A 288,358-nucleotide genomic window follows, 5' to 3' on the forward strand; every position below is an offset into this window, starting at 1 on the left:
TGATTGTGTGATTGTGGTGTCTAGTTACCTATTTAGTTTAGTAATGAAATGTCTGCAAGAAAGCTCAGAGAACATCAAGGACCCCACAGTTCAACCTTAACAGGTTCAATATGCAACTCTCCTTTATATGATTGTGTGATTGTGGGGTCTAGTTACCTATTTGGTTTAGTAATGAAATGTCTACAAGAAACCAAGTTCAGAGAACATTAAGGACCCTACAGTTCAACCTTCTCTTTTATTGATTGTGATGGTTTTACCAACCTCCAAGAACACAAAACATCTTTTGCTCAACATTCCTCCTTTCACATACAGTTTTAATATCCAAGGGTAATTTTATCAGCCTGGCTTGAGTTGTGTTTATATTTCTCTTCTTCAAGTGTGTCAATTTCACTTCACCGTTCTCCTATACCTGATAAGCTGTGTTGTGGTCCAAACCCTGACTTTGAAATAATCAAAAGTCAGACTGACTTATGAAATCGTTCCTGGCTCCATGCTTCTGCGCTCAGGCAGAAAAATCACTATTGATTTCTGATTGCAAGTCTTTGCATAATTATAGGTTTGCCTCACCATGCCCTTGCAGAAGCTCTTAACAATTACTGGAAGGAGAGAGAGGCAATTTGTATTTATGTCGGTCTGTATAGGTGTGTGTATAGTTATAGCAACCAAATTCACTTAGCCTTTTAAAGATCCGTGATTTCTTGCCTATTTACAGATAAACTCACTGAACAACCTAGCAACTGTCTGAAGTTACAATGGACATCCCACTCCCCAAAAGAGTTTTACCACCGGATTTAGAAGTTCCGATGGTCTCTCTACCTCTGCTTGTGTGTGTGTGTGTGTATGTGTCCGTGTCTCTCTCTTTCTCTCTCTTTCCAACACACAGTGTTGTTTTAAGTTTCCAGTGGCCAGTTTTAAGTTTCTGGGTGTTATCATAAAAGAGGACCTGACCTGGAGTGATCACATTGCAGCACTGGTCAAAAGATTATAGTACATGAGACTTCTCAGGAAACAACAACTGAATGAAAAACTGCTGGTGACCTTCTACCGCTGCACCATAACATTAACTTTCTGCACCTGTATATGGTTTGCCAATTGCCCAGTGGCAGATAGGACAGCACTCCAGAGGGTAAACATCATTGCACAGAGCATTATTGCTTGCCTTCTCCCCTCTTTGGAAAAGTTTTATAGCTCCCACTGCCTTAAGAAAGTTCAAAACATTCTTAAAGATCCATCGCATCCTGGGCACCCCCCCCTTTTTTTTTGTACTATTACCATCTGGCAGACGGTACAGGATAATTTAAAAAAAGGACAAATAGGCAGAAAAATAGCTTCTATCCCAGAGCAGTAACTATTGAATTCTACTGTATAGTGAAATATTAATGGAATATCAGGGGTTTTCAATTTCAATTCTATAGTATGTGAAGGATGTGTGTTTTTGTTTTATTTTTATAGTTTTTCTTATGCATGAAGTACACTGAAGATGGCGTTTAATTGCTATGGGCAGCCTCTGGAGCCTCCAAAAATTGTGTGAGAACAAGGTGCTCTAAAGACAAACACAGACTTCAACGGATAATTAGAACTGCAGAAAAAACAATTGCTACCAACCTGCCTTCCATTGAGGACCTGTATACTGCACGAGTCAAAAAGAGGGCTGTGAAAATATCTACAGACCCCTCGCATCCTGGACATAAATTGTTTCAATTCCTACCCTCAAAACGATGCTATAGAGCCTGCACAACAGAACAGCTAGACAGAAGGACAGTTTTTCCCCAAATGCCATCAGTCTGTTTAACAACTAATTCCCACAACACTGTCAAATAATTTACTAAAACTGTATTACTATTCTTCTTTTTCTTCCTAGTATCTGTCTCTTCCAACTTATTACTATGACCATGCTGCTTGTATCTTTCAATTTATATTATTTTTATTTGTTTCCTAGTATGATTTGGTAGCTTATTAGTAACCTTGACAATCACTAAGTGTTGTATCTTTTATTCTTGATGGATGAATGTATTCTATTCTCCTTATGTACACTGAGAGCACATGCACCAAAGAGAAATTCCTTGTGTGTCCAACCACATTTGGCCAATAAAGAATTCTATTCTATTCTATTCTATTATTTTATTCTATTTAGACCCTGCAAGAGGATTCCACAAAGTTTTCTGACCTCATGCAACCTGGAGCTGGTTCAAATAGGATTTCAAAAAACAAATATTTACAATTATGTAAGTTTTTATGTATTAATGCATTAAAGTAATTTAATATATTACTATGTCATAAATTGTTTCGTGTGTGTGTGTGTGTGTATGTGCACACGGGCGCAACATACCAGTAGAATTAACTTAGGCATTTTCTAAATTTTTGACACACCACGCTCAAAAGGTTCACCATCACTAGGCCAGTCATTTTCTCTCAGCCCTAGGAAGGAGTCAATGGCAAACCACCTCTGGAAAACCTTGCCAAGAAAACTGCAAGGATTTGTCCAGGAAGTCTCTCTGAGACACGCCTGAACAAAAAACCATGTATGTACGTGTGTTTCCCTGAAAATAAGACAGGGTCTTATTTTCTTTTGACCCCCGAAATAAGTGCTTGGCCTTATTTTCGGAGAGGTCTTATATTTTTGAAGTGCAGGAGGCGGCGAGCGTGGTCACCTCATGGCTGCTGCTGCGTTGCAATATTTTCAGGGAGGACTTATTTCCAGGGGAGGGCTTATTTTAGCCCATGTGCTCCAAAATCTGATTGGGCTTATTATCCAGGGAGGTCTTATTTTCAGGAAAATAGGGTATTTGTTCTAGCATGCCAATTTTCCGCCATTTTATTCAGCTGTTTGTGTAACTTTTTCCAAATTATATCGGACACCTCCTTTGAGTCCTTGGAGAAGGCAATTGGAGATCATTTGAATGGGTAAACAAATAGAATAGAATAGAAGAATTGGAAGGGACTTGGGGGGTCTTCTAGTCCAACCCCCTGCCTAGGCAGAAACCCTATACCACTTCACCCAAATGATCATCCAACAACTTCTTAAAAACTTCCAGTGTTGGAGCATTCACAACTTCTGGAGGCAAGTTGTTCCACTAATTAATTGTTCTATGAAAGGAATGCCTCAAGTTCAATCCCCGATATTTCCGTTTGAAATACCTAGGAGAAGTCCTCAAGATTTGGTCAGACCCACATGCCAGGAACTGCTACACAGCAGATAAGCCACCTAGCCTGATAGTGTTTACTCAGTCCTCTGCAATTGTAAATCGATATCTTTCATATATCTCTCGCTCCTCGATTCTTTTCAGCAAGGATTTAGCATGGCTGTTTCTGCAAGCAAAACATGCTACTGAGGGAAAAGAAATGTTGAGGCCAGGAACCAGCTTCATAGCTACATTAATACTGAACAATTTATCCTATCCTTGAGAATATCCCATAACCGATAGATGTGTGTATTTTAAGAAGAGAAGAAATCTCTCTCTCTCTCTCTCCCAGAGTTTTGTTTACACAAAGGTAAATCTGATGTACCATACAGTGTCAACCCTTAGAGCATTACAGCACCAGAATCAGATTGTTCAGTGAGTTTCGTATGCAGTTGACCTTGAAGGATTACATTGTGTCAAACAGACATACAAGATCTCTGCAACACTGACGTGCAATTGATAAAAAAAATGATGCATGCATTTCAACATCAATAACTCTGGGAACATCCATTTGATTTTTTTTTTTTAAAAAAAAGCCTCAATCCTGATTCCGTAAGACTAGAATGTGATAGAGTAACCAGGGACAGATTCTCAATTTAGCCACATATTGTGTTAAGCATAGCAAGGGAACCCAACTTTTCAGTGGTGGGTTCCAGATCCCGTTGCAACTGGTAGGCTGCGCATGGGACCGGGCGTCCTAGTCGGGCACGCGCGCTGTGCCCGACACCCAGTTGCTCGGCAGAGGTTGCGCAGGTGCTGCAGGCTGTGCGTGTGTGCACAATTGGCCGGTCATGTTATAAACAGCTATGGAACGCGGGCAGGTGGCCCAAAGGAGCCACCGTACCAGTACGGTGGCCGCTGCTTCTGGCTACTACTGGTATGGTGGTACCAGGCCGTACCGCCCGGAACCCACCACTACAGCCTTTGAGAAGTCTAACCCATAGTTTAGAACCTGGTTCCAACTGGCCTTCTGCCCGTTGAATAAACCCATTGTAGTTTATTCTGAAATCATGGCTAAGCAAATCTTTAATGCATATGAACTTCGCGGTTAACTTCACACTGAATTAAGAAAACAACTTCTTAGATCCATCAGCCCTGGCTAAAATTGCAAAATGTGTTCCACTTACCCATGCTTAAGTGAACCACGCTGTACTCATTTAACACCAATACACCCAACATGTATCGGTTCACATGACATACTGAACTATAAGCTAGCTATACAAGTTAGGTGAGATGAGCTTGGATAGTTTGTGGTTTAGCATTTCGTGAAAGCCCAGCCAACCTCTTAGCATGCTATTGTATGAGCTATAATATGAATTTTGGGGGCATAGCATGTTGGCTAACACTATGCATTATTAACCTAGGTTTATCGTTTACTGCGTGTGTGAATCCAGAAAATATATTATGATATTATATTACACTCAGTGTAAACCAAGAAAAACAGCTCACTGAGATCTAAAGGTAGATTTCCAGCCCAGGTGATCAACAAGGATTTCAACTTCCATCATACCATAACAGTTGCAGCATCCTGCATCTCATTACTGAATTATGCAAATTTGAGGAATTTGATGTGGACATTTACTAGCTGGTTAACTCAACTGCTCATGTGTTCACATAACAGGTTAAACCATAAACTAATCACATGAGCTTGATTTGCTATAAACCAGCCAAGCACATTTTGGCTGATGTGTATCTGGTTGCCTGAGGGTTTATTATGCCATGAGAGCCCAGAAAAATGATTGAGTAAATCATAGTTAAGGATGTAAACACAGCCATGATTTACCCAGTCGTAATCTAGCCATTGTGGGTTATGCTCATTGCTGATTCCAAAAACAAGTTCAAGGTTCAGCATCTTTTGATAATATGTGTCTCTTCTATTCCAAGGATCCTAGTATTAAAATAGTTTCCCAAATGGGTCCGCTACTAAGACAATGAAATGAATGCTATGGCAGGAGATCAAACCAGAGTGTAGCAATACTTAAGGCCCAATTCCAGTTACAAGGAGGAGCTGTTCCTGCACTGAGTCCTCCCGAAGGCTTCTGCAGAAGCCAAAAATCTATGCTAAATGAGACGCTCTGGGAAAACGTACCATTACATCAATTCTCTCCACTCCACAATAACATGTGTGTAGCATGTCATGTGGCTGCAATAGCCAGGAAATCTCTCCCCCCTCCCCCCAGCCCTTCTTTCAGGAGAAGTGCAAAGGGGAGCACATTCATGCAATTTCATTTCAGCCTATGGTCAAAATGGACACTATCGGCAATCTTGAACACTGACCCTGAAGCAGATGCCAACTCTAGTTGTGAACCCAAGTCTACAAAGCATTGCAGAGTGTGGCCGGGCAATGGTCTCTCTTCGCATTTAGCGGCGGCCACATATAAAGATTACCCAATTCATCCTTGCAGAAACCCCTGATCTTTTCTACTTACTACAAGAGCTATGCATTGTCTTTCTTATAAGGAGGCTAAAAAGGTAAAAGGCCCAAGAAGAGGGGGGGGGGGCTAAGAGAAGGCGGCTCCAAAGCCAGGGAAACAAGGATGAGAAAATGTGGCAACCTATCAAATGCACACTAACCAACACACACACAGAGACAATCTGCCTAGAAACATTCCCATGCTTTCCTCTCTAACTATAGGAGCAGCATTGCTGATTCTACAGTGGAAGGCAGCCAAAAAAATAAAAATAAAACTGGCATGGGGGGGTGGGGAGGAAGGAGAGGGGGGGAAAAAAACACTTGATGTGCAAGTGTGAAATTAACAGCTTTCCAAATGTGCAAAAGGTGATCTCCAAAACAGCTCTCCTCTCAATCAACCTTCCACCCCCCTTTTTTTTTCTTTCTTTCCTTCCTTCCACTTGCAGCCGAGAGATGCACCATGAAAAAGGGACAGTAAGAGACAGATGTTTCTTCCCTTTCCCAACCACTCCACCCCTCCTCCTCCCGGTGGGGGGGGGCTTTTCGCCCGGGTTTCATTCTCAGCAAAACATCAACGAGCACCTACGTTCCTCCGCGTCCCGCAAAAGGTGTGTGTGTGTGTGTGCGAAATAATCCAGATTATGTCCCCCCAACATCCCCCTTTTTTCTTTGCAACCAGCTTCCCCTTTTTTGCAAACTTAAGGCGATGCTCAAATCCTAAAACGGGGAAACGGGGGTGGGCAGGAAGGAAACGGGCAGGGGGCAGAGAGGGAGGAATGGGAAAAAGGGGGGGAATGTTCGGGTGGGTTTTATTCTCCCCCTCCCCACCTCACCCCGGCTCTCTCCCTCTCTCGCCCCGTATCCCTCCCTTACCCTCAAGGCGGACAGATCGATCTCGTCCAAGCTCCGAGCCGGAGAATCGCTCGCCATGTTTACGAGGGGGGCTCCCTCCGCGCCCGCGGAGATGGAAGGAGCGCAAGACCAAGGTGAATGCCGACGGGCAGCCTCGCCAAACCAAGCCAAGTCTCTCGAACCCCGGGAGGAAGGCGTCCTCAGGGCGCTTCTCTCCTCATGCGCTGCGGACCGACGGAGGGGAGAGACCCCTCGGCACACTCCCTTCTTCCTCCTCCTGCTCCTCCTTCCCCGGGAAAAGGCGAAGGGGAAAGCCGGCGAGTGCAGCAGAGACCTCTCCAAACGAGGCGCGATGCCCAGATCTCGTGCGCCCCAGCCCGGTGTCAGAAAAGGAGGCGCGAGTCGGCGTCGGCGGCCGATTCCCTCAGGGGCGCGAATGCCTCGGCGGAGGCATGCCCGGCTCTCGCCCTCTCTCCTTTCTCTTCCCCCGGGGCGAACGGCTGGCTAGGCTCGCCCACCGGCGGCTTTCGGAGGAGGCGCGGCGTGTCACCTCGTCCACTTGCTCCGGAGAGAAGAGCCTTTCACCGTCACGGCGGCTTCCTGGGAGGAGAAAGAGCCGCTTCAAGGGGCGGCGCCTGAGCGCGCGTTGGAGAAGCCGGGAGGCCGCGGCGGCGATCGGCGGAATCGCGGTCCGTGTGCTTGCCGCTAAATTCGGTTCCCGGCGGTGGGGGATTGGGGGGGGGGGATGGACCGCGGTGCGCTTTCCCTTTAAACGCCTGGGAAAATCAGGCGGGTTTGGAAGAGGAGCGCCGAGGAAAGGAGAAAGGGCATCAAAAACGGGGAGGCAACACCGGCCGATCTCTCTGCTCTGCCGCTTCTGGGTGTCGCTCCCCAGTTCTTGGTTGCTCGAGCCGGCTGAGAAAAAAACCCTTGCCCCCAAAACGCAGCGCGATCCTCTTTAGACACCCGGATCGCGGCGGAAACAAGAATCCGAGTTGCAAGGTCTGCGTTAAAAAATAATAATAAATCTGGATTTAGAATTCGAAGCGCGTTGAGCATCCGAGGAAAAGGGCACTTTGCGCGGATGCGCAACTTCTGCTGAAACCTTTGCGGCGTCTCCGATTGCAATAGGGTGGTAAGCCCGGCGAGTTTCCTTCAGGGTAAACTCGGGCTTGGCCCGAGTCGCCTTCGCATGGCCTTATTTCGACCCCGCTCCAATGCCTGGTAATTGCTTGGACTTGTGAGTTTGAACCGAGCACAGACAAGTCAACAGTCATGAATTCCAAGATGAGAACAAGACCTTTGAATCAGCCTTAGGAGTCTCAATCCTCCCCCCCCCCTTTCCTAATGTGCCCAATAGCACTCTGACTTCGTCTATTTGAATAAATGGACCACGCCTTATTTTCAACTATTTTTTTCAAATGCTCCCTTTTGGTCGTTTTCTCTTGCTCTGCCAAACTATGAATTCAAAAATGAGAAGAAGAAAAAACCAAGCTTTTCCCGAGTGACAGTTGTTTCAAATCCACCGTTAAAATTCTTCCTGATTGGGTTGGGGTAGAAGATGGCTTTCTTTTGGCTTTAACTAAGCTGTTAAAAAAAAATCCAAGGAAAGCTAGCCAGGCATTTAAGAAATATACAGGTTCTGGCATTCCCCACACTTTGCAGCAAGTGTATTTAGGTTCTGCAAAAAGCAAAAAGCCAGGAACTGTTCTGGAAAACCCATCCAATTAACATAGTCTTATGGTGGTCTGCTGGAAAGGAAGCAATATTGTTTACAGTGGGAGTCAGACTTTTTCCATAGGTTTTCTTGGGGTATGAGTTCCTAAAATACCTGCTTTGTAGGTGCATATGTGCACACAAGCTATAGGCTTCATATCTAGCAAAGTCTCTTGGAAGAGATGGTCTCCAAGGATGTGCATGGATTATAGCCTTAAGCGGTATGGCTGAAGAGTATTCAGAGACTTCAGCTTGTCCAGAATGCAGCCGCGCGAGCGATCGTGGGTGTACCTTGGTTCACCCACGTAACACCTATCCTCCGTGAGCTGCACTGGCTGCCTATTGGTCTCCGGATACGCTTCAAGGCGCTAGTCGTTACTTATAAAGCCCTTCATGGTATTGGACCTGGGTACTTGAGAGACCGCCTGCTGCCAATTACCTCCACTAGACCGATTAGATCCCACAGATTAGGCCTCCTCCGAATTCCATGCCGGCCAGTGTCGACTGGCGACTACCCGGAGGAGAGCCTTCTCTGTGGCTGCTCCGACCCTCTGGAACGAACTCCCCGTGGAGATTCGAACCCTCACCACCCTCCAGGCCTTCCGCAAAGCCCTCAAAACCTGGTTGTTCCGACAGGCCTGGGGCTAAAGAGCTGTTGCCCCCGTCTCGAATGGTATGACTGTTGTGAGTTTTAAATTATATATTGTTATGTTGTTGTTTTTAAATCTTTTGTCTGTATCCCCCTCCCCGGTTCGAGTTGTGAGCCGCCCTGAGTCCCCTTCGGGGGAAAAGGGCAGCATAGAAATTTAATAAACTGAACTGAACTGAACTGAATGGAAAGTGTGTGTGTGTGTCCATTTCTTTGTGTTCATACAACATATCCCATGGTTAACCCACATTTACTAATCATACTTTTTTTTATTTGTCAACATGTACAAGGTAACAGGATAGACATGGACATTATCACACGAGATTGGTACAAATAGATGGATATAAATAATAATAACATGGCCATGAACACATAAAATGAGTACATATCCTTCAGCAGGTGTAAAGCTTAAGGAAAGACTAAATGAAGAAGACACGGGAATTAGAAATTAGCAATGTATAGGTAGAGATGAACAAACATGTATAAATGGAAACGTACATGATGAAGGATTGCAAATTAAGGAATGCATATAATAGTATCGTATGTGTAGACAAAGGGGAAACTGAAATAAGGGGACGGGGGAGAAGGGTATTTGCAATGGATGTATACCGAGGTGGAAATGTTGTACAGAAGGAAATTGAAAAAACATTTTTGTCTTTTTTTTTTTTTTAAACTGTTTAATAAAAAAAATGAGTACATATCAATGGGGATAATAGGACAGGGACTGTAGGCCTGCTGGTGTGCTTATGCATGCCCCCTTAGGAAACTCTTAGAAAATGTGTGAGGTCCATGGTGGACAGTTTGAGGTGAAAGTTATGTGGGTTTGAGGATGTAACAACAGAGTCAGATAGAGCATTCCAGGCATTGACCACTCTGTTGCTGAAGTCGTATTTTCTGCAATCGAATTTGGAGCGGTTTACCTCGAGTTTGTATCTATTGTTTGCCCATGTATTATTGCGGTTGAAGTTGAAGTAGTTATTTACAGGTAGGATGTTATAGCAGATAATTTTGTGTACTATGCTTAGGTACGTAGGTGGCGTAGTTCCAAGGTTGTCCAGGCCTAAAATTTCAAGCCTAGTGGCTAGCTGTGTGTGACATACTGAATTACATGGACTGGATTCAGATAATGCATGTGGCTAACATGAAAGTGCTTTTTGATGCTGAGTGTGTCAGGCAAACACGGCTGTTCAGTGCAGGAGGACATATTTCTGAATAAAGTGCATTAATGTAGTTTTTCAATATTGCTGAATTGGCCAAGCTGGTCGGGAGTCCTAACATTTATAATTCCATGTCAAAAGAAACATAAGGCCCTAGGTGTCTAGGTGATTTCATGTTCCATTGTAATATCCTTGTGCAAATGACAGAAAGGCAGTGTTATTTCTTAAAGTATTTATTTGTATCCCACCTTTATTGTTTTACACCAACTGGCAAACATATCAAACACGCCTTCGTCTTCCTATTTTCCCCACAACAATCACCCTGTGAAGCCAGAAGGACTGAGAGACACAACAAAGTCAAATATATGTGATGCCATGCTTTGTGCCAGATTCCTAGAAACTTGATAACCATAACAATGCTAAAAGTATGTTGTTGTGAGTTGCGAAGTCGTGTCCAACCCATCATGACCCCATGGACAATGTTCCTCCAGGCCTTCCTGTCCTCTACCATCCTCTGGAGTTTAAGGTCACGCCAACTGCTTCGGTGACTCCATCTAGTCACCTCATTCTCTGTCGTCCCCTTCTTCTTTTGCCCTTGATCTTTCCCAGCATTGGGCTCTTCTCCAGGGAGTCCTTCCTTCTCATTAGGTGGTCAAAGTACTTGAGTTTCATCTTCATGATCTGATCTTCTAAAGAGCAACCAGAGCAGTTGATCTCCTCTAGGACTGACCAGTTGGATCGCCTTGCAGTCCAAGGGACTCACTTATGCTAAAGGCATAAGTGAGCAAATTGCATCTTGGCTTACCATGTCCTATAACCCCCAGTTTATAAACCAAGGTATCCAGCACAGCATGTGATTCTTGCTTAATGTTATAAATCACAATCAAACAAACCATGACTTAACATGCGTACAGGTAGTCCTTGACTTACAACCCTTTGACTTACAAAGTTTACTGAAAAAAGTTATTTATGACTATTTTTCCCACTTCACAACTATTGCAACATCCTCATTGACTTGTGATTCAAAATTCAGTATCCTGAGGTCATGTGATCATCTTTTGTGACCTGATGAACAAAATTAATGGCGAAGCCAGATTCCCTTAACAACCATAACTAACTAACTTAACTAAATTAACAATCGGAGCAGTTCTCTTAAAAACTGTGGCACAAAACTTCATAAAATGGGGAAAAGGTCATTAACAACAATTTTGTCCTCAATTGTGGTTGTAAGTCGAGGACTACCTGTACCCAATCATAATACAAGTTTTCTAAATTTTGCTGAGGAATTATACTGGAACTCCCAATATTTTGACCGGGACTGCTATAGTTCAATTACAGTTGTTTTCCTCTCTTGCTTTATCTAGTTATCTTCAGCATAGGAGTCCATTATGTTTTACAACACCTACAATAACAAGTCACAATTCTGAGAAGTTTGCCCTTTCATCTGAAAAATAGCCAATAGGGGAAAAACCCACTTCCTATTCTTTCATCAAAGAAACATTAGAGCAGTATTTCTCACCCTTGGCAACTCTTAAGGCATGTGGGCTTCAATTCACGTGTGCACATGCAAACATTTGGATTGAGAAATACTTCTACTTTGCCTATAGACATGGAAGTAAACAAACAATACACTGGAACTTGATCTGGAGCAAGGGCAAGTCCTTCTGTGTAGCGTTGGTGATATTACCTAGTTGGGTGTGAAACATCTTCAAGAAAACAACCAACCCCAGAGAGAATATATATATATATATATATATATATATATATATATATATATATATATATATGTATGTATGTATGTATGTATGTATGTATGTATGTATGTATGTATGTATGTATGTATGTATGTATGTTATATTTATGCTGATATAACAAATGTAACAAAAAAGGCAACAGTAAAAAATATTGGGTTTCTGTCTGGATGGACTCTTGTGACGAGCCTAATGACAGAGAGTGGAAGTGTGACCTTCCTCCCATACTTGGGCATACCAGGGGTTGTGACTTTAAGTATATGTGTGTGTGTGTGTGTGTGTGTGTGTGTGTGTGTGTGTGTCTATATATATATATATATATTTATATATATATATATATATATATATATATATATATATATATATATATATATATTTATATACATACATACACACACACACACACACACACACACACACACACCACACCACACCACACACACCACACACACCACACCACACACACCACACACACCACACACTAATGGTATTAATGCTATTGGCAAAGTAGAGTTGTATTCCTGGTATTGCTAGTTAGAGGTCCATTAAAGGTAGTTGCTGGCAGGGCTGGGCTTCAAAAATTCAGCAACAGGTTTACTGCCCCGTTGCTGGATGGGCGTGGCCATGGTGGGTGTGGCATAGTTGGCCTCGTGCACCACGGGTGGGGGAGCATTTTTCATACTCCCCAGGCTCTGGAGGCTTTCTTCGAGCCTCTGGGAGGGCAAAAACAGCTTCCCCCATGCTCCGGAGGCCGGAAACAGGCCTGTGTCAGGTTTCCTAAAAATGCCCTAATTGATTTATGAGTATTTTGCCAAGTTTCAATACAAAACTAGTCATTTATTAGGAACATCGTCATAGGCAAGATCTTTTCGCAGTCAGATCTAAGCTTTGTTTGAGTTATAGCTGAACTTTACCTGTTCTTTCCCTCCCCTCAGTCTGTGTCATAAATCACATTCCCCAATGAGGTGCACCCCTCCCAAGCCTGCTGCAGTAAACCGATATGCAACCTTAGCCGTAAATATGCATGGAATGTGCTCCCCCTTTTTTTCTCACTATGGCAACCTTAGGAGTTGACAGCACGTTTCTGGAACTTCTGGTAGCCCATTTTCCCCCCTCCCAAGCCTCCACTCGAGCCCCGCGCTTACCTGGCATGATGAACAGAGACTCCGGGGAGGGGAAGGGTGGGGTGGGCATAGCCAGCCAGGGGTGGCATTGGGGGGTTCGCCAAACTGGGCAGAATTCTAGCTAGAGGATCACCCGAATCTGTGCAAACCCCGAGCAGCCCACCCCTGGTTGCTGGGCTTCATGAACATCAGTTTATGCTTCACAGGGGAACAACCACAGCAGTTCTTTCTGATTTCAGAAAGTGAAACAGGGCAAGACTTGATCAATATTTGTATGGGGGACCACCAGGAAATCCTAGGGTTGCAGGGTAGAGTGGAAAGTCAAAACAAAAACCTCAAAAGTAGGCAGTGGCCACCCCCTTCTGTGTTATTGTCAAGAAAACAACACACCAATGCCCAGCCACACAATCAACAAAAGCTGAGTTCAGTTCAAAAGAAACTTGAGTGCTGGAGTCACCGACATTTTAGTTCTGGTCCAGCTTAAACTACCTTACATTTTCACGTACAGGTAGTCCTCGACCACAATCGAGTCCAACAATCATGTTGCTAAGTGAGAAATTTGTTAAGTGAGTTTTGCCCCAGTTTATGTCTTTTCTTGCCACATTGGTTAAGGGAATCGCTGCCGTTGTTAAATTGGCATCACCGTTGTTAAGCGAATCTGGCTCCCCCTCGACTTTGCATGTCAGAAGGATGCCAAAGATGGCCACGTGACCCTGTGGACACTGCAACCGTCATAAGTAGGAACCAGTTGTCAAGCGTCCCAATTTAAATCACATAACAATAGAAATAAATAGAAATGGAATTCTTTTTTGACCAAATGTGATTGGACACACAAGGAATTTGTCTTTGGTGCACATGCTCTCAGTGTACCTAAGGAGAATAAAATACATTCATCAAGAATAAAAAAGATACAGCACTTAGTGATAGTCAAGGTTACTAACAAGCTATCAAATCGTACTAGGAAATGAATAAAACAATGCAAATTGAAAGATACAAGCAGCGTGGTTATAGTCCTAAGTGGGAAAACCATGGGGATGTGACAGTAGTCATAAGTGTAAAAAATTGTCATAGGTCATGACAATTCAAGTGCTGTTGTAACTTTGGTCACTAAACAAAGTGTTGTAAGTTGAGGACTACCTGTGTGCACCACACACTACAGCTTAAGAAAGTTCACTTTCCACCTACATTGAGACATTAAAATTCATTTCCCAGGAGTTCAGGTTGAGCATCACTAAAGTTTCACAGAGACACTAGTTTTCATTAGGGGAAAGATGGACCACAGAATAGAAGAATGGAATAGAAGTCCCTTCCTCTGTTCTTCCTTCCTTCCTTCCTTCCTTCCTTCCTTCCTTCCTTCCTTCCTTTCTTTCTTTCTTTCTTTCTTTCTCTCCCTCCTTCCCTCCCTCCCTCCCGCCCTCCCTTTCTCTCTTGACTGTTGCACTGTCTGCATTTGTTTTATGAGGCAGCCTCTTGCAAGCGCTGGACCTGAATCAATGCCTTATTATGGTCATTAGTGCTGAGTACTGGAGCACTTAGAGAAGCAACCTGCAGTGGTGTCTTCAGCCAGAGGAGGTAGCAAAAGCAGAGGAGATCCAGGGTGAGGAAACCGACTCTAGCAATACATTCACAGCAGCAACTTATAGAAATGATGCATTTTGCAAAAACAGCAAGGGGGCAGGATAAGTGCCTGCAGATACAGTAAGTGGCTGATAATTATTTCATTGCAAACCAGAACAGTGTGGTTGATGTTATTTTTAAAAACCAGTCCTCTTTCTCAGCCTTTGTTTAGCCAACGGGTGATGACTTATAGCAGAACTATAAGGAGGAAAATGTGGACAGCTTGATTTCTAAACCATCACACTCGCTTTAACAGGGTATGTTTGGATTTGAATAAGCATAGTGTTATGCAATACCTTATACATAGATGTTTGAATCTGTCTACATGCAGTACGTTCAATAAATCATGATTTGTTATTTCTTTTTTAAAAATCCATGGTTAAGCAAACCATGGATTAGTGTGATGCAGAATTTCTGACACATTCTTAATACCTTCCCCTGGCTTCTTACAAAAATACAGTACTTCTATATTTAGGATTTATAGGTAAATCCCCTTGCACCTATGTACTAGTTGTTCCCAACTCTAGGGGGCAATGCTCATCTCCATTTCAAAGCCGAAGAGCCAGCGCCATCCAAAGACGTCTCCGTGGTCATAAGGCCAGCGTGACTAAACACCGAAGGTACACGGAACACGGTTACCTTCCCACCAAAGGTGGCCCCTATTTTTCTACTTGCATTTTTTTACATGCTTTCGAACTGCTAGGTTGGCAGAAGCTGGGACAAGTAACGGGAGCTCACTCCGTTATGCGGCGCTAGGGATTCAAACTGTCAAACTGCTGACAAGCTCAGTGTCTGAGCCACTGAGCCACTTAGTTTAGGATTTATAGAAAGTATAAGAACTGGAGTCAGGTGACATCATATGAGTAAACAAACTAGGTTTCAAACAAATATTCTTCCTGTAGCAACTTTGAAAGTATCTCCGCTTTTAACAGTCCTTGTGGATCCACAGTGTATAGTAATACAGTTTAATGAAGTCTCTATTTCTTGGATTTTATAGGATTGTTGGCTTTTCTCTACAAGACAAAATATCCTGAGATTAAACACTTCATTGAGGTTGTCCTTGACTCATGACCACAACTGAGCCAAACATTTCTGTTGCTAAGCAAGACAGTTATTAAGTACCGGTAAGTTGTCTCATTTTACAACTTTTTTTGCCACTGTTGTTAAACAAATCACTGCAGTTATTAAACGAATCATGCACTTATTAAATAAAACTGGCTTCCCCCATTGATTTTGCACCTCTGAAGCCAGCAAGATTAGTCATCATGTCTGGCTGTTGTCACTCTTCATTTATGGTGGACAAATCTATTTTTTCCTAATTTAAGTAAAGTATTTTTTAAAAGGCAATTAGTTATTACTTTTTTTATGCCTTCAAGCCAGTGTTGATTTCTTAGTCATTGTCCCTGCAGTTTTCTTGGCATGACTTCAGAAGTGATTTGCCATTGCCTCCTTCTGAGGGCTGAGAGAGAGTGGTTGGCACAATATCGACCAGCTAGATTTTTGTATCCACCATAAGGCAGGACTGGAACACACCATCTTCCGGTTTCTAGCCTGATGTTTTAAATACCTCACCAAAGTGATTCCAGTGAATAATAAGGTAAAAGTTCTCACACATATGTGTTAGTCGTTTCCAACTCTAGGGGGCGGTGCTCATCTCCGTTTCAAAGCCGAAGAGCCAGCCCTGTCCAAAGACGTCTCCGTGGTCATGTGGCCAGCATGACTAAACACCAAAGGCGCACGGAATGCTGTTACCTTCCCACCAAAGGTGGTTCCTATTTTTCTACTTGCATTTTTTACATGCTTTCGAACTGCTAGGTTGGCAGAAGCTGGGACAAGTAACAGGAGCTCACTCCATTATGCGGCACTAGGGATTCGAACTGCTGAACTGCCGAGCTTTCTGATTGACAAGCTCAGCGTCTTAGCCACTGAGCCACCAGTGAATAATATACACAGCAAAAAATCGAGTTTCTGTTTCCAGAATTAATTCTAGGGTTCATACTCCCAATCAACTGGTAGAAGAAGGAACTCTGTCGTGCCTTAGCTTTGTGAGGAATGCATGAGGTGAGAGAAACAACACTGTTTTCCAGTTAAGAGTTTGGCAATGCTGCCATGTTTTCCTTCCTTTGAACCTGTGGATTGCAAACGGAAAGTGTGAACACGAGGGATTTGGAAAAATCTCTGGGTTGCATTTGCTCTCCCTTGGGATCATTTGCCCATTTAATCAGCTGAGGTGTAACGTTTATTTAAAACATTTCAATTGCCACCTATATTAAGCTCTTAGCAGCTGACAGTGCAGGCAGGCAATAAAAACAGAACAATAAAACCAAACCCAGAAACATCTGGCGCCACAACCACACTTTCCCAATGCAACCCACAACATTCTCAACACACTCCTAAACTCTTGCCCAAGTGTCTCTTCGATCTCCAGGGGAATGGTGCTCACAGAACAGGAACTGCAATGAAAAAGGCATATTTACAAGGCTCTGCAAGATGGCAATGCTTAAGAGAAGAGGCCTGGAGGAGCATCACATCCAATCTGGTGAGAAGGAAGAGACAGTTCTACAGATAACCTGGCCCTTTGCCATGCAGGGCTTTGAAAGGTGATATAACCAACAGCTTGAATTGCACCTGGAAGGCTGAAAGGAGGTAGAGTGAAACCATAGGTGCATGCATTCAATATTGGCATGAGCCAAATTTCTATCAAGCGGTAGGTGCCTTGTTTCAGTCTGGTATTTAAAGAAATGGGTGAGATGAATGTTATGAATTAAGGCAAATATACTGTATTTTTCAGAGTTTAAGACACACCTTTTTCCTTCAAAAAAGAGGCTCAAAATATGTGTCTTATACATTGAACACAGCATTTTTTTCCTGCCTCCTGAAACCCCAGCCCCTTCAACAAAATGGCCATGCATAGCTTGTAGGAGGCTATCAGAGAGCTCCTGGGGGCTGGGGAGGGAGGGCAGAAATGAGCAAAAAATGCACTGTTTTGCTCAATTCCCCCCCCCCAGCCCGCAGAAGCACTCTATAAGTTTCCTAGTGCCCGTTTTTTGGACAAAAATGGGCCTGTTTTCGTGAAAAACGGGCCATTTTTTGCTCGTTTTTGGGCTCCCCCAGCCCCCCCAGGAGCACTCCAGAAGCCTCCTAAGGGCTATTTTATGCCCTTTATTGAGGGGGAATGGGCCTGTTTTTGCAAAATAACGAGCCGTTTTTGGGAGGTTTGCAGAGTGCTAAAACTTTTTTTAAAAAATGTGCCTCTTCAAAACCTTGGTGTGTCTTATACTCCGGGGCGTCTTATATTCTGAAAAATATGGTACATGTCCTGGGATAATGTTGCAGGATCCAATCTGGGTTAGTCACAGGGACCAGAGGTTTGGTCTTCCCAGCTTTCAGGCTCTTGCTGGAGCCCATCCAGTGGGGACTTCTCTCTTCTGGTGACAGAGAAGTTCCCTGATGATGGCTTCTAGGATGAGTCCGAAAGTTTGGAAGAATGAACCTCCGGTCCCAACAACTCACCCAGACTGGATCCTGTGAGATAAATGTTGTTCTCGGAAGAGATGTTATGGGATTAGTTGTGGTGGCCTTCAGTCACGAAGCTGCTGGGAACTCAAGGGGATGAAGCATTCTTCCATATGGCTTCTTGAAGGAACAAACCAGGAAGTCTACTCATATGGTTACCACCATGGTTGTTTCTTTAAGCTTCCATCTCATTGTCTAAATCAGGGGTGTCAAACTCAAGGCCTGCGGGGCATATCCAGCCCATGAGGTGTTTAGATCTGGCCCTTGGGACTACCCTAGAAACAGTGAAATACCTGTGGTGCTTCTGCCAGCGAAAATGGAACTTGGGAGAGTCACGTGCAGCCCTCCCAACCTCTGTTTTTGCTGGCAGAGGGTTGCAGGAGGCCGTCGCAGCCGAAAATGAAGCTCAGGAGCCCGCTTTTTGCTGGCAGAGTGGTCAGGTCACCACAGGTAGCAATAGCAATAGCAATAGCAGTTAGACTTATATACCGCTTCATAGGGCTTTCAGCCCTCTCTAAGCGGTTTACAGAATCAGCCTACGGCCCCCAACAATCCGGGTCCTCATTTTACCCACCTCAGAAGGATGGAAGGCTGAGTCAACCCTGAGCTACTGAGATTTGAACAGCCGAACTGCTGAACTGCAGTCAGCTGAAGTAGCCTGCAGTGCTGCATTTAACCACTGCACCATCTTGGCTCTTGCCCCGACATGTGTGATGTTGAGCTGGCCACGCCCACCCTGGCCACGCCTATTCTGGCCCCCTGAAGTCAAACACAACCCTGATGCAGCCCTCAATGAAATCGAATTTGACACCCCCTGGTCTAAATTAATGCTTTTTTTCCAAACTTGACATGGGTGTCTATAGGCTGAGATCAAACAAGTCAAAATAGGGACAAAGGAGGCAAAGCTGAAGCACATAAAAAAAGCAGGTGAAGCTTTAACCATAGCCTTTTGACGTACCTTTGAGTCCCGAAAAGAAGATGGGACGTCTTACCCACCACCCCAGATGCCTTGTAACAGAGATAGAGTGCAAAACAAGCACAATGCCTAGGTGGTTCTCAATTTACAACCACAATTGGGACCACGGTTAAGCACGAGAATTGTTAAGTGAACCGTTCCTGATTTTATGACCCTTCCCCCACCTGTTAAACGAATCACTGCAGTTGTTGAATGAATTTGGGTGATCATTAAGGAAATCCAGCTTTCCCCATTGACTTTGTCAGTCGGAAGCCAGCTGCAAAGGCTGGAACTGGTGATCACATGACCCTGGGGCGCCGCAATCTTTGTAAATATATGCCACTTGCCAAGCACCCAAATTTTGATCACATGACTATAGGGATGCCGCAGTGGTTGTAAATGTGAAGAATGGTCATAAGTCCATTTGATCAATCACTAAATGAATGGTTGTAAGTTGAGGACTACCTGTAATTCCATAATGTATTGAATCCAAGTGTAAGACTGAGTCCAAGTGAGGGGTCAAATGCACCGTCAGTCTTGAGTTCTATTGTACTCACAAGAGATCTAATACCAACTCACCTTGAATTCCATTGACTCTTATCTACCACCAATTTGCTTTGACTGTTCAGATTCTTGTGCAGAAGTTAAGGTTGCCATAAATGTTTATGCAGTGGTGCTGTGGTTAGAGTACAGTATCTGCAGGCTACTTCTGCTGACTGCCGACTGCCTGCAATTTGGCAGTTCAAATCTCACCAGGCTCAAAGTTGACCCAGCTTTCAATCCTTCCGAGGTGGGTAAAATGAAGACCCAGGTTGTTGTTGGGGGCAAGATGCTGACTCTGTAAACCACTTAGAGAGGGCTTAGAAAGCACTGTCAAGTGGTATATAAGTTTAAGTGCTATTCCTTTGAACTACCTGGGCTTCCTGATTTCCTGTGGTTGATGCCAAGGTTTTGACAAGGTTCTAATTTTCTGAGATGGAAAAAATAATAATTGCATCAAGTGCTGACTCCCCATTTCCTTAGCACAGCAAACTGCCTTCTATTAAACGAATAGAATGTCCATCTATCTGAATAGATCTGATAGTCAGATGGACTATCTGAATGTCCATTTAGTAGCATTCTTTCTTCTGACTGTCAGTGAGCTACTTCTGTGCAGCAGATCCCCAAAACTATCAATCATACTGTTGCAGCCTCCATCTTCACTTTTCTGATCACAGCTGGCAGACACTGCAGGTGGCCCTTTGAAGTAGAAGACATAAAGGAAGACCAAGAATGGGTAGGGTAGACCATCTTGGAAAGAATCAGTGGTGGGAATCAAAATATTTTTACTACCGGTTCTGTGGGCATGGCTTGGTGGGTGTGGCTTGGTGGGCATGGCAGGGGAAAAATCCCCATTTCCTTCCCACTCGGGGGAAAGATACTACAAAATCCCCATTCCCTCCCCACCCCACCAATGTGCTTTTCAGCTCTGCTCTCCTGTGCAGGGCAACAAAAGAAGACCCAGCTGATCAGCTGGAACTCGGGAGGCAGCAAACAGATGGGGGCGGGGCCATCCAGAGGTGGTACTACTAAAAATTTCCGCTACTAGTTCCCTAGAACCGGTCAGAACCGGCTGAATACCACCTCTGGAAAGGATCTGCAGAGTTCAGCTGCTTCAGTTCCCATGTAAAAGCTGACGTTTTGTGCTGCTTCTGACAGCCTCCTGTTAGAAAGGCTTCATGCATAATTTATCTCCATGCTTCTCTTTTAGAACCAGCTCCTGTAGCAAAGCAGGAATCAGCGTAGTCAATTAACCTCCCTGCCGCAGCTCTTCTTCTCCAGAGAGCCCATCAAAGTCCAAATCTGCTGATGGAAAAGAATAGAGGGGACCCCACCACTGGACCCCAGATACACCTCTATTCTTCTTTTTTGCGATGCGGGATATGTTGGCACGGACTGCAAATAAATGCTGCGCTGTTTGATCCTTTCACAATTTATGTCCTTCAGATTTTTTACCTTGATATATTAAACAAGTATATGCCTGAGGGAAGAGGCACGTGGCGGCTCGGTGGCTAAGATGCTGAGCTTGCCGATCAGAAAGCTCGGCAGTTCAGCAGTTCGAATCCCGAGCGCCACATAACGGAGGGAGCTCCTGTTACTTGTCCCAGCTTCTGCCAACCTAGCAGCTCAGAAGCACGTAAAAATGCAAGTAGAAAAATAGGAACCATGTTTGGTGGGAAAGTAACAGTGTTCTGTGTGCCTTTGGCATTTAGTCATGCTGGCCACATGACCACAGAGACGCCTTTGGACACCGCTGGCTCTTCAGCTTTGAAACAGAGATGAGCACCACCCCCTAGAGTTGGGAACAACTAGCATATATGTCTGAAGGGAATCTTTATCTCTACCTATGCCTGAGGAAATGGCTAATATTTCACCGCAGGCACACATATTAGTTTCTTGGACCACATTCAGGTTGGTGAGATTTTCAATTAACTAATTGTAACACACCTGACCTCTGTTTCAAAGCACTGTCATTGTTAGAGAAAGCTGAAAGATTGGCACACCCTTGTTTTCACTGCAGAAAGGTCAAAAGAAGGTAAGATGGCAGCTGCATCAAGCAATCAAATTCTCATTCGTGTTTTAGATGTGTCGTTTGCTCAACACATGAGGGGCGCAGATTTGTTTGGGCATACCATAGTTGTCTCTGTTCTGACTCCTCCTATGGACTCCCCTACAACAGTGTGCTGCATTGTGTCATTCAATTTCAAAAGGTTAAGAGCTGTTTGATTTCTATCTTATTTTCAAAATGGTCTTCTGGTGGATACTGTTTGGTCTAGTGCAGTGATGGCAAATCTTTTCGGCACCAAGTGCCCAAACCAGAATGTGCAGGCATGCACGCACCCTAGTGTGCGAGAAATGTGAAGACCAGCTGGCCGGTCTGCATACACACCAGCCCTCTGGACTTTGCATGCACCTGAGCATTGGAAACCCCAATACCAGCTGGCTGACACATGCATGCCCGTTCTTTTGGCTGGTTTTCAGGCCATTTTCAGGCTGTTTGGGGGGCATTTTTGAGCCATTTGGGGGGGGGCAAAGAAATTGGCCTTAAAATGCTCCCCAAAAGGCTTGAAAATAGCCCCCAAAAGCCCCAAAACCAGCCTTTACGGGCTGTTTTCTGGTGCTCTGGCACCTGTGAAGAGCAGCTGGCGATGGTGCGCGTGGGCCCATAGAGAGGGGTCTGTGTGCCACCTCATAGGTTCGCCATCACGGGTCTAGTGACTAAGACATCTTGCTAGCAAGCAGAAGACTGCGCTCTACTGTCACTTTAACCAAGAACGCCATGTGGGTGTCTTTCAGCCAATCACCAGGAGACTGTGAATTCTAGCCCTGCCTTAAGCATGAAAGCCAGCTGGGTGACTTTGGGACAATTACCATGACAATAATCCCACTTCAAGCATGAAAGATGTCTGGGTGATTTTGGACCATTCAGCAGGAGATGATGAATTCTAGTCCTGCTTTAGGCATAAAAGCTTGCTGAATGGCTTTAGGCCAGTCACTTTCTCTCAGTCCATAGCACCTCACAGGGTGGTGGTTGTGAGGAAGAATAGAAGGAAGGAAAAATATTATGTACACTCACTACATTCAGTTACTTATAAATAAAGGAGGGATATAAATCTAATAAATAAAGTAATAGCAATAGCAATAGAAGTTAGACTTATATACTGCTTCATAGGGCTTTCGGCCCTCTCTAAGCGGTTTACAGAGTCAGCATATTGCCCCCAACAACAATCCGGGTCCTCATTTTACCCACCTTGGAAGGATGGAAGGCTGAGTCAACCTTAAGCCAGTGAGATTTGAACAGCCGAGCTGCTGAACTGCAGTCAGCTGAAGTAGCCTGCAGTGCTGCATTTAACCACTGCACCACTGCAAGTACCATTGTACTTGTACTTCCAAGATTAGAGGAAGGAGTAAAACATGCTACTGCTGGTTTTTTCTCTTACACATCTTTCCATTATACTATACTTTCCCCCCTTCTTAGAAAAGCCAACAGGAGAAGCTTTCTTGGCATTTATCTAAGAGGCAGGGAGCCAGCGAAGTTGTAGCCCATTAGAGAGACGATTGTAGAGTGAAAGACGGGAAAGTTTTGCATACCACCCCAGTTGCCTTGTAACTAGGCAGTGTGCCAAACAAGCAGAAAAACTCCATAGCATATTTACCCCATGAAGGTTTCACTAAGATTTGAATATCCTGGGTGTGTCTGGGTGTGTATGTCTGCGGAGGATCAATTGCCTCAAGTATATAAAAAAAGTTCTTTTACATAACAATCTTCCCGATACTATGTCAAACTATTCTGAGTATCTATTCAGTTCTCTTTTTCTGACTGGCAGATTGAAAACTCCACTAACTGCAATCATAAAAACAAGTAAAGCTTTGATTACATCGTTGATGCTGCCATCTTGACTGTTTCCCCTACCCCTAACCATACACTACAGCAGGGGTGTCAAACTCAAGGCTGGGGACTGGATGCGGCCCACGGAGTGCTTAGATCAGGCCCGTGCGGCTGCTCTGGAAACAGTGAAGGACCAGCCCGCGGTGCCTCTGCCAGTGAAAATGGTGCTTGGAGGGCTGCGGGTGATCCTCCTGAGCTCCGTTTTTGCTGGCAGAGGGTTGCAGGAGGCCATCCTTGCCAAAATGGATCTTGGGAGCCCATTTTTGCTGGTAGAGTGCTCGGGCCACCACAGGTGCCCCTGACACGAGTGACATCGTGCTGGCCACACCCACCCTGGCCACAGACCTGCCAATCCCCATCTCCCAAGGTCAAACACAACCCTGATGCAGCCCTCAATGAAATCAAGTTAGATAATCCTGCATTATAGGGATTACCCCTTAGCTAGTCAGGGATGCTCTTGAAGATGATACCTTGAAAATTAAGAATTCCCCCCTCCCCCTTGCTGTTCATTAAAAGCAATAGTGTTTAACACATGTGTTGAAAATGATAATAATGTTGGCAACATCAGCCAGTGAAATTCCATAGTTGAGGAACTGGACATTACTGGTTCACCTGTCCTGAGCCACTACAGAAGTGCAAAGCCTCCAAGTGACTGAACCACGGTGTAAGTTAATGATAAAATTTTGAAGCTGAGGACAAAAAGATGCTTTAAAACCCATGCAGCATTTACGATCCTTTAAAACATTTGTAGTGGGATGCAGTGGCTCAGTGGCTAAAACGCTGAACTTGTCAATCAGAAAGATCAGTAGTTCGGCAGTTCAAATCCCTAGCGCCATGTAACGGAGTGAGCTCCCGTTACTTGTCCCAGCTTCTGACAACCTAGGAGTTCAAAAGCATGTAAAAATGCAAGTACAAAAATGGAGCCACCTTTGGTGGGAAGGTAACAGCGTTCCGTGCGCCTTCGCCATTTAGTCATGCCGGCCACATGACCAAGGAGACATCTTTGGACAGTGTTAGCTATTCAGTTTTGAAACAGAGATGAGTACCGGCCCCTAGAGTCGGGAACGACTAGCACATAAGTGTGAGGGGCACCTTTATCTTTACTTACACTGCAACTTTGTGGAATTAACCTACCTTCTAGCAATAAACTGGTCTCTAATTGCTTTGGAAGAAGTTTTATCTACCAGAAATGCTTTTTGAAAAATTATTGTAACCACTCGATTGCTTTCATGATGCAAGGGAAGTCATCTAAATGATTTAATTGAAAGAGGTGAGTATCAATATTGTAATGAATAAGATTCATTTATTTACAGAAGGATTGGTAACGGCAATGAAATCAGTGCGGTCAACCCAGAGTGCGAATCATATTCCAGGTGAGGGACAGAACACCAAATCCCTTTTATCTATTGCTCTATTGAACCTGTTTTCAGGGCCTCCTCCAACAGCTAAGCTGGTGGATTTAGATTACAAAATGTTGAGAAATAACCATTTTACCCAAGGAGCTGTAGCCTCATTGCATTAATGGAAATTTTTACCTCACAAATGTACTTGTATCCCGCCACCCTCACTGCCAGAAAGTAGCAAAACAACTGCCAAAATTTTTCTGGGTTTCAGGAACATGTATGGCATTGTGCCATGCAACACTCTGATTTACAAGGCCAGAAACTATGATGAAAAGTAGGCTTCCAATCTCTAGGAATGGAAAAACAGGTAACAATCAATCTGAAATGATACAATTCAAAAAATGTTGTGGTAGCTGCTGATGCGCCAGCTGCTATTTTTTTTTTTTTTTACATTTCTCTGCCTTTTTCCATCTGTGAACTTTTAGAAGTTCTTATTTTATTGCTTCTTTCTTATTGGACAACATCAGTGGTGTCAAATCTTTGATTGATTGAATGAATGAATGAATGTACGTTCTCAAGTCATTTCAATTCCTAGCAGCCACATAGATATCCCAAAGGTATCCTTTTTCACAAGGGCAACTGGACTTCCTTTGTTTTGCTTGAAGACATTTCGCCCCTCATCCAAGAAGCTTCTTCAGTTCAACAAAACAAAACGAAGAAAGTCCACTTGCCTTTGGGGAAAAAGCATCTTTGGATGACCTGAATGACTAAGAAGCTCCATAGATATTTAGTCGCATAGATAGATTTCTCCATGACACCCTATCCCTAGCCTATGCTTTAAAGTTTCCCAATGGTGCGCCACCATCACTGTAGCTGAGTCCATCCAGTTTGCTACTGACTGTCCTCTTCTTCTCTTTCCTTCCATCTTTCCTAGCACTAGAACGTTTTCCACCTACCAAAGTCTTCACATCAATGTGTCCAATGTAGGATAATTTGAGCCTGGTTGTTGAAATGAGAACCCTGTGTTCATTTCATCCATGATCCATTGGTTTGATTTCTTGGCTGTCTATGAGTGTCAGTGAAGATTCTTAGTTATCTACCTACAGTTGTCTGGAAGTTGAGTCATGGCGACTGGATTTCTTTTCTCTTTCGGTTTGAAACGTTTTGCTGCTTATCCAAGCAGCCCCTTCAGTCCACTTCCACTGAAGGAGCTACTTGGATAAGCAGCGAAACGTTTTAAAAACAGAAGTCCAACTTCCAGAATACCCTCAGGAGTCAGGAGCATTATCTAACACCAAAGTTCAGAGGTGTTGCAAGGTGCTCTTCTTGTCCTATTTCTTTAGAATCTATTTTTTTACTTGCATAGAGCGTCATGGGGAAATTCCATGGGTTACGCAATCCTGATCTTTGTAGATATGGATATACCATGGCATTTGGATATATTTTCCCAGGTTTTCAGTGGTGCTTCACAAAGTGCTAGTTCTATTTTTTATTGCTGGTTCCTCCTATGCTGATGGTTGAGTCTAAGAGGCAGAAGCTGCCCACTGCTTCAATATCATGGTTGCCAATTCGCAGGCCAGTTGTTTTACCTGTTGTTATGAATCTGATCTTCTTTATGCTTGATTTTAATCCCATTATTTTACTGTGCTGAGGAATAAATTACACATTGAACCCACACAGGGGTGGGTTCTGGCCGGCACTAATGCCGGTTTGCTTGTGTGTACACTTGATGTGCGCTGCGCGTGCATGCACAGTGCAATTAAAATTGTTCTGAGCATGTGCAGAACTGAAAAATAAGATGGCACTGCCGATGGTGCAGACCAAGGGCATGGCAGGCCTGGGTCGCTGCTGGTTCCAGCGACCAAGATTGCCAAACTACTACCGGTTCAGCCGAACCAGTGCGAACCGGTAAGAACCCACCACTGACCCCACGTCACATTTTCCTGCCTTTCCTCTCCCACCTGCATTAATCAGGACAACAATGCCTCTGGATCCCCAATGAGCCCAGTAGATTCTTAGAAGATAAAAATAATGGGGATATGGAACCCAGTGCAAAGTTTGAAAGGTCAAAAGAAAGCAGGAGGAGAAGTAGATAGTTTCCTGCAGAAAGTGGGATAAGAAGGAGGCAGGGAATATTCTGGTAGATCATGTTTTTTAAATAGGTACTATATCCCCTCTGATACTCACTTCATGAATGAACAAAATCATTTCTCCAGCATCTGTTCTGAGAATGTTGACAAACCTGATGGAACCCAAATTTTGGCAGAATCTGATTTCTTCAGGGATGCTCAGCCTCAGGTGTACTTGCGTGTAGAGTAAATCAGTCTCAAATATTTAAGGCTCCCTCAAGGAGAAAATTCTCTGCTAGGACATCTTCTGTGACAGCCCATTTGGAAGTTGCATAGTGTGCATTTATATCTGAGACCCAGTCTGCACTTCACACCTGTGACCCATCCTCCCTTGGCTAGGTCTGTTTGTGGGAATCTTGACAGTAAGGTACTTCTTGTTACCCAGGTGATAAAGCCTGATTTATAAGTTTTATCTCAAAAAATTGTTTTGGGTTTTAGAGAATTCTGTCCGTTCTTTGAGCAACTGAACCTGTGGATGGTGCTTTAAATAAATAAATAGTCACACAATGGGGAAGCATGGAGGAGACAGAATTGTGCCTAGGGGTCCCAGTGGTACCCAAGAAATAAGTAGGACAATTGATCGGTCTCATTCTAGAACAATGTTAAAACAATTGCATAGGCAATTGTGCTGCAAAGGGAGCAGATTTACCCACCTCCCAACAATTCTCTAGTATTAGCAAGCCAGCACAAGTGCCTTAACCCTGGGCAAGTATGTCATATCTCCAGAAGTTCTTAAATTAAAAGAATTGTATTGATCCTTTCCAATCTGAGTTCAGACCCAGCTCTGGCATGGGAATAGTATATAGATAGTCCTCAACTTAGGACCACAATTTAGCCCCAAATTTCTGTTGTTAAGTGAGAACGTCTGTTCAGTGAGTTTTGCCTCATTTTACAACTTTAATGCCTCGGCTGTTAAGTGAATCGCTGCAGTTCATAAGTTAGCAGTTAGTTAGTTAGTTAGCAGTTAGACTTATATACCGCTTCATAGGGCTTTCAGCCCTCTCTAAGCAGTTTACAGAGTCAGCATATCGTCCCCACAGTCTGGATCCTCATTTCACCCACCTCGGAAGGATGGAAGGCTTGAGCCGGTGAGATTAGAACCGCTGAACTGCAGATAACAGTCAGCTGAAGTGGCCTGCAGTACTGCACCCTAACCACTGCGCCACCTCGGCTCTAGTAACCCAGTTGTTAAGTGAATCTAGCTTCCCCATTGACTTTGCTTGTCAGAAGGGGATCACATGACCTCGGGACACAGCAATGGTGATAAATATGAATCAGTTGCCAAGCAGCTGAATTTTGATCACACAATCATGGGGATGCTACAAAGATCGTAACTGTGAAACCGTAAATCACTTTTCTCAGTGTCGCTGTAACTTTGAACAGTCACTAAATGACTGTATTACCGTTATACCAGAATACAGGAGAACAATCTTTTGATAAATCTTTTGACCACAGTATCTTGTCGGAGTCCTTGGGGCAGATAGCAATAGTAACAGCTCTTAGACTTATATACCGCTTCAATAGTGCTTTTACAGCCCTCTCTAAGCGGTTTACAGAGTCAGCCTATTGCCCCCAACAATCTGGGTTCTCATTTTACCCACCTCGGAAGGATGGAAGGCTGAGTCAACCTTGAGCCTGGTGGGGATCGAACTCCAGGCTGTGGGCAGAGTTTGCCTGCACTACTGCATTCTAACACTGAGTCACCAAAGCTCTTTGGAAGCAGTGCAATCTATGGGGTCTCTTGGTTCTATCAGAAATAGTTGTTTGAAGATTTGTTCAACTCCTTAGGGATTGTCTAAGAATTCTGCAAGTGTTGTCTCTCATGTTCTTTAAGATCTTAAGCTCCTGGAAACTTACAGATTTGGATCCGATAATACTCTGCTTGAGTTCTTCCCTTGGCTCAGGGTTAAAGGTCCCATGGTTTATATATACCCACAGGCTGAGAAGGATTAGATAGGAGAGACTAAAGCTGCACTCAATAAGAGATATCTGTTACTGGGGAACTGGAGTTCAGGGTTTAGGTGATACTGTTCTAACTGGGATTGCAACGCCTTTTAAGGAAGAGAGATATACAGATAGTCCTTGACTTATGACCGGTTGCTTAGTGGCTATTTGAAGTTACAATCGACCTTCCTAAGGTACTTACAACGTTCTGATGGCTGCTTCACCCTAAATCATATGACTGCATTTTGGGCATTAGCCTGCCTTTATGGCCATTTGCAACATCCTGTGGTTGCATGACTCAGATTCATTATTATTTATTTATCAACTTTCTATACCGCACAGCACACTCGAACTGAGAGAGCATGACTGGCCCAAAGTCACCCAACCAGCTTTCATGCCCAAGGAGGGATTAGAACTCACAACATTCCTGCTTTCTACGCCAGCACCTTCACCACTATACTAAACTGGCTTTTTATTATTTTTTCCCCATCACTTCTGGCCTAACTGGGAGATCTTTCAGATTGTTTCTCACATTTCCTGCTTTCCCCATCAGGCAGCCTGTAACAGTTCTTGCGCACTGTAAAATCCCACATGCTGTCCAGTGACACTGCGTGGACTTTGGATAATTTCATATAGGTCCGTGATGGCAAACCGATGGCATGCATGCCAGAGGTGGCACACCGAGAACCTCTCTGTGGGCACACATGCCATCGCCAGCTGCAGTTCTGGTTTCTGGCACATCTTCCAGCTGGTTTTCGCAAACGCCAGGGCGCCAGAAAATGACCTAAAAATGGCCCCAAAAATGGCCAAAAAAGAGGCATGCATGCATTGGCCAGCTGGTCTTTGGTTTCCTGTGCTCTGGCGCACACATGCATACATATTCTGGTTTGGGCACTCAGTGCTGAAAAGGTACACTATCACTGATATAGATAAATGTGGCTATTATCTATCTGTCTGTTTGTCTCTCTCTTTCTTTGTTTTTTCTCTCTCTTTCTTCTCTTTCTTTTCTTTCTCCTTCTTCTCTCTCCCCTCCCTGCCTCTCTGAATCTTTTAGAGCTTGTTGATTATGTGCCAAATGTGTGCGGTGTCAAACATAAACATTTGGCTTACTGGATTTCTGAAGTTGTCAGTGCCTCTTAGTAATTCAAAACTGCATGCTGTAATCTAGCCCCATATTCCCCATAAGCTTGTAATTGATATAGACAAGGTTTGAACATCAACCATATTCATTCCCAAGGCTCCAAATGTTGGCCATTAATTTAACCTGATCAGAAAGTCTTGAAGCACAAAAGGTTACACACTATTGTACTGCTACTGAGTTGGCCTATGAAAAAATATTTCAAATGAAATTCAGTAATTGTTATTTTCTCCTTCGTTCCATTACAGCATACTTAAAACATTACCATAAATTGTGCTTAAAAATACAGGCACCTACTGCCTTTCTCATATGTTAAAGTCAAGCATCAATTTACCAGACTATATATCACCTTCTGAATTATTTTGTTGATATAATGATACATCATCTAGCATACCTTGACCCACACAATAACTACTTTTTATTAAAAATGGCTGTACATGCGGAAAGTCTGTATCATAAATTAGATTTAATTTTTAAATCGCACACATCAAGAGGAATGAACTGGGAGAAAGAGAGAAATATTTTCTATTTAGAACAATAATGTTCCTTGTGAAACTATATGAACTTTAAAAAGATCTCCACTGAGCATGCTTTCTTGATGCAACAACATACCAAAAAACTGTATTTTCATTCTACAAGGCTAGTAGTACAGTTTGATAAGATGTAATATTGCAAAACCCATGCTACCCTTTTGTGGTTTCCAAGCCTAAATATTCTTGCCCTATTTTTGCTGTCTCAGCTGGGCCAGAAAACTCAAGAATTTTATTGGCCTCTGAGAATTGCCCTAAAGTTCATAAATGATAAGCTGCATATGTGTATTGGACAACAGCTTGTTCAAACCCTTTCTAACGTTAAGTTCTATTATCTGCTTGATTTAGCCTTGTCACAAGGGAGTCTTCATTTCAAAGCTTTAGAGAGAGAAAATGGGTGTAGTTCTCTTGTGAAGCTGGTTATAAAAACTCATGATTTAAAGTTCTTACCTTGAATAAGGTAATTCCATGGAATCATAGCATTGAAAGAGATGTTGTAATGTTGGGTCTTTCTCTAATCATCTTTTTTTAAAGCCTCCAAGACTCTCATTATCTTTGTTAGTCTTCACTCTTTCAATTCCTTGGGTTTTTAAAAATTATGATGACTTCTAAATTTGCATGGCCAAATCATAAATGGATTCGTATATCTTCAGCACTGTTTAATTTGATGGACATCAATTTATGAATGAATAGTTAAAATGACAAGGCCTAGCTCATCAACTATTTCCATAATGTGATACTTTTCTGTTATGTTGTCTTCCAAATCATCTTCCAAAATTCAGCACAATAGTTATAAGGATTGTAATCTCAACAACTATTTAGTACACACAATCAAGAGAAAATTGACCTAAGCTCAGAATACTGATAGGCATATGAATAAACCAAAAGTGATTTCTGTTCAGTTCTGGAGCTCAAAACAAATTCCTGACTTCAAAATTATTTATTACTAGAGATGGTCTACCACAATAGGCTCCATTTGGTAGGTTGTGGGGGTAATTGTGATGTAACAATAACAACAACAACCATAATTCTAATGCTGTGAGGCAAGCTTGGCTACCTATGTTTTAAGGTAATGTTTGTCAGTTTCCAACTGTGTGGATTTCAATTCCCAAATTTCTCAGGGATGAATTTCTCAAATAAAATTCCTACATCTCGAATTTGCCTAACTTGATAAATACTATTCTTAAAATAGAATTGGAGATCACATGAAGCATTTTAAAGACTTCAGTCTGATTTCCTGAAGATGTCCTCCAACCAAAATATTTGTTGCCAAGTTGTAATTTTTAAATGATGTAAAAAAAATATTGAACCGCATGGAAATTAGACATATCTTTTCCATTGAATCAAATTTATTTATTTATTAAATGTATATGTCACCAATGTCACTGATAAGATGACTTTATCTAAAAAAGACAAATACAAAAGCAATTAAAATGTTAAAAGTTACATAAAAGGGAGACGGACAGTATTGGAGTGATTTAAATTTAATCCATTTAAAGGTAAATCAATTAAATGAATTAAATTTAAATGTAAATCAAATGAATTAAATTTAAATTTAAAACAATTAAATGAATTAAATTTAAATCATCCCCTGCTGTATTAACATTTATGAAAAATTTAAATTGTTTCTATTTTGATCTAAATTACATTTAAATCAATTAATTTAATTAATTTATTTAAATTATATTTAAACCAATTACATTAATTAAATTTAAATGCATATCCTCTGTTATAAGTTGTATCTTCTGTTTTAAGTATTGTTATGGCCTGTTGGAGCCATTCAACAGAAACATTACATCAAGAACAGGTAAGATTTTGTTTGTCAGGGAACAAGCTTAAGATTTTCATGGACCCACCCAAGTGGCTTCAAGTAATGGTTAATTTAAATCAGTTAAATTAGGGTGAAACCTTGGTAAAAATGCCATAATATGGTATCACAGAATCACAATAGTATTGATGTTATAATTCTATATCTAAGAAAGCTAACCATGTAACTGCTTCTGATGTGTCTGCAATGAGATCCCAGATGCCTTAAAATTTCCCAAAGGGACATTCTCAAACAATATGTGTTATTGTTTGTTCTGAAGTACCACAGGACAGAATACTAAAAAGCAGAGATATCACTCTGCCAACAAAAGTGCATATAGTCAAGACTATGGTTTTTCCCAGTTGCAATATATGCCTGTGAAAGTTGGACCAGAAGTGGTATTCAGCAGGTTCTGACCAGTTCTGGAGAATTGTTAGCGGAAATTTTGAGTAGTTCAGAGAACCGGTAAATACCACCTCTGACTGGTCTTGCCCCCATCTATTCTCTGCCTCCCGAGTCCCAGTTGATCAGGAGGAAATGGGGATTTTGCAGTAACCTTCCCCTTGAGTGCGGTAAGAATGTAGGATGAAAGAGAGTCATTTGGAAGCTATTTCAGTTATCCATCACTGCACTACTTTCAGAAAAGTTATCCTCTGGTTTTATGCATAAACTGAAGTGGTAACATTGTTAATTGACATTAAAATAATAAGACTACCATCTACCTTTGCCTGGAAAAAAAAGCAGAGAAATACATTTACTCTGCATCTACCAAACCTGGTCTCCACACTGTCTCAACATTTATTCTCTATGTCATGTGATGGTCCCATCACATTCATTATAACGTATTTAAATAAAATCAAATTTCATAATGTTATGGGACACAAGGAAGTGATAGTAGCAGTAGGAAATAATTCATTCTAGTGATTCATAATTTGAGAGGGAAACCAGTCTTGTGGGAAGAGCAATTAAAGCCTGTGTTTAAGATCAGGTGGCAAGTTATCTAGTGCATTCCATCACCGATAATGATGTTTCCATCTACAAGGAAGTACAATGAAGTAGCTTGGCTAAAGTTTTATCTTTAGCTTCCTGAAAGAGATAATTGAAACTATCACCAGAGTCAATAAAGGCTTTCCAGGACATTCCTATGCTGCATTCAAATTGCTGTTTCATTTGTATCCTTTAATACAAATAAAATATTTAGGACCTTATTAGTTTTTCATTAGGGTTTTAACTCTTCGATTGAATGGTGGGAAAGGAAAGGAGAAATGACTGGAGATGCCATTCCATCTTTATCCTAAGACCACAAAGGAGTTACAGGTAATCTTTGATTTATGACTACAGTACAATTGAGTCCAAAATTTCCATTGCTAAGCAACACAGTTGAATGTTGCTAAGGGTTAAGGGAATGGTTAAGGCAGTGTTTCTCAACCTTGGTCACTTGAAGATGTCTGGACTTCAACTCCCAGAATTCCCCAGCCAGCGAATGGTTGAAGTTCAGACATCTTCAAGTGGCCAAGGTTGAGAAACAATGGGTTAAGGGAATCGCTGCAGTTGTTAGTGACATGGTTGTTAAGTAAATCTGGCTTCCCCATTGATTTTGCTTGTCAGAAGGTCACAAAAGATAATCACTTGACTCTACAATCATCATAAACACATGCCAGTAACCAAGTGTCCAAATTTTGATCATATGATCATGGTGATGCTGCAACAGTCATAAGTGTCAAAAACTGTCATAGGCCGTTTTTTTCAAACAGTTTGAATTTCAGTCACTAAGTGAATGGTTGTAAGTCAAGGACATCCTGTCCAAAGAGCAAGTAAGGGATTCCCTCTTGATTCATTTTTCTCAGCTGTTATCGCCAATTAAAAGACTCAACTGCTTCTTACAGGAAGAATAAAACACTTCCTCTTCCTCCTTCCTCCTTCTCTTTCTCCCCTATACAAGATTTTCCCTCTGCGTGTAACTTCCTTAACATACAATACTTATTCTTTTAGAGATTAAATATCAATCTCTGTTACATGCATTGGGGACTCATTGAAGAAGAGCCTAATGCTGGGAAAGATTGAGGGCAAAAGAATTACGGGACGACAGAGAAAGACGTGGCTGGATGGAGTCATGGAAGCTGTAGGTGTGAGCTTAAATGGACTCCAGAGGATGGTAGAGGACAGGAAGGCCTGGAGGAACATTGTCCATTGGGGTCGCGATGAGTCAGAGACGACTTCGCAACCAACAACAATTCTTTTAGAGCTTAAATATCAATCTCTGTTACATGCATCCATGGGGAGGTGAGGAGGGAAAGAGAAAACACACATCATGTTATAATGATGGAGCTTAGATAATGGTACCAGACTCCAACAAATACATATTTGCAGGGTATACATGATGACATCGCCTTACATATGAGGGTTGGGTTTTTTTTTGCATAATGCGGAATCCTGAATGGGTATCAAATATTGAATTCAGAATTGATGATGACGTTACCTTACTTAATGTAAATTGATTTTCTGAGCATCTTTTAAAAAATATTTAATTAATCTTTATTTTATAAAGAGTGGCCTTATGGAGAGAGAGAGAGAGAGGCAAATAAATTTAATAAATAAAATAAAAATAAAAAGTAAGCAAAACATCAAAATACACTTCAAAAAATTAAACATAACCACTTTTAAACTTTAGGATGGAAACCAAAAAAGCAAGAGAAACAACAATCCAAACAATTTTTTTAAAAAACAATCTATCTTATATGCTATGAAAGTGGTCAACTGGTTTATAAATAAATAGCACATATGGTAGAATAATCAGAATTTTTTTGTATAATATTATAAAATATCTGCCAAAGTAATAACATGGCTTCATTCTATGATTAGTAGAAAATATTGCTTTTTTTCATCGATAAGGATGGATAAATTACATATTTCTAAAATCTGGCATAATATTACATTCCCAATTTCTCAATACAATTCTTTCAGCCGCCCCCCCTATCCACAATACCACCATAATTTCCGATAAACTGTCGAGTTCCAAAGTTTTGCTATAGAATTCAACATCACATTAATATCATCAACATTCAAAGATTTTCCCATTAATTTACCCATGTAAATGAAAATACCATTCCCAAAATGTGGATGGATGTTGGATCTATCAAATTTGAAAAGAAATTTACCCCGATGTTACTGAACAAATGTTTGTGGATGAATGCTGGTTTATAATCAGAAATAAAATTACAAATTTATTTGAATTCAAAGAACTTTGACAAAAACATCATCATCATCAGTTATCATCAATCATGTTCAAGCCTGGAGCTTTTAACGTAAAAACAAGTGCTTTTCTATTGATGAAAAGCATAGCATCATGGGAGCATGTTTTGTTCATAGGTGCCATCTAGAGGAAAGGAAGAATATCTTTCTTGGCTGCTGAATCATATTCATTTTCAAGGAGCTGGAACATGATTTTTAGAAGTCATCCTCATCCTTCCCATCATCCTCATCCTCATCCTCATCCTCATGTGTCTCTATTTTGGGATTAAAGAACCGATCACGACACAATTTAAATAGTATATTTTATTGAGAAGTCATCATTGTCACCAGTGGGGGGTTTCAAATAATTTAACAACCGGTTCTCTGCCCTAATGACCAGCTGGGTAGGTGTGACTTGGTGGTCATGTGATTGTGTGGGTGTGGCCAACTCAACATCACTCACATTGATGGGCGCTTCTCCTTAGCTGTTACAATGTAACTGGAGAGGCAGTTTCTGTAAACAGGGTAATAAAGATTAGGCTAGAAACAACACCAGAATGTTTCCTTCCTGCCTTCCTTACAAGATTAGCCCTGTAAAGTGGAAAAAACCAAAATGAGATTTCTTCCAGCAACCCGTTCTCCAAACTGCTTAGAAAGTTAACAACCAGTTCTCCCGAATAGGTGCGAACTGGCTGAATCCCACCATTGCTTGTCACCCTCCTGCTAGCATTATTCCCGCATTTTATTGAGAAACAGAAATACTGTAGTAGAGCGCAGTGGCTCACAAGGTTAGAATCAGGGGTGGGTTCTGGCAGCTGCTACTGCCGGTTCACTCGTGGGCGTGCTTTGCATGCACGCATGCGCAGTACATTAAAAATTGTTCTGCACTTCCGTAGAAGCCAAAAACAAGATGGTGCCGCCTATGGCACCGCCAGGAGAACTGGTTCAGGGGCGTGGCAGGACTGGGTCGCTGCCGGTTTCAGTGACCCAAGCCGCCAAACCACTACTGGCTCGGAAGAACCTGTCCGAACCAATAGTAACCCACCACTGGTTAGAATGCTAACAGTCAGCAAGCCTATGTTCAAGACCTGAGTGTTGCTCTGTGATGGGGTGAGTTCCTGTCATTTGCTCCAGCTCCTGTCCACCTAGCAGTTCGAAAGCATGTAAACACAAATTGATCAATAAATATCACTTCAATAGGCACATTAACTGGGCGAGGGTGATGTCACTGGCTAATCCTTTCAACCTGGAAGTTCTGACACAAATACAACAATTGGGAATAAAAAACTGGGAACAATTTTATTAAAATAATTTTGTTACAAAACAGTTGTGATGGACCAGGATTTTTCTCTGCTATAAATTAACACCTTTAAGTAGACATTGATATTATTTTACAAGAACTACTATTTTGTTATGGAAACAACAATGTATTTTCAACAAGAAATAATAAAAAAACATGAATAATTATGTAAATAGCCATTGTTGGCAGAAAATGTCCATCTGGGTTCAGTTCAGTAGTGGGTTTCTACCGGTTCGGACTGGTTCGGGCCGAACCAGTAGTGGTTTGGCGGGCTAGATTGCTGGAACCGGCCTGCCATGCCCCTGAACCGGTTCTCTGGGCAGCGCTGGAGGTGCCGCCATCTTGTTTTTCAGTTCTGCGCATGTGCAGAAAATTTTTAATTGTGCACAGTGCACATCAAGCACGCGGGCAACACACACATGAGCGAACCGACAGTAGTGCCTGTCAGAACCCACCCCTGCTTCATTTCCAAGTGAGGAGAAAGATACAGAGCCAAGGTGGCGCAGTGGTTAAATGCAGCACTGCAGACTACTGCTAGATCAGCAGGTCAGCGGTTCAAATCTCACCGGCTCAGGGTTGACTCAGCCTTCCATCCTTCCGAGGTGGGTAAAATGAGGACCCAGATTGTTGGGGGCAATATGCTGACTCTCTGTAAACCGCTTAGAGAGGCCTGAAAGGCCTATGAAGCGGTATATAAGTCTACTGCTATTGCTATTGCTATTGCTATTGATACTGGAAACAATGATGGCTGCTTGGAAAGATGGTTTTAATGGTGGACAGGACCACATGGTTTGAGGTCCGGGGCAAAAAGGGAAGAGATGTCGAGAGTCCCTGGGTTTTATGCCCTCTCTAGGCTTTTGAATTTGAGCTTGTATTCTGGTTGGTTGTCAGACTCCCATAGGCGCTGCACGGGCATCTCTGTATGATGTCCTGAGTCCCAAGCTTGGTTGACTTTTGCTGGGTGATGATGTAATTAAAGGGCTTTGGGATTCCTATTATGGCTCTGCCTGAAGGAGGTAGATCTTTGTTTCATAGAATGCCCAAGTCTTAATGGCTCATTGACAAAGGGGGGAGGGGGGCTGAGTTTCTGTTTCCCTTTTAGGAAAAATATTCTGCCCTTTTAATATTTCCTAAAATATCTTATTTTCCTAGGAAAATAAGGGGTGGGTGCTGACTTCCTACACCATCTATCTCATTACTAAACATATTATCACAGTAAAGGTGTGCTGTATAAAATTTATTAGCCCCAGCATATCTTGGTGTAGCAGTTTCACACCTGTTATTCATAGTGTGATATGTTTTCCAGCATCTTTCAGGTTTGGGCTCCCTTGGCTCAGCTGCTCTAGATTTCAACCCTGATCTCCTCCACCTTAGTCCATCATATATTGCAAGTCTGCATTGTTTTTTGTTTGTTTGTTTGTTTTGCCTACCCCAATGGTTTCACTTTTCATTTCTTTCATACTTTTCTTAACTCCAGGGACTAGTTTAGTTAAGCAGGAGTGATCAAGAACTCGGATAGAAGAACACAGTGAACAAGCTGGTTGGAATGATTTTATCCACGAAAGACAGACCTTCCATCCATACCTAGTTACCTTTGCCTGATTTCCATGAGCTAAGTGGGAGTCTGAAAGTGGGAAACTGAAAAAGAAATGGGAGATTTTTCTTTCTCTCGCAGGAGAAGAATGTGATTGCAAAATACACAGAAAACGTGATATAATAGTGGCACTAAATTGAACTATTTCTAATAATTTTAAATATCTCCAGAGGTTTTTCCACAAAACTGCAACATTTTGATATTGGAAGAAATGGTTTCTTGTTTCTTCAGAACGTTCTTCCAAAATGAGTTTAAAAAAAAAATACAAGGAATCATTTGGAAATCTAAACTCTTGGAATGATTATAGGAATATAACAATAATTAAGAACACAAAAGCTAGAAAGTTTTTTTTTTAAAGTTGGGCAGGCAAAAGGTTATTGAACAAAATAGCAGTTTCTTGACGTATGCAGAGAAACAAATGCCAGTGACCTATTTAACAAAAATGGGCAAAGTATTCATTATTACTGAAGTTGAAAAAAATTACCCAGCAGATGCACCCAGTCAGTTTTCGTTACTACTTTAATAGCACTTATAAAAAGAAATGATGGTAAAACTCTTTTCTGTATTTAAGTTGCAACCTTTTATAGTGCTTTTTGGTCTCTAAAAGAAAAACTAAAAAAAGGAACCTAACAATAAAAGAGACACATTTAATTTTATACCTGCTACTTAGGTCAATACCCTTTGGTGGCATTCGTCTTTTATTTAGAAGAATGAATTATCCTGTTATTTCTGAATAAGAAGCAATCTGTTCATTTAAGAAAGACATGTATAGGATTCAGAGGAAATATGATGCTCTCTAGTCATATATCATCAGTGGCTTTTGAATGTTTGCAGAAGAATAGTATTAATGATCTCATCTACAAGGGTAGGCTTCAAAAATTGCAGCAATGGGTTCAGCTGGAGGGGCCGGGTCATGGTGGGTGGGGCCTAGTCAGCCTCCTGCACCATGGCGGATGGATGGATGGGAGTTTTTCACATTCCGCAGGCTCGGGAGGCTTCCCCAGGCTCCAGAGGCCCTCCGGAGGCTGAAAATAGGCCTGTTTCCAGACTTCTGGAAACTTCCCCTTCCCCGAGGGACCTGTACTTACCTGGCATGATGAATGGGCTGTGTGAAGACTCCTGGGAAGGGTGGGCGTGGCCAGCCAGGGGTGGCATTTGGGGGTTCGCCGAATTGAGAGAATTAACAAAAGATCCATATATCAGTTCAATGTATATGCATGTATTTTTTTTTAATAAATGTCAGTTTTAAACTGAAGAAAATCAGTCATAGTGACCAACTAGGAAATCATTTTTCAATATAACAAAATGTCCAAAAATGCTAGTATCTCCCACTTCTTTTCATTTCATGTCTTGTAATTGGGTAGATATTACATGCTCTGGTTGAAAGCCATCATTTTCTCTTCCTCTCTGACCTGCTGAAATGGAAGGTTATCAAACTGCCTCTAATCAGGCAGTTTCCTATTGTTCTCCTGAGATAAACCTTTCACTTCAAAGCTCTCTCTAGTCACAGAGCTTACTCCTTTTTTAAAATTGGGATAAACCTAGCTGTGAATCAGGATATAATATTAGAAGACTTAGTTATCATCCAGCCACTGGCATCAAAAACATTCTAATAGAACTCTGCATAGCTGGTTTCGGAGCTACCCAATTTTAAAGGGTGGGATTTTAAAGAAATATTTTAGGGACACGGTGGCTCTGTGGTTAAGACACTGAGCTTGTCGATCAGAAAGATGGGCAGTTCAGCAGTTCAAATCCCTAGCACTGCATAATGGAGTGAGCTCCCATTACTTGTCCCAGCTTCTGCCAACTTAGCAGTTCAAAAGCATGTAAAATGTAAGTAGAAAAATAGGAACCACCTTTGGTAGGAAGGTAACAGTGCTCTGTGTACCTTCGGCGTTTAGTCATGCTGGCCACATGACCACGGAGAACGTCTTTGGACAGTGCTGGCTCTTCGGCTTTGAAACAGAGATGAGCAGCACCCCCTAGAGTCAAGAACGACTAGTACACGTGTGCGAGGGGAACCTTTACCTTTACAGATTTTTAAAAAATTAAAATTAAATAAAAGGAACACCCTAAGTATTTGATATAAAGGGTTATCCAAAGACCTTCAATCTATCCTTTTCTATTTCCTTCTGAGAAAGGCCTTTGCCTCAGGGCCATCCAGATTTAGAGAAAGCGATATATTCTTTTTGATATGGTTGGTGCAGTCAACGATCTGCTTCATCTCCCTAGTGCACATACCCCAGTCTTCCTGGTTTTCTAACTCTTAAAAAAGCAGGGATTACGCTTACGGAAATCCTTCTTTTTTATGGTGAACATGTAAAGAAAGACTTTAAAACATTTATTCAGAAGATGCTAAATTCTCATTCACCTTGTTAGAAGCAGAAGTAGGTTTGCAGCAGAGCTCGTATTCAACCAGTTCGCCCCAGTTTGGGTGAACTGGTAGTGGTGGTGGCGGGAGGCTCCGCCCACCCACCCAGACATCATCAAAGACACTCTGCGCATGCGCAGAAGCGCTGTGCGCAAGCTCCCGGTTCCAAACCAGTAGCAAAGATTAGAGCGTTTCATGCCTGGTTTGCCGGTAGGCGGTTGTATCTTAAGAAAGGAAATCAAGTTGGAAAGAAAACAGTCACAGCACAAATGATCATTTGGATGACTAATTGATCTAGCCTAGATGACATGCTGGTTAGATTTGGCATGATATCCAAACCTAGACCAAGTGGCAAACTCTGCTTAATGCAATTGTAGTTCATTATTTACAGGATTTGTATGTAATCCAGACCTGGATGTTAGTGTGTGCGTGTTGTGTGTGAAAGACAGACAGAAACAGAAAGAGAGAGAGAGAGAGATGTTAATCTTTTTTTTTTTTTTTGGTCTTTGGACATAGAGACAGAAAGCAGTAAGTCAAGGCAGTGGCTTAGTGGTTAAGACGTTTAGCTTATCAACCAGGAGGCAGGCAGTTCAAGATTCAAGCACTGTGTGATGGGGTGAGTTCCCATTGTTGCTCTAGCACTTTCTAACCGCCAGCTTCCAAAACACTCAGATCAGATCAGCCCACCATCTAACGAACAGAGAACTAACAGTCATTGTGGCTCCCTCTTATGGCCGATTGAGGAAAACAGCAACCAATCACATTTTACAGTATGATTTAAAGAAACAGGTATAGCATTGTTACATGATTTATATATTGCCAACCCAATTGTTAGAATTATATTCCTAACAGTTATGCTAATGAAACATCTGAAAGCAGACCACCGCTCAGACAGCACCAAGATATCACAATATCAAAAGCGACTGACACTCCCATTGCCACCTACTGGAATTATTATTTTTTTAAATTCCAGCCTACAGACATGAAATCTTCAGACCACAAGCTAGCTGGGATGCTAACCAGCACTGAAGGCAACTGGAAATTGATCCTGGTCTGGGGAAGGCATGGCTCATACCAATGCACTCATTGGCTGGGTTCACACAACACAATAAATCCTAAACTAGGGATTGTGTTATATTTTCATAAAGTTCTTTTTAACTGATACATTACTGTCAGGCTTCACACCAGAATTTAATTCTCCAGACTTCTAAAGTTATTAAGAAAGAGCTTGGCCAAATAAGTCTTTTTATTACAGGCAAGAATGAAGCCATGTCAATACAGATCGGCCCAAAAGGACAAACCCTTTCAATAGGTCTATTTTTAAATCTGGCCATTTTTCTCCTACTTCTGCAAGTTAATGGATACTTTTGGTTGTTCTCTTGGTGACCCTGAGAAGTGCCTGATCCATGTTGACATAGCAGTTTTGTTTAGCTTAAGAACATCCAACTCCTGATTCAGCAGCTCTATTTCTTGCAAGTACAGCTTTATGTGATGGCCTCGTTCCCATATTATGCTACCACCATGGTGAACATATGTCATCATTTAAACCACAATCCATTCAAAACCATTTTAAATTTGATTAGTGAATCTAGATATAATTGAATTCTATTACCATGGTGGTTCAGTGGTTAGAATGCAGTATTGCGGGTTGGCTCTGCTCATTGCTAGTTCGATCCTGACTGGGTCAAGGTTGACCCATCCTTCCGAGGTCGGTGAAATGAAGATCCAGATTGTTGGGGGCAATATGGTGGCTGGGGAATGTGTGGAAGTCCACACATCTAAAAGTTGCCAAGATTGAAAAATACTGGCTTAGAGAGTGCTGTAAAGCACTATGGAGTGGTATATAAGTCTAAGTGTTATTGCTATTGCTATTAGGTAAAGGTTCCCCTTGCACATATGTGCTAGTCATTCCTGACTCTAGGGGGCGGTGCTCATCTCTGTTTCAAAGCTGAAGAGCCAGTACAGTCCGAAGACATCTCGGTGGTCATGTGGCCAGCATGACTAAATGCCAAAGGCACATAGAACGCTGTTACCTTCCCACCAAAGGTGGTTCCTATTTTTCTACTTGCATTTTTATGTGCTTTCGAACTGGCAGAAACTGGGACAAGTAATGGGAGCTCAATCTGTTACGCAGTACTAGGGATTCGAACTGCCGAACTGCTGTCCTTTCTGATCGACAAGCTGTGTCTTACCCACTGAGCCACCACGTCCTATTGCTATTACTATTACATAAAACTTTTTGTGAGATTAAAAAAAAAATAACCAGCTGAAAACATCAAATATGGAACAATATTGCCACTTTGGGTCTGAATTTCAATCTGGTCTTATTGACAACAAAACAATCTGTTTTTTATTTGTCCACTGCTGAAACCCACATAATCTTTTCAAAATCTCTCCTTAGCTGTAGGAAAAAGCATAATCTTGCCACCAATTTGCAGATTTTTTTTCTTATATGTGTCTATGACTGAGAAGCTCTCTGACAATTCAGATCTTTCCAATTAAGTCACAAAACATTTCCTAAGTCTAATGATATGCATGGAGGTTCAAATGAAGCCAGATTCCCCAGCAAACATATACAATAAAGTATGTTAATTTTGCTGTTAAATTGCATGCTGACCACTCCTGTATTTCCTCTTGGGGTTAGACTAATCCTTATGTAACAGAAATCTGGAAAAGCATGATAATGTTTTAGCCCCCTTTTAATTTCAAATGGTGTTTCTTATTATTCAAAGAAAGTTTACCACATCTCCACATTCTCATCATAGATTATCACGCATGGCTGAATATTGCTGGATTTGGGCCTATATGAACAATGCCTATGTCCTCATATGTTTATATATATTTAAATCCAGATGGTCCTATATAAACCATTTAAATCAGTGGGATTTAACATTTCTCCCAGTTCTTCACTGGCTTTTAATGTATAGGGATTTGTTTCATACCTTATGTTTTGTTCCAATATCTGTAAATATGAATTTACATGAATTTATATCAATTCATGCACACAGAATGTTGCACAAATAGATACGTACATGCATGTTCTCTGAAGCTAAGGTTTTAAAAATAAATTTGCTATTTACCTTTCTTTTGAACAGCGCTGAGCTACCCATCCTCACAGATTCAATTCAACATGTTCTTTGGGGCCTCCTGTTGCCTATAGTTAGTCACTTTGGCAGCCGAATGCTGGAATAAATCAGTTTTTTGGTCTGATCCTGCACAGATCACACAATTTAAAATTAAGATTTAAAAAGAACCCCATCTTTCTGATGTCTCATTATTACTTTTTGAATGATTGCATCATGTTTTATGAAACCTACCCACAATTTTTTAAAAATAAGAATAAATGTTTATTGTGGATGTGCTTCAAGAAAAAATTCTTAAGACACCAGGAGCATTTCAAATAACCAAGATCTTAATCTTCTTTTATGGTGGCTGACTACTCAGTCATTATGTGGTTAATCGAGGAAACAGTGATTGAAACCATGTGGTATATGGCTGGGCTAAAGGTTGGCTTCATTGCAGCCTTTAAATTTGCGGGCATAAAAGTTGGAAATCTGTTTCCAGCCCATTTCTTATAATGGACTCTGACCAGAACCAATTACATTTTTCTTAGCAGTCATAATCATGTAAATCTACACAAAGCAAGCACACAGTTAATTGGAAAACTGAAGTCACTGCAGCAGTCAAGGATTAAAGACTTGTTGATTGGCAGCCATTTCCACTCGCTGTCTGTTTTTCAGCCCGGCTTTTTTCTCCCTTTTCTTCATTTGTGATACAATCTGTTAGCTTTTCAGTAAGTGGGAGAAATGGACAATTTTAGGCACCAGCCTCAAAAACAAACAAACAAACAAAAAAAACAAAACACGATCCTAAACTTTGCTCTAACAACTCTGAAATGTGACAACAGCTTGAGTCTTAGTCTCTCTCAGAAGTCACTTGTACATTTTTAACCTCATTTACAATTACACACAGGTGACATTGAGTGTCATTTCATACATATGTATGTATGTATCAGTGATGGGTTCCAGGTGGTACGGCCAGTGGTAGCCGGGAGCAGCGGCCACTGTTCCGGTACAGTGGCTCATTTGGCCCACCCTCCTGTGTTCCTAATCTGTTTATGAAGCAACCGGGTCAATTGCGCACACACGCAACCTCCGCCGAGGAGCTGGGTGTCACAAGGCAGTGGCGTGCGCATGCGTGAACAGCGCTCATGCCCAACTAGGATGCCTGGCCCGCGTGCAGCATACCAGTTGCGACCAGATCTGGAACCCACCACTGGTATGTATGCAAAGTCATGCTCTGATTTTGAATATGGATTACATCACGAGTGTCAAACTCGCCGCGTCACATTGCCGTCATGGACGTTTTTCCCCCTTCAGGGATCTGGGGTGGGCATGGCCTGCGCGTGATGCATTCGGCCTATGTACCGCCAGTTTGACACCCCTAGATTACATAGAAATAGCCATGTTGCTTTATTGGCAACATTACAGAATTGGTTTGTCATTGCCTTTTCCAGGATGTTTTTAAAAAATATTTCAGTTCTATAGTCTGTTTTTTCCTTCAAGTCCAAATCTACTTTTTTTCCCTTTCTTTCTTTCTTTCTTTCTTTCTTTCTTTCTTTCTTTCTTTCTTTCTTTTTCTTTTTGGAGAACTTTCAAAGACAACCATCTCCTGTGAATTGCTTTCATTATGACATTTGTTTAAACTTTGGGCCACTCATGTCCGAGGCAAATTTAACATACTGATTATGTGTCATAAAGTCATTGTTCATCTCTTAGCGCACACATAATTTTTTCCCCCATGATAATGTTCCTAACCGGGCGTTTCAAGCTTTCCAATTGGAAAAGCGTGTCGCCAAAGGACTCTTGATGCTATAAAGCTTGATTGGAATGAATGGGAACCTTTTTCCTAATTAAAATTCCAAGCATGGTAACTTACTATAGACTGGACAAGGTCTCAGAGCTCACAAAAATGTTTATGTTGGTATCAGAAAATTAAATTTCCCTATTAACCTTCTTAGAGAGATCTTCCTAGAACATAGCATTACTTCAATTGCTGGGATCTTTATGTTGCCTTTTAGTTTTTAACCAACCCTATTTTGCATGGTCCTGATCCACTTTTGTGGCATTGCCAAATATATTTTGCGCTAACTTTCTGAGGATTCCAGGTACTACTGTCTACAAACAGTATGTCTTGTTTCCTGTTGTGGCCAACCGGCGACCAGTGAGGAGGTTGTCACCTTAAAATGCCAAGCGAGATAAGGTTCATGTTGAAAATATTCCCAGGAAAGACTGTTGGCTAAGCCTTGCTGGCTGTGAATGAGGGGAATTCACAGTCGTGTAAATAAAAGGGGTTTTGCTGGGACCAAGACTCTGCTTCATGCTTTTTAAGGAAGCTTGGGTCAGAACATTTCCCATCATTGTTACTGAATCTAGCATCTGCAGGCACCAACTTTCTGCAGTCTTTCTCAATTTTAGCAACTTTTAAGATGTGTGAATTTCAACTTCCAGGGTGGCTGAGGAATTCGGGGAGTTGGAGTCCACACATTTTAAAGTTAAGGTTGAAAAACACTGCGTTAAGGCATTGTTCTTCTAATAAGAGAGGTAGTCCACTTCATCCACTGTCAAAGGAGATTAGAGTTTTGGAAATGAAGACACATAATGCAATGGGTCCAATATTTTATATTCAAGTTCCGTTTTTCAGTTGATAAACATGTAAGTAATCCCAGTTACAGAAGGATAGTGAAAGCAGACGTTAGCAAGGCTACCAATTAAAAAGAAAAGATAATTATGTATCCTTCACAGAAGGTAATATTCACAGTGTTGTACAAATACATAAAATTGTTCCAACCCTTCCGAAGATGTAAAACTACAAGCTTTTTTTTGCCACTTAGATAACGCTCCATTGATGTGACAGCAGCTTGACTGGCCAATTAAAAAGCTAATGTTGTTTTTTCTCCCATTATCTCAGTGTCAAGGATGGAGACAAATAAATTACAATTATTCCCAGCGTCTACATCTATTTTGGGAAAATGCAATACTGAGAAAATAAAGGACTTAGTGACAACTGAGAAAGAGAGAGAAATAACTTTTTTTTCTTCTCTTCTTAAAAGGTCAAATGGGAAAAAAAACAACCTTAAATTCCAGTAGTTTCTGACTTTCATTCAGACTCTGTTCTGGTTGCAGGATTATTTCAATCAATACTGAGTTTTGTCCTTCAGCTTCATGGGTTCCTGGTTCATCAGGCAATAAACTCTCAGCAATTACAGCAACCAGGATAATCTTGTTTGAAGGTCTTAGAAGTTTTAACACCAGTAGAAATGTGAACAAAGCACAGCTCTGTTTCATCCCAGTATATCCCTTCGTTCCTAGTTCCTGATCTCATCTACATATACGGATTTTCCAATGCCACAAGCACTCAGCAATTAAAAACAACACCTTAATACAGAATGATACTGACCAGCACATGAATCAGCATATACCATTAGCCACTTTAAACTATAAAAAGAGGCTAAAAATATGACTCATATCAAAAACACACATTTCCTCATTTCAATGCAGAATATGAAGGTCAAGTGAGCCTCACTGGGTGAAGTCGAATAAAACTGATGCCATAGCTGAGAAGGTTCTAAACTGCGACCGACGTAATGCAATCTGACACATTTTGGACAATATTGTGACAAGACGAAGCTCTTATAACTTGAGTGAACAGGAAGGATGCTCTGGAAGATATATATTTTAGCTGTATTGGTTTCGTGTTATGTACCGTAAGGATTGTATTGTGCTAACTAGAATGGATCTTTTACCAGAGGTTGGCGCCTGCAAGAAAATTGACTTGACATATTTTCTCTTGTCAATTTAGCATTCCTAAAGGATGGAGTCAGGACAGTTTTGATGCTCCCCACAGCAAAAGACTATTACTGGAGGAACAGTTGCAAAAGAACATAGCAAAAAAGTCCATTATTGATACCAGCCATATTACGGTTTATGTAATTTTGGTACATAATGATTCTTTCAGGCCTTATACAAGAGTGAAGACGATGGAGTTTAATGAAGGAACAAATTGGTCTGACAATTTCCTGTGCCTGATGAGAATATAAAAGAATTAGAATATAGCTTGAAAAAGGTGTTTGTTTTTGTCTGTGTATATGTGTGTGAAAGGATCCAGTTTGGTACAATGTGCACGTGTTAATTTATGTGCAGAAGTGTATGATTAGAATTGTTCTAAAAATGCAAGACATTTTCCGCATTGTAACAAAGTGGTAACCTCCCTAATTTATGGGTGGTCAATGATACTCTGTTCATTTTCCACTAGTTAATTAAGATGCTACTCACGGTTATATCAGATCATTTACACATTTGAGAAACTGGTTTTAGATCATCTGTATTTCATGTAGTGAACATTGAAGTGTGCACATTTGTTGATATTCTTCTGACATAACGATTTGCCAGCCATTCTCAAAACAACAAAACAAAGCGTTCTAACAGAGTACTGGGAAGCATGATAAAACAAACACAATCTAGACCAGAAATAATTCATCGGCTTTTTATAAGATGTACCTAACCAGTTAAATTAAAAATTGGTTCCATTCACACAGTACGCTAAGCTCGGGAAGCTTTAATCTTAGTTTAAAAAAAAAATTCTGTGTCCCAAAGGTGCTTTTTTTCAAGAGGTAACTGGACGTTCTGGTTCAGCACCTGGATGACTGAGAATCTCCATAGACATTTTTTCCCCCTGTGGTTTAACACATAGTGAAAATCCAGCCTCTTTAATTAATCTATGATTTCAAGTGCTAGGCAAGTAAAAAAATAAGTTAAATAAGTTAAGCATGTTGCATCAAACCAATCATTTTTGGGACAAATATTCAAAGTCCCAAGTTTTCTTCCATTCAATCAGGACTCCAAGATGAGTACACATTTTGTGCTGTGCCCGTCATTTCTGCAACTGGAAAACCTGTAGCCAGATGTGGTTAAATAGATATTGCTATTAAATAGTTCCTGTCAACCTTATCAATGTTGCGAGAGGCTGATGATGGTTGGAACCCAACCCAACATTTGCCATAGGCCAGTTTCCCATGCCTGATATATAAAGTGCATTTCATGCAAAGAAGGTGCTAAAGTGACATTCTAACTGAAATGTTGCACATCAGTTAGATGTGCTTCTTCCAGATTTTCTAATAAGGGGACAGGATAGGTGATCCCCAATGTTTATTGCAAATAGCAATAATGGAAAGACTTGAAACAAACTTTTTCTGAGTAACAAACTTTTTCTGAGTAATCACATGGCATTAAAGGATTGGATAAGGATCAGGGAGATCCAGATTTAAATCCACCTTCAGTCATTGCGTAACTTTGGGCTAGTCCTTCCTTCGTGATGGTTACTCTAAAGAAAAAATTGCAGAAGTGTTATGGATTTTATCTTGAGCTACTTAAGAAAAGGGGGGGAGGGTATACATTTAATGAACAATGTACAAAAGACGATAGCCGTGATGGCGAACCTATGGCACGTGTGCCAGAAGTGGCACACAGCGGCCTTTCTGATGGCACGCAAGCCATTGCCCCAGTTCAGCTCTGCCGCTCATGTGCGAGGGGGTGGGGCAGGTGCAGGCGGATCGCTTGTGCGGGGTGCAAGATGTGTGTGGGGGGTCATGTGTGCATGCATGGGGGGTGGGTGGGATGTATGCAGGGGGTCATGTGTGCATGTACAGGAGGTGGGGTGTATGCAGGGGGTCATGTGTGCATGCACGGGGGTCATGTGTGCATGCACAGGGGGCGGGGTGCATGCACAGAGGGTGCGTGCAGTGCACTTTGGGGGTTCAGGCGCATGCGCACGCTTTGGGCACTCTGACCAAAAAAGGTTAGCCATCACTGGACTAGGGTCATAATTATTTAGACTTTGTGTTGCAAGAATTATTGAAAGCACAACATAATCTCTCATTTTAAACTATGATTTCCACCCTTATTACTAATTAGGATCAGAAAGCACCAAGCATGCTAACAGCTAAGCTGGCAGTTGGTCTGCCCATGACAAATATTAGTTCTCAATGGCTGCGCACTGTTCTACGCCTTATTAAATTGCTTCCACAATGTAGCCAACAGGTGTTAAACTGAACATGGAATGGCCAGTTATGTTTTATGGGAGAGACCCTTGTTACAGACTTTTAAAAGCCAAGGAAAACAATGTAAATACCCTCCAAAGGTTGACAAACTACAACTTCCAGCAACTACTAGCAACTAGCAATTACTAGCAGTTGCAGTTCAGCAAGATCTGAAATGTCACCTATGCTAGAAGATGAAACAAACAGTCTGGACCAGGAATAATTCAAGAGCTTTTTACAAGACATACCTAAACAGTTAAATTAAAGTTTGGTTCCATTCACACAGCATGCTAAACTTGGTCAGCTTTAATCTCAGTTAAATATTTTTGTTGCTTAACACATAGCGAAAATCCAGACTTTTTGAAATCTATGCTTTCATGTGCTAGGCAACTAAAAAATAAATTAAATAAGTTAAGCATGTTGCATTACACTAATCGTATTTGGGGCAAACATACAAAGTCCAAAGACCTTCCAAATGTCGACAAACCACAACTCTCAGCATCTTGGCCATGCTGCTAGTCTTTGTAGTTCAACAAGATCTGATATACCACTCATGCTAGAAGATGAAACCCAGAATATTTGGGAGATCCTCAGACAGAGAAATCAAAATCTGATTAGACTGAATCCAAGATTACTGTCTAGGCAAATGGTCCCAGGTAGTTCTCAAGCAGTAGGCAGCTAAGTGGCTGCTGTTGGGTGAGGAGGTTGTGTGGATGGCCAACAAGACATGGCACTTGCCCAGCTGCTTCTGGGCAAGGGAGGAAGCTCAAATTGCTCATGAGGCACTGCATGAACACAGCAAGACCAGGGAGTGGCTTGCGATTGGGTAGAGGAGAGTGTAAACTACCTACCTGGGAGAATTAAAATCAGGGGTGGGTTTCAAAATTTTTTACTACTGGTTTGGTGGGAGTGGCTAGATGGGAGGCATATGACTAAGTGGGCATGGCCAATTTGATGTCACTCACACACAGTCACATGACCCCCTCACCAAGCCATGCTCACCGAAACGGTGGCGAAAAGTTTTGGCGGGGGGTGGTGGTGATGGTATCCTCCAGCCTTGCCAGAGCTAAGGGAGCGCTTGCAAACTACTCAGTAAGAAAAAAAAGGGGGGGGGGTTGGCCCCCAGGAACACTCTGCAGGCTTCAGTAGGGCTGGGGGAAGGCAAAAATGCTCCCAAATGGGCAGAAAACAGCCAATTTTCACCCGTTTTTTGCAAAAATGGGGGCATTTCCTCCTTCCCCCTGTTGAAATGTGCAGAGTACTCCTGAAGGCTGGGGGAGGGCAAAAACTCCTGCGTTTCTGGGACCCCTCTGGGACATTAAAAAAAAGGGGGGGGGAAATACAATTTTTCAATGAAGATTGTTCTGCGCGTGTTCAGAACAGAGAATAAAAATGGCGGCGCCAAGGATAGAACCAGTGTGGTCATGTGTTTGGCCCAGTTACTACCTATTCGGCTGAACCGCTCCGAACCTACCTCTGATTAAAATCTTCCCTGCCAGTTTCCCCATTGAGATTGCTGGCAGGGAAGTTTGCAAATGGTGATCATACGATTGTAGGGTGCTGCAACCATTGCAAAATGCAAGGTGTTTGCCAAGTGCCCAGATGGCAATCATGTGATTGCCAGAGTGCTGCGATGGCTTGAACTTCAAGGACCAGTTGTAAACATCACTCGTTCAGCATCGTCGTAACTTCAAGCAGTTGCTGAGCGAGTGGTTGTTAACCGAGGACCATCTGTAACCCATAGGGGTTACAGACAATGCCAGAAGTTAATGTATGGCCCCCAATTAGTCAGGATATACAGTACAACTGGGTGGTCTTGCTATTACGCCACAGTGTAAGGCTTCTTACACTGTGACGTAATAGCAACTTTTTGCAAGATAGGATCTGGAGAAAGTGGTTGAAGTTTTAGTATGGTTTTCCTGCCTACTTCAAATTCTGATAGATAGGCTTAATTTGTTTACATTTCATTTGTTTATATTTCCTACTTCTAAGCCACTCATCTCCCTCAGAGAGGAGCTCTTCTTATTTAAACACTGCTATCTTTTTAATACGAGATATGTTCTCATGTACTTTCTAAGAAACAGGAACTTGGAAGCAGGACAATAATTTATATCTCATTTAGCTCGGTTTTGTTTATTTTGTTTGGCCAAGCTGGTTGGGGATGGAGGGAATCAGAGCCCAACACAGAAGGACTCCGGATTTGAGAAAACTGCATTGGGATTTCTGGCAAACACCTTAATCCCTGTCACCTTAAAATGCCAGGGGTTGAATAGCTCAAAGACTAGAATTTGGAGTCCAGTAGAATGTTTCTTTTCTCTACATCAATCTATTGTGGGGTGATGTTGGGAAGACTCTCGTAAACACAGGGCTGAACAATCCAGGGGTGGGATTCAGCCGGTTCGGGCGAACCGGATGCTAATTTTACATCTGCTTCGTTGAAGTGGTAGTTGCAAGGACTGGCTAGCCCCACCCTACCCCTCCCAGGAGTATCCACGGGGCTCGTTTTGGATGCCAGGTAAGTGCAGGGCCCGGAAGTTCTGGAAACAGCCCTGTTTCTGGTCTCTGGAGGGCCTCAGGAGCCCGGGGGAGGCTGTTCTCGCTCTCCCGGAGGCTCGAGGGAAGCCTCCGGAGACTGGGGAAGGCAAAAATGCCCCCCCCCCCGGTGGTATAGGAGGCCGAGTATGCCATGCCCACAATGGCTATACCCATCCAGCAACCGGCCAGAGAACAAGTTGCTAAAATTTTTGAATCCCAGCCCTGGAACAATCTATAAATGAAACAACATAAATGATTCCTATCCTTCTTCTTTTGTAGGTCTCACAGTCTTTCCAATCACAACTGTCCAATTAGTGGCATGGATTTCTACAGTGTGCAGACAGGAAACACCCCTAAATTGTAATGTAAGACTCTTGCATCTGTGGAAAAAAAATAATAAACCTTGACCCACTGTTGCAGTGCTTGAAAAATGTTGAGTAGCCTCTACCATACAAATTCATAGATTGTTTAGAAGTAAAAAATAGAATAACAGAGTTGGAAAGGACCTTGGAGGTCTTCTGTCAATCCACTGCTCAAGCAGGAGACCCCATATCATTCCATACCAGTGGTTGTCCAGTCTCTTCTTAAAAGCCTCCAGGGATGGAGTACCGCAACCTCTGAAAGCAAGCCGTTGCTCTGGTTAATTGTTCTCACTGTTTATAGGTCTAGGTTGCTTCTCTCCTTGATTAGTTTCTATCCATTGTTTCTTGTCTTGCCTTCTGGTGCTTTGGAAAAAAATAGGTTGATCCCCCTGTCTTTGTGGCAGTCCTTCATATATTGGAACACTGAACCGTAGGCATACAAGAAGGAATTCTTTGGCCATGTGTTTCTGAGCAGGAAGGGAATTAACTAATTGGTCCCTCTTGAAGAGAATAAAGAGATTTTTGCTAAATCATTACATAAATACACTTTTTTCAGCCATTAAGGACGGAAAACAAATCTGTCGGCTTACTAGTACTGCTTCAGAAACCTTCAACACATACTGTTCCAACATGACACATGCAGGACGAATTATTTCTTCGGCTAAATGCAGCACTAAAAAAAAAAAAATCATCTATGCAAAACCTCTGTAACTTACTCCAGAAAGATCACAGTTAAGTCCATGGGGGCCTCGTGCAGTGTTTCTCAGTAGTTGCTATACTATTTGCAGGATTTAAAAAGGAATTATAAAGAAATACTCTATCTTAACAAGTTCCGTAGTGCCAAAGACATAAACAGCATTAAGAGCCTACAAAAGAGTGAAGCCATTGTCCTTGTTACATGTGGATTTCTTCTAAAGTAGTAATTGTACGGTAGATGCAGGTCACTTAGCCTGGAATCTCTACAAGCAGTAACCTTAGTTACAAGGTTTTCCTTCTGGAAAACGGATTACCAATTTTTGTCCAGAATAAAAGATGGCTAGTATAAGCAAATATCTTATCTGAGTTACTTGCAACAAAGACTTTGTAGATTTTGTTTGAGATAACCAAACATGTAGGATAAGCATGCATGGAATATGGAAAGTGCCTTGAAGTATGACTGTAGTCTTTTAGTGAAAGTATCTTCCTTTACCCTCTTCCCTCTTCCCAGGTTGCTTGGATGACCCTGCTATCATTGATAACGTATCAATGATGTGCTATTTCCAACTCTGCTTCTAGTCGGCTGTTATTTTCTCTAAAACCCTATCATCAAAAGGCACTTTTGGATTGGTGCAGCTTTTCCTTCTTATGACAACAGGTTCTTGTGAAAACAGGAGCCAAACCAGATCTGTGTCTAGCTTTCGTACTGACTTCTCTTTAAGTCCACGTCTCCATGGGCACCATGGATTCTTTTGTTCCGACGGAAGGAAGCAAATTCTCTTCATCCAGAAAGCGAAAGGGGAACTGGACTAGAAATCCACGGATTTTCTTCAGTTCTTCAGCTGCTTTTGTGGGATTCTCGCATGCAAGTTTTGGTTTATTGATGAAATCCCGTAGGTGAGTTAAGTTATTGACTTCATCAGTAGGAAGAACCCGGAAAACCTAATTGAGAAGAAGAAGAGTGAAGAAAAAGATGAGAGAACAGGTCTCTCTCCAAGTACATGTCTATACTAGAAACTTGGCCAACTGTTTAGTCATGTTACCTCTGCTCAATGAATTTTAGAATTTTAACAAGGGATTTTCAGAATCTCCAAAACACTGATTTTTGTCTCTCAAGATTTTTTGGAATCAAGTCATGTAAATATGTTTATCCCAAAGATGCTTTTTCAGAAGACAACTGGACTTTCTTGCTTTTCTTTTGAAGATGTTTCGCTTCTCATCCAAGAAGCTCCTTCAGCTCTGACAGGATAGTGGGGAATGGAAGGATTTGCATTCCTTGCAGACAGCTGGTCCTTTGCATCCTTTTAGAGGGTCTTGAAGCACTTGGAAGACTTGGAGGTTTATCTCTGTCCTCAGGGTCACCTGAGTAAGTGCTCCTGGCTCCTGTAGTCTGCAATTTCCCCCCCTGGAAATCCATTCCTACTCCTACACCATTCAAAGGGTGTTCATCCCAAATTGTACAGCTAAAAGTCTTTAGAGATGAAATCCTTCCATCCCCCACTATCCTGTCAGAGTTGAAGAAGCTTCTTTCTTCAAAAGAAAAAACAAAAAAAGTTGAGTTGGCTCCTGAAAAATGCACCTATGGGACAACCATCACCTGGATGACTGGGAATCTCAACAGACTAAATATGTTTATATTCTGAAAGACGTTACGACCTTAAACCGTTCCAGCCCTCTTTCACTTAAGAAGAAAATTATCACTGGTTTTTCACAAGCACTTGAAAGCAAAGCTGTCAACCCTTAAATATACAGGTGGGCCTCGATTTACAACAACAACTGAGCCCAATATTTCTGTTGCTAAGCAAGGCAATTCTTAAGTGAATAGTGCCTTACGTTATGACCCAGTTGTTAAGCTAATCACTGCAATTGGTAAGTGAATCATGCAGCCATTAAGCGAATCTTGTTTTCCCCATTGACTTTGCTTGTTGGAAGCCGGCTGGAAAGGTCATGGATGGTGATCATGTGAGCTCAGGACAGTGCAACTGTGATAAATACATGCCAGTTGCCAGATGCCTGAATTTTGATCACATGACCATGGGGGTGCTGCAGTAGCTGTCATAAGTCGTAAGTCACTTTTTCAGTGCTGTTGTAGCTTTGAGCGGTCCCTAAACAAATAGTGGTAAGTCAAGGACTGCCTGAATATAGGCGAGACAGAGCTTCTTTGGATCTATGGTTTAAGGATTGTTATTCCGGTTAAGGGTTTTGGGATCCTACTACAGATATAAGCCAATCATTAACCATACACCTAGGATAAAAGTTGGCAAGTTTTCAGGTGTTGGGTTTGTCTATGGAGATTGTTAGTTACCTGGGTCATGGTTGCCCCCAAAGGTGCTTTTTCAAGAGGCAACTGGACTTTCTTGTTTTACCTTGAGGTCATTTCACTTCTTCTCCAAGAAGCTTCTTCAGTTCTAATGAGAAGTGAAACATCTTGGAAGTCCAGTTTCCTTTGAAAAAGCACCTTTCGGGTTGGGTTGTAAAAAAGTAAGCAAGAATATTTTTAAAACGGCCAAAAATCTTGCAGAATGCCAAAATTCACAAATGTCAAGGCTTTCATAACTGAGGCATGTCACATAAGAACACCAGAATCCCAAACATTCTTGCCTAAAACCTCTTGAGAACACAAACATTTAGGTGATCTTGCAAACTTTCAGTTGGTTGATTTTTTCAAAAGTTATGTTTAGTTCTAAAGTTTTTGGGGTCACCTTCAAGTGGTGTTGTGTGGGCATTCCTAGCAATACCACATCTCTGATCCCTAAGTAAAGAAAATTTCTAATATGGATATGAAATGCTTTTGGATTTGATTCCAAAAGTTGGTGGGAGTTGGGCAGGAGCATAAACATAGCGCTGGTCAGGGATTTATTGACGCAAAGTTGGATAACTTCTAAGAATTGGACAGCCTTATAAAGAATAACAAGAGTTGGGGGTCTTCTAGTCCAACTTCTTACTCATGCAGGAGACCTCATACCATACCATTCCAGACTGGTGTCTGTCCAGTCTCTTCTTAAGTTTCCAGTGATGGAGCACCCACAACTTCTGAAGGCAAGTTGTACCTTACCTACAATACTTTGTATTGTACATAAGTTGTACGATACTCAGGCCTTCCCTTTAAATTTTTTTAAAATTAATTTCATATTAAACTATTGGACATAGTGCGACCATCCTGGCGTTTTCTCCACCATACACACCAAAATATAGAACAAATATCACATGTACTCATCACACTCTATCAATTAAATGCAATCATTCTGCCCATTTATACTCATTTGCATTTACATCATATTACATCACATTTCGGGTCTACAAATCTTGTTTATTTCCTGTTCCAATTTCTACCTCCCTGTTCCAACCATTGGTAAAATCTATTCCATATATTATGATATTCTATCTCTCCTTTATTCTTTAATTCTAACGTCATTCTATCCATTTCGGCGCAAACCAATATTTTCTTTATTATCTCTCTTTCTGAAGGTATATTTTCACTTTTCCATTGTTGGCCGTACACCATTCTCGCTGCTGTTATAATGTGTAATATTAAATATGTTGACTCTTTACTGTGACCCTGTATTATAATTCCTAATAAAAATAATTCTAGTTTAAATTCTAATCTTTGTACATTTTTTCTAACCACATCTGTATCTGTCGCCAAAATTCCTTTCTTTTTTTACATGTCCACCACATGTGGAAATATGTGCCTGGAACCTGAACCGAGGTGGCACAGTGGGTAGAGTGCAGTACTGCAGGCCACTTCAGCTAACTGTTATCCGCAGTTCAGCGGTTCAAATCTCACCGGCTCAGGGTTGACTCAGCCTTCCATCCTTCCGAGGTGGGTAAAATGAGGACCCAGATTGTTGGGGGCCATAGGCTGACACTGTAAACCGCTTAGAGAGGGCTGAAAGCCCTAAGAAGCGGTATATAAGTCTAACTGCTATTGCTATTGCTATTGATTGTATTTCCAGCATTTCAGGGATATATTATTAAACATTTTGGCCAATGTTGCCAGAGGAAGATGCCATCTGTAAAACATTTTATATAAACTCCCCTTATATGATGAGTATAATACTCAGGCAACAATAAGTGTGAAACAGAAGCCCATACTTCACCTTCTCAAAAATAGTGGCGTTACGTGCTGCTGTTGTAACCCAGACTTCTTTAAAGAATTTGTCACTTACGGGATCCTGGATATCATTCAGATCTATTGAGCTGCCAAGAACAACCCTGAAGAATGGGAGAAGACAAAAGACAAAAAGCGAAAAAGGAAAGGAAAGAACACACCATTAAACTTGTAGCTGTGGTCAATAATGTTAACCACTTTGAGATCAGGAAGATGAAATGCAACCTCACAGGGTACTAATGAAATATAAGAATATTGGTCCAATAGAAGCCAATAGAACAAATAATGGCGGTGATCATTAACCCGAGGTTTGGCTGTTTTGTTTTAAAACGTCTTCACAGGTTTCAACAGCTTGTCTAGATTTTGCCCAAGGGACTAAATGTGCATGAGGATGAAAGCTCCATCTCTTTACTTATTTGTATTTTTTTAACCCTCTCTTTATTATTTTTATAAAGGGTACGAACATATGTACTACTCCTAAAGGTGCTTTTCAAAAGGCAACTGGAATTTCTTGGCTTTTTTCCCCTTGAAAACATTTCACTTCTCATCCAAGAGGCTTCTTGGATGAGAAGCAAAAATTTTCAAGGGAAAAAAAAACCCAAGGAAGTCCAGTTGCTTTTTGAACAAAACTTTTGGGACAACCATGAACTGAGTGATTCCGGATCTCCACAGATACATAATACTCCTTCCTCCTCCCATTTTCCCCACAACCACCACCTTGTGAGATGGGTTGGGCTGAGAGGGGGTGATTGGCTCAAGGTCACCCACTGGCTTTCATATCTAGAACTCACAGTCTCCTGGTGATGGGCCCAAAGTCACCCAGCTAGCTTTCATGCCTAATGGAAACCAGGAGTCCCCTGGTTTCTAGCGTGATAGATGAACCACTAGACAAGGGGGTCGGCAACCTTAAACACTCAAAGAGCCATTTGGACCCCTTTCCCACAGAAAAGAAAACACCAGGAGCCACAAAACCCTTCCCGTGCCTGAGCAGTCACAAAACTAGCGTATGTAGTTGTTGAATTAAACATTCTGTTTTCTTCTGAAACTTTGCTGTTCTTGGATTTATGCATAGTTGGGAGTCGAAAAGCTCAATAAATTGTGTGCTGGGGAGTGTCGCTCATTGGAGGTTGTGACGCATATTTTGAGCCTCAGGGAGCTGCAGCAGAGGGATGAAAGAGCCACATGCGGCTCCAGAGCTGCAGGTTGTTGACCTCTGCAGTAGACCAAACTGGCTCCTGTTGTAGCTCATACAATACAACTGAGGTGGTGTTTGTGTTGCAATGCACCTTTTCCAGTTTGCTTTCTCAACCTGCCTTCTGCAAATGCCTATGGCTTTCTTGACTTGACATTCACAGTAGGCGGTGGAAAAGGCCCAGATTTCAAAGTCTCTGCAATGTGCAGTTAACTTTGTGGCAGCTACTCTCCTGCTTATCTGCCCAGTTAGATGGCAGGGGCAAATTAAGAAGGTCTGCTAATTATCTTTCCCACTCTGACAGTGGCAGCTTTAATTCTGAACAATTTTTCAAAGGAAGAACTTTGAACAAGCAGGCAATTATTATAAAAGACAATTAAACCTCTCCCCCACTCAAAATAGGGAGAAGCCAGGCTATATTTACTGCAAAGTGACTCTGAAGCTGAATAAATGATGAGAGCTTGTAAAAGGAAAAGATGAAAGGTGAAACCATTCATCCAGGTTATGGTCTAATGGGTAGAAAACTCCCTTTCTCAGGACAGGCGGCAGGCTCTATCTTGTCCAGCCATTGTAAAGATACGTTAAGTTCCAAACCTCAAATTTCAATCAAGTGACCGTTGGGATGCTGCAATGGTCAGCAGTGGGAGGACTAGTTGTAAACCATTTCTTTTAGGGCTGCTGAAACCTCAAACGGTCACTAAACAAATGGTGGTAAGCAGAGGTGGGTTGCTAATTATTTTACTACCGGTTCCGACACGCTCCCATGTGTGCTCGCCCAGGCATGCAACACTTCTGAGCATGCGCAGAAGCATCTGGGTGGGCGGGCAGAGCCTCTCGCCACTGTTATTGGTTCAGGCGATCTGAGCCGAACTGGCAGCAACCCACCTCTGGTTGTAAGTTGAGGATCATCTTAATACATTATCTACGGAGATTCTCAACTATTCAGGTCATGGTTGTTTCAAAGGAGGGGTGTCAAACTCAATTTCATTGAGAGCCACATCAGGATTGTGTTTGACCTTGGGGGGGCTGGGGTGGACGTGGCCATGGTGGGCTTGGCCAGCTCAACGTCACTTGTGTCGGGGGCACCTGTGGTGGCCAAGTGTTAAGGCAAGACTTCCCTCAGACCCTCACTCACACTCTCTGTGGTGGCCTTCCAGCTCCAGCGGTCCTTGGAGGAAGCAAACTATCTAGACCCCTTCCAGTCAGGCTTCAGACCCGGTTACAGCACAGAAACCGCTTTGGTCGCATTGATCGATGATCTCTGGAGGGCCAGAGATGGAGGACATTCCTCCATCCTGGTTCTCCTCGACCTCTCAGCGGCTTTCGATACCATCGACCATGGTATCCTTCTGCGACGACTGCGGGAGGTGGGAGTGGGAGGCGCCGTGTTGCGGTGGTTCTCCTCCTACCTCTCGGACAGGTCGCAGTCGGTGTTAGTGGGGGGGCAGAGATCGTCCCCTAGGCCCCTAACTTATGGGGTGCCTCAGGGCTCGGTCTTATCCCCCCTACTATTCAACATCTACATGAAACCGCTGGGTGAGATCATTCGCAGGCACGGGATTAGATACCATCAATATGCGGACGATACTCAACTGTATCTGTCCGCCCCGTGCCAACTCAATGAAGCGGCAGACGTGATGAACCGCGGCCTCGAAGCTGTTATGGACTGGATGAGGGTTAACAAGCTCGTGCTCAACCCAGAAAAGACCGAGTGGCTGTTGTGTTTCCCTCCCAGAGATTCGACCAATATTCCATCACTCAGGCTGGGGGGTCAAATTCTACACCCCTCAGAGAGGGTTCGCAACTTGGGAGTCCTCCTGGACTCACAGCTATCGTTTGACCACCATTTAATGGCTGTGACCAGGGGGGCATTCGCCCAGGTTCGCCTGGTGCGCCAGTTGCGACCCTACCTGAATCGGGAGGCTCTCACAACAGTCACCCGGGCCCTTGTGACCTCTAGGCTGGAATACTGCAACGTGCTCTACATGGGGCTGCCCTTGAAGAGCATCCGGCGACTTCAGCTAGTACAGAATGCGGCCCGCGCGAGTGATTGTGGGTGCACCTCGGTTCACCCGCATAACACCTATCCTCCGCGAGCTGCGCTGGCTACCTGTCGATCTCCGGATGCGCTTCAAGGTGCTATTAGTCACCCATAAAGCCCTACATGGCAGTGGATCTGGATACTTGAGAGACCGCCTTCTGCCAATTACATCCCTGCGACCAATAAGATCACATAGATTAGGCCTCCTCCGTATACCATCGGCCAGCCAGTGTCGGCTGGCAACTACAAGGAGGAGGGCCTTCTCAGTAGTAGCCCCGACCCTTTGGAACGAGCTCCCCGTAGAGATTCGCACCCTCGCCACCGTCCAGGCCTTCCGCACAGCCTTGAAGAACTGGCTCGCCCGTCAGGCCTGGGGACAAGGATAGTTCCCCTCCCGAATGATGAATGTATGTTGTTTATTATTTTATTATATGTCTTATCTTAATGTCTGTATCTCCCCTTCCCCGATTTTATGTGAGCCGCCCTGAGTCCCCTCAGGGAAAAGGGCGGCCTACAAATATTAATAAAATCTCTAAAAAAAAAAAAATTACAATTTCCTTCCTTCCTTCCTTCCTTCCTTCCTTCCCTTCTTTTTCTTTCCCTCTTCATTCTCCTTTCTTCTTCCTTTTCCCCTTTCCTTATTTTTCCTTCCTTGCTCTCTTCCCATCTTCCCTTCCTTTTTTGTATCTCTCCTCTTTCCCTTTTTCCTTTCCTGTCCCTTCTTGGATGCTCAAATGCAAAAGGGGAAACATTTCTCCTTTGTTTTGATAGCCTTCTGCCAGTGAAAAAGGGGCCCAGGAAGGCTGTGCGTGACTCTCCCGAGCTCCATTTTCGCTGACAGAGGCACCGCGGGCCAGTGCATTGCTGTTTCCAGGACAGATCTAAGAAGATCATGGGCCAGATCTGGCCCATGGGCCTTGAGTTTGACACCCCTGTTCCAAAGGATCAGAACTGAGGAAGCTACTTGGATAAGAAATGTTTTCACAGAAAAATAAAGAAGAAAGTCCAGTTGCTTTTTGGAAAAGCACCTTTGGGACTACTTTAATATACCTACAAATGAGAATAGACCCCACTTCTAAATGGAAGACCTGGCCGAATAGCTAAACATAGAATTGTCTACTCTGTGGATGCTAAGGCAATCAAATGACTGTAAGTCCTTTGGAGATTGGTTTTACTCTGTCTTTTCTGTCAGCTGTGGTACCTAAAGCACTGAAGGCGAAGAGACTGGGCAAATCTTCCTACTTTGAGGTCTTCCCCATCCATCACTGAAGCAATCATGTCGGTATCCTCCACAATGACAGCCACTTCACTGTCTCTTTTCCCCAACATGCTTCTGTCATTGATGTTTGCAGAGCCTGTAAAGACACAGCATTTGCAGAGTTACACATGCAAGGGATAAATAAATACCTATTTTAAAATAGTTCACGATGCCCCAGTTTGCATCATAACTGGATGCAAACAATCCTCAGTTTCAAACTCTTACCATAATCTACCTAATCATCAATTATGATCCACAGTAATAAAAAATAATCCTCTGAAACACAATAAATATAAGAAAATGTTAGATCTTACTTCATTTGGTGAGATGGAAGGCTATCTAAACTTTATACAAAAATAAATAAAATAAAATATTGTTTTTATGAGCAGTGTTTACTTTCAAATTCAGGATTTGATCAAACCACTTACTTGGGCTTTGTATCAATTTTGGTTCAGTATGAAGGCTGGGGCAAAAAGGACCATGGTATCAGTGGTTCCACCACAAAACCGCGGACGACAAAATCGCGGTCGACGAAAGCGCGTATGTGACGTCATCACAGCACGATGAAAAAGATCGAAAAATGTAAAAATAAAGCGAAAACCTTACCCTAACCCCCCCAAACCTAACCCTAAACCTAACCCTAAACCTAACCCTAAATCTAACCGTTAACCTAACGAAAAACCTAACACTAACCCTTAACCTAACGCTAAACGTAACGCTAACGCTCTAAACCTAACCCTAACCCTAACCCTTAACCTAACCCTAACCCTAACCCTTAACCTAACCCTTACCTTTATGTGAATCGGCTTGCTGTAATTTAATTTTTATTTCAATTTTTCGATCTTTTTCGTCGCGTTGTGATGACGTCACATACGCGATTTCGTTGACCGCGCTTTTGTGGAACGCGGTTTTGACGGGTCACGGGTATCAGTATGGTAAAAATTAAATGGGGAATATATTATGGTGGATTCTGCTGGATCTCTAAACAATATGAATATTATAGGGCAAGGATTACAAATTTGAGGCCTTCAATTGTTCCTGAACTTTGGTTGTTTCTAACCAACATTACTAGAGATGCAGTAGCTCAGTGACTAAGATGCTGAGCTTATTGATTAGAAGGTCGGCACTTCAGCAGTTCGAATCCCTAGTGCCGCATAATGGAGTGAGCTCCCGTTACTTGTCCCAGGTTCTGCCAACATATCAGTTCAAAAGCACGTAAAAAATGCAAGTAGAAAAATAGGAACCACCTTTGGTGGGAAGGTAACAGTGTTCTGTGCACCTTCGGCGTTTAGTCATGATGGCCACATGACCATGGAGACGTCTATGGACAGCGCTGGCTCTTCAGCTTAGAAACAGAGATGAGCACCACCTCGTAGAGCCGGGAATGACTTTACTTTTAACCAACATTTCTAGTTAATGGGAATTGCACTCCAACTCTTATATTTCACACCTGTTGTCATAGGTCCTTCTGAACATCTTGGAATGTAAATGTTTAGACCAAAAGCTGCACTATAATCAGATGAGTAAATTTTGAGTAAGCAACCGTATTAAGTCTGCATCTACTGCTCCATTGCTCAACTGGATCTAAACTCAGGTTGCTTAAGGGGGAGCCCAAAACCAAATCCTTACTTCTTTCTTTGTTGAAAAAAAGTAGCTTATTGGATTCTTTGCAGTGCAAAAAGTATGCAAATCCGAATGATAACACTTTTTTTTTTCCTTTACAGGAATTTTCTAAGTCTTTGCATATTGGGAAAAAAACAGAGATCTTTATCATGGAAAGGCAGCAAATTAACTGCAATGAATCAGGGCAGGAAAGATGAACATCTTCTGACATTTTTTGCTTCAAATGCCAACATAATCTGCCTGGGTTTGCTTATAATGCATTGGGGAAGAAACTGTTCGATGCTATTCTGTCTTTTGCTAGCCTTAGCTGCACCTCTTACATTCTTGTGGGCCACATTTCCTTTTATTCAGCGTAGTAGACATACTAGCAATATTTTTTTTTCCAGGATAAATTTTTTAGTTTAAACACATAAACACATCAACAAAAACAAACACATAACATTAAAAACAACATAGGAACAATAAGTTCCATCGTATATCATACAGCAGTTTCGAATCGGTTTCTTTGCAGTTAGTGTTTTCCCTACTATACATTTCTATCTTTAATTCATAATTTCCTTGTTATCCATTTGTATGTACATTTATTTATTTATTTAAACTTAGCTACGTATGACCAGATATTATTTACCTATATTATGCTAAATATTTTTACTATCATTTGTTCTCTTATATACAGATTATAGATATACATTCACATAATTATTCTTTTTCTTTGCCATTCTTATATTATTATTATTCCATTTGGAAGGTTATAAGGGATAGTTTAGAATGCTTTGTTTACCATCCTTCGCACCTGCCAAGACACCACCACTTGTTTTCTCTTTCTTTTCCTTTCTCCCTCCCTTCCTTCTCTACTTCCTTCCTTCCTAGTCTCCATCCCCTTCTTCTTTCCCTTATCTCTTCCCTACTCCTACCCTTTTTCTTCTCCTTCCTACCTTCTCTCCTTCTCTTCCTCCCTCCTCTTCTTCTTTTTCTCTCCCCTTTACCCACCTTCCCTTACCTCATTCTTCTTCCCTTACCTCTCCACCACACTTCTTCTTCTCCTACTTTCTCTCCTTCTCTTCCTCTCTCTTCTACCCTCCACTCCTTTCCTTTCCTTCATCCCTCCATTCTCTACTTCCTTCCTCCCCTCCCCTCCTTTCTCCCCTCCTTTCCTTCCTTCTTCATACTAGCAATATTTTACATCTTTTTTTTTGCTTAGTTAGCTTTCTTCTCAGCTATGGATCTAAGCTACCCATTAGGGCCTGTTTAAAATCTTCCTTTACTGGCAGATGGGAAAGAGAAGGCTGGATCATCTTGCTAATCTGTGCATATCAATCAATAGAAATGTCTTGTGCACATTATCCACTGCTCTTTCATAAAAAGAAAAGAAACTAAAGGAAAGGGTGTGACAGTGGATAGCTGTTGGAAGATGAAGATTGCTGAAGAGAGGCTTTATATGTTAAAGGTCAAAGCCACATAAAGTAATATCCAAGGCCATTTGTTTATTGATTAAACATTTGACTATATTGAAAAGCTATAAAAAACAATACAAAGAAAAGTAAGACATATTCATAATATATTGTTTCCTCTGCTTAGGTCATTAAAATCCAAGAAATATTGGGACACCAAGAATAAATTATTAGATATTTTGCAGGGAATACCCATGTACACAGATAGGGAGGGCTATATCAAAAGATTAAGAGGGTGGACCACGTAGGATGGATTGGGGTTAACTGCAGGGCAATAATATATTGTCAATGTGTCCTGCTTTGCTTTTTATTGTTTTTACAACTACATGGTATGGACCAACGACTAATCAATAAACAAATTGAACTGAATTAAAACAGCAATGTCACGAAGACACCCCCCCTTCCATGTGTGTGTGTAAAAATACCAATAGCTTTATAAATCCCAGCCTACAAGAGAAGGCTAAATAATTCTCAGTTGAGATCAGGTAAAAATAAGATTTATTTCTTCAGTAATTCCACAGGATTTCTGCAGGGCAGCACGCATACATTATAGTATCCACAACTCTGTCAGGAAGATATTTCAGTGGAAAACTGTTGGAACACATGAAACACAGGGCCAGTTTTAAGTATGTTTAGGCAAGAAACGTATTTAGGCAAGAAAAACGAAATGCACAGGTGGCACCTTGTTTAATAGTAGTTATTGTGCATAGGTGGCACCTTGTTTAATAGTAGTTATTGTGAGAGGGATCTTGGAGTCCTAGTGGACAACCATTTAAATATGAGCCAACAGTGTGCAGCAGCTGCCAAAAAAGCCAACACAGTTTTAGGCTACATAAACAGAGGGATAGAATCAAGATCACGTGAAGTGTTAATACCACTTTATAATGCCTTGATAAGGCCACACCTGGCATTCAGTTTTGGTCACCATGATGTAGAAAAGATGTGGAGACTCTAGAAAGAGTGCAGAGAAGAACAACAAAGATGATTAAGGGACTGGACACTAAAACATATGAAGAACAGTTGCAGAAACTGGGTATGTCTAGTTTAATGAAAAGAAGGACTAGGGGAGACATGATAGCAGTGTTCCAATATCTCAGGGGTTGCCACAAAGAAGAGGGAATCAAACTATTCTCCAAGGCACCTGAGTGTAGAACAAGAAGCAATGGGAGGAAACTAATCAAGGAGAGAAGCAACTTAGAAGAAATTTCCTGACAGTTAGAACAATTAATCAGTGGAACAGCTTGCCTCCAGAGGTTGTGAATGCTCCAACACTGGAAATCTTTAAGAAGATGTTGGAGCCATATTGCAGCACAGCAGCCGCCATGAGGTAACTATGCTCACCACCTCCTGCACCTCAAAAATAATAAGACCACCTTGGAAATAGGGCCAAGTGCTTATTTCGGGGGTCAAAAGAAAATACGACCCTGTCTTATTTTCGGGGAAACTTCTTTGGGGAATACTGTTTGTTCTGGATTAATGTATCGTATAACTATGGCTACTGGATTTTTTTCTTCGTAGAGCAATACGACCATTGTTGCTTGCTATTAATTTTGTTCTTTCTTCATGCCCCTCTCCTGATCTAATGTGTTTCTAATTTACCGACCTTAGTCTGGCTGCTTCCTAAATTTAATTACGCAAGCAATTACTTGTAAAAAGCCAACAACCCAAGATGGTTTACAATTTAAAAAATCCCAATAAAACAATAATTTAAATAGTTTAACTTAACTCCTGAAGCTTAAATACTTTGCTCACCTAATGAAAAGAGGGGACTCATTGGAAAAGGTCCTGATGTTGGGAAAGATTGAAGGCAAAAGGAGAAGGGGATGACAGAGGATGAGATGGTTAGATAGTGTTATCGACACAATGTACATGGATTTAGGCAAACGCAATGAGAAAGTGAAGGATAATGGGGCCTGGTGTGCTTTGGTTCTTGGGGGCACGAAAAGTCAGACATGACTTAGTGACTGAACAAAACCTAACCACTGAACATTAATATCATGGTGCCCACATTTTGCAGAGTTCTCCAACCCTTCTTGAAGGCCAGAAGATCGAGAGCATTCCTCATCTTTGTTGGGTGTCCAAAGAGCACAGGATGTAACTAAAAAGGTATGCCCCCCTCTCCCCCCATGCTTCATCTCTGGCAGGATGGGGAACCCAAGAAATGCATGGATCAGGTCAAATCTGGGTAGGAATGATGTACTTAGAGTTATTCAGACTCCAAGCAATGGAGGTTTTAAATATTATAGGCAGAACTTTCACTGGGACCCAGAAACCAATATGGAACCAGTGTAGCAACAGCAGGAGGTATCTACTGATATGGATTTCAAGTGCTGTAAAATTCTAGGCGGAGGGGTACGGTGCGTGCTCAAGCTAATATTTGCATCACCTATTCAATCTGGAGAAAGATTGAATTAACAAATCAATCATCCACTTCAATGACTGATTCAAAGCAGTGAGTCATTCAAGCTGCCCTCTAATTGAAACTCCAAATTGGTCCCATGGTCTTCTTGAAATCTGCAGAGATATATGGCAGGGATGGTCAACTCCCAAACACTGGTACTTAGCAAATTTCTCTCTTACCTATAATGACTGTGTTGTCATCAGCAATCAGCAGCTTGCTGTGGACATAGATCAGTTCAGTAATGAGTTTCCCTTCCAGCTCAGCATAATTTCGAAGTCCACAGAATGAAATGTAATTAATCCATTGGTTTCCAACTGAAGGGTCCCATTAAGGAATGGAGGATGAAAGAAAAGAAAAAAAGAACGGAAAAACTTTAGGGCTTTAAAAAGTAGAAGAAATGAAAATGTAAGAGGTTTTTTTCCCTACAGTTTTTAAATTACAGAAATGTAGGTCTGGGCTAATTGGTAGAATACATTTCTTGACAGTAATAGCCCGTTAAGCCAATTACCTAAGGAGACCTGCTAATATTTAGAACCCTTCAGATACTGTATATCATACTTAATTACTATAATTCCAGGCTAGTGTGATCTTTAGCAATGATTGTTAGAATTATGGGAGATAGCATCAGATTGGTAGAAGAAATCTTGGAGGGGTTGATGTAGGACAGCAACTCTGGATTTTCTGCACCCAGTTATAATAATACCAAGTTGGCTGTACCAGATGCTATAGAAGTAGAATGGATAACATTCAACCCCCACCAATCCTATTTCATTATAATTGTGTAACTGCAGTCCCAATAAGAACAAATATCATAAATGCATCTGAAAAAAGTATCTGGGTGCAAATGTCTGGAATTTATGCATCAAAATGTGTGTTTTTATTCTATCGTTCAGCTAATGTCTACCAAAGGGTGGCGGGAGAGGAAACAATAAACATTTTCAATCTGACTACCTAGCAATTTTGGCATAAATCCAAATGTCCCTAGATCCTTATAACTGAGCCTAGGGAGTCAGCTTGTTGGAATGACATCAAGTAAAATCAGGAGAAGCAGCTCATTTAGAATCACATCCAAAGGGATGCATAAGATAGCAGCTTTTTTCTCTCTTCCCAGACACCCAGATGTTGTTTTGCTAGTTTGTTTTGATTATTTTTGAAGATTTCCCTGACACAATTGAAGCCTCCTACATTAGCTATTACATAATCCTGCAATTATTCCAGCTACTATGTGCTTTATGGCAGGTCAATCAAGGTTTGGTGTCCTTAAGATCCTTTGGGGAGGGAACCTACAGAGACCCAAGCAAAGGACTTACTTTCAGCTTTCAGCTGTCCCAAGATTGAATTTTCTCCTCTGCACATGGTCCTGGAAAAATTAAAGCCACCATTAGACTTACAAAACAGCACAATGCGATTAAGTTTACAAGAATATGTTTAGCTGAAATCATCAAATACGTGTCTGTCTCTTTATGTAGATAGATAGATAGATAGATAGATAGATAGATAGATAGATAGATAGATAGATAGATAGATAGATAGATAAATAGATAGATAGATAGATATGGAGGATGGATGGATGAATTGATCGATATAGATAGATAGACAGACAGGGTAGATGGATAGATGGATGTATTTAAAAAATATAGATGGGTACATAGGTAGATATGGTAGGTGGATGAATTGATGAATGGATGGATATAAAGATAGATAGGTAGATAGATGGAGGTAGGTAGGTAGGTAGGTGGGTGGGTGGGTGGGTGGATGGATGGATGGATGGATGGATAGATAGATAGGGATGGATGGATGGATGGAAGGATGCATGGAGATATAGATAGATAGGTGGATATAGAGAGATAGATATAGAGATAGATGGATGAAGATAAATAAATAGATGGATGAATTGATGAATGGATGGATATAAAGAAATAGATAGATGGATGGATGGACAGACAGACAGACAGATACTATAGATAGATGGATGAATAGATAGATATAAAGACATATATATCTATAGATATATAGATACACAGATATAAAGATAGATGTAGATAGCTAAATAAATATATATCTTAGAGAAAGCAAAAACATTTTTTGGCCTTCTGCAACTTAAAGTTGTTCAATGTTTTCTGGCCCTCATGATCTCTCTTCATATATATTATCTGAACTCCTGCTAATATCATAGACACCACAATGTAGTTTTGGTATTGGACAACACAACACTGTTGTTTTCTTTGCTCCCCCCCCCCCCCCGACTTCTTCATATATAGATGTAGAGAGATCATGATGGCCAGAAAACACTGAACAGCCTTAAGTTGCCGAAGGCCAAGAAAATGTTTTTTTGCTTTCTTTAAGTCTTAAAGGAAGCTAGCAATTTGAAGCCTCGGGCTGTGCAACCTGGAATCTTGGGCATTAAGGCTGTGGCCTAATATGTAGGAATTCAGGTTACAGAGCTCCTTTCGAAAGTCAGGGGAAAATAGTAAACGAAACAACAGTGTTGTCCAATACCAATACCTTCAGCTGAACTAGAAAAGTTAAGCAATGGGAGATTGTCATGTAATAATGGAGCTGTAGGCTGAACTGAGAAATCACTAAGATAACCTGGAAGAAAGCAAAGCCAGCAATTCCTCTTGCCAAAAACACTACGGTACATATTTGTGTTTATGATGTTAGCAGGAGTTGAGATCAACCTGATGGAGATGTATGTCAGCTCTTACGACTTGTCAATAATACAGTGAACTTGAGACTTGTCCTCAATAACTTATTAGAAGAAAGCTTTCTGATCGCGTCTCAGAACTGTTTGACATATTTGTATGGAAGAAAACTAAATATGAGCAAAGACTATGTGTGGGCTTCCAGATGTAGAACTGGAAGGCACCACAATGGTCAACAGCAATATAATAGAATAACAGAGTTGGAAGGGACTTGGATGATGGGGACAGGACACCTGGACAAATATGTACCTAGACTAGGAAAATAAGGGAACTTCTTATGGTTCAAAATAAATATATTATGCAACCCTAAATATGAATCACTGTACAGATGTTATAAGCCTGGCATGTTTCCACCTTAGGAGTTCTTCAAGACAACAAGGTGGACACAAAAGACCCTCTTTGAACACAATTGTAAATGGGCATTACTAAAGCACGCGATGGCTCAGTGGCTAAGATGCTGAGCTTGTCGATTAGAAAGATCGGCAGTTCGAATCCCTAGTGCCACATAATGGAGTGAGCTCCCGTTACTTGTCCCAGCTTCTGCCAACCTAGCAGTTCGAAAGCATGTAAAAATGCAAGTAGAAAAATAGGCACCACCTTTGGTGGGAAGGTAACAGCGTTCTGTGCGCCTTAGACATTTAGTCATGCCGGCAACATGACCATGGAGACGTCTTCGGACAGCGCTGGCTCTTCAGCTTTCAAACGGAGATGAGCACCACCTCCTAGAGTTGGGAACAACTAGCACATATGTGCGAGGGGAACCTTTACCTTTACCTTAAAGCAAGTCCCATATTGAATGATACCAATATATAAGACATAGAAGAACATACAACACAGAATAAAAGGGTTGGAAGGGACCTTCAAGGTCCTCTAGTCCAGCCCCTTCCTCAAACAGGAGAGCCTGATATCATTCTGTCCATTCTCTTCATGAAACACTCCTGTGATGGAACATCCAACTTCTGAAAGCAAGGCGTTTCACTGATTCATTGTTCTTACTGTCAGGAAATCTAGCTTTAGTTCTAGGTTGGATCTCTCTTTAATGATTTTTTTCCCACCTGTTACTTCTTACCCTGTCCTAAGGTGCTTTGAAGAATAGTTTGACCCCTTCTTTTCTGTGCTAGCCCCTCAAATATTGGAAGAATGCTATCATATCACCCCCAGTTCTTCTCTTTGTTAGACTAGACATAAGGTAGTTCACTCAATCATTTTGAAAAGCATTAAAAATCTGAATGTGAACACATGCCCATATGTAGCACTTAATTCACTTTGAAATAGGTGTCTGCAAAACAGAGATGTAGACAGCCCCACCCAAAACCACAATACACAATGGGAAAAGGAAAGATTAATTAAAAAAAAACCAGAAAATGCATTCTAGATTTTCTTGGCGAGGCACAACCCCAAACTCAGTGCTCCCTCTGCTGACTCTTTAGCAGAAATACATAATAAAATGAGCTTTGTTCAGCTCTGAGAAGGTCCAACACTGACTCGGTTGGATTGCTGGCAAGAAGAAAAGGGGTGGAAGATAATTAAAAGGTAAAGGTTCCCCTCGCACATATGTACTAGTCGTTCCCAACTAACTCTAGGGGATAGTGCTCATCTCTGTTTCAAAGCCGAAGAGCCAGTGCTGTCCGAAGTCGTCTCCATGGTCATGTGGCCGGCATGACTAAACGCCAAAGGCGCATGGAACCTTCCCACCAAGGGTGATCCCTACTTGCATTTTTATGTGCTTTCGAACTGCTAGGTTGGCAGAAGCCGGGACAAGTAACGGGAGCTCACTCCGTTAGGCGGTGCTAGGGATTCGAACCGCCGAACTGCCAATCTTTCTGATCGACAAGCTCATTGTCTTAGCCACTGAGCCACCTTAAGATACTTAAGATGGTTCAAAAACTTCTTATAAAATATTGTTTCATAGTGGCTTTCACTACTGATCTTTTAAACTGCATTTCTACTTCAGGGCTTGGACCGGTTGTAGTCCCTGAAACGTTTGTGTTGTTTCCAATGGTATTGTTGCCCATCCCAGATGCAGAGCTCCCTGCCAGCTCTCCATCACCTTTCCTCCCCAAATGGATGGGACGCAGCTGAGTAGTTTTCTATGAAATCATCACTCAGACCAACACCTAATTAGCTCCCATTATATTGCTGCTGCTGTATGGAAGTTTACGCCTTCTCCCTGTTGCTTCTTATGACTGGAATAATCCCCAAAATGGGACTCTTTTCTTTGAATTCCTGCCCAAATGTTAGTTTTTCAGTCAAATGAACCTCAATAGCAGCCTTGTTTTGACATGTAGAAAATAACACCTGTGTGACTTTTGACTACAAGAAATACTTTAGGGGCATTTTGGTGTGTATGTATGTTCTCCACTTATTCTGAATATTTAAAAGTTGGGCTAGAGCAGCAAGCCCAGTGGTGGGTTGCTAATCCCGTTCCAACCGGTTCGGTTGGAACGAGGCCGGCAGCGTCCTCGTGCACGCGGGCAGTTCATGCATGCGTCTTAGCGCCTGCGCGATGTTCCAGCTGCTTGCGGAGACTCGCGCAGGCGCTGTATGTGCCATTCAGCTGCTCGCGGAGAATCGCGCAGGCGCTGTATGTGCCATGCGCCTGCGTGGAAGTGCAGAAGCCTTCAAAGACCGGTAAGGAGCGTGGGCGGGCGGGTGTGCCCTTCGCGTTCCTGGAAGTTACTTACTTCCGGGTTCGCCGACCAACTGGTTCGCGGGGACCGCCGCAAACCGGTTGAAACCCACCCCTGAGCAGGCCCCAAAGTTTTGGGGACCAGGGACCTGTTCTAGAGAAAGTTTTCTGCAGACTGGAGGGGACATGATTTCACGTGCTGCCTACATCCTGCAAATGGGGCTTCGCTTGTTTGTGAGGCCTGGTTTCCGGCATACTGCGGACCGTTGCCAGTCCTCGGACCGGGGGAGTTGGAGACTCCTGGGCTAGAGGTCTCACTTTTAATCTGCCATCTTATCAAGAAGATGCTTAGCTTTAGTACTGCATTAAGCCCACTTTACAGCTTCATACAAAATATCGAATCACCAGTAAAACTAATATAATATGCTAAAATAAGAACATATTTCTGAAGGTAAATGCTACCAAAACTAAACATGCTGCATAAATGCATCTTTTAGATGTTTACCTAACAAGTGTTTTACGGGAGCACAATCAAAATCAGAGAACCAGATATATGTTGACTTTGCTATCTCTTTCAAGTTCCTTTCTTTTCCTTCCATGCTGCCAATGGAAACTCACTGGGATAAAGCCCTACTAGAAATCTAGGAACTGTCAACATTTAACTGTATCTGAATCCTAAACATATGAACCATGTAACACAGTCTGTAATTTAAATTTTAAAGGCAACCTTCCTTTTAACACAGGCACGAGAGAAGTAGACAATCCTATGGCTTTACCAGCCAGCAAAATGGAAGAAAGATTATAAAAATGAAACAAATTCTACAGATCTAATCACAGATTCTTGGCTAAAATTCCCACCTCTATCTTAGAGAAAAAGGATTACTCCAGCAAATAACCCTTGCTGGCTTTTTCTAGATGTTCCTTGAGTCTGATAAATTGCAACCTTTAATCAGACTCCCTGGAACAATTTTTATCTAAGCTTTTTTCTATCACAGTACCAGGCTTATTTTCCCAGATGATCTATCTCCCATTTCAAACAACAGAGAGACTTTTCTCTTTAGCAGAAAGGGCTAAAATGAGGAAAATCTTCTTGATAATCCCAGGTGTGCTTCAGTCCACAAAGCCTGTTTAGCCTGTGTTTTGAAGACCCATGGTTTTCCCAGTTGCAATGTATGGCTGTGAAAGTTGAACCATCAGAAAGGTTGAGCGCCAAAGAATTGAGGCCTTTGAATTATGGTGCTGGAGAAGACTCCTGTGAGTCCCATGGACTGCAAGGCAATCAAAAGGGTCAGTCCTCGAGGAAATCAACCCTGACTGTTCTTTAGAAGGCCAGATCCTGAAGATGAAACTCAAATACTTTGGCCACCTAATGAGAAGGAAGGACTCACTGGAGAAGAGCCCAATGCTGGGAAAGATTGAGGGCAAAAGAAGAAGGGGACGATAGAGAATGAGGTGGCTAGATGGAGTCATCGAAGCCGTAGGCGTGAGCTTAAATGGACTCTAGAGGAGGGTACAGGACAGGAAGAAAACCTGGAGAAACATTGTTGATGGGATCGTGATGGGTCAGAAAAAACTTCACAACTAACAACAAAAACCAAGAACCAGCATCTTGGTTCTAGTCTGAGGGTCTGGTTTGTAGCAATTGTGTGGAGACAGTTTGCCTATTCACTACAACAAGGCTGCAAGAAGTTGCCTAAATACCGTATGTGTATGTGAACAAGAAAATGTAACATTATTTTATCAACTGCTCCTACTCTGGCTCCAAAGTGGACTTCCCCATTTTCATTTCTGCCAATGCTTCAAAAGCTGAGTTGACTTTCTGGGGGGGGGGGGAAAATACTACTCACTCTCTCTTTTCAGCTCAGTGACCTAGAGATAAGGAAACTTCTAGTGCATTATGGAGAAATAAAAAGAAATGTCTTGGTAAGATCACACTTGGAATATTGCATGCAGTTTTGGTTGCAACGATATAAAAATATGTTGAGACTCTAGCAAGAGTGCAGAGAAGAGCAACAAAGATGATTAGGGGACTGGAAGCTAAAAGATATAAACAGTTACTGGAATTCTGTATGTCTAGTTTAATGAAAAGAAGGACTAAAGGAGACATAATAGTAGTGTTCTGATATCTAAAGGGCTGCCACCAGGGGTGGGTTTCAACCGGTTCGCGGCGGTCCCCACGAACTGGTTGGCCGACGAACCCGGAAGTAACTTCCGGGAACGGCGAAGGGCCCACCCGCCCGTCCTCCTTAACGGTCTTTGAAGGCTTCTGCGCTTCCACGCAGGCGCAGGGCACATACAGCGCCTGCGCGATTCTCCACGAGCAGCTGGAGCATCGCGCAGGCGCTAAGACGCATGCGTGAACTGCGCGCGTGGACGAGGACGCCGCCGGCCCCGTTCCAACCAAACTGGTTGGAACGGGATTAGCAACCCACCACTGGCTGCCACTAAGAAGAGGGAGCCGACTTATTTTTCAAAGCGCCTGAAGGCAGGAGAAGAAGCAATTGATGGGAACTAATCAAGAAGAGTAGCAACCTAGAACTAAGGAAAAATTTCCTGATAGTTAGAACAATTAATCAGTGAAATGAAAGTTGTGAATGCTCCAACACTGTAGGTTTTAAAGAAGAGATTGGACAACCATTTGTCTGAAATGCTATAGGGTTTCAGCTAGAGCAGGGGTTTGGATTAGAAGACCTCCAACGTCCCTTCCAGTTATTCTCTTATTCCTTTAGCCTAGCATTGCAGGGACCATGGTAATAACTGTTCATCATGAAACCTTGGCAGCAATGAAGATCTTCATTTTAGGACACTGTTTCAGCAAAGGGCCCTATGCCAAGGGCTCCTTTAACTTTGGAACCATCTCTGCTCTCAATTTGTTTTTTGTTTTTTTTTAAATTTGGGCCAAGCATCCATCAGAGAGCTGCTTACATGCCTTACCAAAATGCCTTGCTGCATTGCTGAAAATAAAAGAATCCAGGCTGGACCTCTTAAGTTACCTGTAGTTAAAATGCATAATGGCCTGGAGAGCATTGCCTCCTCCTGTTGAGATATCACCTTCAAAACCAGGTAGTAGGGGGATCACAATGTAGACTCGGTATCGTTTGTTTTCCCTAAAAGAAAATGCAAAACAAGTAATTTATTGTACATTTTCCAGTACTGGCATTTCAATAACAGTTCAGGGAAACCTTAGCTCATGATTGCAATTGGGACTGGGATTGTGATTGTTGAGTGAAAGGGCATTAAATGAGAAGTTATGTCACGGTGTCACTCAAGAACCATAAAGTGGCACTCCTGGTTGCATTCACTGCGCAATCCCCGGTCCTTTAAGCAGGTGGAGAAAAGTGCTGCCTGCCAAAGGATTTCAGCTTCCAACAGAGCTGAAATCTTCTGGCAGGCAGCTCTTTTGCTCTCCAAGAACTTGAGAGAGAATCCTACTGGCAGGCAACAGCAGCTTGCAACCTTCCCTGCCAGCTTTTCACCGACTTTCTCGGGAAGTCAGCAGAGAACATTGCAAATAGTGATTGCAGAATACTTGGCAACTGATCATAAGTGCAAACAGGTTGCCAAGCATCCAGATCGTGATCACATGATGCAGGAATGCAGGTGGGATATTTTGCAACAGGCAGAAGTGCTTTACAGGTCATAAAGAAACGTTTCCAAGGTTATCATAATTTCGGATCAGTGTTTAAAAAAGTAATGAGTTGAGAACTACCTGTACAAGGATTTATGATGTCACCTACCTGGGTAACTAAGTATCTGCAAGAAAACCACTAAGCTCAGAGAGCACCAAGGACTCCATAGTTCAGTGAGGCTAACCTTTTTCTCCTCATGTGCTGAAAGTGTGTATGTGCGTGCTACAGCACACGTGCGTGTGCCCACACCCATAATGCAATGTGCGTGCAATACCCTCCATGCTCCCCCCCACATGCATGCGCGAATACCCCCCCCCCCAATTGCCATGTTTTGGACCTAGCAGGCCTCCCTAAAGCCTCCTGGGACTTCCAGAGTGTGGGGGTAGGGTGTGCCCCCTGCGTATGCATGCACGTCTCTTGCATGCGCCCTGCCCCCCCCACGCACGGCAGAGACCTGAAAATCAGCTGGCCGACAGGAGCTGAACTGGGGTGACGGCTTGTGTGCCCACAGAGAGGGTGCCATAGGTTCGTCATCACGGCCATAATTCAATCCAGAGCCATAATATATATTCCTTTCCATTTGAATAATGTATTTCAAAAATGTATATTGGAGGGGGTTTATACTAGAACTAATAATTTATTTTAATACATAATCACAGAGGAGTATTTCGGTGGGGTTTATTTTTGAATCATTTACATAAAGAACGATGATCTATGAAACCTGTTGACCAAGGTTTTCCCCACCCAAAAGAAAGTTTAACTCTTTGCCCAGCACCCACATGTCCATCACATGGCCCAATCAGTCACCGTCCCAGCTGAATATGCCTCCCAGTCACACCACTCCAGGTGCAGGGCAAAGTGTCCTTGACTCTTTGAGAAAGGAATGTTATTGTGACTATATATCTCCCATACGCTATATAAGCCCCCCTCCCATTTTCCCACAGCATGAAATGTGGCAGGCCTAAAGGCCCAGTGTAAAAGATGGCTTCCAGGCCTGACACGTCGAGTCAAAATAAGAGAAAGAGAAGGATGTAGTCATAACCACATTTAAATATTATCCCAAACAAACAGCACTCCCAAGAAGGCTGTCAGGCCTGGAAGCCATCTTGGGCCTTGGGTGAAGTTCCCAGAAGATGACCTAATTAATTTACGAGACTCGAGACAAAGTTCAAAACCCCTGTATCCCCTCCCTTCTGTCCTGCGTCATAATTCATATTCTCCAACTAGGCTGTAGACATGAGATCTGACTCCGGCCGAAGGCATGCATGGAATTTCCCTTTCCATGCCAGCCTGATAATAGTCATGGCAACGCTTTAGAAGTTGACACCTTGGATCTTCAGGCCTGCCACATTTAGTGCTGTGGAAAACTGAGAGAGAGGATTGCATGGAGATGGGTAGATATATAGTCAAAACAACATTCCTTTCTCCAAGAGTTAAGGCCACTCTGCCCTGCATCTTGAGGGGTGTGACCGGGAAGTATGTCCAGTTTAGGATGGTTCCTGATTGAGCCAGGTGATGGGCATGTGGGTACTGTGCAGGGGCTTGGGTGGGGAAAACCTGGAAGCTTTCAGATTCAGGTTTTCCCACATGTGCCAATAAGACACTAAGTTTTGAGGAATGCCTTGCCTTGAGCTCTTCTTTTGTTGGGGGTGTGACAGAGGTATGGTCAAAACTATAAGAAGGAGACATCTCTATTAACAGGTTCTGAAGCTACTGTAACAGGGAAAAGAAGAGCTGGTATCTGTTTGTAGCAGGTTGTTCCTAAAACACACATTTTATACAAGTAATAAAAATACATCCTTATTTCCTTAAAGTCTAGGGTACTTTGTCTATGTACTTTTCTTGAAATTGGTTTTCAAGTGTTAAACATACATTTGGCTGGAAATTAAAGACTATCACATTTGTGTGAGACAGGATAGAGAGCATATGTGTGAAGTTAATTAATGAAACTTTTCAAAATTAATTAGACAAATTAATCACCCAGGAGCAACCTACTTCATTAAAAACAGCTACAGCATGCCTGAAAAAAATTGTTCTTTATTTATTGGAGAAACTGATGTTGCAAAGATGTGATCGTATTCATTATATACATTTCAATTGTCTGAAGGACTGAGAGGTGTATTATTCAGGGGGCGGGAATTCTCCATCAAACCTTTCCATTGCAGGCAGTCCTTGACTTGACTTATGACCACAATTAGGATTGGAGCTTCCATTATAAGTCATGGCTGTCAAGTTGGTCCTGATTTTATGACAATTTTTACGACAATTATTAAGCCAAGCACCAGAGTCATTAAAATCCAGCTTCTCCAATTATTATTATTATTATTTTTTGCTAGAAATTGGCAAAAAAAGGTTGCAAATCATGAGCACATGACTGCAGGGCACTGCAACTGGTTGTAAATGCAAGAACCGTATTTTCTGGATTATAAGATGCAGCGGGGTATAAGACGCACCAAAGATTTTGAAGAGGTAAATGAAAAAAAGGTTTTGCACTCTGCAGGCCTCCCAAACCCCCATTTTTTGTTTAAAATGGGGCATGCAGAGAGTTTGAGAGGCCTGCAAAGTGCTCCTGGAGGCTGGGGGAGGGGGCACAAAAAGGAGCAAAAAACACCTCATTTTTTGCAAAAAAAACCCCCAAAAACAGGGCATGCATAGGCTTTGGGAGGCTTGTAGAGTGCTCCTTGGGGCTTGTGGGGCAAAAATGAAGAAAAACTCCCGCCCATTTTTCACTTGTTTTTGCTCTCCCCAGTCCCCAGGAGCACTTTGGAGCCCCCACAAACCCTCTGCATGTCCATTTTTGCAAAGGGGGAGGGGTTTCGGGAGGCCATAAATGTTGTATTCAGTGTTTAAGATGCACCCAGATTTTCACTCTCTTTTTTTGGAGGAAAAAGGTGCATCTTATACTCCGAAGAATACGGTAGTTCTCAAGTACTCAAATTGCAATCAAGTGGCTGTGATCAGGTACAGCAGTAATAAGTGCAAGTATAAGTGCATCATTTTTTTCCAAGTAACTAACTTTAAAGTATTGTTAAAGGAATGGTCATACGTCAAAGACTACCCAAATCATTTAAATAATTATGCAAGAGCAAAATTTACAGACCAGAAGATGCAACGGCAAAGTATTTTGTACAGTATATGCCTGTGGAAGTTTTACCACTGACTGACCAACAGGAGGCAGTGCGTGACTGGTTTCATTGTTATTGGAACTCATCAATTTTGGAACTTCAATCAGTTCAACTTCTTTTTTTAGCAAGAATCAAAACTCTTAAGCTGTTGATTTTGTTCATTGTTATGTAGTGCATTCTGCTTTGTGAACTATAGTGCCCTCACTATGGCCTGTAGCTGTGGTGGGTTGCAGGCGGTACGCCCCGGTATGGGCATACCGGTGCCTGCTGGAAGTAGCAGGCACTGTTCCGGTATGGTGCTTCGGAGGGCCCGCCCACCCACCTGTGTTCCTGACCTGTATTTGACCCAACTGAACCATTTGCGCATGCGCATGCAGCGCACGGCACCCGTGCGATGCTCCGCCAAGCAGCTGGAGCACCATGGGTGGTAGGTGCGCATACGTGTGCAGCAGGTGTGCACGTGGTGGATGCCCGGCCCCGTCGCAGCGTACTGGTTGCAACAGGATCCGGAACCCACCACTGGCCTGTGGGAAAGGAGGTATAAACTAAGGAATGAGCATACCTCTTCCTTATTTTAAGATCTCAAATTAGAGAGACCTCTTAGAATTATGGAACTTGAGTCATGAAACCTGTAGCCTGTGTGCACGACATACCACAATTTGTCTCTCTAACCTGAGAACTTCAAAGGTTCACTTATTCTTATTTCATATATATATATATTGACTTTCAGTACTGGGTCTCTTTCCCAATTCCAAGATTTATAAATAGGTTGTTACAGATTTACTGTCAGCCAGAAGGGAAGTTGCTTCTCAGTTGCTGAATCAAAGTACATAAGGAAATGCATACACTTTATTATTTATTTCAATTTCAGTATGCAGAGTATTTGACACAACTAAATATTAAGAACAGCCTTTCCCAATCTTTGGTCTCCAGTTGGGTTGCATTCCAACTCCCATAATTCCCAGGCTATGGAAAGAGGACCTGGGATCATGACGCACCTTGGCTGGGTCGTGCTAGGTTCTGGGGCAGTGAACTCAAACCAGAAGTACCATATTTTTCGGAGTATAAGATGCACCTTTTTTCCTCAAAAAAGAGGCTGAAAATCTGGGTGCATCTTACACACTGAATACAACATTTTTTGCCTCCCGAAGCCCCGCCCTTTCACAAAAATGGCTGTGCATACCCCTATGGAGGCTTTCAGAGAGCTCCTGGGAACTGGGGAGGGCAGAAATTAGCAAAAAATGGGCTGTTTTTTGCCCCTCCCAGCCCCCAGCAGCACTCTATAAGCTTCATACAATTGTTTTGATGGAAAATGGGCCTGTTTTCACAAAAATGGGCCATTTTTTTGCTCATTTTTGCCCCTCCCAAGGCTATTCATGCCTTTTTTTTAAAAAAAAAGGCCCATTTTAGCGAAAAATGGGCCGTTTTTGGGATGCTTGCAGAGTGCAAAAACTTTTCTTCCCCTTTTGGAAAGCTCTTTAACTGATTGATGAGAATTACATTAATCAAGTGCTGTGCCAGCAGAAAAAAAGTCTTAGGTGCTGCACATTGTCAGCGATTTCCTTCTCCAGCACATGGATAAGTACATCTGGAAACATCTACTTACGTACCTACCTACCTACCTACTACCTACTCTCTTTCTCCCTATCTACTGTATTTCTGTCTCTCTCTCTCTCCCTACCAACATACCTATACAGACACACTCTCTCTCTCCCTACCTACCAACTGTATTTCTCTCTCTATTTCTCTCTCTCTCTCTTTATCTATCTATCTATCTACCTACCTATGCTACCTACCTACCTACTCTCTTTCTCCCTACCTACCTACTGTATTTCTCTCTCTTTCTCTCCCTCTCTATCCCTCTATCTACCTACCTACTTTTAAAATTAAATATGGTAACCCTTTTCCAAGGCATGGATTTCACAATTTTCTCACTTCTTCAGATTTACAGAAGTGATAGGGACAGAGATACAAGAATTTCAGCAACTAAACTACATATTTCCCGGAAGAACTGGTTGATCTCCTACAGCAGGGGTATCAAACTCAAGGCCCAAGGGCCGGATCCGGCCCACGGGGTGTTTAGATCTGGCCCGCCTGATCACTCTGGAAACAGTGAAGGAATGGCCCCTTGTGCCCCTGCCAGCGAAAACGGAGCTTGGTGGGGCTGCAGACGGCTCTCTCAAATGCTACTTTTGCTGGCAGAGGGTTGCAGGAGGCCACCGCAGCTGAAAATGGAACTCAGTAGCCCATTTTCACTGGCAAAGCGCTTGGGCCACCACAGGCACCCCTGACACGAGTGATGTTGAGCTGGTCACACTCACCCTGGCCACACCTACCCTGGCCCCCTGAGGTCAAAAACAACCCCTTCAATGAAATCAACTTTGACACCACTGTTCTACGGCATTAGAAATTCATGAGAATTTTTTTCTCAGACGAGGCAAAGAGACAGGTCTCTTTACTGATAATGGATGAGCCTCCTCAAGTTTATTTTCTCAGTAACTTTTATCAGCCTGAGAGCAGATCCTTTGAGGTGATTATGGGAATTGGGGGTTCAACATATCTTGAACACACCAAAGTTGGACAGTGTTCTATTTGTAACTTTAGTTCCTTTTGTTTTCCTCTTCCCTGCGACGTGAATTTAAAAGCTAGTGTGAGTTCTGTATTTTTGTCACAATACTGTGCTCAGGGCTGTGTAGAATGAGCTTCTACTGAAATAACTCTGATTAATTTCTTGGGAGCAAGTAAATCAGTGCAACCAAGAAGAATGTGTAAGATAAGGAGAAAAGGAGCTCAAAAAGAAAGGATCATTCAGAATGGGTGGCTTGGGTAAGCTTTTGCTCTGCTGGGTCTTGAACAGAGTAACATACTACAACAGGTTTATCTCCTCACATGAATAAATGAATAACTTACTAAATAAATAACTAACTAAATAAATAGGGGGAAAATGTGCTGCATTGAGATACAGACTTGCCACCGTCTCCATCAAAGTGTAGCCTAGCAAATGCAGGTACTCCTCAACTTATGACAACAATTAAGCCCAACAAAGTGATAAAGTGAGAAATTTGTTAAGTGACTTTTGCCCCATTTTATGTCTTTTTCCTGCCACATTTGTTGAGTGAATCCCTGCAGTTGTTAACATTAGTAAGTGAATTTGGTTTCCCCATTGACTTTGCTTGTCGGAAGATTGCAAAAGGTGATCTTATGACCCCCGGACACTGCAACTGTCATAAAGGCGAGTCAGTTGTCTAACATCCGAATGTAAATCATGTGACCATTGGGATGCTTTAACAGATATAAGTGTGAAAAATGTTCATAAGTCACTTTTTTTCAGTGCTGTTGTAATTTTGAACGGTTACTAAATGAACTGTTGTAAGTCGAGAAGTACCTGTACATGAGAAAATAAAGAGGTGGGTTTTGTCAAAAATGCTTATTTCATTTCTGAGAATGTACTGTATACAGGATTCCTTGTTAAGCAACCATTCGAAGTTATGACAGATCTCCACAAAGCTACAGTAGTTACAGTGGTGGGTTCCAGATCCCAGCGTGGGGTCCCGGCGTGCACCACATGAACGTGCGCAGCACGCGCATGCATACTTACCTCTTGCGATGCCTCCGCAAGCCTCCGCGCTGCTCCAGCTGCTCGGCAGAGCAATGCGCAGGTGCCGTGTGCTCTGTGCGCGTAAGCACCGAAGAACTCAAATACAGGTAAGGAGCTCAGGTGGGTGGGTGGGCCCTCCGGAACACAGTACTGGAACGGTACCCGGTGCTCTGGGCAGGCACCGGTATGCCCGTACTGGGGCGTACCGCCTGCAACCCACCACTAGGTAGTTATGATCTGATTTTAACTTCTGATGGCCTCCTTCCCCACAGTCATGTGATCACATTTTGGGTACTTGGCAAGTGGCCTGCATTTACAATTGCTTGTAGTGTCCTATGATTTATGACATATTTTGCTGGAAACCAACATTTACTTCCTGTCCCTTGCACACACAAAAAATCCATTGACTGCCATGGGTTTGGTTAATGTGTTCATTGAGTGACTGCAGAGTTTGCTTAATGACAAGCAAATTGAGTGACCGCTCAATTCTGGATGTAAGTCAAAGGCTACTTGTATGATCTTACATCAGATCTGTACCTCATAAGACGTATTTTACCTACATGTCCTATATTCCCTCCAAATCTACAGCTCAGAAATGGCTAAACTGGGGCAATCCAGATGTTGCCAAACTACAACTCCCAGAAGCACCAGCTAGTGTTACCAAAGGTGACATGTAATCTCCAGGCTCCTATGGGAAGGGTAATATTCCTGATGCTCAGCGCATTGAAATACACGAGGTATCCTTTTGCAATTCTGCTGAGAGACATTTTTGCTTATTTGTATGCATGACAGTGGAAAATACAGAAAAATGTAAAACTTGATATTGTGTTTTGCTGTTGAATAGAATCCTGGAGATCCAATTTGGTTGAAGCATGTGGGCTCTGCAGCATAAAATGTTGATCTGGCCAAGCTGCAGATCTCATTATCAACTGAGCTTCTGCAAATGCTCCGGGGTTTGAGAATTGATCACTTGTTTTGATAGGAATACAATTTGTTGCAATGCATACACCACTACCTGAATCACAATTATGCCCAGGGAAGCAGATTCTGTCTCTTTAGCTATGTTCTGTACAATGGAAACCCAAGGCTCTATTTAGAATTATGTAAATACACTTTTCATTTGCACAATTTCTTCCGCTAACAAGACTTGTGGATCCTTCAAGCAATCTGAAAAGGTTTCAGCCAAGGCCTTCCTAGAAAGAATTTCTGGTCTCTGAACAGTACATAGTTGCAAAAAAAACATTTCTTTGCAGCCAAATTACCTGTAAGCTTTGAGAATTCTATGTGCAATGGCATCACCAATTCGGTTCGATACAACTTTGTCATCGGCGCAGCTAATAAAAAACTGGTTCTACATTTTGGGAAAAGAAAACAGAAAGGAATTGCAAATATTTATGGTGCTAACAAAACTGAGTTATTGCAAGCTTTGAATGTACAATATTTGAAAAGACAACTCTTTCTAAAGGAGGAGCTCTGGGATTATTTGTAAAATTATTTTGTGAAGTCTGATGAGAAGACGTCAGAAAAGATCAATTTTTTAAAAAGTGGAATCTGTAATTAATAACCTTCTCTTCAGGAAAGCACAGAGCATAATCCCAGTGCATTCTATTTACACAGACAAGACAGGGGTCGGCAACCCGTGCCTCTGGAGCCGCATGTGGCTCTTTCAATCCCTCTGCTGCGGCTCCCTGTCACTGCTTGGTTCCACAATTGATAGGGCTTTCAGTTAGGACAGGTAGAGGAAAAAGGAGGCTGGACTAGGAGACTCTGTGGTAGAGGATCCAAACTTCCGGTTGGAGAAATAGGACACCACCATGCTAAGAGGAGACTCTATGGTGGGGGAACCGGACTTCTGGTCAGCTCCAGAATTGAACGGGGGGCTTCCAGTTAGGACCTTTGTGGCTCTTTGAGTGTTGACGACCCCTGGGCTAGACTGCCAACCTACTATGCTCCAAATGCCCTGAAAAAAAACTCCCAGAATTCCTACCGGCTGCTTAGGAATTCTGGGACGTTTATTTCTGAAAATAAACACTTCTGAAAAGCACAAGGTCATAGAAAGCTCTGGCTGGAATACTATTTAATCAAAGAGTGCATCTTGGAATCAATTCCAGAATTCTCAGCCATGCAGAAAGGTTACTTAGCAGACAGAATTGAAGTCTCTTCAATTCAATTGGAGAAAAGAAAGTTTATTGAGAGACGCCTATTTTCAAGAGCTGTATGAGAAATAGAGAAGGCAGCAGGTCTTCCAGTGGTAGACATTACTCTCTGCAATAGTCTTCTCCTGCTCTTTGTGGATTTTAAAGAATTAAATCTACATTTTCCCAGTGACCTTTAACTATGGTTTGTTATCGTAGTGATTTTTATTTATATAATTATTTGCATTGCTTCTCTTGATTATAACATTATAGTATAATGGATTATACTATGGAATAGTATAATCTGCAAAGACTTAATAACACTAAGTTATAATATTGTTTCGTTGTTACCCATCCAGTTTTTGCAGATTGGGCCAGATAAAACTGCACATCAATCAACCAATCTACAATAATGGAAACAAATCCCATTGAAATTATTGGAGCTCTGCAAATGTAGGAACGTTTAATTTACATTTCTCTTTGATAGAATTTGAGCATCTTTAGATTTTATTCAAAGAATTTACCTACCAGATACGTCACATCAAACACAAAAAGTTTAATACAATTATGAACAATGGTTTCTCAAGAAATGAAATTTCATTGCATACAGTTCTCAACGGGCCTTCTAAGCCTCCAACCACAAAAATACTCCCACTTATGCCCATACAGGCAAAGGCAGCACTATTTATGTGCCTGGAGAATTTCAACCTATATGAAAACTATAAATATAGCCACTGGCTACTTTCACTATACTGAGCCAGGTCTCCACACTCGGCAACTACTTGCCTCTATATAGATGTAGTGCTTGCTGTTTTCTATCACGCTCACGTAAGCAGAATGGATCGATTCTTCATGGTACTTAATACCAGCAGACCAATCAGCAGCAGAGCGAAGCACCTAGGAGAGAAAACACCAGCTTTTAAAAATATAATTTCTCTTAGATCAGGCGTGTCAAACTCACAGCGTCACATTGTCATCACGTGACGTATTGTGACTTCCTGCCCCATTCGCTAAACCAGGGGTGGGTGTGGCCAACGCGTGATGCATCTGATCTCTGGGCCACCCATGTCTTAGATAATCCTATACAAGGTGTTTCCGTTTCACGGCATAAAACCTAATGATATGCAATGGTCTGGCTCTGTCAGTTCTATCTCCTAAGAATCAGCTTCTGGTGGCAAAGTCTTAATATTACTTTTTGTTGGATCAGCATGTCATCTGAAGCCCCCATTTGTGGTTTATTGTCAAGCATGTTGTGGCCCGGCAGAGCCCAGTGGAGCTGGTGGCAGTGAGGCGGTTGGGGAGGAACATGGGCCAGTCCTGGAGTCTGGGGAAGGCTCTGATGGGTACTGTGTGTCGGAGGCAGAGATGGGGCCACGGCTGTCTGTTCCTGACTTCTTGCCAAGTAATTGCTGCTACAGCATGGTGTTTGGAAGATATCGGTCTGGCAGCTCTCCAAGCCTGATAACGGTCTGTAGTTGTGAAATCTCATGAAAGACTGTTTGCTGGGACTTTACTGGAGAGGAATTCCCTTTAACCTAAATCAAAGAGGTTTTATTGGGACAAGGGAGTCTGCTTCATGATCTTGGGAAACCTAGGTCAGAACAAAACAATGTCATTGAGTGAAATGAGAGCCCACTCATTGATTGACTGCAGCTGTTTTTCAGCCTTGCCTGAAGGTGTTGGGAACTGAACCTGCAATAATTGGCGAGCTGAGAGTGAGGTAAACTCTATTGCTGACCTCTATCTATTTTCCAAAAGGGGAGAAACTAAGCGAATATCAGACAATAATGCCAGAGTGCCATCAGCTTCATTCAAGGGGGCAGCAGGGAGGGTGAGGACGAAGGCATTACTGTCAGTAGAAGGTTTTTTTCCTAAGAAAAGCAGTAGAAAAACCACAAACAGCTGCTACCCGTACTGCCCTGGTTAACACAACAAAGCATTTCCTTTCTTGTCTGAAAAGAATGAGGTCACCTTCGAAAACTCTTGCAGACCATGAACTAATGGGTTTAAACCAAAGGAAAGCAGATTCCTCAGAACAATTTCACAACATAATCTATGACAAAGGAAGATTATGAGTTCTGCCTCATTGGATGTGTAGGAGAGGGAATTCTCTATAAGATCTCCTTTAATTTATATTCTTTAACTGAGTAGCAGATTGCATCCAATGCAGTGGTGGGATTCAAAAATTTTTTTACTATCCGTTCTGTGGGCGTGGTGTGGCTTGGTGGGCGTAGCAGGGGAAGGATACTGCAAAATCCCCATTCCATCCCCACTCCTGGGGGAAGGACACTGTAAAATCCCCATTTCTACCCCATCCCACTAACCTGCTTTCCAGCTCCGTTCTCCTGTGCAGGGCAACAGAAGAAAACCCAGCCAATAAGCTGAGACTTGGGAGGTAGCAAATAGATGGGGATGGAGCCAGCTAGAGGTGGTATTTGCTGGTTCTCCGAACTACTAAAAATTTCCACTACAGGTTTGCCAGAATCGGTCAGAACCAGCTGAATACCATCTCTGATCCAATGGTCCTATATTCTCTATCTTCAAAAGGTAGCAATAGCAATAGCAACTTAGGCTTATATACCGCTTCATAGTGCTTTTACAGCCCTCTTTAAGCAGTTTACAGAGTGAGCCTATTGCCCCCAACAATCTGGGTCCTCCTTTTACCCACCTTGGAAGAATGGAAGGATGAGTCAACCTTGAGCTGGTGAGATTTGAACTGCTGAACTGCAGCTAGCAGCCAGCAGTAGCCTGCAGTACTGCACTCTAACCACTGCACCACCTCGGCTCTGGTATGTGCATGTTTTGATAAAACTGCCTAAATGGCAATACTTAGTCAACCTTGGACAACTTACGCAGCTTAGTACAGATAAATCCTTGACTTATGACCAAAATTGGTAGCAGAATATCTGTTGCTAAGCAAGGCGGTTGTTAAAGGAGTCATGCCTGATTTTACAACCTTTTTGCCACGTTTAAGTGAATCACTGCAGTTAAGTGAATTAAAGTCGTGAAGTGAGCCTGGCTTCTTCCATTGACTTTTCTTGTTAGAAGCTGTATTTTAATAGCTACTGCTCCCTCGGGTGTCAAATTTTATTTCATTGAGGGCTGCATCAGGGTTGTATTTGACATTGGGGTGAGTGGGGGATTGGCCAAGGTGGGCATGGGCAGCTCAACATCACTCATGTCGGGGGAACCTGCGGTGGCCCAAGCAGGGCTGGGAGTATGGGATCCTCCTGTAGCCACCTGCAAGCAAAAAAGGAACTCGCAGCTCTCCCGGGCTCTGTTTTTGGCTGCGATGGCTGCCTCCAGCACTCTGCCACACAAAATGGAGCTCGTGGGCAGCCTTCCTGGGCTCCATTTTTGTTGGAGAAGGCCGTCACAGCTGAAAATGGAGCCTGGGAGGGCCACGCACAGCTCTCCCGAGCTCTGTTTTCTCTGGCAGAGGCACCATGGGCCGGTCCTTCACTGTTTATAGGGCAGCCCCACAGGCCAGTTCTAAGCATGCCGTGGGCTGGCCTGCAGGCCTTGAGTTTGACAGCCCTAGGTCAAGAAATTGTAAAAAATAATAATCCACAAAATGGTGGTGACAAATTACTTTTGTTGTACTGTTACCAAGAAAGCTATATGGTTACATGCATGAAATCCTTAGGAGTCACGCTCAGTTTGAAAACTTTCTCTTCAAATTGCTGCGACTGTCCATGACTACAATGAGCAAAACGCATCTTTCTTTGTTCCAGCAAAGTTTCCATCAATCATTCTCATTTTAAAAAATGTTGGATAAACATTTTTTTTTTGTTTTCTTTGAGAGATGATGACTCTCCTGTTGAAAATAAATTTTATCTCGCCAGGGAGCTTGACTCACAAAAGCAAAGGCCAGCAGATCATAAAGTCAAGGAAGACAGATAATTTTCAATTTCACGGCATTACAAGAGAACAATCAATTCCACCCACAATCGCCTCCTTTGAAACTTTTTCTCACCAACTAATTGTGTTTGGACAAGTCATTCCAACTCCTAAGATTTATTTCCTGTGGAACAAGAAACCAGCTTTCACAATCTCACATTTTTCAGATCGTCTTGGACTGCAACTCTCAATCTTGCAAATAATTGAGAAACGGTCAGAGCTTTTCCAGAGAAGAGTATCTGTCTTCTCTGTCTCCTGTTCCCATTCTTCATGATTTAAGAGTCCAAAAACATATTTTCCTCCCACGTAGTTTAAAAGAGATTTTAATGAAATTGAAGTGGTAAGTGGAAGCCTACTTTAGCGATACAACTGGGAAATGTCTTTTGTTGGCAATTCCAGAAGGCTGCTGAACACTGAGTGACTTTACTTCTGAGTAAATATCCCCAGGGGTAGCTTTGTCTCTGGTTTGAAGAATGAAAAATATATATATATATATGGCTTTTTCAGTGGATAAGAAAAATAAAAGGCTGTGGGCCCCTTCCACAGCATCTCCGGATACATTAGGGATATAGAAAGAAGAAAAGTGGCATTTAATCTACGGCCCGGAACAATTTCAAATGTGGAGCCATTTTATATGATGACGGAAGGAATCAAACGTCTAACACTTGCCAGTTATAGAACAGTTATACGTTTCATAAATATTACAACACTCTTACCTGCACTTTGGCATTCACAGCCTCAGGGACTTTATAGTTCAATTCATCAGCTGTTCGCTGAGATTTTGGCAACAAGAAAGGGTACGAAAGGGACCTGTATTTGGATTTCATGATCTTGTATTAAGAAAGAAAGAAAGAGAGAAAGAAAGAAAGAGAAAAACCATTAGTCAGACTTGCAAATGTTCAGATTTAACATGCAGTATGAATCTGACTTTATTTTACTTGCTTTCAGACTAGGGATTTAGAAGATCCCAACATATCTGTCAACAGTTAATTGAAAATGTCAGAGTGCACAAAGCGTGACTAATATTTTGAGATAACCCAGGAGCGAAATATAGGACAGAGGCTTGTCTTACAAACAGTGGTTTATATACAAGACTTCTACATACAAGGCATACAGAACACACACACGCACACACACATACATGTTCTAAGCACAGCTAGACAATTAATCAATCTCCAACTCTACATGGAGAACAACTATGAAGATAATACACCAGGAGAGAGAGATATGCCCTCTCTCATGGCCTCCTTTATATAGGCAGCTTCTTAAAGTGGCAATAGCCTGACTTCTTAAAGTGGCAATACCTCTGCTGACTCATCCTCATTTCATCATCTTAAGCTAAAACCTTACATTGGCTGGTCAGCTTTAAATCATCATTACCCTGACACTCCTCCCAATTAAAGTTGAACAGCTTTAACATATTCCCAATACTTTCTATTTATATTATGTCCTCACCTCCTGCTTCGGTTACTACTCTCACTGCTACAAGCACTACTTCTACGTTCATTATCTACTGACTCTGCACACTCTGACAGAAAAACTATATGAAACCCACCTTTGTGAAGTTCCAGCGTTGAATGAAGTGCCGAGCTACATCCCGTGCAGCTTTGCCATGGACTACAGAGGCAATGTCGTGCCATGGCATCCTTGGCATGGTGTAACGATCAATAAAATCTGAAGGGGAAGCAACAAAAAAAGAAAAAAGTCAAAAACCTAAAGAACTATCAGCTATTCTTCGCTATGCTACTAACACCTGATTGGCTATTGTGGGGAAAAAGTTACCCAATCACCTAGCCTTTTGCCCTCTGCTAGCAAACTATTTTATTTGCCACAAACTCATTGTCTCTAACCTCTAAACATTCACAAATTCATTGGCCCCCACTGGCTGTCCAGATATGATTCTAACTTGCAGTGATGCTTACCAGCAAAGGGTTTATCCAGTTGGACCCAGTCTTTAAAGACGAAGTTGCAATAATCTTTTCCATGCCAGAATCTGGTTTCACCAAGAAGTTCTCCAACTCCTGTCTTTAAGCTGCGAACTGAGCCTTTACCTGTTTCAAACAATCAAACACAAAACAGATTTTTGGAACCTGCTACTAACAGTAACCTCAATTATTGTTATGCAAGTATTTAATCTTTAAATTAATGCCAATCATGAAGAAGAGTGCATCCTCAAAGCAGAGCATGCAGAAGTGGAATGCTATTTACTAGATTATTGGGGGTTTTTTTCTTTTCATTTCTTTTCATTTCTTTTCTTCCCTTCCCTGCCTCCAACATGTATTAATTTCTCAGTGCAACTAGCTTTTTCCTATTTTCTCTCTATTTCTTCCATTTTACAATGATCACTAGTAACAGTTAGATGAAGCAATCACTCTAACAAAGAAGCGTGAACAGGAGTTATGTTCATGTTCCTTCATTTTCTGAAGCATCTTTTAAAAATTATTCCAGAAGCCTGGCACATTCCTTCTTTAGATCAGTGCAGCAATCAGTGCAGCAATAGTTGGTCTTAGGAAGGAGGAGATCCAGTTCTCCATTTCCTAGATTATAAATCTCATTGAACTAAAGCCATTAAATCACCCCAGCTTCATCATATGATCCTTGTGAAGATAAGAAGAGGAGATTGTTTTTTGATCCCTTGAGTTGGATGTATAGTATATACATATACTATATGTATATACTATACATAAAAAATACCTACCGTATTTTTCGGAGTATAAGACGGACTTTTTCCCGCCAAAAAAGAGGGTGAAAATCTGGGTGTGTCTGAATACAGCATTTTTGGCCTACCAAAACCCTGCCCCCTTTGCAAAAATGGACATGCAGAGGGTTTGGAAGGCTTGCAAAGTGCTTCTGGAGGTTGAGGAGGGCAAAATGAGCAAAAAACAGGCCGTTTTGTCCCCCTCAGCCCCCAGGAGCACTCTACAAGCTGCCTAAAGCCTCTGCATGCCCCCTTTATTTTTTGGCCAAAAAAGGGCCTTTTTTGCTCATCCCCCCCCCCCCAGCAGCACTCTATAAGCCTTCCAAAGCTCTGCATGTCCCCCTCTTTTTTTTGTAAAAAATGAGGTTTGGGAGGCATACAGAGTGCAAAAACTTTTTAAAAAAATTTACCTCTTCAAGATCATGGTGCGTCTTATAGTCCGAAAAATACAGTAAGTGCTACCCTACATTTATGTTGTCCAAGTTTTCCTTATTTTATGGTGAAATTTAATTAACTGATTTTATTTGAATGTTCATCCACCTAACCATCAATTCATTTTTTATATCATCCTGTTGACAAAATTCTCGAGACTTGTTTTGGAAGGATTTTGACTCCAAAATATGACACAGAAATACAATGAATAAGTAAAGAAATAACTCACAAGAATCACTGTCTACACTGCTCACACTATCAGCACGATGCATAGTATGTCGATGGAGCTGCTTGTAAATGCTGAATCTGACAAATTTCTTGGTTCTCCCCACTCCTTTCATTCTTGAAATTTCTGGAGCATCGTCACTGCATGCTTGAAGGGGTGTGGTTATTGCAGTCTCCACCTGAGGTTGAACAGTTTCAGCTAAAGACTTGGGGCAGAAAAAGGACAAATACAATTTTAGCATGTGTTTTTTGTATCTATCCTGGTTGCTAAGAATTGACATCTGATTTGATGGTATGTAATCCATTTTAATCAATATGCATGTCTGTGTATTCATTCAGAATACGCTACAGGCCTTTATGCATATCCTATAAATGAGGGTATATCAAACCTCCAGCATCTGTAAAAGCCATAACAACATTAAAACTAGGACGTACATTATCATATAATGCAAATAATCCAATCATGTAATAATACTATGACATCTAAGATGAATGTACAAATCATGTCATTTGCTTAAAAACATGACATAGTTATCATCACTTGCTCTCCTTGCCCACAGATGCTTTTGGACTAAATGAATCAAAGCTGTTTCCCATGGAAAATGAATCAGTTATGAAGAGGAGCCCTCCTATTTTCATTCAAAAATGATACAGACCCACAAGAACTATACTATACGCTGTTTTTGAAAAGATGGACAACTTTAAAGACAGCACATAGATTGAACTGCAAGAGAAACAGAAGTAAATATATCCATGTCAATTCTTTGGCATGGATATTGCAAAACTAGTTTGGGTTCCATGGGGGTACACTCAATACATATTTCTAACTGCATGTTATCAAAAACAAATATTAGAGGAAACATATGCAGTTATTTAAATCACAGTTCTTTTCAATAGATGAAGTCTGATTCTGAGCCACAAGTCAGAGTGTCTGAATATGTCTAAGAGTTGCAACCCCTACAGAACGTTTCCTGCAACCTTGAAACAGCTCCAGCTAAATAATGCTCAGATATTATACCTCTTATACTGTTGGTCTTCAGCAATTGCTGTTTAAATATTCTGCTGAGATTCAGTAATCGTATGTAGCCGCCAGCCCTATTTTCCCTGATGTTGCAGCCCGCCAGCAGCCAGCGGAGCAGATTTGGACAGTGAGGAGGTTGGGAAGGAACATGGGCCAGTTCTGGAGTCTGGGGAAGGCTCTGATGAGGGCTCTGCATCGGGGGCAAAGAGGGGGCCAGAGCCGTATGCCAGTTATCAGCTGCCTTCGGAGTCAGACATCAGTGAGGCAGACGAACAGCTGGAGCCTGTTCCCAGTGTGCGCATGCACAGAGTTGCCAGACAAAGGGAACAGCTAAAGAACAGGGGTTGACTTGGGAATAAGGCCACAGGTGGACGATGAATGGCCCCTACCAGAGGAAATAAAAGAGAAGCAAAAGTGGAGTGGAGTTTGCAGGAGACAATTAGTTGACTTAATTGGTTCGTGATTCTCCAAGAGTCCCTGCCAAGTTTTGAAGATATCGGCCTGGCAGCTCTCCAAGACAGATAAGGTCTGTGACTGTAAATTCATCCTTGAAAGACTTTGCTGGATGTGAATGAAAGGAATTCACACTAACTTAATAAAAAGAGCTTTTTGTTGGGACAAGAATGCTTCATGGTTTGGAGAAGCCTAGGTCAGAACAGTTGATGTATAGAGATGGCTTCATGCATGTGTGTCCACCACTACAAGGAAAGAAGAAATTGGCATTCTCCAATTCTGACGAGATCAGAACTCTTAATCTAACATTGCCTAAACAGCTGGTACTCTAAGAAATATAACAGCTAATGTGACCTGAAAAAAGTTGTCTGGACTGAGGACTTGTATGCTAGGATTGACAGGGTTGATGCTAAGATGTCAAACCATGTAGTAGGGCTGTATTATCCTTCTCATCTTTCCTATTACATATTCCTTTGGCATCTTTCGACTATCACTTTGTTGTTTGCATCTTATGATTTATGTTGATTGCTTTTATTTAGTATCCTATGACTATCACTGAGGGGTGTATCTGATGTTTTACGATGTCTGGATTTTACGATTATGGTCATGATTTATCATTTGTTGCTTGTATGTACACGGAGGGAGAGCTTATGCACCGGAGTCAAATTCCTTGTGTGTCCAATCACACTTGGGCAATAAAAAATTCTAATTCTAAAAACAACAACATTAATAAGGCCTGCATCCCAACTGATCCTGCAAAAGATATTCAGATGGAAACTGAAGGTAGATAGGTATTCAGTTTCTACTGCACCACAGGGTGTCTGCAATCCACATTAAACTGGCTTGTTAGCAGGGAAAAGACAGCGTTAGCAGTGCAGGTTAAAAGGCACCAGAAATTGGATGCAGGATATCTTGTTTGATAGATACAGCCCTTTATAAAATGATTTCCCAGGAGCTAAGCCTGCAAGAAATCTTAAACCAATTGCCAGGCACCTCCACTGACCCGAGCAGCTGTCTAAATGTCAATCTGAAACAAGGTAGGAGAATTACTTTCTCAATTTCTTGTTGATTTTCGGAAAGTCACAATTTAAAAGGAAGGGAAACTGACCTATAACAGATCTTTAGGTATTTGTTTTACACAGACGCAACATTGAGTTCAGAGGATTCAGAGATCAGTAAACTGCGAGATACCTGCACAATTTAATTTTGGATGGGAATATTAATAAATTTAGAATCCCTTTAAGATAAAAGCACAAGCTTTTACAAGATAAGCAAAATCCAAAATTGACTGTGGGAAACAAAAAACAAAATCAAAATCCGACAGACGTCATCCCATGTTCCTTTGCCTTTCCTTTGTGACGTCTTATCAGTTTAAATCAAAGCAGGAAAGGATCACAAATAGAAAGATGTTAAGAGTCATAATTTCCTTGTTGTTTTCACGGTTTTCTAGAACCTGACAGAAAAGTTATAGAAGAGAACCATGCAAATATTTGAAATATTTGTGAATATGATTTTATCCAGACAAAAGTTATCTTGGGAATGTGTACATTAATTTGCTTTTTAAAATATCTATATCTACCTACCTACCAACCTATCTTATTAAGAATTTTAATTATTAAAAGGTTAAAAAAAATTAAATGTGTTGTGAAAAAGAAAAACAAGAATAAAGAAAATGAAAATATATAAATAAATGACTTCTAAACCTCGTGACTACAAATAAAAACTAAGTTAGCAATTCTTCACCCCATAAGGTTAACTAAATATCTCTTCATCCCATATTCCATCCTTTATTTATAAGCAAACTCATAAAGTGTTAATCCTAGTGTAAGCAAAAAGTCCCCAAAGGGTTTTCAGAGCATTGCCAAACAAGAGAATCTTATTTTATTTGTGATCAAATAAACTCATTTTATATTCCTTCATTTATTTTTTAATTCAATTATTTTTTTATTTATTTGTATTCCATCTTCATTATTTTTTTTTTTACAAATAACTCAAGACAGCAAATATATCTATTTTCTCTAAAAGGTAGTTCCAGTTGACAAAGATTGACAAAGCAGAACTAGAACTCACAGCCTCCTAGTGATTGGTCCAAAGTCACCAAGGCAGCTTTCATGCATAAGGACTAGAACTCACACTCTTCTGGTTTCTAAGCTAGCACTTACCATATTTTTCGGAGTATAAGATGCATCTTTTTTCCTCAAAAAAGAGGCTGAAAATCTGGGTGCGTCTTATATATCGAATACAGAATTTTTTGCCTTCCAAAGCCCTGCCCGCTTTAGCAAAATGGTTGTGCGTACCCTTATGGAGGCTTTCAGAGAGCTCCTGGGGGCTGGGGAGAGCAGAAATGAGCAAAAAACAGGCCGTTTCCCCCCCAGCCCCCAGGAGCACCCTATAAGCCTCCATAAGGCTATGCATGCAATTTCTTTTGAAAAAAACAGGCCCGTTTTTGGGAGGTTTGCAGAGTGCAAAAACTTTTTTTCCCTTTTGAAAGCTGTTTAACTGATTGATGAGAATTACATTGATCAAGTGCTGTGCCAGCAGAAACAAAGTCTTAGGTGCTGCACAGCGATTTCCTTCTCCACCACATGGATAAATATACCTGGAAACATTTACCTACCTACCTACTCTCTCTCTCCCTACCTATCTACTGTATTTCTCTAACTTTCTCTCCCTCTCTATCCTACCTACCTACTTTTTTTTAAAATTTGCCTCTTCAAAACCTTGGTGCGTCTTATACTCCAATGCGTCCTATATTCCAAAAATGCATTAACTGCTATGCCACACTGATATTAACAGAAACATGTTTGATAGTGATCTTTCCTGAACAAGCTGAATGTAATAGTAATCTCAGAAGTAGCTTCCCTGATTTGTGTAATTTGATCTCCCCATTTTGCGCTCTTCTGTTTGTGTTCAGGCTGCAGAAATCATACTTACAGAAAGATTCACTGAAGACTCAGATTTGTTCGCTGTGATACGCTTCACGCTGCCCACATCTGTCAGTCGGTGCTCATTATCATCCCATCTGCCATACGCCAAGTCTATGCCACCAACAAAAGCTACGGACTGGTCAATGATCACCAGCTTTTCATGGTGGGCCCATAAATAAACAGTAGAGGACACATGATCAGGGTGCCTCATTACCTGGAAAAGAAACACTGACCTTAAAATCAAGTGGGTTATAGGTGAAGATTTTAATGGTGTAAACCTTAGATCAGGGGTATCAAACTCAATTTCATTGAGGGCCACATCAGGGTTGTGTTTCACCACAGGGGGCTTGGGTGGGCGTGGCCAGCTTGACGTCACACATGCAGCCCTCCCGAGCTCTGTTTTCACTGAAAGAGGCACCAGGGGCCAGTCCTTCGATGTTTCCAGGGCAGCCCCCAGAGGCCAGATCTAAGTTCTCCATGGGCTGGATATCCGCCCCCCAGGCCTTAGATGATCAGAAATTCCATATAGGTTAATAAATATATAAGATTCCTTTTCTGAGCAAGTTTTTCTCCATTGCATTCAACCAGCATGCTGCCAAAATTATGTAATCATTCCTAAATTTAGGTGGACTTTCTCTTTGGCTAGGTTTAACCCTTTCTTGTCACTCATCAACAAAGCAAGTTTCTATGCTCACATGGAACAGCTCCACTCTATAGAAGTCAACAGCCTCAACATGGAGCAGCTATACCTAAAGATAAATAAACAGTGTGTAATTGTTATAATGGGTACAAATACCTTAATATTGGGATGCAGGCGCATTAGAGTCCTCTTGGTATATTCACTGTTGATACCCAGAGCGAGTTCTACTTCTTTGTAGAGTATTACAAAGATTCTCACTCCTTGTTGCTGTCAGAAGAAAAAAATACCAGTCATATTTGATGCATGCAGAACCAACTAAAAGCTTAGCCCCGGGGTTGGCAATCCGCAGCTCTGGAGCCGCACATGGCTCTTTCATCCCTCTGCTGCGGCTCCCTGTCACTGGTCGGCTCCACAATTGATAGGGCTTTTGGTTAGGACAGGTAGAGAAAAAAGGATGCCATGCTAGTAGTAGACTATATGGTAGGGAAACCAGACTTCCAGTCGGCTCCAGAATTGAACAGGGAGGGGGGCGATAATCCTGACAAGTCTGTCTTCTGATAAATGGATGTTTTGTGAACAGACCAGCAATCCTTCCTGCAGCAGGCATTTATGAGTGTGGCCAGGATGAGGTGTCAAAATTCCAGATGAGCTCACTAAATATTCCAAAACACGGCTCTGCTCCTGCTCTTGCTATGTTCCTTTGATACTGGTAAACATTATCCTAATCTAAAATAACCATGAAACTTAGTAACCTGTGCATGGTTTTTTTAAAAAAAACAGCTAAATTCAAAATTAAAACTAAAAAAAAAAAACCCACCCAGCGTAAAATCTGGAAGCCCAGCAATCCAAGAGACTTCAATTGTGACATGACCTTTTCTCCCTTTCTCACAATAAAATTACTGTTATGTGTTAGAATATTCATGACTGGGAGAGACATGATAACAAGGTCAGCCAATGAATAGGCATAGCAACAAGGTCAGCCAATGGGAGCTGAAACAGCTAGGGGCCAGGGCATGATTTAGCCTGCAACCTTCTGAGTCTGTGCAAAGAATTGAAATAGAAACTTAAGACTCTGTCTGCTCTGAACTCTGAAATGAAACTAACTGTTCTTTTCTACTTGTGTTCTGCTTGTAACTTCTACCACGTTGAAAGAGCCAAGGTGGCGCAGTGGTTAAATGCAGCACTGCAGGCTACTGCTAGATCAGCAGTTCAGCGGTTCAAATCTCACCGGCTCAGGGTTGACTCAGCCTTCCATCCTTCCGAGGTGGGTAAAATGAGGACCCAGAGTGTTGGGGGCAATATGCTGACTCTCTGTAAACCGCTTAGAGAGGGCTGAAAGCCCTATGAAGCGGTATATAAGTCTACTGCTATTGCTATCTACTATTGGTATTGTACATTTATTCATTTGTTATTATGTATATAAAGAAGTTAATGGATCCAGTTGAATCTGTGTGTGCTTTCTCGATTTGATTTTTCTGCAACAAACTCTGACATTCTGCTTGCCAGAAGTGTATCAATGATTTGGTCGTCTTCCCAAGGTGATATTCTAGGATGGGATCATGCTTGCCCCAAAGGGAATAATTCTTTCCGACCTACAAGAACTCAAAACATACCTTGTCCACATTGGCAAAAGTATTTTATAAAGACGACAGAAAGCTTCCATTAAAGTAATCAGTCACCTCAAGCTCAATAACAAGGCACATGTTAAGCCCTCTTCTAATTAGACCTATATTCTTGGAGAAGATCAATGCTTTTCATTAGCAATTTAATGAGTATCCATTTCGAACGCAGACAAATAGAATATATCACATCACACAGTGAGTGAGATCATCTCTCTGGAAAGTCAATTTATACTGTTTCTACTCATGCCACTGATGGAACAGGCCAAAAGAGAGGATTACACACAGGATGCAGATAGCATTTAGACCTAAATTCCCTTCAGTTGCATCAAGAATTTCTTGAGTGCAGATGCCTTCAAAGGGAACAAGGGAAAACGCTTGAGAATTGAACAGTATTGCTGGAATCACCTACAATCAAGGTGAGGTTTAGGAAGGAGGAATTTCCTATTCCTGACAACATTCAGGGGTTTGGCACAGAGGTCAAGGAAGCAATGAAAATGAAATAAGAGGTCATGTAAAAGGGAGATGGACCTAAATAAGAACAGTCCACTTAAGCAAACTTCTCTCTACTTCGGTCCAGGAAATGTAATGAAGCTTAAGCAATCAGCACTGGGGCTGTAATATAAAAGCATCTACAGATAAATATTTCACTGTTACAGGTAGTTCTTGGATAAAGGAAGGGAGGGAGGGAGGGAAGAAAAGAGGGAAGGAGGGGAAGGGGTTATTATTCAGGCAAATGCTGAGTTCATATAACAAAATGTTAGTTTATGCTTCATTTTTTATCAAAGTCTAAACAACTGAGTTATATAAATAATGGTTATGTTAACCACAGATTAGGATGGAACCCAAAGATAAGCTTAAACATACAATATTCCCCTCTGTGTATTTATATAATTTTGTATGTGTATAAACACACACACACACACACACACACAGAGCTAACCCAATTTTCTCCACTAATACACAAATGCATAAGCAGACAACATATTCCTAAGAAAAACATGGGCAAAACCTCTATGGCATCTGATTTACCATCTGAACACTGGCAGAAAAGAACAGAAGGAAACAAATCTGGAACTTACCATGTAAGCCATAATTACTGTAACTGATTACCAGACTGACACTGGCTTTTCTTATAAGTTTAGCATACTAGTGTGAGTCATTGTCCAAACAGCCTAGAATACTGCATTAACACAGGCCATAATGTAAGTTTATGGTGCAGCTCAAAAACCGTATTAACCATCGTTCTGATATCTGCAACCCAAGACACAATATTTGTTTATTGTGCAAAGGCTATCCACTACATCTTCACTTAACTTATCTAAGAGTGTTGAGTGAACACAGGTAGTCCATCATGAATGCAGCCCATACTTTTGAGTCCCTGCCTGAAAAATGAGAGATATCTCTATTCTATTATCTTTCGCAGCTTTGTAAGGCTTGAAAAATACGGCACACTTACAGCCTTCCGTCTCAAAATGCAGTCCAATCTCCAGCGATTCCCTTCCACCACAGGTCGCTTCATAAATATTTCAGGGCTCAGCCTGTAAAAAAAGGTAGAAGGGGAAGTAAGTTTGTCTGAAAAATACACTAGTGAACTTTTTTCAGTGGAACTGTTGTCCACTTTACTACACTTTCTCAAATGAACATAAGCAGATGCCCCAATCCATGCAGTTAAATGAGAGAGTCCACCAGCAAAGAAGATCATGATTACTTTCTAAGGTAAAGGTAAAGGTTCCCCTCGCACATATATGTTAGTCGTTCCTGACTCTAGGGGGCGGTGTTCATCCCTGTTTCAAAGCTGAAGAGCCAGCGCTGTCCGAAGACATCTCTGTGGTCATGTGGCTGGCATGACTAAATGCTGAAGGCATACAGAACACTGTTACCTTCCCACCAAAGGTGGTTCCTATTTTTCTACTTGAATTTTTACATGCTTTCGAACTGCTAGGTTAGCAGAAGCTGAGACAAGTAACAGGAGCTCATTCCATTACACGGCACTAGGGATTCGAACTGCCAAACTGCTGACCTTTCTGATCGACAAGCGCAGCGTCTTAGCCACCGCATCCCCAATTTCTTTCTATTACAATATAAAACAGCAATGCCTCCTTAAGACTGAAAGTTGCTGTGCCTCCCAATATTTCTATAACCATTCTGAAATCTTTCTGTTGCCTAGGTTTTAGAGGATCTTTGTCTTACAGATTTTATTTCTCATTCTATTTTTTAAAATAATATTTGGGAGGAAAAATACAAAGAACTTAAATTTGGAGATAGACACTGATTTATTCTTCTTTTTTTCTCAAACCGGAGGGGGTAGAAAAACATCCTCTCTCATGGCTGCCTATAAAGTCACAATACAAACAGCACATGAAATGGCACTAAGCCTGTATGCTAAGGAAAAATTAAACCATTTCCTCAGGCGTCTTGGTGTCAGCAAGCTAGGGAAATGACATAATTCCTAAACAGTAAAGGAGGGTGTCTATGTTTTGTGTAAAAGCAATGAGCTGCCACAGTGCATTTTTATTACAATTTTTCAAATAATAATTACAATTAGGAAAATCTGAAGGCCCGCTCTGGATGGCCACTCTGGAATTATGATAGTCAACTGATGTGCCACATGGAATCAATTCAACAGGTTTAAGAACATAAGGGGCACCATCTTCACATTGTAGGTATTTTTCCACATATGTCATTACTGCTGGTAGTCTCAAAATATTAAGGACATTACATGGATATGTCTTCCACTGGATAAATACACCAAACCAGCACTCAACCCAAAATTTGTTCCTCCTCCACATTCATGCTGTTTTCATGTAAAGGTTACAAAATAAAGTGAGGTGTTGCTATGAGGGGATAGCTGAAAAGGTTCCATGGTGCCATTCCTTTATTCAATACTACTACTACTGCTACTATTACTATTACTACTGTTTTTCCCTGAAAATAAGACTGGGTCTTATATTAATTTTTGATCAAAAGACTCATTAGGCCTTAGTTTCTGGTTAGGTCTTATTTCCAGGGAAATATGGTACTAAGTGCATCCGTCTGGCTGACGAAGTTAACTGGAGCTTATTTTTTGGATAGGGCTTATATTACAAGCATCCTGAAAAAAACCATGTTAGGGGTTATTTTCTGGTTAGGTATTACTTTTTTTGGAAACATGGTAAATAATAATAATAATAATAATAATAATAATGTTATTATTATTGGAATTGTATAATAATAATAATAATAAGTCTCAATTACCATATTTTTCGGAGTATAAGGCACACCAAAATTTATTTATTTTTTATAAAAAAGTTTTTTATTTTTAAACAAACATAAATAGACAAAAACTTATAACATAAAAACATCTTTCATTACGTACAGTGTGTCGGTTGGTTACAAGGTTTTTGTCCATCCTTTCCATAGTCATCACTTAAACTTTATACAAAGTCACATATTGTCAATCAAATATGTTTATATATATTGTTATTGTCAAAAAAGGGCATGCATAGCCTTTAGGAGGCTTATAGAGTGCTCCTGGGGACTGGGGCAAAATTGAGCAAAAAATGGCCCTCTTCGTGTTGGAAGGTAGAACCCATTTCTGCCCTCTCCAGCCGCCAGGAACACTCTGGAAGCCTCCTAAAGGCTATGCACAGCCATTTTGGTGAAGGGGCGGGGTTTCAGGAAGCAAAAAAATGCTGTATTCAGTGTATAAGATGCACCCAGATTTTCACCCTCTTTTTTGAGGGAAAAAGGTGCATCTTAGATACAGTATCTATAACTAACTAGGAAAAAAAGGACACAGTCATAGTGGTAATCCAAGTAAAATCAATTCTTCATCACAAAATATCATTGAAAAAAACCATTTTTGATTTGATTTATTGCATTTCTATGCTGCCCTATTCCCAGAGGGACTCAGGGCTGCTCACAAACCAAAGTAAGGGGGGGGGGAATACAAACAGGAGGAAAAACAACAGACATACAACTACAACAATTTAAAAACACTCAACAACCACACAATTCGAAGGGGGGCGGGGAACTCGTCACCCCCAGGCCTGTCAGAACAGCCATTTTTATACTAGGGATCATTAGGAAAGGGACCAAAAAAACAACAACACTTCCAAAACTGTAATGCCCTTAACATTATAAATCTGTAAGCCTCCTAAAGGCTATCCATGACCATTTTGGTGAAGGGGTGGAGTTTCAAGAAGCAAAAAATGCTGTATTCAGTATATAAGACGCACCCAGATTTTCAGCCTCTTTTTGCGGGGAAAAAGATGCATTTTATACTCCGAAAAATACAGTATCTATAACTAACCAGGAAAAAAAGGACACAGTCATAGTGGGTAGTCCAAGTAAAATCAATTCTTCATTGCAAAATATCATTGAAAAAGATAATTTTTATGCTAGGAATCATTAGGAAAGGGACCAAAACAACAACAACACCTGCCAATATTGTAATGCCCTTAACATTATAAATCTGTGGAATTCTATATATAATCCTAGGTCACCATATTTGGAAAAATGTATGGAGAAAAGGCAATCAGAATGATCTGGAGGCATCAGTATGCTACCTATGGGAAAAGATTAGGACATCTGGTCTTGTAAACTTTAAAAAAAAGTAAGCAATTGAGGAGATTGAGGGTTAGGAGAAAATGGAAGAGGGGAAGTTTCCCCCTTTTTCAAAAGCTCTAGGAACAGAAATCATCCCAAAAAGTGATTGATGAGAATTTTAGAGTAGGCAAAAACACATTAATGAGTGACATTCATCACTATGTGACATGATGGCAACAGGCCTACGACATGGCCAACTTGCCACAGCCAACTTGCCATGGCCAACTCACTACAGGACAGGAGTTACACTAATATCAAATAAAAATGGAGCAGAAGCATTAAAGAAAGATTGCCAAAAGATAATAATTGGTTGTTCAATTATTTGAACATTCTTTTTGTGACTCGGGTCTCTTAACTTACAAGTAGTCCTCGACTTATGACCACAATTGTACCCAAAATTTATGTTGTTAAGTGAGACATTTGTTGTGAGTTTTGCCTTATTTTATGACCTTCCTTACCCCAGTTGTTAAGTGAATGACTGCAGCTGATAATTTACTAACCCTGTTGTTAAGTGAATCTGGCTTCCCCGTTGACTTTGCTTGTCAGAAGGACGCAAAAGGTGATTCCATGAGCCCGTGGGCACAGCCACGGTCATAAGTATGGACCGGTTGCCAAGCATCCGTATTTTGATCACACGGTCATGGGGAATGCTACAAAGGTTGTAACTGTGAAAAATGATAAGTCACTTCTTTCAGTGCCGTTGTAACTTTGAACGGTCGCTAAATGAACTATTGTAAGGCGAGGACTACCTGCACATTTGCTAAATGTTATAAAAGGGCCGGTAAGACACTTTCAATCTTTATTTTTCCCCCCGTGCAAAAGAAGCAAGTTGAAAAGGAATCAGTACATTAAAGTAATTTCTGTTAGATTAAAAGTTTTCGTTGGTTCGTCTTTTGTTTCCTTAGCCAAGTATCCTGAAAAGACCTTTGCAGCAAAGGCTCTCTTATTCTCTGCCTCTTCCTCTGAGATGTTGCCAAACCATCTGGTCCCGCTGTTAAGTTTCCATGTGAAAGGACCCTAACAGTGCCACGTTATAATTAAATATTCTAGAAAGTACCTTAAGAGGCTAGAAGGAGGCTGAGCAGGAAGGGTGGAATCTGATCATGTCAGTTAAATACTAACCACCAATCTGTGATGAAAATCTCTTCCTTGGCAGCTTCCATGGCATTTGCTACGTCTTCAAAGTACCCCTTGGCATTGACATACCTAGAAGGAATGACAAGATTACACAAACAGGCAGGATTGGAAATCCGGAAGCGAAAGGTATCAATACACAGGACTTTCTGTTTTATTATTTTTTTGTTGGAAGAAGCAACAAAAAGGAGGAAATGCAAAAAAATAATAATAATGAAAGAAGTGAAAATGATTAGGGGACTAGAACATCTTCCTAGTTAGGAAAGATTCAAGCAATAAGTGTAGGAAAGATTCAAGCAATAAGTGTAGGACTTTTTAAAGAAAAGATTGTAGTAATAACTGTAGGAGTTTTTTTTTTTACCCTACAGCTATAAAGATGTGTTGAAAAACAAACATAATGGAGATATGTGAAACCAGGCATGGTGTAGAAAATGTGGAAAGGATTTTTCTCTCTCTCTCTGGCTCTCATTTCACAGTCTTTAACCTTGGGTTCATCCACTGAAACTAAATGCTAAAGAAATTCAAAGGCAAAGGCAGGATTGCTTTATCCATAGATAGCAATACTGGGGGAAATTGCTGCCATTAAACATGACAATGGCTAGCAGTTTTGGTGTTTTAAAAAGGGATTTGTACAATTCAAGGAAAATAGGGTTGGGCGGCTACATATGATCACTGAATCCCAGCAGAATATTTAAACAGCAATTGCCGAAGACCGACAGTATAACGGGCAAAATATTTAGACATTATCTACTGGAGACCAACAGTAGAAGAGGGCCAATGATCTTGAACACACATTTGAGTTTTGTGACTACACCTATGCTGCTATTCTAATCCGGGATCTGGTACAGTTATTATGTTTTTAATGGGGTGTGATAAACAAATCAAAGATTAACCAATCATCATCATCTCCTTTTACTGACCCCATAATCCCTTGCAGGGTGAAGTCTGGGCAACTGAAAGGAGTTGAGTGTTTACTGGCCAGATGCCCTTCCTGTCACCAATGTGGAGGTTTGTTTTCCAAATATATGTTCTCAGTGTGCCCAGAGAAAGAAATATCTGCCTCTGTCTAAGATTGAACTCACCTTTAGGCCACTGCACCACTCAAGTCAATGGTTAGCCAATGTTGTAATATAAATCAGAAAAACAATCCTCATAGCTATTATTTATTTATTTTATTTATTAAATTCAGACACCACCCCAAGTTAAAAGTCAGTGGGAACAGCCTCAAGTCACCAGACTCTCTCAAGATTGCACGCTGCTCTTTAATCCTCTGACACCAATTGGCAGAGCCAGGTTTTCAAACTCTTCCGGAAGGTCAGAGTGCAGGGGCCAACCTCACCTGATGGGGCAAGAGGTTACATACTGAGGGGGCAAAGGCAGAGAAAACTTTTCTTTTGTCTGACAAAACAAAAGTACCCTGTAATGCTGACTTTATCGTCCTATGGAGATATCAGTCCTTCAGGTACAACTCATCCACATTCATGAGCTTCCTGAAGTCAACAGATGTTCCTTGGATAACTGTTGCTACACAAGTACAGAAATATTGCTGGCTTAGATATGAGCTCCTTCTGCCTCTACTTCTCCCCCTCCCTAAAACCCTGGCAATGTTTTTGCATTATGGGAAGAATCACCACAAGTGATTCATCACTAACATAGCCATCTGCATGCATATGTCCGCCTGTCCGCCCATCCATCCATCCATCCATCCATCCATCCATCCATCCATCCATCGTAAAGTATGACATGTGCATCATAATAAGAATTTGCAAACCATGCGACTTATGTATTTGGAACAGATACCATGATGTTCTGATCCCCCCCCCACCCTCCGTATGCCGAGGCACTCCAAGGCAAGATTACTGCTAGACAATTTATTCACAGTAAATTAACACACTGACAAGACCTGGGCAGCAATCCAGACTTCCAAGATAAGAAATATACCCGAGAGCTTCTCCAGCGTTGGTATAATTAGTTGAATCCTGCAAACAGGCTCCTCCCAAAGTCTCTCCTTATATACTCTCTTGGGAGGAGCCTAATTACAACCACCTGGGTCCAATTATCTTCTGTATCTGCGTAGTTGCTCTTGGCGTTTATCTGCCTGCCTTTGCCTGGCATCCGGGACCAACTCTCTTAGCTCCTCCCCACTGCTCCAAGGCCTGACATCATGGGCACACTCCCTTTGGTTTTCACTGCTGCTCCATGCTTCAGGCGCCTCCTGGTGGCCAACTAGCCTCTCTGGTCCCTGCTCAGAGTCGGAACCCTGTCCAGGGTCCTTCACATCTTCCAGAGCCGACTCATAGGGCCCCTTGCTATCGGAGTCTGTTTGCAGCTCCAACAGCTCCTGCTGGGCCACAACACCATGATATAAATACATAATTGCATCATTAGTGTGATGCACTAATGATGCAATCCCGGACCCCAGTGCAACCGGTACGCTGCAATGGGGCCTGGTGACCACCATGTGCACGCACACATGCGTACTTACTGCCCGTGACATTCCAGCTGCTCGGCGGTGTGTCGCACAGGCGCCGTACACTCCATGCGCGTGCACGAAAGCCCCAATCGACTCAAATACAAGTGAGGAGGGTGGGTGGGCTCTCCCACCACTGCTACAGACTAGCCTTTCTCAACCGTGACAGCTTTAACAAGTGTGGACTTCAACATTCAGAAATCCCCAGCCAGTGCTGACTGGGGTAATTCTGAGAGTTGAAGTCCACACCTCTTAACAGTGGCTAAAGTTGGGACACACTACTACAGATACATATGCTATCAGCAGCTATGAGACAATGGAACGTCTTCTCTTACCACTTGGCTAATGTGTTCTCCTGGATGGCTGCGTAGGAACCAAATCTGTGATGTTTGAGGAAGTTCTTGCCATTTTTCTGGACGAATTCTTCTATTCCTTGGCCCCACCAGAGAGCATGCCTGTAGCTGTTGCACTTCAAAATCAGTGACCTGGACAGGGAACAAACATTTAGCTTTATCACTTCTTCACTAGTACATAATCACCATTTGCCATAAGCAACCAGCAGAAAACTTGCAATTTGGAGCACGTTGAATCAGAGTGCTCAACACTGAAGAGGGAGATGACCATGTGGTTCTATATTTTGCTGTGGCCTAGAGGGGGAGCTCTCGCATCACAATCAGGAGGTTGTGAGTTCGATCCTAGGAAGAGGCGGATGTAGGGTTTTCTGCCTCTGCTTTGGACTAGATGACCTGCAAGGTCCCTCCCAACTCTTTTAATCTGTTATCTGTTAACTTCTTACCTGGAAAGATTATCAATTCGTAATCCATATTTAGTTTCTGTCTCCTTCTTGCCAATCTTTATGCTGAATTCTTTATCAACCAGGAGGACAAAAGAAACGGCTCCACTGTCTGGCTTCATGTACAATAAGAAAGAGTCTTTTACCACTAACCACCTAGAGAAGAAATACAAGTAGAAAAAAAACCAGTAGATGAAATTGATAACTTAATCATATTAACATTTAAAGCATCTCAACCATGTTTGCTATAATCCCAACAATACTTTTTTTTCCAGCCTGTTCCTAAAGCAACCCAATTAGCCTGCTGCGTACTACTCCCCTCCCCTGGTATCACATTTTTGGTGAACTGCTTTACTTTTAACATAATCCATTCTGAACAAGCTAAAGCATAATTACAGTTATTCCTCTTCTGAAGAGAATGCAGGTAGGCAATTTCCAGACTCAGTTCACTGAGGTGTATCAACAGCGGTTAAGTATGGTTAAAACCCTCCCAATTTAGAGTTTTTAAGTAACCAATGAATCACCTAAATCAGCTTTGTCTAACCTGACCCTTAAGAGTTACTTATATTTATGTACTCGATTCCCACAAAGTTCAACTTACTTTTAGGTTACAACTGATACACTGATTTCCATTTAACAAAAAAACAAAACAAAACTAAGATCTACATAGTAAGCCAGGATATTGTTGCCTAAGTTATACTGTATGCCTAGGCTATATGTGCAGCATAACGCCACGTTAAGACCCTAACTCTGTGATGGCAAACCTATGGCACGCATGCCCGAAGTGGCACACGGAGCCATGTCACCTCACACACACGTGTCGACCATTCCTCTTCCAGGTTTCTGGCACGCATGCACACACGATGATCAGCTGGCTTTGTGCATGCAGCAGTGTTGGAAACGGGAAGAGCTGGTCTTCTGTTTTCTGGCATGAGAATGCCCCCTGGGCAGCTCTTCTTCTGGATCATGGCCCAGACAAGCGCAAGCTTTTTGGGACTTGGTGCCGAAAAGGTTTGCCATCACTGCCCTAACCCCTCAAATTTCTAATTAGATATACTCTCAAATATAAGTTAATTATATATTTTAAAAATGCATTCACAACCTACCAATTTTGGTTAGTTGCATTCTCATACAAACCAGTAATTTGGGTTCATTCATATTCTTATTTGATTGTGGCTTAATGTATTGTTTAGCTAGTTCCTTATTTTAGGGTACAATAGTCTCTTTTTTGTTTGTTTGCCTTCAAGTTATTGTTGAGTCCTGACGATTGCCTAGGGAAGTCCCCAGCAGTTTTCTTGGTAAGATTTTGGAAGTGGTTTGCTGTTGCCTTTTTCCTAGGGTTTGAGACTGTGACTGGCCCAAGGTCACCCAGCTGCCTTTGGGTCTAATATGGGACTAGAATTCATTGTTTCTAGCCTGATACCTTAATCATTACACCAAACTGGCTCTTGTAAAGCAGAAACCCAGAGAATGAGTTAATTCAGCACCAGGGTCTATACTTCTCCTTTTTGCGTGGGAGTCAGATGAGTCACTTGGGCTGGTCATTGCTTCTACGTGCTAATTATCATCTCCCAGAAAACCCTTCATTGCATCCCCTGTTACTAACTTCGCTGCAAGAACTAGGTGTGTCCAAGAAACCATATGGCTCAAACGCAAAGAAAAACAACCGGCTAGTTGGATAGCCCCATAACAGTCTGAGCTGGAAGTATGAAGTGGAAGCCTGACCTGAGATGACATTTTTATGAATGTATTCTTCACTGTGCTAAGATATAGCAATTTTATAAAAGAGACAGCTTCTAGCCCTGAATTAAAGGTCTTATTCCATTAAGGGTAATCCAATTCCAAGTTACAAGGATGTAGCTTTGTAAACATGACTGACTTTTGTTACGTTTTCTAAAGCAAACCAGAACTGACATTCCAAATCTTAAAGATCAGGGATGTCCATACTTGGCAACTTGTGGATTTTAACTTCAATATGTTGGGTGGGGAATTCTGGGAATTGAAGCGAAGCTGTAATTCAAAAATTCATTTTTTTTTACTACCAGTTCTGTGGGCGTGGCGGGCATAGTGTGGCTTGGTGGGCGTGGCTGTGGAAGGATACTGTAAAATCTCCATTCCCTCCCGATCAGCTGGGACTCAGGAGACAGAGAATAGATGGGGTGAGGCCAGTCAGAGGTGGTATTCACTGGTTCTCCGAACTACTCACAATTTCCGCTACTGGTTCTCTAGAACTGGTTAGAACCTGCTGAATATCACCTCTGAATTGAAGTCCACAAGTCTTCAAGTTGACAAGGTTGGACACCCCTGGTTTAGCAGTACGTCCCCCGCCCCCTAAACAATGTGGAAGTCAGAATGTTGAACTGAACTGAATACTTTAGTGGCCAAGTCTGATTAAAGATACAAGGAATTTGCCTCTGGTACAGAAGCATTCAGTGTACTTGCAAATCAATGGAGAAAATAATAACAACTCAAAAAGTAAAGAAAAATGCCAAATTTATTCTGAGTGTGCTACAAGCCATAATACACATCTGCCTATCTCGGGTCCTCCATAGGTGGACAAAAGCGTTAAACCAAGCTCTACATCTGGCTGACTGTGTGACGAACCATAATACCAATAAAAAGGGGAAGGAAAGAAAATAATAAATGGAATAAATACTAATTCTAGTATTGCCACATTCTATGGGTTGATATATATGGTACATATTAAATAACGGTGATAATTAGGTGTTTCCGCCTTATACTTCTATGGTGCTATAGACTTTGTCATTATCCCAATTTAATGTGGGTTCTTTTTATGCCCCCTTTTAAAATTGGACTAAAGTTTTTATGCTTGTTCCTTCTGCTCTGCATTTGTGAATTTCTTGAAGGAACTCTATGTCTTTTTTTTCTATTGCTCTGATTTTGTAATTCAGAAATGACGTTTCCCCCACTAGCCAAGTGGAGTGGAATATTCCATTCTGACACTTTTCATATCCATGCAAGCCAGGTTGAAATTTTCCTAGGCAATAATTAGTTGCCAAGTTCTTCTGTGACTCACTGGATCGCCTGAGCCTTAATGCTGGAAGTGACTCAGAAAAGACACATTTGCCATGGTGCTCTGGTAACATAAACCACCATTCAGTCTAGGATTTGATTCAACAAAAATAGCATTCGATGTTTGTTTGGCCAGTGATTTCTGGCCTCCAATTTCTGGAGCACGTTGTTTGGAAACGCTTCCGCCCATCATTATAGACTCAACACTTTAAAAACTCAGCTGTTACTGTAAAGGTTGTTTATAAAAACACACCAACTTAATTCCATTGAAGTTTATAAAAAGGAGACTGCAACTTTAGCTTTGAAAAGGTGCATTGCTAAGCAACAGGCTGTACAGCAGCAAGAGAAAGAAAAAGTGTGCGCAAGTGCATGTACATGCACGCATACACATACGCACATACGCACACACACACAGAGGAGAGGGGGAGAGAGGGGGAGGGGAGAGAAAGAGGGATCACTGGGGTAAGAGTAGAGTAGAGTAGAATATAGAATAGAATAGCAGAGCAGGAAGGAACCTTGGAGATCTTCTAGTCCAGTGATGGAGAACCTATGACACGCGTGTCAGTGCTGACACGCGTAGCCATTTGGGGTGACACTCACAGGATTTCATGCGATTCATCCTCGGCTCCTGCACGGCCGCCGAGGATGAAAGAATCTGTGCTGGAGGAACGGGGGGGGGGGGGCGGGACGTGTGATCTCCCCCGCCCACACTCACTTACTGTATCGCCGCCGCCCCTTTCTGAGCGCAGGGGCTGCTGGTAAGGCGTGCGTGCCGTGCGCACACACGTCATCAGCGCGGCGAGGGAGGACCCGCAGGAGAGGAGCGCGGGAACAGTGCGCGCCTCTCTCCAGTCAGGCCGGCACAGAGTCTACTCCTGGGACTGTCGGTTATGACCGCACCACAGCAGGGAACAGCGGAGTGCCAACGGGAACTGTGAGCGCCATTAGCAGCAACTATAAATTGCGCAAAATTATGTTTTTGTCGAAGTGACACACAACGCGAGTTATGCTCGATTTTTTGCCTATTTTTGACACACCACGCCAAAAAGGTTGCCCATCACTGTTCTAGTCCAATCCCCTGCTTAGTCAGGAAACCCTGCACCACTTCAGACAAATGATTGTCCAACATCTTTTTAAAAACTTCCAGTGTTGGAGCATTTATAACTTCTGGAGGCAAGTTGTTCCTCTAATTGTTCAAACTGTCAGGAAATTTCTCCTTAGTTCTAAGTTGCTTCTCTCCTTGATTAGTTTCCCCCCATTGCTTCTTCTCCTGCCTTCAGGTGCTTCGGAGAATACTAGTTTGACTCCCTCTTCTTTGTGGCAGCCCCTGAGACATCGGAAGACTGCTATCATGTCTCCCCTAGTCCCTCTTTTCATTAAGCTAGACATACCCAGTTCCTGCAACCGTTCTTCATATGTGGCGAAGACTGAACAGATTTTGCTGTGTTCGGTGTAGACTTGTTAAGTGCTGTGGGAGGAATGGGGAGGAGATTCTCTCCTATTCAAACTATTTTTACCATCAGGGTATCCACATACATAGTCGGAGTACCGAAGTAAATGTTTCACAAAAATGGGTGCATGTTTTCTCCAGGAGCAGGAAGTACTCTTCACTTATCTCAAATCATAGCTGAGGATGGAGGGCTTTCTCCAGACTACTTCATAAGGACCAGTAACACCTTGTTATTTTAATGTTTTGCCTTTTCCTCTTTGATAGTACACATTGCTTGACAGTTTGGGTTCTGGATACAGGAACTGACACATTTGTATGTGTGTGGGGGCGAAGCATAAGCATACTCTGGCCACATGCTTTCCCTACGTGAAGTTCTTAACGCTTATGAATTCAGAACATGTGCCATGGAAGCATCCAAACTGTTCCTCTTCACACAAAGGACCAGAATTGGTATATTTCTCCACTTTGTTGCTGCAAACTCATAACTTGTTCCAAATCACCTCATGTGCCACTTTTTCCATGCAATTTCGAAGTGTTGTAGTGATGCCATCATTGATAGCAAGGCGTCAAAACTCAGTCTGTTTGCTACTTAGGGAGAAGCATATATCTGTCAACCACTAATATTTACCCACTTATTGCTGTCTCCCTTTCTGTCTGCAGAATAGCCTGCTCCAACTCATTTCTGTTTCACAGCCAAGAACATTAGATAACATGTCCGTGGAATCGCCCAGAGTTGAACTCAACGTATAAACTAGGTGATACCTGTATACGATTGTGTGAGACTTTGGTGTAATTACACAATTGCACAGTGCAGCAGGTGACCTCCCTGAAATTCTGTGAAAATTGTTCCTCTTTGGTATGATTTTGTTAAAACGTTTTGTTAAAGAGTTAAAAACTAATCCCAATATAAAAAGAAAGGAAGAAAGAAATCAAGGACAAAGCAAAAAGTGCAAGAAAAGTTTTTTAAAAAATAGAAAAGAAAAAAAAAAGACACAAAGTGGTCTCTTGTCTATAGAGTTTCTCAGTCATCCAGGTCATGGTCGTCCCAAACGGTGCTTTTTCAAGAGACAACTGGACTTTCTTTGTCAGAACTGAGGAAGCTTCTTGGATGAGAAGAGAAACACCTTCAGGAAACGAAGAAAGGAAAAACAAAGAAAGTCCCGTTGCCTCTTGAAAAAGCACCTTCGAGACAAAGTGGTTTTCTTGTTCTATGCCTACAACATAAGTCTCTTCTTTCTTTAATCTAGTCTGTCTAAAACTATAAATTGTTAAATTCATGATTTTCTGTTTCACACAAGAAATCTGTAAGAGGGTTTCCATTCGGCAATAAATGCAACTTTTGTGAGTCTCGAGATAGTATTCACTTCATCTTTAAAAGCTATTTCATTTTAATGGGGCAGTGGTACTGGAAGAACAATTGGCCACTTGGGCCAAAGGTACAAGTACCGACTCAGCGAAACCTGGCTCAAAAACAGTAACTGTGAGAGGGAGCTCGGAGTCCTAGTGGACGACCCCTTAAACATGAGTCAGCAGTGTGTGCGGCAGCAGCCAAAAAGGCCCAAACAATATTTGGTTGTATAAACAAAGGTATAGAATCAAAATCACATAAAGTATTAGTACTGATTTATAAAGTCATAGTAAAGTCACACCTGGAGTACTGCATCCAGTTCTGGCCACCACATTACAAAAAAGATGTTGAGACTTTGTCATAAGTGCAAAGAAGAGCAACTAAGACAGTTGAAGGCCTGGAGACTAAAACATAAGAAGAACGATTGCAGGATTTGGATTTGGCTAATCTAGAGAACAGAAGGACTGGGGGACGGGGGACGGACAGTAGTATTCCAGTATTTGAGAGGTTGCCACAAAGAGGAAGATGAGGTCAATTTATTTACCAATGCAGCTTTAAGCAGGAGAAAAAAGAATGGGTGGGAAATAATCAAGGAGAGAAGCAACTTGGAACAAATTTCCTAAGAATGAGAACAATTAACCAGTGGAAGAGCTTCCCTTCAGAAATTATGGGTATTCCATCACTAGAAGTTTTTAAGAAGACACTGGACCAGTGGTGGGTTTCAAAAATTGTTGGAACCTACTCTGTGGGTGTGGCCTCCTTTGAGGGAGTGGCTTGCCGCCCATGTGACCGGATATGAAATTATGAATTAGTACTTAGGTCGGTACAAGAAGCTATTCAGAAACTCTGGCATTGAAGCAGGCAAGTCTTAAAGCTGTCAAGTTACAAGATCCTTGCCAGTGGTGGGTTTCAAAGTTTTTTGGAACCTCTTCTGTAAGTGTGGCCTGCTTTCCGGGTCCACTGGTGGAACCTCTTCTAACCGGTTCGGTAGATTTGACGAACCGGTTCTACCGAATAGGTGCGAACTGGTAGGAACCCACCTCTGCACTGGACAGTCACTAGTTTGAAATGGTATAGGGTCTCCTGCTGAACAGAGGGTTGGACTAGAATACCTCCAAGGTCCCTCCCAGCTGTACTCTGATTAAATGCTGACTGTGCATGCAGCAGATTCTGTTATTTTCTGTCATGGGAAGACAGTCTTTTGTCTCTCTGTTTTGGGAGGCTGAGACTTGATGTTCCATAAAATGCAAATGAGCAACTGAGGGCATCCAGCCTGCTTACTGGCAACAGTGATTGGATGGTGCCATGTACTCCAGGACAAAACCTGCATTGTCTCCACGCTGCTAATTGGATTGAGATTTCTGTAAATGTTTCAGGACACCCCAGGGCTCTCCAAGGAGAACAATTGTCCGGGAACATTGGGTAGCAGATTGACTGCCAAGGTTGTACAGCATCTTTCTTGAGTCTACAAGGCATAACATGTTTCAAAGAAAGAAAAGGAAGAGAGAATGAAAGGGAAAAGACTTAAAGTAAACTGCTAGGGAAAATGCCCAGACAAATTTAGGCATTGCTATGGTTGTATCCTTACCCATTCACAGAATGCAAACTTTGAGTCTGATGACATTTATTTCCCAGGAGCTTTGCTTAGGAAGAAACCATGAATTGAAAGATGACCAAGAATTAAGTGGTATTGAATTCTTGGGACTTGAAGAAACACCCCCTCCAAAACAAACACAGAAATCTGATAGCATCTTACACATTGTAAAGTTACTTAAATATAGGTAAAGGTTCCCTTCGCACATATATGCTAGTCATTTCTGGCTCTAGGGGGAATGCTCATCTCTGTTTCAAAGCCGAAGAGCCAGCGCTGTCCGAAGACGTCTCCGTGATCATATGGCTGGCATGATTAAATGCCGAAGGCGCACGGAACGCTGTTACCTTCCCACCAAAGGTGGTTCCTATTTTTCTACTTGCATTTTTACATGCTTTCTAACTGCTAGGTTGGCAGAAGCTGGGACAAGTAACGGGAGCTCACCCCGTTACGCGGTGTTAGGAATTTGAACCGCCAAACTGCTGACCTTTCTGATCGACAAGCTCAGCGTCTTAGCCACTGAGCCACTGTGTTCCCCTACTTAAATATAGGAGAATGCTAATAATATTAATATCATTACTGCTACTATTAGGACACATAGTCCTCAACATACGACCATAACGAACCCTAGAATTTCTGTCATACGTCGTGATGGTTATAAATTGAGGCACTTATTCACAAACCTGATTTTATGACCTTTATTGCAGTGGATTTGAAGTATACGTTGTAAAGCAAAATCCATTTATTCCTACAGGCATTTTTTTTTTTGCTGGAAATCAGTGAAAAGGTCAGAAATCATTTTTTTTAAAATCATAAATTGTGGTCACATGATTACAGAATGCCACAGCCAATTGTAAAAGTGAGCCATGGTGGCTGAAATGTAGTCATGTGAATATGGGGGTGTTTGTGCGTGTGTACTGCTGTGTTGTAAGTACCTTTGGGGACAGATCTGTCATAGCTTCTAATGGTCACTAAGTGATCCATCGTTAAGCGAGGACTACCTGTAATACAGTTTTAAAAAACTCCTATGCATGTAGGCTGCACAGGTCCAACTGGTAAATTAAATACCGAATACTTGTAATCAAAATCCATTCACCTAACAAAATTAAAATGCATCTACTGGTATAAATGTCAATTCTTAATATACATATAGATCACAATATTGAAAATTAAATTCACAGTCCTTCAGTCTTAGAACAGTGTTAGTATTTTAGGAGTTTTCGTGTAGTTTCCAGAAAATAAAAAATGCTACATTTGCAATGAACCCCACCCCCCCAAATGTGTTCATCTGGCAAAAGGATATCTACAAAATTTAAATCAAGACATAATTTGAAACATAGCACATCTTGTTTTGTTGAAAAGGGAAAGCAACACATTTTCAAACTGCCAGGAGGCATTTCGATTGCTTTATCTAATTTTGGATTTTGCGAGCAGTAGATACAAATTCCATAATATCTCCATGAATTAAGAATGTACTCTTAAATAAAAACGTTTGTCAAGTGGAGGCTTAGAATGAAATGAGTCGTTTCTGCTAGTCGAAACGTCCTTCTGTGAGGAAAAGGCCTGCCAAGAATACAGAGAGATCTGCCAAAGAAAAGGTCCAATTGAGGCAGGGGAAGGCAAGAAGCATATTGCATACACCAGGAGTGTCAAACTCAATTTCATTGAGGGCCACATCAGGGCTGTGGGCCGGGGAGGTGTGGACGACTGGGTGGGCGTGGCCAGATTGACGCCACTCCCCAAAGTGCTGCCATGTTTCCTCTTTGCATTGGGTAGACTGGGCTGAAGCCACGCTGGCCTGATGTTTCCCCCTCGTAATGGGTAGAGCGGACCGAAGTGACACAGGTAGACTAGGCCGAAGCGACATGGGTAGACCGGGCCAAAGCAATGCGGGTTGGCCCCTTACGTTTTCCAAGACGGTCCTGTGGGTCGGATCCAACTACATTGTGGGCCGAATCCAGCCCGCAGGACTTGAGTTTGACACCCCTGCCTTGCAATAATCATAATAACAGAGTTGGGAGGGACCTTGAAGGACTTCTAGTCCAACCCTCTACTCAAACTGGAGACCCTATACTATTTCAGAAAATGGATGTCCAGTCTGTCTTGAAAACCTCCAGTGATGGAGCTCCCACAACTGCTGGAGGAAAGCCATTCCACTGATTAATTCGTCTTACTGTCAATAAATTGATTCCAGATGGGATCTCTCTTCAATGATCTTCTACCCATTACTTCTTGTCCTGTCCTCAGGTACTTTGGAGAATAGACTGCTCCCCCCCCCCTAACTTATCTGATAGCTCCCCAAGCACTGGAAGACTTCTATCATAGTGCTTTTAGTTCTTCACTTTGTTAGACTAGACCAGTGGTGGGTTACGTATCCCGTTGCAACTGGTACGGTGCAAGGGGCCTCATGGCCTCCACATGCACGCGTGCGGATGCGTCCTTACCTCCACGACACTCCAGCTGCTCGGCGGAGTGTTGTGCAGGTGCCGTACGCTCCGTGCACCTGCGCAGAAGGGGCATAGAGCTCAAGTACAGGTAAGGATCTTGGGTGGGTGAATGGGCCCTCCAGAGCACCGTACCAGAACAGTACCTGGTGCTTCCGGCAGGCACTGGTACGCCCATACTGGGTGTATTGCCTGCAACCCACCACTGGACTACACATACCTAGTTCCCTCAAATGTTCATTGTATCATATTAAATCAGACTTAAAACCCAACGAGGGAAGTATCTGTACAGGTCAAGGAGCAGGGGTGGGATTCAGCCACTTCGGACTTGTTCAGGCGAAACGGATGATAATTTTACATCTGGTTTGCCAAACCGGTAGTTGCAAAGACTGGCTGGTTCCGCCCATCCTGCTCCATCCTTCCCAGGAGTCTCCAAGAAGCCTGTTTTGGATGTGTGGGCCTGCGTGGAGGTTCTGAGAGGGCAAAAAACGGGCCTCCCGGAAGTCCGAAAACTGGTCTGTTTCTGGACTCCGGAGGGTCTTCAGAGCCCGGAGGAGGCAATTTTCACTCTCCTGGATGCTTGAGGAAAGCCTCCAGAGCCTGGGGAAGGTGAAGATACCCTCCCAGCCCTGGTGCAGGAGGCTGAGTAGGCCACGCCACCATGGCCACACCCACCTAGCAACCGGGCAGAGAACTGGTTGCTAAAAATTTTCAATCCCACCTCTGTCAAGGAGCATCCTAAATCAGGGACTATCCACACAATGGCCACAAGAACAATCTTTTTCAGATCTCTTCTATGGACCTGCCAGCAAGCCAAAGTATAAAACTTTAGCCTTGTCTTTTCTGTATTTCCAGATCTTCCTTAAGATCTGGGTCTTCCTTAAGCTCTGTAGACATTTCAGAAAATTAAAAAGTGCTGGTGGCTGCCTTGGAGCACTTATTTGGACCCACCATGGTTATTTCTGATCAAGAGGCTGTTCCCCATAAGAGAAACCATCGGGGTTATTTTTATTTTAAAAAAATATTTTATTGCATTTAAAATAATGACAGAAAATGAACTAGAGAAACCATCAGTAAGTAGAATGCCATTCCTACCTGAAGGTAAGTCTGAAGTAAGGTTGCTGCATATTTTATAAGTGTATACCTCCACTTTAAGTTTAATTGTAATAAATTGCTTTTTAGAGTGTCTTAATTCCTAATCAATGAAACTTTCATTTAAGAAGAAAAGTATGCTTTGATTCACCAAGTGTGTAAATAGGAATAGTAGTTAGTAATAGTGTGTGTGTACGTGTGTGCGTGCGTACGCGCATTGACTCATGGCAACTCATGCCCGGACTACTCCCTGAAGTTTTCTTGGCAAGATTTTTGGAAGTGGTTTGCCATTGTCTGCTTCCTTCTAGGGCTGCTAGAGTGATTGGCTGAAGGTCGCCCAGCTGGCTTTGTTCCTAAAGTGGGACTAGAACTCAAGATCTCCCTATTTTACCCTGGTGTTTTAACCACCACACCAAACTGGCTTTCTATAAAGTTAATAATAAGGAGGGAGGGCACCGTCTTTAAACTTAAAATGCTTTGAATTGAGTAACCAATCCCATTTATCAACTAAACATGGTATTTTTAATGACTCTCCTGTTTTGCCTGAAAACATCTTCCATCTGGGAATCTCTGTGCCGATTTTTGCACAAAGCAGAGATACACCAACTTTTAGACTTGTAATCAAGCAATAATCTCTCCTGTATTTATTTCTTAATTAGATCAAAACTGGTATTTGTCCTACCCCTCTGAACAGTATATTCTGAAAAAAAAAATAAGCTGTGTTCACTACCCTCTGCCCCCAGTTGTGTTATAAAATCCGACTGTTTTTGAATGTTAAAAAAAAGTGATCCCAATTCGTCTTTCTGAAAGTAAAAGGAACAAAGCAGAAAAGTATTAAAAATGGGCTCCTGGAGCTGGAATAAAGGTGAGCTATGAGTTATTGCCAGATAATTCATGAAACTGAGTGCAAAAGGGGTCCAATTTAATATACACCACTCCATCTGTCACTAGTTTTGCATCTGATTTAGGTGAGAGTAATATCATTCAAATCTTTTTCAAAATGTTTCTTCAGCTTAAAACATACCAGACAGCTGTTAGAGAGCAAAAATTACTTCTACCACCTGCAGGTGTTTTTTTTTTTCTTCTTTTCTTCAAAACTACCTTTCTTTGCTTCTAAACCATTCAGCTTAATGCTGGGGGGTGGGAAAGCATTTAGAAAGAAATTCAGAATGTCCACAAAAGTACCTCTTTGACCATCGGTAGCATAGCCTTCCTTGCCCACAACAGTTTAAGCCAGGAATTCGATGTCCTCCAGACCTCTTCATAATCATACCCTCTCTGAAGACAAAGACAAGAGAAAGAGTGCAATGAATTAGCAAGTCTTTAGGAGAAGATAAACCTAATCAGGAGTTTTGCCTACTGCAGTGTTTCTCAACTTTGTCTCCTCGAAGATCGTGGCACGACAAAACCGCGAAGCCCTTATCCGCGGAGACATAAGCGTGTCGCTAAATCCACGACGTCATCACCGCGCGTCATCACCGCCGCGACAACAGCGCGGCAACAGAAGGGCGCTTTAAAACGGCGCCGCAGCAGAAAGCCGATTTTAATTAACGTAAGGGTTAGGATTAGGTTTAGGGGTTTGTTTTAGGGTTAGGTTTAGGGTTAGGTTTAGGGTTAGGGTTAGATTTAGGGTACTGAGTGCTTGGGAATGCACGGATTTGCCCTCCGCGATTATGTCATCGCGGTAGGGTCGCGTTTTTCCTTAGCACTTCGAACGGCGCGAATTAGTCTTCACGCTTATGTCTCCGCGGATAAGGGCTTCGCGGATTTGTGGTGGAACCCTTGAAGATGTGTGGACTTCAATTCCCCAGAATTCCTCATGCTGGCTGGGAAATTCTGGGAATTGAAGTCCATATATCTTCAAATCAGGAGTGAAATTAACTTACCTTTGCTATCGGTTCGGTAGCAATGTGAGCACACACATGCAGGGCCTTCTGTATGAGCACAGCATCAAAACAGGATGGGCCTGCTACTGACCACACCTGCAAAGGTAAATACAACAGGGGGGAGGGAGAAATCCGCTGTGCCGGGTGATTTAGATTAGCTAGAAAACAGGAAATCCGGGGATTCTAGCTAATATAAATCGTGCGTCACAGCTGATTGTTGGAAATACCCGTTCGCCCTAACTGGTAATATTTTTACTACCGGTTCATGTGAACCTGTTCGAACTGGTAGCATTTCACCCCTGCTTCAAATGGATTCTTCATGTGCCATATCCACCATCGGATGTTGGCGATCATGTTGGTGCTTCTGCTTTTATTAACAGCCTCACGAAAAAGTGCTGCTGAGTTTTGTCCAAACCGGTCCCTTACATTTTGAAGCCATGATGTTCTTCTTCTGCCTGGACCTCATTTGTTTTCAATCTTTCCCTGGAGGATTTTTTCCGGGTGTCACATCACATGGACAAAGTTGAGAAACTCTGGTTTATTGGATCTCCCTGAACAAAGTCCAACCTTGCAAGGTTTCCCCCCCCCCCCAACCAATTTTAAACATGAAGAAAGGGGCCTTTAGTGCATTTCCTTTTTTCATGTCAGGAACCATCTCCATCGTTTGTCTGCAAGATTTATTTTAAGATGCTGAGCTTGTCGATCAGAAAGATCGGCAGTTCGGCGATTTGGTTGGCAGTTTGGCCCTAGCACCGCATAGCGGAGTGAGTTCCTGTTACTTGTCCCAGCTTCTGCCAACCTAGCAGTTCGAAAGCTCAAAAAAATGCAAGTAGAAAAATAGAAACCACCTTTGGTGGGAAAGTAACAGTGTTCGATGCGCCTTCGGCATGTAGTCATGCCGGCCACATGACCAGGAGACATCTTCGGACAGCGCTGGCTCTTCGGCTTTGAAATGGAAATGAGCACCACCCCCTAGAGTCAGGAATGACAAGCACATAAGTGCGAGGGAACCTTTACCTTTATATACTCTTTTCTTGCTGATTTATTTATTTGCGATATATACACTCTTTCCTTGCTGAATCCAACATTAAAGCCTCACTAAAATCAATCAAATTTGACAAGAGTGAAAATTGAACATAAAATTAACATAAAACTCACTGGCCTCCTGTGAACGAGTCTTCAAACTCCAGTTCTGCCTGAATTGTTCCATTGCTATCCTGGACATGCCAAATATAGGGTTCATATGGATTTGGTCCCAAAAAGGTTGGGTTGTCACTGAGAAGATGTTTTTCGGAGCTTCTCCTTTAAACTCAGAAGGTGAGATATCCACAATATCCCATCCCACACTAAACGAACTGGTTGCAGAGACTCTACTTGGAGGAGAATTTTGTCAAAGTAACCTGGATCTTAGCCCCGCAGGACCAATATCTTGAATTGGATGCATTCAAGCAACCACAATTTATGCTTGGTTGAGATAGTGAATGCACCAGATCATGGTCTAACTTAGTTCTATTTCTCAGTGTATTTCTTAAATCAGTGGCTTGCTTATTTCTTTGTTTGGTAACAGGTTAAAGCCTTAAACTAAAAGCAAAGCAAGGGTCCTTTAAGGTTTGTTCCTTGGATTACCAGCTAGAGGCAGATAACATAATAAATATGAAATAAGCCAGCAGGAACATTGAGAGAACCACGTGGCGAAGCATGGTAGAGCCAGCTAGTACAATCAAGTCCATTCATAACTGACTATAAAGTTGTCTTTGTCTCAAATTTACAGAACTGTAATGTTAGAGGCAGATGTTTAGGTCATCAAATCCAATCCCCTGTTCAGGACAGAAATTCAATGTTCCTGGACAGAAAATTTTCCGGACTCTGCTTGAATATATCCAGCAAAGGAAAGCTGGCCAACTTTCTAGATAATGCTGAATTCTTACCATTAGGAATTCCATTTTTTAAAAAAGAATAAGGTAAAGATTCCCCTCACACATACATGCTAGTCATTCCCAATTCTAGGGGGTGGTGCTCATCTCCGTTTCAAAGCTGAAGAGCCAGCGCGGTCCAAAGACGTCTCCATGGTCATGTGGCCAGCATGACTAAATGCCAAAGATGCATGGAACACTGTTACCTTCCCACCAAAGGTGGTTCCTAGTTTTCTACTTTCATTTTTACATGCTTTTGAACTGCTAGGTTGGCAGAAGCTGGGAGAAGTAACGGGAGCTCACTCCGTTAAGTGGTGCTAGGGATTCGAACTGCCGAACTGCCTGCCTTCTGATCAACAAGCTCAGCATCTTAGCCACTGAGTCATCACGTCCCTTTAAAAAAGAATATCCAGTTATAGTTCTGCCTTTGACTCTCTGGAATTCACAAGTTGTTGTGATTTCATGCACACATTCATGCCTTTTTCTTAATCAGGTTACATAAATGGGTTTAGCATTGTTTTCGGTCCGAAGGCCTGGAGCATCCTCAAAGTGGCACGGAGTGTCACCTGTGACACATTTGACACGGTTCGCCATCGCTTTAGGCAATATTGTAGTTTGCAGGAATTAGAAGGGGAAAATCTTTCACAAGAAGTTGTCACTTACTAACTCTAGTTGCTACAGAAATAGAAGCAGGAGGTGGCTGAAAAATTCACAGCTTCTCATCCTGCAAATCTCTTCCTGCATAAAAATCTGGGTTGAGCTCAGCTTCTGGTGATTACATGGACCCCTCCATGCGCTTTTCTTGCAAGGGCATGGATATAGTTTATCAATACCTTCTTCCAGCTATCCTACAATTATAAGATTTCCCAGTGTACTCCCAACTGAATTATCCACATGCAGCCCTGCTTAGTTTAGCACATTGATTAAGTGCTGTCACCTCTGTATCCTTCTGGCTACAACTTCCATAACTTGAATAATTAGCTGATTCTCCCTACCACAGCTTTGAAAAATTGGAAATCTGCATCAAAATTCCATGTGTGGGGGTTACCCGTACAGCTTCAATGCCCTTGTGTTTGTGTTTTGTGTTATGCACCAGCTCCTGGACTGGGAGGCTCTGCTCACAGTCACTCTTGCCCTGGTCACCTCCCAAATGGACTACTGTATTGTGCTCTACCTGGGGCTGCCCTTGAAGAGTATCCAGAAGCTTCAGCTGGTGCCTAATGCAGTAGGTCAGGAAGCTATATGTGTGTCTCTAGATTGGCACATGTTACACTCCTGTCCTATGTCTATGGAGTCATCCAGGTCATGGTTGTCCTAAAGGCAACTGGACTTCGTTTTTCCTTGAGGACATTTTACTTCTCATTCAAGAAGCTTCTTCAGTTCTGAACTGAAATGTCTTCAAGGGAAAACAAGTCCAGATGCCTTTTGAAAAAGCACCTTTGAAACACTCCTGTCCAATGAAGTGCACTGGCTAACAGTTTGCTTCCAGGTCCAATTCAAAATGCTGGCTTTGACTTTTAAAGCCCTTCATGGCATGGGGCTAGCCAGCCACTGTCTCCACCTGATTATATCTAGTCTTGTCAGGTTTGGCCAAACAGGTGTGCTGTGGGTCCTGTCTACAAAAGAAGATGAGCCTTTTTTTTTTTTTTTGATTTGGCATCTACCTTACGAAATATTGTCTGCCCCTCTGAGGTGAGATTTGCCCCCGATCTTTGATCTCTTACTAAAGGTAAAGATTCCCCTTGCACGTATGTGCTAGTCGTTCACGGCTCTAGGGGGCAGTGATCATCTCTGTTTCAAAGTCACCGAACGCTGTTACCTTCCCACCAAAGGTGGTTCCTGTTTTTCTACTTGCATTTTTCCATGGTTTTCAACTGCTAGGTTAGCAGGAGCTGGGACAAGTAACGAGAGCACTAGGGATTCGAACCACCGAACTGTCGACCTTTCTGATCGACAAGCTCAGCATCTTAGCCACTGAGCCACCGCATCTATGATCTCTTACTAGAGGTCCCTTAAAACATGGCTGTGTCAGCAGGCCTGAAGATCTCGGTGCAATGGTGAGTTAATGAAATGGCCCCATTTTTTTAACAACAATTCTGTCCACTGTCTTATTACGTCAATAATATTGCTGACTTTTTAAAAATTGTACTCATTATATGGATTTTACGATTATTTCTGTTGTAAGCTGCCTATAATCACTGTGTTGTGAGACGGGCAGCCATATAAATGTGAGAAATTAAGTAAACAAACAAATGGCACCACACATACATAATTGCTTTATCTTCTAGGGTAGTTATATGTTCTACTTAAAATGTTCTGTAAACCAGAAGCTGAAAATTGAAAACAGAAATGTTTTTACTAAACATATTCATAAAGAGGCCAAGACTTACATGCCTTTAGGTCCCAGATCATGGATGAATGACAGTTGACTTACACCAAGGAATTCCATCTGAAAAATGAAATACAAAGTGAAAGGGAACATTTTCCATTAATTTAATGCAAAAATAGTCTACGTATTGCTTTACTTTAATGTTACCAGGATGCTAAATCAAAGTCAACCAAAACCAGACAGGGAATGTGTAGGAGACAACCAGGCTGAGCATCAGGGCAGGATCAAACACATCATCAGTTTGGAGTCTCTACATCCCCATAAGAGACCTAAATTCAGGCCTCTTTGAAGTCCGTTGAGTCTTATCTGGGACCAATTCACCTTGATCATTTGTGGTTCAGAGTCTTGTGTACAGGTAGCATGATATAAACGTGTGTACTTTTTATTCTGCTACCTAACGTCTTGCACCTGACATTATCTCACATGAAGATAGCACTGAATTGAGGGAAATTGGGAAGATTCTATAATATTTAACCTTGCCATAAATACTTGGTTCAGTCCCATACTTCAGAGCAAAAGTTATCGAAAGCTCCATGTCAGCCACTATTTTCTAAGGCTCAGCTCATTGTGGGCAAGGAAGAACAGAAAAAGTGGCCTTGAATCCAGTTTCATCTGGACTCTTCTTGTTTATTCTGTGACCTCTACATAAAATGCAGAACCACAAACAAGCCAAATGCCTTTAGTAAGTTGTGTAAACCCAACCTTTGTAGGGAGTTTATGGACCAAAGCATTATGTAGAAAACCAGAGAGCTGGGTTGAGAAAGCCACCAGTAGGCATGTTATGGTAACACAGTCTCTGCATAATGGCAGATATTCCAGGGCTCATCCAGAAGCTTCTCCAATTTTTAGACCCTGATTATTTCTCCCAGAGAGGAACTGAACCTAGACTTTTTTACAAGCCAATGACCAGTGTGTTTTAGTGGTTAAACTGAAAACAGAGAAATCCCAAGTTCACACAACCTTACACCCCATTGGGACACTGGATGACCCACCATCTCTCAGCCCAAATTTCATCTACAGGGTTGTTATTGTAATGCTCTGATAACTGCATGGAATCATGCTATGGTTTGAGCTCTTACTCAGATTAAGAATGATGCAACGCTAGTGGGAGAGAATTTAGCTCAATATTGAACTGTGAAGTTCTTGGTGATCTCTGTTATGAATTGTTTATTTGCAGATATTTTATTACCCAGCTAGATAAACTGCCAGTTCATTGAGGGTGTTGCCTAACTGGGCAATAAAACATTTGCAAGGAAATAACAAAGCATAGAGAGCATAAATATCTCCACAGAGATATAAAATTCCTGCTCATTGGGTATTTGTACTGCTTGTGTATGGTAGCACTATGGTTTCCATCCAATATTCCTTGTTTGGTCTTCAGGTGCCTTGGAAAATAGCTTGACCCCTTCTTCTCTGTGGCAGCCCCTCAAATATTGGAACACTGCTATCATGTCTCCCTTGGTCCTTCTCTTCTGTAGACTAACCATGTCCAGTTCCTGTAACCATTCTTCATATATTTTAGTCTCTAGTCCCCTAATCATCCTGGTTGCTCTTCTCTGCATTTTAGAATTTCAACATCTTTGTGAGGTGGCCAAAAATAGATGCAGTATTTTAGGTGTGGTCCTACTAAGGCAAATATAGAGTGGTATTAGTATTTCACTTGATCTTAGTTGGAACCCTTTGTTAATGCAATATAGGATTGCATTGGCTTTTTTGGCTGCTGCTACACACAGCTAGCTCATGTTTAACTGGCTGTCCACTAAGACTCCAAGATCCCTTTCACAGGGAAACCGGGATCTCACTAATCCTGGTTTCACCCAATCTATATTAGACTTGTCAACATATTAAGTGAATGAATTTGTTGTAAGATTCAATCTGGGTCAGTCATCGGGACCAGAGGTTTTTTCCTGCGAGCCAGGAGTGGGTTGCTGCCAGTTCGGCCGAACCAGTAGTAGTGGCGATGGAAGACTCCACCCAACTGCTTCTGCACATGCACAGAAGGTTTGAGCACGTGCAAGTGCACACAGGAGCATGCCAAAACCAGTAGTAAAAAAATTAACAACCCACCACTGCTCTGAGCCATCTTCAGGGAATGTCTCTCTCTAGCAGAGTGTGTGCTGTTCTGTGTATGGTATTTATAGTGCCTATTGTATATGGCTTTTTAGATGCTGATTGGGATGTGATGGTGGCTGGCTTTTAAGCGGTTGCTTGCCATTTGCTTGTGCTGCCCAGCCTTCGCCTCCTAAGTACTTGAAAGGGGCAGCACAAGCAAACGATAGCTAATGACATCAAGGCCAGCCATCAACACACCTCGATCAACTTCTAAAAAGCCACATACAGCAGGCACCATATAAATATAACAGCACACACTCTGCTAGAGAGAAGTTCCCTAAAGTTGGGTTCCGGCACGAGTCCAAAAGCTCGGAAGACAAAACCTCTGGACCCAGACTGGATCCTGCAGTATTATCCTGGGACGAGTATATTCACTTTCATTCAGAAAAAGATTTGTTCAGTGCAAATGTACTCATTAAGTCAAAGTGTAATCTCTGCCCATCATTTAAAAAAAATAAAATAAACCACTGCCTAAATTTGGTGAATATGAGCGTGCAAAAGTTCTGCCATCTTTTCATGTTCAAGAGCCGAGGTGGCGCAGTGGTTAGGGTGCAGTACTGCAGGCCACTTCAGCTGACTGTTATCTGCAGTTCAGCGGTTCTAATCTCAACGGCTCAAGGTTGACTCAGCCTTCCATCCTTCCGAGGTGGGTGAAATGAGGACCCAGACTGTGGGGGCGATAGGCTGACTCTGTAAACCGCTTAGAGAGCGGTTATAAGTCTAACTGCTATTGCTATTGCTATGTTTGCAGAGTAATCATTAACAGAAAAAGTACTGTGGAAAAGTACTGTAGGATGCCTTGAGCTTAAAAGCTGCAGAATCCCATAAAGGATAGCAAAGTAACATCTTCTATGCTACATCTGAAATTATAGATTCCCTCAGCTATCCCAGGGAATACTCAAGATTTCTTCCAGGTTTTCCAATAAACCTAGTTATGAAGTAAGGCCTGTGAAGATTTCAGTGTCAACATCAGGGGTGGGTTTCAACCGGTTCGCGGCGGTCCCCGCGATCCGGTTGGTCGCCGAACCCGGAAGTAAGTAACTTCCGGGAATGGCGAAGGCCCCCCCCTGCACGCCCGCGCGCGCACGCACCCGCTCCTTACCCGGTTTTGCCGAATTCTGCGCTTCCACGCATGCGCAGGACGCATACAGCGCCTGCGCGATCCTCCAGGAGCAGCTGGAGCATTGCACAGACGCTAGTACGCATGCACGCGCCACGTGCATGCACGCACGTGCCGCGCGCATGCGCTAGGACGCCGCCGGCCTCGTTCCAACCGAACCGGTTGGAACGGGGCGAGAAACCCACCCCTGGTCAACATACATTTTTCCACCAAGAAAAACACCTGGAGAAAAAAATCCTTCTAAGAGAAAGGGAGAATTGAACGTGAATTGGCAACAGTTGTTTGGTGGAGACAAATCCCAAAGGATCTTTTGTGCTACCTTTGAAACACAAAATCCAAGTTCTTTTAAGCCAGAAGCCAAGGCAATTATGATCATGACAACATCCTAGCTTAGCATTATACTGATGATCAGGGTAAGACACAGATAAGTAACATTTTTGAGCTGAAAGTCATATTTTATCTTTTGTGCTCTGACTTAAGGCCTTAATCTTCTGCTAATGGAGTGAATTGCCCTTGGAGAAGAGGGAAAGGTTTAAGGCACTAATTTCAGGCCTCTGCCCCCATATGCAAATAACAGAAAACTGGGTCAACTTTTTAAATCCCACTGACTCACTTGGGCTACAGAGGAGTCCCATATCAGGTACCGCATGCAAGACACAAGTTGTTCGTCTCCTTCTTTACAATGCTCATATACCCCTTTCCAGAGATGCAGTGCAATTTAAAAAAAAAAATACAGCAATTGCAGTATACAGTTCACAACTACCAAATCAATAAGCAGTTATTGGTTTCAAATAAGAATTAGTGAGCCTGATGTATAGTGTACAAATGGATGCAGAATCAGCTGATGGCCATTGATGAAAAAGGCTCCCAAGAGAAAGCCTTACAAACACACTCCATAACCGTTGACCATTCATCATCACGGAGAACTACAAAGAGTCTTTGACATAAACAATGACTATAATCAAAGCATCCAAGAGAACAATGTAAAAGGTAAGTAGAATCGGCTTGTAATCTAGCATTCAATATTGCAACAGAACCAGAAGGCAGAAAAGCCACAAACCTATAAAGTACACAGCCAATAATATTGGAAGACGACAACGTACAGTTGTAATCAAATGTACTCCCTAATACAAGAAGTAGCTTTATTCTTCAGGGTATGCAAAACAAGGAAATATTATACTGGGATATGTGTGCAGGCACACCCATATACTGCATTCCTTTCTGTGTCTATATACTGTCCTTCTGAATCCAAAACTCTGCCCTGGAAATAATTTTTCAATGGACTTGAATTATTCCCTGCTTCCAGAAATTACTTGTTGAAGAAGCAGTAAAATTTCACAGAGGAAGTGAACACCTGTCTTGGGAGAAGACTGAAAGAGGTGAAAACATGTCGGGAACGAAATTTTACACAGAAGCACTATGGGTTTAAACCCGCTCCAGTGACTCAACATTTCCAAGTGCCAAGTTGGCATGATATTGCATTTATGAACAGAAGGCAATTATGTTATTACACATGTACACCAGTCCAAGCCTACACGAACAGGTGAGAAATTATAATCACCTTTTCAAAAACATAAAGGGGGCCCCTGCTGAGTTAGCTCAAGAGTTTGTTTCTGTTTCAAGTGAATGGAAACTAGACAGTTTCAGGGATGATACAGGTCACGAAACAGTTCTCTGTTGTTACATCCCAACAGGTAGAAGTAGAGATACACAGCCTCTATACATTAGTTCAAATGTTGCTGACGACATTGTTCTCTGTGGATTTGTCTAATAGATACTTCACTGTTTCGAGCAGAAACATCTTTTGTGCAATGTTAGTTTCATAAAACGGGTAGAGAAACTGAAAGGGAAAATTGTAGCTGAGCTGTATTGTATTAAACTTTTGTTAATTCAGATTCCCCAATTTGCATGTGATTAGTGAAGTAGAGATAGCGATAGGACTTATATACCGCTTCATAGTGCTTTACAACCCTCTCTCAGTAGTTGACAGACTCCATTTTACCGACCTCGGAAGGATGGAAGATGAGTCAGCTTTGAGTTGGTCAGGATCGAACTGCTAGCAGTCGGCAGAATTAGCCTGCAATATTGTATTCTAATGACTGTGCCACCACAGCTCTCACCATGTAAATAGGTAGGTTTTCGCTTACAGCTTGGAAGAGAGTATTAATCTTTTCAATAGTATAGGTAGTCCTTATTTAGCAACCACAATTGGGGCCATAACTCAGTTGTTTAGTGAAATGACAACTTTGTTTATGATCTTATTTCAGCTTTCCTTTTTTATAGACCTGTGAAGGTTATAAATGCAAAGATTAGTTCTCACAAATCTAGTGAATCTTAAACTTTGGTAAACATGTAAGTTATATGCTCCCTCCCACTCCACACCCATATTATGTAAGAAGTTAGCACCCACCCCTCTCCTAGATAAATGAAATATTTTAGGAAATATTAAAAGGACAGAATAGTCTCCCTTCAAGGGAGGTAGAAACTCAACACCTCCACCTTTGTTAATGGGGCATTAAGGCCTGAGCCAACCTATTCTACATAACAAAGATCTACCTGCTTCAGGCAGAGCCATAATAGGAATCCCAGAGCCCTTTCATGACATCATCACCCAGCAACAGCTCAACCAAGCTTGGGACTCAAAAGACATACAGTCTACAAAGTTAGCTAAGACCCCAATCCCTGGGAGTCAGGCAGCCAATGGGATACATTTCTTACACAGGAACAGGAAGCTCTAAGAGGGGCCCAAGAGAGGGTGTAAAACTCTCAGCATCTCTTTCCTTTTTCTTCAAGGCATGTGATCCCCGTTTACCCCAGGATCTCAAATCATGTGGTCTTGTCCACCATTAAAAACCATCTTTCCAAACAGCGACCATGTTTCCAGTGTCTTTCTCCCCACTTGGAACTGAACCCAGAAGGTCATTTCTTCCAACAATATTTTTGAGGATCACATCACGTGCTAAGTCTCATGAATGAGAGTCAGTGATGGGATATGACTGGTACACCCCGGTATAGGCGTACCAGTGCCTGCTGGGAGCACCAGGTAACATTCCAGTACGGTGCTCCGGAAGGCCCGCCTGCTCTGCTTATTTGAGCCGATCAGGGCTTTCATGCATGCACATGGAGCATATGGCACCTGTGTGGCGCAGGCGGTAGGTATGCATGTGCATGTTGCGTGTGTGATGCGCGCGTTCACATGGTGGACACGGGCCCCCGTTGCAGGGTACCAGTTGCAACGGGATCCGGAACCCACCACTGATGAGAGTGTACCCCTTTAAATTGCAAATGAACCCAATTTCATTTTAGTCTAGCTTGCTATACTGTGCAAAGTACACCATAAAATAAAATGTGGGAATAAATGTGAGGAATTTCACTTTTTGAACAGAGCAATATAGCCACCTTCATAAAAGAGCAGTGAAAACAGAGAGCAAGAAGATAACCGTGCAATAGGAAATAAGAAAAATGGAAGCTAATTTCTCCATTACACTAGTACTTTACAACACAGGATTCAGACAATAACATCTTGATATCACAAAGAACATTACATATAAAGTTCAGATTGGCTGAATTAGCACTGTTCTTTGACCATGACTTGCTCAAAAAGTTGCAATTACAGTAGCTAGGTTTATATTGTTCTAGATACAAAATCAAAATGTCTTCTTTCACCCAATCCAACCTCCCCCAAATATTTATGATCTGGCAGCCCAAACACTTTTGAAAACCTCGTAAAGTTGCCATTTATATATATTTAAGTCAAGCTGTCCATTATAACTCAGGTCATTATTTGATCTTTCTTTATCAAACAATCATAGAATAATGATAGAATAACTTTAACTGGGCAGACAAAAATAAACATCATTTTAAAGTTACTTACAGTTCCATGATAATTCTTGTACAGGGGCATTTTTAAGAGATTTGCGACGTAATCTTCCAGTTGTTTCTGCAAAGGAAACACAGAAACACAATGGACAAAGGAAACACAAACATGCCAGTGTAAGAATTGCAATATCCATTATTAAAACAGACAGGCAGAAGACTAGCAAAGCACATCCATGAATATCAACTACCATTCAGAAGGCATGATGCAAACTTCTTAATCTCATAAGATATGGACAGACTTAACCATAGTTTCAATTGAGAAACTAAGTATCCCACATTAAATTCAAAAATGCTAGGCAATTTTTGGAAACTTGATAGACAAATTAGCCATCAACAGGCATATAGAGATAAATCACATTTACACCCCATTTAAAAGCGAAGAAGGAAACAAAAAGACCAGAATACTTCCTTTCTGGCAAACAGAACACAGATAAGCAGGGTTTAACACCAGAAAAATAATCAAGCAGATAACAATACCATAATCAAAGAACTTCCAAGGAGAAAACCACAACCCCATCAACACTAGCAGGACAAATCACTGTATATAAATCGGGAACAAACCCCACATTCAGTAGCACAGATGATGTTACCTAGTCAAGTAATGAAATGACTGCAAGCAAACAACCAATCACAGTTGTTGTTATGAAGAACCAGACTAAAACAACAAGATCTCTTTTGACAAAATTGAAATGTTGCATGGGTGATAGAAAGACAGCAAGTGGAGAGGAAGGCAGAGGAAATAGGATATGAAAAAGATTAAGCAGGAGAATGATTTATGAAGATAACCATAATGAAAAGATGAGATAATTAACAAAGCGGTAATTGATTTTACTTTGCAGATGAATCTGAGAAATGCCTCATGATAAAAAGCAATCTGAAATAGCTGGAGATTTACATGAAAGGAAGACTGATATTTTTTTACAAGTAATTAACTTTGAAGACAGGAGGGTTAATTTAGAATTGCTGAGAATAGGGTAAAAAAAAAGGATTTTTTTTTCTGCCTACAACTGCTCTCAGGGAGTCTCTTTTAAATTCAGGATAATCTTTCTTTCTGGTAAACAGAGCAAAAAATTGAGAAAGAGGAACTAAGGGGGGGAAAAAAACCCCAAAACAAAACAAAGCCTTAAATCTCCATGACAGGACTAAGCACAAACAGCATGCTTAAAATTGGACTTGGATTTGAATGTCAACATAATTCTTCTTTAGTACTGCACATCAATATGAATTTTATATAAAATGCTTGTGGTCCATTTCCCTCTATGTTGATAAAGATTAAAGACAAAGAAATAAAGGGAGACTACTATAGATCTATTTCATCTATCTATCTACCATATTTAGCTCTCATCAGTTAGTCATACCCTTCTGGGATTTGAACCAGGAGTACTTGCATATTAGGTAGATGTATTTACCTCTAAGCCATAGGCTCTCCTTGCTTTGTCAGCTATACCAGGGGAGAGATTAAATGTTTTTTATCAGGGCAGCATGGCCTACCCAAATATGAGACGGAGCATATTGCTTCTGTTTTCGCCTTTGCAGGCAGTCGCTTTCATGACAAACTATTTTTGTGTTGAATTTATATTTACCGACAGAGGAATAAAGGGAGATTAGTACAAGGGAGATTGGTGCAGTGGTTAGAGTGCAGTACTGCAGGCTACTTCTGCTGACTGTGGGCTGCCTGCAATTTGGCAGTTCAAATCTCACCAGGCTCAAGATTGACTCAGCCTTCCATCTTTCCGAGGTGGATAAAATGAGAACCCAAATTGTTGGGGGAAATATGCTGACTCTGTAAACCACTTAGAGGGCTGTAAAGCACTGTAAAGTGGTATATAAGTCTAACTGCTATTGCTATTGTTATAGATCTCTATTTCAAGCTATTTAGCTCTCATCAGCTAGCCATATCCTTCTGGGATTTGAACTCAGGCTCCTTACATATTAGGTAGAGTATGCTCCATCCCATATTTGGGTAGGCCAGGTTGTCCTGATAAAAGGCACTTACTTCTCTCTGTGTTAAAGAAGATAATAATTGGGAGGGTTTACAGAAGAGAAGTCAAAAAAATAAAAATGGATAGTTGCAATCCTGTGATCAAAGCTCTATTCCTTTTAATAGGAATTGCATGTGTGTTAAAAAAAGAGACAAGACTTTGATCCCATGAATCATGACTGCCATTCTGACTATTTCCTGAGACCTCACCTACCACAGACATCCCTGGTAAGAAGATAGAAAGTTGTGTAAATGCTGTTGTTTGTTAAGTAGTTATTTAAGACAGTCAGTTTTACACCAAGCATTTGAATCCACCAAGCAGTTTACAAAAGCCAGCAAATTTAATCACATTATCCAAAGAATAATAATAAAAAAGCAATAGCACTTAGACTGATATACTGCTTCATAGTGTTTTTACAGCCCTCTCTAACTGGTTTACAAAGTCAGCATATTGGCCCCAACAATCTGGGTCCTCATTTTACCCACCTCGGAAACATGGAAGGCTGAGTCAACCTTGAGCCAGTGAGATTTGAACTGCCAAACTGCAGGCAGCATGCAGGCAGCAGAAGTAGCCTGCAGTACTGCACTCTCACCACTGCGCCACCTTGCCTCTAGAATGTATGCATCCTAAATCCGATAATTAGATAGTTCTCAACTTAGAACAATTTGTTGCGTGATGGTTTGAAGTTACACCACCACTGAAGTTACAACAGCACTGAAAAGATGACGTACAACTGGTACTCACAGCTGATCACCATTCATGATTTTTTTTCAGTGAGCTTCTGACAAATAAAGTTAATGGGGAAAGTCAAATTTGCTTAATGATCAAGTGATTCACTTAACCGTGGCATAAAAGGTTGTGAAATTGGCTACAACTCATTCAACACATGCTTTACTTAAGAATGGAAATTCTGGTCCCAACTATGATCATAAGCTAAGGACTACCCATAATAATCATTTACTACCAGTGCCCATTCCAGATACCTACATCTTTTCAAACTTGCCCAGTTTCCGAATGCAGGCCCATGAACATCAAAAGTGAGGGCACTGCTCACATTTCAGAGGCCTCTGTTGCATCTTTTGTTCCACATCTCAGATGAGAGAGGCAATCTTGAAAAGGTACTCTTGGCCCCAATCCATATAGGCTTTATATATTTTAATCAGGAACTTGATTGTTATTTGGAAATAAACCAACAACAAATGCAATGCCAAACTGCTAGTGCAGTATGACGCTATCAGACCGCTAACATGCTGACAGTTGTATTGTTGTCAAAGCCAATCCCATCTACAGTGGGATTTACAAGTCTTTTAAGTTCGGTAAAGGTTCCCCTCGCACATATGTGCTAGTCGTTCCCGACTCTGAGGGGTGGTGCTCATCTCCGTCTCAAAGCTGAACAGCCAGCGCTGTCCAGTGGACGTCTCCGTGGTCATGTGGCCGGCATGACTAAACGCCAAAGGTGCACGGAAAGTTGTTACCTTCCCATCAAAGTGGTCCCTATATTTTTTTACTTGCACTTTTTACGTGCTTTCACAAACCTCAAGGTTGGCAGAAGTTGGAATAAGTCATGGGAGCTCACTCCGTTACACGGCACTAGGGATTCGAACCGCCCAACTGTCCTCCTTTCTGATCGACAAGCTCAGGGTCTTAGCCACTAAGCAATTCAAGGATTCCTGGAATGCTACTTTATTGGAAAAAAGATGGAATAACAGAACCTTGAAATTCTATTCAAGTCTCTCTCTCTCTCTCTCTCTCTCCCCCCCCCTTCCCCTTCCCTTCCCCCATCATACTAAACAAAATCAAGGAATATCTTTCTCAGGTTTTCCTCCAGTCTCTGGACTACATCACTGCATCCCCAAGTTCTCCTTAACAGTGCATTCTTTCTACCCAATTTTAATAGTCTTCCATACCTTCCTGAAGGAAATATCTTTAAGGTCTACGTGTCTTGTAATGAAGATGGCCACCAGCACTGTTTTCCTAGGAATAGCTTCAACTGGTAAGTCATGAGTCTAGAACAGGGGTGTCAAACCCATGTTGTAACGGCATTGTCAAGTGACATATTGTGACTTTCCCCCTTCGCTAAACCAGGCATGGGCGTGGCCAGAGCGTGAAGCATCTGGACCCTCCCTCCCTCTCTTTCTATATGTGTGTGTGTGTATGTATGTATATGTATTTATGTATATAAATGGCTGTGTGTGTGTGTATTGGTCCAGCATAACTCTGGAACGCCTCAAACAATTTCAACCAAACTTGGTACACAGATGATTTCCTCTTTGGAAACTAATACTGTGGGGGTAAGACACCCCGACACCCCCCCCCCTCAGGGTGTGCGTTCTGTTAAGATACAGCCTGTTGTGCCTTCAAATGGTTTCTAACGTACTGCCATAAAATGGTTTCTACCGTATAGCGTATTGGAGTTGCCATAGTAACGGCTTCACAGTACTCCACAAAGGGAGTCCCTCTGGTAAGAGGAAAAATCCAATATTAAAAATTACGTTTGGTGTGGACATTTTCCCTCTATAAATAAATACCCAGACAACGCCGGGTTATCAACTAGTATTAGACCAGTTAAGGGAAATGATTGAACTCTATACACTCCTTCCTGAACCACCCAAGAGGCAAAATCTCTCCGCTATGCACTAGAATGATCCACTTAGAGAGTCCCAAGTATAGCTCGAAATCTAGTTAGATGAGATATTCAGTTCCACCTCTCTGACTTTATCAATTTACATAGGCAAAGGGAGCAATGAAATCAGAACAAATACACAACATGCATGAAATGTATGCATAAGCTCATTTATAGAAACTGCAATTCAATATGTAGCCAAGGTCTAAAATTAACATTAAAAAAAAAAACTTAAAACTTATTTTTCAGGTGAAGGATCTTACTCTTCTACTGGAGAGATGATCGTCTCTGACCATGTTTTCAGAGGTGCGTGGAAGACTTGGTATTTGTCTTGCTTCTTCCCTTTTAACAGTCTGTCTCCGCACAGTGTGTCTAAAAAAATACAACATTGATTTGATTTCATGCACTGGACTGTGTCCCAGAGATGGAAGGTGAATTTGCCAATAGAAAAGTCCTCAGTGTTTAACATTTGCAGCTAATGATTCAAATGCCTTTAATTACTGGGAAAGATAACGTAAAACATGCATGGATATATTAATTGAATGTGCATCTTCAGGCTTGTGTTTTCATCCACCACAAAAGTGCTACAATATACCTTTACCACACTTAACATACATAAACGATTAAGTTCTTTCTAAGCCAATAGACATGTCCAAATAATTAAATCATAAAATTGATTTGGATTACCTATTGATCTACCTAGAATCACCAAATTAATTGGCATCGATTCAACAAAATTCTGATATCTAAATTAGGCCAATTTAGATGTTCAAATCTATGGGTGAATGATCATGACATCTCCGAACCAAATAAATCTGGCAATCTCTGATATAGCTTGACCATTGTAAACAATTACTTTGGTCCTAACGTGATGACTTCAATCATCTCTGAACTGGATATTCACAATCATTTTTCTAGGTCTGTAATGGCCCTCTCTGTGGGCATGCGAGCCGTCGACCCAGCTCAGCTCCACTGTACATGTGCACGTGCCTCCCGCCAGCCATCTGATTTTCGGGTCACTGCCGCGCATGTGGGGGGGTCACACGGAAAATACGTGTGCGCATGTGCAGGGGGTTACATGTCGCGCAGATGGGGAAACATGAGGGTGGCATATCCCACTGCAGCCCATTTTTGGTCTCAGGAGGCTGCAGGAAGGGGGCCTAGGGCGAAGGGGTGTTGTGCGTGCATGCCCATTCCAAAAATATCCTATGTAGTTTCATTTTTGACACTGCGCATGCCACCCGCATGAGCAAAGCACATGTATGGAAGGCCACATGCATGTGCAGGGAGGCACACAGGCACAACACAAACATGCACATGCAAGCATGCACATAAGCATGCTAACCGGTGGAAAACCCAAATGAATCACACCGCTGTCTAGACTGAAAAAATCCTTAAGAAAATTAATGGAACCAAAGATTCAGAACATTTGGTAATTCTTTGATATCATCTTCTCAACAAAGTTAGACGTCGGGATTCTTATAATTCAAACATGACATTACTTTAGGTAATTTGCTGTCTTTTAGCTTATCCAACCTCATAGAGTTAAATAATTCGTTCTTTCTTTTTAAAAAAAGAGAAAGAATCAACTATGCCATCAAGAAGCAGATGTATTAAGACAACTGTAGTGCTGAAGCTGTTATAAATCTGAACAATGTTGTCCAAGAGAAAAACCACATAGCTAACACAATGTACTGAACTCTCAACATATCATAGCATACCGCTGGATGAAAATTGGGTAGCTATGAGTCCTTTTTTTCACTCTACACTCCAAACGAATCCCTGTTTAGAAAGATGGCAATGTAATCACCTCCGTGTTGGGATGGGAAGTCGGATAAAAGCTTTGTATCGAAGGAGTTCTCTATGCAGCTCCTGAAAATGCTTGTACTTTCTTTTCACTTGCCATGTAAACTCCCCATGGGTCAGCTCAATGGTGTAAACACGTGGACTTGGCACCTTCAAAAAGGAAAACAAACATTAAAGGCTCAAATGAAGATTATTTAGTCATTTCCTTCTTTTAGCAGCTTTAAACGTAAGCGCATTTTACAAAGAACCCATTAGTGACCTTCTAGTAGGGTTAGAGCAGGGGTGTCAAACACAAAGCCCGGGGGCTGGATTTGGCCTACAATGTGGTTGGATCCGGCCCATGGAGCCGTCCATCCGGGAAAATATAAGGGGCTGCGAAGAGGAAACATTGGACCAGCATGGCTTCAGCCCGGTCTACCCAGTGTGAAGAGGAAACATGTCAGCAGTTTGGGGAGTAGCATCAAGCTGGCCATGCCCACCCAGTCATCCACGGCCACCCAGTCATCCATGGCTGACCGCCCCCCCCCCTCCCAAGGTCAACGACAGCCCTGATGCAGTCATCAATGAAATTGAGTTTGAGACTCCTGGGTTAGAGTATTAATCTCATACAAGTAGTTCTTGACTTACGACCACAACTGAGCCCAAAGTTTCTGCTGCTAAGCAAGGCAGTTAAGTGAGTTTTATGGCCTTTCTTGCCACAATTAAGTTAGTAACACAGTTATTAAGTGAATCTGGCTTCTCACTGACTTGGATAGTGAAACCAGTGGCATATAAATTTAATAAAAAAAATCTTTCTCCTTTCCTTTCTCCCTCTGTCACATATGGGGAAAATTTATCTCAGTTAAAGATTAAGAATAGTTTTTTTTTTTCCTACTTTTTCTTTTTTCCTAATTACTTGCATAGGGATTATTCTTTATACTATTTATGTTGTTTTTTGTCATGGATTGCACCAATGAGGCTAAAACAAATGTCATTGTCTATATCAGTGTTGGTGAAAAATTTCGGCACCGAGTGCCAAAATGGGAGTGTGCGCGCAAGGTTGAGTGCTAGGAAACCGGAAGAGCATTTTCTGGGTGTGCATGTGCACACTGGGAAACTGAGTTTTCAGCATGTGCATTAGTCACCTGGTCTTCTGGTTTCTGGCATGCATGCATGTGTGAAGACAAGCTGGCAGGTGCACATGCAGAAGCTCAGCTTTCCTGCATGCACATGCGCCCCAAAGAGCTGCTCTTCTGGTTTTCAATGCTCCTACGGGCACAAAGATCAGCTGGCATGCCAGAACCCGGAAGAGCAACGGGTGACGTCTGGCATGCCAGGAGAGATGGCTCTGTGTGACTCTTCTGGCACGCATGCCATAGGTTTGTCATCACGAGTATATGATGTACAATGATAATAAAGGCTATACTATACTAACTCTACTCTACTCTACTCTACTCTACCACGTTTCTCTGAAAATACAATATGTCCTGATAATAAGGCCATGTCACATTTTTCTGGTGGGCAAAAATATAAGCACTCCCCCGCAAATAAGACCCCTGGACAACCCCCCACCTCCGGCTAGGCAAAGCGCCGCTCACCAACCTAGAGGTATCCCGAAGGTGCCAAGTCGCGGGAACCAGGGGGGAGGCAAAGGTGATCACGTTGCTTGGTGCCTTCGGGATACCGCTAGGTTGGTGAGTGGCTCTGTGAGCAGCTGAAGAGAAGGGTTGCCATGTGGCTGCTCTCTTGCAAGCGGGCTCCCAAAGAGCCAGCCACAGTCTCATGGCCGAATGGCTGTGTTGCGCTGTCGCAGCAGCGGAACACAACAGCTATGAAGTGACCATGCTCATGAGCAGCCACATGGCAAATCCCCTTTCCAGCCGGGCACAGCACCATTCACTGACCTAAGGGTATCGCCAAGCCGTGTGAGCGCCTGTTCACCGCCGCCCGGCTCCCGCGACTTGGCGCCTTTGAAATGCCAGCGAATGACGCTCTGCATGGCTGGAGAGGGGGGTTGCGTGAGCGGCTGTTCCGCTCTTGCTCACACGCCTCCCAGCCTCATGATGCCCCGGCCCAGCTCTCCCCGCAGAGCCAGGGCATCTCCGCTGCCGCCGCATGGTTTTTTCGGCAGCTTCCAGACCGACTCTATGGTTGTAGGCCAGTGCCCGAATGGAAAGAGGGTTTGCCGGGTGGCTGCTCGTGAGCATGATCGCTTCATGGCTGCTGTGTTGTGCTGCTGCCCATTTGCCCATGAGGCTGTGCCCGGCTCTTTGGGAGGCCGTTCGGAAGAGAGCAACCACCCGGCAACCCCAAAACAATCAACCCTCCCCTCATAATAAGGCCCAAACCATATATTGTGGGTAAAAAGAAAATAAGACCCTGTCTTATTTTAGGGGAAACACAGTACTATACTATACTAAGATCCCGCAGTGGAGATTCCAGTGGAAATCATCAGATGTACCAACTTCTAAAAATGGCACACAGAAACCTTCCTGAGCAGCCACTGCTATGAATCAGATTAAAAAGCATTTCAATATGATATTCGATGCTTTTAAAAAAAGAAGTTAGCCTTCCATTTACAAAATAAATAAATAACTCCACCCACTAGGCCTCCTGCAGCCTTGCCAAACATGAAAGTATGATTGAGAGTTCAGAGAGAACTGGGTCTGACCTTGGTTGTTGACGTAAAACGCTCCACTTCTAGAACACGTACTCGGATGGGACACCCGCTTAGGTAGAGCTGCACTTGAGGCTCTTTAAATCCTTTAGTGTTATAAATGGCTGAGAATGGAATGCCCACTGCAAATAATGAGATGGCTGGGTATCAGTTCTTTACATGGGTTTTAAAGTGCACGTTTAACAGGTTACAGCAAAAGCAGTTAAATGACAGATCGATACAGAAGGGCAGCACAATGTGAATTCCTTCACATGGGGTGTAGCAGCTCCCTTCAAACAGATCAAAGCTCTGGATTACTTTGTATTAGTCACTTCCCCTTTAGATAGGAAACCTGGTGCCAAGAGGGTGAATTCGAATGATATATAATAGGGGGGAAAAGTAATACAAGTTTCACAACAAAAACTTAAATGAATGAATTGTATGAATGGATATGTGAGGGATTGAATCTGGGTTTTTCTACAGCAAAACATTATTCTTAGACTTAGAATAACTTTACTGTCACTTTGACTTTGTACAGCATACATTAAAATGAAATTTCATTGCATACAGCTCTCCAAGGGTCACCACCTCCAATAGAACACTAGATAAACACAAAATAAATAAATAATTATGCATATACCCACATATGTTATATGACCCAGAGAAACAACACAGTTCGCACTCTGGATCAAATCAGATAGTAACTTATAGTTTGCCTAACCAGACTTTGTTGAATAAAACATAGTTGATGTCGCTATCAGTTTTTGGTGACACCTCTCTTCGAAACTGATAGAGCTCAAATGTATGTATGTATGTATGTATGTATGTATGTATGTATGTTGTATGTGTGTGTGTATATATGTATGTGTATGTGTTTTTGTGTGTGTGTATATATATATATATATATATATATATATATATATATATATATATATACATACATACATACATACATACATACATACATACATACATACATACATACATATATATATATATATATATATATATATATATATATATATATATAATTTGTGCTGATAAATAAATAAAGGGAGAGTAATATAGATCTATTTCAAGCTATTTAGCTCTCATCAGCTAGCCATACCCTTACTGGGATTCGAACCTGTGCTGTATTGCATCTTCGCCTAAGAAGCGATCATGCTCACTAGTATAGATCTATTTCAAGCTATTTAGCTCTCATCAGCTAGCCATACCCTTACTGGGATTTGAACCTGGGCTATATGGCATACTAGGCATACCAGGCAGAGATCTTAGCCATTAGGCCACAGGCTTTTATCCGTTATCAGCAAAGCCAGGGTGAAAGGTATCTATTAGATTTTTACAACCCCTGGTAAGCCCCAATTATGGGAGGAAGCTAACTGCTTCCATCATCTGTCAATCGGCTCGTCACAAGAGTCCATCACGACAGAAACCCAATATTTTTACTGTTGCCTTTGTTATATTTGTGTTTTTTTATTTGTGCTGATAAATAAAAGCCTCTCTCTCTCTCTCACACACACACATAACAAATCAGTACAGTACGAGCACTTCAACAATTAAAACAAAACATTATCCAATTAAAAATCCCAGAATTTAGCAGTATAGTTCTTTGCTTCCTCATGAACTGTGTACAACTTGACTCCAAGCCTTCTAAAAACAGGAGTGGATAAACCCATAGGCCATGCGCCACCCAGCACTTTCTTTTTTGGTTCCCAAAGCCAGTGTGAGATGTCATCTTTGAAACCCAGGGTCAAGAGGGCTAAATTTTCACAGTTTCGCGTTTAAACTAAAAAATAAGGGAAGGAATAGGACTGCAAGTCTTTTGGACCTCAAACCTCCCATTCCTCCCATAATCCGGTTATCAAAAAAGGGGGGAAGATTGGATCCAAATTTTCAAACTTTTCCTTTTTGATGACCAGAAGACCTTTCTGTCATCTGTTGGGGAGGTTTCATCTCTTGAAAAATTCTCCCCCCTTGTTTAAAAGAAAACCAGCTTTTGGAGTTATTAAATATAGACGTTTGGTTTTTAGTTGGTAAAAGGAGGAGGTTAGTTGTTAGTTACAGTAGTACAGGAAACCTAGAAATGTCAGGCAGAATGGTTGCTGAAGAATTGACAGAGAGCATCAAAGCTCCACTCAAAATTCCTGGATTCAGTGTAATTCAATCACATTTGATTTCTCTTCCCCCTAATTCAGGAAGAACTATCAACCTTCTTTTTAAAAAGAACACCTGGGTTTCAAAAAAGCATTCTATGCGCTTGTGCTATTGACTTACCAGGAGCTTTTGGATCATGTACTACATCACTATCCAATTCTTCCCCTTCAAAATGCAGCTCCCTCGAGTCCAGACTTTCGATTAAGTTACTCATGTCGGCAGCGATTTTCTTCAGTGATGAAGTGTTCACTTGCCTTCTATTGGTGAGAGACATCTTGAAGGTTTACTCCTGCGCACAAGGGGCTGTTTGAGAGAAGGAGCAAAGAAAATGTGTTACTGGAGTGGTTAGAATGGGAGTTTGTTGCTTCAGCAAAGATTTATCTGCATGCCTGCTTGGCCAACAAATTCAATGGCCTTTCTTTCTATGTTGCATGATAGAAAGAGCTCAAACGGGATGGAGTAACTCAAAAGCCAAAAGTTTATCTAAAGAGCAGATGAATAGCCAAGCTCCCATTGCCACTGTTGTACCAGAAGAATTATTCTATGTCTTTATGTAAGCCACGTATGAGAAATAGAGACCCTCCGATTTTATAACTCTGTAGTACCTTACAGGAACGCGGTGGCTCAGTGGCTAAGACGCTGAGCTTGTCAATCAGAAAGGTCGGCAGTTTGGCGGTTTGAATCCCTAGTGCTGCGTAACAGAGTGAGCTCCCGTTACTTGTCCCAGCTTCTGCCAATCTAGCAGTTCGAAAGCATGTAAAGCATGTAGAAAAATAGGAACCACCTTTGGTGGGAAGGTAACAGCGTTCCGTGCGCCTTCAGCCATATGATCACAGAGACATCTTCGGAGAGCGTTGGTCTTTGCCTTTGAAACGGAGATGAGCAACGCCCCCTACAATCAGGAACGACTAACATATATGTGCGAGGAGACCCTTTACCTTTACTAGTCTCTACTTGGGGTAGAGTTGGGGTGACTGGATGGAGCTCATACAGGTGTCCTTCCTGACAAGTTCTCAGCAGATATTTTTTCTTTGCGCCCCAAGACATCCGTCGTTACCTAGGATTGAACTCTCACTCCTCCGAGTGGGAGGTGAACATCTTCACCACTAGGCCACCATGCCGCTCACATGAGAGATACAAGACTAGTAAATATTTATTTTGCTTCTCGAGAGAGATAGAAAGGTGATACAAATAGAAAATTATAATGCATGCTTGTTAATTTTACCCAACTCTTTTCTCTGGAGAACACTTCTGATTCTCTTTCAATATGTACATCACTGAACATCTAACAGGCATCACTATGATACAAACACATGTCATGGCCCCATCGGAACTTGGGTCCGAGGAAGAGGATGAAACAGAGCTAGAGGAATGACTGGAGGAGCAGGATGAAGCAGTCCCAGATCCCTTGGGCCTGGGAAGGGTCGGCAGCAAAGGAGAGAGGTGGCAGGCTGACCAAGCAAAGAAGGAGGAGAGGGCAAACAGCGGAGAAGAGGAGCAACAGAGTTCCGACAATGAGCAATTACCGCCTCCCCCCCCCCCAATCCCTGAGCACGGAGAGTGGAGAGGAGACGGTGACTTAAAGAGGGCTGGACTTCAAATCCCAGAATCCTCCAGCTAGCGAAGCAAAAGTTCAAGAAGGAAGGCTATTGACCAAGTAAAAATCAGATATGTATGGGATTCCAGTGGCTGCACGCACTAGATTTCTGATGTTTTGATCATGTATAGGTAGTCCTCGACTTACAACCACAATTGAGCCCCCCCATTTCTGTTGTTAAGCGAGACATTTGTCAAGTGAGCTTTGCCCCATTTTACAACCTTTCTTGCCAATCATTGTTAATTGAATCACTGCAGTTGATAAGTTAGTTGAATCACTGCAGTTGATAAGTTAGTTGAATCACTGCAGTTGATAAGTTAGTTGAATCACTGCAGTTGATAAGTTAGTTGAATCACTACAGTTGTTACGTTAGCAGTCCAGTTATTAAGTGAATCTGGCTTCCTCATTGACTTTGCTTGTCAGATGGTCGCAAAATGGGATCACATGGCCTTGGGAGACAGCAACGGTCGTAAGCATGAACGAGTTGCCAGGCATCTGAATTTTGATCACATGATCATGGGGATGTGGCCAAGCTTGTAACTATGAAAAACAGTCGTAAGTCTTTTTTCCCCAATGCCGTTGTGACATTGAACAGTCACTAAATGGACTGTTGTAACTCGAGGACTACCTGCACTATGTATAAATGAGAATTATTATGTGCTCAGTTTAATACTGATTGTTTTTTAAATGATGAAGACACACAAGATATAGGATTCGCCCAAGAATCCCCTTCTGTAGCACACACACTTCTTAGCAAGAACAGGAAAAAACTAACAGCAAGAAACAAGCTTGTATTTCTCATTAATAAAATGTTTTTTTCTTAGTTTTACTTTGTTCTTGGGCTAGGTCTGACATATATCCACTAACCTGCCCATATACTGTTTAATTTTTTAAATGAATTATCTCTCTGTCCCATATCTCTTTGTTCCTGCCAAGCTGATTCCAGCCATCTTAAAAGCCTGGAATCAGCATACATATTTAATTAAGCAAGCAACTTTAGTGCTCTCTTCCTTTAAAATATTCAGCAGCAACAAGGTTGCCGCTATACCTGAATCTTTTAAAGACACACAGCTCCAAAACAAGACTGGGTATGTGCACACACTCTTTGCACCCAGTGCCAAGCTTAAAGGTAAAGGTTCCCCTCGTTCATATGTGCTAGTTGTTCCCGACTCTAGGGTGCGGTGCTCATCTACATTTCAAAGCCAAAGAGCCAGCGCTGTCCAAAGATGTCTCTGTGGTCATGTGGCCAGCATCACTAAACGCCAAAGGCGCATGGAACGCTGTTACCTTCCCACCAAAGGTGGTTCCTATTTTTCTACTTGCATTTTTACGTGCTTTCAAACTGTTAGGTTGGGAGACGCTGGGACAACTAGTGGGAGCTCACTCCGTTACGTGGCACTAGGGATTTGAACCGCCGAACTGCCAACCTTTCTGATCGACAAGCCCAGCGTCTTAGCCACTGAGCCAAGCTTAGGTGTGTTCAAAAGAGAAAAAAAGACCGCACGAGAAAAAGAACAGTCAAAATGCTTGCTTCAGAAGGGGTCTAACTCTAACAGAACAGAGAGTTGCAATTCCAGTTTTTCTTGTACAAACTGTATGAAAAGCCAGGCATTTTCCCCTTGGATGTAGTTTTCTGTCTTCTGGATCATTTCCCCTTAAGACAAAGAGATGAGTTACTGGTTTTTCTCGTTTGTGGGTGGTGTGTTTTGTTTTGTTTTGCATTGGAACAATAGTTACAATTAGCAGAATACACCATCATCTATTGTGTTCACGGTTCAGAAGGCAGATCCAGGCAAAGCAACCGGAAATCAAGCATTAAGCCTCCCTCTTCCTTTATATGACCTATATAGTACCCTATTCAATCTACCTGTTTGCAAAGATAAACGTTGAAAAGGAACGTAGAGTTGGTAGCAAGAGCCAAGGAATGACCTGATTATTCAACTTGATTATCATGTATAGCCACTATATCTGTATATTTGGTAATCCGGTAGCCAGTGGTGGGATTCAGCCGGTTCGCACCAGTTCGGGAGAACCGGTTGTTAACTTTCTGGGCAGTTTGGTGAACTGGTTGTTGGATGAAATCATTAGGGCAGAGAACCTGTTGTTAAATTATTTGAATCCCACCACTGCCAGTATCCCAAAGAGAAAAAAACAGGAATCATGTATAACATATGGTTAAGGACTGTAACTGTCACTCTATAGGACAGATAGGCAGAAAAACAGCAGAGTGCATCCATGAATACCAACTAGCAGTCAGAAGGCATGATGAAAATTCTTTAATCTCACAACACAACACACGGACAGACTATAGATTCAATTGAGAAACTGTGAGCATTCTAGATCAAGTTAAATCCAAAAACTCTAGGGAATTCCGGGAAGCTTGGCATTCAGACAAATCAGCCATAAGCCATATTTAGGCACTGTTCAAAGACGACGATAAAAAAGCTAGGCAGGAAAGACTTTGAAGACATCCTTTCTGGAAGCCAACACCCAGATAAGCAGGGATTAATACCAAACAAACAATCAAGCAGAAAACAATACTCCAATCAAGAAATTACCAAGGAGAAAACCACAGCCCACCAATACTGGCCGGGTAAGTTGCAATATATAAATAGGGAACAAACCCTACGTTCATCAGCACTGGTGATGTTAGCTACTGGTTGTTGGGTAATGAAATGTCTGCAAGTAAACAAACAAACAAACAAACATAGAGAACACCAAGGACTCCACATCGTTCAACCTTGAACTACAGATATTCTCTTATATTTAGCCACTGTATCTGGCTACAGAAATTTAGATGATGAGGGCGAAAATTAGTTCTCCAAGCTTGTGGGTTGGTTTCTGAACATTTTGTTACCAGGCTAGGCAACATCTTTAGGTCCCCTAAACTCTGCTAAAAATATCACCTAGACTGGAAATGAAATCTCTCAGAAACCAATACAGAATGAACGGTCACCCTCGTCCTACATCTGAGCCACAGATATTCGTCACTATTGCAAATTTAGATGATGTTTAGATGGCAGCAAAAGGATATAGACGCTCTGCCTCTTTGCTGCTATCTACTGGTTGTCTGGGGTTTTGCAGCTCAGATATGACAACCCTATATATAGGAACACAGGAAACTGCCTTACACTGACAAGTTGTTGATTCAGCTGCACATGTATGTTCAATACCGACTGGCAACAACACTCCAGAGTTTCAGAGAAATTTTCTTTCCCAGTCCAGCCTAGGAATGATACGTATTACATTTCTCTTGTGTTTGCACCTTGAAAGGTAAAAGTTCCCCTCACACATATGTGCTAGTCGTTTCTGACTCTAGGGGGCAGTGTTCATCTCTGTTTCAAAGCTGAAGAGCCAGCGCTGTCCAAAGACTTCTATGTGGTCATGTGGCTGGCATGACTAAATGCTGAAGGCGCACAGAACACTGTTACCTTCTCACCAAAGGTGGTTCCTATTTTCCTACTTGCATTTTTAAATGATTTCGAACTGCTAGGTTGGCAGAAGCTGGGACAAGTAACAGGAGCTTACTCTGTTATGCAGCACTAGGGATTCGAACCGCAGCATTGCTGACCTTTCTGATCAACAAGCTCAGCGTCTTAGCAACAAAAATTGTAGCACAAATAAAGATGTTTTCTATTACACCGGAGTGTCAAACTCGATTTCATTGAGGGCCGCATTAGGGTTGTGTTTGACGGCAGGGAGCTGGGGTGGGCATGGCCAGTTTGACATCACTGATGTTGGGGGGGAGTGTCCATGGTGGCCTGAGTGCTCTGCCAGCAAAAACAGGCTCCCAAGCTCCATTTTGGGCCGCAATGGCCTCCTCAGCCCTCTGCCAGTGAAAAGGGAGCTCAGGGTGGGGGGGTGCATGTTCCGTTTTCACTGACAAGAGGACTGCAGGAGGCTGTTGCGGCCGAAAACAGAGTCTGGGAGGGTCGCACATGGCCCTCCTGAGTTCCATTTTTACTGGCAGAGGCACCATGGGCTGATCCTTTTTTTAAATTATTAAACAAAAAACACACACAAAAAAGAATCATCTTTAATTTTGCTGTTTCCAGGGTGGCCCCATGGGCCAGAATTAAGCTCCCCACAGGCCAAATCCGGCCCCCAGGCCTTGAGTTTGACACCCCTGTATTACACTTCGGATGTTGAAGCAGGGATCAAACATAGAATCTACCTCAACTCCTTAGGCCAACCTAAGGCATAGCTGGATTAAAGAGTTGCTGACAGATGCCATAATCATACATCATCCCTGCACTTTAAAGCAGGTTATGCCTTTGAATCCTAAACACTGTGGGGCTCTATTGCCTGAAGCAATTGTGTCCATGAACACTGCATTGGGTATCCAGGATATTGATTTTTTTATTTATGAATACCATTTCTTGGAAAATAGGGAGGTCCTTTGATTTGCCTGTGGTCCTGAAAAGTTTTCTTGGGATTATAGACAAACTAATGATGAGACACCCACTTCTGAAGCTGAGGTGGCGCAGTGGTTAGGGTGCAGTACTGCAGGCCACTTCAGCTGACTGTTATCTGCAGTTCAGCGGTTCTAATCTCACTGGCTCAAGGTTGACTCAGCCTTCCATCCTTCCGAGGTGGGTGAAATGAGGACCCAGACTGTGGGGGCAATATGCTGACTCTGTAAACCGCTTAGAGAGGGCTGAAAGCCCTATGAAGCGGTATATAAGTCTAACTGCTATTGCTATTGCTATTCTGTTAAATTGGCTTATTGAAAATTCTCAGTACCTTCCAAGAAAAGAAACAGACAAGCATGCCAACAAATACATTAATTACCGACAATAGTTATTTCTTATTGTGACAGGAAAAAAAATGCTTTGAAAGCAAATATTTAAATATTTGTTTAATCCTGTATGCTGTGAACTCGCTCAACTAATGTCTACATTTTCGCAAACAAAATAACTCCATCCTGGTGCAAGGTAAGTACAAGAAAACAGATACAAAAACTAAACGAGACAAAACATTGTAGGAGGGAATTAGAAGTGTTGGTATCAGGCTTGTAGGAACAGTCTGGACTGGGAATGGTTATTACGAAGTTAACACCCACCCCTCTCCTAGAAAAATTAATATTTTAGGAAATATTAAAAGGGCAGAATATTTCCCCTAAAGGAAGGCAGAAACTCATCCCACCCCTTTTATTAATGGGCCATTAAGGCCTGGGTCAGCTTATCTACAACACAAAAGGCACGGCCTCCAGGACATAATAGGGACCCATCTAGCAACAGAACTCACCACATGGCACCTGGGAAAATTAAATTACTCAGCAAGGCTCAACCAAACCTGGGACTCAAAACACAACTTACAGTTACCCCTGGATGGTCCCAAGGGAGTCTGACAACCAATCAGAATGCAAGCTCAAATTCAAAAGCCCAGAGAGGGCATAAGACCCAGGCACTCTCAGGATATCTTCCCTTTTTGCCCAGGATCTCAAACCATGTGGTCCTGTCCACCATTAAACCATCTTTCCAAGCTATTTCCAGATTTCCAGTGTCTTTCTCCCCACTTGGAACTGAAACCAGGTGGAAATTTCTTCCAACAGTTAATCACAAATTTTGATTAGAATAAATTATTAGGAAGAAAGCTAAAGTAATGACAGAGAATAACAGAATAACAGAGTTGGAAGGGACCTTGGAGATCCTCTAGTCCAACCCTATACTCAAGCAGGAGACCCTATCCCAATTCTGATAAGTAGCTGTCCAGTCTCTTCTTGAAAGCCTCCAGTGATGGAACACACAGAACCTCTGAAGGCAACTTCTGTTCTATTAGTTGATTGTTCTCGCTGCCAGAAAAATTCTCCTTATTTCTAGGCTGAATCTTTCCTTGATCAGTTTTCATTCATTGTTCCTTGTTTGGACTTCAGGTGCTTTGGAAAATAGGTTGTCCCCCTCCTCTCTGTCACAGTGCCTCGGATATTGGAATACTACTATCATTTGACCCCTGGTCCTCCTTTTCACTAGACTAGCCATGCCCAGTTCTGCAACCATTCTTTAACAATAAAATATTTAATAAGATGTCTAGTAGCTAATTTCAAAAGAATCAACAGATGAGGTCTGTCTCCTCTTCCCAAAAGAGACCAAAGTCATGGGAGTTTGAGGATTCTGGGCAGTTTATCTTAACTGCTCCTAGCACTGCACTCTTCTGGATAGAGAGCTCCGATGTTGTTCCTCAGATAGTCTGAGAGATAGTCTGGCTTCAAATTGTTCAGTTAGCTTCTGTGGTTGAGAGTGGTCTAAAATCATCCTTCTGTGGTTTTCGTGTATTTTGATGGAGAGGAAGGATTCTGGATTCTTTGGGGAAGAGAAAGCAGACTGTATTTGTTGATTCTTTTTGAGTTAGCTACTAGGCATCTTATTGGAAAACAACTCTCACTTTTTGTGTCTTTAACTTGGAGAAGACACATGAGAGCTGTCTTCAAGTATCTATAGGGTTATCAAGTAGACAAGGAGGTAGAATTTTTTTTTTAGGAAACAATGGATTTAAATTACAAGGGGGTAGATTACTCATTGGACATCAGAAGTGTTGATCAAACATCAGGTTTTGTTTCCTAAAAATAAAAACTGGTCAACATAGCCACAGACTGCCTCCAGGGTTGGTGGATTCTTCTTCTTGAACTAGTTTTTTTTTTTTAAAAAAAAGAATCTGAATAACCATCTGTTGGGAAAGCTGTAGTATTGGACAGATGGTTGATGATATTCAAGGTCCCTTCGACTTTTACATTCTATGTCTATGTTTTGATGTTTGCCCAATGTTATTTTTTGACTGTACAGCTAGCTGGAGCCCTGAACAGAAATATTCACCGCTGCAACCTTTTGTTACAGTTCATGCTTTTATGATTTCCTTTTCTTTTTTCCCTTTTTCTTTATTTAATGAGTAACATAAACGTCACAAAGAAACCTCATGATCCTTCCAAAGTCATAACTTTCAGTCAATAATTGCATCATGTACTCATATTAAATCATGAGACAACATGGTAGAAGGAGCTTTTTTTACTCCCTTTATGTAACCTATTTTAGCCTAAGTCCGGAAATCCCCTTCAAGGGATCTGTCATTCATAGAACTGGCCTTCATTAGCTTTGAAGATACCTTGCTTCTCTCTCTCTCTCTCTCTTTCCTTCCCTCCTCCTTTCCTTCTTTCTTTCCTTCCATCCTATTTACACATCAACCATCTCACTAAATCAGAGACTCCCAACAATTGGGCACCAGAGACCAGTTCCACGGAGAGAGGTTTTTGCGCAGAATGGGTGTGTTTGGGTGTGGTTTCACTTGCTGCCTGCATCCCACAGATGGGGCTTCACTTGTTTGCATGGCCCGGATTCTGGCATGCCACGGACTGGTGCCAGTCCACAGATTGTGGACCCCTGATCTAAGTGACTCTAAGTGACATTGGAGTATCAGCCATAACATTTGCCATAGCTGCACTTACAGGAACAGCTTAGAAATTTCTATTGCTTCTAGAGGGCATAGAAAGTGACCATGGTGAAGAAATCCTAGTGAGGGCATCTTTTATTCATGTTTCTTTTATTTATTTATGAAATGTATTATTCACAGCAGGGGCAAATATGTCCCAATGGAAGTGGGACTTTCTGTATCGGTTGTGTAACAGGAGCGGAGAACATTTTGGACACTAAAGATTACACTCACCGCTGGAGGCTACAACAGTGTTCAGGGTTCCAAGTAACACCCCCAACGAAAGAAGACTCCGAAGCTTGAGTTTCCTCAAAGTTCCATTTTATTTGAGATGTCATATTGGCACATCTGGGAAAACCCAAATCTGAAAGTTTCCAGGTTTTCCCCACCCAAAAGAAAGTTCAAGTTCCTGCCCAGCACCCACATGTCCATCACATGGCCCAACCAGGCACCACCCAAAACTGAAGATGCTTCCCAGTCATACCATCACAGCTGCAGAGCAGGTTGTCCTTGACTCTCTCATAAAAGAATGTTATTTTGACTATATATCACCCATACTGGATATAATCCCCCCTCCCATTTTCCCACAGTAGAAACTGTGGCAGGCCTGAAGGCCCAAATGTAAAAGATGGCTTCCAGGCCTGACAAACAGATTGCAGTGAAGGTTTTAGATTATCCCACTCACCCTCCTCCAGAATGGGTTGTTGGAGAGAGTTTAGGAACTTTTATCTTCATTTTAAAAAGCTCTACTTTAGAAATTGTATTACATCTTTGTTGAGCAGAGTAGTAAGCAAATAATGCCATTGTGTTTTTTTAAATAACGACAATTAGGGCATATGAAATTTTGAGCCAAGGATCACCCCTCTTGGTCTTCAAGATTATAACATTAATCACTTTCAACTAAACAAGCAATTAAAAAAGGGATTTGCTTGCCTAAAGGGCCCCATGGAAAGGTCCAAACAAATGAAATAATAACTAACAACAATTAAATTATACAAAAGCAATATACACCAGTCACAGTTCAAATAATTATGATGTGACTCTAAAACCCTGAATCTATAAACATGATATCCCTGCTGTCTGATTATCTTTACAATAAATTAACCCTCCTATTCAACTTTAACCTCTATTCAAATTCTCCTATCAATCAAATAGGCATGCTTTCAAAACTTTCTATAACCTATACAAAATTTATGGACCTGATGGGTGGAGATCGGGGAAGTAGAATTTCATAAGCAGGGACCAGTTTTGAAATGCAGAAAAAGAGACATCTGTAGAGATTCTCAGTCATTCAGGTCATGATTTTCCCAAAGGTGCTTTTTCAGGACTTTTTGCTTCTCATCCAAGAAGCTTCTTCAGCTCTGACAGGATAGTGGGGAATGGAAGGATTTATATTCCTTGCAGACAACTGGTCATTTGCATCCTTTTAGAGGGAAGCACTTGGAGGACTGGAGGTTTATCTCTGTCCTCAGGGTCACCTGAGCAATTTTTCCTCTGGAAATCCATTCCTACTCCCACACCATTCAAGGGTGCTCATTTCAAATTGTAGAGGAGGAGGAGGAGGAGGAGGAGGAGGAGGAGGAGGAGGAGGAGGAGGAGGAGGAGGAGGAGGAGGAGGAGGAGGAAAGGTCCAGTTGCCTCCTGAAAAACCACCTTTGAGAGAAATGAGATGGAAACCTGTGAAATAGGTAAAATGCCTATCAACTGAATTAAAAACAGGAGTATGGCAAGCCAGGTGGTGGGACAGTCTAGGAGTCTGTGGTGAAAGGAAACTTGGACCAAACCAAGTTTTAGAAGTCTAAAACACCACATGATGCACATTTCTGGATCATGGTTAGAAGGGGGCCCTGTGCACCAGAAGTGCTCTGAGGATTGTGGCAGTCAAATGGATTGTATGTATGAAAGAGTTAGAACTTGCTTTACAACATTCCACCTGCCACCTTGCCAAATCTGAACTCTGCCCATCAACACCACTGGTTGCTCACCTTTGCTCTAAATTTTAAAGCAAACAAACTGCACGGTACATGCAACAAAGCAATCTCACAATACTACGGGCTGAACACAGCTATGGACTCTTCTGTTGTCCACAGCCTCCCTGCTGAAAATGGACAGCACCGTTTCCTGCCTTTTTAAGGTGGAGAACACACGAGGAATGTGTTGTCAGTCTTGAAATGAGTGTCTCATAGTTAAATAAATATTTCCAATAACATATGTAGACAGACAGAGGTTCACATAATTTTACCACCGGTTCGCCGCACACTGAAACTGTAAGCGTGCGTGCCTTCGACGCATGTGCGCAGCCTTCTGCGTGTGTGCTTCGCTCACACGCGTGGCTTGCATGCATGCACACCGCTTAGAAAACCTGGCTAAATAGGATGGCATGGAGCCGCGATGGGGAGCAAGCCCACCCCAGGTTGCCATTACTGGTTCATCTGAACCAGTCCGAACCAGCTGAATACCACCACTGAGACAAATTATCCAATATGCAACTCCTGGCCTCCCCCCAAAATATCAATGTCCTTGCTAGCTACCAAAACCTTGTCCATGATCAGTGTTTTATGACCAGTGAGCATTCTTTGAGAAGTGTCAATCTAAATATTTCAGACTTTTTTTTCTTATTTTGTGCTTTAGCTAAATTCTTATTGGCATTTGGATGACGCTGTTTTAGCATCAAGATCTTCACGAGCAATTAAAATGGAAGTATAACACGATATTTATAATGATCCCAAAGCCCTTAGAAGATTGTTTCAAGACTCTCACCTATTCGACGAAAAAAATGAAAAAGTAACAGACAGCAATTATGTTGGCTTCTTTTGTTTGTCTGCGATTTCGAATTCAGGCCACTTTTAGGTCACAACCCACATTACTGATATTTTGCTTCTTTTTATTTTGAAAGAATATTTATCAAGACTGCTGGTGTTTCCCATGATAGATAGAAGTAATATATATATAAAAAATCCAAATAGCATTGCAACTGAACACATTCAACTGTGGCTCCTGGGGATATATGGAAATAATTAAAAGAAAATGAACTGATACTTCTTTATTTTCACACCATTATTTTCACACCAGAGACAAGCTGTGGCTCCACTTGAAAGACAAAAAAATGGAGGCTGAACTCAATGGGAAAAGACCAAAGTCAGAAAAGGAATCTCTGTTCTTTTACCCCAAGGATACTGAGGCAGACCGTGCAGCACATAACAATACAGGTAGTCCTTGACTTACAACAGTTCATTTAGTGACCATTCAAAGTTACGACGTTACAAGAGTGTCGGTGGCGCAGTAGTTAGAGTGCAGTACTGCAGGCTATTTCTGCTGCCTGCAATTTGGCAGTTCAAATCCCACCAGGCTCAAGGCTGACTCAGCCTTCCATCCTTCCAAGGGGGGTAAAATGAGGACCCAAATTGTTGGGGGCCATAGGCTGACTCTGTAAACTGCTTAGAGAGGGCTGTAAAAGCACTATTAAGCGGTATATACCATGTTTCCCTGAAAATAAGACAGGGTCTTATTTTCTTTTGAGCCCAGAAATAACCGCTTGGCCTTATTTCCAGGGAGGTCTTATTATTTTGAGGTGCAGGAGGCAGCGAGCATAGTCACCTCATGGCTGCTGCTGTATTACAATATTTTCAAGGAGTGCTTATTTTTGGGGGAGGGCTTACTTAAGAGCATGAGCTCAAAAGCCCGATTGGCCTTCTTATATGGGGAGGTCTTATTTTCAGGGAAACAGGGTACTGTAAGTCTAAGTGCTATTGCTATTGCTACAACAGGACTGAAAGTGCTATTGCTATTGCTACAACAGGACTTATGACCATTTTCACACTTACGACCTTTGTATCCCATGATCATGGGATCAAAATTCAGATGCTTGGCAACTGGTTTGTACTTACGACCTTTGCTGTGTCCCAGAATTCCCTTTTGCAACCTTTTGACAAGCAAAATTAATGGGGAAACAAGTTTCACTTAACAACCGACTTACCAACTTATCAACTGCAGTGATTCATGTAACAACGGTGACAGGAAAGGTCATAAAATTGGGTAAAAATTCACTTAACAGATGTCTCACTTAACAAGAGAAATTTTGGGCTCAATTATGATCGTACGTCGAGGACTACTGTCTACATACAACAGTAATAAATGACAAAGAACTTCACTTTATATTTCCAAGGAATCTTCCTTGACTTCCAACCATTCATTTAGCGACAATTTGAACTTCAGAGGTACTGAAAAAAATGATTATGACTAGTCCTCACACTTGCGACTTGCGATGCAGCATCCCTACAGTCACATGATCAAAAGTTAGATGCTTGGAAACTGATATGTATTTACAATGATTGCAACGTTCCGGAGTCATGGATGGGATCACCATTTGTGAACTTCCCAGCCAGCTTCCAACAAGCAAAAGTCAATGGGGGAATCCAGATTCGCTTAATGACCATGTGACTCACTTAACTATTGGAGAAATTTGCTTAACACCCATGACAAAAAAGGTTATAAAATCAGGCGTGACTCACTTAACTACTGCTTCGATTGGCAATGGAAATTCTGCTCCCAATTGTGGTAGTAAGCCAAGAACTACCTGTACACTTACACATACAGGAAATCCTCAACATATGACCACAACTGAGCCTAAAACCTATGTTGCTAAGTGAGAAATTTGTAAAGTGAGTTTGCTCCACGTTTGTTAAGGGAATCATTTTAATTTTTAAATTAGTATTACAGTTGTTAAGTGAATCTGGTTTCCCCATTGACTTTGCTTGTCAGAAGATTGCAAAATTGGATTGCGTGACTCTGGGACACTGCCACCGTCATAAATGTGAGTCAGTTGTCAAGCATCCAAATGTAAATCACGTGACCAGGGGGATGCTGCAACGGTCGTATGAAAAATGGCCATCAGTCACTTTTCAATGTTCAGTGCTGTAACAACTTCAAATGTTCACTAAATGAACTGTTGTAAGTCCAGGACTACCTGTATTTAAGCCAATGGTGGGTTGCAGGCGGTATGCCCCAGTACTGGCGTACCAGAGCCTGCCCGGAGCACTGGGTACCGTTCCGGTGCTCCGGAGGGCCCACCCGCCCGAGCTCCTTACCTGTCCTTTAAGCCATTGGCACTTCCGCCGAAGTGCATGGTGCGTACGGTGCCCTAGTGACGTTCCACCGAGCAGCTGGAGCGTCACAGAGGCTTGCGAAAGCGACGCAGGCAAGTACGATGCATGTGTGCACCGCACATGCATGCCACATGTGACCATGTGGCTGACGCCAGGTCCGTTCTAACCGTACCACTGATTTAAGCCCTACTAAGCGTACCAAAGCAGGACAGGATAGCAATGTTCTTATATCATCTCGCAAGCTATTCCATTGGAAACAGGTGTTGAACAGGTATTAAACAATGACTTACTAATAGCTTACTAATTAATGGACAATCCTTATCTATCAGGGAAGCAGAACTTGGTTGTGCCAAGCACAGGATGGTACAGTTAAATAAGAAGATGGTTCTCATTTCCGCCTTTACTGCCAGCTGATAATGAATAGCTTAACTAGAATTTTGTGATAAATAATTAAAAGCATGTTAGGAAAAGGTTTTTATGAACTTTGTGGAAACAATGCAGATGTTCACTTGGATACCTACTGCCCCACTTGGGGAAGGAATGTGCTGTGAGATAAATGCCAGGCTGGCACTAGAATTACAACATGATCTGATCTTTAATCAAATAAAGGAGGAAAAAAGAATTACAAATGGAATTTGGCACACAATATTGCGGCATGAACTCTTGTATTCATGGCACCAGAACGGCATGTAGGGTGTAGCCATTGGGTAGAATTGTGGAGACATAGGTACACAAGGCATCCTTGGTGCTCTCTGAGCTTGGCTCTTTTCTTGCAGACACTTAATTACCCAAATTAGGCAACATTACTTGGTCTATGTATAGATTAAAACAGTGGTGGAATTCAAATAATTTAACAACCAGTTCTCTGCCCAAGTTGGTCATGTGACTGGGTGGGAGTGGCCAGAGATGGGTTGCTGCCAGTTTGGTCGAACCGCTAGTGGCTCGGAGTAGCTAAGAGCGAACGAGTATATTGGTTCAATGGGCAGAATGTCTTCCTCCCAGTCAGAGCCTTCACTCCCTAGCGAAGAATGGGGGAAGGCCACTGGGCCTGAGGGGGCCTCCCTGGGTAGAGCAAAGGGCCTGAGTAGGACGGGACTTGCAAGGGCATTTCTCACGCTCTTGCAAACCTGCCTCAATCCCCTGAGAGATGGTTCTGGAAATAACCTCAGCAGAGAGATGGGTCCTCATTCCTCAATCCTCCGCGGAGCGGTCCCTGATGGGGGGTAGCAGCTGAGAGAGGTGTGGCACTAGTTGATCAGTGGGTGCTAGCTCCCTCTCCCCCTCTGATGGGCAGTCGAAAAGGTCTGCATGTTCAACAATTGAGGCCCCGGTGGATCCAGGGGAATCTGCCCTAACCAGTGAAGCCTCAAAGGAAAACTCCTGCCCTTCTCCTTCACCCTCCTTGCCCTGAGGGTTCCTGGAAAGGGTCTGCCTGGAGGCCTGGGCCTGTTGTTGGGCCTTATTGAAATACTTCTCCAGGTGCTTCTGGTGATATAGGGCATCCTTGTCCACGCCAGACTCCTGTCCTTTCCCCTATCTGGAGTATGGCTTCTGCCCCCTAATGGCTTGCGTGCCTGCCTGCCTGGTAGGGATCCTGCTCGAGGAAGAGTCCGGCTGGGATAGGTCTACGTAGGCCTGGTCTGCCATAACTAGGTCCCCAGGGAACCCCAGGGAACCCCAGGTCCCCAGGGAATGATGAGGCAGGAAATCTCCACTAACTACCTCCGCAGTTGTGGAGAAAAGGCCTTAGCGCTCTGAGGAGGAGACACTGTAGACCCAAGTTAGAGGCTTGCCAAGGGAATCCCCAAAACTCCCACAGCACCTCCACAAATCACATCACGAGAAGTATGGTGGAGGGAAGCCAAAACTCTGTAGCCGTAATGCCAGGTGAGAAAATGAGGAGCAGATCCACCAGATGACCGGATGACCAGACAGGAAGGCTCCCAGCAGTGATCTGCAGAGAGTGAGGCACTTTGCAGCTTCAGCTGAATCGCGGGAGACACATGACACAATTGAAAATGGCGGCTGCAATCCCCAGATTACAAAATGGCCACCGGAAGTTCAAACCATGGCTGATGAGTCACCGCGCCAATCACCGGCTTCAGCAAAAAGCCACGGACGGAAGGCTGCGGCTAAGCAAGCTTGGATTGCAGCAGGATTGATTGCGCGGTGTTGGCACTCCGACCCCGCGCCTCCACTGCAGCTGCTGGCAACCTTCTGTGGCGCCCGGGCAGACCCAGGACACCGTGGAGGCAGGGAAGGTGAATCCCATGAGGAACACTTGCCAAGGAAAGAAAAAAAAACACAGGGAAAAAAATAAGACTTCACCAAGCCTGCTCTCTTAACAAGAATGGGAAGGAAAGAAACAAATTAAACAAAGCAAATAAAAGAGTCCAAGCAATTAACTGGAGCTGAAGAGAAACTTTAAAACACGTCCACTGGGCTGACTGAATTGAAAAAAAACCTGGAGACTGGTCAGCCATAGAGGCATGGTTAAAGTTTCAATTCAGTCCCGGGGCAGATTGGCTGTATTTAACCCATGCTTGGACTCTCCAAACAGCGCACAGGAAAAGGCAAATTGCATCTGCGCGTACAGTGCCTGCGTGAGCCCTGATAATCAGCTGGTTGTTTCAGGGGTGGGGGATTGCACACCCGCACACATCGCAAGTCAAGTGCATGCACGAATGGAATCCGTGCATGCACAATCAGCAAACCAATAGTGAAGGTAAGTGCAACCCACCACTGCAGGCGTGGCCAACTCAATGGGCGCTTCGCCTTAGCTTTTACAATCTAATAAGGATTAACCTGAGAGGCAGTTTCTGTAAGCCGGGCAATAAAGATTAGGCTAGAAACAACATCAGAATGTTTTCTTCCTGCCTCTACAGGATTAGCCCTGTAAAGTGGAAAACAACAAAATGAGATTTCTTCCAACAATCAGTTCTCCGAACTGCTTAGAAAGTTAACAATCAGTTCTCCCGAATAGGTGCGAATTGGCTGAATCTCACCACTGGATTAACACCAAGATTAGCATCAAACCAATAATAAATGACTAAACAATACGTCAATCAAGAAATAGTCAAACAAGCCACAAGTATACAGCCCAACCAAAGAAACTCTAAGCCTAAAACTACCCTGAGCAACACTGACAGGGCAAGTCACTAGAATGTAGACTGAGAGCAAACCCACTCCTTACTAGCATTGATGATGTTACCTAGTTTGGGTGATGAAACATCTGCAGGAAAATAAACAAGCCGAGAGAGGAACATTTCAACCCTGAGCTACAAATATTGCCATTTAGCGATTGATATGTACATGTATATGATAATTGCACATGTCCATTCTCAGTTATGGAAGATCAGGGATACTTTGAACCAGTCATTTTATTGAGGATTCAATTTAATGGTTAAATTGGAGGATGGGATGCTGTTATTAAGGAAAATCCATTGAATCAAAGAGTACGTACATTGTGGGAATTCCTGTCAATTTGATATACAATTATGTAAGTCTCATAAATTCATCCAAATGACATCATTTGCCAAATATAATCATGTACACTGTACAGCATGGCCCTGGTTTAGTGAAAGAGCAATTCTCCTGAAGGAAATTGGTTTTTAAAAATAATTGTATTATAACCTATATGGACCTATAGATTCGTTTTCTCGCCATGTACATGCATACATCTGAACTAGACTCTGTTGTTCCCTATGCCATTATTATGTGGGTATATGCATAATTTTGTAGTATGTATGTATGTATGTATGGTATGTATGTAAATAAGTATTTATTTATTTTGTCATGTAGTGTATATTGGAGATGATGACTCTTTGAGAACTGTATGCAATGAAATTTCATTTTAATGTATGCCGATTAGTGTACATTCAAAGTAACAATAATAGAATAATTATTCTATTTATTCTATTCTATTCTATTCTATTCTATTCTATCTACTCTACTCTACTGCAACTAAAGTCCTTCAAATGCCTTACCCTATCCATTCCAGTTTAAGAACACATTGCAACTGCAGGTCACTTCCATTAAACAGAATAATCATTACACTAATATAGATTACGAATGCAACAGCATCCATACGTGATAACGAACGCAAGGGTATTCATTCAGTTTTGTAGAATGCTCTGCAGAATTCATTCCATCTCCAAATGCCTACATTTCCAGAGTTGATGGCCTCAATTAATTAAGCATTTATATCTTGCTCTTCTAATTCAATGGTACTCACTCACGACATTTCACTGAAAACAATGAAAACCAATGTTACTGTGAACAAAGCTTTAAGAAGCAAAAGAAAGCCTATTACGAATTTTCTAATAAGAGTAGGCTGAAGGGAAGCGACATTTTTCAAGTCGTATTTTATCCTGTCTCCGTAGCGTATGCCTCCCTAAAGAATTTCAACAGGGAAAGACTGATTTGAACTTCTAACCTGATTAGAAGTCAAAAAGCAACTTGGATGAAGAAACTACTTTTCATGCTGTTGCCAAGAAAATTACACAGATGTGCCTACAAAAGTCACACAGTTGAGATCAACTCAAAATAAACTCTAATTTAGCTGCTTAAAGGACTTGGCATAGTCCTCCCTTCCCTAACTTCCCTCCAAATATGTGGATTTTGACTCCCAGAATTCCTCAATGGAACTCACCCACTGCTGAGAATTGTGAGGTTGGAGCCTGCACATCTGGAGAATGGGAAGGCTGAGGGTGCTCTGTTTAGTTTTTGTCAGAATAGCCATGATCTCCCCGGGACTGAAAGCGTTATATTTTTTAAATGTCCCAAATGTGCTTTTTCAAAAGGCAACTAGACTTCCTTTGTTTTTCTTTGAAGGGTTTCACTTCTCATCCAAGAAGGTTCTCAGTTTTGACTGAATGGTGGAGAATAGAAGCATTTATATTTCTTACAGTCATCTGGTCGTTAGCACTCTTTCTGATTAGGGATTAGGGTTGCAGTACTGCAGGCCAATTCAGCTGACTGTTATCTGCAGTTCAGCGGTTCTAATCTCACTGGCTCAAGGTTGACTCAGCCTTCCATCCTTCCGAGGTGGGTGAAAATGAGGACCCAGACTGTGGGGGCATATGCTGATTCTGTAAACCGCTTAGAGAGGGCTGAAAGCCCTATGAAGCGTATATAAGTCTAACTACTATTGCTATTGCTATTGCTACTTGGAGGTTTATTTGTGCACTCAAGGTCATCTGGATAGTGCAAATGGATTGCCTTTTGCTGTGGTGGTGCAGTGGTTAGAAAGGACGTTGGTCTTACCTGAACTCTATTTTCTGATGGGAGGAGGGAATGGTCACACGTGGGTCTTATCACAACCTGATTGGTCCAAGGCTGAGAGGAAATCTATAAATACCGGTGCCTGTCCATTGCTAGCCCAGATTCTCGAACATGAACGGTACAACTGAAAAACAAGAACAACACAACAAACCCCGGGAAACACCCCCCGGGCCCTCCCCTTGGCCCCAACAGACAGAACTCAGGGCGGGTTGTGACCATTCCCTCCTCCCATCAGAAAATAGACGTTCAGGTAAGACCAACGTCCTTTTTCCAGAATGGGAGGAGGGAATGGTCACACGTGGGACATACCCAAGCTAAAGTCCCAGGGAGGGAGAACAGGAACTCTAGGAACCAAGGGGAGCCTCAGCTGCCACCCCCTGTAGGACCCTACGACCGAAAGATGCGTCCGCCGACGCGAAAGCATCTAGACGATAATGCCGGATGAACGAGGTTGGAGTGGCCCAGGTAGCCGCCCGGCAGATGTCTTCAAACGGGGCCCTCGTGGCCCACGCTGCCGAGGTTGCCGCGCTCCTTGTAGAGTGCGCCGTGACGCCTGATGGAAACCGGCCGCCCTGAGGCCACGTATGCCTCCGAGATGGCCTGACGCAGCCAACGGCCGATGGTAAGCCGAGGACACCCTCGAACCCAGAGCTCCAGGTAGGAAGGAGACGAACAAGGCCTCCGACTTGCGGAAATCCTTGGTCCGCCGGAGGTAGATCCGCAAGGCACGGCGGACATCCAGACGATGCCAAAGATGCTCCCTGTCAGTGGATGGACTCGGGCAGAAGTCAGGCAGGACGATCTCCTGAGCCCTGTGAAAGGGGGTATTTACTTTGGGGACGAATGCCGGGTCAAGGCGAAGGACCACTCTGTCCTGGTGAAAATGACTGAGGTCGTCCTTACAAGACAGGGCGCCCAGCTCGGATATACGCCGGGCGGAAGTGATGGCCACCAGGAAGACCACCTTCAGTGATAAGAAGCGCAAGTGCACCGAGCGGAGAGGTTCAAACGGAGCTCCCGTTAAGGCCTTGAGGACAAGCGGAAGATCCCACGTGGGGAATCTATGAACGGGGGGAGGCCTGAGATTTGCCGCCCCCTTGAGGAACAGCTTGACCAGAGGAGACTGGGAAAGAGAAGAAGATCCCGCCCCCCCCCAAGACCGAGGACAGAGCCGCCACTTGGCGACGCAAGGTGTTTTGCGAGAGCCCGTCCTCCAGGCCCTTCTGAAGGAAATCCAAGACGTTGGGGATGGTGGCTCTGTCGGGAGAGATGCCCTTGGGGGAGCACCAGCGGACGAACGCTGCCCAGGTGGAGTTATAAATGCGGGTCGTTGAGGGACGACCGGGCCGCCTCGATGGTGCGAATGACCCCGGAAGACAGATGAGCCCCCCTTAGAAGCTGCCGTTCAAGAGCCAAACGGTCAGCTGAAGCCACTGAGGCTCTGGGTGAGTCAGGGCCCCCTGCCGTAAGACCACCTCCCCCTGCGGAATCCTCCACGGGGAAGTCACCGACAGCTGAACCAGGTCCGCAAACCAGGGTCTCCTGGGCCAAAACGGGGCCACCAGAATGACCAGGGCCCTTTCCGTTACCACCTTCCTGATGGTCCCCGGGATGAGTGGAATGGGGGGAAAGGCATAGAGAAGGCCCGGGGGCCACCGGCTCCTGAGGGCATCCGTGCCCTCCGCCGAGCTGGATTGAAAACGGGTGAAGAAACGCGGGAGTTGTGTGTTCTCGGAGACGCAAACAGGTCCACCCGGGGGGACCCGAACCGACGACAGATCTCCCGGAACAGCGACGGGTGGAGTTGCCACTCGCCGTTGTCCAGAGTTGCTCGACTGAGCCAGTCCGCCTGGACGTTGGAGAGTCCCGAGATGTGCTCCGCCACCAGGGACTGTAAGTGTTTCTCCGCCCACGACCCCAATCGCAGAGCCTCCAGCCAGAGGGCTCTCGAGTGGGTCCCGCCCTGACGATTGATGTGCGCCTTGGTGGCCACATTGTCCGTCAGGAGGAGAACGTGGCTCCCTTCCACCGAGGAGCGAAAGTGACTCAGAGCCAGACGCGCGGCCTTCAGTTCCAGCCAATTGATGTTGTGACGGAGGTCCGAGGCCGTCCATCTGCCCTGAGCCATCCGAGAGCCCACCAGGGCCCCCCACCCGAACAGACTCGCGTCCGTGGTGACGGTCACCCTGTTCGGCTCCCAGAACAGACACCCCCGCTGGATGGCCGGGGAGAGCCACCACACCAGGGATGCACGGACCCCCGTCGAGATGCGGAGAGTCCGAAGGGAATTGCTCATTTGTCCCCTCTGATAGGGGATAAGCTCCCATTGAAGGGGCCGAAGATGGATTCTGGCCCACGGGACAATCCCTATGCAAGAGACCATCTTGCCCAATAACTGCGACAGAGAGAGGATGGAAACGGAGCGCTTTGTGCGAACGCTCTCTGTCAGCCGACGAAGGCTGACCTGCCTCTCCTGAGACAGACGCACCTCCCCCAACTTGGAATCTATGACTGTCCCCAGATGCAGAATGCGAGTGGAGGGAGTGAGATGGCTCTTTTCGAAGTTTACCGAGAACCCCAGGGCCTGGAGGCTTCAAATGGTAATCTGAAGATCTGAAACGGCCTGAGACAGGGAGCCCGCCTGAAGCAAGACATCGTCTAAATAACATTGGAGGCGGACCGGGACCGATCTCAGATGGGCCGCCAGAGCCGCCAGGACCTTTGTGAAGGTCCTCGGGGCCGAGGCCAGGCGAAGGGAAGAGCCCTGTACTGGTAATGGGGGGCCCATGGGAGAACCTCAAGAACCGGCGATGAGCGGGCAGGATGGGGATATGAAGATAGGCCTCAGTGAGATCCACGGAGGCCAGGAAATCGCCTTTCCTGATGCCCTGAAGGATGGACTTGAGCGATGACATTTTGAACCGCCTGTAGACCAGAAACCTGTTCAGGCGCTTGAGGTCTAGAATGCTCTCCAACCCCCCGTGCTCTTCAGGACCACGAAGAGATTTGAGTAGTGGCCCCGGCCCCGTTCCCCTGCGGGAAACCGCCTCCACCGCATGGATTTCGAGGAGGTGGGCGATCGCCTGACTCATCAGGCGGCGGCGCTCTCGACTCCGGGATGGAGGGAACGACCGAAAGAGATTTGGAGGAGTGGAGAGAAATTCTAACCTGAGCCCGTAACGAACCGTGGCTCGAACCCAGGCGTCCGACGTGATGTCGTCCCACCGGTCCGCATAAAGAGCGAGGCGGCCGCCGATGGGATGACTCGGGTTCGAGTCACTTCCCCCTGCGGAAGGGACGGCCGCCTCCCCCCCGAAAGGGCCGCCGAGCCTGGCCCTGGAAACGGCTCCTGTCCTGGAAGGGCTGCCCCAAGAAATGCCTGTCAGAAGAGAAAGAAGAGAAGCGCTGGTTATAGCCGAAGCTAGGGGCCCTATACCGTTGCCTACGGAAGGGACGTGACTTGTTCTCGGCCTTCTTAGCCGTGGAGGGTAGGACCTTCTTCTTGTCCTTATCCTCCACGAGGATGCGAGTAAGGGCCTCCCCGAAGAGATCGGGCCCCTTGAAGGGGGCAGCCGCCAAATCCCATTTGGCTTTGTTGTCCATTTGCCAATGGCGCAACCACAGGAGCCTACGGGAGGTGACCGAGGTGGCCAGGGCGCTAGAAGCAAACTTGACCGTGTCCAAGGTCGCGTCAGCTGAGAACTGACACGCCGCCAGAATCTTGACCAGATCCTGATGGATCCGGTCCTCCTGTATGGGAATGCGTGCCTGCAGCTTCTTGAGCCACATGACCGTGGCACGATTAAAGTAGGAAGCCGAGGCCGCCGCCTTAATGGCCCACGCTGTGGCGTTGAAGTAAGCTCTGCGCGCTTATCCTCCGGCTTCATCTTATCTGCCGATCGCCCGACACCACCGGGGAGGAGGACACCAATGCGGCCACAGGGGTGTCAACCGTCGGGAGCTGAATGGCCTGAGCAAAGGTTTGCTCCATGTTATAATGCCGACGGTCGGTACTGCCTGGAGAAGAGAAATTAGAAGGTTTAGCCCACTGGTCGGTCAGAACCTCTAGGAACAAGGGAGGGGCAGGGATCTCTTCCTTGTTGGTGGCCGTGGCAGAGAACATGACCATGTCGGGATCCCTGGGGGGGGGGGGCACAGAGGGATCCCCAGTTCCGACCTTGGTGGTGTGTCTCGCCTTATCCAAGAGAACTTTAAACAAGGCGGGCATAAATAGGACCTTGGAAGAAGGCTCCTCCGAAATAGTGGTATTCTCATCATCTGAGAATCCCATCTCCTGGGGTAATTCCCCCCCCACCCAGGAAGGAAGCCTCACTGATCATGGAAGGGGAGGAAGCCCGACACTGAGCCCTGTTCAGCCCCCCATGCCTAGAGTAAAGGGAGCCTTTGTCCCGCTGGGCAATGCCCCGAGTGATGGCTGCCGAAATAAGCCTCTTAATCCCTTCAGGGAGATTATCCAGATCCTCCACATCCCCATAAGTAGAAGCAGGGCCCTGAGGAGCCAACCTTTGGGGGGAACAGGGGCCTCTGGACGTGCCCTCCAGAGGATCATCTATGGGGGATGGAGAACGCCCCCTCCTGGAGAAGGCCCGCGACCTACCAGGGGAGCTGCATGAAGAAGCCGGGCTAAAACCTCTAAGTAGAGACCTTTCTGAAATGGGCCTAACAGGGGACCTGGATCTGTCCCTAGATAAAGGCTTGGAGGACTGGGCCTGCCTTTCTGCCCTGGCAAAGGTCCTTTCCAGCGCCCTATGGCGAGCTGCCTCGTCCCTAGAGACAGAACTGGAGGGGCGCCTTGAAGAAAGGGATCTCTGAGGGGGAGCCCTCCCCCCCACCTCCTGATCCAGGGCCTCCTCACTCCCAGTAGGGCCTGCCCCTTGTCCCTGGGGAATCTCCGCTCCCTCATCCATGCCCCACTCACGTGTCCGACGAAAGGAGCAGGAATCGGCCTCCAAAGTCCCACCTGAGACCAGGGCCTGAAGCCTGTGGGGAGACCTAGGCTCAAGGCCTCTCACTAGGCCGCACTAGGCCCGTCGATAAAGGCAAGGCCTCACGCACGTGGCAGCCTCCAAAATGGCCGCCGGAACTCCGTGCGCGGGAGAAAAGGGCTGGAAATAATCACCAGCAGCCCAGCCAGGCTTTTCTAGCCGGCTTCACTTTAAAATGAGCAGGGAGAACAGCTCTCCCCCCCTGCTCTGTCTCCCCGGCAACACAAACAAAGGAAGCCTGCAGCGAGGGGCCCCCTCCGGAGCGATCTGCTCGCTGGAGCCTCGAGGCTTAAGTTTCTCTTTCACTTTCCTGCTGCAAAAAACAGCCTCTTCAAGAAGTTTGAACGAAGCAGTTTGAATGGAACCGCACCCCCCGCACCCGGGGACGGGCAAGGGTTCCTGGCCTACGGGGGGGAGACTAGTGCCCCACTGGGCCCTCCCCCAGCCGCCCGAGGCAGAGATCTGTCCCTTGGGCCGCAGCAGATCAATTTAGAATTTAAATTTAAAGTGCCCAATTAGCCAAATAGGAATCAGACTGAATAGAACTCACCCAAAAGGAGGAGGAAAACAAACCGAACCTATCCAACTACTCTACAGCTTGGACCAGGCTGAGAGAATCTGGGCTAGCAATGGACAGGCACGGTATTTATAGATTTCCTCTCAGCCTTGGACCAATCAGGTTGTGATAAGACCCACGTGTGACCATTCCCTCCTCCCATTCTGGAAATGCAGTACTGCATTCTGATTGTACTGGCTGCCACCAGTTCGATTTTCACTGGTACAAGGTTGACTTAGCCTTCAATCCTGTAGAGATGGGTAAACGAAGACCCAAATGCTGATTCTGGAACTGTTTAGAGACAGCTATAAGACACTGTGAAGTAGTATATAAGTCCGAGTGCTACTCCTATTGCTTTTGAAAAAGCGCCTTTGGAGCAACCAAATGACTGAATTTCCATAGATATATAACAAAAAATGTTCTTGAGATGATAAAAGTTCAGAAGAAAAGAAGCAAACAAGGCAAGAATTCATTACAACGTTGCCAGCTATTTTTAAAATACTCGTGGGCATTTTCTCCAAATGGAACCTACTACAGATACTGCACAACAATCCTCTTCGTGAATTTTGTATTATTTGAAAAAGCGCAACTTCAGCTATCCAACCATTTTTTTCAACTTTCTTCTCCCCACATGGCTGAAAAAATAATTTTTAAAAATCCTTTTATATCTCCAAAATATCTGGCTGTAAACCTCAGATATCTTTCCCATTATCACCTCCTTCTGTGCTCCAAAATAAGAAGAAAATATCCAGGGACAAGACTGCCTAAAGGACGGAATTTATAGAAAGCTCACTGATTGCTAACCTCACTATAGACGTCACCCTTGGATATTACATTTACACTTTAATATATACCATTTGGATAAGTGTAATGGCAAGTGGGAATAATCTGAGGAGCCAAAGAGGAAGAGCCACAGACTAGGCAACAATAATGTAAGAGACAGCTGAGCCTACAGAAGGAATGGAAGCATAGCAAAGATTTCAGAAGATACCCTCTGTTGGGAGTATACTCCTAGTGTTGGGTAGGCAATATAGATTCATATATAATAACAAATGGTCGATGTTGCTTTAAATGGGTGAATGTACTTATCAGCTGTAATTAACTTTACAATCAGCTGTAATTAACTTTGCAATAAGAGGGAGTCAGGAAAGCTCACTCTCTCTCTCTCTGCTTGTCCTATGATTGATGACTACTTGCTCGCTTGATGACTGAAACGTGAACTGCGACTAAGAAGTTTGTACTTTGAATGGTGTTTGGATACACATCTACTATCACTGCTCGTGAAGCTATTGTTAGTATAAAGCTACTTGTTTTTACTAGCAGTATCTGAGACTCTATTCGTATGTTTTTTCTTCTACTAGCAACGTTCCTTCTTTCTAGCTGTACATTCCGCTGCACTACTTTCTGTCTCCCAATGGAGATACCCCTAACACCCTCCCTAGTTTCTTAGGGTGTAAAAGAGGGAGAGAAATCCTTTCAGATTTGCAAGATTCTGCTAATGTAACCTTAGAATAAAGTTAGAACTAGTACTTTGACTTGTGTTCCTTATCCAGACTATCCTGCAAGGCGGAGCATAAGATGTGGATTTGTTGTCCAATATCTATGTTAGATTCCAGTTTGAAGAAAAATATCCTTGAGTAGCTATAAAAATAGATATTCTATAAGAATGAGGGCGAAGCTTTTTTTCCTCTGATGTTGAAAGCATCCGATAACACACATGCATGTACTGACACCCATAATGCAATGGCCCCCTCAGGCCCCGCCCCCTACATAGGCACGTGCAACCGCCCTGCGCTTCCCCCGCCCCCTATGCAACCCCCAATTTGGTGCTAGCAGGCCTCCCTGAAGCCTCCTGGAACCAAAAACAGGGTGCGGGAGGGGTGCCGCATCCCCCCACCCCCAGCACATGCATGCACATCTCCAAGCAGAGACTCAAAAATCAGCTGGCTGGTGGGAGGCACATGCACAGTGGAGCTGACCTGGGTGACAGCTTGTGTGCCCGCAGAGATGGCTCCACCTGCCACCTGTGGCACGCATGCCATAGGTTCTCCATCACGGTTCTATAAGTTACTTACATGCATAGCAAAATGTTTCACAACTTCCTGTAGAATAATATGAAAAATCTGAAGCACTGCATGGGCCTGACTCACAGTCAGTCATAAGACCCGACCTCTGCAGATTTCTTCTGAAACCAGTGACACAGCGACCAACGTTTTGTTTTGGACCAGATTTTCAGGCTTGGGAACTGCCCTGAAATTCTACTTTTCGTTCAACTCTGCAAACAATAGCCGGAAGATCCTTGCAGGTCACAAGCTACTGTGCCCAACATTTATTCTGTTTCCCTAAGACCAAACTTATCGTCTTTTGATGAGGTTTCAAACAACCAGCATTTACAACAAAAGCTTTCTTTTCTTCTCCAACTAAGCTAAAAAAGATTTTTGTAAAAACAACAACAACACCTTTTGATCAAATTCATTCCCCAAAGGATAAATCTAGACACTTGCAGCCACAGAAAAGTGGCTCATGTGATTAAATGATTTTTGCCTAAAAAAAAAATTCCCAAACCAGGAGTTAACACATCAAGAAAAATAATCTTACCAGACTTTTCCGGATGTGTTAGATTTGTTTAGTTTAGAGGTATCCAGAGATTTCCTTGTTTCTTTTCTGTAAATTTGTAGCTTATTGCAACAATATCCACACTTCATTTTCACATTTTGTAAAACTCATTTCAGCCATTCTGTTTCTTTTTAAAACATCTCAGCTGCTAACCCTTAGGGTCCCAAACTTACTTCCCCCTCTGTTTTTATCAGAATAACAGAGTTGGAAGGATCTTTGGAGGACTTCTAGACCAACCCCTGCTCGAGCATGAAATCTTATACCATTTCAGAAAAATGGTTGTCCAGTGTCTTCTTAAAAACCTTCAGTGTTGGAGCATCCACAACTTCGAGACAAGCCATTCAACTGGCTAATTGTCAAAAAATTTCTCCTTTCTTCTAGGTTGCATCTGTCTTTGATTAGTGGAAAAATAGGTTGACCCCCTCTTCTCTGCGGCAACCTCTTAGATCTTAAAACGTGGCTCTCATGTTTCCCTTAGTCTTTCTTTTCATTAAACCAGACATACCCAATTCCAGCAACCATCCCGCTCCATTCCCCTTTTTGGAGGGATGCTGACAACCAAACCTATCATCTGAACAACATGTAATCTGGGTCCTCACATTTTACACTATATTGGCAAAAGTATTCGCTCACCCATCCAAATAATCAGAATCAGGTGTTCCAATCACTTCCATGGCCACGGGTGTATAAAATCAAGTACCTAGGCATGCAGACTGTTTTGACAAACATTTGTGAAAGAATGGGTCACTCTCAGGAGCTCAGTGAATTCCAGCGTGGAACTGTGATAGGATGCCACCTGTGCAACAAATCCAGTCGTGACATTTCCTCGCTCCTAAATATTCCACAGTCAACCTTCAGCTGTATTATAAGAATGTGGAAATGTTTGGGAATGACAGCAACTCAGTCACGAAGTGGGAGGCCACATAAACTCGTCCAACATCAGTGTGTGACCTTACAAATGCGCTTCTGGAAGAATGGTCAAAATTTCCCATAAACACACTCCTGAACCTTGTGGACAGAAGAGTTGAAGCTGTTATTGCTGCAAAGGGTGGACCGAGGTCATATTGAACCCTATGGATTAGGAATGGGATGTCATTTACAGTACAGGCAGGTGAGTAAATACTATAGTGTATATTTGATTTAAATATAGAGAGATGATTGTACCTGACTGCAGCCTGAGGCAAGAGCTCATTAAAACTATTCCTAGAGCTGGAACCCTTTGCATGAATGGCTTAAAACAGATGAGCACGACAGTTAGAAAATACATCCTGTTCATTTTCAGAAAAACATATAAGAAGTAAGCACAGTGTTCATAATCCAGATGAGTGTTTGAGGCCTTCTTCACCATAACAAGAAAAAACAACAACTATTTCACTAGATTGGAGATTGACAGTGTTAAACAAAGAACCATTTAAAAAGTCACACTTCTCATAAAAGGAAACATTCACAAGGACAGTCAGCCTGAACACACAAACTGGAAAGAATGGAAATTTAAAAAAAAAAGATAGCTTTACATATTTTTTTATGAGAACATCCTGACTTGCTAGCTTGTTACTTGGATGGGGTCCTAACCATGTGTCCAGATCAAATGAGACTGATAATAATGACAAAGATGAAACTCAAGAGGTTAACAAAGAGGTTTTCCTCTTATTGACTTCACCTTCTAATTAATCTGGAGGAACAAATTAAAAGACTAGTTTCAGTCCTTATCTTGAGTCATCTTTCTTTTCTTTTTTTGCAACACATGATTATTAACTTAGCACTATTGTTAAGTATCGATGTGTTAAGTTCACACATCGATAAGAACCCTGACACTGGGGTATAGCCTAATTTACAGCTCAATATGTATTGTGCAAATTTAATCAATTTTGGCTCATTTATTAAAATGTGGTAAAACAAAACACGGCTGAACATGAGTTATGAATTCAGTCAATGGCTTAATGTACGTATAATGAAAATCTACAGTGTGCTTTGTTTATATGTGGTTTAGTATTAAATGCATTCTAGTCTATAATGACATTTTGTAAGCATCTCATTAAAAAAAAACTCTGCTTAGTGACAGATATAATTTGCAAAGCTTCATTTAAAGGGAGTGGACAACTATAAGAATAGCAATAGAACTTGGAACTTGAAAGAATGATAAAGAGTGGTTTAATTACATCAGAAGTAGTGAGACCTCTCCTCTCACATAAGGTGGTTGGGAAGATAAAACTGGGAGAATAAACCATGAAAAGTGCTAACCCTTCCCTAAAACCTACCTCAGAAATCCATATTCATAACCTAGCAATACTCTTCTTAGGTTTGAGGATTAATGGAGCAAAGAGACCAGCAAGTATTGACAGGAGGTTTAATCAGTAACTTTAGTGGAGGCAAAAATAAAAAAAACACCTTCCAGCTTTCTGTATGTTTTGGTGCAGTTGAATAACTCCACATAAAAACAAAACTCATAGTCAAAGTTTAGTCAATCTCTGAACTAAACATAACTACTCATTCCTTTAATTACAAGCTCTCAAACTGTTGTTATAATTATGCCACAGAAAGTTTTCTTATTGGCAATCCCTGACTCATCTGGAAACAGCTGTTCTGGGATGCCATCAATTGTCTCTGATAATTCTTGTTGGCCTATCTGCCTGTCTATCATCCATCCATCCATCCATCCATCATCTTGCATAATTTTTTACAGAAAGTTTTAATACCAGTAAGACTACAACAGAGAAGAAGAAGAAGAAGAAGAAGAAGAAGAAGAAGAAGAAGAAGAAGAAGAAGAAGAAGAAGAAAAGAAGAAGAAGAAGAAAGAAGAAGAAGAAGAGAAGAAGAAGAAGAAGAAGACGAAGAAGGGGGCAAAAAACTAACTGGGCAATAAGAAAGAAAAGAAAAAATTATAAAATGCTTCTGACCTCTACAACAGTTACAAGTACAATTATATTTTAACCTCTCTCTCCAAAATTCTGTCATGACTCCCTTTTTATAATCTATCCTATGTAATCATCAAAACCATAAACCGCAAGTTCATTTCTTCTTCTTTTATTTAAAAAGGCCACAAGGGATTTCAGGTCACCCATAACTGTAGACACTAGATATTGTCTTTTCTCTAATTGGTGTTCCATGCCTTTGTTTGTTTCCTAGCTGTTTATCCATCAGCCTGTATCTGACAATTCTTCTAAACTTTTCACACCAATCCCATTTTCTCATACAAGCTACTATCCAACTTTTCCTCAACCTTTGAGCTACGGATTTTAAGACTGACTGATGGCCTCAGAACTCCCTTAGTCATCCTCAATGGATTAGCTGTCAATTGGGAGAGCCTTAGTCTGATCTCTCTGAAGTTTTATAGATTGCAAAACTAAAATCATAAGGGCTGAGGTCAAATACAAAAAAAGAAAGCACATTTTTTTAGTTTGTGGCTCAAATATAGTCTCTATGTTAGTTCAGGCTCTGTGCATTATGCAAACTCAAGTAGTTTCAGCTAGTCCAGTCAAGCGGGATTCAATTTAACTGTATTTGTATATAGCATATGTACAATTAAGGTTCACTAGTTATTCCCTTGGAATGTTGAAAGCAACACACATTCTCTAGATTAACCTTTCACCTTTCGTCACTGACTTTCACAGACATTTTTTCAAGTTTGCTTTCCAAGTAAATAAAACAGGGGATCCAAGTAAAATACAAGGGATGCGGTGGCTCAGTGGTTAAGACGCTGAGCTTGTCAATCAAAAAGATCGGCAATTCAGCAGTTCGAATCCCTAGCGCTGTGTAATGGAGTGAGCTCCCATTGCTTCTGCCAATCTAGCAGTTCAAAAGCATGTAAGAAGGCAAGTAGAAAAATAGGAACCACTCTTGGTGGGAAGGTAACAGCGTTCCGTGCGCCTTCGGCATTTAGTCATGCCGACCACAGCGATGTCTTTCGACAGCGGCTCTTTGGCTTTGAAACGAAGATGAGCACCGCCCCCTAAAATCGGGAAAGACTAGCATATATGTGCGAGGGGAACTTTTACATTTACGAAACTAACACTGTATTACAATACATTATCACCCCAAACCACTTATTTTTTAAATAGCTGCAGATCCAAAAGTACTTTTATATAAAACAGGAAATCCAAGCATAGTAATATTATCAGTTTTTCTAGCACCATATTATTGTTTTTTCACAAGTGGTCCATACAATATCTGATTATGTAGTAGCAATAATATAATAAATGTCCAGAAGCACTATAACTTATACAAATATCCCCTGATAGTATATTCTAAGCTAGAAGCTGTCCCAGCCCACCTGTATGACTAAAGATAGAGAATAAGCCATATCATCAGTGAGGAAGAAACCTTTTCACTCATGTCTGGGTTTCAAAGTTAAGCTGGGGCAGCTCTGGCTAATGTTTGAGGGGAAATCTCCAGGAACTTCCAGTAGAAAGCAATCTCCAGGATATGTCCCTGAAGCCCCCAGGAATTGAGCCAACTTGAAATACACTTGTCCTTTTAAAAATATAACTAGTAACTGGTATAGATATGTGCCATAAAAGTGTAGCAAAAACATTTATGGATTACGATCTTTTGCAGATTTATCTTCAAGTCAACTTCAACCCCTGAACAGCTCCTGCAACTGTTTATTTTATAGTAAATAGCCTGCAGAAAGACCATCACCATAACAGCTGCCACAAGAAATAAATAATTGCTTTTTCCTACATATCACGTCAAATGCATCATAAATCTTATGTAAATGTCTATAACATTATTCTTGTCTTTCCAGGTTGACAAATTAACAAAGAATGGGGAACAGAGCAAACTAATTCAAACTCCGGGGCACAACCACCCCAATTTAAAGTACTCAGCAATTGTATATTATATTTCCAGCTAGATACATTTAGAAATATTTTCACGGTAACTGTAATCTGATGCCACCTCAAATCCATCACCCAAACTGTGACAGTTGCACATCAAGTCTGTATTCCAGGCCTTCATTTAGCAGACTTCGGATACAAGCTAAATTCATATTCAGACTTCACCCCCTGAAATAACGGACACACTTGTTGTCTCTGAAGTCTGTGAATGTTATTTACTTCATTTGTATTAATTTGCATCACCTGTGTCCTTTAGCCTCACTCATGTTAATTTACATGGCTTATGTAATTAGTTAATATGCAACTGGCATGGATTGACACTGATGATGTGAGAATGTTGACTTCATGCTTACACAAGTATAAGTTAATAATGTGTACGTGGATTTAACAGACATCCTTTTCTCCAAATGGTACATTAGTATATTGAAGCTTTACAGTGCTAAAGTGCCTGTTGCCAAACAAGGCAACAATGAATGGGTGTTGAAACACCACGGAAAGAACTTAAAGGTAAATGACCAGGATAGCAGGAGGTGGATGGAAGTGATTTGATCATCTAGAGCAGGAGTGTTGAAACTTGATTTCATTGAGGGCCACATCCAGGGTGTTTGACCTCAGGGGACAGGATGGGGGTGGGCTGGGGATCAGTGGCTAGGCTGGGCATGGCCAGCTCAACGTCACTCATCAAAGCTCCGTTTTTGGCTGCAATGGCCTCCTGCAGCCCTCTGCCAGTGAAAATGGAGCTTGGGCAAGCCCTCCCAAGCTCCGTTTTTGCTGGCAGAGGCAACGCAGGCAAGTCCTTCGCTGTTTCCAGGGTGGGCCCGCGGACCAGATCTAAGCACCAATCTGGCTCCTGGACCTTGAGTTTGCACCCCTGATCAAGAGAGAATGGATGAAAATAATAGTTGCAAAATCAATATGGAGCTAATGTGAATAAACCAAGAGGAAGGAAGCTGAGAAAGTTGTGGCTGGATAAGGCTGATGAAAATCTTAAAAAGAGCAACGATAAGATAAAAAATAAATAAAAGACATTGCTAAACCTCTTCAGAAATTCTCAGTCATCCAGGTCATGGTTGTCCCAAAGGTGCCTTTTCAAGAGACAACTGAACTTTCTGATTTTTATTTGGAGACATTTCGCTTCTCATCTAAGAAGCTTCTTCAACTCTGAAGAAGTTCTTGGATGAGAAACGCAACATCTTCAAAGAAAAATCAGAAAGTCCAGTTGCCTCTTGAAAAAGCACCTTTGGGAGGACATAAAAGGCATTATATAAAGTCATTATTGAAGTAGAGGCAGGAAGGAAGATAGCTGGCAGGAATAGAAGGTTATGGAGAAATACAGCAAATGAAATTGATGTAAACTAGTTTAGCAACGGTATATTTTCTTTCTGAATGTCTTACTCCTTTGCATAATGTTGCTTATCTTGAAAGGAAATAGAACTATGGGCATATGTGCACATATCAAACCATTCAAGTAAGAAAATTTCATTTACTTCATATAAGCTCTACGGTGGCTGAGGAAATCTGTTTAAAATAAGGATTCAACAATTCATTCGACAATATGAAGCCATAATTTGGTTTGTGTTGGGTTTTATTTCGCCTGATGTGTGCAAAACAGCCATTACGTTTATTCACCAAAGGATGCTTAAACTGTGGTTTAGCAAGATATCAACAGAAAATCCAGGAATCTCTACAATGCATATAAGAGAATATGGAAGACAAAATTAGGTATTTCTGCCAAGCTTTCCTCATTAGCTTAATGGAAAAGTCCCAGGCAGCAGTGTTTCATTTTCATTCTCAATCGTACTTTTTCTTCGGCGATCATAAATATCTCCAACAGCCTTTAAAAAACTAACTAACTGCATGCTTTTAATTATCTTAATGCTAGCAACACACAGCACCAGTCCCTGCTATTGCTTTTGTATATCATTCTGAATGCTATTCTGGGATCCTTATATAATAGACCTGGCAGATAAAATAACCACCTGCCAAATCAGATTCCCACGTGATGTTTCTAGCATGTCAAAATGAATGACAGCATTGGAATTCTATCTGGTACTTCACTCCTTTCAACTGCACCAAGTGGACTGAGATAGAGCAGATGACAATGCTTCATATAATAAGAACTCAATCTAGTCTGGTGCCCTGGTTTTACTGGTAGTGAAAACAGATGGGCCAGATATACAAGTTGTCCTCCCCTTACAAGTTTCTTCAGTGGCTGCTCAAAGTTACAACAGCACTGAAAAAAAGTGCTTTGTGACCACTTTTCACACCTACGACCGTTGTAGCATCCTCATGGTCACATGATCAAAATTCAGATGCTTGGTAACCGGTTCATATTTATGACAGTTGCAGTGTCCTGGAATCATGTGGGCCACCTTCTGTGTCCTTCTGATTTACTTAACAGCCATGTTACTAACCTCACAACTGCAACAATTCACCTACAACTGTGGCAAGAAAAGACATAAAATGGCCTCGCTTAACAAATATCTCAATTGGCAACAGAAATTTTGGGCTGAATTGTGCTCATACGTCAACGACTACCTGTCAATGAAATTACACAGGTAGTATATACTTCAACAAGGGCGATCATTCAGTTGACTGGATGCCAAGACAGATTTGCAACAGCTGCCCGGATTATTCGGTCAATCAATACAATAATTGAAATTACGACAGATCACCCCTTCCAAAGCTACTTACAACCCAGTTCTGATGGTGTAGCCCAGTGGTTCCCAAACTTGGCAACTTTAAGACTTGTGGACTTCAACTCCCAGAATTCTCCAGCCAGCAGAGCAAGACAGCAGAGCTGGCTGGAGAATTCTGGGAGTTGAAGTCCACAAGTCTTAAAGTTGCCAAGTTTGGGAACCACTGGTGTAGCCATTAGATAGAATTGTGGAGTCATATGTACATGAGGCTTCCTTGGTGCTCTCTGATCTTGGTTGTTTTCTTGCAGACATTTAATTACCCAATGTAACACTTAATTACCCCAAGTAACATTATCAGACTATGCATATATTAACAGCAAGATTAACATCAGACCAATTGTCAAGAAGTAAACAATACTTCAACCAAGAAACTCTCAAAGAAGCCAAGAGTAAACAGCCCAACCAAAGAACTTCTAAGACCATTGCCACCAACACTGACTGGGCAAGCCCCACTCCTTACTAGCACTGATGACGCTACCTAGTTTGGGTAATGAAATGTCTGCAAGCTGAAGGAAGAACAAGAACCCCTCATTTCAACCCTGAGCTACAAATACTGTCATTTAGTGATATGTTGCTGATGCACAGATTATTTGGTCACTCAACGCAACATCTGAAGTTTCAATAAAAACCCACAAAGCTACTTACAAACCCAGTTCTGAAGTTCTGTTCCACTTTGAGATCATATGATCACATTTTAGTCACTTGGCAGCCAACCCACATTTATGATTCTCAGAGACCTCTGGCCATGTGACCGCAATTTGTGACTTTTTTTTCTGGAAATCAACATTTACTTCCAGTTTCTAGGGCAGTGATGGTGAATCTTTTTGGCACCAAGTGCCCAAACCGGAATGCACATGTGTACCTGCACACATCGCAGCCTGTGAAACTCCAAGACCAGCTGGCCGGTGTGCGCCACCTGGTCTTTTGGTTCCTGGCATTTCGGCGCATGCAAAGGACAGTATGTGCGTGCCATAAACCAAAAGAGTGTGCATGCCCACGCGTGCCATAGGTTCACCATCACGGTTCTAGGGGGAAAAATGCCCCATAGCAAACAATGGGTTTGCTTAACAATCATGGTGCTTGCCTAATGACCACTGCAAAAAAGATTATAAAATTGGATTCAGTCATATGATGATTCAGTCATATGATGACCTGCTTTACAAATGTCAAAACTTTCAAGTGTAATTGGCAGACTCAATTATGGTCTTAAGTTGTGGACTCCTTGTATAGGATGCATTTATATCTTTATATGCTCTCCCTCTCTGTCTTCTATTGATGTATCCAACATTATTTGTTGGGTATGTTTCTCCTCCTGTATAATAGTCAAACACACTCTCAATAGGTGTTGTGAAAGGCTGGGTGCTTGTCTTCTTTGTTGTGGCAACACAATCAAATGTACTTTATGTTATCAGACTGGAAACTATATTTTAAGGAGATTTCCATATACTATATGCACTTGAATTCTTACTTTCTTTGTCTTGTTCATATCTGCTTGAAAGTTAGTACAGATATATATCTACCTGCCAATCAATCCATCTGGTTTCCTTCCTTTAAATCCTACTTCTACCTGTCATGGTAATAATTTTATATTACCTGAGGCGTTAATCAATACTTCCTACATCTATTATTTTGCCTAAGAATTTCTCCCGAATGCCCTTCGATTGGCTTCAAATTATAGTCAAGTTTGATCTATTCTTCTGGGTTTACTGGCATTTTTACTAATGAGATGACTTGATATCTTTGTGTGTTGCTATGGAAATTATTACAATAATACAGTTTAACTTATATAGTTCTGGATGTGTGCTATAAGACTCACTAAAATTATCCTTCATTCATAAGAACAAGCACGAAAACTCATGGGGCCACACATTAAGATGGCTACCCATTTGATCTCCCTCCCCGACAGACATTTAAAAAAAAAACCCTTCATAACAACATATACAGCTATTATACAGCAAATAATATTTTAGAATGGCTTATTAAGTAATCCACCAATGACTGGACTTGCCCATAAAACTATTGTAAGCCATAAACAACTGGCAAAGACAATAGAGAAAAGCAAATAAATCACCTTATGGCTTTAGAGCCGAGGTGGTGCAGTGGGTAGAGTGCAGTACTGCAGACCACTTCAGCTGACTGTTATCTGCAGTTCAGCGGTTCAAATCTCACCGGCTCACGGTTGACTCAGCCTTCCATCCTTCCGAGGTGGGTAAAATGAGGACCCAGACTGTGGGGGCGATATGCTGACTCTGTAAACTGCTTAGAGAGGGCTGAAAGCCCTATGAAGCGGTATATAAGTCTAACTGCTACTGCTACTACTTTAGCATGTAGGTTACTACTGCATATTGCTGCAGTATACATCCCAACTTAAAGTGAAAAACCTCCTCTCCATGGACAGAGGATGGATCTGCTTAAGGTAGATTAGTAGCAAATGAATTACATGGCTTCTGTTCAACTGTGATCTTCTATGCCAGGGGTGTCACTCAAGGCTTGGGGGCCAGAACCGGCTTCCAGATCCTGGAAACAACAAAGGACCAGTCTATGGTGCCTCTGCCAGGGAAAACAGAGCTTCAAGAGGGCTGTGGGCATCCTCCTGAGCTCCATTTTCACTGGCAGAGGGTTGCAGGAGGCCATCACAGCCGGAAACAGAGCTTGGGAGAACGTTTTCACTGGCAGAGCACTCAGGCTACCACAGGCGCCCCTAACATGAGTGAAGTTGAGCTGGCCACCCCCCCCCCCTCAGCCCAAGGTCAAACATAACTCTGTTTGTTTGACAACCCCTGTTCTATGCCATCAACTGAGTGATTTTCTCAGGAAATCTGCTAAGAACTTTTGACTGGGGAAGATGTCAAGCTTTGATGAGACTGGTATTTTCTTCATGCAAAACGTGTCTTTCTTCAAAATATATTCCCAGCTAGTTACTGGGAAAGAACACATTACACAAAATCCTTTTTGACTACGGTCCATTTTCTACTGAATTGCTTTGACTATTGGGACTTTCTGTAATGGTTGACCCCCTGGTTTTAAAACAAGAAGATGTATAGATTTTTCTTTTGTGCTGCACATCCCACAGATGCTATTGGGCACCTGTGGTAGTTAGAGCTAATGGAAGTCAATCTATTTGGGAGATTTCAAGTTTTCCTAACTTGCTCTGAGGGGATAGCAGTAGGACCCCACCTGTTCTTCAAAAGGCAAACATTTTTAACTACTGAGAAAGATACCAATCTTAGACAGCTAGATAATATACAATTGTGTGAAATATGCTTTATGTGTAAGGATGGCAAACTCAATTTTAATCCAATTATTCTAATCCTAACTGGGTAATTCTGGTTAGGTATATTGGGCCAAACATCACCCATCACCTAACACAATTGGGGTAGGGGGGGCAGATATTACAAGCATTCTTAAGAGCAGAATGGCATTAAAAATGTGATAAATAATTCCTGGTGTTTTGGCCAAATTGTAAGAGACAGCAACTTTAACAAAGATCATCCAACTAGTTTTATTTCCAAGTATAGATTTGGATGAATACATTCTTCTAAGACATAATGTGGTATGTTCACTTGTGGTGTTGTGTAATTTTTACCCAGGCTTTAAGGTTTGTAAAACATGGTTTATGAATTAACATGAAATATGAATTTACCAAATTGTAGTTTGTTCAATAAAATATAATAATTCTGATGAACCAAAATAAAGAATTATTTTTTACTTACTGAATTAAGTTTGTGCATTTTAAATCAGAAATAGAAACAGCCAGATTAAACAATGACAAAAAGAATAAAAACTAGATACATATGGACACATATAATTTGCGATATTGGAAAATATCCATAGACAACATTTTTATCCAGAATGTATTTTGTCCAAATAATAATAGCTGGTTAAGGAAACTAATGAATGATGCCTAGTTTGGATAAATTTATCATTTCCAATAGGTTTTCTCAAATCTCCTTTTGTGTTGTGTTCATTTTTGCAGCCAAAACAATTTCCCACATTTTAAAGTACCACTGCTCAAATAAAATTGGATTTTACTTTTTCAATATTTTTCAGGAACAACCTTATATTATTTTTCATGCTGCATATATGATGGGACTCACTGTGAAAGATTTCTTCAATTTTTTCACAAACTTTCAACCAAAAGGACTAATTAGCAATAGTAGCAATAGCAGTTAGACTTATATACCCCTTCATAGGGCTTTCAGCCCTCTCTAAGCGGTTTACAGAGTCAGCATATCGCCCCCACAGTCTGGGTCCTCATTTCACCCACCTCGGAAGGATGGAAGGCTGAGTCAACCTTGAGCCAGTGAGATTAGAACTGCTGAACTGCAGATAACAGTCAGCTGAAGTGGCCTGCAGTACTGCACCCTAACCACTGTGCCACCTCGGCTATAATTGAGCATTGTCGCTCCCCAGTGATATCAAATTTCCGATGGATGGGTGGGTGGGTAGATGGATGGATGGATATATAGATGATAGATTGTTTTCAATTGTATTGGTTAATGACGGTATGTGAATAGACTCCCAGAAAACTATTATACTTTCATGCACAATTAGCAGTGAGTTAGCTTTCATCAGCCTATTGACCTCCACATGAAGCTGACATTTATAGAATTCCTAGCCAGCCTACACATTAGAATTTCTGAGAATTGTATTTCAACACTAGAAAGTAGCAAAAGGCTGAAGGAAATACCGGTATGAAATGAACCTAGAGCAAGGGCATATTACTATAAAATGTTCTAAAGCAACACTGGGTTTTTTTCTCTGCCGTCCAAAAGAAAACCACAAACAGATAAGCAAGTCTTTTTCAAGTCAAATTCCAGAAATAACCAAGCAGTCACAAAGTTGAGTTTGCACTTTCAATTATCTACAGGGAGAGGTTTCAAGTTCTGTGGTGTTAGAATATACCCGCTAATATATTTGCGAAATTTCCAAAAGTTAATTCCCAGCAGTTCCCGATAAAGCAGGCTGGATATTGGACTGGAAGGAACTTTTCCTCAAAACCTTGGACAGATCTAGGAGCTGATCTAGAAAGGCCAATTAAGCTCAGACTCAACTTTGGGGCATGCAACCCATGAGTCTTTGCTCCCTCCAATAGTGATTTCAGAGGGTTTATGCCAAGAGTCTGGAGCCAAAATAAGATAACTTGTAAAGCACCAGGAAAATCAGGAGAACCAAATGGTTCAACCAAATGTTCAAATGGGTATAAAGATTTATTGTAAACTTAAGCTCTCTACAAGAATTTGAACTACTAGCAGCCAAGGGAAAGTAGTGGGAGATAAGAGTAGAAGAAATTCAAAGTGGGTTGGACTTAGATCTCTTGTGGGCACGAAGGGACTCATGAATGATGACATGTTTGACCCCTCCTTCAGGCTCAGCTAGTCATCTATTACATAACCAAACTTTATACATTCAAGAGAACAGTTTCAAAAATAAAACTTTTATCTGAAGTCCAAAGTCCTACACTGAACAGAGAGATGGACACAAAGACCTGAAATATTCTTTGTAGTGCAAAATTCCATGATAGGTTATTACATTTTTTCCAGATCATCAACCCAGAAAAACAATATTTGTATTGTGTGGCCTAATCCTAACAGATAGTTCTCAAATTTACTTTACTGTAAATATCAAGATTAATTATACTAGTGAAAACAATAATACAGAGGTGAATTACAATAATGAAACCTAAGGACAAAGTTATTCATTGCCTTTCCTTTTTGTTATTTTGGCACACGACAAATGAGATTGATACAGCCGTCTACGCCCATTAACATCAAGCTATTGTTCATATTATTTCTAAGTTCTTCCAATGAAAAGCTATGGAGAATTTTTGTGCTTGCTATTAAATCATGCAAAAAGTCAAGGCATCATTTTCAACAACTGTTTCCCTCATGGTGCTATTTTAAATTTTATTGTAAAGGTTATATCTTGCTAATTTTTAAGGACATTTCTAAAAGATTCCAATTACACATAATGAGTAGAGTAGAGTAGAGTAGAGTAGAGTAGAGTAGAGTAGAGTAGAGTAGAGTAGAGTAGAGTAGAGTACATTCATATAACCAAAGATTTTTCCTAATAAATTCTGTGATTGCATTATTGGCCATATTTCCTAAGGCAAATACATTGACATAACAGTCAAACAGATTTGATTCAGGTTCAGAGCTGGGTTTGTTATCCCAAAATTCTGAATAAGAGAGAAACCATTATGTGTTTCCCTGGAGCAGAGGTATTTAGGAGGCAGCTCTGGGGAAAAAATAAATATATCAGAGATTTAAACAACACTACAATGATAAATTTATTTGTTCAAATTTTCTTGCTATTTTTGATGTCCGCAAAATTATTCTAGTTACAAATAGTGAACATAAAGGGATGTGTGCGCTGATTCTTTTTAAAAACGATCTTGGTTTTGTCCTACTTTATTTTATTTTTTAATTCTGTAGTTCCTTTGGATAGAGGCAGAAAACCTTCTGCTTCACTTTGCCATAAAAAGAAAAAAAATAATGTACTTTCTTTATTGTTAAACCATATTTCATCATAGCCCACACTGACAGGACTTGGAGGAAGCAAGCTGTATATAAAGAATGAAATAAATCATACATCTCTCTTTTGCATTTTATATAAACAAAGATCAATTTTGTTTGTTGGGTTTTCCTTAACCTATGAGGATTATAGTGGACCATAGAAATGCTGTCCAAAACAGACCAAATTCATTATAAGGCTTTTCTTCACAATAAATATAAATGCTCAAATCTGCATTTCTTCAAATGAAATGATGCTTGCAAAAATGAGTTTAAAAAAATCTCTTATTTCATTTTATTTTATCTCATATTTCATCTTATCTTAATTTAATACCCTGCTTTTTGTCCAGGTACTCATGAAATTTCACAGAGAGCTCTGCTTACGTTCTGTTATAACAATAATAACTCCAGAACTAAGGGCTAGGAGGGTCTGATTCAAAGTCACTAAATAGATTTCTATGATAACACTTCAATTGGGTCTCACCAGTTATAATATACTCGTAGCTGGTATCACATAATAGTTTATATAATTTCATCATTCTCTTACTCATACCATATAAATATGATATAGCTTATAAGCGAGTGATTCATGTAAAACACATGCCAGAAGAAAACCCATCTACATCTAAAACGAACGTGTGACATCCTTATTAGTTGTAGCACCCCACACTACTAAGGTGGGACAAATTTCATGGGTTTTATTAAGTACAACTCAGTCTGTGTTATTTAGCTTATTAGTTGAGTATTCTACTGATGCATTTGTCTAGCTGGCATAATGTATTCTGCCCCAAGATAGGTGCTATAAGTAACAAGTAAAACATTGCATGGTCTAATGCAGTGATCCCCAACCTTTCTGGCTTGGCGGCCTAGCCGGGGATAAGGGAGAGGGGATACTTCCCTGTGAGTCACTGTGGCTCACATAAGGGTAGTATCAGGCCTGCAGCCATCTTTTCTTTTGGATCTTTGGCCTGCCACACTTTCTATTATTCTACTATGCTTTTTCTATTGTGGGAAAATGGGAGGGGGGGATTGCAGGAGTGAGATGCTATGTAGCCATAACAAAATTCTTTCTAGAAAGCCAAGGTCATCCTTTGTCTTTGCACCTCTGCACCTGACCGGAACTGGATGAGTGGAAGATTGGGCCATGTGATGGACTTGTGGATGTAGAGGCAAGATCTTGAACCTTCAACTGGGTGGGGAAAACCGGAAAGCTTTCAGATTTGGGTTTTCCCAGATGTGCCAACATGGCTCTCTGTATAAATTGGAACTTTGAGCAATACTTTGCCTCGGACTCTGATTTAATTTTGGATGCTATTTGGAACCCTGACAGGTAGCTTCACACGTGAGTGCAAGCAGCTGCCACTTGCATGAGGAGAGCTTAGCATGCGCATGCAATCATCAACCACTTGCATGGCCCAGTTTCGAACAGGCTGAGACCCTATAGTGGGCAGCAGCCTAGGGATTGGGCACCACTGATCTAATGGTCAAGGTGCTCAACTAGGAATGTGGAATTATGAGTTCTAATCCTGGTTTATGGAAGGAGGCTAGCTGGATAATTTGAGCCACTCTCTCTCTGTCAGCCTTCGGAAGAAGGCAAGGCCAAATCACCTACACAAAATGTTGTCAAGACAACTGCATGGACTTTTCCAGGCAGTCCCCAGAACTCAAGATTGACTTGAAGAAACACCTCCTACCCATCCTTTGACCATATCAGCCTTTAGTATCACATTCTCCAAATCACCTGAAGGCAGGACAAGAAGCGATGGATGGAAACTAAACTAAGGAGAGAACCAATCCAGAAATAAGGAGAAATCTCCTGACAGTTAAAACAATTAATCAATGAAATGGCTTGCCTTCACAAGTTGTGGGCGCACACAAAGTTGGAAACAGTTAGTCAACTTGTCCACTGTTGAGCTTAGTGGTTTCTTGTTCTCACATGTACTCTACCCATAAGCTTGCTTAGAAGTCTTCACAGCCTCTCTCCTTTTCCATCTGTTTTGGCAGATGGTTCCTGGTGATTACAGTACCTCCAAAATACATCGGAGTGGGTGAATTGTCTGACAAATGAAGAGCAGTGATTATATAATTTTTCACTTATGTTGTTTCATTTGCTTTTAATTGAGAGAAAGCTCCTACAACATTCTAGGGTGGATGGGAGTGGAATGGTGCATTGGGAAAACATCTAAATGACAAGCTACGTGGTCAATATATTGAAGTTCATTCTTATGTAATTTAAAATATGTGGGAAGAAATAGTGAAGGCATCTGCCCACCTTTATATCTTCGATCACTTCAGCAGCAAACAATGAAATGGGGAGGGAGGAAGACAGAAAGCTGCAAGTTTTTCTCTTCCCACGCAGCATTCCCTCTACCCTTTCCTTACAAGGGAAGATATTTTAAAAGAGCTTAGAAAGATGAACAGAAAATGGGTGCATAAATCAATACTCAGGTTTTGCTGCCTAAGCAATGTGCATTAACAGAAAGACAGGCCTTACATCAATGTAATTGCCTTACAAATCAAAGTAAGCATATTCAGGCACTGTTGTGAAGGTCTGCAGGCTAATTCCGGGCTAATACACATTGACAAACTTTGAAGTGGAAACATCACCATGCTGAAACATCAGTTGCTCAACACTGTCAAAGTGTCCTTCCAATCTTGTGGGTTTCCAAAGGCCTGCAACAAGTGTGCATATTCCATAACTTATACAGGTAGCCCCCGACCTACAACAGTTCAGTTACTGACCATTCAGAGTTACAACAAAACTGAAAAAGGTGACTTATGACCGCTTTTCACGAGAAGGTTGTAGCATCTCATGGTCACGTGGTCAAAATCCAGAAGCTTGGCAACCGGCAGAGGTTTAGGATAGCTGCAGTGCCTTGGGGTCCTGTGATAACTTTTTGTGATCTTCTAGCAAGCAAAGAAATTCACTTAATAGACAAAGCTGTAAGGGCCTTTGTTGAGTTGTAAGACTTTGCCCCAGTGTGCTGCCCAAATCCATCCATTTTTCCCCCTAAATCACAATTTGTATACAGTATTTAGCATGTTCTGCCAATGGAGACAATTATGGATTATTTAATAAATCATGGTTACTTAGCATAAAGTATCACAGCACTCTTTGTAGCAATACCTGCCTGCCTGCACTTCATAGCGCACACCCCCAAAGTCCCAAATGACTCACCTATGTTCTGTAGTATCTTCCCACAGCCCCCGCTGGCCAGCCCATGCTCTGTAGTGCCTGGCCATGGCACCACACAACCTATCCTCACGCCCACCTCTTTCCATCTAATGACCTGCATGGTCCTGGAATTAGTGGCCACCAGGAGTCCTGGAATTCCCGCTGCTAAGGGATGTCACATTTTACGACTGCATTGTTTAGCAATAAAAATACCTTCTCAATTGCAGTCATAACCCGAGGACTGCATGTAATATTCGTGTAGGAAACCACAAGAGACTCTCAGGCTGGTAGGTTAATCTGGGGAGCTGCAAAACACCACAAGGAAGACAATTACAAGTCCCTCCTGCAGCGTTGCCAAAATCTATTTCTGGGGTTGTTAGGTTATGTTTCAGTCCTACACTATGGGCCATCTGGAATCTCAGGATCGGAGTGTTATATAAATAGATCTGCATAAGTAGATGTTTTCTGTATGAAGCTGTGTTTGTGTAGCCACCAGGAGATGAACTTGACTCAAGTGTCCTTATTTTTTGAAGCTGTATAAACTGGGTTCAAAAAATAAACATGCCAAGAATGTGGCATCATTCCAACTCCTCTTGATCCAGAAACTGCATTTCCTCACGGCCTTATTTTGATTGCTGTGCAATCTCTCACTCCTTACAAGCTGAGGTTCCAGGAATTTCAACATTTTGAACCCATGGGCTTCCCCATTTAACTCACCCTTTAACTAGGTAAGAAGCAGAAGACCTATCAACAACCTTCCACTTTGTTGACTTGCTTACTAACTGACATCCTGGCTGAAGACATTTTAGCACCGATGATGAAGGACGAGACATTCCTCACATAGCACTTAACCTGACTTAACGTGTTGGTGATAGACAGCACCCACTGAATCTTAAATGAGATTAGATTAAAAGCAATAGCACTTAGACTTATATACCACTTCATAGTGCTTTACAGGCCCTCTAAGTCAGCATATTTCCCCCAACAATCTGGGTCCTCATTTTACCTCGGAAGAATGGAAGGCTGAGTCAACCTTGAGCTGGTGAGAATCGAACTGCCAAATTGCTGGCAGCCGGCAGTCAGCAGAAGTAGCCTGTAGTACTGCATTCTAACCACTGCGCCACCACAGAGTTAAATTCGAGAAAGCAAAGGGGACTGTGTGATACAGGTGGTCTTTGACTTGGAACCATTGTTTAGTGACCATTTGAAGTTACAATGGCGGTGAAAAAAGTGACTTATGTCTGCTTTTCACACTTACAACTGTTGCTGCATCTTCCATGGTTAATGTGATCAAAATTCGGATGTCTGGCAATCAGTTCACATCTATAACTCTTGCGGTGTCCTGGGGCCACCTTTTGTGACCTTCTGACAAACAAGATCAATGGGGAAGCCAGATTCACTTAACAACCCTGTTACTAATTTAACAACTGCACTGGTTCACTTAACAAGTGTGGCAAAAAAGGTCGTAAAATGGGGCAAAATTCACCTAATGTTGGGCTCAATTGTAGTTGTAAGTTAAGGGCTATCCGTACACATTACTTCAATAGGTTCAGCTGTACCTATTTTAGCCCAATTACACACCTTAAAAACTCCTAACTCCCTGTTATTTAATAGTAGAGAAAAAACAGCATTCTGGCAGAAGGTGTTTAAACCTTTCGTTGCATGCTTCCCCACCCCAATTACCATATTTTTTGGACTATAAGACGCTCCATACTGTAAGACGCACATTAGCTTTAGAGGAGGAAAACAAGAAAAAAAAAATCTGCTTCTGCTCTGCTGCCTGTTTGCTGCTTCTGCAGCCCTTCGCCGCAGCCCATTTGCCACCACCACAGCCCATTCGCTGCCGCCTGTTTGCCACCGATCACTGTGAATGGATGGCAGTGGTGTTAGGCGCCGCACCAACCCTCTTCGCCCCTGCCGCAAAATTCGCTCTATAAGACACACAGACATTTCTACCCACTTTGGGAGTGGGGGAGAGTACGTCTTATAGTCCAAAAAATACGGTACATGTTAAAGATTATGCAATTAGGGGAAAGGGAGGGCAGGGGGAGAAGGCAGACACAAATGTTGCATCTGAAGTTTCTTTCTTTAAAGCAGCTAGCCCATCTTCCCCAAAACGAGGTGACTTTGAATTTAAGACAACCCAACTTAAGAAAGAACCCACTCCTAATTTTTCAGCAAATCTACAAAACATCCTAATAAGATAATTGGCTTAAGATACTGTAAATTGTTTTGAAGAAAAGAAAAAGAATTTTTCATGTTAGTACAGTTATAAAAGATTTAGCTTGGAGAAAAGGGTAACAGCATAAATAATCAAATATCACCTTTACTAATATCTCTTAGGTCAGCAGAGTTAGCCATTGAAAAAAAAGGGGGGGGGCAGGTTTCCTTATTTCAGATCTTGCTTTTAGTGCCTCCTTTAACGAGCTAAAGAAAAGGGTTTTTTTTTAATTAGTAAGGAGGAATAACAGAAGGAAGCCAATCAATCATTCTGACAACTGATTTGGGATTTTGTTCCTATTATTTATGCCAAAGTGGGCCATCTGGGAATCTCAAAGGACATTTCAGACACTTTATGATGAATATTGAACCTCAGCTGTACATTATAATTGATCATAAACATCACATTCTGTTTATCCGAGTGTGAACCTTCATATTGCGGTGAAAGGTCATTGGATGTGAAATTCAATGGCAATGCATGCTGCATTCCAAATTCCAATAATAATTAGTTACTTAGCTGAAATTTCTCACACAAGATTGCAGCTATAGAGAAATAGCCTTGCCAAAGTTTCACCTCCTTTTGGGCCCCCCAAACAGCTAAAATAACAATACCGGCCTTATCATTCACAGCCCTCTGTATTAGCATGGGTATTCAAAAGAAGCTTCAAAAAAAAGATCATTGTTTCTTCATTTTAATTACTTAAAAAGAATGTCTCCTTTTAAGCCTTTTTTGCTGATATTGGTGGCTTTTTAAAGGAGAATCTCCTTTTATAAGAAACGAAAATAAATCTTCTCTCCTAAGTACTTTTCTTGGTTTGAAGTGCTTGATCTTCTGGCTACTGCCTAAAATACTGCAATTGAGAAAAGAGCATTTATGGCAAAGACTAAGCTGGCAGTGGAAGGATTAGGTTCCTGGCCTCATAAATTTTTCCTTGGATATCATGTTTTTCCAGGTTCATTTTGCAAGGGTGAAGGACTCTAAAAAGAGTGTTTTCCCAGAAACCCGTTGACCGCCACTACTCCTAAATATAATCACTGGACCATACGTAAAGCTAAAGGTCCTCCCTGCACATGTATGCTAGTCATTCTTGATTCTAGGGGGTGGTGCTCATCTCCGTTTCAAAGCCAATGAGCCAGTGCTGTCCAAACACGTCTCCGTGGTTATGTGGCCAGCATGACTAAACACCGAAGGTGCACGGAACGCTGTTACCTTCCCACAAAAGGTGGTTCCTATTTTCCTACTTGCATTTTTATGTGCTTTTGAACTGCTAGGTTGGCAGAAGCTGGGACAAGTAACGGGAGCTCACTACGTTACGCGGTGCTAGGGATTCAAACCGCTGAACTGCCCACCTTCTGATCCACAAGCTCAGCGTTTTACTCACTTAGCCACATTTTTTCCCTTGTATATCATGTTCTTCCAGATTCATTTTGCATGGGTGAAGGCCTCTAAGAACAGAGGTTTTTTCCGGAAACTCCTTTGCCACCACTACTCCTAAATATAATCACTCACATATAATCATAGGAACCCCAAAAACCCTCTCATACATGTGCAGGATAGTCTGGAACCCGGCTTCTCTTAACAGATGAAAGTCACAATTTGATTTCTGCCTTGACTGAAGCTGCTCCTTCCAAGGATGAGCCGAGGTGGCGCAGTGGTTAAATGCAGCACTGCAGGCTACTTCAGCTGACTGCAGTTCTGCAGTTCAGCTGTTCAAATCTCACTGGCTCAGGGTTGACTCAGCCTTCCATCCTTCCGAGGTGGGTAAAATGAGGACCCGGATTGTTGTTGGGGGCAATATGCTGACTCTGTAAACCGCTTAGAGAGGGCTGAAAGCCCTATGAAGCGGTATATAAGTCTAACTGCTATAAGGAAGATGTGGCAACATGGTTCCTTCTGCAACTTTTCAGCTTGTACAATAAACAGCAAGGAAATCATCACCATAGAAGCTTTTGTGACTTAAGTAAAAGATTTGAAAGCCAGGAAGCCAGAAAGTAGCACTGGGAAATATTAGACAAGTATTAGTCGCCGTAAGAATGTATCCAGATTAAATCTGCTGTTGTCTGTAAATAAATGTTGCGGGAGGGGGGACAATAATCCTTGGGTATGACTACACAAGTATGAAACCTTTCTGGCTTGGCGGACTGGCAGGGGGGGTATGGTTCCATGTGAGAGGCACACATGCCAGTTACACAAATAGAGCTTCACGCATGATTGCACACGTGCGGCACTTGCACAAGTGGAGCTGTGAGTGCACTTGCATTCACCCGCCCCTTGCACAGACCGGTTTCGAATGTGCCGCGGCCCAGGGTATCATTATGTGTTATTGCTTGTGTTTGCATTATGTCCATGATGGCGAACCTATGGCAAGAGTGCCAGAGGTGGCAGGCAGAGCCCTCTCTATGAGCATGTACGCTGTCACCAGTTGTTCTTCCAGTGTGCCGTAAACCAGAAACAGACTGCTTTTGGCCCCAAAATGACCCCCAAAATGGCCTGGAAATGACCTGGAAAACAGTCTGGTGTTGGCCATTTTTCAGGCCATTTTCAGGCTTCTTCCAGGCCTTTTTCAGACTATTTTTGGGGCCGTTTGGGGCCATTCTTGGGGCCGTTTTCCACCTTTTTTGGCCACAAATAGCAGATGAAAAATCTGAAAAGCCTGAAAACACCCCAAAAAACCAGGCATGTGTGCACTGGCCAGCTGATCTTCAGGTTTTCAGAGTTTTGGTGCAGACACGTTCTGGATTGGGCACTTGGAGCCGAAAAGATCCGCCATCACTGTGTTATGTTGAATTTTAGTATGGCATGGTGACTCTCACCCAAGGTGCCATCAGTTTCAACTCCCTCTATCACTACTTCTCTCTTTGTAAGAATTAAGTCCAGTATGGCTGTCCCTCTGGTTCCCTCCTCTACCTTTTGGATAACCAAGTTGTACAGTTGTAAATCCCCTTGTTCAACGCCGAAGGATAACCTCAAATGGTCAACTGAACGATTGATAGCTGAATGAGGACTGTGCCAATGTTTTTATGCAGCTTGCACTGTATACAAACAATAGCTTATATAAAATATAATAATGGTATATTGGCAGCGCTAAGATTTGTAAGCTTTATTTTTAAGATGTCTCCCATGTTATAAAACTGTGCAATTACACCAAAACAGATTAATATCACTTGAGACCAATTTCAAAAAAAATATAAAAAAAAATTATATCAATGCTATGGCAATATTTTGTCACTTTTAAATTCAAACATCACATATCCCACTATAAAATGTAATAAATTTACTTTGGATTCTTCCAGTCATTATAATTTTGTGCAAATCTCTCAGAAAAATTGCTTCAAAACAAACAATGATTTCCTCCAAAAAAAAAAAAAAAAAAAAAAAAACGCACCCAAAAAACAAATTGTAATTTTTTGCATTTAGGCAGCACAAATGTCTGGTGCTTGTCTTTTGCCCTGTTCAAGATCAGTTAAGCATTGTCAAGTTTAAAAGATTAAAAAAAAAGATATACCCTTTCACTGCCACAAACCTTTCACCTAATCACACTTGAATAGCAGCAAGGACATCACAGTAACAATTACAAAGGTCCCCATTTATTTGGCTAAGTTAGTGTAGAGAAGTGTGAAGATATAATACTTGAAGAAGGAATGCAAGATCGGTTAAATAAACATCAGCTTAGCTCTGAGAGAAAGAAAGGGATGAAAAAGAAACTCAAGATAACCCCATCTTGATTCTCTTTAGTATATAAGGGTGAATCTCTATCAGGCTTTCGGGATTCTGTTAAACAGCAATAAATTGAATTCCAATAATTCTCTTGGTGTCTGTTTCCTGACTAGGCCGAACTTCAAGAACTGACAATTGGATTACTTGCTCTCCAAGGAAGTTATCTTCGACAAAGAACTTTAAATAGAGATTGGCTTATGATAGCAATAGCTACAGCCACTTTTTTTGTACTATTCCACCTTTCTCTCTCCCCCTCATTCTCTCACACACACTCCATCGCTATATGTGTGCATGTGTGCATTTTTCAATCAGCTTTTGAGTCCTGGTAATTGCCTGCATCCCTCCCTGCAATTATTTTGTTCTAGACAAAATTTCATAATTACTGTTTAACATTGCTTCTTCGGAGCTGAGACAAGCCTAAGGTTACCATTGGTTTTGTGCTTAAGGCAAGGCTAAAATGTATTGTCTCCGTTTCTAGCCTGGAGCCTTAACCACTACACCAGACTTATACTTTATCCCTGATCTGCTATAACAGGGGTGTCAAACTCAAGACCCAGGGGCCGGATCCGGCCCGCAGGTTGCTTAGATCTGGCTCGCGGGGCCAGCCTGGAAACAGCGAACAACTGGCCCACGGTGCCTCTGCCAGAGAAAACGGAGTGGCCCTCCCAAGCTCTGTTTTCATTGGCAGAGTGTTGCAGGAGGCCATCACGGGCCAAAGCAGAGCTCGGGAGCCCGTTTTCGCTGGCAGAGCGCTCGAGCCACCACAGGCACCTGACACGAGTGACATTGAGCTAGATATGCTCATCCCGTCTCCCTGAGGTCAAACACAATCCTGATGCGGCCCTCAATGAAATCGAGTTTGACATCCCTGTGCTGTAACATTCAAGATGGGCACGGCTGAAGATAAAAAAAAATTGTGCTAACAGTGTGAATGAATCTCCTTTTTCCTTATGTATCTGTCTGCCAATTAAGGTTGAACTGGGATGTTGTCGTAATGGCATTCCTCCCAGATATTTATCCTGTAGCAAATTGGCAGAAGATGCTCTCAATACTGATTGTTCTTCAGTTATGGAATTCTTTCCCTGTCCGGGCCCAACTGGTGCTGAATCTTTTGCATTATCAAGATCCTACCTACCATATTTTTTGAAATATAATATGTACCTCTTTCCCTCAAAAAAGAGGCTGAAAATCTGGGTGAGTCTTATACACTGAATACACCATTTTTTGCCTCCCGAAACTGTAGAAGGCTTTCAGAGAGCTCCTGGGGGCTGGGGAAGGCAGAAATGAGTGAAAAACGGGCTGTTTTTTTGCTCAATGTTGGCCCCTCAGCCCCCCAGGAGCACACTGCAAGCCCCCTAAAGGCTATTCATGCCTTTTTGGGGGCCGTTCTTGCAGAAAAACCACGGGCCATTTTCACAAAAAACGGGCCGTTTTCTGGAGATTTGCAGAGTGCAAAAACTTTTTTAAAAAATTTGCCTCTTCAAAACCTTGGTGCATCTTATACTCCAGTGCATCTTATACTCCTTCATTACTCTTGGGGTTGAGCTTCTGCTGTTGATAGGATATGATGCCAAGTTTGGCCTTAAACTTTTGAAATGTGTTCTATTTTATTGCAACCTGTCTGAGCTTACTTTCAGTAAAAAAAAAAAAAGTAACCCTAATTTTTAAGGGCAAAGAAGCAGATAAAATTATTCCTAGTTTAGTTCTTTTGTTGCCCTCGGCTTCTCCAATAGGATGCCTTCCAGATGTTTTGGCACTTGGCCAAAATTATCATGCTGACTGTTACAATTCCCAGCACATCTGAGGAAAATCTGACTGGGCCATCTACCATCACTACTAATGCAACCTCTCAACAGGCAATTAGAGAATTTTGCAGTCAAAGAACAATAATGGCTAAACGAACAGCAGTGGATGCTCAACGTAAAGCCCACACCTGAACAACAGAAAGGTCCAAACTGATCCTAGATAGATTCTGCTCAAGGATGGCACAGAAATCAAGATACATTGATTGGAAAGCCTGCTGGCAGCCCTTGTTTGCTAACTTGCTCCAAGGAATTACAAAACTTCAGCAACAAATAAGTGACACAATTAAGCTGGCTCTTGACTTTCCCTTTTAAGAAGTACATTACTCTTGAAGGAATGGCATGCAGGTTATTCAGTAAATATACAACCCTCTACATCAGGGGTGTCAAACTCAAGGCCTGGGAGCCAGATCCGGTCCATGAGATGCTTAGTTCTGGCCCGCGGGGTTGCCCTGGGAACAGCGAAGGACCGGCCCATGGTCCCATGGTCCCTTTGCCAGCAAAAATGGAGCTTGGGGGGGGGGGGGACTCCCGAACTCCCTTTTTGCTGGCAGAGGTTTGCAGGAGGCAGTCACAGCCAAAAAAAGGAGCTCAGGAGCCCGTTTTTGCTGGCAGAGCACTCGGGCCACCACAGGGGCCCTTAACACAAGTGACATGGAGCCGGCCACACTCACCTTGCCCACACCCACCCCAGGTCAAACACAACCCTGATGTGGCCCTCAATGAAATTGAGTTTGACACCCCTGCTCTACATCACAAGTATCAAACTTGCCGTGCAGTGGTGGGTTGCTAACAGGTTTACTACCAATTCACTTGTGCACACGCTCGCGTTCGCAATGCTTCTGTGCATGCACAGAACCTTCTGCACATCCACAGAAGCACCCGGGTGGGTGGGCGGAGCCTCCCGCCACCACCACTCCTGGTTAGGCTGAACCAGGCCAAACCAGCAGCCACCCACCTCTGTCGCTGCGTCATATTGTCATCACGTGATATTTCATGACGTTTATCCACTTCACAAAGCTGGGGTGAGTGTGACACATCTGGCCCACAGGCTACCAGTTTGACACCCCTGCTCTACATGTATGACTTGAAGAAACGCAGGCAGAGGGAAATGGTTGACTGATGTTATTTTGCAGTCCATGTTACTTTAAAAAAAAACAACCTCACTTTCCAAAGCGATTTCCTGCTGGGTGAATTAATGCTGGCTCAATTCCCAAATGCTTGATGCTTAGAAGAAAACATTCAGGAAGAAGCCCGCAAGCAATTAGTCTTGGGCTGATTTTCTTTTATGCAAATGCTAATCAAAGCTTCTCCTATAGTAGTTTAAACTTTCTCCCTTTTTTGTATCCCTATTACTGCTTCTTTTCCAATCAGGTGCTGGCTGGGGAATTTTGGGAGATGAAATTTGTAAATCGTAAAATTGCTGATTTGCTCTGGAGTACGGTCCCCCAAACTTTTACACGGAGAATGCAAAAAAAAAAAAAAAAAAAAAGCATCTGCCAAGAATTCATGAATGAACGTCCAAATATATTTGAAGAGTTGCCAATTGCACAAGGCAATTCTTGTATGGTCTGTTTGGTCTCCTAAACCTTTCTGTCAATGAGTCTTATCAGCAGAAACTTTTCATACATTGCTCAGGAGTCTGCCCCTGAATAATGAAAAGCAGCTTTCACCAAGCTGACATTTTTCCAGAGTTGTTGAAATACAACTTGTCAGGCAATGCTTGTCAGGCAAGACTATCTCCCCCTAGGGCCCTCAGATCAGTGCTGCATAAATCCAAATTATCACTAGATGGCAGCAAAGGAGTTGGGAGAGGGGGTTTCCCTGAATATTTTTACTGCCATCTAGTGATGATTTATATTTTTGCAATTCCCTAATTAGCTTTCTTCCATTTCCACCTATGTAATACATGACCACGTGCATGCATTTTAGATATGAATTGATTTCAAACACCCCATTCCGAGAACAGTTCAAATAACATGAAATCTGCTTCCGTGCCTACTTTCTAAGCACACTAATTGATGCAAAAGTCAATCAGGGAGCCTTGCAGAGAAGACACACACTGCTTCCTGATTCCTTGAACTCTCAATTGCTGCAAAGGCAAACATGTTTATCAAGAGATTGGAGATCTGGGTGGCACCATTTAGGCTTGCTCTGCAGTTCTGAATCTTGCAAAAACTGTCCTCAATAATCACTTGATTATTGATGGGATACTAAACACCCAGACCAGAATCATCCATACACTGTCCGCTGCCAATTCACCCTCTGCAGCTTTAAATTGAGTGCACATTTTCTGCAGTTTTATTTGCACTGAGAAATTTACCCCCTTTAACTTTGCATAATTCTTCACCCATTTACTTAGTTTTCTCTGTATGTGAATAACCCTAAAAAGTCCCTTAGGTTGGAGCTAATGGTGGATTCAAGGTTACCATTGAGTTCCATAGCTAAATGAAGAACTAATCTTAAAGAATATGATCACTCTGTCTTTACCTGTTCACAAATTGCTTCCTTGCCAGCGCTTAGATACATATTTTGGTATCCTGGTACAGTTTATGGTCCCATCCGCTAATTATTAATGACATGTTCAAGGATAGCTGTCAAATATCTGCATATTATCCCATTTTAGCATTGCCTGATGCTTTGCTTGATAAAGATCCCACGGGATTAGAAAGCATGCTGATTTTAAAGCACCCATAGCAAGTTCTCCACCCTCTACTTAGCAAATTTAGGCAGATGTGTCTAAACCAACCTAAATAGCCGGCGAACACAATTTCAAACCGAAACTTTAAACAGCCTGTACTTTTGTGAAAGTTTAGCTCATTCATTCCCCATTCCCCGTTTCAAAAACTTCTCGGCTGCTTTTCCGCCAAAAGCAAACTAAAAACAGGGTCTCGAAAATGCAAGGGAAAAGAAGCAGAACTCGGAAGCTTGCACAAAAACAGCAGGGACATTTTTACCACCAAATTCCCATCACCCTGCCTCTCTCCTGCAAAAGCAGATACACCATTTCCTTAAATATAAAGTCATTTCCCCCTCTCTGCAGCCAGACAGCAGTTGTCAGGGTTTTTTCTAGATTGTCTTATTTCACTGGCCGCGCCACGGAGTCAGGAGGAATGACAGGACATTTAACACGGGGAAGACCGAAGTTTAAAGTTTACTAACCTTGTGCCCCAGGAGAGGGAAGTGCCCCATTGTCCGTCTAAAAAGCGACACCTAGCCCTTTCTGCTTATTAAATATTCATCCTGTGGTTCAGCAAAAGAAAGCACAGTGGGACTCTTCTGTGGCCAGGAAAGCAACAGTCGGCGAGGATTTTTGTTTTTTCTTTTGCTGCGTCTCTTCAGCACCGAGTAGCTCAGTGCTGGTTCCAGAGGCTGTTTGAGGGAAAACCCAGCCCACAAAATCCCTTCAGCCTATGAAGTTGCTCAGCGAGGGAAAACCACTCCCTGGCAAGCAGAATGTTAGAATGGAAGGAAGAAACCGAAAAGGTGGAGAAAAGAAAGAAGGAAAGAAAGAAAAAAAAACTCACCCGATGCTCCACATCAAAAATATATGAATTTGAGCCTTTCCCCAAGTTCTGTTTGTGTTCTAAAGATATTAATTATTTCAGGGATCTAAAACAAAACACAAAGCCAAACTTCAGGCTACTATGGAGGCTTTAAGCCACAACACAAATAAGAATGCCAAAAGATGAATTAAATTCAGAACAGAGCTGGAAGGGACCTTGGAGGTCTTCTAACCCAAACAGGAGACCCTATACCATTTCAGACAAATGACAGTTTCTTTTTAAAAGCCTCCAGTGATGAAGCCCTCACAACTTCTGAAAGCAAGCTGTTTCACTGGTTAATTGTCCTCACTGTTAGGAAGTTTGTCTAATTTCGGGTTGATCCTCTCCTTGATTAGAGTCTATTTAAAAAGAAAACAAAAGACTTTATAACTTTATATTTAAAGTTTTTATAAGCAAGTGAGACTCCGAGTTACAGCACTAGATTCAAATTGACTGGGTGATTCTGGACCCAAAACAAGGCGCAGGCATATCTGGAGATGGGATTGCTGCCCAATTGCTTTTGGAGAAAAGGGGTTATATAAATCTAATAAACACATAAGGTGCCCTGTTATAAGATAGAGACCAGGTGAAATCACTCTCCTGCCTCCAGAGATATTTGAAATAGTTTATTTGTCCAAAGTAGCCAAGAAAAATAATACAGGTAGTCTTCAACAACAGACCACAGTTGAGCCTAAAATTTATGTCGCTATGCAAGAGAGTTGTTAAATGAGTTTTGCTCCATTTTATGATCTCCGTTGTTAACTGAATCACCCACAGTTGTTAAGTTAGTAACAGTTGTGAAGGGAACCTGGTTTCCCCATTGAGTTTGCTTGTCAGAAGGTCACAAAAAGTGATGACATGACCCCGGGACACTGCCACTGTCATCAATATGAATCAGCTGCCAAGCATCTGAATTTTGATCACATGACGGTCACATGTCACTTTTTTCAATGCCACTGCAACATCAGTCACTCAACAGGTGGTTGTAAGTCAAGGACTATCTGTAATGCTTTTTAAAATTATTGCACAAATATTCCAGTTACATGGGTATAGTATTTGTGGAGAGGATGACTAGGAAGGCAAGTGACATCACCAGTTGTAAATTGAATGGTGCTGATTTAATAATAATTGCACAATGTAGTTATGACAACATGGCACTTGTGCCTGATGACATTTATGAAAACATTTAATCCATGTGCCTCAACAAGCACTAAAATAATAAGGTGATCATTCGAATACTTCTTACAGGAGCCATTATGGTAGTCATTTAACGAGGCGGGAGGACTTAGAATATGCCCCATTGATCCATATTCAGTGGCACTTACTGTTATCTTGGTTGACAATAAAGTTTTGGTTGTGATCCCCAACTATATGTCCAACTCAGGTGGCAACATCTACTTCACCTTGGCTGACCTCAAAAAAGCTAAACATGGTTGGGTATGGTGAGTACTTAAGATGAGAAACTTCTAGGAAATTCCAGTGAGGAAATAAATAAATAAATAAATAAATAAATAAATAAATAAATAAATAAATAAATAAATAAATAACTTGTAGAAGAATGCTAAGGCAAACCACTGCCACAAGGTTGCCAGGAAAACCGTATGGATATGTCCATCTAGCCACCAAAAATAAATCTCAACTCAGTCCGCTTCAGCACATGTACAGAACATGCCACAAGCATGTTCTGTACATGGGACGCTCCAAAGTGCTTCTGAATTGCAGCCAACGCTTAATTCAAAAGACATGAGTCTTGAGTCAACAATAAGTCATCGAAGCCCTAATTATTATGGAAATATGAAAAAAGAAAACCAAGGTCATCTTCTATATTGTATATATGGTCGTGCTAGATTGGAGTTTGGGGAAGACATCTGGGAGAGGTTGATCTAGTGCAGAGATGGCAAACCTTTTCTGCACCGAGTGCCCAAACAGAAACACGCGTGCATGCATGTGCATGTGCCGGAAACCCGGACACCAACTGGCCACGTGCACATGCCTGTTTTGGGTGCTGTTTTCAGGCCACTTTTGGGGGCGTATTTCGCTTTAAAAAAATGGCCCAAAAACCGGCATGAAAATGGCCCGAAAAATGGCCTGAAAACAGCCTGAAATATCGTCTGTTTTGGGCTGTTTTTCAGGCCGTTTTTCAGGCCATTTGGGGGGCAGTTTTCCAGTGCTCCAGCGTCCGTGAAGAACAGCTGGCTGGTGCTCCAGAATCCACTAGCCCAGCTGGTGACAGCGTGCATGACCACAGAGAGGGCTCTGTGCCACTTCTGGCATGCGTGCCATAGGGTCGCCCTCACAGGTTTAGTGTCCAAACAGCCTATCACAGTCGTATCAAGGAAGCTGATAGGCCTTCCTCTTTCAGGCAGTTCTGTGATTTTTGAGGGGAACGGAATTTGCAATGGAAACCAAAAGGGGGCAGGATGGGGATAAGGAAGCTCAGATGCAACTCTTCATGCAAACGTGGAAATTCCCTGCTGACCTTGCACCAGTCACTAAGTCTCATCCCAAACAATCCCACAAGGCTCTTTTGTGTAGATAACACTGGAGGACAAGGGAAGTATTTATGATGCCTTGAGTTCCTTAGGAACAAATAAATGAATGAAATTGAAGGGAGCAAAGCCTCATCCTTGAAACACACACAAACACATTTCGTAATGGGGAGGAGGAGAAGGGTTGGATTTCTAACTGTTTAATGCTACAGTATTATTATTTGATGGAGCCTTTCTCCAAATTTAAACCCAGTTGTTGTTGCTACTAGCTTGAGTCCTGCTTGTGGATTCCCACATACCTGTTGGTGGAACTGAATCCAAGTTTTGCAATTCTAATACAGTTAGTCCTTGACTTGCAACAATTCATTTAGTGACTGTTCAAAGTTACAGCGGCACTGAAAAAAACGATATGGCCATTTTTCGCAGTTACGACCTTTGCAACATCCCCATGGACATGTGATCAAAATTCAGAAGTTTGGCAACTGACTCGTATTTATGAAGGTTGCAGAGTCCCATGTCATGTGATTTATCTTTTTCCGACCAACAAAGCCAAAGGGGAAGACAGATTCACTTAACAACTCTGGCAAAAAAAATGGGGTAAATGAGGCAAAACTCACTTAACAAATGTCTCAAGAACAGACATTTTGGGCTCAATTGTGATCGTAAATCAAGGACTGCTTGTACAACAACATAATCCACAATGGCTCTGAATCTGCCAAATTGAGAACATTTTTTTTAACATCTTCAAGTCAGTTTTTTTCACTCTTGCCAGCTATCTGGAAAAGTCTCTGTAATTTTCTTGGCAAGATTTCCAAATGTGTCATTACCTTCTTCCTAGAACTGAGAAAGAGTAACTGACCAAAGGTATCTAGCTGGCTTTGTGCCTAAAACGGGATTAGAACTCAGCCACCTTAACCACTTCACCAAACTGGTTCCAAATTGGGATATTTAATTTGCAGAGGCAGCAAGAAATAAAGGATAAGCTCCGCATAAGCTCCGTTGCCAAATGACTGCACCGTATTGTTGCATACCTAGATCATTTTTCATTTATAAGAGACTGGGTGGTGCAGCAAATGAAATGGTTATAAAAGGACCAGCCAGGAAACGTCACACTTATCTATTTCTGGAACTTTTCCTCTCAGTTAAGGCTGTGCAATATTTTCCAATTGCAGAAGAACATAATATAGCCCCCGTCTGCTATGCATACCTTCAAATACTTTCATACTGGCAAGATTGATAGATTCAACAGCCTTTAGAGATCATATCCAAAGTTCTCCCTAGCAGCCCTAATATGTATGTCGCCTTATAAACACATGTGCACATATGCAGAACACAAGCTATGTGTTACTATTTTAACCTCTTCAAATACTGGATGATGCTTGCTGCTGGACTCAGCTACTGTACCGGAATGCTAAATTCTCAAAGCATGAAGCTATGCAGAATTACACACATACACCACATACCATATACAGGCATGCCTGGGTTTTTTGCTATGTATTTCCAGTGCATGTATTTGAACATGGACAGCTTCACCCTTTCTGATGCAAAAGCTACCAGCTAAGTGCAGCGTTGCACAACAGAAATCGGGAGCAATGTGTCTTCCTAAAACAAAAAAACATTTTAAGAGAGGTCATAAGGCAGGATAACATTTATGCAACCAAGGTCACCTGAATTAGTTTTAGGGTATTTCTTAAATTTACAAACTGAGTATAAAAAAAAACCACCCACAGATTAATCAACAGCATTTTGAAACTGAAAACAAAGGAGAGATTATTCGAAACAAACTTTATTAACGAAGTTAAGAAATCGCACAAAGTTAGCTTTTCTCATATTTGTAGTGCTACACATATTTTTTTTTTAACATTCTTAGTAAAAATAGCCAGTTCTAAAAACTATATTGGCAATAATAGATGGGTGGAAATGGTCAGACCCTTAGCAACTTAGCCATCTTGCTGTTTCTCCTAGCTCAGGGGTAATGACCTGAGGCTCTGGAGCCGCATGCGTCTCTTTCATCCTTCTGCTGTGGTTCACCGACAAAAGCGCGCCCGACTAAACCGCGGTGACAAAACCGCAAGTTCTGAACCACGCCAATGAATGAACGCTGAATCGCGCCAACAACAGCGCGCCAACAGAAGGGCACTGTAAACTAACCCTAACCCTAACGCTAACCCTAAATGTAATGCTAACCCTAACCCTAAACGCAACCCTAACCCTAAACCTTACCGTAACTTAAATCGCCCTTCTGCCGACACGCTGTTGTAAATCGCCCTTCTGTCAACGCGCTGTTGTCGACGTGCTGTTGTCAGCTTGTTGATGACGTCGCGGTTTTAGCGACACGGTTTTGTCGGCGCGCTTTTGTCATGCGCACTTTTGTCAGGTCACGCTCTGCTGTGGCTCCCTGTTGCTTTGATAGGGCTTTTGGTTAGGACAGGTAGAAGGAAAAAGGATGCCGCGCTAGGAGGAGACTCTACGATGGGGGAAACTGGACTTCCGGTTAGCTCCAGAATTGAACAGAGGCTTCTGGTTAGGACCTTTGTGGCTCTTTGAGTGTTTAATGTTGCCGATCCCTGCCCTAGCAGTTTTCTAGGTGTTAGAATCTTGTATACTTAGCAGAGTGGGAAAGCTGGAGAAAAGGAGGATTACAAATTTGCCAATATTATTTCTATTCTTTTATAGGATTTTTTTTTAAAAAAAATAGCTTTTCTTTCCTTCCAGATAATTAAAGTGCAAATATGACCTTCCACATTTCAAGAATTGTCTGTTTAGTATGATAAAAGTAGCCATGATATTTTTAAGTTTTCAATGGTACCGAGAAAGCAAGCAAGTTGCGACATGCAATCTCTGCTTGCTCGAAATCTTTGGAGAGTAAGGAAAAGTGGGACTGGACGTTGTTCATGTTTTTGTCAAGTTTTACTGGGGCAGAACATGAAATTCTGGAGTCTTTTTCCATGCTGTCAACCGAGGCTCTATTATGTTACAAAAGGGGCATTTCTTCTAGAATCACACATCATGGCAAACCATCAGACAGATCAGGTTGTTAAAGCTCCGGGGGAAACGGAAGACAATATATTTTCAGGAAGCAACAGACACTTTAGTATGTGATATCAATCAATCAGAAAAGAGTTGGAAGGGACCTTGGAGGTCTTCTAGTCTACTCCCTCCTGCTCAAGCAGGAGGCCATATACCATTTCAGACAAGTGACTGTCCATGTCTTCTTAAAAACTTCCAACGATGAAGTACCCACTTCTGGTTAATTGTTCTCACTGTTAGGAAGTTTCTCCTTAATTCCAGGTTGTTTCTCTCCTTGATTATTTGCCATCCATTGTTTATTGTCCTGCTCTCTAGTTTGGTAAATAAGTTGGTCCCCTCTCAAATACTGGAATACTGCTATCATGTCCCCCCTAGTCCTTCTTTTCTCTAGACTAGCCAAACTGAAATCCCACAACCATTCTTCATATCTTTTAGTCTCCAAGCCTTTGATCATCTTAATTGCTCTTCTTTGCACTTTTTCCAAGCTCTCAACATATATATTTTTGTAATTGGTGACCAAAACTGGATGCAATATTGCAGGTTCCATCTTTAGAATGTCTGGGAGCTTTACACATAGGCTTTTCCCTCTGGTTTCAAGTGATATTTTTAAACTTTCCAATGGGGAGCAGACATTGTTTCGATCAACTCACTGATTCTGCAACTTTTTTCTTCTCACACTACACTGAGCAGATTCTAGCACAGAAAGGAAATAATTTAATTTTCCATCATTTTTTAGAGAAGAACTAGACGATAACCGGCATTGCTCAGGTATTTATTTATAGGGGGGAAATGTCCGGACCAAATGTAATTTCTAATGTTGGACTTTCCCCCTTACCAGAGGAAGCCCCCTTATGGAGTACTGTGAAGCTTTTACCATGGCAATTCCATCAGCTGTATAGAAGAAGCCATTTTACGGCAGTACAGTAGAATCCATTTTAAGGCACAACAGGCTGTATCTTAACAGAACACACATCCCGAGAGGTTTTGGGGGTATCTTACCCACACAGTGTTTGCCATCTGTGTACCAAGTTTGGTTAAAATTGCTCGAGGCGTTCCATAGTTACACTGGAATACACACACACACCACACACATACAACCGTGTGTGTGTATGTGTGTGTGTGTATATATATATATATATATATATATATATATATATATATATATATATATATATATAGCTGATAAGGAGGAGACCTGTGGCTTAATGGCTAAGATGTTTGCCTAAGATGCAATACAGCACAGGTTCGAATCCCAGTAAGGGTATGGCTAGCTGATGAGAGCTAAATAGCTTGAAATAGATCTATAGTAGTCTCCCTTTATTTATTTATCAGCACAAATAAAAAAACACATATATATATATATATATATATATATATATATATATATATATATATATATATATATATATATATATATATGTTTTTTTTTTATTTGTGCTGATTATATATATATATGTTGTACACTTCCATAGTGCAGTTTTCCATAGTGGCCTGCAGTTTCCTAGGTGCACCATGGTCCGGTTAAATTATAAGGTTGTTCTTCCATTGGGCTTTGTCAGTGGTAATACAAAGGGGTGTCACCATAAATGGGACAGCTGTCACCCCAAAAGGGAAATCCTGCCCTTGAAAAATAGTTGGATGATTGATCCCTTGGGAAATCAACACAATTTCTCTGCCCATCAATATGAGAAAGGATTTTGAAAGTTCTCTTGTAACCAATTCTAACTGAAATTGGTATACTGCACCATTTCATTTTTATGCAAATATAATTCAGCCTTTAGTCCAGATCTGTGCATAGATACACTTTTTTTCCCTCTTCTCACCAATGCTCTTACTTTGTCATCGCTGCTCCAAAACCAACTCCAAAAATAAATCCGGAGAGGAATTTAACATCTGAATCTGTTTTTACACCACTTGGATATCCAAGCTATTTAGGTCTAAAAAAGAATGGCCTTACTTGGACCCACTCTGGAGCTGAACCAGAAAGAAGCCCAGTAAAAGGATTTTTGGAAGGAAAAACACAGAGCAGAAAAGCCAACATAAAATCATAGAATTAGAAAAATTCTCCTAGGCTAGGGATTAGTGGCACCTTCAATCAAAGCTGTGTAGGAAGTTAGCAACCACCTCTCTCCTAGAAAATGAAATATTTTAGGAAATATTAAAAGGGCTGAATACTTCCCCCTAAAAGGGAGGCAGAAACTCATATCCCCCATCTTTGTCAATGGACCATTAAGGCCTGAGCCAGTCTATTCTATATAACAAAGGTAGGACTAGCCCTCTACCCATCTCACCACATGACACCTAGGAAGATTACATCAGCCAGGACTCAAACAAGCCTGGGAGACAGACAAATACTACAAAGTTGGCTAAGACCCACGTTGCCCTGGGAGTCTGACAGTCAATGGCATACATTTCTTACACAGGAATAGGAAACAGAGAGGTGGGGTCCAACAGAGGATATAAAACTCAGGCACTCTCAGCATCTTGGCTTTTTTTTTTCTGCTCAGGAGCTCAAGCCATGTGATCCTGTCCACCATTAAACCATCTTTCCAAACAGCCTCCATGTTTCCAGTGTCTTTTTCCCCACTTGGAACTTAACCCGGATGGACATTTCTTCCAACAGCTGAAAGGGTGTTTCAAAACAGATGGGGGTACTTACTAAACCACACCGGTCAACAATTCCTTAAAAAAAAACCTAATCTTTCCCATAGTTCCCATGATAGCTGCATAATCCTAGCAAATAAGATGTTTGAGGTGCTGATAGCATGCATCTTAATTCTCCAGGTGTTTTCTGAAAGGGACGGAGCTTAGGAGGGAGTGGGGTCAAAGCGGAGGAGATCAAAGCTGCAGAGGATCAGCTGCCAGGGTTGGGGCGAGGTCTCGTAAATCTTGTATCGGTGAAGAGGGCAGATCTTCCCCTTGGTGCCAAGCCTGTAGCAGCTGTTCAAGATCAAAAAGGCTGGGTTCTCACAGGGTTTTTGTTACAGTGAGGCAGATTTATTGAAAAGAAAAATAGGGTTAAGTTACAGAAGCTTGGAAGCAGAGTGCTGCATCCTTCAGCATCCCATTGGAGTTCGTAAAGATGGGGATTCTTTGTTTCTCTTGCTATCTGCTTCTCAAATCAGTGGGGACGTTGCCACTCCCTTTCCTGATACAAAAGGGACTTGGAGAAGTTCCTTCAGAGACCCTGACAGATTCATTATATTAGGACTGGAATAAAGGGGAGGGAATGTCTCCCAGCCTTCCTATGGCATATCATAGTAGGTTGGCATAAGCCTACTTCCCATTTACCATCACAGTTGTTCCTTGTTGTGACTTTGGGGATGCAGGGACAACTCAGTGCTTGGGAAGTGGTGAGCTTCCCAAGTCAGAATGAACCAGGGGGGAAATGTACTTCAGGCCTTGTGCTGATGTTGCCTCGGACTAGGCCTTGTCAGCATGCTACAGGTTCATTATTAACACTGAATAAAAGGATTTGTTTAGGAAAGCCCACGACTATTTTAAAATAAGAACCCCCATATTTATGATGGTTGTGGTGTAATTACCTTCACAGGTAATTCAGAAGGATATCATAAATGAGCAATGTCGCCAATGGTGGCAATGCCTTTTAATCTGAAACCTTTAATTGGACACAGTAAGTAAATAATGTGGAAAGCGGTGGCTCAGTGGCTAAGATGCTAAGCTTGTCGATCAGAAAGGTCGGCCGTTTGAATCTCTAGCGCCGCATAACTGAGTGAGCTCCTGTGACTTGTCCCAGCTTTTGCCAACCTAGCAGTTTGAAAGCACATAAAAAATGCAAGTAGAAAAATAGGAACCACCTTTGGTGGGAAGGTAACAGTGTTCCGTGCACCTTCGGCATTTAGTCATACCGGCGACATGACCATGGAGACGTCTTCTGACAGCGCTGGCTCTTCGGCTTTGAAACGGAGATGAGCACCTCCCCCTAGAGTTGGGAATGACTAGCACATATGTGTGAGGGGAACCTTTACCTTTACTTTTAAGTAAATAATATTAAAGCAGGGCTTCTGCATACATTGTCCTTGCTATCTCACAACCCGTTTGTTGAATGTGCTACTTCTAAATTCGATTAACTATCTCTGCAATGTCCTTTAAGGACTTAACTTTCAAATAAGTATGCCGATGCTCACAAGCCCAGTCTAGACAAAGTCTAGGGCGAGCCATGCATTCAAAAACATCCGTAAAGCAAAGAATGGGTAGCTAGCTGAGAGATTTATTAATGGTCTGTTTCTCCCATGTCACTCCTAATTTATCAACTCCCTTTGGGTGTCAGAGGAAAGCTTTTATTGCCTTGGCAATCTTCTTGTTCAACATTCAGCACAACAATAATAAAGAACAGCAACAGTCAGAGTCAGTGTTGGGGCTATAATCGTCACCACATACTTAAGCATGTATGCATATACAACGCACAGTTCAAAGCTCCTGCCACAAAGTCACAATTAGCAAAGTAGGGCATTTGCATGAACAAGCCAATCCCTAGCCAACTATACTATTCAAACAAAGGAAATGGCAGCTTTAGCCCAACTTTATCTGATCTCAGACACTAAACATGGTTAGATTTGGTTAGGACTTCAATGGGAGACTATTAGGTAATATCAGGGTTGTAAGTTGGACTGGGAATCTGAAAAACAACCTGGCCATCAGCAGTGGCAAACTATTTATGTACTATTGCTACAAAGATTGCATGGCTGAGTCTAAACGATCACCAGAAGTTGACTCCAACTCAATTCATTTTTACTGGTCTTTCAAAGCCAAACTAGTTATGCCATCCTCAATAAATGTTATTTCCCTAAATTAAATCTGTATGTTACAAGACCGGTCTCTCCCCTATGGACGATGAATAGAAACTTTCCAGCAGAGAATAATTTAACTAGGGAAACGATGAGCACAATTTGCAATCCTGTACCCTACCTAGTTAGTTTAATGATAGTTGAAGATTCAGGCGTTGATTGTCACCTTTAAAACCTTACATGGCTTTGGGTCAGGTTATTTGAAGGACTGTCTTTTCCCAGTTACAGCTACCTGAGAAACAAGAGTGGGCAAGCAGGGTATGTTACAGTTTTCCTCTTTTAAGGACGTCCATCTAGTGCAGGGGAATCAAACTCAAGTTTCATTGAGGGCCATATCAGGGTTGTGTTTGACCTCGGAAGGCTAGGAGTGGCAGTGGGGTATGGCCGGGGTAGGCATAGCCTGGTTGGGCATGGCCATGGTGGGCATTTGACACAGGCTCAAGATGCATTTTTTCCCCTTTGCGTTCAAAACAGTTATTCCAGACAAAGGGAGATTTACTTTCTGGCACAAATGGTCTCAATTCCATAATGTAGAGATTAAAGACATGTAGAGTCCTCAGCTGCTATGGGGCTCGACTCTTTTGTATAGGAGCAGAGCATACATGAACTGATAATTTCTCCAGATGTCTCTGAAAACTGTCTGTCCAACAGTCTATCAATCTTTGTTGCTACCTCTGACACAGCCCTAGAGGAGGCCTTAATATTAGTGATAGTTTACAAAACTGATATAACACCCAATTCTTAATGGTCATGGGTGGTTTTCACAACAATTTTAAAAAAATCACAATTAAATCAATCACCGTAAAAGATTAACGTAAAAGATGACAAACTCAGTGATACGAGAGGGGTCACTCTGATCAAAGAGCTGGGTGAAGAACCAGATGTTTTGGGCTCTTCTGAACAACAGCCATCCAGATCTTGGAGGGTACCTAGTTCTAGTTGGCAGATGCTGCTGAAGAGAAGGTAAAGAAGGTGCTTGCAGCACTCTGCCAGCCAAAACGGGCTGCGGAAATTGATGTGTTTGACTTGAAAGATGATATGGACACCTTGCTGTATTGGGCCCTAGCTTTGACACACCTGTGTTTATGTCATTATGCTGCTGCCAAATAATTTAGACACCATATTGGAGGAGAAAAAAGAAGAAATGTTAAATGAATCAAATGTGAAAAATTAGATGAGCTTCGGAAGGCAGAGTCTCAAGGTTTAGAGACAATGCTTATCTCAGTAGTTCAAAGCTTAGCATCTGGTTCTCCTTATCTGGATTTAGAAGCTAGGCAGAGTTAAGCCAGGTTTAATATTTGGGTGGAAATATGGGGTAGGGATTAACCCCATCTTGGAGGGTACCTAGTTCTGGTTGGCAGATGTTGCTAAAAAGAAGGTGAACAAGGTATTGCCTCTTGTAGCACTCTGCCCGCCGAAAAAAAAGCTGTGGTCCATTTTGGCCGGCAGAAGCACTGAGGGCAGGTCAGGGGTGAAATCCAGCAGGTTCTGACAGGTTCTAGAGAACCGGTAGCGGAAATTTTGAGTAGTTCGGAGAACCAGTAGGGGAAATTTTGAGTAATTCAGAGAACCGGCAAATGCCACCTCTAGCTGGCCCCAGAGTGGCGTGGGAATTGAGATTTTGCAGTATCTTTCCCCTGCCATGCCCACCAAGCCACACCATGCCCACCAAGCCACACCACGCCCACCAAGCCACACCCATATAACCAGTAGTAAAAAAAATGAATTTCACCACTGGGGCTGGTCCTTTGATATTTCCATGGCCCAGATCTAAGCAGCTGTGAGCCGTATCTGGCTTGTGGGCCTTGAATTTGACCATCCTAATCTAGTGGGACCAGGAAGGGCCTTCTCTGTGGTGGTTCCCTCCCTCTGGAACAGATTGTCCTCCACTCTTTCAAAAAGCCCTGGGAATCTCATTTTGCCAGCAGGCTTGGGGAACCCCAGAACGATATGGAGAACCATCCGTTGTTTTGTTTGAGGAGGGTCGGTGCTTGTTGGGATTTATATTTGGGGTTTTAATTCTGGTAAGTCATCCGGAGTGAATGAGTTGGGCAGTCATATAAAGGTCTTAATAAAATAAATCTCTAAATCTCAAGCAAAACCACCATGGCTTAGTCTACGGCATTGCCTAAACCTGCTTGCCCATCACACCTAGCATGCCCTAATGGTATTCTCCAAGTCTCAGGCAGCCTGGGATAATGGTTAAGGTGTCGGACTCAATTCTTGTTCACCTTCGGCACAGAAGTTCAAAGTCTGACACCAGCAACCCTGCCTAATGTGGAAATGGTTGTGGGGAAAAACAGGAAGGAACATTATATCAGTTTAAGCTGCAGAATGGAAAGGCAGGCTATAAATTATTCGTGTCCGTATGGATGCTTATGTATGTGTACAAACACATGCTTGTAATTGAATCTTTGATTTTTTTCATATCAAAATTTATACCAAGCTTTAATGCCTCTTCAAAAGTGAGAAATCATCTCTTCAGAATCCTTTCTGAGTTCCATGATTACATCTCATATCCAGTAATGGTATCCTATTATCTTCACTACCGGTTCGGTAGCAGGAGAATGCACGTCCGGCGCACTGTTTCCCCAAAAATAAGACCTCCCCAGGTAATAAGCCCAATTGGGCTTTTGAGTGCATGCACTAAAATAAGCCCTCCTCTGAAAATAAGCCCTCCCTGAAAATATTGCAACACAGTAGCAGCCATGAGCTGACCCCGCTCACACCGCCTCCTGCACCTCAAAAATAATGAAACCTCCCTGAAAATAAGGCCAAGTGCTTATTTCAGGGGTCAAAAGAAGGTATATATGGGCTGCCAACAGTTGATTCAAACTGAAATTTAAGGCATAAAAAAACACGATTTTCTTAATAAGAACAGGGAAGAGATACAGAGTGCAAGAATTTCAGGAACCAAATTATTTTCCATCAGAAACAAGTTACCTCCTAGGGCAGCAATAATTTATTTTTAACAGCTTCCGCTTGAACTGCCCAGGTGGCAGGTCTCTTTACTGATAATGCAGGAGCCTGGAGGTTTGTCTGCACCCCCAATCATCTGTTGAATCCTTATCAGCTGGGCACCTGCCCTTAAAATTACATGGATTTCCAAGGCGTCAATGATTAGCAAGAGTCAAGCTTGACTGGAAAGAGACTACTTTTTTACTAAGGAGGAAAAACCCTTGCCTTGATACTGTCCATCAACAGCACATTGAGCTGATCAACTCATTCAGTGTGGTTTCCTTTACTAGCAAGAGATGCACTATTGCTTATTACAAGCCTTATCATTTCTTTTCCATTTTTACTGCATGGAGACAAACGGTATGTTGCACTAGCTTTTAAACACTGATTGATCAGACTGGCTTACTGCTTTTTTGCTTGGGTCTCCACATGTAAAATTGCAAAAGGGGATGAAGCTGAAGGCCAGATATTGAAGATGAAACTCAAATACTTTGGCCACCTAATGAGAAGGAAGGACTCACTGGAGAAGAGCCTATTGCTGGGAAAGACTGAGGGCAAAAGAAAAAGGGGACGAGAGAGAACGAGGTGGCTGGATGGAGGCACCGAAGCAGTGGGCTTGAGCTTAAACTCCACAGGATGGTAGAGGACAGGAAGGCCTGGAGGAACGTTGTCCATGGGGTCACAATGGGTCGGACACGAATTCGCAACTAACAGCAGCAAATTGAAGGTTCCCAACCTATGGGCCGCGGCCCACTACCGGTCCGTGGCCTGTTCACAACTAGGCTGCATGAGTGGCCAGCTGGTGTATATGCATATGCATGCACACACTGCCTCACTCGCACGAGCATCAGAGGGGATTAAGGCCTTACTCACACAAACATTGCAGGCGCTCGTTGCCTCAATCGCACAACCACTCAAGGCCTCACTCGTGTATCAAATCCCCTCATGCCCCTACTTGTGTGAGCAATAGGTGTGCGCACACCTTCCTATACCACAAAACCATCCCCTCTTTCCCCCTTCTCCTCTGCTCTGGGCCGCCAACCCAGAAAGGTTGGGGAACTGTTAGAATAGAATGACAGAGTTGGAAGGGACTTTGGAGGTCTTCTAGTCCAACCCCCTGCTCAGGCAGGAAACCCTACACCACTTCAGACAAATGGATATCTAACATCTTTAAAACTTCGAGTGTTGGAGCATTTATAATTTCTGGAGGCAAGTTGTTCCATTGATTAATTGTTCTAACTGTCAGGAAATTTATCCTTCTAATGAAGTTGTTTCTCTCCTTGATTAGTTTCCACCCATTGCTTCTTGTTCTACCCTCAGGTGCTTTGGAGAATAGTTTGGCTCCCTCTTCTTTGTGGCAGCCCCTGAGATATTGGAACACTGCCTATCATGTCTCCCCTAGTCCTTCTTTTTACTAAACTAAATATGTTTTAATGCCTGGGCTGGGTTGGAGTATTCACAATCCTGAGAGGGTTTTATGAGCCAGAAATTCTGGACTTTGGATACACTAGTTCTGGCTGATATATTTCATAACCATTTGTTAGCAGAAAGTATATGATGTGAAGTGTGGATATCAGGCAAGTTGGTTCTTATCTGTATGACTGTTTAGCAATAAAGCATGCAAATCTTCCTTGTCCTAACATTATCATTTAAACTGGTTTTGCAATATAGGGTTTATTTATAATTTGAGAAGCAAAGCATGAGGAAAAAAGAATATGGATTTCTAACAGACTGGAGGTCCACCAGAGTGATGAACATCAAATAAAGTGCTAAATGAAGTGAGCGGCAAACACTTTCAAATTCCCGGTTGAACAGGCTGAGATCACTTAATTTTCACCCAGGTTCTTTTCATCTGCGTTCCATCTCTTCTGTTCCTTCCTCTTTTCAGACTAGTTTGTCCTAGTTCAGGCACCCATGCTTTGTTTAAATACTTTTGCTAAGCAAACCACATGTGTTTCAACTCACACAATACACTAAGTCAAATGCTCAGAATCCAAAATCCATTTGCAAACATGTTTCTCTGCGTCTAAGTCCCCAGCTTATCTGAATGTTAGGGTTTTTTTTAAAAAAAAAATTATTATTTTTAAAATATTTTTTTTAAAAAATAAGAACATTGAATTGCTGGAGAGCAAAATGCCAGCCTGATCTTTATTTTCAACAATATCTCCCCACCTCACCCAAACACCAAAATGTTATGAGAATATAAAATGGTGAATTCTTTGGAATAATTCCTATCGGTTTCCCCCAAAACAGAGGAAAAACTATTTTGATGATAGTGAGCACTCTGAATATTTAAAGCAGGGTGTTTTGTCTTCAGGTACCCATTTTCCTAGAATACCCATCACATATTGTCAATATTCCAGATGTTTCCATCTTCCCCATAACATTGTAAAATCCCCCTGCAACTATATGTTGCAATCATATTAAAAATGTTTAAACAATACCATGAGGCAGGGGTGTCAAATTCAAGGCCCATGGACCGGATCCGGCCTGCAGGGTGCTTAGATCTGACCCACACAGTTGCCCTGGAAACAGTGAAGGCGTGGCCCACGGTGCCTCTGCCAGCAAAAACGGAGCGTATTTTCAGCCCCAACAGCTCCTGCAGCCGTCTGCCCCTCAGTTTTCACTGGCAGAGGGCTGCAGGAGGCCGTCGCGGCCTAAAATAGAGCCTTGAGTGATGTCAAGCTGACCATGCCCACCCTGGTTATGCCCACCCCAGCCATGCCTAAACCTGCCCCCCCCCCGAGATCAAACACAACCTGATGCGTCCCTCAATGAAATTGAGTTTGACACACCCGCCAATAAGGTAACATCAACTAAAGTATGTTCAGGATTAGCTTAAGTAGTGCTAATAGATCTGGTGTGTAAAAATATGGAGTTTTGCAAAGCAGATTTGCTATTAATGCAGGAACACATATTCTTAAGTGGGGAGGGAAGAGAATTCTTCAAATCCTTCCTCCTAATATCCCAAAGTGATAGCTATATTGATATCTTTTAAGGAATGGTTAACTCTTATAATAGGTTTAAAGACAGAAATCAGAAATGGGGAAAATACTACTTTTTAAATTTGGGAACTATTCTACTAATGGGTATAAAATAGCAGAAGTTCGAAATCTAGATATATAAACAAAGATGAAATCATTTGTGTAATTGAATAATGAACATTGAATAATTAAGGTAAGTAAACCATATAATTATTTGAAAATTAATGGTTACAAATGTGATGCCTACTGGATGTTTATAATGGTAGATATTATTAATAGATCATAGATAAAACCAAACAGAGGACTTAATCGAATAACGCAAAATTTTCAACAAGGATAAGTGAAGATGAAGATGAATAGGTATTGAGAATAATAGTTACAACTATTGTGTGTATAAGATTTACTATCTGTGTTTAATAGAGATTGTACCCAGATAGTATACTGTTATCGTGAATATAGAAATTTTATACATACCTAAGAAAATTGTACAATAAAGATATATCTCCCCCCCCCCCGGCCAAAAAAAAAGGACTGGTTAACTTTCAAAAAGAAAAATACGCTGTCATCCACTTACAAACATAATCAAAACCAATTACTGATTTGAAGCTCCTTCTGTGGATGAAAGTTCAAAAGTGGGTCAGAGAAACCACAATGAAGAACTGGACCATTATGCTTTATTAGCAATCTACCTAACAAACAATGTGGAGAAAGTCACTGGATTCAAACCTTATGTTTTGATCTTGGTTTCTTCAACCTACTGCCATTCAAAGGTGCAAATTGTGTCACATATCATGTGCAGAACAGAACATATGGAAATCACTTCCATAAGAATGCTGATCTCCTAAATCCATAAATAGCATTTCTTGGGGAATATTATGAAGGGATTAGAAAAGACTGGGTGAATTTTCATGAGAATTAACAAGAAGGTTTACCCATCCTTGGTATTGTCTGCCATCTAGAGGATTTGTTCTTTGCTACTCATGAAACATTTGATGTTGAGCTGAAAAGTCATACAGAATATCTGTATATCCAGAATAAATGTTTAAAATGTGTTCTAAGATTAAACCTAGGAATGTGGTAGCTCAGTGGCTAAGACGCTGAGCTTGTCGATCAGAAAGCTGCGTAACAGAGTGAGATCCCGTTACTTGTCCTGGTTATGCCAACCTAGCAGTTCGAAAGCATGTAAAAATGCAAGTGGAAAAAATAGGAACCACCTTTGATGTAAGGTAACAGTGTTTCATGCGCCTTCGGCATTTACTCATGCTGGCCACATGAGCACGGAGACAGCGTTGGCTCTTCGGCTTTGAAACAGATATGAGTACCGCCCCCTAGAGTCGGGAACGACTAGCACATATGTGCAAGGGGAACCTTTACCTTTAAGATTAAACCCACTTCATATCCAAATTCAAATTAAGCTACAGATTTCAAAACTGTTTTCTTTGTGTAATTAATTGTGGAATAATTCTATACTCTTCCCCTATCTACTCTTGCATTCTTTTCTGTTTCTTGCCTCTATGTCTTTCTTTTATTTGATTATGTGCTGCCCAATATAGATCTATTGATTGTACTATTACCTTCTTAAGACCTGTCCTCTAATCTAGAGTTCCCCAACCTTCCGGGTTGGCGGGCTAGAGGGGAGGACAGGCACTTTGATGCGCGCCTGCACATTTGCGAATGGGACTGTGAACGATAGCACCCACAGTGACAGTGGCATATGCACAGAGCCTGCAGTGATGGTAGTGGCCGTGTAGCACCTGTGGACTAGTGATCATACAACGCTCAGAAAAAAGGTAGCATGAGTGGCAGGATGTATGTGAGTGTGCACATATGCGCACTGGCAGGTCATGGGGACCCCTGAATCTGTCTATCATGATCTACTCTGCTATGGGCCTTAGGTCAATCTCCACAAGTGGACTACAGAACTTATCATCTGTGGAAAGACAAACTCGGGTCTCTTTGTGCCTTCTGTATCATTTATAAATATTTGATTCAGCAGCTTTTAGAACAGAAGAGAAATGTACCGTAAGTAAATATTTACTTTATCAAATAAACAAATTAACTTCCTGGTTAATTCATCTGTGGTTGTAAATCTCACCTTTATTTTACCTATATCTTAACCCCTTAGGTTGTGTGACCAGGTAAATGTCAATTATTATAAAAATTCTAACTATGAGTAGAGTGAGAAATGGCAAGAAGCCATATTCAAGCCTCATCTAAATGGATTTGCGTAGGACTTTATTATTTATTAACCACGGATACATTTTCTTGTGTCCGGTCTAGAAAATAAAGCTTAAGTTCAGAGCCCTTCTTGGCTCTGAAATGGATGATGGAATGGAAGGAACAAATGAAACATTTAAGGATATACGCATATTAGGATTGGGCAGAGTTTCAAATCTGAAAGTGAAAAGGTGTTTGAGAGTGTGCAGCAGGACAAATCTAGCTCCTGTTTGCCATTACTTAAAGCAGCCACACCTTTTCCCAGGATCCTATGGCAGGCAGCTATATGTGAAAATGCAGGCCCATTTTTCTGATATGCTCCAAAGCATTCCTTCATCTTTGAATCTAAATTGCTGCATAATCTTAGTGTACATTCATAACCTATGGCATGCAAAGGCCAAGTTTATATGACAGTTAGGCAGGGATGGGGGACCAGTAATCTTCTGTAACCTTTTGACTCTTAATACTTAGGATTTTCCACCCCAGCTGAACAGAAAGGGTCAGAAAATCCAATGTCCCTCAAGACAGGTACAATAAATTGCTTGTTTTTTTTTCTATAAAGGAAAATATTTGTACCTCAGGGCTGAAGTGAGGGTTCTTGGTGCTCTCTGAGCTTCCTTGGAGTTTTTTTGCAGACGTTTCATTATCCAAACTAGGTAACTTCATCAGTGCTAGCATTAGTCACTAGCACGGATGATGTTACCTAGTTTGGGTAATGAAATGTCTGCAAGAAAACAACCATGCTCAGAGAGCACCAAGGACTCTTTATTCTCTTCTGTATGAGATGTAGGTTTTCTGATCTTTCACAAGGTAACAGATATTCACAATTTTACAAAGAATAATATAAAAACAGGCAGGCAGCCTGGCATGCAAAAAAAAAGGGAGGGAGGGAAGGAGGAAAAGAAGGGTTTTTAACATGTTCAGGTAAAATCTGACCTGAAGGAAGAAAAATGATAATTTTTTTTCAACCTACAAATTTGATTTCCAAAGCAGCTGGCCAGAGGTTTAAATTCATACACAAAATTCCAACAAATGGTACATTATGTACATTTCGTGGAAATTAACAACTACTTGTGAAGCACAGTATAACCAAAAACAAACCAGCAAGGCTTCTGGGGACTGTAGAAAAATAAGGTTATTTTGTTCTAACTGTCACATCACACATGATCAGTATTCAGCAGGTTCTGACCAGTTCTGAAGAACCGGTAGTGGAAAGCAGAGTAGTTCGGAGAACCGGTAAATATCACCTTTGACTGGCCCCGCCCCCATCTAGTCTCTGCCTCCGGAGTTCCAGCTGATCGGGAGGAAATGGGGATTTTGCAGTATCCTTCCTCTGGAGTGGGGAGGGAATGGAGATTTTACAGTAACCTTCCCCTGCCACGCCCACCAAGCCACGCCCACCAAGCCACACCCACATAACTGATAGTAAAATTTTTTGAATCCTACCACTGTACCTGATGCATAAGCAACACATGTATTATCTAACTGTAACATCATACGTGTGCATTGCAAAAGTCAGTGTGTCAGACCTGGAAGCCATCTTTTACATTTGGGCCTTCAGACTTGCCATAATTTCCACTGTGGGAAAATGGGAGGGAGGATTATATGGAGTATGGGTGATATATAGTCATAACAATGCTCTTTTCTCAGAGAGTCAAGGACATTTTGCCCTGCAGCTTGGATGGTGTGACTAGGAAGCATCTTCAGTTTTGGATGGTGCCTGATTGGGCCATGTGATGGACATGTGGGTGCTGGGCAGGGACTTGAACTTTCTTTTGGGTGAGGAAAACCCGGAAGCTTTCAGATTCGGGTTTTCCCAGATGTGCCAATATGACAACTCTAATAAAATGGAACTTTGAGGAAACTCAACCCTCGGAGTCTTCTTTCGTTGGGGGTGTTACTTGGAACCCTGACAAAGTAGTTTACTGCCACTTTCCACCTTTCCAATGAAAGGGTGTGCCCGAAATGTAAAGAGGAGTGCATATTTACACAATGTTGCAAAGTCAATTAAAAACAAACAAACCAGAAGTGCACATGTGATTAAAATTGTTCCTATCAAGAACACTTCACCCAGATAAAGAATGGTGCCTTAATGGTGCACGCTCTATATTACAGGTCTTACGACCACAATTGGCCAAGCCCAAAATTTCTGCTCCGCCGAGCAGTTGGAGCATCGCGGAGGCTTGTGGAGGCATTGATAGATGGTAAGATGCAAGCGCCCGCTGCGCATGTTCATGTGGAGGACACCGGGCCCCATTGCAACCGTACCATTTGCAACGGGATCCGGAACCTACCACTGTTACTGGGTATTATGATGATAGCTGCCTTGCATTTTTCTAAGCCCTTGCATGTGAGTGTGTGCAAGCAAGCAAAATAAGACCAATAAAATTTAAAGCTTCCATATTAAGTCCCCCATTATCAAAAGTTCTTGCGTACAGATTTTTTTGCATTTAAGGCATAGGAATAAACTTGTTAGCAGTGGGTATAATATAATAATCAGATTTTTCATTTCTCACTTTTTTCTCTCTCTCTTGTTCCTGCTGTGGCTAAGGTCATGTGGCCTCAACGTTTTGCTAATCTTATTTTCGGCAGGAAGTTTAAGAGAACTGATGCTTTCTAGCCCTGAAGCATCCAGGAATCCATATATTTACAGATAGTCCTTGACTTACCATCACGATTGGGACCAGAATGGGCTTTACTGATTAGACTGATAGATCTTTATAGAAATGGCCTGTTCATATTATTATGAAATATTTGATGTTAATGCCTAATTTTACTGTAACAGAGAAAATGGGAAGTCAATGCTTCTTTTTCTTTTTTTCTCCTTATTTTTCTCACTCCTCTTTCCCCCTTTCTGCCCCCATTGCTTTTCTATTTACTTTGTATTTTATAATACTTCATGGTTCAATAAAAATGTTAATGACAAAACAATTGGGACCAGAACAGTGGTGAAATTTAAAAAAAAATACTACCAATTCTGTGGGCGTGGCAGGGGGAAGGATATTGCAAAATTTCCATTCCCACCCAACTCTGAGGCCAGCCAGAGGTGGTATTTGCCAGTTCTCAAAACCACTCAAACTTTCCACTCCCAGTTCTCCAGAACCTGTCAGAACCTGCTGAATTTCACCCCTGGATCAGAATGTCTGTCACTAAGTGATGTGGTGATTAAGTGGCTCATATCCGATTTTACAAACTTTTTGCCATAGCCATTAAGTGAATCACCATGATTGTTAAGTAAATCCAGTTTCCCTCATTGATTTTACCTGTCAGAAGCAACCCCTGGGAAGGTTATTACACGAAATCACATGACCCCAGGACACTGAGACCATCATAAATACATGTTTGTCCAGTTGCCAAGCACTTGAATTCTGATCATGTGACCATGGGAAATGCTGCAATGTTTGTGTGAGGACTGGTCATAGTTAATTTTTTCAGCACCATCTTTGAACAGTTGTTAACGAACTACAGAGTAATTACTGAATCTGTCATCTGCACCTCCATAACTGTCTGGTTTGGCTCTGCAACCAAACAAGACAAACAGAGATTTCAACGGATCATTAGAATTGCACAATTGCTACCAATCTGCCTTCCCTTCAGGACTTGTAGACTACCAGTCAAAAAGAGGGGTGTGAAAATATCTACAGACCACTCACATCCTGGACATAAATTGTTTCAACCTCTGCTCTCAAAACGATGCTATAGGGCACTGCACACCAGAACAACTAGACACAAGGACAGTTTTTCCCCGAATGCCATCACTCTGCTAAACAAATAATTCCCACAACACTGTCAAATAATTTACTAAGACTGTATTACTATTATTCTACTTTTCCTTCCTAGTATCTATCTCTTTCCACTTATGACTATAACCATACTGCTTGTATCTTTCAATTTATATTGTTTTATTGTTTCCTAGTACAATTTGATAGCTTATTAGTAACCTTGAGTATAACTACGGTAAGTATAACTTTTATTTTTGTTGAATGTATTTTATTCTCCTTATGTACACTGAGAGCATCTGCACCAAAGACAAATTCCTTGTGTGTCCAATCACACTTGGCCAATAAAGAATTCTATTCTGTTGTGTTCTATCCAAATGCTTTTTAAGTCAAGGACCAACTGTAGGCAGTTTTGGAAGAAAGTCTGAAGCCTTGGCAAATGATGACATTATTTCATCACTAAATATTCCTTCAAGTCCCTGGATCCAACACGCCAGTGCTCAATCTCTAACAAAATCTAAGTCACACAGAGGCAACAAAGTTTATGACAGTGCAACTGCAGAGTCTATGGAGCGTCCTAACGTGGACAGAACTCCACTTATGCTAGCTTCAGCAATAAACTATCAATAACTATCAGTAATTTAGATAAAGCCTAGGATAGACATACTATATGTATGTCTAATAAGGGACTTTAGCTACTCAAATCCCATCTGTATTTTGTCGTAGAACTGACCAATGATAATTTTCTTGATAGCACATAAAGCCCTGCACAGGTTTAGACTTCAACTCTCACAACCTATGGTGAGTATAACAAGGATTGTGAGACCGGAAGTCTAACGCTGTAAGACTGGCTAAAGTAAACTTATTTACTTATTTACTTAACTCTATCCATATAATGGTGGTTATTTAAACATGGGCACACCTCTTCATATGACAGGCAACTCCTTCCCTTCTTAGCCTTTTGATAGTTTGACTTGTCTGTTCTATCCAAGAGCGTTCCTCTAGAGCATGGGTGTCAAACTCGCTGTGGCATGTTGATGTCACGTGACGCAGTGCAATGTTTTTTGTCTTCAAGCTTGGGTAAGCGTGGCTTGTGCGTGATGCATCCGGCCCGCAGGCCACCAGTTGACATCCCTGGTCTAGAGTTATAAGCCCCCACCCCATCTTCACAGACCAATGAGATACTTATATTAATTAACTGTTTCTAAATTTCAAAAGCCGCTAACTCTAGAACATTGTAACACTCTCCCCACAACAAAAATGTCCCACACAAAGGGCCATTGCGACCAACAGGTAAATGTCCTGTTACTACTGTACCCTCTATAACTGTGATGGTAAACCTATGGCACGTGTGCCACAGCTGGCACGCGGAGCCATATCTGCTGGCAGGCGAGGCATCAGCTTCAGCACCCAGCTGATTTTGGGCCTTCTGGAGGACCAGGAGAGGCCATTTTCACCCTCCCTAGGCTTCAGGAAAGCCTCCAGAGCCTGAGGAGGGCGAAAATGTCCTCCCCCAAACTTTGGAAGCCGGAAACACGCCCATTTCTGAACTTCTGAAAATCCGTTTTTTTGCCCTCCCCAGGCTCCAGACGCAAGCCTCCTGGTGCCAAAAACAGAGCATGTTTCCAGCCTCCGGAAGGGCTCTGGAGCCCGAGGGAGGCCGTTTTTGCCCTCCTGGAGTCTTGAGGAAAGCCTCCTGAGCCTAGGGAGGGTGAAAACCAGTGGTGGGTTACATGCAGTACACCCCGGTATGGGTGTACTGGAACCTGCTTGGAGCACCGGGTACCATTCCGGTACGGTACTCCAGAGGGCCCATCTGCCCGCCTAAGCTCCTTACTGCATTATGGGCGTGGGGCACACATGTGTGCACATGCACACAATTTCGGCACGCATTTACAAAAAGGTTCACCATCACTGCTCTATAAGTATTCACATTTTATAACTCCTTACCTGACAAAATCTCTCTTCCCCCGCTAAAACAGAGGTCCCCAACCTTTTGTACCTCAGGGACCACTAAATTCATAGTTTTAAATCCCACGGACGTATGACCTGCCTAATGGTGAGCATGGCTAGGTGGTCATGTGACTGGGTGGGTGTTGTCAAGTTGATGTTACTCACGCTGAGGTGCGCCTCGCCAGCCTCTACTCGCCACTCCTCTCCTACCCGTCAGGGCTCCTTAGGGCCCCAACAGGAAGCAGTTATTGGCGCTAACCAGCCACCATGAAAAAGATTTGGCGAAACAGCTCAGTTCAAATTGGATCTGACCCAGAAGTAGAAGCACCTGAGGACTACGAGCATAGGCTTTCCAAGCAGAGGGAAGACCTGGGGAAATACAAGACCAAGTACCAGCGCCTGGAGGCTCAGCAGGCTGAGATGGTGAAGACCCTCTGGCTCTTCGCCACCAGCTGCACTTCCCTCCAGCCTTCACTCAAAGCCCCGCACCAGGAGGCCGAAGCAGAAGTCAGAATTTCTGCCCCCCTCCAATCTGCACAAAAAGACCCTGAAGAGAGAGACTCTCTGCAGCAATACAAGTGTCCATTGCACGTATCCATCCCAGGGGCCGTAGTTTGAGGACACCTGATTTAGTGCAAAATAAGAAATGCAAATAATTTTTCTGCGGACCACCAAAATTTTCTCACGGACCACCAGTGGTCCCCGGACCACCAGTTGGTGACTGCTGCCCTAAATTATTTAAAACACACACATTAACTACGGTACCTTTGCAGAATTCATATCAAGCTTAGAAAGACTCTAATAAACACTAAACTGCAGAAGGAGGCACCACCCTCCTTTAACTGAACTAAAGAAAGCTAAGCAACTTTATATCTAGTTGGCACTGATAAAGAGGCCACCAGGAAATACCAGGATTGTAACCCTTGAAAATTGAAAACAAAAATTCCAGAAGGTAGCAAGGCACTTCAATATCATTGCCAAGAAACTGACATGGATGTTTCCCTAAAATCATTACAATTCAACCTCCATTACACTACTATGTGATTCAACAAAAGTGTGACTGGCAAATAGTGTGTTAATCTGGGAAATCACATCACATTTCTTGGGATTTACCGGTGGTCAATGTGGCAATGTCCCCAATTTGGCAATGGTGAGATAAGATGGACCACTATCTTCATCACCTCTATTGTGACTGAAGTGTAACCCCAAAACCCATTAGGGATATTGTCTGCAATTCTGAAAATTTATATTGTAGAAGACTGATCTAATCAACGTTAAGAAAATAAAACAGTTTCCTATGACCGAGTTTGCAGATCACAAAGTACTTTGTGGTTGTTTGGTTTTATTCATTATTTTATTTATTGATGTGCCACCTTGTAAAATCACCCCACTGCCTGACAAAGAGAGAAAGTGTTGGCTTGGAGTGCTATGATAAACCAGCCAATTATAATTAAACAACTAATGGCTCAGTGCAATGAATCCTTGTGAGCATAACTAATATTCTGTAATGCTGTGACTTACTTGTTCCTTTTGAGTCACTGGTGCCATAATATTTTCAGGATCAAATAAGCCTCAGGCCTCCATTGCAACTGATGAACTCCATTCATCATTTATGCTACACATGCATCTATAAAATCCCTTTCTATTTTATGGACAGGCAACAGAGTCTCAAATAACAGAGATACAAATCCTTCTGTATTTTGTTTTTCCTAGCAGCTTTCATTCAATACCTTGTTTGTGACTGCCTTGTTTAGTGACCGTTTATAGTTACAACAGTGATAAAAAAGCAACTTACAGCCTATTCTCAGATTCACAACTATCCCAGGTCTAGGAAAGCAAAGGAAAGCTGAAATAAGATAATAAACAATCTTTTTTTTTTCATTTATAGACTCCTTCATTTTATGACCAAGTTGCCAGTCCCAACTGCAGTAGCTAAATAAGGATTACCTGTACTTTTACCCAAAATTTTCTTCCCCACATTTTAAATAAATCCCAGGGAAGACATCAAGACATCACTCCTTTCCAGTAGAATGGTTAGTGTTGTAAAAAGGATAATTTCTGTTCTTAAGAAATTCTTGAAGAATTTTGTTCTTGTAATCCTCCTTCCCCCCCCCCCCCTTTCTCTACTTTACAAATCTGGTAGAGAATTTCAAAATTGAGTGCAAAGCTTTTTTGTGTGTGTGTGTTTCTGTGTATTCATGCAATGCATTAAGCTTCCTTTATTTTACTCTTGGCTAGGATTTTAAAGACTTAACTGAGTTATGTATACCCACTCTATTTGTTCAGTTGATGGTTTACTGAATTGTGCAAACCTAGATCACGCTCTAATCCAGTAATCAAATGAAGCTCAATGCACCAAGATAAACTATTTGGATGAGAGAGCCTTTAAATATTCTTCATTCACCTCACATTCTTTTATAATCATTTCAAATTTTGTTAACTTTCTATCTTTCTCCTCAAATCTTTCTTCCACTTTTATCCATTTCTCTAATTGTCTTCAGTTCAACCAATTTAATTTAATATTTGACAGTGAGAACAATCAACCAATGGAACAGAAGTTGCCTTCAGAAGTTGTGGGAGCTTCATCACTGGAAGCTTTCAAGAAGAGACTGGGTTGCCATCTATCAAAATAGTGTATGGTCTCCTGTTTGGGGGGGTGGACTAGATGACCTACAAGATCCCTTCCAACTCTGTTAATCTAATCTAAATCATTTTTTTGTCAGCTGCTCGGTTTTAAGATGCTCTCCAAAACTGAAAAGCGGTCTCTGCATTTTTGAATTTCGTGCAGATTACACGCGGTACATATTGGTATAACAAAACTACAAAGGGGGGGGGGACTTCCTGGTATGTCAGTGGTGGCTTTAAGAGGAATTAATGCTTCTGCTTTTCGACAAGTTTTAGCACAGCGGGAAAGTGAATTTTAAACGACGTCCGTCTTGAGCGTGATCCCAAAATTTAAGAGGCAGTAGAGGAAGAAATGGAGAGAAAATGACAAGGCTTTAAAAGAAGGCAATGCTTACCATTGAACTTATGCCATTTCAGACGGCCCGCCCCCCCAAAAGGAGAAATATATATATATTTATGGCTCTTTTGAAAAATATCATTGGTACTGTACTGTAAATGTATTTTGGGGCAGAAGGAAAAGAGAAAGGAAGAGGAGGGAGAAAAATATCTGCCCAGCAAAGTTTCACGCGACTCCTGTTACATGTTAAGATGTTCCCACAATGCAGACCGCCAGAACTATCCGCACACGCGTTACAGACGTACTTTCCACTGGCCAGAAAGAGGCCAAGATTACCTGGATCTGAAGCCGGCTGCTAGTGGAGCGGACCTGGCACCCGTGGAGAGAAGCCGCAGCGATGCCATCCGGCGGAGAGCTCCTTCTGCAACGCAGGAAGGCGGGGAGGCCCAGCCGGGAAGGCGTGGACGGATTTGAACACACTCCCGCCCGGGGGAGAATTCGCACGGTGGGGCGGGAAGCTGAGAGGCCAGATCTCTAGAAGGTGTTCCTGCGTGGGTGCGTGGGAGCTCCGGGACAACGCCCCGAAGATTGCAGCTCTCCCAGCAATCTAGCTGGCTTCCTTGCACGTTCTTCTCTGGAGTTCCTTGCAAAATAAAAATTATATATATAATATATAATATATAATATATAATATATAATATAATATAATATAATATAATATAATATAATATAATATAATATAATATAATATAATATAATATAATATAATATAATATAATATAATATAATATAATATATATATATAAAATAGTCAAACTACTAGAATAGTCAAATAGAATAGTCAAACTATTTTCCAAGGCACCTGAGTGTAGAACAAGAAGCAATGGGTGGAAACTAATCAAGGAGAGAAGCAACTTAGAACTGAGGAGAAATTTCCTGACAGAACAATTAATCAGTGGAACAACTTGCCTCCAGAAGTTGTGAATGCCCCAACACTGCAAGTCTTTAAGAAGATGTTGGATAGCCATTTGTCTGGAATAGTATAGGATTTCCTGCCTAGGCAGGGGGTTAGACTAGAAGACCTCCAAAGTCCCTTCCAACTCTGCTATTGTATTGTATTGTACAGTACAGTACAGTATGTATATATGATATGGGGGGGGGGACTGGGAGATTGGAGGGGCCGCACTCTTGTTATAACAGCACTTTGTTTCTTGTTGTGGAGAGGTTCTTAAAAAAAAAACACGTAAACAACAAATTGCCTTTTTGGAACAAAACAAGACAACACCATTGTGCCTTCACTCCAGCTGCAGGAGCCCTGGCTTGAGGAAGGACAGCTGGCTCCTGGAGAGATTTATGCAGAAGCTTTCTCCAGTGGGGTGGTTTAAGAAGGGTTGGCATCAGCACCTAAGTTGCCAAGTACTGTCTTTTGTCTCCCAGCAGGATCCCTTTCCTGGATCCCTTTCCCACCTGAGATTTAATTTGGCAAAATGTCTTAACAAGTGGCAGCCCCTAAGCTCAATTCAAGTGCTATGGAAAAATTCAATTCAAGTGCTATGTGAAAATATCTACAGACACCTCACATCCTGGGCATAAATTGTTTCAACTTGCTACCCTCAAAATGATGTTATAGAGCAGTGATAGGTAACCTTTTCCGGACAGAATGCCCAAAATGCATGCATGCGCCTAAGCCCCCCAAATGAGGTCCCCGTGCAAATGTTAATCCCCGCATTTTGCTTATTTAATTCCTACCAATTCTTCATAGATTGTGGCATCCTGTTTTGTGGCTTTATAAAAACAGTCATAAGTCACTTTTTTCTGTGCCCTTGTAACTTTGAACCTAGGTCACTAAATGAATTGTTGCAAGTTGAGGACTACCTGGATATAGATATGCATATACCTATACCAGGGGTGTCAAATTCAAGGCCCATGGACTGGATCTGTCCTGTGGGGTGCTTAGATCTGGCTCACAGGGCCGCCTTGGAAACAGCAAAGGACCAGCCCCCAGTGCCTCTGCCAGCGAAAACGGAGCTCTGTTTGTGGCCCTCCCAAGCTCTGTTTTCGCTGGCAGAACATTGCAGGAGGCCATCGCAGCCGAAAATGGAACTTGCCCAAGCTCCATTTTTGCTGGCAGAGGGTCGCAGGAGCTCGGAGTCCATGTCACAGCCGAAAAGGGAGCTTGGGTGCCCATTTCACTGACAGAGAAGTCAGGCCACCACAGGTGCCCTCAACCAGAGTGATGTTGAGCTGGTCACACCCACCTTGGCCATGCCCCCCCAAGGTCAAACACAACCCTGAGGTGGCCCTCAATGAAATCAAGTTTGACACACCCAAGCTTTACCTATACATGGCTTAGATAGTTTTCCTGTTCTGCTCACCTGTGTCTCATGTAGGTGTAAGCTACAGCCTTCTTTCTCCCTTTTCTTTGCTTTTTAAGTAGTTAACTGCAGTGTGATTTTGTTTACAATTTTGTATTAGCAACTTGGTTGAAGGGAGGGTATATTTGAAAATAATAAAGATTCTTTCTACCAAAGAAATAGTATTCAGAATGGCTAAGGCGTGTGCACCTGTGCACACACACAACTATAAATAAAAAAATAAAATTCAGAAAAGTAATGAAGACACAATGAAAAGCAAACTGGGAACACAGGTAGCCCTCAATTTATGGCCGCAGTTGAGCCCAAAATTTATGTTGATAAGCGAGAAATTTGTTAAAGTGAGTTTTGCCCCATTTTTACAACTTTTCTCTCCACAGCTGTTAAGTGAATTGTTGCAGTTCTTAAATGAGTAACATGGTTGTTAAGTGAAGCTGGTTTGCACATGGGCTTCTCAGAAGGTCACAAAAGGGGATCGTATGACTCCGGGACACTGCGATTGTCATAAATGTTTGTTGGTTTGCCAAGCACCCACATGTAAATCCCATGACTGTGGGGATGCTGCAACAGTTGTAAGTGTGAAAAATGGCCATAAGCAGGGGTGGTTTTCACTTACCTTCCCTACCAGTTCACAAATATGCACGCTCCTGGCCTTACATGCATGCACTTTGCTCAAAAAATGTCTCTTAAGTAGGGTGACATAGAGTTGGGTGAACCAGTCCGAACCGTCTGAATACCACCTCTGGCCATAAGTCATTTTTGTCAATGCCACTGTAACTTTAAACAGTCACTAAATGAACTGCTGCAACTCTAATACAACAGCTGTAGGCAGAAAATCTACACAACTCTCTTAAAATAGAGAGATGGTTGGAATGACCCTAATCACAATTTACAAATTGGCCCAGTGAAGCCGACAATATAATAGCGCTTGAAGGAGATGCAAGCACCAGAGTGGAGACCTATAAACATGTTGAGCACGACCAACTGAACCAGTTCTGCAAAAACCGTGGCGAAGTCATGATCTTACCACCAGCAGCTAAGATCAGGAAATATTTCTTAACTGTCCCCGTCAGCAGTTTTTAATCACAGCCAGCGACTCAGAAAGCCTCATATTTGAGGTGAAGTTAATGTTTTTATGGCTTTTCCTTTAGGCCGCTGAAGCAGGCAGAGAAGATGGGCCTGTTCTACCACCGGGATGGACCTGATGGTCACATCTGAAAGCTGAAATTATTGTATGGCTAGCAGTAATGAGATCCTAAAGACCCAGGTTTTGCGAGTTCTTCTTCATTTAAACTAGAGTCCTCCCTTTTCATCGTCAGCAAAAGAGTGTGAATCAACTCTGATCTGCAATTGTTCCTCAGATGTTATAAGATAGTCCTTGAAAGGGAGATGAAAGGAGAAAAGGATGACAGAACAGTGATAAATTTCCACTATTGGCTAAGAAAAACAAAAAAGGGCCTTGATGGATCAGACAAAAGCTGGCCTTCTCTGGTTTTTGATGTCTCGGCGACCTTCGCTGTTGCTGTTAAGAAGCAATTCTGAAATAGTTGCCATTTAGAGGTCTCTACTCCTTGAATTGGCTTTATCCATTATTTTTTTAAAAAGGTGGACACGCTTATATCCAATGGTGGCAAATTTTATAGTTTAGCTCTGCATTATATGAAGAAGCTGCTTTTCAGTGCAAAATTGAATTTGTCTCACTGCTGCTATAGTAGTGGCCAAATTTGTGGAAACCTTTTCTGAAAAGTGTATTTTTGACATTTGATGGCTACTAACACCACTTTTGGGGGGAGTAGTACCATAAAAGTATATATCAATGGAAAGATAATTTAATCAAGAATGTAATGCAATAACTTTTATAAAGAATTTGCTATTATAATAGCAGTTGTAAAAAATAAAAGTGAAACACATAGAAAAATATGTGATATATAGTAATTATCACCATAGAAAAAATGAGATATACAAAAATTATCACCATATCAGTTAATACTTAGTTGGGTAACATTTAGCATGAATTACAGCCTTACATATCTTCCCATGGAGTGAACCAAGTCTTTTAGTTCTGCAGCTGTTATAATGTAAAACCATGATTGAATGATTGCTTCTATTAACTGGGTTTTATTGCTGGCTAAATTTGGCTATCACTTTTCATAGAATACAAATAATTGAACAAATTTTGTTGCATTACATTCTTGATTAAATTATCTTCTCATTGATATATAATTTTATGGTACTACTCCAAAAAAGTGGTTAGCCATCAAACCTCAAAAATACTTTTCCCATAAAGTTTCCACAATTTTGGCCACTATTGTATACCAAAGCAGTTAAATTGTTAGCTTCCTTAGATACTGAATTATAACATCTATCCCATTGCAATTCTATGGCTCCATATTATGGTGATTTTATTATGGCTTTATCTTAATATATTATCTCCTGTATTGTACTGTCCACATATCTCCTTCATATGTGTGTGTGTATCAGTGGTGGGTTGCAGGAAGTATACCCCGGTACCAGTGGTGGGTTTCAAAAAATTTAAGAACGTATTCTGTAGGTATGGCCTGTTTTGTGGGAGTGGCTTGGTGGTCATGTGACCGGGTGGGAGTTGCTTGGTGATCATGTGATCGGATGGGAGTAGCTTGGCAGTCATGTGACTGAGTGGGAGTGGCTTGGCAGTTATGTGACCAGGTGGGAGTAGCTTGGCAGTCATGTGACTGGGTGGGAGTGGCCGAGTCGATGTCACTGAATTCTTTGCCCCAAAGAATGACCTACAAAAAGAAGATACAAAAAGGAAACTTATTGTTTTGTGCACTTACTACTTAAATAACAATAAAATAAGTACACAAAACAATAAAACAGCTACTTACAGAGGAAATATGGCTGTCCTTGCCAGTCTTCAACATTACTGACCAACTTACACACACTTCCAGCCCTCTGCCTCTACTCTCTTCCTGGATTCACTCAGACTGTTTTAAAACTCACAGCCTGTGCAGAGGGACTGGAAGTGTGTGTTCCTATAGTATCTTCCAGCCCCTCTGCCTCTTCCCTCTTTCCCAACATCCTTCCCCACCCCACCCTAGCCACTCACCAGTTCTTTTTTCTTCTGACAACTTTTCGGCAGCATGGTGTGGAAAGAGCGAACAAGGGGAGGGGAGGGAGCATTCCGGTACGGGGCCTCCTGACCAACGGGTATGGGAAAGCATGCTAAATTTTACCATCCGGTATGGCTGTACTGGTCCGTACCAGTTGAAACCCACCCTTGCCCGGTACGGGTGTACTGGTGCCTGCCAGGAGCACTGGGTACCGTTCCAGTGTGGTGCTCTGGAGCGCCCACCCACCCTCCCGAGCTCCTTATCTGTATTTGAGCTCTTTGGTGCTTCTGCGCACATGGACAGAGTGTACGGCGCCTATGCGATGCTCCGCCGAGCAGCTGGAGCTAGTTTTTAGTTTTATTAAACATTTATAGGCCGCCCTTTTCCCTGAGGGGACTCAGGGCGGCTTACAATAATAGGGGAGGGGAGTGCAGGACAAAACACAAAAAGAAAATGTGAGTAAAAATAATTAGCGGTAAAAACACAACATTCATTCAACATTCGGGAGGGGCGAGAGTAAAGTCTTATCCCCAGGCCTGATGGGATAGCCAGATCTTGAGGGCTGTGCGGAAGGCCTGGACGGTGGTGAGGGTACGGATCTCCACGGGGAGATTGTTCCATAGCGTCGGAGCTGCAACTGAGAAGGCTCTCCTCCGCGTAGTCGCCAGTCGGCACTGACTGGCGGATGGGATTCGGAGGAGGCCTACTCTATGCGATCTGATGGGATGGAGGGAGGTAATTGGCAGAAGGCGGTCTCTCAAATAGCCAGATCCACTACCATGGAGCGCTTTGTGAATGGTAAGTAGGACCTTGAAGTGCACCCAGAGATCAACAGGTAGCCAGCGCAGCTCACGGAGGATCGGTGTTATGTGGGCGAACCGTGGTGCGCCCACAATCACTCGCGCGGCTGCGTTCTGGACTAGCTGAAGTCACCGGATGCTCTTCAAGGGCAGCCCCATGTAGAGCACATTGCAGTATTCCAGCCTAGAGATCGTCACAGAGGCGGTGTGGAGGCATCGCGGAGGCATCATGTGGGGGACGCTGCCCGTGCATGTGGGAGATGCCAGGCCCCATTGTACCGTACCAATTGCACCTGGATCTGGAACCCACCACTGATGTGTATATCTATCTGTCTGTCTGTTTGTCTGTCTGTCTGTCTGTCTGTCTGTCTGTCTGTCTGTCTATCTATCTATCTATCTATCTATCTATCTATCTATCTATCTATCTATCTCTTATATCTCTAGCTGTATATATCTCTATTTCTATTTCTATACCTCTATATGCTTTATTTAAATAAAATTTGTATATCAGTGATTGCATGAGCTCTGTAGTTACTATATGATGCATAAATAAATAAAGTGCAAAATTTACTGTAGATGCAATGAAAAACCCTGGTTACTACAAAAGAATCTCTTTTCTCCTGCTTAAAGTTTTTAACAGTGTGTCAGATATCACAGAGATGCGTGGCACGACAAAACCGCGCTCGTCAAAATCGCGGTGATAAAATCACTGCGCTAAAGCCACGATGTCATCACCGTGCGTCATCACCGCGACAACAGCGCGGCAACAAAAGGGCGCTTTAAAATGGCGCCGCAGCAGAAAGCCGTCTTCAATTAAGGTAAGGGTTAGGATTAGGTTTAGGGGTTTGTTTTAGGGTTTGTTTTAGGGTTAGGTTTTTTGAATTGAATTGAATTGAATTGATTTTATTTGTAGGCCGCCCTTTTCCCTGAGGGGACTCAGGGCGGCTCACAGAAAACCAGGGAGGGGGGAATACAGCACTAAGACGACAACACATAATAAAATAATAAGCAACATGCATACAACATTCGGGCGGGGTAATGGTCCTTATCCCCAGGTTTAGGGTTAGGTTTAGGGTTAGGTTTAGGGTTAGGTTTAGCGTTAGGTTTAGGGTTAGGTTTAGGGTTAGGTTTAGGGTACTGAGTGCTTGGGAATGCGCGAATTTGCCCTCCGCGATTATGTCATCGCGGTAGGATCGCATTTTTCCTTAGCGCTTAGAGCGGCGCGAATTAGTCTTTGTGCTTATGTCTCCGCGGATAAGGGCTTCGCGGATTTGTGGTGGAACCACAGAGATGTTATTAATGTAAATGTCAGTATGGGTTACATGGATGTAACATGCAAATTCCCCCAACAATTAATCAAGGCTAAACGTAACTGAGTTTAGCCTCTTGCACAAATGAAGCTGCATTCAGTCGACATGCTGTGTGACGTTAACCATTTTGACTGAAGACATAGCCAGCTTGTGCTGTGATGTGTGGGTCTGACGATCTTCTTGTGCTCACCTAAAAACAAAAATAGTAAACAACAGTATTAGTAACAGAAACACTAGTGGAAATAAAAGTACCCAGCCCAAAATGTCATCTCTTTCCCAGATTGCTACTTGAAATGGCTATTTCATTAACCATACATTTGAAAAATGGAATTCTTTGCTGGCTTGTGCAGTTAATGGTATTTGTCTTCAATGAAAGTTGAACACTGAAAGGGGAATCCAGTTTGCCAATTTGTAAATGTAAGCTTCTAAACTGTATACCAGTGGTGGGATTCAAAAATATTAGCAACAGGTTCTATGCCCAGTTGCTGGGTGGGCATAGCCTACTCAACTTCCTGCACCATGGCGGGGCGGGGGGGAAGCATTTTTCCCTACACCGGGCTCCGGAGGCTTTCCAGAGGCTGGAAAGAAGGCCCATTTTCAGACTTCCGGAACTTCTGGTAGGCCCGTTTTTTGCTCTCCAGAGGCTCCAGAGGGTTCCCTGAGCCACCGGGAGGATGGAAACGGCCTTCCCCAGGCTCTGGAGACTCTTCGGAAGCCAGAAACAGGCCCGTTTCTGGACTTCCATAACTTCCAGAAAGCCCGTTTTTTGCACTCCCAGATACTCTGTGTGGGCCCTAGCAAGATGAACAGGCCGCATGGAGACTCCTGGGAGGAGTGGGGTGGGGTGGATGGATAGAACCAGCCAGTCCTTGTAACAACTGGTTCGGCAAACCAGATGCAAAATTTGCAATCCCACCCCTGCTTGTCACATTTGGGAGTCATTCATGAGTATAATGTTGAATCCTTGTTTGAATCCGAAATGCTAAACAATCCCCACAAAACACAACGTGGTGTGATAAAAAAAAAATCAAGATCTTGATTAAAAATAAAATCCCATAAGAAGGGAGATGAACGGACTTGAGGCTGCCTTCCATAATAAACAGCTAGACAGGAGTTTAAGTAAAGACATGCAGTTAGTCCTCCACTTATAATACTTCATTTAGTGACCATTCAATGGCATTGAAAGAAGTGACTTATGATCATTTTGCACACTTATGACACTTGAAGCATTGCCATGATCGTGCGATCAAAATTCCTGACATGATCAAGGACAAATTCTGACACGTATTTACAGTGTCCGGGGTGGTGTGATCACTTCTATGACATTCTGACAAGCAAAGTCAATGGAAAAGCTGGATTCAATTAACGACCGTGTTGCTATCTTAACAATTTCAGTGATTCACTTAATAACTGTGGCAAGAAAAGTCATCAAATGGGGCCAAACTCATTTAATGTCTCACTTAGCAAAAATAAATTTCGGGCTCCATAACAGTCGTAAATCGAGGACTACCTGTCTTTCACTGATGAATATGGGAGAAGTACATGGTATTTTTCTGTGTCCAGGATTTTCCACTGCCTCTAGATTTTGCTATTTAAAATGGCCAGATTGAGTTTTTGGTCTGTCAACCCTGATGATTTGCTCACCTTGGAAATGACACAAAGCATCCATCCTTGAAATGCAGAAGTGAGATTAAAATGCCTCTGGAGAACAGTAGGTCATAAAAACAAGAACATCAATTCAAGATCCATATCAAAACACCGATTGGTTGGCCACCCTGCACAAAGAGAAGAAGGAAAAGGATACCAAAAGTACAGAATTTCCCTATACATCTGCTTTGTATTGGAGCAGAAAAATTGCAGAGGAAATCTGGGAAAGAATCTGCTTTATTCTTCCCACAATAAGTACGGTTGAAGAGGCAAAAGGACTTACTGACCTGTTCAGCTGAGTCAAGTTCAAGGAACTGAGAGCATCTCTATCATCCACATTTTTATATGTTGTTTGCATAAAACAAACAAGGTATGTTTATGTTATGTTTATGTTTATTTCATTTGTATGCCGCCCTTTTCCCCCGAGGGGGACTCAGGGCGGCTCACAACTCAAAACAAGGGAAGGGGGGATACAAACAATTTGACAACAACACAAAAACAATACATAATTTAAAAGCACAACAATCATACCATTCGAGATAGGGGAACGGTTCTTTAGCCCCAGGCCTGTCGGAACAGCCAGGTTTTAAGGGCTTTGTGGAAGGCCTGGAGGGTGGTGAGGGTGCGAATCTCCATGGGGAGTTCGTTCCAGAGGGTCGGAGCAGCCACAGAGAAGGCTCTCCTCCGGGTAGTCGCCAGTCGACACTGGCCAGCGGATGGAATTCGGAGGAGGCCTAGTCTGTGGGATCTAATCGGTCTGGTGGAGGTAATTGGCAGCAGGCGGTCTCTCAAGTACCCAGGTCCAATACCATGAAGGGCAATATATATATTTAATATTACATGTCTTAACAGCAGCAAGAATTGTATTTGCACAGTACTGGGAAAATGAACAAACACCTACAAAAGAAGATGTAATTAAAAAAAACATTAGATTGTGCAGAAATGGATAGAGTGATGTTACAGATAAAAGAAAAAGAAGATTCAGAGTATTTTCCAACATGGGACTTGTTCTATAAATGGTTGGAATAAATCATAGAAATAGACATTAGGAGTTGGGAAAGCAGTATTATATAAGCAAATGGATCCCAACAATACACTGTTCACAAAGCACCAATGGTTCAAGTCCTAGATGGGATGAATATTTTACTTTGTGCATATTTGTTACACAAATGTATGAGAAGATCATTCTTATATTAATTATAATGTATGGGCTAAGACATGAATGCAGTCATATCAATAAAGATCATTGGAATAAAAAGTAAAATGAAAATAAAACAATATGATAAGGAAAGATAGCAGAGCAAAGAATAGGGAGTATTTCTGCTTAAGAGTTTGCTAAGCAGACCCAATCTTCCAGTTACTAACCCCAGATATTCAGCTGGTTTACTTTAACCTCAGATATTCAGCTGGTTTACTTCTGTGTTATTTGCAGCAACCACCAAGATGCTTCCGGGAAGCCCACCTGCAGAATCCAGAGTCAACAGGTGTCTCCTCTGCTTTCCTCTAGCAGCTGATGTACTTCTGGAGTTTAGTTTCAGCTCTCGTGACTACTGAAAGAGAGGTTCGTCTATAGTGTTTAATTCCCTTTTAATATCAGCTAAAGTCTAATCCAGGCACTTGGTAAGAAGCATTGTGGCACCATGCATAGTGAATCTATTCCTGCTGTCCACAAGCTTCTAATTCTGTCCTTTCTGATGTTTAGGTAAAGATGAAGGTTCCCCTTGCACATAGGTGCTAATCATTCCCAACTCTAGGGGGTGGTTCTCATCTCTATTTCAAAGCCAAAGAGCCAGCGCTGTCCGAAGTCGTCTCCGTGGTCCTGTGGCTGGCATGACTAAACGCCGAAGGCGCATGGAACGCTGTTACCTTCCCATCAAAGGTGGTTCCTATTTTTTCTACTTGTATTTTTGTGTAATTTCAAACTGCTAGGTTGGCAGAAATTGGGGCAAGTAACAGGAGCTCACTCCATTACATGGCGCTAGGGATTTGAACCGCCGAACTGCCAACCTTTCTGATTGACAAGCTCAGTGTCTAAGACACTGAGTTGCCGCGTCCCTTCTGATCTTTACTTTCTCGCATTTATCTTAAAATCTGTACTGAAGAGGAAGGATTTCTACAGACTTGACGTGAACTGAAAATCTCTGAGGAACCTTGATAAAGTCAGGCTCTTGACCACATTGGTTTTGCCAATGTTCTGAGGTTTCTGTTTGAGTTCCAGTGAATATTTCTACAGTTCTTCCTGTTCAACATGGGAAGAAGATAAGAGGAACAGGACCTATGCTCTGAGTATCACCCATCCCTTCCTAGTAAAGTCTGAGCAAGATTTTGATTAGCATCCTATTTTGTAACAGCAGATTCTATAATTAAGTCCTACATGCATGCTAGCTGGTTTGGAGTACGTATGTTTAAAAAAAAAAGCTATTTATTAAACGGGATTTATCAGTCTATCCAGAAAGTCTTAATGTATTGTATAACTGTCGTGATCTGAATTTGGCCTTGTGGGTTACCACTAAACCAGCCTTGCCTTTTTGCAATTACAGCTCATTTGTCATGCCGGCCCTGTAGCCAAGGAGAACTGCTGACTTTTCAGCGCTTAAGAAAGAAGTGAAGAAGAGAGGAAGTTGTTGAATCCCTGCAGATAAAAATGTAAATTTAGGAAAGAAATTAGAGGATCTTGTGGCTGAGCAAGGAAAGTAACACGCAAGGCAGGCTGAGCCCCAACGGTTGGCTATTTTGGGCGGAAGGTTATATAATATTTTCCGATCTCATGATCACTGAGGAAGTTCCCTTGTGCTGAAACATAAGAAATGTAATCTGGAATAAGTTCTCCAGTATTGGAGCCATGGTGGCACAGTGGTTAGAGTGCAATACTGCAGGCTGCTTCTGCTGACTGCCTGCAATTTGGCAGGTCAAATCTCACCAGGCTTAAGGCTGACTCAGCCTCCCATTCTTCCGAGCAGTGGTGGATTGCTCTTACTGTTGCTACCGGTACGCTGATCGCACTGTTTCGTGCATGCTCAGGACATGCACTGTGCACGCACCAGACATGCACTGCACACGCATGTGCAATCCACAGCAGCTGCAAAACCAGCAGCTTGTTGGAGCTCGCGCAGGCGCTGCATGCTGTGCACGCGTGTGCGCTTTGCTGTTTCCCATAAAAACAGCTATAGAGCGCAGGCGGGCCAAACGAGGCACTGTAGCGATACACTCTCAGCTGCTCCCAGCCACTCCCAGTACGGCCCTACCAGGCTGTACTCGTAGCAACCCATCTCTACTTCCGAGATTGGTAAAATGAGGACCCAGATTGTTGGCAATATGCCGACTCTGTAAACCGTTTAGAGAGGGTTGTAAACAGAGGTGGGTTTCAAAAATTTTTAGAACCTCTTCTGTAGGTGTGGCCTGCTTTGTGAGAGTGGCTTGCCGGCAATGTGACTGGGTGGGAGTGGCTTGCCAGTCATGTAACCAAGTGGGAGTGGCTTGCCAGTCATGTGACTGGGTGGGCATGGCCAACTTGTAAAATGTGGTGAAACTCACTTAACAACGCTCTTGCTTAGCAACCAAAATGTTGGCTTAGAAACTCTGGCATTTGAAGCACCCAAGTCTTAAAGCTGTCAAGTTACAAGACCCTTGCACCCCTACCCCTTTAGGGGGAAAAACCCCAGGGGTGTTCAAACCTGACAGCTTTAAGACTTGTAGACTTCAACTCCCAGAATTCCTCCTATCGCTCTTCATCTTGATGATGTGTGAACGGGCGGGGGCAGGGAGCTAGAACTGGTTCTAAATGGCACTGTAGATTTCTGGAACCTCTTCTATAGAAGAGGTTAGAACTGGCAGGAACCCACCTCTGGCTGTAAAGCACTGTAAAACAGTATATAAGCCTAAGTGCTATTGCTATTTTGTTATTCTTGGTTCCTTAGGGCTGACAGCAGGTGTCAATATGCTTCAGTTTGTTTTCCCTAAGTTTTGGAGTGTATTGAAAGACAGTCTGACCTGTTCCCCTAAGCAGTCTGATTTCTCCAGCACAATGGAGATACCACCCAACATATTAGAACTACTGAACTAAATTGCTGATTCTGCAAAACCTCTTAGAGAGGGCTGAAAAAAGCACTGTGAAGCGGTGCATAAGTCTGAGTGCTACTGTTATTGGGGAAGTGACAAGGAAGGCGTATACAATTATCAGTCTGTGCACTCATCCACATGGGGGGGAAAAAGCCCTCCTAGATTATGTAAAGATTGATCAGATTTTATGGATTTTGTATATGTATTTCCCCGATAAGCCTAAGGCGGGGGCGGGGGGGAAGAGGTGGCTAGTTATGCTTATGTTAACCCCCTACATTATTCTCTTTGCAGGATACGCTTTTCTTCTGAGGGGAGGCCGCCTGTCAGGCCTGCAGACATCGTTTCTTTTGGACCTTTGGCCCACTACACTTTCTATTATTCTACTATGCATTTTTATATTGTGGGAAAATAGCGGAGGGAGGGGATTGTACGGAGTTAGACAGCATGTAGCCATAACAAAATTCTCCTTTGTCTTTGGACCTCCGCACCTGACCAGAACTGGATGGGTGGAACTGCCAGCATGGCAGTGGAAGATTGGACCATGTGAATGGACTTGTGGGTATAGGGGCAAGATCTTGAAATTACAACTGGGTGGGGAAAACCGGGAAGCTTTCAGATTCGGTTTTTCCCAGATGTGCCAACCTGGCTCTCTTAATAAATTGGAACTTTGAGGAATCCCTTGCCTTGGACTCTGATTTACTTTTGGATGCTATTTGGAACCCTGACAGACGCTTGGCAACTGATTCATATTTATGACCGTTGCTGTATCCCAAGGACATGTGATCCTCTTTTGCGACCTTCTGACCAGAGAAAGTCAATGGGGAATCCAGATTCACTTAACAACCGTGTTACTAATTTATCAACGGCAGTGATTCACTTAACACCTATGGCAGGAAAGGTCATAAAATGGGGAAAAGGTCACTTAACAAATGTTAATGCCTTCTCTCTCCTCCATTCCTCTTCAGACCCCGACATGTGCTGAAGGTCAGATTAAAGCCAGGTGCAGCCCAGCTGCTTTAGAGCTACGAAGTCTCAATTTCACTCCTTGGCATCCAAGGAGCGGGAAGAAAAAAAAAACTGACCAAGACTGAAAAAAATGCAGAAATCATGTTGTCAATCATGTAGACAAGGTTAGAGGAGAGTTGCCAAGGATCTGACGGTGTAGCTGGCAGATTGCTTCTGTAATCATTATGGTCCTGCATCTATTGCGAAAAATGAAAGGCAACAGAACAAGGGCTGATTTTGGAAAGAAAATCACCACGAAATTCCACTTGACGATGATGATAATGGTAAGTTAAAGGTTTCCTACTCCCAATTGTGTCTGACTTTAAGGGAAGGTGCTCATCTCGGTTTCTTAGCTGAGGAAGCCAACATTGTCCAGTTGGAAGAAAATATCCACCTGGTTCAGTTCAGAGGTTATATTCAGCAGGTTCTGACCAGTTCTGGAGAACCGGTAATGGAAATTTTGAGTAGTTGAGAGAACCGGTAAATACCACCTCTGATGGGCCCTGCCCCTATCTATTTTTTGCCTCCCGAGTCCCAGCTGATCGGGAGGGAATGGGGATTTTACAGTATCCTTCCCCTGCCACGCCCACCAAGCCATGCCCGCCAAGCCACACCATGCCCACCAAGCCACGCCCACAGAACTGCTAGTAAAATTTTTTGAATCCAACCACCGGTTCAGTTCCAAGCCGGGAGAAAGGCATTGGTGACAAAATAGAGGCTGGAAGCTGATTGGAAGCAGAATGGACTGAACTAAATATTGGCATTAGACAGAAGCATAAAAAACTTCTGTCTTAATATTATTACTTATATTTCTGAGGGAATTGGTAGGGAGCAAATATACCTTTCCAAACTGTTGGTTGAGCCTTCAAAGGAAACAAAGCTACAGAGAAAATTTTTGTTTTTTAACCTGAAATAGGTTGTGATAAGAAAATCAAAATGATTGAGTTTGAAGAGCAGCAGATTAAGGAAAGAAGTTGTTGGCTCCAATTGTTGCTGCCTACCGACACCTAGTGGTCTTTCTCATTGTGGCAAATCTCATCATGAGAAATTAATTAGCAAACAAAATAAGGGATGTGAACCAGATATCAGAGCATGTCAGAGTAAAATCACACCAATATGGTTTGGTTTTGTTCTTTTAAATGTTTGATTATAGGTTTCCAATTCCAGCTAAATCCACTACTGCAGGTTTCTCTCCATAAAGCTGGCTGGAGAAATCTGGGAATTGAAGTCCCTCCCAGTAGCTAATCTCCATCTACATCCTTGAAGTTACGTTCTGATTAGTTCTAGGCTTACCTTCTGAGCAAGTGAGAAAAAATCCAAAACGCTCTTCAGTGTGGCAGATCTCCCAATACATGGAGATAACAGGTCTACTCTGAGACCTTTCTTTTGCAAACTTAAACATATTTGAACGATACCTTGTAGGACCTGCTTTCCAGTCCTTTGTTTGGCCATCTTGGTTAGAGAGCCGAGGTGGCACAATGGTTAGAATGCAGTACTTCAGGCTATTTCTGTTGCCTGTCAGCTGCCTGCAATTTGGCAGTTCGAATCCCACCGGGCTCAAGGTTGACTCAGTTTTCCATCCTTCCGAGGTGGGTAAAATGAGGACCCCAATTGTTGGAGGGCAATAGGCTGACTCTGTAAACTGCTTAGAGAGGGTTGTAAAAGCACTATGAAGCGGTATATAAGTGCTAAGTGCTATTGCTATTGGTTGTCTTCTCTGGTTCTTTTAAAACAGAGTGTGGAGAATTGAATGCAGTGCTTCAAATGAGGCCTGACCAAGACTTCTCTTGATGCTCCTCAAGATGTTCTTTCTGCTGCTGGGGGTTCGCATGGGTTCGGGCGATCCTCTAGCTAGGATTCTGCCCAGTTCGGCAAACCCCCAAATGCCACCCCTGGCTGGCCACACCCACCCCGCCCCTCTCAGGGGTCTCTATGCGGCCCGTTCATCATGCCAGGTAAGTGCAGGGCCTGCGCAGAGGCTCAGGGAGGGGAGGACTGCTGAGGACTATCAGAGGTTCTGAAAGTCCAGACCTGTCTATCCTCCAGAGAACTCACCACATGCACATGGGAAGATTACATCACCCAGCAGGTTTCAACCAAGCTTGGGACTCGAGACACTACAAAGTTACCCCTGCACGACAACCAATCAGACTACATTTCTTACACAGGAACAGGAAGCTCTAAGGTGGGGCCCAACAGAGGATATAAATTTCTCTCCCCCCCTCTCTCTCATATTTTCTCTCTCTCTCTCCCTCTCTCTCTCTCTCTCTCTCTCTCTCTCATACTTTCTCTCTCTCTCATATTTTCTCTCTCCCCCTCCTCTCTCATACTTTCTCTCTCTCTCTTTCTCTCTCTCTCTCGTACTTTCTCTCTCTCCCCCTCTCTCGTACTTTCTCTCTCTCATACTTTCTCTCTCTCTCTCCCCCTCTCTCTCATACTTTTTTGCCCAGGACCTCAAGCCATGTGGTCCTGTCCACCATTAAAACCATCTTTGCAAAAAGCCACTATGTTTCCATTGTCTTTCTCCCCACTTGGAACTGAACCCAGGCGGACATTTCTTCCAACACTCAGATGAGCAAGACAGATGATAGCAAATCTTAATCCAAAGCAGGCAGAATTCCCTCTGAGCCCCTCCTTGATAAACTCTTTATATTTAATCCTGAAGGGAGGGGGGGTGACAACTGTGATTGCAAGCCAGGGCCATGCTTAGTTCCTCCTTCTTTGCAGTTGTCAGAGGGGTTTTTTTTGGGGGGGGGGGCAGGTTTGGACACACAGGAAGTTGGGTTTTCATTTGAGCTCCGTGGAACATAACCCAAAACAATGACTCTCTGACTCAGCCAGAAGGTCAATAACTCTGTGTACACAAGGAAGTGGTTTGTCCTCCTGGGGAATTGGGCAAAAGAGCTGTTTAAACAATAAATCAGGGCACTTAAAGAGAACTGTCTTGCTTCATACCAGGAATCTTCATTGTTTATAATTTAAGATTGAACATATGGTTCAAACATCCCAATCTTTCTTTGCATTAGCATTTTCTCCCTGACTTCTCGGGATTTGTTTAATCCTCGGGCCATTGGAATACCATTGGAGTGATTAAATTCTTCATGGCAGCCAGCTATGCGAGGAACTGCTTTGACCCTGCTAATAAATAATTTGTGCTAAACTGTTGCACTAAAAAACAAATGGCTTAACGTTTGCAAAACATCTGCTGGGATAGCAAAACAGAGGAAAGCCCAGGAGAGAGTCTTAACATGTGGATGCAGAGGTTACAGATCTCCAGATGTTGCGGAGCTACAAAAACTCTTCACCGCAATAGCAGGAACCGAGCGATGCTGGGAAGGATAATTCAATAGCTTCTGAAATGCCACCTTTCCCCCCCCGTCTTTGTTACTGGATAGGTACTGAATCCTTTCCTTTCTCTCTATCTCAATAATGTCAACGTAGAAGCAGGCTATTCCTGGTCCATTGTTGTGTAGCCATGACCATAAACTGAAGATCTTGTGCAGTTCACACCGAGAGGTTTTCATTTGTTTTCCTGCCACATGTGTGTTTCTTCCACATTCCTGAGATGCCAGTGACTCTATTCCCATTGGATGGAGCCTTCCGCTCCTGGCTTTAGCATGAAGCAGTGTGATCGGATCACTTTAGGCAACAGACACCGAGAAGTGTTATTCCTCCGGAATTTCTCAGTCACTCTCCTCTCTTTGAAAACTCTGTGTCCTACCCAATTTACCTTGCCCCCCAATTGCAGGCTATTACCCTGCAGTAACAGGGAGGCGGGGGTCAAAGAATAATAAACTGATGAGTTGACTTCTTTAGGTGTAGGGGGTGCTTGTCCTGACATCAAAATTGCTTGATCAGCCCTATAATATTTTTTCCTGAAAAGGGAGCAGCTGGTCTTTTCAGATTTTGAAGAGTCCAGCTGGAATACTGTCACCTCCACTAGTTTTGTTGCTGCTAAGACTTAAGGCCCATTTGACTTCACATTACAGGATGTGTGACTCAAGGTCAGTGACCACCCTATCTAGGGCTGGGTTCCAGCAGGCACTTCTGCCGGTTCGCTCGTGTGCATGTGCTTGATGCGCACTGCGTACGCATGCACAGTACAATTAAAATTGTTCTGCGCATGTGCAGAACCGAAAGACAAGATGGTGCTGCCGCCACCCAGGGAACTGGTTCAGGGCCGTGGCAGGCCTGGGTTGCTGCCGGTTCCAGCGACCCAAGCCATCAAACCACTACCGTTTTGGTCAAACTGGCCGGTAGAAACCCACCACTGACCCATCGTGGTTATCAGGATGTTAAGCTGGTTCTTGTATAGTTTTTCTTGAAGTTATGACATATCCTAAAAAAAGAGACTTATGACCTGGATTTGATATCCGCCTCATCCTGTGATCATGTGTCTGTACTTTGGGCGCTCACCAACCAACCTGCATTTATGGCTGTTTTTTTTATTTTATTATTTTTTATTATTTTTTATTTATTTTATTTTTATTATTTTATTTTATTTTATTTTTATTATTTTATTTTATTATTTTATTTTATTTTATTTTATTATTTTATTTTATATTATTTTATTATTTTATTTTATTTCATTAATTATTTACTTCATTTATTTTATTTTATTATTTTATTTTAATTATAATTTTATTTTATTTTATATTTTATTTTATTATTTTATTTTATATTATTTTATTTCATTTCATTAATTATTTACTTCATTTATTTTATTTTATTTTATAATTTCATTTTATTTATTATTTTATTTATTATTTTATTTATTATTTTATTTATTATTTTATTTATTATTTTATTGTTTTGTTTTGTTTTGCTTTGCTTTGCTTTGCTTTGCTTTGCTTTGTTTTATTATTTTATTTTATTTTATTTTATTATTTTATTTTATTGCCAGAAACCAGTTTGGGTTCTCTGAAGACCAAAAAGACTTAATGATAGCTGTATTTGCTTAATAACCTCCACGTTTGCTTAATAACTGCTGTAAAAAACTGGACGTAAATTAAGGCCCAGTCATGTGGTGATCTGCTTTACAGCCATCACAGTTTACAACCGAAATTGTGGGCTTGATGGTCAAGGACTACCTTCAGTTGTTCCTCATTCCACACTGGTGCCTTGTAGTTCAATTATAAAACAAGTTGTGATCCACCCGAGCAAGCAAAGAATAAGAGAACGCCCATGGCAACAGTCTCCAAGATGCTTTGGTGTGCAATGGTATGTGTCAGCCTATTGCTGTAAATCTTGGGCAATTTACAGAAGGAAAGAAGAGAGATTTAAAATGAACACAAGGAAATTGTTTTCAGTTACCGGAAAAATGCTCATTTCCTTTGGAATCCTAAGCCTCATTTCGGGAACTATTGCCTTTTTCCCTGTTTTTTCTTATAAACCCGGGTTTGTTGGATGGAGCGTTCGCATTGCTTCTCCCATCTGGAGCGGATCTTTGGTAGGCAGAATTGATAGATGTCTCAGAAAGATTGTTAATGTGTTTATATAAGTTGCTAGTTTGGAGGATAACTTAGTGTCTAAGTTATTAAAAGTTGATTATATCAATGTACAGTATCTGGAAATACCTGAGAAATATTTGAAGCTTCAGTGTCATAGTTCTAAAATGCAGTTTTTCTACATTATTAATATGCAACTAGAATCAGAGGTGGTATTCAGCCACTTCTCTGTGGTTCGGGCGAACCAGTAGCGGTGGGTGCAGGAGGCTCCGCCCACACGCTCCGACGTAATGGGCAAGCACTGCTCATGCGCAGAAGGTGGTGCACATGCACAGATTAGGCATGTATGAGCGAAGTGAGCTCACATTTGCGAACCGGTAGGGAAGTTAAGTGAATCCCACCTCTGTCTGGAATGATTAATTTCTAGTGAAAATATGCAAAAAGGGTGATTAATTTCTAGCAAAAAAAAAAAGTTACTCTAGAAATAAAAAGGGCTGTGAAAGCTTCCCCCCCCCTTTCTAAGCCAGAGATGCACAAATTCTTGATAAACTTGGTTGTGGATTTCAGGGACTTCAAAAAGCTGTTCTGAAATGTAATTTGTAACGTGATAGTGGAGAGAAATTATGAAATGTAAACTGAAGAGTAACTTCATTAATCATATTTATTTTTCATAATTAGACACATCACATGAAACCAATTTCTATTTTTGCCCTGGCTTTATCAAGCAAATGCTTTTTTAAAAAATATATATATATAGCTCAGATCAATTGCAGCTTAAGGTCAAGAGAAAGGCAGGCACTTCTCCTCTGAGGTTGGTGTACGGAGACTCTTCAAGTATTTGAAATACTGAAACAAAACCCATTAGATGAATATGTGTTTTTCACGCGGATGATTAGTGGCTGAATCAGTGTAAACTTCTTTAGAAGGATGAATAGCGTTATGGTCTATTGGCTGCCGGCCCCTCCGGCAGCTGAATCAGAGGCGGCGGCGAAGTGGGAGTCAGAGAGGTCCGAGCAATCCGAGAACTCCAAGGGGGAAGAGGGAATGGAGCTGTCAGAGATAGAGACAGAGGTGGATCCTGGGCCATCCATCAGCCCCCAGATGGAGAGGCAACAGCCCCCAGGTACAGAGTGGCTGATAAGGGAGAGGAGGAGCAGCTGGGTCCTGTGCCTCATGCAGAAGGCAGAGGAGAGGAGAGCAGCGGGATGCTATGGGCCGGTCATCGGGATGGAAGAGCCATTGCTGCTAGCTAAACCCCACCTTATCTCTGGGGATAAATGGCACGGGATGGAGACAAGTAGATGTGGCAGACAACTATTTGTCTCACTGTCAATCAGCCATGTGTAACGTTCCCGTGGTTCGCCCATGAGGCCAATGTTGAGAAAAGACAGGAGACAACCTTTCTTGGGATGGAGCGACCCAGATTGGGGGTCTGAGAGCCCCTTTTATTGAGATAGGACAAAGGCAGGAGGAGCAATAGCATGTGCTTAAAAACAGCCTGTAAAAGTACAATTTCTAATCTACTGCTCAGTCTATATATGGTTAAATCCTGGACGCCAATGGTAGGGCACATCTCAGAATGTTATGTTATTCACTATCAAGATGTTATGACGTTCTAGGAGTTTGTTTTCTCCTGTGTGATTCAGCGTGACTCTGCAGGCCCTAGTATGAACTAGGCCATGGAAGACACACACCTACACAAGGAACTATATTACAACATCTCCCACTTTTTTGGCTATATTACAACAGCCATGGATAGTATGAACTTCTGAATCCTGTCTGGAACTTTATCGGAATTCTTTTGTGGAATCTGCGGTGCTGAGAGTGGCGTGCCTTCTGAGCATGGGTATCAGAGGTGGTATTCAGCAGGTTCTGACCAGTTCTGGAGAACCAGTAGTGGAAATTTTGAGTAGTTCAGAGAACTGGTAAATACCACCTCTGATTGGCCCCGCCCCCATCTCTGCCTCCTGAGTTTTGCAGTAACCTTCCCCTGGAGTGGGGAGGGAATTAGAGATTTTACAGTGTCCTTCCCCAGCCACACCCACCAAGCCATTCCATGGCCACCAAGCCACACCCACAGAACCGGTAGTGAAAAAAATTGAATCTCATCACTGGTGTGTGTTTGTGTTTGTGTGATATACTGGAAACAAGCAAGCGCACCTTCCAGGACTTCCTTTACAAGTATGGGGAGAGAAAGATTCCTGGTGTGTTGGGGCCATTTCATAGGAAGAAGGAGTGAGGATGATCACATGACCTTGGGAACCAGCAACGGTCATAAATATGAATCAGTTGCCAAGCTTCTGAATTTTGATCACATGATCATGGGGATACTGCAAAGGTTGTAAGTGTGAAAAATGGCCATAAGTCACTTTTTTCAGTGCCTTTGTAATTTTGAACGGTCACTAAATGAACTGTTGTAAGTCGAGAACTACCTATATTGTTTATTGACAGCAGAGATACTGACAATTGAGAATGAAACAGAAGAAACTAAGTTAGCGTCAATACAATAGCTGTTCCAGAGGTGGCATTCAGCAGGTTCTGATCAGTTCTGGAGAACCGGTAGTGGAACTTTTGAGTAATTCAGAGAACCGGTAAATACCACCTCTGGCTGGCCCCGCCCCCATCTATTCTCTGCCTCCTGAGGCCCAGCTGATCGGGAGGGAATGGGGATTTTGCAGTATCCTTCCCCAGAGGTTGGTTCCTACCAGTTCAGACCGGTTCGGCCGAGTAATTAGTAACTTGGTCTGCCACTCCCTCAAACCGGTTCTCTCGGCAGCACCATAGGCACCACCATCTTGTTTTTGCTTCTGCGCATGTACAGAAGCAATTTTTTTTAGTATATGTGCAGCTCATTCCTGAGCGAACCAGCAGTAACAGGAGCCGGAGCCCACCCCTTTCCTTCCCATGGAATGGGGGAGGGAATGGAGATTTTACAGTATCCTTCCCCTGCCACGCCCACAAAACCACGCCCACAAAGCCATGACATGCCCACAAAGCCATTCCCACAGAACCTGTAATAAAATATTTTGAATCTCACCACTGAGCTATTCAGTATCCTTTATATGTACGCAGACCAAGAGTAGTGAATAATGTATGCTCTTGAAAAAATGTTTTGTAGTCCTAGCATCTATAATAGGGGATTCCAACCTGTGATCTTAAGGCCAAGTACATCCTGCTCCCCATGGGCTTGAGTATGCCTCTATTTATTTCTATAGATGTTCCTGCCAAAACGTACTTTCAAGTTGACTGAACAGGAAAGCATTAAACACACAGGAAAGCACCATAGAGGAAACATCTTATATAGATTTTTATTTCCTGGTTTGTTCAGACTCTGTTTTGGCATTACATTAGATTTGGTAACCCTAATGGATGATATTTAGCAGGAGAAATAAGAGATTGTTGTATAGCTTTGGATACACTGACCACAGCATCCTTTTAAAGCACTCAATAAATTGGAGGTCAGAAGCTCAATTTTGCGGTGTGTCCTTTTTCTGAGTACTCTCAGAAGGACCATTTTAAGGGTCAAGGGCTACCTGATACCAACTTTTGAATTCATTGAAAAAAGATGGTTGGGCTCTTATGTCTATAAGCTCATTTCTGAAGGGTTTTCTTTAATTTCTAGCAATTGGGAACTGTAAACGTTTGGAACTGAATTAATTTGACCTGCTATGAAAGCTCCATAAATAGATCATCATTCTTTTAACCACCCCATAATCCCTTGTAGGGTGGAGTCTGAGCAACTGAATGTTTACTGGCTAGATGCCCTTCCTGTCGCCAATGCAGAGTTTTGTTCAGCAGATATATCCTCATTGTGCCCAGAAAAAGAAATAGCAGCCTCTACCTGGGATCGAACTCCCAGCCTCCTGATTTTGAGGTGAGAGCAATACCTCTAGGCCACCACACCACTCCCCATGAGTAGATCATGAATTTCTGATATTGTGCCTATATTATTAGCAGATTTATGTGGGGATGATGGTTTTTTTGTGAGGGGGGAGGAGGAGATGAAGATGTGCCTTTTTTCAGAAATAAGGACCTAAGTACTTTAGAAGTTATGGCTATTTTTAACAGGAACAAAACCATCCTGGGACATATTAAAATGGAACTCCAATATTGTGTCCAGTTTGACCTAAGATGCCAAGGGAAGCAGAGTTTGGGCTTCTAAAGGGTTCTTGAATCTTTCTGATGTTCTGGGTAGGTCAAAGTTCAAGAATATCATTGCGAGCAGCTTCTAGATTTTATTCTTATTTTATTTTATTTAGTTTGTCAAACGTGTACCAGATTACAGGTATAAGTGTAAACATGGACATAAACTAGGGAAATGAGTACAAATAAATGGGGACAGTAGAACAGGGATGGAAGACACACTGGTGCGCTTATGCCTGCTCCCTTGACGGAATTCCTAGGAAACGGGTGAGGTCCGCGGTAGACAGTTTAAGGTTGAACCTATGAAGGTTTGAGGATGTAACAACGGAGTCAGGTAGAGCATTCCAGGCATTGATCACTCTGTTGCTGAAGTCATATTTTATGCCATCTAGTTTGGAGTGGTTTACCTTCAGTTTATATCTATTGTTAGTCCGAGTATTATTGAAGTAGAAGCTGAAGTAGTCATTGACAGGTAGGATATTGTAGCAGGCAATTTTGTGTACTATGCTTAAGTCAGACTGTAGGCAATGTAGTTCCAGGTTGTCCAAGCCCAAAATTTCGAGCCTTGTGGCGTAAGGGATTCTATTGCAAACAGAGGAGTGGAGTACTCTTCTCGTGAAATACTTCTGGACCCGCTCAATTGTTAAAAAGTATTAGCCAAAGTGTTGTTGGAATTAGTAATGGCATAAAAAGTACATTCATCTGCATTTACTCTACTGGTTTCCTGAGAAAATTCCTTCCAGAATAGAATTTTGGAGAACACTGGACTTTATCTCTTAGATTTATGTAGTGATACGATGGACAGAAGCTATGTTAATATCCTGCTTTTTAATCCTTCCAATGGTCTGCCATCACCCAAGGCACAAGAAGATATCTTGAGAAAACTCTTCCAAGTCAGCTTTTCTGAAGAAGTACTACTACAATTTTCAAGGAAAAGTCCTACCATTGAAAGCTCTTGGGGAAAGAAGAGAAGAAAAAAAAATTCAAAGCAGATATTTCCTAGTTAATGGGTTTTTAACGGCTGTTTTGCTTTTGCTACAAAGACACACCTGTTGCACACGTTTCCTAAGAAATTTCGCTCCTTCAGGCAAAGGAGAATATGCTACCTCATCCTGTATTTTATAATAGCCAGTGGAAATTTAGTTCAATAATTCTAATATGTCGCGTGGTAGCTCCATTGTGCTTGAGAAATCACACTGATTTCTGACTGAGAACAGGACAGACTGTCTTCCAATACACAGGAAAATTTAGGGGAAATACCCAAAGCATATTGACACTTGCTGTCAGGGCTAAGGAGCCAAGAAAAAACTAATAGCAATAGCACTTAGACTTATATACTGCTTTACAGTGCTTTACAGTCCTCTCTAAGCCGGTTACATATAGTCAGCATATTGCCCCCAACAATCTGGGTCCTCATTTTACCCACCACGGAAAGATGGAAACCTGAGTCAACCTTGAACCTAATGAGATTCAATCTGCCAAATTGCATTCAGCTGGCAGTCAGTAGAAATAGCCTGCAGTACTGCATTCTAACCACTGCACCACCATTGAGTTACTTTAGAGTACTTTAGAATAGTTTCTTTATTGTTGCTCACCTATATAAAAAAAATCTTAACAGACCAAAGTTTTTATTTGCATAACTTTTAGATATACCCCGCTAGAGGAGGTCCCCCATTGCTCTTTTCCTGAATACTAGAGATTCCAGGCTTCTGTGCCCCTTTTCTCCCTGGGGAAAGATCCCCACACTCTTGAAATTATGAAATACTTTCCATCCACACCTGTGCACCTTCGTCACAAGATGCTTGCCTTAGATCATGGGTGTCAAACTCACCGCATCACGTTGCCATCACGTAACTTAAACACAGAGTTTTTCCCTTCACGGAAATGGGGTGGGCATGGGCTGCGTATGACGCACCTGGCCCATGGGCCGCCATTTTCATGCACCTGCCTTAGATTGTCTAATACAGAGGTGGGGAATAATGACCTCTTGATGACATGACTGGCTCAGGAATTCTGGGAGTTGAAGTCTACAAGTTGTCAGGCTTGGAAGTCATCAGGGGGGATAGAGCCTCAAGCCTGCCATAGATTCAAACATAGTTACTATGGGAAACTGGGAGGGGGTCTGGTATGGAGCTTGGGAGATGTGTAGCCATAATAACATTCCTTCTCAGAAAGTCAAGGTCGCCTTATCCCTGCACCTGGATGGATGTGGATGAGAGAAAACTTCCAGTAACTGATTGGACCATTTGATGGAGTTGTGGGTGTTGGGGCAGGGTGTTTAACTTTCAAGTGGGTGGGGGAAACCTGGAAGCTTTCAGATTTGGGTTTTCCCAGATTTGCCAACATGGCTCTTCTAATAAATTGGTGTTTTGAGGAACTTCTTGCCTCGAGCTATTATTTCATAGAGAATGCTATTTGGAACCCTGACACAAGTCATTAGAAAGGCCATTGTTCCCCACCCCTGGTCTAATGGAATGATCCAGAATACTTGAGGCAGAAATCTACGAAATAAAGATATGGCAGAATAATTAGGCAGAAAATGGGAAGGGGAGCAGGATATTTAGACAGGAGTGGGACAGGAAGGAAGGTACACCCAAGTTACACCTATCCTCCACGAGCTGCACTGGCTGCTTATTGGTCTTCGGATTCGCTTCAAGGTGCTAGTCGTCACTTATAAAGCCCTTCATGGTATTGGACCTGGGTACTTGAGAGACTGCCTGCTGCCAATTACCTCCAACAGACCGATTAGATCCCACAGATTAGGCCTCCTCCGAATTCCATCCACTGGCCAATGCCGATTGGCTACCACCCGGAAGAGGGCCTTCTCTGTCGCTGCTCTGGCCCTCTGGAATGAGCTCCCCGTGGAGATTCAGACCCTTACCTCCAGGCTTTCCGCAAAGCCTTAAAAACCTGGCTGTTCCGACAGGCCTGGGGCTGATGAGTTCCTGTCCCCGCTCGAATGATGTAGCTGTTGATTGTTTTTAAAATTGTGGTGCTGTGTTGTCCGTTGTCTTTCTTTTTTTTCCTGTTTGTCGTCCCCCCCCCCCCCGACTTGGTTTGTGAGCCGCCCTGAGTCCCTCTGGGGATAGGGCGGCATAGAAATACAATAAAATCGAAATCGAAAATCGAAAAGGGGGTGAGTGGATGTCTGACAAAAAAGATGAGAAGAACTTGAGAAGGAAAAACAAAACAGGTAAAGCAGGAAGAGGTATATAAGCAAGAAATCCATCATTTTAACAAATCTGAATTTTCCGTATTGTTTTGGAATCTTCAGCCCTATGGTTGGCTGCTGACCTGTAGGCTTAAGAGTCTTTTGCAAAAGATGAAAAGTGAAATGGCAGAACCTGGGGAAAAAAAGGACAAACAAAAGAACAACAAGAAAATCTCTGCAGAACTAGACTTTCACAATATTTGGAAGGAAAAGACTTCTTGCCACGACACTGAACGTAATGTGGAAACTGATAATCTAATAGCTTAAACGCTCCTCCTGGAGTTGTCTCAGCGGCCATGAAATAATCTCTGTTCTGTTTCTCTTTGTTCCCTCCACCACATGTGTAAATGAGGGAGTCTGGGATGGAAAGGCAGACGGCAAAAAAAAAAAAAAAAGGCTTCCCAAATGTTCTTATTCTGTTGTGTTATTTGTTCTGGCTAGAAACTCTGCAAGCACATTTTTTTTTCTACCTGATGTATTTTGCCAACAGTCACTCACGACTCCAGATGTTTCTGCTTTTGTTCATGGGAACTTTTTCATGGGGTTGTAATGCCAAGATTATAATTTCAGGCTTTTAGAAATTATCTACTCAAACTCTTATGTTGCCGTAAAGACCACAAATGTGAACCTCTAAATTTTTGGACTGTTGAAATGGAGCATGGGAGGGGGTGGAGAGGAGGGGGAGACTGGGCAGGGGGCGGGACGGGGTGGAAACCTACCAGTAATCAAAAACTAAAAGCCAAATCTATATTTATCTGTTCAAAAATATTATCCGGTAAATGAATTGAAATTGGAACCAATGAATATTATAGACAAGGGAATGTTACAGAAGGAATGTTAATAAATTTACTAATCACACCCCTCAGAGTGGTCCACTCTGGATGGAAGGAGTCACCTATATGTGAGTTGAGTGATTCCATAAGTTTGATTAATAACATAAATGTAAGAAAATACAAATGGAACTCATCTCTGGGAGTTTTTGTTTCATTGGCACTTTTTGAAATGCTCAGAGAGTCACACAGCGTTACAAGTCGCACGAGCAATCAAGGAAGTGGCCATTAGAAAGAGTCTTGGTTAGGAAAGGCTCTACTGCTGTTGTTGCTGTTACTGTGAAACATTATGCCAGTTCAGGGAACCATGAACTGTGGTACTGCTTTCTAGCCACAGTAAAACCACTGGTGGTTCAGTGGTTAGTATGCAGTATTGCAGGATAACTCTGCCCACAGTCTGGAGTTTTAGGCTGCACAGAGTTAGTACCTATTTATAATGCCTAGGTAAAACCACACTTGGAATATTGCTTCCAGTTTTGCTTGCCACCACATAAAAAAAATATCTAGAACAGAGATGCATCAGGGTTGTGTTTCACCTTGGGGGGCCAAGTAGGCACAGCCCTGTGGGCATAGCCAGAGTTGGTATGACCAGCTCAAAGTCCTGCAGCCCTCTGCCAGTGAAAGGGCTCAGTTTTTGGCTGCAATGGTCTCCTGTCAGTGAAAATGAGTTCCATTTTTGCTGACAGAGGGCTGCAGGAAGCGGTTGCCCTTCCCGAGCTCCATTTTTGCTGACAGAGGTACCATGGGCCGCTCCTTCTCTGTTTCCACACTGGCCCCACGGGATAAATCTAAGCACCTCATGGGCCGGATCCAGCTGGCGGACCTTGAGTTTGACATCCCTGTTTTAGAAAGAGTGCAGAAAAGAGCAACAAAGATGATTAGGGGATTGGAGGCTAAAACACATGAAGAACAGGTGCAGGAATTGGGTATGTCTAGTTTAATGAAAAGAAGGACTGAAGATGACATCATAGCATGTCAATACCTAAGAGACTACCACAAAGAAAAGGGGGTTCAACCTACTCTTCAAAGCACCTGAAGGCAATGGATGGAAACTAATCAAGGAGAGAACCAACCTACAACTAAGGAGAAATATCCTAGAACATCAGTGGAAAGATTTGCTTTCAGAAGTTGTGGATCAGTAGTGGGTTGCAGGCAGTACGCCCAGGTATGCGCGTACCGGAGCCAGCCCAGAGCACCATATACCATTCCGATACGGTGCTCCGGAGGGACCAAGCACCCGCCCAAGCTCCTTACTGGTGTTTAAAGGCTTCTGCGCTTCGGCGCAGGTGCCTGGCACATATAGCAGCTGGAGCATCACAGAGCATTGCAGAGGTGCTAAGACGCATTGTCCGCGCTGTGCATGTGTGAGCACGCATTGCGCGCGTCCATGAGGACACTGCTGGCCCAGTTCCAACCATACCGGTTGAAATGGGATTTGAAACCCACCACTGTTGTGGATGTTCCAACAGTGGAAGTTTTTAGGAAGCGATTGGAAAACGATTTGCATGAAATGGTATTGAGTTTCCTGCCTGAACAGGGCATTGAACTAGAAGACCTCCAAGATCCCTTCCAACTCTGTTATTCTGTTACAGGGGTGGGTTCCAGCAGGCACTACTGCCGGTTCGCTCATGTGTGCACTGCATGTGCTTGAAGCATGCTGCGCGCACATGCACAGTGCAATTAAAATTGTTCTGCACGGGGGCAGAAGTGAAAAACAAGATGGCACTGGTGCCGCTGCCACCCAAGGAACCAGTTTGGGGGCGTGGCGGACCTGGGTCACTGATGGTTCAAGCGACCCAGGCTGCCAAACCACTATCGGTTTCAACCCACCACTGTTCTGCTACATATACATACATACATACATACATACATACATACATACATACATACATACATACACACACACACACAAATATTTAAAAAAGAGAATATATGTAGCCAGGATTGAACTGTGGATTTCTTAATGTTCTATGAGCTTGGTTGTTTTCCTTGCAGATGTTTCATCATCGGACTAGATAACATTATCATTGCTAGTGAATGTAGGGTTGCTCCCTGTTTATATACAGTATCTTGCCCTGCCAGTTTTTGTGAGGGTGTGGTTTTCTCCTTGATAGTTCCTGGATTAGGGTATTATTTTCTGCTTGATTGTTTGTCTGGTGTTAATCCCTGTTTATCCGGGTGTAGGCTGCTGAAAAGGATATGTTTTGCTATTTTTGTTTTCTTGGCTTTTTTGTTATCTCTATATAAAGAGATAACAAATAAAAGTTTATCTAATAAAAAGATAAACTTATATAGATCTAGCCCAATGCCAGGCCACAATGATGGCTGGGATATTTCCGACAGCAAGTCACTCTGTGTGCATGTCAGTCCCAGGGAGCACTATAGGTTATATACGTCTGCTGTTTTTCTTTCTTGAGCTATAGGATCTTTTAGTTTGCTTGGATGACTTTCGTTGATAGTGTGTGCTATGGTAATGCCACGCAGTTATAATTGTCTGTTGGTTTTTCTGAGATGTTTTTGATACATGGCATGTGATACATTTTCATAGCTTGTGTTGGTTGTGCTGTAGTGGTTTGTGTGGTCAGGCACTTTTTGATGCAAGTTGTATGGATATCAATTTTGTTGGAAGATGTTGTATAAATATCTTTTCTTTTGGATGGAGATCTGTCTGTCTGTCTATCATCCATCCACCCACCCATCCTCTGTCTGTCTGTCTGTCTATCATCTATCATCCATCCCTCCATCCCTCCATCCCTCCATCCCTCCATCCCTCCATCCCTCCATCCTCTGTCTGTCTGTCTGTCTGTCTGTCTGGCTATCATCTATCATCCATCCCTCCATCCATCCTCTATCTATCTTATCTATCTGTCTGTCTGTCTGTCTGTCTGTCTGTCTCTGTCTGACTGACTGACTGTCTATCATCTTTAATTCATTCATTCATCCATCCATCTATTATATATCATCTATCTAATATCCTTTGCATATATTATATCTTGGGGAGAGAACATGTATGCATACAAAAATATTTGGATTATATTTCTACTTTCAGTTGAATCCATCAGAAGTTACAATAACAGGTACCCTCCTGAATCCTGATCCAAAATAATGTATGAAAAGATCTTTGAAGCCAAGAGATGGATGGCAGTTTAAAGCTTAACAGTCTCAGTATGTTCATGAATGGGATGAGATTTATACTAAATGCTTTCAGGCTGTCACTCATCGCAACCGTGCAACAACTCCACACCAGCTTTCCGGAGTTCAGCTATCATTAAAAAAAAAAAAAAACCTCTGCTGAACTGATTGAGTCATTTTGTCTTGAATTATACATTGTGAACTCTTTATTCCAGAGAAGAGGTATGCAGATATTTCAAGTAGGTGAGCATGACTTCAGGGAGAGGGAGATATTCAATACAAGCAAAACTTCATCCTTGTGTAATGAAAGGACAATTTAATAAGCAATATCTGTCATCCCTGATTGCAGAAATAATATCACCTGCTTGAAAATAGAGTTCCTCCATTTTCTGGAAAGTGAATAAAAGAAAGTTCTTAACAGTATGGTTTTTGTTTCTGTGTGCAAAAATCCCTGATGGCAGGTGTCAGAGTGTGTTGCAGAAATCAAATCCAGAAAGCACACACAGATAACTGATTCAGCAGGATTCATTAACTTCTTTATATACATAATAACACATGAATAAATGTACAATACCAACAGCAGATTCTTCCAACAATTGGTTTCGGTTCAGAGTTCAGAGCAGACAAACAAAGAGAATCTCCTTTACACAGGGCAGTTAAGCTAAGCTAAGCCACACCCAGGCACCTAGCTGTCTCCAACAAATACTGTTTCAGTTTCTAAACAGCCCTCATTGGCTGACTTAGTTGCTATGCCTGTTCATTGGCTGACCTTGTTACCATGTTTCTGCCAGTCATGAATATTTTGACAGGAGGGATATTTCCAATCAGCAAGTCATTCTGCATGTTGGTCCCAGAGAGCACTGTATATTATAGACAACTCCTCTACAGTTCATTCCTTTTTTTCTGGTAATGTAGATCATTGCAATGAATAAGAAAAACCAAAATCCTTTCAGACTTTAGTCAATCGCAGTCATTTTTTAAAAAAATCCCATCATGCTTTTGGTCATCAGAGCCTAAATGCAAATAATGATGATTATCTGCTTGTTCCCTGCTGTCTACAGGGATAATCATTCTTGGTCGTTCTTGACATTTCATAAGTTGGACAACACCAAGTAGTTATCGTGCCAAACCGATGTGCTGTTGCATAGCTACTTTATCAAAGTAGAAATAAATATGACATTAAGATTGCCCAGAATACTGAATGCGTATCTTTCCCCCACTTTACTCTTTGAAATATAATAAGAGAAATGGATGACACGAGCCATTTATCTTATAATAGACATATTATAAGCACTAAGCTCCATATTTTTAAGTATGAAGATGAAAAAGTTGTGTACTCCCTTTTCGCAGCCTGGCTAATGAACTGAGATTGCACTCCCAGAATTCAACAATCTGACTGGTACTTACTTTAGTAAGGTTGCTCTGACTTTGAGAATTAAATAAAAAGAGCATCATTTATCAAAACAATGAGCAAATGCATACTGCATGTCCATGAGTTTTCTCTCACTGCATGGAGAAAACGGACAAACACATTATTACTATAGATAGCCTGTGTAGTATTCATTAAAAGTAGAGAAATTATTATATAGTATCCTTAACCATCTTTCTGATAAACAATGGTAATTAGACCGTTCAAATTCTTGTTCACTAAATTAATTATTTCCTGCCTGGAGCACAAAAAGGGGAAATTAACATATACAATTAAATTCAATTATAATTTTTCTTGTATCATCAATTGTTTTGAACCACATATGGGGGATAGAATAGAATAGGACTGGAAGAGACCTTGGAGGTCTTCTAGTCCAACCCCAGTTCAACCAGGAGACCCATTTCAGATGAGTGGTTGTCCAGTCTCCTCTTAAAATCACTGATGAAGCACCCACAACTTATTTTTTGTCAAAAGTTTTTTTTATTTTTATCATACATATAATATAATCCAAAGTATATCTTTATATCTTAACATTTTTGAGTATTCAATAATATATCAATTCCTTTTGTCATTAATCCTCTTCAATTTTTATTTGCTCTTTTGCTTTCCATACACCATATTATAGTCTATTTCATCTTCAGCTCTCCTTCTCTCCTTCTCTTTTCCCGCCTACCTTCTTCTTCCCTCTACCCTCTCTTTCTTCTCTACTTCTCCTTGCTCTCTCCTTCTCCTCTCCTCTCTTTCCTTCCCTCTCTCCTGCTCTTTCCCTCCCTTCTACTTCCCTCTCTCCTGTCTCCTTTCTCCCTCTTTCCCTCTCTTTATCTCCCTTCCATTCTCTATTTTACGTGGTGTATTTCCACATTTTAGCAAACCTCATTTAATATCAATGGAATTGATAACTATATTCCCAACGAAAGAAAAAAATGTTTTCCATATTGCTAGTTTTTCTTTTAAAGGTATACCTTTATACGAATTCCATTTGTTTCCTCTCCCCACCCCATAACAACCTCTTTTTTGGATGCAGTGAAATTTCCCGCTATCTTCATCATGCTGTTACATATTTTTATATCATTAAGCCCCCCCATTTTCTCTCATCTTGTAATTTTAACTATATATTATTAGGCGTATTTCCACATTCCCCCCCCTCTTCTGATAACTTTCCCAACTAATATTTTTCTTATTTGTAACCTAGCATAATCATTTCACCTTCCATTATTAATAAGTATCAGCTGACCTACTATCTTTATTCACCTTAGTTAATTTACTTTTAATTCTTTTTTGCTTATAATCCTCTCTATATCATACACACATATTACATTTCAGTGTTACAGTTAATTAAAGTTCACAATAGCATGTGCTTTACAAACATTCTCCACCTTTCCCTCCCTCTCATCTACCAATTTATTATTTTCCCTTCCATTTATTTTTTAAAAATCTTAAATCCCAATCTCTGAACTTTCGTCGTAACCTTTTCAGGATTTCCTTTTGTCTCCACAGCCTAATTTCCCTTTTTCTTTGCTTATTATATTTCCCCCCTGTAGTGAACTCTTTTCTTTCTTTCATCATGCTGCCTGCCTGTTGCATTCTTTTCTTTTCTTTTCCCTTTTTTTGTTTTTTTATTGGCTCTTCCCTCTTCTTTATGCCCCTGTTAAGTCCAATGAGATCCTTTATCTGCTTATTATTTCTCTCACTCTTTCTTGCTTCTATCATTGGGTGTTCAATTTCATTTCTTTCCATAATATTAAAATTATCATCCTTTCTCACCCACAACTTCTGAAGGCAAGCCATTCCACTGGTTAATTGTTCTCACTGTTAGGAAGTGCGGGGAGTTATCATCCAGCCCTCTCCCAGAAAAATGAAATATCCTAGGAAATATTGAAAAGGCAGAATATTTCTCTGGATGTGAAAAGAAAGAAACATGTTTTTAAAAGACAGAATAGTTGCTTGTAGCTTCCTGCCCATCCCCACTTTGTCAATGGGCCATTAAGAAGGCCAAGCTAGTCCACTTTACATAATAAAGACTTCACCAGCAGCTAAAGGAAAGCATGATAATATTGGCCCTTTACTGAACTGACCACATGGCATATGAGAACTCAACTAAACCTGGTTTCAAAACACAGCCCTATGGGAGTCTGACAACCAATCAGAATACATTTCTTACACAGGAACAGGAAACAGAGAAGTGGGACTAAACAGGTTATAAAAAGCCTAGCAAGCCCCTCCCTCAGCCCTTCTCTTCTTCTCCACCAACATTGAAGCATGTGATCACCTTTTCTGTTCAGGGCTCAAGCCATGTGGCCCTGTCCAACAATAAACCATCTTTCCAAGCAGCCTCCATGTCTCCAGTGTCTTTTTCCCCACTTGGAGCTGAACCCAGAAGGACATTTCTTCCATCAGAGGTTTCTCCATAATTCCAGCTAGCTTTTCTCCTTGATTAGTTTCCATCCATTGTTCCTTGTTTTGCCTGCTGGTGCTTTGGAAAAATAAGTTGACAACTCTTCTTTGTGGGCAGCCCCTCAAATACTGGAATACTGCTATCATGCCCCCCCCCCCAGTCCTTCTTTTCTCTAGACTAGCCATACCCAAATCTTGCAAGCGTTCTTCATGTATTTTAGTCTCCAGGCTTATGTTATGCAATCACATTCATCCTGTTGGCAAATTAGTTCGCTAATTATTACTATACCTTTCTATAACCATTGTTTCCAGCTTAATCACCTTCAGATGGATGCAAATTTCAGAGAATCCCATTCCTTCATTCTTATTAAACCCATGATACAAAGACAGAATGCTGTCTTTGGAGATATACCCAAGCATTGGCCAGTCATTTTCAAATTTGTGCATAACTAGAAGGGCTGTAAATTTGTTGACATCCCTAGAGCAAAATTTTATAAAACTGAGTGGCTGCACTCCTGATTTCTTATTTCATTCTCTGTTTACTTTTCCATTTTGGGATCAGTAAAATCCCAAACTTAATGAATATTGAACATACTGAAAATTCATTTGCTCTCACTGTTTTACACTGATGCAGGAATTTAGAACTTAAACTAATAGAATTTATGAGTCAGTTCTGCAGGAGTCATGTGGCGAAGGGGAAAAATGCATGAATAAGCTATCACATGGTTCCTTACCACACGATATCCCATTGGAATAATCACTGGGAGTCATTATAGACTTCAAACATCATCTCTAGTTAATTATGGTTTAAGAGGAACTTAGCTAAATCTGAGTACCAGAAAAAACATATAAAACTTTTTCTTAAAAAAGAAGAATAATTTTATACCAAATCGCAAAACTATTTTTTTCAAAAGGCAACTGGACTTTCTTTGCTTTTCCTTGAAGACATATTGCTTCTCATCCAAGAAGCTTCTTCAGTCAGATCTGAAGAAGCTGCTAAGATGAGAAGTGAAACATCTTCAAGGAAAAACAAAGGAAATCCAGTTGCCTTTTGAAAAAGCACCTTTGGTTCTGTTCTGACCGAGGCTTCCCAAGAGCATGAAGCAAACTCCGACCAAAACCTCTTTTATTAATTTACTGTGAATTCTGCTCATTCACATCCAGCAAAGTCCTTCAAGGGAAGATTTACAGTCACACACCGTATCTGGCTTGGAGAGCTGACAGGCCGATATCTGCAAAATGTGGCAAGGAGTCTCGGAGAGTCACCAACCAATTAAGCGAATTAATTGTCTCCTGCAAACTCCACTCCCCTTTTGCTCCTCTTTTATTTCCTATGGGAGGGGCCATTCACCATCCACCTGTGGCCTTACTCCCAAGTTGACTCCTGTTCTTTACCTGTTCCCTTCATCTGGCAACTCTGTGCATGCGCACACTGGGAACAAACTCCAGTCTGCCTCACTGATGTCTGATTCTGAAGACAGCTGATAGCTGGCATATGGCTTTGGCCCCCTCTCTGCCTCCAACACACAGTCATCATCAGAGCCTTCCCCAAACTCCAGGACTGGCCCATGTTCCTTCCCAACCTCCTCACTGTCTGAATCTGCTGCCAGCTCTGCTGGCAGGCCACAACACAACCATGACCTGGATGACCGAGAATTTCCATAGACATCTATAGCAAATTATTCCTGTGCATGATGTAGAAAGTTTTTCTGATGTTAGTACATTTGCTTCCTTGTGCTTTTTTTTTTTTAAATGACTGTTCTGCAAAATACTTCAGAAAGAACAAAGGGACTGTTAATGTTGTTCACTTTATGATATAAATCCATATGTTTTCCCCTCTGTCTACAGGCTGTTATTGCAGGTGTCCTTATTACTCTGGCTGAGAAACAGTGGACCTCAAGATACCTGGTAAATTTATGTGGCTATTCCATGCGATGTCACATTCTAGACAGAATTAAACTAGCATAGATACAAACTGGAAATGTGTGGGTTTTTTTTTCTGCCTTAGGCTATAGATCATAGGAATAATGTAAGATTTTGAGTATGCACAATTTAAAGTATTCCACCAGATTTACAAAACTGGACAAGAGCTTGAGATATTTCCTGACTTGAAAGAAAACAATAAAAACGACATCAAACACATCAATTTATTTTAAACAAAATAAATGTTTTGCTGCTTTTTTTTTTTGATGCATAGGAAATGAATAAATGAGACATGCATTTTGGGGAATATCAAGTAGACATAAAAGTCCATCCTTATAAGTTCCTTAGAATATGGGTTTGAGGGCATCTCTTTGTCCACCCAAAGAAATTGAAGATTTTTTAAAATTTTATTTTAAAGAATGTATGTGTTCTCTTCATATCCATTTTTAATGCCTTTTTATTATTCTAAAATATGTATGTAAGTAAGGGATATATACATATAAGTTTTATATATAATGTATATATGTAAGGGACGTGGTGGCTCAGTGGCTAAGATGCTGAGCTTGTTGATCAGAAAGGTCAGCAGTTCAGTGGTTCGAATCCCTAGCGCCGCGTAATGGAGTGAGCTCCCGTTACTTGTCCCAGCTTCTGCCAACCTAGCAGTTCGAAAGCACGTAAAAAATGCAAGTAGAAAAATAGGAATCACTTTTGGTGGGAAGGTAACAGTGCTCCGTACACCTCTGGCATTTAGTCATGTCGGCCACATGACTATGGAGATATCTTCGGACAGCGCCGGCTCTTCAGCTTTGAAATGGAGATGAGCACCGCCCCCTAGAGTCAGGAAGGATTAGTACATATATGCAAGGGGAACCTTTACCTTTAATGTGTGTGTGTGTGTGTGTGTGTGTGTGTGCGTGCGTGTATTCACAGAGACACAGAAACTGCTCCATAAGATCCAAAAACAGTGCTGAAAAAATTATACATTCAGTTTTTTGGAAGAAAAAGTCATAGTTAGAATATGGGACTGTCAGCATCATAAAGTATCTACCAAAGCCCATAAAAACCACTAAGGTCCTATTGCCAATTTTGGAGTCACATAGCCTACTATTATTCCTCCTCCTTTCTGCTTTTGGCTGTTTGTCTGCCTTTTCTGACTTCATAATGAAAAAAAGCAAGACAAAGAAACTATTAATTAGAAAGAAGGAGATGGATCACTATTTGAACCTACTCCCTGGTCCATTCCAAGTCCAATTTAAAGAACTTGAAGAAAAGGAGATATTCCTCATTTCTTGCATCAAATAAGTATCCTCTGGACAATATACTGAAATGACATTGATCATCAACTCATACCAACATGGGTGTTTCTATTAAAACCATACTTAGAAATTAGTATGTGCAAATTCTATACAGTTCAGCATTTCCTCATTTTTAAGTGATGTATTCTCTCCCTCATTTTGGAGGTGCTTCCTAAAATTGTTATCACTTTTCTCTGTGTTCCCATGTATGTTTGAAAAAATGAAGCTGGTGGCTGCAACAGTCTGATAGAAGCTGTACAGTGTGTGTGTGTGTGTGTGTGTGTGTGTTTGTGTGTGTGTGTGTGTGTTGTGCATCGTTTTAATCACAATCTTATTGCCACCAGCTTCAATTTTTCATCCAAAACCTGGGGACACCCCTGTTCTTCTGAACAGTAGTGCGAAGAAAAATAATTTTATATGAATGGACAGTAATAATACTGGTTAAAAGGACTTGGATTAAAATTGGATAACCAATTTTGTTGTATTTAAGTACAATGACAATAAAGATTATACTTATACTTAATAGAGGCTGTTTGGACCCATCCTCCGAAATCTTCAGCCAGCATGACAGGAAAACCATGTCAGACTTGTGAAAATGTTCATGGCTTGATTGTCTGATTCCTGACATACATAAACATTACATCGAAAATTCAACCTTATTTTGTGACGCTGTGAAATGTCAAACCAAAAGATGATTTAGTTTTGAAGTTCATAGCCTGCGTTTGTGGAAATTTACCCAACAGCGGGCCTTGCTTCTTGGCAATAGGTGTTTAAAATGGCAATTTAACTTCCTCAGTTGAATGGGTGATTCCAAAGGCATCAAAAAGCAAAAACGAGGTCAAGGAATACACAAGATCATCAATAGCTTTTGATAGGCAAAAAAGAAAAGTTTGCTTAGGAATCTCTAGGTTAACGTATCATGACTATTTTCTATTATGTGACGGCCAAATGGGATAACTGACTTTTCTTTCCATTGCAGTGGGAGGCTGCTTTTGTCTTCAGCATCTTCAACATCATCAGCTCTCCTGTTCAAGGTGCTATCGCCATGGGATCACTCCTTCTGGGGCCCTATTGCTATTATTCTTTTGCTGGGGTTTCAGGTACTAACTATCTCAGTTATGCCATTTCATCGTTTTTTCCTTATGGCAAGTTTACTTCTTCGTGCCAAGATCCATTACATTATGAGTGGTATCACCTGGCGCTGCAAATTCTAGATTTGATCTCTGGCCTTGTCATTCTAAGTGCATCTTTGACAACTGTGGTCAAGCTCACAGCAAGACTCTTCCAGTTTGGACATTTAAACGTGAGTATTAATTCAGAGCTGGGGTGGTAATTGCGGAGTGCATTAGGATTCATTCATATAACAAGGGCTCTCTCCCTGGTCCCATGGATCAATTAAAATCTTGTCTATTTGAAAGGTAGCTTTTTGTCCTTTTCCCCATGGCTATTTGTTCTAGAACAGGGGTCAGCAACCTGTGGCTCTGGAGCTGCATGTGGCTTTTTCATCCCTCTGCTGTGGCTCCCTGTCGCCGGCCAGCTCCACAGTTGATAGAGCTTTCAGTTAGGACAGGGAGAGGAAAAAGGATGCCGCACTAGGAGGGAGACTCTATGGTGGGGGAATTGGCCACTCAGTCAGCAGAGGAAAAGGATGCCTACAGTAGGAGAAGACTCTATGGTGGGGGAAACCAGACTTCCGGTCAACTCCAGAATTGAACAGGGGGCTTCCGTTTAGGACCTTTGTGGTTCTTTGAGTATTTAAGGTTGCAGACCCCTGTTCTAGATTGTCTAGAACAGTAGTCTCCAACCTTGGCAACTTTAAGACTTGTGGACTTCAACTCCCAGAGTTCCTCAGCCAGCAAAGCTCTTCAACTCTGGGTGTTGAAGTCCACAGGTCTTAAAATTGCCAAGGTTGGAGACCACTGGTCTAGAAGATCAGAAACTTAGTTACATTGAGTTAAATTTGCTTACTTAATTGCTCAATTATTCTTCTGTTTACTTTTTCCCCTTTTTATATGTTAGTGTTGAATTGTTAGTACTATTTTATAAGGCCTTGGTAAGACCACACTTGGAATATATCATCCAGTTTTGGTTGCCACCATATAAAAAAGACGTTAAGACTCTAGAAAGAGTGCAGAGAGAAGAGCAACAAACATGATTAGGGAACTGGAGGCCAAAAACATATGAAGAACGGTTGCAGGAATTGGTTTTGTCTAGTTTAATGAAAAGAAGGAGTAGGGTATCTGTGTGTGACATGACAGTTACAATATTTGAGGGGCTGCCACAAAGAAGATGGGATCAACCTATTCTCCGAAGCACTTGAAGGGAGGGCAAGAAGCAATGGATGGAAACTAATAAGGGAACCAGGAACCTAGAACTAGGGAGACATTTCCTGATACTTAGAACAAATAATCAGGGGAATAACTTGCCTCCAGAAGTTGTGGAGGCTCCAACACTGGAGATCTTTAAGAAGATGATGGATAATCATTTGTCTGAAATGGTATATGGTTTCCTATCTGACCTGGGGGTTGGATTAGGAGACCTCCAAGGTCGCTTCCAACTCTTTTATTTGTTATTTAAAGCATCTACCTGTTCCCAATAGCCTGAGGTCATTGTATTACTATGTCACCAGTGTTTCTTAAAGTGTCAAGATGCTGTTTCAAACTGAAAGCTATCAACTCTCCTTGTACCTCATGATGTCATACAGGAAGAGTCAATGAAATGTCCACTTTCTGGATCCACTGGGAGCAAAGTTGTTCTGACTTAGGCTTCCCCAGCAGCACAAAGTCAAGTGCTCATCCCGATAAACCCCTTTTATTTAATTTACAGTAAATTCCTCTCCAGTAAAGTCTTTCCTCTCCCACAGTCTTTCAAGGTAGTTCACAATTACCAACCTTTATCAGGCTTGGAGAGTGGTCAGGCCGATATCTTTCAGATGCCGCAATACTTGGCAAGAATACAGGAATGAACTAATTGTCTCCTGCAAACACCCCTCCCTTTTCGCTCCTCTTTTATTCCCTATAGGAGGGGCCATCCACCGTCCACCTGTGGCCTTACTCCCAAGTCGACACTTATTCCTTAGTTGTTCCCTTTGTCTGGAAACTCTGCGCATGCGCACACTAGGAACAGGCTCCCACTGTTCGTCTGCCTCACTGATGTCTGACTCGGAAGGCAGCTGATAACTGTCAGATGGCCATCTCTGCCTCCGACACAGAGCCCTCATGAGAGTCTTCCCCAGACTCCAGGACTGGCCCATGTTCCTCCCCAACCTCCCCACTGTCTGAAGTTGCTGCCAGCTCTGCTGGCTGCTGGCAGGCCACAACAAAAGTTCTCAAATTTTTTCTTTACAGTAGGTGGTGCCTCCCTTATGCACTGTCTAACTAGAATTCTTTCTTCTTACTCTTCTTTTTCATATTTTGTCCTCTTGTATTTTTATTTCTTTTGCATCTACAGTTGAACCTCTCTTAAATAATATTTAAATTCTTAAATGTATTTATTTTCACTGGAATCTGTCTTCCTGTAACTTAAATTTATACCATGTATGGAACAAGACAGTGAACAAGCCATTCTACATTACAGTCTTTAAGTCAGTTCTAAAACCTCAGTAATTATCTCCAGAAGGGTGATTGGGACATATCTTGGGAATAATGGAGCTGTTTGCAATTGATTGTTTGTGATTTAAAAATACAGTTTGGAAATGATGTTGCTGAAAAGCTTCTTGCAAACACGAGAGTCTGGTTTTTTCTTTTCTTTTGCGTTTGTTTGCATGAGGGCAGTAATTCATGGCCAGGAAAAGAGATCATTGGGTTAAACAATTTAAGAACAATTTAAGGTATTTGAGTGTTACTATCAATCTGCTTCCCATAATAGGAAGTTAGCACCCACCCCTCTCCTAGAAGAATGAAATATTCTAGGAAATATTAAAAAGGCAGAATATTATATTTCCCTGGATGAGAAATGGAGAAACATGTTTTTTTAGGCAGGAAGCAGAATCACTCTTAATAACCCTCACCCTCCTCAATAGCCAATAGCAGATGTCAGCACTTAAGAGTTAAAGAGATAGCTAGGTCTATTCATAAGCAAATGCCCTCACCCAAGATCCAACAAAGGTAGGATTAGCCCTCTATCCATCAGTAGTGGGATTCAATTTTTTTTTTACTATCAGTTCTGTGGGAAAGGCTTTGTGGCATGGCAGGGAAAGGATACTGCAAAATCCCCATTCTCTCCCCACTCTCAAAATTTCCAATACCAGTTCTCCAGAACCTGTCAGAACTGGCTGAATCCCATCTCTGCTATCCATCTAGCAACAGAACTAACCACCTGGCATCTGAGGAGATTACATCACTCAGAAAGATTCAACCAAGCTTGGGACTCAAGACACTACAAAGGTACCCCTGCATAGCCCCATAAGACAACTAATCAGAATACGTTTCTTACACAGGAACAGGAAGCTCCAAGGCAGGGTCCAAGAGAGGGTATAAATCTGTCTATCACTCCCACCCATGTGCTTTTTCTTTGCTCAGGACCAAAAAATCCATGTGGGCCTGTCTACCATTAAACCATCTTTCCAAGCAGTCTCCATGCTTCCAGTGTCTTTCTCCCCACTTGGAACTGAACCCAGATGGACATTTCTTCCAACACCATCATACTGAGATGTTGGACCATCAATCTCAGTCTCTCTCCCTGGAGAACTTCGCTTCTTCCAGCTTCTTCAAATCCTAGACAACTGGATACAGTATTTAAGACAGAGTCTCCCTGATGAGTGCAAAGTACATCTAGTTCCATCTAGTTCTGCATCATCTATGTCAATTTAATAGACTCTGACTCCACTTTTTCATCCATGTCAGTCAGTGGTGGGTTTCAAAAATTGTTCGAACCTACTCTGTGGGTGTGGCCTCATTTGTGGGAGTGGCTTGCTGCCCATGTGACCAGATGGGAGTGGCTTGCCGCCCATGTGACCGGATATGAAGATGCCGACGACACTTGTCAGAACCACCTTAAATTACCTCACACACAGCACTGGCAGGCATAAGAATAGGATGTAAACTTATTTTTTAAAAGGCATCTTTGGTTTGCGTTAAAACAACTTCAACACACGCAATGTTCTAATTGCACCACAAACGCAGTAGTCATCCTTACCTTTCACAGAGGCACTGAGTTTTATAAATATGAGCATGATAGTGTAGAATAATCATATCCAAGGACCAGTGGTGGGTTTCAAAAAAAATTGGAACCTCTTCTGTAGGTGTGGCCTGCTTTCCGGGTCCACTGGTGGAACCTCTTCTAACCGGTTCGGTAGATTTGACAAACCGGTTCTACCGAATAGGTGTGAACTGGTAGGAAGCCACCTCTGATGTCAGTAATGAAAAGATTGATGGGAATTGGGCTGAGCACACTGAAGCCTACCTGATATGCCACTCTAATTTGATGGAAAACTGGTCATGACTATGCTTTGAGTAGTGGTTTCAAGCCATCTATGGACCTACATACTCCATCCAGCCTTCATGTAATCAGAGTGCTAACCAGAATGTTGTATGATGGTCTGTTATTTGCTTTGCTCCCTATTACTGAGTCTTTTCTGAATAAGGAAACAGTGTTACTTCAATGAATCCAGAAGATCTGGAAGTCAAAAATTCAGAATTAAACAGCTGGGTTTTGAAAATGAGAACAAGAAATCTGCAACCCACTAAACTAGGCAGTTGTTTATCCCTCTCAAGGGCCTTATTTATAGAGTTCCAGAATTTTTGGCGCTCATCACAGGAGACCCGGAATGACCCTTTGCTATTATTGGGGAAATTGATTCTTTTCTACCCCAATTTTCTGCTTCTTGAACCACAAGGAATAAGATCAACCAGTTCCTTTTCTTCTTCTTTGGTCCTGCAATAGAAATATCAGTAGACCTAATCATAGGCTTAAAGCCAAAAGTGGAGTTTAATGCCTTGAAAAGCAATATGCATTTAGTATGTGTACGTATTTATTCATTTAACAGCCTATGAATGTGAATTTGAGAACATAGTTCTGGCAGCTGCAGGGTTATAGCACTATTTAATGCCCAACAGTTCCTACAGCATGTTAGATTTAGATAGGATGCTGTTTCTACCAAATTTAAATCAAGCACATAGGAACGGGACAATTTTTATTATGGTAGGGCTGGGCAGATGAAAAGAAAATGTTCAGCATTTCTGCCCTTTCCTCTCCTCTCCTCCTCCACTCCCTTCTGCTCTCCTCTCCTCCTCCTCCTCGTCCTCCTCGTCCTCCTCGTCCTCCTCGTCCTCCTCGTCCTCCTCCTCCTCCTCGTCCTCCTCCTCCTCCTCCTCCTCCTCCTCCTCCTCCTCCTCCTCCTCCTCCTCCTCCTCCTCCACTCCTCTCCCATTCCCTCTCCTCTCCTCCCATCCCCATCCTTCCCCCCTCCTTCTCCTCCCCTCCCCTCTCCTCCGTTCCACTCCCCTGACCTCCCCTGTCCTCCTCCTCTCCTCCACCATCTCCTCTCCTCCTCCTCTCCTTCTCCTCCTCTCCTCCCCTCCCCCTCTCCTCTTCTCCTCCTCTCCCCTCCCCTCTCCTTCTCCTCCCCTCCCTTCTCCTCCTCCCCTCCCCCTCTACTCTTCTCCTCTTCCATCCCCTCTCCTTCTCCTCCCCTCCCTTCTCCTCCTCTTCTCTCCTCCCCCTCTACTCTTCTCCTCCTCCTCTCCCCATCCCTCTCCTTCTCCTCCCCTCCCTTCTCCTCCTCTCCAACCTCTTGCTGTTTTTCTCTCAATAGAAATCAGAGAGAGCAAAACCCAACAGAGAAGAACATGCATTCATGTGCTTGTTGATAGGATTCTGATTTTAGCTTTGTTCTCACCATGGAGATCTCAAGCTCATCAGTCGGAGAGGAATGAGCAGGATAGCAGATTGTATGTTCCACATCCCGCTGAAGAATAAACTATGGACTTCATAAGGCAAAGTAGTCTCTGAAAGTTATGTGAATCTACAACAGATAATGAAGGTTTTCTGATTCACATTGGTCTATCAGCGGCAACACTTAAAATAGATTTTACTTATTAAATTTATTTATTAATTAAATGTGTTTACCACCCATCTTACCATGATGATACCTAAATAAGGTTGTTAAGAAGTCTAGTTATAGGAAAACCAGAAGTGGGGTTAGGGTGATCTTCCATATTTTAACGTTTCTTTCAACCTTAGAAGATATCTAAATCTTTTATATCAATTAAATAAAAATTTTGTTGGGTTTATAATTAACTAAATGACTTATCCTGGCTGAGGGAGCAAAATACTAAATATTTTTGTGGGACATGGACACAAGACATTGCTTCTACCATATCCCAGCTGGCGCAGCTGACAGCCATCTTAAGTTGCTGCAGGTTAGAAGTGGTGTTTTCCTTATTCTCACAATACAAAACATCCCATCTATGGCATCTCAGGAATGAATCATAGGATGAGATGATTGAGCTTCACTTAGCCTGGTCCTTCTGCTATGGGAACATCTCTTTCCCCATCCAATGATTGGACATTGCACAATTCATGTTATTCTCCCCATCATTGGATTATCAGTTTCCCATAAAATCGACCGATTTGTCAGAATGAGTCCTGTTCTGTTTGTGTGCATCATGTTATGTATGTGAATATTTGTCTGAGAGCAAAATTGCACGGGAGATATAAAAATGAAGGACTCTCTGCAGATTTTATTCCACTAGGGTGGTGCTCATTGCGGTTTCAAGGCCATTGAAACAGTGTTGTCTGAACACATTTCCACAGTTTCCATAGAGTGCTGTTACCTTCCCACCAAAGTGGTACCTATTTATCTACTCACATTTGCATGCTTTCAAACCAAGTTGGCAGGAGCTGGGGCAAGAATGGGAGCTCACCCTATCACATGGAGCTCAGGTCTTGAACCTGGGCTCTGGCTTTCCAGCTGACAAATGGGACCTAAATAGACAAAAAAATATGGAATAGAGGAGGAAAGAGGCTTTTTGCTGATCAAAAATAATTAATTGAGGAAACTGGAGAGAGAGAGAGAGAGAGAGAGAGAGAGAGAGAGAGAGAACAAGAGAAAGTATGAGAGAGAGAGAAAGAATGATAGAGAGAGAGAGAGAGAGAGAGAGAGGGAGAGAGCTAGAGAGACAGAGATAGAGAGAGATAGAGAGAGAGAGAGAGAGAGAGAGAGAGAGAGAGAGAGAGAGAGAGAGATTTATACCCTCTGTTGGGCCCCACCTTAGAGCTTCCTGTTCCTGTGTAAGAAATGTATTCTGATTGGTTGTCGTGCAGGGGTAACTTTGTAGTGTCTCGAGTCCCAAGAGAAAGAGAAGGGAAACAAAAATCCTGAGACATAATAGCACAGAAAAATAGCCTTTTCTGCTTTATATTTCAAATCACAGTTCATTCAGACTGGGGGGAGAGTTGTGGTTGATATGGGTACATTGATCTTCTGTAATAAGACTATCAATCTATTGGAAGATCAATATTATGCCAGAAAAAGACCCCACAATGAATGATGAAAAATGAAGGCTAAATAAGTGAATATTAAAACAAATTAAAGCTTGGCCAACCGGCTGCCACCAATCATTGCCCTGAAACTATGCTGCATTAAATTGTATGAGGACAGCAACACTGCCCATTGTTGAAACACCATAAAGATTGGGTGTGGGCAGTGCAACTTATTTCCCAACTCAAGGATAGCTGGAAAATACATTAATGTGATTGTGGGGAAGAGACTGAGGTCATTGAGTCCTAACAAAAAATGTTAGGACTCAAGCTTCCTTAGTGTTAACACTGGTTAGCTTTACTTGGCCTAGTCTGTAATGCAATCCAGCCTGTTTGGTTAGAGTCTACATCAAGATATGGTACCTCCCAGGGAGTGTGGTTAGGGGAATTGTGTAATTGCAGCTGTTGCAATGGCAGAAGATTTTTCTGCAAGTTTTCCCCCTCTTTCAGTTGAATGGAGGAAAATATGCTTTTAAGAAAAGAAGTGAATTTTGAAAGAACGTTCCTGAACAGAGCAGGATGTTCTTGCCTTTATTCAAGGACAACACAACTGAAAAATGTGTTTGAGTGTCCTTTCTTCCATTGTATTATAAGCAGCTTTTCTTTGGGTTAAATGGTAAGGGATTTATGCTTCCATTAAATCCCAAGAGAAAGCCACATGATGACCCAACTCCTCTTGGGGGGGGGGTGTTAAGCAATGGTTTGACCAGTAACTCTTAAGTCAGATTTCTGTTCTTGAGCAATAATTGGAGAATTTTTCTTTCCCCTGGATAAATTCAGAGAAATGCTCTCTTCCCCAGCCCACACATCTGGTGGAGAATTTGGAAACACCATTTGGATCCAGTTCTAAATTTGTCTGCCTCGCTCAGCCAAATTTTAATTGCATCTTTCCACAATCAAGTCTGCAAAGTTGCCTTTGGTTAGTCAGACTCTACAGTCAACGCTGGGTGTTAAATTGAGTTAACTCATCTTTTCCCTCTGAAGCCAAAAGGCAGAGGACATGATGCATTTACAGAGCCCTTTACCAAGCCAGATGTTGTGACAAAATACAGAAGAAAAGCAGCACAGCAATGAAAGTCTTGTGGAACACTCATAAAAAGTCAACAAGTGGATATGGCCACTTACCAGAAGACAATACAACAGATGGTAGCTGCTAGTTGATCCTGGCTGATCTCAGAAAAAAACTAAGTGGAACCAGATCTTCTTAGCCATTGAAAGATCCCATCATTGCAAGAGAACATCAGGAAATCTTCAGAATGAAGGAAAGATGAGAAGATTAAAAGAATCCTAGCTATTTAAAAATGGGATTTTTTTTGTAGATTATCAATCTACAGGTATGTTTTGTCTTGTTTGGGATGCAGTGGGAACGAGTGGATGCCTTTCCAAACAAAAGCAAAAAACATTAAATGGTAGATATCAACCATTTTTATTTTTGAAGACATCAAGGTGATGTTGGGTGCAAATGTTTTGCTGTCCAGATATTTATTTCATTTTTAAATATTAAAAATATGAAATGTAATCTAAAAGACTGACCAACAAGCTTAGCTTGTGCCTTACTGCTGCCCATGAACACCATGTTGGATAGTTCAATGTCAACATTTTCTGGACTGCTGGATCAAACTGGACACTCACATATTTAGTAGTACTACTTTAGACTCTTGAAAACTCCCTTGGTCACCATCATTGATGTGCTTTGCTCCTTAAAATGTAAAAGTAAGGTGAAATCACACAGACTTTGTCAATCCATCAGTGACACATTTTTGTTATTAGTTTTGGAGAAGTAGTCAGTTACAAAGTGAATATAAATGAGTAGTATGAAGTCTCTCTCTCTCTATCTATCTATCTATCTATCTATCTATCTATCTATCTATCTATCTATCTATCTATCTATCTATCTATCTGATAACTATGGGCATGTTTTTTAAAGTTTGTAGCTTTATCAAAGAGTTTCCAGTCTCCAAATATACTCATTCCTTTTTCTTTTTCTATGGGCCGATCCCTTCTCAAGTATTGGGTTCATTTCTGGACACCATACTTTAAGAAAGATTCAGAGAAATTGAAAGATATTTGGAGAAAGGCACCAAAGATGATCAGAGTTATTAATTAATTAATTAATTAATTGATATTTCATATTTCTCAACTTCCTGTCTCTCTCTGAGAGGAACTCTGGGTGGTAAAGAGATGGAAGACCATAAAGACCGTAATCGTGAGACTTGAAACAAGAACAATGAGAAGAATTTGGACAGTGCTGTTTAAATTCCTAAAAGTATATTACAGAAAGGTCAAGACTTGTTCTCCACCATTCCTGGATAATGGATAGAGAGGATCATGGATTTAAGTTACAGGAAAGCAGATTCTGATTGAATGTTGGGGAAAACATTCTTTTAAAAAAAGCAGTTGAACACTGGCACCAATTGCCCCAGAAGGTGGATTTCTTTTTTTTCCCTGAATATTTTTAAAGGATATCTGAATTTGGATTTAAAAAAAAAAAGAAAATGTCAGGTAATGAGTATTTAATAGCTGCCAGCTGATGTAAGGTTGTAAGCTGTAAACTGTAAGATGATGCAATAAGGATGATTTTTTAAGACTCTGGTAGGGTCCACACAAGTCATTTACCTTTTTAAGAGGTGGCCATTAGAGGGCGTTTCTCTCTCTCATCATGTGTCTCATTTCTCTCCTTGTGTTTGTAGCTGAGTGGTAAGGGATTTATCTCCATGTATATGTCCGTATATATTTGTATATAAACCACTATCAATTGTATAAAGGCTCTGTGTGCCGTGTGCTGCGTTTTGCTCCTGGGGTTTATCTCATAATAATAGCCACGCTGCCAAAACTCTGACAGAAAAACAGTTTACTTTTAATAAAATTGGTTCGATGCTATCAGATGCCTGATTTTTGACTAATGCAGTTCTTCTCAGTGATGGGAATCAAAATCTTTTCCTACGGGTTTTATGAGAGCGTTCTTTGCATGCTGTGCTCACACAGCATTCAAAGACTGCCCTTGGTGTCAACGCTGGTAACCTGAGCTGGGTTTTAGCTCACCTGAGGTGCGGCAATCCACTTTGCCATGTGAAAAAGAAGAGTCAGCTGAGCTAAAAAAGAAGGGAATATAGGGCAGGGAATGATAGGGGCAGAAGAGTGGGGCCAGCCAGAGGTGTTACTTGCCGGTTCTCCGAAAATTTCTGCTGCCGGTTAGCCTGAACCGGTCCAAATTGTCTGAATACCACCTCTGTGGTTCTTCTTCTAAAATTTGATTCTGCTCAGAACAGGAGTTGGGCTTGAAGGCCTCCATGGTTCCTTCCAATTCTGTTTCTTTGATTTAACAATGCAAATGTGGAACAGCCATTGGTCAAGATCAGTGTTTTCCTTGGCACAATCTGAATGGGAAATGAAAGATTCAGGACAATGCTTCCCAACTTTGACAATTTCAAGGAGACTGAACTTCAATTCCCAGAATTCCACAGCCAGCACAGACATTGAGAATGCTAGGGGTAGAAGTCCACTCACCTAGAACTTACTAGGTGGCGCAGTGGTTAAATGCAGCACTGCAGGCTGACTGCTAGATCAGCAGTTCAGCGGTTCAAATCTCACCGGCTCAGGGTTGACTCAGCCTTCCATCCTTCCGAGGTGGGTAAAATGAGGACCCGGATTGTTGTTGGGGGCAATATGCTGACTCTGTAAACTGCTTAGAGAGGGCTGAAAGCCCTATGAAGCAGTATATAAGTCTACTGTTATTGCTATTATTATTGCTACTAGATTGGGAATGATTGGCCCAGAGGTTCTTAGTCAGATAACATAGGTCACCTTTTCTTTTTCCTCTTCTTCCACTACTTCCTCCACTAATTGTGATGTTCAAGCTTGTTTTCATTTAATTATCGGAAGTGGGAGGGGGAGAAGAACAGTTGTGAACAGAGACAGCAATATTGTAGGAACTTTTCAGACTTGATTCCAGCAAGTTTCTTTAAAGTAAAAGAAGAACACTTGTTAAAACAAACACCAGTCTTACTTTGAAGGATAAATGGGTCCCTGAAAAGAGAATGGTTTACTATGCAATAAAAATATCATTTAGTAAAACCGTGGATAGATTCATTAGCAAGGAAAGGAGAGAGAGAGAGAAAAGGGGATATATCTATCTCAGTGTGTGATTTGGAAAGTTTCCACATATCAGAGTTGTTATCAGGGTATAATAATAAGGATTTAATAAGATTCCCTCGCAGGGCCTTTAGATTACTAAATGTGGTAGGTACAAATAAGTGGGTCTCCTTGAAGTCAAGCTGACCTTCTTATGGCTTCATGACTTCATTTGGATAGTTTTTGCAATAAAATGCAAATGGTTTGAGGGATGCGGTGGCTAAGACGCTGAGCTTGTCGATCAGAAAGGTCGGCAATTCGGCAGTTTGAATCCCTAGCACTAATGGAGTGAGCTCCCATTTCTTGTCCCAGCTTCTGCCAACCTCGCAGTTCGAAAGCATGTAAAAATGCAAGTAGAAAAATAGGAACTACCTTTGGTGGGAAGGTAACAGCGTTCCGTGCGCCTTCGGCGTTGAGTCATGACCACAGAGACGTCTTTGGACAGAGCTGTCTCTTTGGCTTTGAAATGGAGATGAGCACCATTCCTTAGAGTCGGGAACGATTAGCACATATGTGCGAGGGGAATCTTAACCTTTACCTTACAAAGGGTTTGCCATTGCCCATATCCAAGATATCCAAAAGGGCAAGATAGCAGGTGTAGCAGCAAAAGGAAGCCTCATCCCTGTTGTAGTTACACTGGCATTGACAATGCACATTGATAAAGGGATGCATTTGTCTTGAACACTGTCTTGTTTTTCATTATTCCCCAACCCCATCATGGCAGACAATGCTGTCCAGTAAGCTTTAACAACTCCCTGATCTAATGAGAAACCTGGTGGTCTCCCATAAAAGTACCAATCCATCCCAACCTGCTTAATATGTCGAGCCCAGCCAAAATTAGGTGTTTGCTGTAATTTGTGATGAAAAGAACATATCTACTGCAAATGGGAAAGTTCCTTTAGTGTTTCTGATCTTCTCCTTTCCATTCACACACATGTTTGTAAACCTCATTGATATGTCATTGATATGTTTAAATAACCCATAAATGGTTTATCCTAAATTATAAATCATGATGTATCTACTTTGTAGTTGAGTTCACACGATCCAAAACCTGCTTATAGCAAGAATGGGCAGCCTATGACCTGAGATTTGCAAACATTTGACCCCCAGCAAACATTTAAGGACCACCAGACCACAGTGCTAAAATTTGGCATGAATTATAGGTAATTTCAACAGCCTCATTCATTCATTCATTTGTTCATTCATTCATTCGTTCATTCATTCGTTCATTCATTCAATTTGTATAGCCATCCATCTCAAATGAATGACTCTGGGTGATGAACAGTCATACCATGTTTGATTTTTAAAATTTAAGTAAAAGTTGTCAGGTGGAGATGCTATGTGTGTATGTTGATCTAAATCAGGGGTGTCCAATTCTGAAAACTTTAATACTTGTGGTTGGTGAATTCTGGGAGTTGAAGTCCAAGTTTGGACATTCCTGATCTAGAGTGAGGCCAATAACCTTTTGTTCCCTTGCATAGGGATTGGATTTTTCATTAGCAGCACAAACACTCAAGCAGGCACTGTTGTGGCCTGCCAGTGGCCAGCGGAGCTGGCAGCAGAGTCGGACAGTGAGGTGGTTGGGGAGGAACATGGGCCAGTCCTAGAGTCTGGGAAAGGCTCGGATGAGGACTCTGCATTGGAGGCAGAGATGGGGCCAAGGCAGTCTAGCAGTTCTCAGCTGTCTTTGGAGCTAGACAGCAGTGATGCAGAGGAACAGCTGGAGCCTGTTCCCAGTGTGTGTCTGTGCAGAGCTGCCAGAAGAAAAGAACAGCTCAGAAATCAGGGTCGATTTAGGAGTAAAGCCACAGGTGGATGGTGAATGGCCCCTCCCATAGGAAATAAAAGAGGAGAGAAAGGGCTTTTGCAGGAAACAATTTGCTCAATCATTTCAGGAGTGTGAAGATCTGTCCGTGAATCTCAGAGACTCTATGCCAAGTCTTTCCTTGCACAGCACTGCGTTTGGAAAATATTTACATGGCAGCTTTCCAAGGTAGATAAGGTCTGTGGTCATAAATTCAACTTTGAACGACTGTTTACCAAGCCTTTGCTGATTGCGAATGGGAGGAATTCACATTCGTTTAATAAAAGGGGTTTTGTCGGGACCAGGAATCTGCTTTGTGCTTTTTGCCGAAGCCTAGGTCAGAACAGGCACAAGAAGAGTGCTTGGGCTGATAGAACTATGTATTTAATTCAAAATAATTATCACAGCAGGAGTGTCCACGGGATACAGTCAAAAAAATCAAGGTGGTGGAGTTTTGATCGCCATTGTCTTGACTTTTTTTTTTTAAAAAAGCATACCCTGCAGACATCTGTCTATCTAAATATGTTGTAGATTCTAGTCTACTCTGTACTTAATTGTGTGACTGAACAAATATTTCATGGTAGCCTTTTCTTCGTAGGGAGAAAGGAATCCATGGTGATCTGGGACCTCCATACATCTGGATTGAGCTTCACGGAAGAGCTTGAATGTCATCATCACAACAGCAACAGTTTCCCACAAATCTCCAGTTAAATGACACAATAAAGATTTTAGTTTAAATGCATAATCGTATAGGAATACAGATGCTTAAAAATCCAAATAGCATTGGAAACCACTGTGAACAATTCGCTTCTCACACAGAAACATTCATTTCTTTTTGTCTAGTTCAGTTGTGTGAGAATTTGCTTTCAAAATTCAGATTCTCTTTAGAACATCTAGCAAAGGAAGACCTCCTGAGACAGGTCTGTCCCAGTGTTGAACAGTTCTTATTGTTCAGGTGTTTTTCCTGATGCCCAACTGAAATGCACTTCCTTGTAAATAAATCATTGTTTCCTGTCATGTTCTTAAGAACAACTAGCTGATAACCTGGCGTTGCCTGGATATTTATTTTTCCTAATCCATACACCTGACCTCAAAAATAATTCCGGACCGAACGGAATTTCTAATGTTGGATTTTCCCCCTTACCAGAGGAAGCTCCCTTGCAGAGTACTCTGAAGCCATTACCATGGCAACTCCACTGCGCTGTACAGTAGAAGCCATTTTACAGCAGTACGGTAGAAGCCACAACAGGCTGTATTTTAATAGAACACACATCCTGAGGGGCGTTGGGGGTGTCTTACCCCCACAGTATTTGTTTCCAGAGAGTAAGTCATCTGTGTACCAAGTTTGGTTGAAATTGCTCGAGGGGTTCCAGAATTATGCTGGAACATACACACAGCCATTTTTATGTCTATAGATAATGAATAATTCTATCCATCTTTTACATGGAGGCCATTCAGATAAGATGACATCCATTTGTTCATGGACCATTCAAAAGTTGGAATGGCATGGGGATTACGACTTGTTTCAAAGTTACATCAGTTGCAGCATTTCACATGATTGTGATTTGGTGTCTGGCAACCACCTCACAATTGCAACATTGCAGTGTCCCACAGTCATCTTGATCACCATTAGGGAACTTCCCATGCCAGCTTCCCATAAGCAAAGTCAATAAGAAAGTCTGTGGGAGGTCCACACAGTAAGTGGTTCCTGCAAATTGCTCCTGCCACCTTTTCTCCCAAAGAGTCCCTGGGTGGTAGGAGGATCCTGCACGCCATAATGCCTGTCTATTCTCCATAGAGCCCACCTGTCAGCCCTGAAGCCATATAGGAGCATCTTCAGGGCTGCCACAGTGAGCTATAGGAAAGGGAGGGGGCATAGAGATAGCTGGGGACTTGTAGCCAAAATAAAATTCTTTCTCCTGTGAACCAAGGATGTTCCCACCAGAGGTTGGGAGGTGTGGGCTGAAACCAACTGGAGTTGGGATGGTGACCTGATTGGACCATGTGACAGGTATGGGGAGTGGGGGAAATAATTTTGGGTTTTGATTTGGGTGAGGTCTTTTAAAGTTGGGGTTTCACCAACTGACATACCTAATAAACTCATGCTTTGAGGAAACCCCAGACCTCAGAGTATTGATTGAATTGGGTCTGTTACATCAAACTCTGACACCCACATCTTTACAACCACTCTTTCACACTCACCCATTACACCCACTTGTGACTGCCTCTGAAGGCCATTTGCTGAGAAATAGTGAACTTCCCTGTGCAGTTGTTGGCCATTCTGAGAACAGACTGCAGGACTACATGGCCAATTGATCTCGACTGGTAAAGTATTTCTTATATTCTTCTGAAGACAATTCAAGTTTCTGCAAACTTTGGTTCTCCAGAATAAACTCATCTGATGCCTCTAACCCACTGGTGGGATTCGCATTTTTTTTACTACTGGTTCTGTGGGCATGGCTTGGTGGGCGTGGCATGGCTTGGTGGGCGTGGCTTGGTGGGATACTGTAGAATCCCCATTCCTCCTGATCATGTGGGACTCGGGAGGCATACAATAGAAGGGGACAGGGCCAGTCAGAGGTGGTATTTACCGGTACTCCGAACTCCACAAAATTTCTGCTAGCGGTTCTCCAGAACTGGTCAGAACCTGCTGAATGCCACCTCTGCTTCTCTCGCTATGCTTTGCTATGTCAATATCTTTATTAAGCCTGTGTGCCCAGAACTGGACACATTGTTCTGAATGTAGTCTAATGAAGAATGGAGCGGAACAATTATTTCTCTCTGATTTACATATCAATGACCTGTCTTTCACTGTATTATTTCACATCAGTCTTCTATGCTTCTGTTAAACCCCAAGAAATGATATAATGAGAGAATTCATTTTGGACTTTTCAATGGTGACTTGATTGCCATCACTAAGGGAAGCCCTGTCTTTGAGAAAGTCTCTTTTTCCTGGAAAAAGTCAGAATAATTGCCTATTCAATTTCTCTGCTGATGAATTTGGTGAAGAATTCCAGAGGGCAATTTCTGCTCAGCTTTATATGTATGGAGTAGGGTTTAGGGACTTCCCTGCACAAAGACTGTTTCTGAATAGAGTTGGACTTAGTATGTTGACTTTTTCTTCAACCACAGCTATTCCTGGATTGCACCTCTAAAGAGCCTCTGTTTGGTGGACTTATGTATGCAAGGAGAAGTGAACTAGAAACAGGAAAGATCTGAAAGGCTTCACATGTGCACAGGATTCAGGACTTGTTCTGATCTAGGCTTCCCTAGAGCATGAAGCAGACTTCCCGTCCGAATAAAACCTCTTTTATCTAGGTTAAAGGGAATTCCTCTCCAGCAAAGTCCCGGCAAACAGTCTTTCATGAAGTTTCACAGCTACAGACCTTTATCAGGCTTGGAGTGTTGCCAGACCAATATCTTCCAAACACCATGCTGTAGCAGCAATTACTTGGCAAGAAGTCTGGAACAGATCTTGAAACTGAACTAATCGTCTCCTGCAAACTCCCCTCTCCTTTCACTGCTCTTTATTCCCTACAGGAGGGGCCATTCACCACTCACCTGTGCCTTTACTCCCAAGTCAGTCCTTGTTCCTTAGCTGTTCCCTTCTCCTGGCAGCTCTGCACATGCACACATTGGGAACAGGGTCCAGCTTTTCTTCTGCCCTACTGATATCCCGACTCTGAAGGCAGCTGATATAACTGTTGGACGACCCTGACCCCATCTCTGCCTCTGACACAAAGCACTCATCAGAGCCTTCCCCAGACTCCAGGACTGGCCCGTGTTCTTCCCTAACCTCCTCATTCTCTGAGTCTGCCACCAGCTCCACTAGCAGGCCACAATAGGACTCTGGATAATGAAATAATCTTGAGCTTACTTTACAAATTGTACTAGCACCTTTGTAGATGCTGCCGCACTTCCACAGGAATTAGTCTCCTGCAACTCTCTTTAGCTTTCCATGCAGGTATCAACAGTTCTAGCAATGCACACTAAATTTTCAGAAAAATACGTGAATGGAAGTTATAAATCAATGATATTCAACTACTGTGTTGGGTGAAGTGATGCACCTGGCATTTCAAAGTTCTTCTAAGATCTAAATACCAAAGAAGTCACGCAGTGCTTGGTTGAATAATCAGTCAGGATCACAACAAAATCTAATTTTAATTTTAAATTTCAGGAAACACAGTTCAAAAGTTTATTCTTAATAGATTTAATATTTCCCTCTGTTGCCATATTGTAAATAATAACCTAGCCCCATGAAGATTTTAAAGTGGTTGTGTAGTGTGTGTTTGATCCGTGGCTTGAGGTAGTTCTTTTGAGTAATAATGAATCTAGAATCCAAAAACCAGACCCAAAATATATGTTATATTTGTGTGTGCCTTGTTGTTATTATATATCTGGAGAATATTTATGGCCCAATTTGACAAACTCATTAATATATAATGTGATTTCTTTAGATATGACTTAGCAGACACACAAACTTCTCCTTTTAACACTGATGATGTTATCTAGTTTGGTAATGAAACATCTGCAAGAAAACCACCAAGCTTAAAATGCACCCACAATTTTTAACAGTGTTTTTTGGAAGGTTTAGACAACCAAGACTGTAGCCACCAGGATATGAGTATCAAAATTGACCGGTGAAATTGCTAAATTTAGATGCCATGATATTTGAGAGTAAATAGAGATTTTTAAGGATGAGGGAGGGATCAGTTTCTTTCTCAGTGTCCTTTTGGTGTGATTAGGATGGAAATTTTAACTAGAGAAATTTGAGAAACAACCAACCCAAAACCTCTCCTTGTTCTGTCCCCACTGCACGTTAGTCTGTGTGCAGCTCGACATGCAGCTTAACTCACCTCTCCTCCAATAAAAGAGACCATTTGTGCAGATCTGAATGCTTTATTGGAAGAACAGGATATGGTGAAACTGGGGAAAATAGGGATACATACAATGAGAACCAAATACAAGGTAGACAGTATTAAGTTACTGCTCAACATAACATTAATAAATACAAGCAATTTAAATCTCACCGGCGATGCTCTGTGTGTGGGATGTGGGTTTGTCCTTGGATGACCATGTGCTTTTGCCTTCTCCAAGTGGAATCTGGTTTCCCAGCGTGTACCTGGTTTGAGAGCATGGGCTGATGGGCAAAATGGGTTGGGTCAGCTTCAAAACAATATACGTGGGGCATATTTGTCTCTATGGCCACTAGATGGGGCTAGAGGGCAACCACAGTATATAAAGTTATAATGGGTGGCATGACACTCCTCCCAAAAGAAAAAATAGGCCAAAAAGTCAGGCCTTCCCTTTCTTTGAAAATTTGTGCAAATTTTTGCAAATTTGTGAAAGAGCAGGAGTCAGTCTACATTATAGCATATGATTCCTCATTATAGCACATGATTCCTCAGAGGTAGTGTGAGAGGTAGTCCATCTTTGATTTATAGCCTGAATCCAGTGGAAGCATGGCTAAATTCAGGGAAACCATGGCTAAATAAACATTGCATAGCACACAGCCCAAAATCTGGGTTGGTCCTCATCAGTCTTCTTCATTCTGGTGTCCAGGATGCACTGGACCACAATCCCAATCATGCTCAGCCAGCATGGCTTTGGGCATAAACTGATAGGAGGAACTCATTGGAAAAGCTAATTTTTCTATGACTTGGAATTAAAAGCTATCATCTGTGGTGCCACCACAATATACTTCCCCTGGAAGTTTTTATTTTCTTTCCAAAATATGATTTATAAAATGAAGAGTATATATGTATTTATTTATAAGCATATATGTCCTTCTTAGAGAAAGCCCAAGACTGAGTCACAAAAGCGACTGCCTGCACAGGCTCCTGGATTGGGGCTGAAAGGCTCCTGGATTGGGGCTGAAAGGAGAAAGTGGAAGCCATATGCTTTGTCCCATATTTGGATAGACCAGGTTGCCCTGATAAAAAAACAATCTCACCCCTGGTATAGCTGACAAAGCTAGGAGAGTCTGTGGCTTAGAGGTTAATACATCTACCTAATATGTAAGCAGCCGGGGTTCGAATCCCAGAAGGGCATATGACTAACTGATGAGAGCTAAATAGCTTGAAATAGATCTATACTTCTTCTTCTTCTTGTGCCATTTCCCTCATCGGATGTTGGCAATCCTATTTTTGTCAACAGTTGCATGAAAAAGTGCTGCTGAGTTTTGTCCAAACCCCTTAGGTTTCTTCTGTCTGTACCTCGTTTGCCTTCAGTCTTTCCCTGGAGGATTAAGTGAAGAATGCCATATTTTTCTGGGGGTCGCATCACATGTCCAAAATATTCTAACTTTCATTTTTGAATGCCTTTGGTGATTCCCCAATGCTTTCCCAGGTAGCTTATCATCTCCTCATTTCTGATTTTGTCAACCCAGTTTATACGTAACAGCTACCTGTAAATCCACATTTCAAATGTTTCTAGTTTCTTCAAGTGGTTTTCTGTCAGAGAGCATCTCTTTACTCCGTAGAGCAGGATAGAAAAGATGTAACATCTGACAAGCCTAATTTTCAGTCTTAGGCTTATGTCATGACTGTAGAAGACCTTTTTTCATTTTGAAGAATGCTGTTCGAGCTTTCTCTACCCTTGTCTTTATGTCACTGATCATGTGCCAGTATAGTAGTATAGTATCCCATGCATAATATACTAGGCAAAGATCTATACTAGTTTCCCTTTATTTATTTCTTTGTGGGTAAATATAAATTTAACACAAAAATAGTTTGTCGCAAAAGCAACAGCCTGCGAAGGCTCCTGGATTAGGGCTGAAAGGCGAAAGTGGAAGCAGTATGCTCCGTCCCATATTTGGGTAGGCCAGATTGCCCTGATAAAAAAACACCTAAGACTGAGACTTAACTTTCCTGTGCTAATACAGCGGTTGGTTTGTTGGTAGTGATAGCTGGGAAACCCAATTGCATGGAGTATAACACCCAAAATGGTCTGTACCTAAAACCTCCATTATTTATTTAGCCCAGTTACAGCAAGTGAAGAGTTAATCCCAACCTCAAAGATTTCCAGTAAATCCTGTTAATGTAGAATGCTTGATTCCTGTTCAAATATACACTCTGTTAGGAACACGGTGAGATGAAGCTTCAGCCAACCAGTCAGTAAGGACGAAAGAATCTTCCTCCTTTTTTTTTAACCTATCAACCCCATGTTGCAAGTACAGTTCAATTTAAATGTACGGCCTGACCTTTTCAAGATCACAGGCTGTTGCTCTACAAAGACAAAGATCAAAGGTCCAAAATGTTTAAATGTTTAAATGTTTGCAAGGGCAGAGACTCTTCTTTTTACTGTTTGCTCAACCTAACTCATTTCTTTTGGAACTGGTTGACACCAGCAGGTTAGATTCCATGCGCCTGAATAAGGTTTTCCATTGAGCAACATTCACAGGGAGATGCAACCTCTATAAACCCACACAGGGGAGTTCTCTTGGGTTACTGCAAAAATGTGCACAGCTACAGAAAATGTATATTAATCGTGGCTGTGTGCGGTGTGCTTTTGGCCAGTTCCAAAGCTCTGGAACTGACCATCACCCTGCCAACAAAAGTGTGTATAGTCAAGTCTATGGTTTTCCCAGTTGCAATGTATGGCAGTGAAAATTAGACCATACGAAAGGCTGAGCACCAAAGAATTGAGGCCTTTGAACTATGGTGCTGGAGAAGACTCATGTGAGTCCCTTGTGCTGCAAGGCGATCAAACTGGTCAGTTCTAGAGGAGATCAACCCTGACGGCTCTTTAGAAGACCAGATCCTGAAGATGAAATTCAAATACTTTGGCCACCTAATGAGAAGGAAGAACTCACTGGAAAAGAGCCTAATGCTGGGAACAATTGAGGGCAAAAGAAGAATGGGACGACAGAGAATGAGATGGCTGGATGGAGTCACTGAAGCAGTAGGCATAGCTTAAATGGACTCCAGAGAATGGTAGAGGACATGAAGACCTGGAGGAACGTTGTTCATGGGGTCGCGATGGGTCGGACACGACTTTACAACTAACAACAAAAGTAATGCTTTGGGGTGCATGAGAACATGAATTTATCTCCCTGCAAGTCTCTACACTGGGATTGTCCTATTTCCTAGGATTGTATAGAGATTGTTTTACAGATGTTCCCAAGCTGGTTGGATGAGCTGCTGATAGATAATATTTCATGCTACTTTATGTTCCAAAGCTCCTTTTTGGAACATAGTCCTAAATTCTGCACAAACCTTAATATTATAAGTATCCTTAATGTGTGACCTTCTAAAATGTATTTAAGATTGTCAAACATAGGCCAGGATAATTGGAAACTTTTAGGCCAGCCTATTAGGCCAGTATTTTCTAGATAAACTGGGAATACACCTCCTCTAATATGTATTCAATTAGAGTTCTTGGCTTGGAAGAATAAGAAATGTGATCCCAAGATTATATCCAACAGTATATAATTAATGCTCATTATTGTACATTTTACCAGTTCTTGAAAACTTGACCTTTTTAAGGCTGATTCATATGTAATTGAAGTACTGTGCCTCACCAGTACTTGAATAAGCCATGGCTTCTTCAACTATCTATGGTTTAACACCTTAGTTTAGCATTATATCTGTAGTCAACAGAAATTGGGGTGAATATTATTTCCAACCCTTATTTTACTTACTGTAGGCTTCTAACTTCATTTTTCCATTTGATCTACTGTCACTGCACCAGAAGGCCAAGCCCACTTTTCCTGTGGCAGCTAAATATTTCTGCCTTTGTTGTTGTCTACTAACATTTGTCAATCTTCCTCATCCTTGTGGACTTATCAACAGCCTTTTTTCTCCCCCTAAATATACCCCCATCCCAAATCGTAACATCTTTTGCAAACTTCAGCTCAGACTGCCCTCTTCCTAAGAGCCTGACACTGTGCTTCTACTTATATTTGGCGATTTGCTTCTCTGTTTTCTATACACGTCCCCATTCTATT

General features: G+C 42.2%; 3 protein-coding genes across 5 annotated transcripts in view; 1 reads left to right on the forward strand and 2 right to left on the reverse strand.

Annotated features, from left to right (window-relative positions):
• The window catches only part of TNIK (TRAF2 and NCK interacting kinase), a 350,683-nt gene extending 343,686 nt beyond the window's left edge, over positions 1-6,997 (reverse strand). Inside the window, exon 1 of the mRNA XM_032225673.1 lies at positions 6,469-6,997. Coding sequence (XP_032081564.1) covers positions 6,469-6,525 — 57 coding nt within the window. The 5' untranslated portion in view covers positions 6,526-6,997. The remainder of the gene's footprint in view (positions 1-6,468) is intronic.
• Positions 6,998-53,092: 46,095 nt separating this feature from the next.
• Positions 53,093-227,324, reverse strand: PLD1 (phospholipase D1). 3 transcript variants are annotated; one of them, XM_032225037.1, is made up of 26 exons: positions 227,246-227,324; positions 143,819-144,001; positions 141,557-141,684; positions 138,911-139,056; positions 137,364-137,472; positions 132,491-132,556; positions 125,386-125,444; positions 120,382-120,474; positions 108,242-108,394; positions 107,781-107,930; positions 104,964-105,047; positions 100,711-100,792; positions 97,789-97,899; positions 97,000-97,206; positions 92,596-92,797; positions 91,159-91,287; positions 90,792-90,910; positions 89,953-90,066; positions 86,123-86,233; positions 84,464-84,552; positions 75,843-75,956; positions 68,826-68,875; positions 67,695-67,829; positions 61,984-62,137; positions 57,539-57,653; positions 53,093-54,380 (listed from the first exon to the last, which is right to left on the reverse strand). In XM_032225037.1, the coding sequence occupies exons 2-26, from the start codon at positions 143,970-143,972 to the stop codon at positions 54,156-54,158; spliced, it is 3,099 nt and encodes a 1,032-aa protein (XP_032080928.1). In that variant the 5' UTR covers positions 143,973-144,001; positions 227,246-227,324; the 3' UTR covers positions 53,093-54,155. The 3 variants fall into 3 exon arrangements, with proteins under 3 accessions (XP_032080928.1, XP_032080926.1, XP_032080927.1); XM_032225035.1 differs by lacking the exon at positions 227,246-227,324 and adding an exon at positions 199,407-199,616; XM_032225036.1 differs by lacking the exon at positions 227,246-227,324 and adding an exon at positions 157,805-158,027.
• Positions 227,325-246,469: 19,145 nt separating this feature from the next.
• TMEM212 (transmembrane protein 212) lies at positions 246,470-266,328 on the forward strand. The gene is made up of 3 exons (XM_032224899.1): positions 246,470-246,640; positions 263,626-263,685; positions 265,975-266,328. The coding sequence occupies exons 1-3, from the start codon at positions 246,476-246,478 to the stop codon at positions 266,326-266,328; spliced, it is 579 nt and encodes a 192-aa protein (XP_032080790.1). The 5' UTR covers positions 246,470-246,475.
• Positions 266,329-288,358: the final 22,030 nt, after the last annotated feature.

Source organism: Thamnophis elegans, chromosome 10, assembly GCF_009769535.1.
Source record: "Thamnophis elegans isolate rThaEle1 chromosome 10, rThaEle1.pri, whole genome shotgun sequence".
Classification (NCBI taxonomy): Eukaryota; Metazoa; Chordata; class Lepidosauria; order Squamata; family Colubridae; genus Thamnophis; species Thamnophis elegans.

What these genes read in the sequence shown, in the direction of transcription:
- PLD1 (XM_032225037.1), bottom strand. Translation starts at nt 143,972, where the DNA reads ATGTCTCTCACCAATAGAAGGCAAGTGAACACTTCATCACTGAAGAAA. An exon ending in GTTTTACGTCAACAACCAAG is followed by an intron (nt 139,057 to 141,556) that starts GTCAGACCCAGT and finishes TCCTTTTTGAAG; the next exon opens with GTGCCAAGTCCACGTGTTTA. An exon ending in GCATTTTGAGACGGAAGGCT is followed by an intron (nt 97,900 to 100,710) that starts GTAAGTGTGCCG and finishes TTCTTCTGACAG; the next exon opens with CAACAAGGAGTGAGAATCTT.
- TMEM212 (XM_032224899.1), top strand. Translation starts at nt 246,476, where the DNA reads ATGAACACAAGGAAATTGTTTTCAGTTACCGGAAAAATGCTCATTTCC. An exon ending in CCATCTGGAGCGGATCTTTG is followed by an intron (nt 246,641 to 263,625) that starts GTAGGCAGAATT and finishes CTCTGTCTACAG; the next exon opens with GCTGTTATTGCAGGTGTCCT. An exon ending in AGTGGACCTCAAGATACCTG is followed by an intron (nt 263,686 to 265,974) that starts GTAAATTTATGT and finishes TTTCCATTGCAG; the next exon opens with TGGGAGGCTGCTTTTGTCTT.